This window comes from Stegostoma tigrinum, unplaced genomic scaffold (genome assembly GCF_030684315.1).
Source record: "Stegostoma tigrinum isolate sSteTig4 unplaced genomic scaffold, sSteTig4.hap1 scaffold_217, whole genome shotgun sequence".
NCBI lineage: Eukaryota > Metazoa > Chordata > Chondrichthyes > Orectolobiformes > Stegostomatidae > Stegostoma > Stegostoma tigrinum.
This window is the reverse complement of record NW_026728154.1, coordinates 35,590-322,748: the sequence shown is the minus strand read 5'-3', so window position 1 is coordinate 322,748 and position 287,159 is coordinate 35,590. Positions and strand designations below refer to the sequence as shown.

Here is a 287,159-nt window from a genome sequence, read left to right as displayed (position 1 = left end):
CAGTCCCTGTGGCGGGACAGGGCTGCGGGGGCCAGTCCATGTCAGCGGGACAGGGCTGCCGGGGACAGTGCCTGTGATCGTGTCATGGATGCGGGGGCCAGTCCCCATGAGCGGGTCAGGGCTGCGGGGGCCAGTCCCCGTGAGCGGGTCTGGGCTGCGGGGACCAGTCCCCCTGAGCGGGTCAGGGCTGCGGGGGCCAGTCCCCGTGAGCGGGTCAGGACTGCGGGGGCCAGTCCCCGTGAGCGGGTCACGGCTGCGGGGGCCAGTCCCCGTGAGCGGGTCGGGGCTACGGGGGCCAGTCCCTGGGAGACGGTCTGGGCTGCGTGGGCCAGTCCCTGGGAGCGGGTCAGGGCTGCGGGGTCAGGTCCCTGGGAGCGGGTCAGGGCTGCGGGGGCCGGTCCCTGGGAGCGGGTCAGGGCTGCGGGGGTCAGTCCCTGTCGGTCGCACAGGTCTGCGTAGGCCAGTCCGTGTGGCGGGACAGGGCTGCGGGGGCCAGTCCATGTCAGCGGGTCAGGGCTGCGGGGGCCAGTCCCAGGGAGCGGGTCAGGGCTGCGGGGTCAGGTCCCTGGGAGCGGGTCAGGGCTGCGGGGGCCGGTCCCTGGGAGCGGGTCAGGGATGCGGGGGCCAGTCCCTGGGAGCGGGTCAGGGCTGCCGGGGCAAGTCCCTGGGAGCGGGTCAGGGCTGCCGGGGCCAGTCCCTGGGAGCGGATCACGGCTGCCGGGGCCAGTCCCTGGGAGCGGGTCAGGGCTGCGGGGACCAGTCCCTGTGAGCGGGTCAGGGCTGCGTGGGACAGTCCCTGTGAGCGGGTCAGGGCTGCGGGGGCCAGTCCCTGTGAGCAGGTCAGGGCTGCGGGGGCCAGTCCCTGTGAGCGGTTCAGGGCTACGGTGGCAATTAGCTGTCCGAGGGTCAGGGCTGCGGGGGCCAGTCCCTGTCGGTCGCACAGGTCTGCGTAGGCCAGTCCCTGTGGCGGGACAGGGCTGCAGGGGCCAGTCCATGTCAGCGGGTCAGGGCTGCGGGGGCCAGTCCCCGTGAGCGTGTCAGCGCTGCGGGGGCCAGTCCCCGTGAGCAGGTCAGGGGTGTGGGGGCCAGTCCCCGTGAGCGGGTCAGGGCTGCGGGGGCCAGTCCCCGTGAGCGGGCAAGGGCTGCGGGGACCAGTCTCTGTCAGCGGGTCAGGGCTGCGGGGGCAGGTCCCTGGGAGCGGGTCAGGGCTGCGGGGGCCGGTCCCTGTGAGCGGGTCAGGGCTGCGTGGGCCAGTCCCTGTGAGCGGGTGAGGGCTGCGGGGGCCAGTCCCTGTCAGCAGGTCAGGGCTGCGGGGTCCAGTCCCTGTGAGCGGGTCAGGACTGCGGGGGCCAGTCCCTGGGAGGGGGTCAGGGCTGCGGGGGCCAGTCCCTGTGAGCGGGTCAGGGCTGCGGGGGCCAGTCCCTGGGAGCGGGTCAGGGCTGCGGGGGCCAGACACTGAGAGCGGGTCAGGGCTGCGGGGGCCAGTCCCTGGGAGCGGGTCAGGGCTGCGGGGGCCAGTCCTGAGAGCGGGTGACGGCTGCGGGGGCCAGTCCCTGTGAGCGGGTCAGGGCTGCGGGGGCCAGTCCTCGTAAGCGGGCAAGGGCTGCTGGGACCAGTCCCTGTCAGCGGGTCAGGGCTGCGGGGGCCGGTCCCTGGGAGCGGGTCAGGGATGCGGGGGCCAGTTCCTGGGAGCGGGTCAGGGCTGCCGGGGCCAGTCCCTGGGAGCGGGTCAGGGCTGCCGGGGCCAGTCCCTGGGAGCGGATCAGGGCTGCGGGGGCCAGTCCCTGGGAGCGGGTCAGGGCTGCGGGGACCAGTCCCTGTGAGCGGGTCAGGGCTGTGGGGACCAGTCCCTGTCAGGGGGTCAGGCCTGCGGGGACCAGTGCCAGTGAGCGGGTCAGGGCTGCGTGGGCCAGTCCCTGTGAGCGGGTCAGGGCTGCGGGGGCCAGTCCCTGTGAGCAGGTCAGGGCTGCGGGGGCCAGTCCCTGTGAGCGGTTCAGGGCTACGGTGGCAATTAGCTGTCCGAGGGTCAGGGCTTGGGGGCCAGTCCCTGTCGTTCGCACAGGTCTGCGTAGGCCAGTCCCTGTGGCGGGACAGGGCTGCGGGGGCCAGTCCATGTCAGCGGGTCAGGGCTGCGGGGTCAGGTCCTGGGAGCGGGTCAGGGCTGCGGGGTCAGGTCCCTGGGAGCGGGTCAGGGCTGCGGGGGCCGGTCCCTGGGAGCGGGTCAGGGATGCGGGGGCCAGTCCCTGGGAGCGGGTCAGGGCTGCCGGGGCCAGTCCCTGGGAGCGGGTCAGGGCTGCCGGGGCCAGTCCCTGGGAGCGGATCAGGGCTGCCGGGGCCAGTCCCTGGGAGCGGGTCAGGGCTGCGGGGGCCAGTCCCTGTGAGCGGGCAACGGCTGCGGGGGCCAGTCCCTGTCAGCGGGTCAGGGCTGCGGGGGCCAGTCCCTGTGAGCGGGTCAGGGCTGCGGGGGCCTGTCCCTGTGAGCGGGCCAGGGCTACGGGGGCCGGTCCCTGTGAGCGGGTCAGGGCTGCGGGGGCCAGTCGCTGCGAGCGGGGGAGGGCTGCGGGGGCCAGTCCCTGTGAGCGGGTCAGGGCTGCGGGGGCCAGTCCCTGTGAGAGTGTCAGGGCTGCGGGGCCCAGTCCCTGTGAGCGGGTCAGGGCTGCGGGGGCCAGTCCCCGTGAGCGGGTCAGGGCTGCGGGGGCCAGACCCTGTGAGCGGGCCAGGGCTGCGGGGGCCAGTCCCTGTGAGCGGGCCAGGGCTGCGGGGGCCAGACCCTGTGAGCGGGTCAGGGCTGCGGGGGCCAGTCCATGTGAGCGGGTCAGGGCTGCGGGGGCCAGTCCCTGTGAGCGGGTCAGGGCTGCGGGGGCCAGTCCCTGTGAGCGGGTCAGGGCTGCGGGGGCCAGTCCCTAGGAGCGGGTCAGGGCTGCGGGGGCCAGTCCATGGGAGCCGGTGTAGGCTGCGGGGGCAAGTACCTGGGAGCGGGTCAGGGCTGCGGGGGCCAGTCCCTGGGAGCGGTTCAGGGCTGCGGGGGCCAGTCCCTGGGAGCCTGTCAGGGCTGCGGGGGCCAGTCCCTGGGAGCGGGTCAGGGATGCGGGGGCCAGTCCCTGTGAGCGGGTGAGGGCTGCGGTGGCAAATAGCTGTCAGGGGGTCAGGGCGGCGGGGGCCAGTCCCTGGGAGCGGGTCAGGGCTGCGGGGACCAGTCCCTGTGAGCGGGTGAGGGCTGCGGTGGCAAATAGCTGTCAGGGGGTCAGGGCTGCGGGGGCCAGTCCCTGGGAGCGGGTCATGGCTGCAGGGACCAGTCCCTGTGAGCGGGTCAGGGCTGCAGGGGCCAGTCCCTGTGAGCGGGTCAGGGCTGCGGGGACCAGTCCCTGTCAGGGGGTCAGGGCTGCGGGGACCAGTCACTGTCAGCGGGTCAGGGCTGCGGGGGCCAGGGCTGCGGGGGCCTGTCCCTGTGAGCGGGCCAGGGCGCCGGGGGCCGGTCCCTGTGAGCGGGTCAGGGCTGCGGGGGCCAGTCCCTGGGAGCGGGTGAGGGCTGCGGGGGCCAGTCCCTGTGAGCGGGTCAGGGCTGCGGGGGCCAGTCCCTGGGAGCGGGTCAGGGCTGCGCGTGCCAGTCCCTGGGAGCCGGTCTGGGCTGCGGGGGCCAGTACCTGGGAGCGGGTCAGGGCTGCGGGGGCCAGTCCCTGGGAGCGGTTCAGGGCTGCGGGGGCCAGTCCCTGGGAGCGGGTCAGGGCTGCGGGGGCCAGACCCTCGGAGCGGGAGAGGGCTGCGGGGGCCAGTCCCTGTGAGCGGGTGAGGGCTGCGGTGGCAAATAGCTGTCAGGGGGTCAGGGCTGCGGGGGCCAGTCCCTGTGAGCGGGCCAGGGCTGCGGGGGCCAGTCCCTGTGAGCGGGCCAGGGCTGCGGGGGCCAGACCCTGTGAGCGGGCCAGGGCTGCGGGGGCCAGTCCCTGTGAGCGGGCCAGGGCTGCGGGGGCCAGTACCTGTGAGCGGGTCAGGGCTGCGGGGACCAGTCCCTGTGAGCGGGTCAGGGCTGCGGGGGCCAGTCCATGTCAGCGGGCCAGGGCTGCGGGGGCCGGTCCCTGTGAGCGGGTCAGGGCTGCGGGGGCCGGTCCCTGTGAGCGGGTCAGGGATGCGGGGGCCAGTCCCTGTGAGGGGGTCAGGGCTGCGGGGGCCGGTCCCTGTGAGCGGGTGAGGGCTACAGGGGCCGGTCCCTGTGAGCGGGTCAGGGCTGCGGGGGCCGGTCCCTCAGAGCGGGTCAGGGCTGCGGGGGCCAGTCACTGTGAGCGGGTCAGGGCTGCGGGGGCCAGACCCTGTGAGCGGGCCAGGGCTGCGGGGGCTAGACCCTGTGAGCGGGCCAGGGCTGCGGGGGCCAGTCCCTGTGAGCGGGCCAGGGCTGCGGGGGCCAGACCCTGTGAGCGGGTCAGGGCTGCGGGGGCCAGTCCCTGTGAGCGGGTCAGGGCTGCGGGGGCCAGTCGCTGTGAGCGGGTCAGGGCTGCGGGGGCCAGTCCCTGGGAGCGGGTCAGGGCTGCGGGGGCCAGTCCCTGGGAGCCGGTCTGGGCTGCGGGGGCAAGTCCCTGTGAGCGGGTCAGGGCTGCGGGGGCCAGTCCCTGGGAGCGGTTCAGGGCTGCGGGGGCCAGTCCCTGTGAGCGGGTCAGGGCTGCGGCGGCCAGTCCCTGTGAGCGGGTCAGGGCTGCGGGGGCCAGTCCCTGTGAGCGGGTCAGGGCTGCGGGGGCCAGTCCCTGGGAGCGGGTCAGGGCTGCGGGGGCCAGTCCCTGGGAGCCGGTCTGGGCTGCGGGGGCAAGTACCTGGGAGCGGGTCAGCACTGCGGGGGCCAGTCCCTGGGAGCGGGTCAGGGCTGCGGGGGCCAGTCCCTGGGAGCGGGTCAGGGCTGCGGGGGCCAGTCCCTGGGAGCGGGTCAGGGCTGCGGGGGCCAGTCCCTGTGAGCGGGTGAGGGCTGCGGTGGCAAATAGCTGTCAGGGAGTCAGGGCTGCGGGAGCCAGTCCCTGTGAGCGGGTGAGGGCTGCAGGGGCCGGTCCCTGTGAGCGGGTCAGGGCTGCGGGGGCCGGTCCCTCAGAGCGGGTCAGGGCTGCGGGGGCCAGTCACTGTGAGCGGGTCAGGGCTGCGGGGGCCGAAACCTGTGAGCGGGCCAGGGCTGCGGGGGCCAGTCCCTGTGAGCGGGCCAGGGCTGCGGGGGCCAGACCCTGTGAGCGGGTCAGGGCTGCGGGGGCCAGTCCCTGTGAGCGGGTCAGGGCTGCGGGGGCCAGTCCCTGTGAGCGGGTCAGGGCTGCGGGGTCTAGTCCCTGTGAGCGGGTCAGGGCTGCGGGGGCCAGTCCCTGTGAGCGGGTCAGGGCTGCGGGGGCCAGTCCCTGTGAGCGGGTCAGGGCTGCGGGGGCCAGTTCCTGTGAGCGGGTCAGGGCTGCGGGGGCCAGTCCCTGTGTGCGGGTCAGGGCTGCGGGGGGCAGTCCGTGTGAGCGGTTCAGGGCTGCGGGGGCCAGACCCTGAGAGCGGGTCAGGGCTGCGGGGGCCAGTCCCTGGGAGCGGTTCAGGGCTGCGGGGGCCAGTCCCTGTGAGCGGGTCAGGGCTGCGGGGGCCAGACCCTGTGAGCGGGTCAGGGATGCGGGGGCCAGTCCCTGGGAGCGGGTCAGGGCTGCCGGGGCCAGTCCCTGGGAGCGGGTCAGGGCTGCCGGGGCCAGTCCCTGGGAGCGGATCAGGGCTGCGGGGGACAGTCCCTGTGAGCGCATCAGGGCTGCGGGGGCAAGTCCCTGGGAGCGGGTCAGGGCTGCGGGGGCCAGTCCCTGTGAGCGGATGAGGGCTGCGGTGGCAAATAGCTGACAGGGGGTCAGGGCTGTGGGGGCCAGTCCCTGTGAGCGGGTCAGGGCTGCGGGGACCAGTCCCTGTGAGCGCGTCAGGGCTGCGGGGACCAGTCCCTGTCAGGGGGTCAGGCCTGCGGGGACCAGTCCCTGTGAGCGGGTCAGGGCTGCGGGGGCCATTCCCTTTGAGCGGTTCAGGGCTGCGGGGGCCAGTCCCTGTGAGCGGGTCAGGGCTGCGGGGCCCAGTCCCTGTGAGCGGGTCAGGGCTGCGGGGGCCAGTCTCTGTGAGCGGGTCAGGGCTGCAGGGGCCAGTCCCTGTGAGCGGGTCAGAGCTGCGGTGGCAAATAGCTTGCAGAGGATCAGGGCTGCGGGGGCCAGTCCCTATCAGCCGCACAGGTCTGCGTAGGCCAGTCCCTGTGGCGGGACAGGGCTGCGGGGGCCAGTCCATGTCAGCGGGTCAGGGCTGCGGGGGCCAGTCCCTGTGAGCGGGTCAGGGCTGCGGGTGCCAGTCCCTGTGAGGGGGTCGGGGCTGCGGGGGTCAGTCCCTGTGAGCGGGTCTGGGCTGCGGGGGCCAGTCCCTGGGAGCGCTTCAGGGCTGCGGGGGCCAGTCCCTGGGAGCGGGTCAGGGCTGCGGGGGCCAGTCCGTGTGAGCGGGTGAGAGTTTCGGTGGCAAATAGCTGTTAGGGGGTCAGGGCTGCGGGGGCCAGTCCCTGGGAGCGGGCCAGGGCTGCGGGGGCCAGTCCCTGTGAGCGGGCCAGGGCTGCGGGGGCCAGACCCTGTGAGCGGGTCAGGGCTGCGGGGGCCAGTCCCTGTGAGCGGGTCAGGGCTGCGGGGGCCAGTCCATGTCAGCGGGACAGGGCTGCGGGGGCCAGTCCATGTCAGCGGGACAGGGCTGCGGGGGCCGCACCCTGTGAGCGGGTCAGGGATGCGGGGGGCGGTCCGTGTGAGGGGGTCAGGGCTGCGGGGGCCGGTCCCTGTGAGCGGGTGAGGGCTACAGGGGCCGGTCCCTGTGAGGGGGTCAGGACTGCGGGGGCCGGTCCCTGTGAGCGGGTCAGGGCTGCGGGGGCCAGTCCCTGTCAGCGGGCCAGGGCTGCGGGGGCTAGAACCTGTGAGCGGGCCAGGGCAGCGGGGGCCAGTCCCTGTGAGCGGGCCAGGGCTGCGGGGGCCAGACCCTGTGAGCGGGTCAGGGCTGCGGGGGCCAGCACCTGTGAGCGGGTCAGGGCAGCGGGGGCCAGCACCTGTGAGCGGGTCAGGGCTGCGGGGGCCAGTACCTGTGAGCGGGTCAGGGCTGCGGGGGCCAGTCCCTGGGAGCGGGTCAGGGCTGCGGGGGCCAGTCCCTGGGAGCGGTTCAGGGCTGCGGGGGCCAGTCCCTGAGAGCGGGTCAGGGCTGCGGGGGCAAGTCCCTGTGAGCGGGTCAGGGCTGCGGGGGCCAGTCCCTGTGAGCGGGTCTGGGCTGTGGGGGCCAGTCCCTGGGAGCGGGTCAGGGCTGCGGGGGCCAGTCCCTGGGAGCCGGTCTGGGCTGCGGGGGCAAGTACCTGGGAGCGGGTCAGGGCTGCGGGGGCCAGTCCATGTCAGCGGGACAGGGCTGCGGGGGCCAGTCCCTGTGGCGGGACAGGGCTGCGGGGGCCAGTCCATGTCAGCGGGACTGGGCTGCGGGGGACAGTGCCTGTGATCATGTCATGGCTGCGGGGGCCAGTCCCTGGGAGCGGTTCAGGGCTGCGGGGGCCAGACCCTGAGAGCGGGTCAGGGCTGCGGGGGCCAGTCCCTGTGAGCGGGTCAGGGCTGCGGGGGCCAGTCCCTGTGAGCGGGTCAGGGCTGCGGGGGCCAGTCCCTGGGAGCGCGTCAGGGCTGCGGGGGCCAGTACCTGGGAGCGGGTCAGGGCTGCGGGGGCGAGTCCCTGGGAGCGGGTCAGGGCTGCGGGGGCCAGTCCCTGTGAGCGGATGAGGGCTGCGGTGGCAAATAGCTGTCAGGGGGTCAGGGCTGTGGGGGCCAGTCCCTGTGAGCGGGTCAGGGCTGCGGGGACCAGTCCCTGTGAGCGCGTCAGGGCTGCGGGGACCAGTCCCTGTCAGGGGGTCAGGCCTGCGGGGACCAGTCCCTGTGAGCGGGTCAGGGCTGCGGGGGCCATTCCCTTTGAGCGGTTCAGGGCTGCGGGGGCCAGTCCCTGTGAGCGGGTCAGGGCTGCGGGGACCAGTCCCTGTGAGCGGGTCAGGGCTGCGGGGGCCAGTCTCTGTGAGCGGGTCAGGGCTGCAGGGACCAGTCCCTGTGAGCGGGTCAGAGCTGCGGTGACAAATAGCTTGCAGAGGGTAAGGGCTGCGGGGGCCAGTCCCTATCAGCCGCACAGGTCTGCGTAGGCCAGTCCCTGTGGCGGGACAGGGCTGCGGGGGCCAGTCCATGTCAGCGGGTCAGGGCTGCGGGGGCCAGTCCCTGTGAGCGGGTCAGGGCTGCGGGGGCCAGTCCCTGTGAGGGGGTCGGGGCTGCGGGGGTCAGTCCCTGTGAGCGGGTGAGGGCTGCGGGGGCCAGTCCCTGGCAGCGGGTCAGGGTTGCGGGGGCCAGTCCCTGTGAGCGGGTCAGGGCTGCGGGGGCCAGTCCCTGAGAGCGGGTGAGGGCTGCGGGGGCCAGTCCGTGTGAGCGGTTCAGGGCTGCGGGGGCCAGACCCTGAGAGCGGGTCAGGGCTGCGGGGGCCAGTCCCTGGCAGCGGGTCAGGGCTGTGGGGGCCAGTCCCTGTGAGCGGGTCAGGGGTGCGGGGGCCAGACCCTGTGAGCGGGTCAGGGCTGCGGGGGCCAGTCCCTGTGAGCGGGTCAGGGCTGCGGGGGCCAGTCCCTGTGAGCGGGTAAGGGCTGCGGGGGACAGTCCCTGTGAGAGGGTCAGGGCTGCGGGGGACAGTCCCTGTGAGCGGGTCAGGGCTGCGGGCGCCAGTCCCTGTGAGCGGGTCAGGGCTGCGGGCGCAAGTCCCTGTGAGCGGGTCAGGGCTGCGGGCGCCAGTCCCTGTGAGCGGGTCAGGGCTGCGGGCGCCAGTCCCTGTGAGCGGGTCGGGGCTGCGGGGGCCAGTCCCTGTGAGCGGGTCAGGGCTGCGGGGGCCAGCCCCTGAGAGCGGGTCAGGGCTGCGGGGGCCAGTCCCTGGGAGCGGGTCAGGGCTGAGGGGGCCAGTCCCTGTGAGCGGGTGACGGCTGCGGTGGCAAATAGCTGTCAGGGGGTCAGGGCTGCGGGGGCCAGTCCCTGGGAGCGGGTCAGGGCTGCGGGGACCAGTCCCTGTGAGCGGGTGAGGGCTGCGGTGGCAAATAGCTGTCAGGGGGTCAGGGCTGCGGGGACCAGTACCTGGGAGCGGGACAGGAATGCGGGGGCCAGTCCCTGTGGCGGGACATGGCTGCGGGGGCCATTCCATGTCAACGGGACAGGGCTGCGGGGGACAGTGCCTGTGATCGTGTCATGGCTGCGGGGGCCAGTCCCTGTGAGCGGGTGAGGGCTGCGGTGGCAAATAGCTGTCAGGGGGTCAGGGCTGCGGGGGCCAGTCCCTGTGAGCGGGCAAGGGCTGCGGGGTCTAGTCCCTGTGAGCGGGTCAGGGCTGCGGGGGCCAGTTCCTGTGAGCGGGTCAGGGCTGCGGGGGCCAGTCCCTGTGTGCGGGTCAGGGCTGCGGGGGGCAGTCCGTGTGAGCGGTTCAGGGCTGCGGGGGCCAGACCCTGAGAGCGGGTCAGGGCTGCGGGGGCCAGTCCCTGGGAGCGGTTCAGGGCTGCGGGGGCCAGTCCCTGTGAGCGGGTCAGGGCTGCGGGGGCCAGACCCTGTGAGCGGGTCAGGGATGCGGGGGCCAGTCCCTGGGAGCGGGTCAGGGCTGCCGGGGCCAGTCCCTGGGAGCGGGTCAGGGCTGCCGGGGCCAGTCCCTGGGAGCGGATCAGGGCTGCGGGGGACAGTCCCTGTGAGCGCATCAGGGCTGCGGGGGCAAGTCCCTGGGAGCGGGTCAGGGCTGCGGGGGCCAGTCCCTGTGAGCGGATGAGGGCTGCGGTGGCAAATAGCTGACAGGGGGTCAGGGCTGTGGGGGCCAGTCCCTGTGAGCGGGTCAGGGCTGCGGGGACCAGTCCCTGTGAGCGCGTCAGGGCTGCGGGGACCAGTCCCTGTCAGGGGGTCAGGCCTGCGGGGACCAGTCCCTGTGAGCGGGTCAGGGCTGCGGGGGCCATTCCCTTTGAGCGGTTCAGGGCTGCGGGGGCCAGTCCCTGTGAGCGGGTCAGGGCTGCGGGGCCCAGTCCCTGTGAGCGGGTCAGGGCTGCGGGGGCCAGTCTCTGTGAGCGGGTCAGGGCTGCAGGGGCCAGTCCCTGTGAGCGGGTCAGAGCTGCGGTGGCAAATAGCTTGCAGAGGATCAGGGCTGCGGGGGCCAGTCCCTATCAGCCGCACAGGTCTGCGTAGGCCAGTCCCTGTGGCGGGACAGGGCTGCGGGGGCCAGTCCATGTCAGCGGGTCAGGGCTGCGGGGGCCAGTCCCTGTGAGCGGGTCAGGGCTGCGGGTGCCAGTCCCTGTGAGGGGGTCGGGGCTGCGGGGGTCAGTCCCTGTGAGCGGGTCTGGGCTGCGGGGGCCAGTCCCTGGGAGCGCTTCAGGGCTGCGGGGGCCAGTCCCTGGGAGCGGGTCAGGGCTGCGGGGGCCAGTCCGTGTGAGCGGGTGAGAGTTTCGGTGGCAAATAGCTGTTAGGGGGTCAGGGCTGCGGGGGCCAGTCCCTGGGAGCGGGCCAGGGCTGCGGGGGCCAGTCCCTGTGAGCGGGCCAGGGCTGCGGGGGCCAGACCCTGTGAGCGGGTCAGGGCTGCGGGGGCCAGTCCCTGTGAGCGGGTCAGGGCTGCGGGGGCCAGTCCATGTCAGCGGGACAGGGCTGCGGGGGCCAGTCCATGTCAGCGGGACAGGGCTGCGGGGGCCGCACCCTGTGAGCGGGTCAGGGATGCGGGGGGCGGTCCGTGTGAGGGGGTCAGGGCTGCGGGGGCCGGTCCCTGTGAGCGGGTGAGGGCTACAGGGGCCGGTCCCTGTGAGGGGGTCAGGACTGCGGGGGCCGGTCCCTGTGAGCGGGTCAGGGCTGCGGGGGCCAGTCCCTGTCAGCGGGCCAGGGCTGCGGGGGCTAGAACCTGTGAGCGGGCCAGGGCAGCGGGGGCCAGTCCCTGTGAGCGGGCCAGGGCTGCGGGGGCCAGACCCTGTGAGCGGGTCAGGGCTGCGGGGGCCAGCACCTGTGAGCGGGTCAGGGCAGCGGGGGCCAGCACCTGTGAGCGGGTCAGGGCTGCGGGGGCCAGTACCTGTGAGCGGGTCAGGGCTGCGGGGGCCAGTCCCTGGGAGCGGGTCAGGGCTGCGGGGGCCAGTCCCTGGGAGCGGTTCAGGGCTGCGGGGGCCAGTCCCTGTGAGCGGGTCAGGGCTGCGGGGGCAAGTCCCTGTGAGCGGGTCAGGGCTGCGGGGGCCAGTCCCTGTGAGCGGGTCTGGGCTGTGGGGGCCAGTCCCTGGGAGCGGGTCAGGGCTGCGGGGGCCAGTCCCTGGGAGCCGGTCTGGGCTGCGGGGGCAAGTACCTGGGAGCGGGTCAGGGCTGCGGGGGCCAGTCCATGTCAGCGGGACAGGGCTGCGGGGGCCAGTCCCTGTGGCGGGACAGGGCTGCGGGGGCCAGTCCATGTCAGCGGGACTGGGCTGCGGGGGACAGTGCCTGTGATCATGTCATGGCTGCGGGGGCCAGTCCCTGGGAGCGGTTCAGGGCTGCGGGGGCCAGACCCTGAGAGCGGGTCAGGGCTGCGGGGGCCAGTCCCTGTGAGCGGGTCAGGGCTGCGGGGGCCAGTCCCTGTGAGCGGGTCAGGGCTGCGGGGGCCAGTCCCTGGGAGCGCGTCAGGGCTGCGGGGGCCAGTACCTGGGAGCGGGTCAGGGCTGCGGGGGCGAGTCCCTGGGAGCGGGTCAGGGCTGCGGGGGCCAGTCCCTGTGAGCGGATGAGGGCTGCGGTGGCAAATAGCTGTCAGGGGGTCAGGGCTGTGGGGGCCAGTCCCTGTGAGCGGGTCAGGGCTGCGGGGACCAGTCCCTGTGAGCGCGTCAGGGCTGCGGGGACCAGTCCCTGTCAGGGGGTCAGGCCTGCGGGGACCAGTCCCTGTGAGCGGGTCAGGGCTGCGGGGGCCATTCCCTTTGAGCGGTTCAGGGCTGCGGGGGCCAGTCCCTGTGAGCGGGTCAGGGCTGCGGGGACCAGTCCCTGTGAGCGGGTCAGGGCTGCGGGGGCCAGTCTCTGTGAGCGGGTCAGGGCTGCAGGGACCAGTCCCTGTGAGCGGGTCAGAGCTGCGGTGACAAATAGCTTGCAGAGGGTAAGGGCTGCGGGGGCCAGTCCCTATCAGCCGCACAGGTCTGCGTAGGCCAGTCCCTGTGGCGGGACAGGGCTGCGGGGGCCAGTCCATGTCAGCGGGTCAGGGCTGCGGGGGCCAGTCCCTGTGAGCGGGTCAGGGCTGCGGGGGCCAGTCCCTGTGAGGGGGTCGGGGCTGCGGGGGTCAGTCCCTGTGAGCGGGTGAGGGCTGCGGGGGCCAGTCCCTGGCAGCGGGTCAGGGTTGCGGGGGCCAGTCCCTGTGAGCGGGTCAGGGCTGCGGGGGCCAGTCCCTGAGAGCGGGTGAGGGCTGCGGGGGCCAGTCCGTGTGAGCGGTTCAGGGCTGCGGGGGCCAGACCCTGAGAGCGGGTCAGGGCTGCGGGGGCCAGTCCCTGGCAGCGGGTCAGGGCTGTGGGGGCCAGTCCCTGTGAGCGGGTCAGGGGTGCGGGGGCCAGACCCTGTGAGCGGGTCAGGGCTGCGGGGGCCAGTCCCTGTGAGCGGGTCAGGGCTGCGGGGGCCAGTCCCTGTGAGCGGGTAAGGGCTGCGGGGGACAGTCCCTGTGAGAGGGTCAGGGCTGCGGGGGACAGTCCCTGTGAGCGGGTCAGGGCTGCGGGCGCCAGTCCCTGTGAGCGGGTCAGGGCTGCGGGCGCAAGTCCCTGTGAGCGGGTCAGGGCTGCGGGCGCCAGTCCCTGTGAGCGGGTCAGGGCTGCGGGCGCCAGTCCCTGTGAGCGGGTCGGGGCTGCGGGGGCCAGTCCCTGTGAGCGGGTCAGGGCTGCGGGGGCCAGCCCCTGAGAGCGGGTCAGGGCTGCGGGGGCCAGTCCCTGGGAGCGGGTCAGGGCTGAGGGGGCCAGTCCCTGTGAGCGGGTGACGGCTGCGGTGGCAAATAGCTGTCAGGGGGTCAGGGCTGCGGGGGCCAGTCCCTGGGAGCGGGTCAGGGCTGCGGGGACCAGTCCCTGTGAGCGGGTGAGGGCTGCGGTGGCAAATAGCTGTCAGGGGGTCAGGGCTGCGGGGACCAGTACCTGGGAGCGGGACAGGAATGCGGGGGCCAGTCCCTGTGGCGGGACATGGCTGCGGGGGCCATTCCATGTCAACGGGACAGGGCTGCGGGGGACAGTGCCTGTGATCGTGTCATGGCTGCGGGGGCCAGTCCCTGTGAGCGGGTGAGGGCTGCGGTGGCAAATAGCTGTCAGGGGGTCAGGGCTGCGGGGGCCAGTCCCTGTGAGCGGGCAAGGGCTGCGGGGTCTAGTCCCTGTGAGCGGGTCAGGGCTGCGGGGGCCAGTCCCTGTGAGCGGGTCAGGGCTGCGGGGGCCAGTCCCTGGGAGCGGGTCAGGGCTGCGGGGGCCAGTCCCTGTGAGCGGGTCAGGGCTGCGGGGGCCAGTCCCTGGGAGCGGGTCAGGGCTGCGGGGGCCAGACCCTGAGAGCGGGTCAGGGCTGCGGGGGCCAGTCCCTGGGAGCGGGTCAGGGCTGCGGGGGCCAGTCCCTGTGAGCGGATGACGGCTGCGGTGGCAAATAGCTGTAAGGGGGTCAGGGCTGCGGGGACCAGCACCTGGGAGCGGGTCAGGAATGCGGGGGCCAGTCCCTGTGGCGGGACATGGCTGCGGGGGCCAGTCCATGTCAGCGGTACTGGGCTGCGGGGGCCAGACCCTGTAGCGGGACAGGGCTGCGGGGGCCATTCCATGTCAGCGGGACAGGGCTGCGGGGGACAGTGCCTGTGATCGTGTCATGGCTGCGGGGGCCAGTCCCTGTGAGCGGGTGAGGGCTGCCGTGGCAAATAGCTGTCAGGGGGTCAGGGCTGCGGGGGACAGTCCCTGTGAGCGGGCAAGGGCTGCGGGGTCCAGTCCCTGTGAGCGGGTCAGGGCTGCGGGGGCCAGTCCCTGTGAGCGGGTCAGGGCTGCGGGGGCCAGTCCCTGGGAGCGGGTCAGGGCTGTGGGGGCCAGTCCCTGTGAGCGGGTCAGGGCTGCGGGGGCCAGTCCCTGGGAGCGGGTCAGGGCTGCGGGGGCCAGACCCTGAGAGCGGGTCAGGGCTGCGGGGGCCAGTCCCTGGGAGCGGGTCAGGGCTGCGGGGGCCAGTCCCTGTGAGCGGGTGACGGCTGCGGGGGCAAATAGCTGTCAGGGGGTCAGGGCTGCGGAGGCCAGTCCCTGGGAGCGGGTCAGGGCTGCGGAGACCAGTCCCTGTGAGCGGGAGAGGGCTGCGGTGGCAAATAGCTGTCAGGGGGTCAGGGCTGCGGAGGCCAGTCCCTGTGAGCGGGTCAGGGCTGCGGGGGCCAGTCCTTGTGGCGGGACAGGGCTGCGGGGGCCAGTCCATGTCAGCGGGACAGGGCTGCGGGGGCCAGTCCCTGTGGCGGGACAGGGCTGCGGGGGCCAGTCCATGTCAGCGGGACTGGGCTGCGGGGGACGGTGCCTGTGATCATGTCATGGCTGCGGGGGCCTGTCCCTGGGAGCGGTTCACGGCTGCGGGGGCAAGACCCTGAGAGCGGGTCAGGGCTGCGGGGGCCAGTCCCTGGGAGCGGGTCAGGGCTGCGGGGGCCAGTCCCTGTGAGCGGGTCAGGGCTGCGGGGGCCAGACCCTGGGAGCGGGTCAGGGCTGCGGGGGCCAGTCCCTGGGAGCGGGTCAGGGCGGCGGGGGCTAGTACCTTGGATCGGGTCAGGGCTGCGGGGGCCAGTCCCTGGGAGCGGGTCAGGGCTGCGGGGGCCAGTCCCTGGGAGCGCGTCAGGGCTGCGGGGGCCAGTACCTGGGAGCGGGTCAGGGCTGCGGGGGCAAGTCCCTGTGAGCGGGTCAGGGCTGCGGGGGCCAGTCCCTGTGAGCGGGTCAGGGCTGTGGGGGCCAGTCCCTGGGAGCGGGTCAGGGCTGCGGGGGCCAGTCCCTGGGAGCCAGTCTGGGCTGCGGGGGCAAGTACCTGGGAGCGGTACAGGGCTGCGGGGGCCAGTCCATGTCAGCGGGACAGGGCTGCGGGGGCCAGTCCCTGTGGCGGGACAGGGCTGCGGGGGCCAGTCCATGTCAGCGGGCCTGGGCTGCGGGGGACAGTGCCTGTGATCATGTCATGGCTGCGGGGGCCAGTCCCTGGGAGCGGTTCAGGGCTGCGGGGGCCAGACCCTGAGAGCGGGTCAGGGCTGCGGGGGCCAGTCCCTGTGAGCGGGTCAGGGCTGCGGGGGCCAGTCCCTGAGAGCGGGTCAGGGCTCCGGGGGCCAGTCCCTGGGAGCGCGTCAGGGCTGCGGGGTCCGGTACCTGGGAGCGGGTCAGGGCTGCGGGGGCCAGTCGCTGGGATCGGGTGAGGGCTGCGGTGGCAAATATCTGTCAGGGGGTCAGGGCTGAGGGGGCCAGTCCCTGGGAGCGGGTCAGGGCTGCAGGGACCAGTCCCTGTGAGCGTGTCAGGGCTGCGGGGGCCAGTCCATGTCAGCGGGTCAGGGCTGCGGGGACCAGTCCCTGTGAGCGTGTCAGGGCTGCGGGGACCAGTCCCTGTCAGGGGGTCAGGGGTGCGGGGACCAGTCCCTGTGAGCGGGTCAGGGCTGCGGGGGCCAGTCCCCGTGAGCGGGTCAGGGCTGCGGGGGCCAGTCCCCGTGAGCGGGTCAGTGGGGCGGGGGCCAGTCCTTGTGAGCGGGTCAGGGCTGCGGGGGCCAGTCCCTGTCAGCCGCACAGGTCTGTGTAGGCCAGTCCCTGTGGCGGGACAGGGTTGCGGGGGCCAGTCCATGTCAGCGGGTCAGGGCTGCGGGGGCCAGTCCCTGTGAGCGGGTCAGGGCTGCGGGGGCCAGTCCCAGTGAGCGGGTCAGGGCTGCGGGGGCCACTCCCCGTGAGCGGGTCAGGGGGGCGGGGGCCAGTCCCTGTGAGCGGGTCAGGGCTGCGGGGGCCAGTCCCTGTCATCCGCATAGGTCTGTGTCGGCCAGTCCCTGTGGCGGGACAGGGCTGCGGGGGCCAGTCCATGTCAGCGGGTCAGGGCTGCTGGGGCCAGTCCCTGTGAGCGGGTCAGGGCTGCGGGGGCCAGTCCCTGTCAGCGGGTCAGGGCTGCGGGGGCCAGTCCCTGTCAGCGGGTCAGGGCTGCGGGGGCCGGTCCCTGTGAGCGGGTCAGGGCAGCGGGGGCCGGTCCCTGTGAGCGGGTCAGGGCTGCGGGGGCCGGTCCCTGTGAGCGGGTCAGGGCTGCGGGGGCCGGTCCCTGTGAGCGGGTCAGGGCTGCGGGGGCCAGTCACTGTGAGCGGGTCAGGGCTGCGGGGGCCGAAACCTGTGAGCGGGCCAGGGCTGCGGGGGCCAGTCCCTGTGAGCGGGCCAGGGCTGCGGGGGCCAGACCCTGTGAGCGGGTCAGGGCTGCGGGGGCCAGTCCCTGTGAGCGGGTCAGGGCTGCGGGGGCCAGTCCCTGTGAGCGGGTCAGGGCTGCGGGGTCTAGTCCCTGTGAGCGGGTCAGGGCTGCGGGGGCCAGTCCCTGTGAGCGGGTCAGGGCTGCGGGGGCCAGTCCCTGTGAGCGGGTCAGGGCTGCGGGGGCCAGTTCCTGTGAGCGGGTCAGGGCTGCGGGGGCCAGTCCCTGTGTGCGGGTCAGGGCTGCGGGGGGCAGTCCGTGTGAGCGGTTCAGGGCTGCGGGGGCCAGACCCTGAGAGCGGGTCAGGGCTGCGGGGGCCAGTCCCTGGGAGCGGTTCAGGGCTGCGGGGGCCAGTCCCTGGGAGCGGGTCAGGGCTGCCGGGGCCAGTCCCTGGGAGCGGGTCAGGGCTGCCGGGGCCAGTCCCTGGGAGCGGATCAGGGCTGCGGGGGACAGTCCCTGTGAGCGCATCAGGGCTGCGGGGGCAAGTCCCTGGGAGCGGGTCAGGGCTGCGGGGCCAGTCCCTGTGAGCGGATGAGGGCTGCGGTGGCAAATAGCTGTCAGGGGGTCAGGGCTGTGGGGGCCAGTCCCTGTGAGCGGGTCAGGGCTGCGGGGACCAGTCCCTGTGAGCGCGTCAGGGCTGCGGGGACCAGTCCCTGTCAGGGGGTCAGGCCTGCGGGGACCAGTCCCTGTGAGCGGGTCAGGGCTGCGGGGGCCATTCCCTTTGAGCGGTTCAGGGCTGCGGGGGCCAGTCCCTGTGAGCGGGTCAGGGCTGCGGGGCCCAGTCCCTGTGAGCGGGTCAGGGCTGCGGGGGCCAGTCTCTGTGAGCGGGTCAGGGCTGCAGGGGCCAGTCCCTGTGAGCGGGTCAGAGCTGCGGTGGCAAATAGCTTGCAGAGGATCAGGGCTGCGGGGGCCAGTCCCTATCAGCCGCACAGGTCTGCGTAGGCCAGTCCCTGTGGCGGGACAGGGCTGCGGGGGCCAGTCCATGTCAGCGGGTCAGGGCTGCGGGGGCCAGTCCCTGTGAGCGGGTCAGGGCTGCGGGTGCCAGTCCCTGTGAGGGGGTCGGGGCTGCGGGGGTCAGTCCCTGTGAGCGGGTCTGGGCTGCGGGGGCCAGTCCCTGGGAGCGCTTCAGGGCTGCGGGGGCCAGTCCCTGGGAGCGGGTCAGGGCTGCGGGGGCCAGTCCCTGGGAGCGGGCCAGGGCTGCGGGGGCCAGTCCCTGTGAGCGGGCCAGGGCTGCGGGGGCCAGACCCTGTGAGCGGGTCAGGGCTGCGGGGGCCAGTCCCTGTGAGCGGGTCAGGGCTGCGGGGGCCAGTCCATGTCAGCGGGACAGGGCTGCGGGGGCCAGTCCATGTCAGCGGGACAGGGCTGCGGGGGCCGCACCCTGTGAGCGTGTCAGGGATGCGGGGGGCGGTCCGTGTGAGGGGGTCAGGGCTGCGGGGGCCGGTCCCTGTGAGCGGGTGAGGGCTACAGGGGCCGGTCCCTGTGAGGGGGTCAGGACTGCGGGGGCCGGTCCCTGTGAGCGGGTCAGGGCTGCGGGGGCCAGTCCCTGTCAGCGGGCCAGGGCTGCGGGGGCTAGAACCTGTGAGCGGGCCAGGGCAGCGGGGGCCAGTCCCTGTGAGCGGGCCAGGGCTGCGGGGGCCAGACCCTGTGAGCGGGTCAGGGCTGCGGGGGCCAGCACCTGTGAGCGGGTCAGGGCTGCGGGGGCCAGCACCTGTGAGCGGGTCAGGGCTGCGGGGGCCAGTACCTGTGAGCGGGTCAGGGCTGCGGGGGCCAGTCCCTGGGAGCGGGTCAGGGCTGCGGGGGCCAGTCCCTGGGAGCGGTTCAGGGCTGCGGGGGCCAGTCCCTGTGAGCGGGTCAGGGCTGCGGGGGCAAGTCCCTGTGAGCGGGTCAGGGCTGCGGGGGCCAGTCCCTGTGAGCGGGTCTGGGCTGTGGGGGCCAGTCCCTGGGAGCGGGTCAGGGCTGCGGGGGCCAGTCCCTGGGAGCCGGTCTGGGCTGCGGGGGCAAGTACCTGGGAGCGGGTCAGGGCTGCGGGGGCCAGTCCATGTCAGCGGGACAGGGCTGCGGGGGCCAGTCCCTGTGGCGGGACAGGGCTGCGGGGGCCAGTCCATGTCAGCGGGACTGGGCTGCGGGGGACAGTGCCTGTGATCATGTCATGGCTGCGGGGGCCAGTCCCTGGGAGCGGTTCAGGGCTGCGGGGGCCAGACCCTGAGAGCGGGTCAGGGCTGCGGGGGCCAGTCCCTGTGAGCGGGTCAGGGCTGCGGGGGCCAGTCCCTGTGAGCGGGTCAGGGCTGCGGGGGCCAGTCCCTGGGAGCGCGTCAGGGCTGCGGGGGCCAGTACCTGGGAGCGGGTCAGGGCTGCGGGGGCGAGTCCCTGGGAGCGGGTCAGGGCTGCGGGGGCCAGTCCCTGTGAGCGGATGAGGGCTGCGGTGGCAAATAGCTGTCAGGGGGTCAGGGCTGTGGGGGCCAGTCCCTGTGAGCGGGTCAGGGCTGCGGGGACCAGTCCCTGTGAGCGCGTCAGGGCTGCGGGGACCAGTCCCTGTCAGGGGGTCAGGCCTGCGGGGACCAGTCCCTGTGAGCGGGTCAGGGCTGCGGGGGCCATTCCCTTTGAGCGGTTCAGGGCTGCGGGGGCCAGTCCCTGTGAGCGGGTCAGGGCTGCGGGGACCAGTCCCTGTGAGCGGGTCAGGGCTGCGGGGGCCAGTCTCTGTGAGCGGGTCAGGGCTGCAGGGACCAGTCCCTGTGAGCGGGTCAGAGCTGCGGTGACAAATAGCTTGCAGAGGGTAAGGGCTGCGGGGGCCAGTCCCTATCAGCCGCACAGGTCTGCGTAGGCCAGTCCCTGTGGCGGGTCAGGGCTGCGGGGGCCAGTCCATGTCAGCGGGTCAGGGCTGCGGGGGCCAGTCCCTGTGAGCGGGTCAGGGCTGCGGGGGCCAGTCCCTGTGAGGGGGTCGGGGCTGCGGGGGTCAGTCCCTGTGAGCGGGTGAGGGCTGCGGGGGCCAGTCCCTGGCAGCGGGTCAGGGTTGCGGGGGCCAGTCCCTGTGAGCGGGTCAGGGCTGCGGGGGCCAGTCCCTGAGAGCGGGTGAGGGCTGCGGGGGCCAGTCCGTGTGAGCGGTTCAGGGCTGCGGGGGCCAGACCCTGAGAGCGGGTCAGGGCTGCGGGGGCCAGTCCCTGGCAGCGGGTCAGGGCTGTGGGGGCCAGTCCCTGTGAGCGGGTCAGGGCTGCGGGGGCCAGTCCCTGGGAGCGGGTCAGGGCTGCGGGGACCAGTCCCTGTGAGCGGGTGAGGGCTGCGGTGGCAAATAGCTGTCAGGGGGTCAGGGCTGCGGGGACCAGCACCTGGGAGCGGGTCAGGAATGCGGGGGCCAGTCCCTGTGGCGGGACATGGCTGCGGGGGCCAGTCCATGTCAGCGGTACTGGGCTGCGGGGGCCAGACCCTGTAGCGGGACAGGGCTGCGGGGGCCATTCCATGTCAGCGGGACAGGGCTGCGGGGGACAGTGCCTGTGATCGTGTCATGGCTGCGGGGGCCAGTCCCTGTGAGCGGGTGAGGGCTGCGGTGGCAAATAGCTGTCAGGGGGTCAGGGCTGCGGGGGACAGTCCCTGTGAGCGGGCAAGGGCTGCGGGGTCCAGTCCCTGTGAGCGGGTCAGGGCTGCGGGGGCCAGTCCCTGTGAGCGGGTCAGGGCTGCGGGGGCCAGTCCCTGGGAGCGGGTCAGGGCTGTGGGGGCCAGTCCCTGTGAGCGGGTCAGGGCTGCGGGGGCCAGTCCCTGGGAGCGGGTCAGGGCTGCGGGGGCCAGACCCTGAGAGCGGGTCAGGGCTGCGGGGGCCAGTCGCTGGGAGCGGGTCAGGGCTGCGGGGGCCAGTCCCTGTGAGCGGGTGACGGCTGCGGGGGCAAATAGCTGTCAGGGGGTCAGGGCTGCAGAGGCCAGTCCCTGGGAGCGGGTCAGGGCTGCGGAGACCAGTCCCTGTGAGCGGGAGAGGGCTGCGGTGGCAAATAGCTGTCAGGGGGTCAGGACTGCGGAGGCCAGTCCCTGTGAGCGGGTCAGGGCTGCGGGGGCCAGTCCTTGTGGCGGGACAGGGCTGCGGGGGCCAGTCCATGTCAGCGGGACAGGGCTGCGGGGGCCAGTCCCTGTGGCGGGACAGGGCTGCGGGGGCCAGTCCATGTCAGCGGGACTGGGCTGCGGGGGACGGTGCCTGTGATCATGTCATGGCTGCGGGGGCCTGTCCCTGGGAGCGGTTCACGGCTGCGGGGGCAAGACCCTGAGAGCGGGTCAGGGCTGCGGGGGCCAGTCCCTGTGAGCGGGTCAGGGCTGCGGGGGCCAGTCCCTGTGAGCGGGTCAGGGCTGCGGGGGCCAGACCCTGGGAGCGGGTCAGGGCTGCGGGGGCCAGTCCCTGGGAGCGGGTCAGGGCGGCGGGGGCTAGTACCTTGGATCGGGTCAGGGCTGCGGGGGCCAGTCCCGGGGAGCGGGTCAGGGCTGCGGGGGCCAGTCCCTGGGAGCGCGTCAGGGCTGCGGGGGCCAGTACCTGGGAGCGGGTCAGGGCTGCGGGGGCAAGTCCCTGTGAGCGGGTCAGGGCTGCGGGGGCCAGTCCCTGTGAGCGGGTCAGGGCTGTGGGGGCCAGTCCCTGGGAGCGGGTCAGGGCTGCGGGGGCCAGTCCCTGGGAGCCAGTCTGGGCTGCGGGGGCAAGTACCTGGGAGCGGTACAGGGCTGCGGGGGCCAGTCCATGTCAGCGGGACAGGGCTGCGGGGGCCAGTCCCTGTGGCGGGACAGGGCTGCGGGGGCCAGTCCATGTCAGCGGGACTGGGCTGCGGGGGACAGTGCCTGTGATCATGTCATGGCTGCGGGGGCCAGTCCCTGGGAGCGGTTCAGGGCTGCGGGGGCCAGACCCTGAGAGCGGGTCAGGGCTGCGGGGGCCAGTCCCTGTGAGCGGGTCAGGGCTGCGGGGGCCAGTCCCTGTGAGCGGGTCAGGGCTCCGGGGGCCAGTCCCTGGGAGCGCGTCAGGGCTGCGGGGTCCGGTACCTGGGAGCGGGTCAGGGCTGCGGGGGCCAGTCGCTGGGATCGGGTGAGGGCTGCGGTGGCAAATAGCTGTCAGGGGGTCAGGGCTGAGGGGGCCAGTCCCTGGGAGCGGGTCAGGGCTGCAGGGACCAGTCCCTGTGAGCGTGTCAGGGCTGCGGGGGCCAGTCCATGTCAGCGGGTCAGGGCTGCGGGGACCAGTCCCTGTGAGCGTGTCAGGGCTGCGGGGACCAGTCCCTGTCAGGGGGTCAGGGGTGCGGGGACCAGTCCCTGTGAGCGGGTCAGGGCTGCGGGGGACAGTCCCCGTGAGCGGGTCAGGGCTGCGGGGGCCAGTCCCCGTGAGCGGGTCAGTGGGGCGGGGGCCAGTCCTTGTGAGCGGGTCAGGGCTGCGGGGGCCAGTCCCTGTCAGCCGCACAGGTCTGTGTAGGCCAGTCCCTGTGGCGGGACAGGGTTGCGGGGGCCAGTCCATGTCAGCGGGTCAGGGCTGCGGGGGCCAGTCCCTGTGAGCGGGTCAGGGCTGCGGGGGCCAGTCCCAGTGAGCGGGTCAGGGCTGCGGGGGCCACTCCCCGTGAGCGGGTCAGGGGGGCGGGGGCCAGTCCCTGTGAGCGGGTCAGGGCTGCGGGGGCCAGTCCCTGTCATCCGCATAGGTCTGTGTCGGCCAGTCCCTGTGGCGGGACAGGGCTGCGGGGGCCAGTCCATGTCAGCGGGTCAGGGCTGCTGGGTGCAGTCCCTGTGAGCGGGTCAGGGCTGCGGGGGCCAGTCCCTGTCAGCGGGTCAGGGCTGCGGGGGCCGGTCCCTGTGAGCGGGTCAGGGCAGCGGGGGCCGGTCCCTGTGAGCGGGTCAGGGCTGCGGGGGCCGGTCCCTGTGAGCGGGTCAGGGCTGCGGGGGCCGGTCCCTGTGAGCGGGTCAGGGCTGCGGGGGCCGGTCCCCGTGAGCGGGTCAGGGCTGCGGGGGCCGGTCCCCGTGAGCGGGTCAGGGCTGCGGGGGCCAGTCCCCGTGAGCGGGTCAGGGCTGCGGGGGCCAGTCCCCGTGAGCAGGTCAGGGGGGCGGGGGCCAGTCCCTGTGAGTGGGTCAGGGCTGCGGGGGCCAGTCCCTGTCAGCAGCATAGGTCTGTGTAGGCCAGTCCCTGTGGCGGGACAGGGCTGCGGGGGCCAGTCCATGTCAGCGGGTCAGGGCTGCGGGGGCCAGTCCCTGTCAGCGGGTCAGGGCTGCGGGGGCCAGTCCCTGGGAGCGGGTCAGGGCTGCGGGGGACAGTCCCTGTGAGCGGGTCAGGGCTGCGGGGGCCAGTCCCTGGGAGCGGTTCAGGGCTGCGGATCCCAGTCCCTGGGAGCCGGTCAGGGCTGCGGGGGCCAGTACCTGGGTGCGGGTCAGGGCTGCGGGGGCCAGTCCTGGGAGCGGTTCAGGGCTGCGGGGGCCATTCCCTGGGAGCGGGTCAGGGCTGCAGGAGCCAGTCCCTGGGAGCGGGTCAGGGCTGCGGGGGCCAGTCGCTGGGATCGGGTGAGGGCTGCGGTGGCAAATAGCTGTCAGGGGGTCAGGGCTGAGGGGGCCAGTCCTGGGAGCGGGTCAGGGCTGCGGGGACCAGTCCCTGTGAGCGGGTGAGGGCTGCGGTGGCAAATAGCTGTCAGGGGGTCAGGGCTGCGGGGGCCAGTCCCTGGGAGCGGGTCAGGGCTGCAGGGACCAGTCCCTGTGAGCGTGTCAGGGCTGCGGGGGCCAGTCCATGTCAGCGGGTCAGGGCTGCGGGGACCAGTCCCTGTGAGCGTGTCAGGGCTGCGGGGACCAGTCCCTGTCAGGGGGTCAGGGCTGCGGGGACCAGTCCCCGTGAGCGGGTCAGGGCTGCGGGGGCCAGTCCCCGTGAGCGGGTCAGTGGGGCGGGGGACAGTCCCTGTGAGCGGGTCAGGGCTGCGGGGGCCAGTCCCTGTCAGCCGCACAGGTCTGTGTAGGCCAGTCCCTGTGGCGGGACAGGGCTGCGGGGGCCAGTCCATGTCAGCGGGTCAGGGCTGCGGGGGCCAGTCCCCATGAGCGGGTCAGGGCTGCGGGGGCCAGTCCCCGTGAGCGGGTCAGGGCTGCGGGGGCCAGTCCCTGGGAGCGGGTCAGGGCTGCGGGGGCCAGTCCCTGGGAGCGGGTCAGGGCTGCGGGGGCCAGTACCTGGGAGCGGGTCAGGGCTGCGGGGGCCAGTCCATGTCAGCGGGACAGGGCTGCGGGGGACAGTGCCTGTGATCGTGTCATGGCTGTGGGGGCCAGTCCCTCTGAGCGGGAGAGGGCTGCGGTGGCAAATAGCTGTCAGGGGGTCAGGGCTGCGGGGGCCAGTCCCTGTGAGCAGGCCAGGGCTGCGGGGGCCAGTCCCTGTGAGCGGCCCAGGGCTGCGGGGGCCAGTCCCTGTGAGCTGGCCAGGGCTGCGGGGGCCAGTCCCTGTGAGCGGGCCAGGGCTGCGGGGGCCAGTCCCTGTAAGGGGGTCAGGGCTGCGGGGGCCGGTCCCTGTGAGCGGGTCAGGGCTGCGGGGGCCGGTCCCTGTGAAGGGGTCAGGGCTGCGGGGGCCGGTCCCTGTCAGCGGGTCAGGGCTGCGGGGGCCGGTCCCTGTGAGCGGGTCAGGGCAGCGGGTGCCGGTCCCTGTGAGCGGGTCAGGGCTGCGGGGGCCGGTCCCTGTGAGCGGGTCAGGGCTGCGGGGGCCGGTCCCTGTGAGCGGGTCAGGGCTGCGGGGGCCGGTCCCCGTGAGCGGGTCAGGGCTGCTGGGGCCAGTCCCCGTGAGCGGGTCAGGGCTGCGGGGGCCAGTCCCCGTGAGCGGGTCAGGGGGGCGGGGGCCAGTACCTGTGAGTGGGTCAGGGCTGCGGGGGCCAGTCCCTGTCAGCCGCATAGGTCTGTGTAGGCCAGTCCCTGTGGCGGGACAGGGCTGCGGGGGCCAGTCCATGTCAGCGGGTCAGGGCTGCGGGGGCCAGTCCCTGTCAGCGGGTCAGGGCTGCGGGGGCCAGTCCCTGGGAGCGGGTCAGGGCTGCGGGGGACAGTCCCTGTGAGCGGGTCAGGGCTGCGGGGGCCAGTCCCTGGGAGCGGTTCAGGGCTGCGGATCCCAGTCCCTGGGAGCCGGTCAGGGCTGCGGGGGCCAGTACCTGGGTGCGGGTCAGGGCTGCGGGGGCCAGTCCTGGGAGCGGTTCAGGGCTGCGGGGGCCATTCCCTGGGAGCGGGTCAGGGCTGCAGGAGCCAGTCCCTGGGAGCGGGTCAGGGCTGCGGGGGCCAGTCGCTGGGATCGGGTGACGGCTGCGGTGGCAAATAGCTGTCAGGGGGTCAGGGCTGAGGGGGCCAGTCCCTGGGAGCGGGTCAGGGCTGCGGGGACCAGTCCCTGTGAGCGGGTGAGGGCTGCGGTGGCAAATAGCTGTCAGGGGGTCAGGGCTGCGGGGGCCAGTCCCTGGGAGCGGGTCAGGGCTGCAGGGACCAGTCCCTGTGAGCGTGTCAGGGCTGCGGGGGCCAGTCCATGTCAGCGGGTCAGGGCTGCGGGGACCAGTCCCTGTGAGCGTGTCAGGGCTGCGGGGACCAGTCCCTGTCAGGGGGTCAGGGCTGCGGGGACCAGTCCCTGTGAGCGGGTCAGGGCTGCGGGGGCCAGTCCCCGTGAGCGGGTCAGGGCTGCGGGGGCCAGTCCCCGTGAGCAGGTCAGTGGGGCGGGGGACAGTACCTGTGAGCGGGTCAGGGCTGCGGGGGCCAGTCCCTGTCAGCCGCACAGGTCTGTGTAGGCCAGTCCCTGTGGCGGGACAGGGCTGCGGGGGCCAGTCCATGTCAGCGGGTCAGGGCTGCGGGGGCCAGTCCCCATGAGCGGGTCAGGGCTGCGGGGGCCAGTCCCCGTGAGCGGGTCAGGGCTGCGGGGGCCAGTCCCTGGGAGCGGGTCAGGGCTGCGGGGGCCAGTCCCTGGGAGCGGGTCAGGGCTGCGGGGGCCAGTACCTGGGAGCAGGTCAGGGCTGCGGGGGCCAGTCCATGTCAGCGGGACAGGGCTGCGGGGGACAGTGCCTGTGATCGTGTCATGGCTGTGGGGGCCAGTCCCTCTGAGCGGGAGAGGGCTGCGGTGGCAAATAGCTGTCAGGGGTTCAGGCTGCGGGGGCCAGTCCCTGTGAGCAGGCCAGGGCTGCGGGGGCCAGTCCCTGTGAGCGGCCCAGGGCTGCGGGGGCCAGTCCCTGTGAGCTGGCCAGGGCTGCGGGGGCCAGTCCCTGTGAGCGGGCCAGGGCTGCGGGGGCCAGTCCCTGTCAGGGGGTCAGGGCTGCGGGGACCAGTCCCTGTCAGGGGGTCAGGGCTGCGGGGGCCAGTCCCTGTGAGCGGGTCAGGGCTGCGGGGGCCGGTCCCTGTGAGCGGGTCAAGGCTGCGGGGGCCGGTCCCTGTCAAGGGGTCAGGGCTGCGGGGGCCGGTCCCTGTCAGCGGGTCAGGGCTGCGGGGGCCGGTCACTGTGAGCGGGTCAGGGCTGCGGGGGCCGGTCCCTGTGAGCGGGTCAGGGCTGCGGGGGCCGGTCCCTGTGAGCGGGTCAGGGCTGCGGGGGCCGGTCCCTGTGAGGGGGTCAGGGCTGCGGGGGACGGTCCCTGTGAGCGGGTCAGGGCTGCGGGGGCTGGTCCCTGTGAGCGGGTCAGGGCTGCGGGGGCCAGTCCATGTCAGCGGGTCAGGGCTGCGGGGGCCAGTCCCTGTGAGCATGTCAGGGCTGCGGGGGCCAGTCCATGTCAGCGGGTCAGGGCAGCGGGGACCAGTCCCTGTGAGCGTGTCAGGGCTGCGGGGACCAGTCCCTGTCAGGGGGTCAGGGCTGCGGGGACCAGTCCCTGTGAGCGGGTCAGGGCTGCGGGGGCAAGTCCCCGTGAGCGGGTCTGGGCTGCGGGGGCCAGTCCCCGTGAGCGGGTCAGTGGGGCGGGGGCCAGTCCTTGTGAGCGGGTCAGGGCTGCGGGGGCCAGTCCCTGTCAGCCGCACAGGTCTGTGTAGGCCAGTCCCTGTGGCGGGACAGGGCTGCGGGGGCCAGTCCATGTCAGCGGGTCAGGGCTGCGGGGGCCAGTCCCTGTGAGCGGGTCAGGGCTGCGGGGGCCAGTCCCAGTGAGCGGGTCAGGGCTGCGGGGGCCACTCCCCGTGAGCGGGTCAGGGGGGCGGGGGCCAGTCCCTGTGAGCGGGTCAGGGCTGCGGGGGCCAGTCCCTGTCATCCGCATAGGTCTGTGTCGGCCAGTCCCTGTGGCGGGACAGGGCTGCGGGGGCCAGTCCATGTCAGCGGGTCAGGGCTGCTGGGGCCAGTCCCTGTGAGCGGGTCAGGGGGGCGGGGGCCAGTCCCTGTGAGCGGGTCAGGGCTGCGGGGGCCAGTCCCTGTCAGCGGGTCAGGGCTGCGGGGACCAGTCCCTGTGAGCGTGTCAGGGCTGCGGGGACCAGTCCCTGTCAGAGGGTCAGGGCTGCTGGGGCCAGTCCCTGTGAGCGGGTCAGGGCTGCGGGGGCCAGTCCCTGTCAGCGGGTCAGGGCTGCGGGGGCCAGTCCCTGTCAGCGGGTCAGGGCTGCGGGGGCCGGTCCCTGTGAGCGGGTCAGGGCAGCGGGTGCCGGTCCCTGTGAGCGGGTCAGGGCTGCGGGGGCCGGTCCCTGTGAGCGGGTCAGGGCTGCGGGGGCCGGTCCCCGTGAGCGGGTCAGGGCTGCGGGGGCCGGTCCCCGTGAGCGGGTCAGGGCTGCGGGGGCCGGTCCCCGTGAGCGGGTCAGGGCTGCGGGGGCCGGTCCCCGTGAGCGGGTCAGGGCTGCGGGGGCCGGTCCCCGTGAGCGGGTCAGGGGGGCGGGGGCCAGTCCCTGTGAGTGGGTCAGGGCTGCGGGGGCCAGTCCCTGTCAGCCGCATAGGTCTGTGTAGGCCAGTCCCTGTGGCGGGACAGGGCTGCGGGGGCCAGTCCATGTCAGCGGGTCAGGGCTGCGGGGGCCAGTCGCTGTCAGCGGGTCAGGGCTGCGGGGGCCAGTCCCTGGGAGCGGGTCAGGGCTGCGGGGGACAGTCCCTGTGAGCGGGTCAGGGCTGCGGGGGCCAGTCCCTGGGAGCGGTTCAGGGCTGCGGATCCCAGTCCCTGGGAGCCGGTCAGGGCTGCGGGGGCCAGTACCTGGGTGCGGGTCAGGGCTGCGGGGGCCAGTCCTGGGAGCGGTTCAGGGCTGCGGGGGCCATTCCCTGGGAGCGGGTCAGGGCTGCAGGAGCCAGTCCCTGGGAGCGGGTCAGGGCTGCGGGGGCCAGTCGCTGGGATCGGGTGACGGCTGCGGTGGCAAATAGCTGTCAGGGGGTCAGGGCTGAGGGGGCCAGTCCCTGGGAGCGGGTCAGGGCTGCGGGGACCAGTCCCTGTGAGCGGGTGAGGGCTGCGGTGGCAAATAGCTGTCAGGGGGTCAGGGCTGCGGGGGCCAGTCCCTGGGAGCGGGTCAGGGCTGCAGGGACCAGTCCCTGTGAGCGTGTCAGGGCTGCGGGGGCCAGTCCATGTCAGCGGGTCAGGGCTGCGGGGACCAGTCCCTGTGAGCGTGTCAGGGCTGCGGGGACCAGTCCCTGTCAGGGGGTCAGGGCTGCGGGGACCAGTCCCTGTGAGCGGGTCAGGGCTGCGGGGGCCAGTCCCCGTGAGCGGGTCAGGGCTGCGGGGGCCAGTCCCCGTGAGCAGGTCAGTGGGGCGGGGGACAGTACCTGTGAGCGGGTCAGGGCTGCGGGGGCCAGTCCCTGTCAGCCGCACAGGTCTGTGTAGGCCAGTCCCTGTGGCGGGACAGGGCTGCGGGGGCCAGTCCATGTCAGCGGGTCAGGGCTGCGGGGGCCAGTCCCCATGAGCGGGTCAGGGCTGCGGGGGCCAGTCCCCGTGAGCGGGTCAGGGCTGCGGGGGCCAGTCCCTGGGAGCGGGTCAGGGCTGCGGGGGCCAGTCCCTGGGAGCGGGTCAGGGCTGCGGGGGCCAGTACCTGGGAGCAGGTCAGGGCTGCGGGGGCCAGTCCATGTCAGCGGGACAGGGCTGCGGGGGACAGTGCCTGTGATCGTGTCATGGCTGTGGGGGCCAGTCCCTCTGAGCGGGAGAGGGATGCGGTGGCAAATAGCTGTCAGGGGGTCAGGGCTGCGGGGGCCAGTCCCTGTGAGCAGGCCAGGGCTGCGGGGGCCAGTCCCTGTGAGCGGCCCAGGGCTGCGGGGGCCAGTCCCTGTGAGCTGGCCAGGGCTGCGGGGGCCAGTCCCTGTGAGCGGGCCAGGGCTGCGGGGGCCAGTCCCTGTCAGGGGGTCAGGGCTGCGGGGACCAGTCCCTGTCAGGGGGTCAGGGCTGCGGGGGCCAGTCCCTGTGAGCGGGTCAGGGCTGCGGGGGCCGGTCCCTGTGAGCGGGTCAGGGCTGCGGGGGCCGGTCCCTGTGAAGGGGTCAGGGCTGCGGGGGCCGGTCCCTGTCAGCGGGTCAGGGCTGCGGGGGCCGGTCACTGTGAGCGGGTCAGGGCTGCGGGGGCCGGTCCCTGTGAGCGGGTCAGGGCTGCGGGGGCCGGTCCCTGTGAGGGGGTCAGGGCTGCGGGGGACGGTCCCTGTGAGCGGGTCTGGGCTGCGGGGGCTGGTCCCTGTGAGCGGGTCAGGGCTGCGGGGGCCAGTCCATGTCAGCGGGTCAGGGCTGCGGGGGCCAGTCCCTGTGAGCGTGTCAGGGCTGCGGGGGCCAGTCCATGTCAGCGGGTCAGGGCTGCGGGGACCAGTCCCTGTGAGCGTGTCAGGGCTGCGGGCACCAGTCCCTGTCAGGGGGTCAGGGCTGCGGGGACCAGTCCCTGTGAGCGGGTCAGGGCTGCGGGGGCCAGTCCCCGTGAGCGGGTCAGGGCTGCGGGGGCCAGTCCTTGTGAGCGGGTCAGGGCTGCGGGGGCCAGTCCTTGTGAGCGGGTCAGGGCTGCGGGGGCCAGTCCCTGTCAGCCGCACAGGTCTGTGTAGGCCAGTCACTGTGGCGGGACAGGGCTGCGGGGGCCAGTCCATGTCAGCGGGTCAGGGCTGCGGGGGCCAGTCCCTGTGAGCGGGTCAGGGCTGCGGGGGCCAGTCCCAGTGAGCGGGTCAGGGCTGCGGGGGCCACTCCCCGTGAGCGGGTGAGGGGGGCGGGGGCCAGTCCCTGTGAGCGGGTCAGGGCTGCGGGGGCCAGTCCCTGTCATCCGCATAGGTCTGTGTCGGCCAGTCCCTGTGGCGGGACAGGGCTGCGGGGGCCAGTCCATGTCAGCGGGTCAGGGCTGCGGGGGCCAGTCCCTGTCAGCGGGTCAGGGCTGCGGGGGCCAGTCCCTGGGAGCGGGTCAGGGCTGCGGGGGACAGTCCCTGTGAGCGGGTCAGGGCTGCGGGGGCCAGTCCCTGGGAGCGGGTCAGGGCTGCGGGGGACAGTCCCTGTGAGCGGGTCAGGGCTGCGGGGGACAGTCCCTGTGAGCGGGTCAGGGCTGCGGGGGCCAGTCCCTGGGAGCGGTTCAGGGCTGCGGATCCCAGTCCCTGGGAGCCGGTCAGGGCTGCGGGGGCCAGTACCTGGGTGCGGGTCAGGGCTGCGGGGGCCAGTCCTGGGAGCGGTTCAGGGCTGCGGGGGCCATTCCCTGGGAGCGGGTCAGGGCTGCAGGAGCCAGTCCCTGGGAGCGGGTCAGGGCTGCGGGGGCCAGTCGCTGGGATCGGGTGACGGCTGCGGTGGCAAATAGCTGTCAGGGGGTCAGGGCTGAGGGGGCCAGTCCCTGGGAGCGGGTCAGGGCTGCGGGGACCAGTCCCTGTGAGCGGGTGAGGGCTGCGGTGGCAAATAGCTGTCAGGGGGTCAGGGCTGCGGGGGCCAGTCCCTGGGAGCGGGTCAGGGCTGCAGGGACCAGTCCCTGTGAGCGTGTCAGGGCTGCGGGGGCCAGTCCATGTCAGCGGGTCAGGGCTGCGGGGACCAGTCCCTGTGAGCGTGTCAGGGCTGCGGGGACCAGTCCCTGTCAGGGGGTCAGGGCTGCGGGGACCAGTCCCTGTGAGCGGGTCAGGGCTGCGGGGGCCAGTCCCCGTGAGCGGGTCAGGGCTGCGGGGGCCAGTCCCCGTGAGCAGGTCAGTGGGGCGGGGGACAGTACCTGTGAGCGGGTCAGGGCTGCGGGGGCCAGTCCCTGTCAGCCGCACAGGTCTGTGTAGGCCAGTCCCTGTGGCGGGACAGGGCTGCGGGGGCCAGTCCATGTCAACGGGTCAGGGCTGCGGGGGCCAGTCCCCATGAGCGGGTCAGGGCTGCGGGGGCCAGTCCCCGTGAGCGGGTCAGGGCTGCGGGGGCCAGTCCCTGGGAGCGGGTCAGGGCTGCGGGGGCCAGTCCCTGGGAGCGGGTCAGGGCTGCGGGGGCCATTACCTGGGAGCAGGTCAGGGCTGCGGGGGCCAGTCCATGTCAGCGGGACAGGGCTGCGGGGGACAGTGCCTGTGATCGTGTCATGGCTGTGGGGGCCAGTCCCTCTGAGCGGGAGAGGGCTGCGGTGGCAAATAGCTGTCAGGGGGTCAGGGCTGCGGGGGCCAGTCCCTGTGAGCAGGCCAGGGCTGCGGGGGCCAGTCCCTGTGAGCGGCCCAGGGCTGCGGGGGCCAGTCCCTGTGAGCTGGCCAGGGCTGCGGGGGCCAGTCCCTGTGAGCGGGCCAGGGCTGCGGGGGCCAGTCCCTGTCAGGGGGTCAGGGCTGCGGGGACCAGTCCCTGTCAGGGGGTCAGGGCTGCGGGGGCCAGTCCCTGTGAGCGGGTCAGGGCTGCGGGGGCCGGTCCCTGTGAGCGGGTCAGGGCTGCGGGGGCCGGTCCCTGTGAAGGGGTCAGGGCTGCGGGGGCCGGTCCCTGTCAGCGGGTCAGGGCTGCGGGGGCCGGTCACTGTGAGCGGGTCAGGGCTGCGGGGGCCGGTCCCTGTGAGCGGGTCAGGGCTGCGGGGGCCGGTCCCTGTGAGGGGGTCAGGGCTGCGGGGGACGGTCCCTGTGAGCGGGTCTGGGCTGCGGGGGCTGGTCCCTGTGAGCGGGTCAGGGCTGCGGGGGCCAGTCCATGTCAGCGGGTCAGGGCTGCGGGGGCCAGTCCCTGTGAGCGTGTCAGGGCTGCGGGGGCCAGTCCATGTCAGCGGGTCAGGGCTGCGGGGACCAGTCCCTGTGAGCGTGTCAGGGCTGCGGGGACCAGTCCCTGTCAGGGGGTCAGGGCTGCGGGGACCAGTCCCTGTGAGCGGGTCAGGGCTGCGGGGGCCAGTCCCCGTGAGCGGGTCAGGGCTGCGGGGGCCAGTCCTTGTGAGCGGGTCAGGGCTGCGGGGGCCAGTCCTTGTGAGCGGGTCAGGGCTGCGGGGGCCAGTCCCTGTCAGCCGCACAGGTCTGTGTAGGCCAGTCACTGTGGCGGGACAGGGCTGCGGGGGCCAGTCCATGTCAGCGGGTCAGGGCTGCGGGGGCCAGTCCCTGTGAGCGGGTCAGGGCTGCGGGGGCCAGTCCCAGTGAGCGGGTCAGGGCTGCGGGGGCCACTCCCCGTGAGCGGGTGAGGGGGGCGGGGGCCAGTCCCTGTGAGCGGGTCAGGGCTGCGGGGGCCAGTCCCTGTCATCCGCATAGGTCTGTGTCGGCCAGTCCCTGTGGCGGGACAGGGCTGCGGGGGCCAGTCCATGTCAGCGGGTCAGGGCTGCTGGGGCCAGTCCCTGTGAGCGGGTCAGGGCTGCGGGGGCCTGTCCCTGTCAGCGGGTCAGGGCTGCGGGGGCCAGTCCCTGTCAGCGGGCGAGGGCTGCGGGGGCCAGTCCCTGTCAGGGGGTCAGGGCTGCGGGGACCAGTCCCTGTCAGGGGGTCAGGGCTGCGGGGGCCAGTCCCTGTGAGCTGGTCAGGGCTGCGGGGGCCGGTCCCTGTGAGCGGGTCAGGGCTGCGGGGGCCGGTCCCTGTGAAGGGGTCAGGGCTGCGGGGGCCGGTCCCTGTCAGCGGGTCAGGGCTGCGGGGGCCGGTCACTGTGAGCGGGTCAGGGCTGCGGGGGCCGGTCCCTGTGAGCGGGTCAGGGCTGCGGGGGACGGTCCCTGTGAGGGGGTCAGGGCTGCGGGGGACGGTCCCTGTGAGCGGGTCAGGGCTGCGGGGGCTGGTCCCTGTGAGCGGGTCAGGGCTGCGGGGGCCAGTACCTGGGAGCGGGTCAGGGCTGCGGGGGCCTGTCCCTGGGAGCGGTTCAGGGCTGCGGGGGCCAGTCCCTGGGAGCGGGTCAGGGCTGCGGGGGCCAGTACCTGGGAGCGGGTCAGGGCTGCGGGGGCCAGTCCCTGGGAGCGGGTCAGGGCTGCGGGGGACAGTCCCTGGGAGCGGGTCAGGGCTGCGGGGGCCAGTACCTGGGAGCGGGTCAGGGCTGCGGGGGCCTGTCCCTGGGAGCGGTTCAGGGCTGCGGGGGCCAGTCCCTGGGAGCGGGTCAGGGCTGCGGGGGCCAGTACCTGGGAGCGGGTCAGGGCTGCGGGGGCCATTCCCTGGGAGCGGGTCAGGGCTGCAGGAGCCAGTCCCTGGGAGCGGGTCAGGGCTGCGGGGGCCAGTCGCTGGGATCGGGTGAGGGCTGCGGTGGCAAATAGCTGTCAGGGGGTCAGGGCTGAGGGGGCCAGTCCCTGGGAGCGGGTCAGGGCTGCGGGGACCAGTCCCTGTGAGCGGGTGAGGGCTGCGGTGGCAAATAGCTGTCAGGGGGTCAGGGCTGCGGGGGCCAGTCCCTGGGAGCGGGTCAGGGCTGCAGGGACCAGTCCCTGTGAACGTGTCAGGGCTGCGGGGGCCAGTCCATGTCAGCGGGTCAGGGCTGCGGGGACCAGTCCCTGTGAGCGTGTCAGGGCTGCGGGGACCAGTCCCTGTCAGGGGGTCAGGGCTGCGGGGACCAGTCCCTGTGAGCGGGTCAGGGCTGCGGGGGCAAGTCCCCGTGAGCGGGTCAGGGCTGCGGGGGCCAGTCCCCGTGAGCAGGTCAGTGGGGCGGGGGACAGTCCCTGTGAGCGGGTCAGGGCTGCGGGGGCCAGTCCCTGTCAGCCGCACAGGTCTGTGTAGGCCAGTCCCTGTGGCGGGACAGGGCTGCGGGGGCCAGTCCATGTCAGCGGGTCAGGGCTGCGGGGGCCAGTCCCTGTGAGCGGGTCAGGGCTGCGGGGGCCAGTCCCCATGAGCGGGTCAGGGCTGCGGGGGCCAGTCCCCGTGAGCGGGTCAGGGCTGCGGGGGCCAGTCCCTGGGAGCGGGTCAGGGCTGCGGGGGACAGTCCCTGTGAGCGGGTCAGGGCTGCGGGGGCCAGTCCCTGGGAGCGGTTCAGGGCTGCGGATCCCAGTCCCTGGGAGCCGGTCAGGGATGCGGGGGCCAGTACCTGGGTGCGGGTCAGGGCTGCGGGGGCCAGTCCTGGGAGCGGTTCAGGGCTGCGGGGGCCATTCCCTGGGAGCGGGTAAGGGCTGCGGTGGCAAATAGCTGTCAGGGGGTCAGGGCTGAGGGGGCCAGTCCCTGGGAGCGGGTCAGGGCTGCAGGGACCAGTCCCTGTGAGCGTGTCAGGGCTGCGGGGGCCAGTCCATGTCAGCAGGTCAGGGCTGCGGGGACCAGTCCCTGTGAGCGTGTCAGGGCTGCGGGGACCAGTCCCTGTCAGGGGGTCAGGGCTGCGGGGGCCAGTCCCAGTGAGCGGGTCAGGGCTGCGGGGGCCAGTCCCAGTGAGCGGGTCAGGGCTGCGGGGGCCACTCCCCGTGAGCGGGTCAGGGGGGCGGGGGCCAGTCCCTGTGAGCGGGTCAGGGCTGCGGGGGCCAGTCCCTGTCATCCGCATAGGTCTGTGTCGGCCAGTCCCTGTGGCGGGACAGGTCTGCGGGGGCCAGTCCATGTCAGCGGGTCAGGGCTGCTGGGGCCAGTCCCTGTGAGCGGGTCAGGGCTGCGGGGGCCAGTCCCTGTCAGCGGGTCAGGGCTGCGGGGGCCAGTCCCTGTCAGCGGGTCAGGGCTGCGGGGGCCGGTCCCTGTGAGCGGGTCAGGGCAGCGGGTGCCGGTCCCTGTGAGCGGGTCAGGGCTGCGGGGGCCGGTCCCTGTGAGCGGGTCAGGGCTGCGGGGGCCGGTCCCTGTGAGCGGGTCAGGGCTGCGGGGGCCGGTCCCTGTGAGCGGGTCAGGGCTGCGGGGGCCGGTCCCCGTGAGCGGGTCAGGGCTGCGGGGGCCGGTCCCCGTGAGCGGGTCAGGGCTGCGGGGGCCAGTCCCTGTCAGCCGCATAGGTCTGTGTAGGCCAGTCCCTGTGGCGGGACAGGGCTGCGGGGGCCTGTCCATGTCAGCGGGTCAGGGCTGCGGGGGCCAGTCCCTGTCAGCGGGTCAGGGCTGCGGGGGCCAGTCCCTGGGAGCGGGTCAGGGCTGCGGGGGACAGTCCCTGTGAGCGGGTCAGGGCTGCGGGGGCCAGTCCCTGGGAGCGGTTCAGGGCTGCGGATCCCAGTCCCTGGGAGCCGGTCAGGGCTGCGGGGGCCAGTACCTGGGTGCGGGTCAGGGCTGCGGGGGCCAGTACCTGGGTGCGGGTCAGGGCTGCGGGGGCCAGTCCTGGGAGCGGTTCAGGGCTGCGGGGGCCATTCCCTGGGAGCGGGTCAGGGCTGCAGGAGCCAGTCCCTGGGAGCGGGTCAGGGCTGCGGGGGCCAGTCGCTGGGATCGGGTGAGGGCTGCGGTGGCAAATAGCTGTCAGGGGGTCAGGGCTGAGGGGGCCAGTCCCTGGGAGCGGGTCAGGGCTGCGGGGACCAGTCCCTGTGAGCGGGTGAGGGCTGCGGTGGCAAATAGCTGTCAGGGGGTCAGGGCTGCGGGGGCCAGTCCCTGGGAGCGGGTCAGGGCTGCAGGGACCAGTCCCTGTGAGCGTGTCAGGGCTGCGGGGGCCAGTCCATGTCAGCGGGTCAGGGCTGCGGGGACCAGTCCCTGTGAGCGTGTCAGGGCTGCGGGGACCAGTCCCTGTCAGGGGGTCAGGGCTGCGGGGACCAGTCCCTGTGAGCGGGTCAGGGCTGCGGGGGCCAGTCCCCGTGAGCGGGTCAGGGCTGCGGGGGCCAGTCCCCGTGAGCAGGTCAGTGGGGCGGGGGACAGTCCCTGTGAGCGGGTCAGGGCAGCGGGGGCCAGTCCCTGTCAGCCGCACAGGTCTGTGTAGGCCAGTCCCTGTGGCGGGACAGGGCTGCGGGGGCCAGTCCATGTCAGCGGGTCAGGGCTGCGGGGGCCAGTCCCTGTGAGCGGGTCAGGGCTGCGGGGGCCAGTCCCCATGAGCGGGTCAGGGCTGCGGGGGCCAGTCCCCGTGAGCGGGTCAGGGCTGCGGGGGCCAGTCCACGTGAGCGGGTCAGGGCTGCGGGGGCCAGTCCCTGTCAGCCGCATAGGTCTGTGTCGGCCAGTCCCTGTGGCGGGACAGGGCTGCGGGGGCCAGTCCATGTCAGCGGGTCAGGGCTGCGGGGGCCAGTCCCTGGGAGCGGGTCAGGGCTGCGGGGGACAGTCCCTGTGAGCGGGTCAGGGCTGCGGGGGCCAGTCCCTGGGAGCGGTTCAGGGCTGCGGATCCCAGTCCCTGGGAGCCGGTCAGGGCTGCGGGGGCCAGTACCTGGGTCCGGGTCAGGGCTGCGGGGGCCAGTCCTGGGAGCGGTTCTGGGCTGCGGGGGCCATTCCCTGGGAGCGGGTCAGGGCTGCAGGAGCCAGTCCCTGGGAGCGGGTCAGGGCTGCGGGGGCCAGTCGCTGGGATCGGGTGAGGGCTGCGGTGGCAAATAGCTGTCAGGGGGTCAGGGCTGAGGGGGCCAGTCCCTGGGAGCGGGTCAGGGCTGCGGGGACCAGTCCCTGTGAGCGGGTGAGGGCTGCGGTGGCAAATAGCTGTCAGGGGGTCAGGGCTGCGGGGGCCAGTCCCTGGGAGCGGGTCAGGGCTGCAGGGACCAGTCCCTGTGAGCGTGTCAGGGCTGCGGGGGCCAGTCCATGTGAGCGGGTCAGGGCTGCGGGGACCAGTCCCTGTGAGCGTGTCAGGGCTGCGGGGACCAGTCCCTGTCAGGGGGTCAGGGCTGCGGGGACCAGTCCCTGTGAGCGGGTCAGGGCTGCGGGGGCCAGTCCCCGTGAGCGGGTCAGGGCTGCGGGGGCCAGTCCCCGTGAGCGGGTCAGTGGGGCGGGGGACAGTCCCTGTGAGCGGGTCAGGGCTGCGGGGGCCAGTCCCTGTCAGCCGCACAGGTCTGTGTAGGCCAGTCCCTGTGGCGGGACAGGGCTGCGGGGGCCAGTCCATGTCAGCGGGTCAGGGCTGCGGGGGCCAGTCCCTGTGAGCGGGTCAGGGCTGCGGGGGCCAGTCCCTGTCAGCCGCATAGGTCTGTGTCGGCCAGTCCCTGTGGCGGGACAGGGCTGCGGGGGCCAGTCCATGTCAGCGGGTCAGGGCTGCGGGGGCCAGACCCTGTGAGCGGGTCAGGGCTGCGGGGGCCAGTCCCTGTCAGCGGGTCAGGGCTGCGGGGGCCAGTCCCCGTGAGCGGGTCAGGGCTGCGGGGGCCAGTCCCCGTGAGCGGGTCAGGGCTGCGGGGGCCAGTCCCCGTGAGCGGGTCAGGGGGGCGGGGGCCAGTCCCTGTGAGTGGGTCAGGGCTGCGGGGGCCAGTCCCTGTCAGCCGCATAGGTCTGTGTAGGCCAGTCCCTGTGGCGGGACAGGGCTGCGGGGGCCAGTCCATGTCAGCGGGTCAGGGCTGCGGGGGCCAGTCCCTGTCAGCGGGTCAGGGCTGCGGGGGCCGGTCCCTGTCAGCGGGTCAGGGCTGCGGGGGCCGGTCCCTGTCAGCGGGTCAGGGCAGCGGGGGCCGGTCCCTGTGAGCGGGTCAGGGCTGCGGGGGCCGGTCCCTGTGAGCGGGTCAGGGCTGCGGGGGCCGGTCCCTGTGAGCGGGTCAGGGCTGCGGGGGCCGGTCCCTGTGAGCGGGTCAGGGCTGCGGGGGCCGGTCCCTGTGAGCGGGTTAGGGCTGCGGGGGCCAGTCCCTGTGAGCGGGTCAGGGCTGCGGGGGCCGGTCCCTGTGAGCGGGTCAGGGCTGCGGTGGCAAATAGCTGTCAGCGGGACAGGGCAGCGGGCGAAGATACCTGTGAGCGGGTCAGGGCTGGGGGGCCAGTCCCTGTGAGCGGGGATGGTTGCGCGGGCCAGTCCCTGTGAGCGGGTCAGGGCTGCGGGGGACAGTCCCTGTGAGCGGGTCAGGGCTGCGGGGAACAGTCCCTGTGAGCGGGTCAGGCTGCGGTGGCAAATAGCTGTGAGCGGGACAGGGCAGCGGGGGACAGTGCCTGTGATCGTGTCATGGCTGCGGGGGCCAGTCCCTGTGAGCGGGTGAGGGCTGTGGTGGCAAATAGCTGTCAGGGGGTCAGGGCTGCGGGGGCCAGTCCCTGCGAGCGGGTCAGGGCTGCGGGGGCCAGTCCCTGCGAGCGGGTCAGGGCTGCGGGGGCCAGTCCCTGCGAGCGGGTCAGGGCTGCGGGGGCCAGTACCTGCGAGCGGGTCAGGGCTGCGGGGGCCAGTCCCTGCGAGCGGGTCAGGGCTGCGGGGGCCAGTCCCTGCGAGCGGGTCAGGGCTGCGGGGGCCAGTCCCTGCGAGCGGGTCAGGGCTGCGGGGGCCAGTCCCTGCGAGCGGGTCAGGGCTGCGGGGGCCAGTCCCGGTAAGCGGGTCAGGGCTGCGGGGGCCAGTCCCGGTAAGCGGGTCAGGGCTGCCGGGGCCAGTCCCTGTGAGCGGGTCAGGGCTGCGGGGGCCAGTCCCTGTGAGCGGGTCAGGGCTGCCGGGGCCAGTCCCTGTGAGCGGGTCAGGGCTGCGGGGGACAGTCCCTGTGAGCGGGTCAAGGCTGCGGGGGACGGTCCCTGTGAGTGGGTCAGGGCTGCGGTGGCATATAGCTGTCAGAGGGTCAGGGCTGCGGGGGCCAGTCCCTGTCAGCCGCACAGGTCTGCGTAGGCCAGTCCCTGTGGCGGGACAGGGCTGCGGGGGCCAGTCCAATTCAGCGGGTCAGGGCTGCGGGGGACGGTCCCTGTGAGTGGGTCAGGGCTGCGGTGGCAAATAGCTGTCAGAGGGTCAGGGCTGCGGGGGCCAGTCCAATTCAGCGGGTCAGGGCTGCCGGGGCCAGTCCCTGTGAGCGGGTCAGGGCTGCGGGGGACAGTCCCTGTGAGCGGGTCAAGGCTGCGGGGGACGGTCCCTGTGAGTGGGTCAGGGCTGCGGTGGCAAATAGCTGTCAGAGGGTCAGGGCTGCGGGGGCCAGTCCCTGTCAGCCGCACAGGTCTGCGTAGGCCAGTCCCTGTGGCGGGACAGGGCTGCGGGGGCCAGTCCAATTCAGCGGGTCAGGGCTGCGGGGGCCAGTCCCTGTGAGCGGGTCAGGGCAGCGGGGGCCAGTCCCTGTGAGCGGGTCAGGGCTGCGGGGGCCAGTCCCTGTGGCGGGACAGGGCTGCGGGGGCCAATCCATTTCAGCGGGTCAGGGCTGCGGGGGCCAGTCCCTGTGAGCGGGTCAGGGCTGCGGGGGCCAGTCCCTGAGAGCGGGTCAGGGCTGCGGGGGCCAGTCCCTGTGAGCGGGTCAGGGCTGCGGGGGCCAGTCCCTGTGAGCGGGTCAGGCCTGCGGGGGCCAGTCCCTGTGAGCGGGTCAGGGCTGCGGGGGCCAGTCCCTGTGAGCGGGTCAGGGCTGCGGGGGACAGTCCCTGTGAACGGGTCAGGGCTGCGGGGGACAGTACCTGGGAGCGGGTCAGGGCTGCATGGCCAGTCCCTGGGAGCGGGTCAGGGCTGCGGGGGCCAGTCCCTGTGAGCGGGTGACGGCTGCGATGGCAATTAGCTGTCAGGGGGTCAGGGCTGCGGGGGCCAGTCCATGTCAGCGGGACAGGGCTGCGGGGGACAGTGCCTGTGATTGTGTCATGGCTGCGGGGGCCAGTCCCTGTGAGCGGGTGAGGGCTGCGGTGGCAAATAGCTGTCAGGGGGTCAGGGCTGCGGGGGCCAGTCCCTGTGAGCGGGCAAGGGCTGCGGGGGCCAGTCCCTGTGAGCAGGCCAGGGCTGCGGGGGCCAGTCCCTGTGAGCGGGTCAGGGCTGCGGGGGCCAGTCCCTGTGAGCGGGTCAGGGCTGCGGGGGACAGTCCCTGTGAGCGGGTCAGGGCTGCGGGGGCCAGTCCCTGGGAGCGGTTCAGGGCTGCGGATCCCAGTCCCTGGGAGCCGGTCAGGGCTGCGGGGGCCAGTACCTGGGTGCGGGTCAGGGCTGCGGGGGCCAGTCCTGGGAGCGGTTCAGGGCTGCGGGGGCCATTCCCTGGGAGCGGGTCAGGGCTGCAGGGGCCAGTCCCTGGGAGCGGGTCAGGGCTGCGGGGGCCAGTCGCTGGGATCGGGTGAGAGCTGCGGTGGCAAATAGCTGTCAGGGGGTCAGGGCTGAGGGGGCCAGTCCCTGGGAGCGGGTCAGGGCTGCGGGAACCAGTCCCTGTGAGCGGGTGAGGGCTGCGGTGGCAAATAGCTGTCAGGGGGTCAGGGCTGCGGGGGCCAGTCCCTGGGAGCGGGTCAGGGCTGCAGGGACCAGTCCCTGTGAGCGTGTCAGGGCTGCGGGGGCCAGTCCATGTCAGCGGGACAGGGCTGCGGGGACCAGTCCCTGTGAGCGTGTCAGGGCTGCGGGGACCAGTCCCTGTCAGGGGGTCAGGGCTTCGGGGACCAGTCCCTGTGAGCGGGTCAGGGCTGCGGGGGCCAGTCCCCGTGAGCGGGTCAGGGCTGCGGGGGCCAGTCCCCGTGAGCGGGTCAGTGGGGCGGGGGACAGTCCCTGTGAGCGGGTCAGGGCTGCGGGGGTCAGTCCCTGAGAGCGGGTCAGGGCTGCGGGGGCCAGTCCCTGTGAGCGGGTCAGGGCTGCGGGGGCCAGTCCCTGTGAGCGGGTAAGGGCTGCGGGGGCCAGTCCCTGTGAGCGGGTCAGGGCAGCCGGGGCCAGTCCCTGTGAGCGGGTCAGGGCTGCGGGGGACAGTCCCTGTGAGCGGGTCAAGGCTGCGGGGGACGGTCCCTGTGAGTGGGTCAGGGCTGCGGTGGCAAATAGCTGTCAGAGGGTCAGGGCTGCGGGGGCCAGTCCCTGTCAGCCGCACAGGTCTGCGTAGGCCAGTCCCTGTGGCGGGACAGGGCTGCGGGGGCCAGTCCAATTCAGCGGGTCAGGGCTGCGGGGGACGGTCCCTGTGAGTGGGTCAGGGCTGCGGTGGCAAATAGCTGTCAGAGGGTCAGGGCTGCGGGGGCCAGTCCAATTCAGCGGGTCAGGGCTGCCGGGGCCAGTCCCGGTGAGCGGGTCAGGGCTGCGGGGGACAGCCCCTGTGAGCGGGTCAAGGCTGCGGGGGACGGTCCCTGTGAGTGGGTCAGGGCTGCGGTGGCAAATAGCTGTCAGAGGGTCAGGGCTGCGGGGGCCAGTCCCTGTCAGCCGCACAGGTCTGCGTAGGCCAGTCCCTGTGGCGGGACAGGGCTGCGGGGGCCAGTCCAATTCAGCGGGTCAGGGCTGCGGGGGCCAGTCCCTGTGAGCGGGTCAGGGCAGCGGGGGCCAGTACCTGTGAGCGGGTCAGGGCTGCGGGGGCCAGTCCCTGTGGCGGGACAGGGCTGCGGGGGCCAATCCATTTCAGCGGGTCAGGGCTGCGGGGGCCAGTCCCTGTGAGCGGGTCAGGGCTGCGGGGGCCAGTCCCTGAGAGCGGGTCAGGGCTGCGGGGGCCAGTCCCTGTGAGCGGGTCAGGGCTGCGGGGGCCAGTCCCTGTGAGCGGGTCAGGCCTGCGGGGGCCAGTCCCTGTGAGCGGGTCAGGGCTGCGGGGGCCAGTCCCTGTGAGCGGGTCAGGGCTGCGGGGGACAGTCCCTGTGAACGGGTCAGGGCTGCGGGGGCCAGTACCTGGGAGCGGGTCAGGGCTGCATGGCCAGTCCCTGGGAGCGGGTCAGGGCTGCGGGGGCCAGTCCCTGTGAGCGGGTGACGGCTGCGATGGCAATTAGCTGTCAGGGGGTCAGGGCTGCGGGGGCCAGTCCATGTCAGCGGGACAGGGCTGCGGGGGACAGTGCCTGTGATTGTGTCATGGCTGCGGGGGCCAGTCCCTGTGAGCGGGTGAGGGCTGCGGTGGCAAATAGCTGTCAGGGGGTCAGGGCTGCGGGGGCCAGTCCCTGTGAGCGGGCAAGGGCTGCGGGGGCCAGTCCCTGTGAGCAGGCCAGGGCTGCGGGGGCCAGTCCCTGTGAGCGGGTCAGGGCTGGGGGGGACAGTCCCTGTGAGCGGGTCAGGGCTGCGGGGGCCAGTCCCTGGGAGCGGTTCAGGGCTGCGGATCCCAGTCCCTGGGAGCCGGTCAGGGCTGCGGGGGCCAGTACCTGGGTGCGGGTCAGGGCTGCGGGGGCCAGTCCTGGGAGCGGTTCAGGGCTGCGGGGGCCATTCCCTGGGAGCGGGTCAGGGCTGCAGGGGCCAGTCCCTGGGAGCGGGTCAGGGCTGCGGGGGCCAGTCGCTGGGATCGGGTGAGGGCTGCGGTGGCAAATAGCTGTCAGGGGGTCAGGGCTGCGGGGGCCAGTCCCTGGGAGCGGGTCAGGGCTGCGGGAACCAGTCCCTGTGAGCGTGTCAGGGCTGCGGGGGCCAGTCCATGTCAGCGGGACAGGGCTGCGGGGACCAGTCCCTGTGAGCGTGTCAGGGCTGCGGGGACCAGTCCCTGTCAGGGGGTCAGGGCTTCGGGGACCAGTTCCTGTGAGCGGGTCAGGGCTGCGGGGGCCAGTCCCCGTGAGCGGGTCAGGGCTGCGGGGGCCAGTCCCCGTGAGCGGGTCAGTGGGGCGGGGGACAGTCCCTGTGAGCGGGTCAGGGCTGCGGGGGCCAGTCCCTGTCAGCCAGACAGGTCTGTGTAGGCCAGTCCCTGTGGCGGGACAGGGCTGCGGGGGCCAGTCCATGTCAGCGGGTCAGGGCTGCGGGGGCCAGTCCCTGTGAGCGGGTCAGGGCTGCGGGGGCCAGTCCCTGTGAGCGGGTCCGGGCTGCCGGGGCCAGTCCCTGTGAGCGGGTCAGGGCTGCGGGGGACGGTCCCTGTGAGTGGGTCAGGGCTGCGGTGGCAAATAGCTGTCAGAGGGTCAGGGCTGCGGGGGCCAGTCCCTGTCAGCCGCACAGGTCTGCGTAGGCCAGTCCCTGTGGCGGGACAGGGCTGCGGGGGCCAGTCCAATTCAGCGGGTCAGGGCTGCGGGGGCCAGTCCCTGTGAGCGGGTCAGGGCTGCGGGGGCCAGTCCCTGTGAGCGGGTCAGGGCTGCGGGGGCCAGTCCCTGTGGCGGGACAGGGCTGCGAGGGCCAATCCATTTCAGAGGGTCAGGGCTGCGGGGGCCAGTCCCTGTGAGCGGGTCAGGGCTGCGGGGGCCAGTCCCTGAGAGCGGGTCAGGGCTGCGGGGGCCAGTCCCTGAGAGCGGGTCAGGGCTGCGGGGGCCAGTCCCTGTGAGCGGGTCAGGGCTGCGGGGGCCAGTCCCTGTGAGCGGGTCAGGCCTGCGGGGGCCAGTCCCTGTGAGCGGGTCAGGCCTGCGGGGGCCAGTCCCTGTGAGCGGGTCAGGGCTGCGGGGGCCAGTCCCTGTGAGCGGGTCAGGGCTGCGGGGGACAGTCCCTGTGAACGGGTCAGGGCTGCGGGGGCCAGTACCTGGGAGCGGGTCAGGGCTGCATGGCCAGTCCCTGGGAGCGGGTCAGGGCTGCGGGGGCCAGTCCCTGTGAGCGGGTGACGGCTGCGATGGCAATTAGCTGTCAGGGGGTCAGGGCTGCGGGGGCCAGTCCATGTTAGCGGGACAGGGCTGCGGGGGCCAGTCCATGTCAGCGGGACAGGGCTGCGGGGGGCAGTCCCTGTAAGCGGGTCAGGGCTGCCGGGGCCAGTCCCTGTGAGCGGGTGAGGGCTGCGGTGGCAAATAGCTGTCAGGGGGTCAGGGCTGCGGGGGCCAGTCCCTGTGAGCGGGCAAGGGCTGCGGGGGCCAGTCCCTGTGAGCGGGTCAGGGCTGCGGGGGACAGTCCCTGTGAGCGGGTCAGGGCTGCGGGGGCCAGTCCCTGGGAGCGGTTCAGGGCTGCGGATCCCAGTCCCTGTGGCGGGACAGGGCTGCGGGGGCCAGTCCATGTCAGCGGGTCAGGGCTGCGGGGGCCAGTCCCTGTCAGCGGGTCAGGGCTGCGGGGGCCAGTCCCTGGGAGCGGGTCAGGGCTGCGGGGGACAGTCCCTGTGAGCGGGTCAGGGCTGCGGGGGCCAGTCCCTGGGAGCGGTTCAGGGCTGCGGATCCCAGTCCCTGGGAGCCGGTCAGGGCTGCGGGGGCCAGTCCCTGGGTGCGGGTCAGGGCTGCGGGGGCCATTCCCTGGGAGCGGGTCAGGGCTGCAGGAGCCAGTCCCTGGGAGCGGGTCAGGGCTGCGGGGACCAGTCCCTGTGAGCGGGTGAGGGCTGCGGTGGCAAATAGCTGTCAGGGGGTCAGGGCTGCGGGGGCCAGTCCCTGGGAGCGGGTCAGGGCTGCAGGGACCAGTCCCTGTGAGCGTGTCAGGGCTGCGGGGGCCAGTCCATGTCAGCGGGTCAGGGCTGCGGGGACCAGTCCCTGTGAGCGTGTCAGGGCTGCGGGGACCAGTCCCCGTCAGGGGGTCAGGGCTGCGGGGACCAGTCCCTGTGAGCGGGTCAGGGCTGCGGGGGCCAGTCCCCGTGAGCGGGTCAGGGCTGCGGGGGCCAGTCCCCGTGAGCAGGTCAGTGGGGCGGGGGACAGTCCCTGTGAGCGGGTCAGGGCTGCGGGGGCCAGTCCCTGTCAGCCGCACAGGTCTGTGTAGGCCAGTCCCTGTGGCGGGACAGGGCTGCGGGGGCCAGTCCATGTCAGCGGGTCAGGGCTGCGGGGGCCAGTCCCTGTGAGCCGGTCAGGGCTGCGGGGGCCAGTCCCCATGAGCGGGTCAGGGCTGCGGGGGCCAGTCCCCGTGAGCGGGTCAGGGCTGCGGGGGAAGTCCCCGTGAGCGGGTGAGGGCTGCGGGGGCCAGTCCCTGTCAGCCGCATAGGTCTGTGTCGGCCAGTCCCTGTGGCGGGACAGGGCTGCGGGGGCCAGTCCATGTCAGCGGGTCAGGGCTGCGGGGGCCAGTCCCTGGGAGCGGGTCAGGGCTGCGGGGGACAGTCCCTGTGAGCGGGTCAGGGCTGCGGGGGCCAGTCCCTGGGAGCGGTTCAGGGCTGCGGATCCCAGTCCCTGGGAGCCGGTCAGGGCTGCGGGGGCCAGTACCTGGGTCCGGGTCAGGGCTGCGGGGGCCAGTCCTGGGAGCGGTTCTGGGCTGCGGGGGCCATTCCCTGGGAGCGGGTCAGGGCTGCAGGAGCCAGTCCCTGGGAGCGGGTCAGGGCTGCGGGGGCCAGTCGCTGGGATCGGGTGAGGGCTGCGGTGGCAAATAGCTGTCAGGGGGTCAGGGCTGAGGGGGCCAGTCCCTGGGAGCGGGTCAGGGCTGCGGGGACCAGTCCCTGTGAGCGGGTGAGGGCTGCGGTGGCAAATAGCTGTCAGGGGGTCAGGGCTGCGGGGGCCAGTCCCTGGGAGCGGGTCAGGGCTGCAGGGACCAGTCCCTGTGAGCGTGTCAGGGCTGCGGGGGCCAGTCCATGTCAGCGGGTCAGGGCTGCGGGGACCAGTCCCTGTGAGCGTGTCAGGGCTGCGGGGACCAGTCCCTGTCAGGGGGTCAGGGCTGCGGGGGCCAGTCCCTGTGAGCGGGTCAGGGCTGCGGGGGCCAGTCCCCGTGAGCGGGTCAGGGCTGCGGGGGCCAGTCCCCGTGAGCGGGTCAGGGGGGCGGGGGCCAGTCCCTGTGAGCGGGTCAGGGCTGCGGGGGCCAGTCCCTGTCTGCCGCATAGGTCTGTGTCGGCCAGTCCCTGTGGCGGGACAGGGCTGCGGGGGCTAGTCCATGTCAGCGGGTCAGGGCTGCGGGGGCCAGTCCCTGTGAGCGGGTCAGGGCTGCGGGGGCCGGTCCCTGTCAGCGGATCAGGGCTGCGGGGTCCGGTCCCTGTGAGCGGGTCAGGGCAGCGGGGGCCGGTCCCCGTGAGCGGGTCAGGGCTGCGGGGGCCGGTCCCCGTGAGCGGGTCAGGGCTGCGGGGGCCGGTCCCCGTGAGCGGGTCAGGGCTGCGGGGGCCGGTCCCCGTGAGCGGGTCAGGGCTGCGGGGGCCGGTCCCCGTGAGCGGGTCAGGGCTGCGGGGGCCGGTCCCCGTGAGCGGGTCAGGGCTGCGGGGGCCAGTCCCCGTGAGCGGGTCAGGGGGGCGGGGGCCAGTCCCTGTGAGTGGGTCAGGGCTGCGGGGGCCAGTCCCTGTCAGCCGCATAGGTCTGTGTAGGCCAGTCCCTGTGGCGGGACAGGGCTGCGGGGGCCAGTCCATGTCAGCGGGTCAGGGCTGCGGGGGCCGGTCCCTGTCAGCGGGTCAGGGCTGCGGGGGCCGGTCCCTGTCAGCGGGTCAGGGCTGCGGGGGCCGGTCCCTGTCAGCGGGTCAGGGCTGCGGGGGCCGGTCCCTGTCAGCGGGTCAGGGCAGCGGGGGCCGGTCCCTGTGAGCGGGTCAGGGCTGCGGGGGCCGGTCCCTGTGAGCGGGTCAGGGCTGCGGGGGCCGGTCCCTGTGAGCGGGTCAGGGCTGCGGGGGCCGGTCCCTGTGAGCGGGTCAGGGCTGCGGGGGCCGGTCCCTGTGAGCGGGTCAGGGCTGCGGGGGCCGGTCCCTGTGAGCGGGTCAGGGCTGCGGGGGCCGGTCCCTGTGAGCGGGTCAGGGCTGCGGGGGCCGGTCCCTGTGAGCGGGTCAGGGCTGCGGTGGCAAATAGCTGTCAGCGGGACAGGGCAGCGGGCGAAGATACCTGTGAGCGGGTCAGGGCTGGGGGGCCAGTCCCTGTGAGCGGGGAGGGTTGCGCGGGCCAGTCCCTGTGAGCGGGTCAGGGCTGCGGGGGACAGTCCCTGTGAGCGGGTCAGGGCTGCGGGGAACAGTCCCTGTGAGCGGGTCAGGCTGCGGTGGCAAATAGCTGTGAGCGGGACAGGGCAGCGGGGGACAGTGCCTGTGATCGTGTCATGGCTGCGGGGGCCAGTCCCTGTGAGCGGGTGAGGGCTGTGGTGGCAAATAGCTGTCAGGGGGTCAGGGCTGCGGGGGCCAGTCCCTGCGAGCGGGTCAGGGCTGCGGGGGCCAGTCCCTGCGAGCGGGTCAGGGCTGCGGGGGCCAGTCCCTGCGAGCGGGTCAGGGCTGCGGGGGCCAGTCCCTGCGAGCGGGTCAGGGCTGCGGGGGCCAGTCCCTGCGAGCGGGTCAGGGCTGCGGATCCCAGTCCCTGGGAGCCGGTCAGGGCTGCGGATCCCAGTCCCTGGGAGCCGGTCAGGGCTGCGGGGGCCAGTACCTGGGTGCGGGTCAGGGCTGCGGGGGCCAGTCCTGGGAGCGGTTCAGGGCTGCGGGGGCCATTCCCTGGGAGCGGGTCAGGGCTGCAGGAGCCAGTCCCTGGGAGCGGGTCAGGGCTGCGGGGGCCAGTCGCTGGGATCGGGTGAGGGCTGCGGTGGCAAATAGCTGTCAGGGGGTCAGGGCGGAGGGGGCCAGTCCCTGGGAGCGGGTCAGGGCTGCGGGGAACAGTCCCTGTGAGCGGGTGAGGGCTGCGGTGGCAAATAGCTGTCAGGGGGTCAGGGCTGCGGGGGCCAGTCCCTGGGAGCGGGTCAGGGCTGCAGGGACCAGTCCCTGTGAGCGTGTCAGGGCTGCGGGGGCCAGTCCATGTCAGCGGGTCAGGGCTGCGGGGACCAGTCCCTGTGAGCGTGTCAGGGCTGCGGGGACCAGTCCCTGTCAGGGGGTCAGGGCTGCGGGGACCAGTCCCTGTGAGCGGGTCAGGGCTGCGGGGGCCAGTCCCCGTGAGCGGGTCAGGGCTGCGGGGGCCAGTCCCCGTGAGCGGGTCAGGGCTGCGGGGGCCAGTCCCCGTGAGCAGGTCAGTGGGGCGGGGGACAGTCCCTGTGAGCGGGTCAGGGCTGCGGGGGCCAGTCCCTGTCAGCCGCACAGGTCTGTGTCGGCCAGTCCCTGTGGCGGGACAGGGCTGCGGGGGCCAGTCCTTGTCAGCGGGTCAGGGCTGCGGGGGCCAGTCCCTGTGAGCGGGTCAGGGCTGCGGGGGCCAGTCCCCGTGAGCGGGTCAGGGCTGCGGGGGCCAGTCCCCGTGAGCGGGTCAGGGCTGCGGGGGCCAGTCCCTGGGAGCGGGTCAGGGCTGCGGGGGCCAGTACCTGGGAGCGGGTCAGGGCTGCGGGGGCCAGTCCCTGTGGCGGGACAGGGCTGCGTGGGCCAGTCCATGTCAGCGGGACAGGGCTGCGGGGGCCAGTCCCTGTGGCGGGACAGGGCTGCGGGGGCCAGTCCATGTCAGCGGGACAGGGCTGCGGGGGACAGTGCCTGTGATCGTGTCATGGCTGTGGGGGCCAGTCCCTCTGAGCGGGAGAGGGCTGCGGTGGCAAATAGCTGTCAGGGGGTCAGGGCTGCGGGGGCCAGTCCCTGTGAGCGGCCCAGGGCTGCGGGGGCCAGTCCCTGTGAGCTGGCCAGGGCTGCGGGGGCCAGTCCCTGTGAGCGGGCGAGGGCTGCGGGGGCCAGTCCATGTCAGCGGGTCAGGGCTGCGGGGGCCAGTCCCTGTGAGCGGGTCAGGGCTGCGGGGGCCAGTCCCCGTGAGCGGGTCAGGGCTGCGGGGGCCAGTCCCCGTGAGCGGGTCAGGGGGGCGGGGGCCAGTCCCTGTGAGCGGGTCAGGGCTGCGGGGGCCAGTCCCTGTCTGCCGCATAGGTCTGTGTCGGCCAGTCCCTGTGGCGGGAGAGGGCTGCGGGGGCTAGTCCATGTCAGCGGGTCAGGGCTGCGGGGGCCAGTCCCTGTGAGCGGGTCAGGGCTGCGGGGGCCAGTCCCTGTCAGCGGGTCAGGGCTGCGGGGGCCAGTCCCTGTCAGCCGCATAGGTCTGTGTAGGCCAGTCCCTGTGGCGGGACAGGGCTGCGGGGGCCAGTCCATGTCAGCGGGTCAGGGCTGCGGGGGCCAGTCCCTGTCAGCGGGTCAGGGCTGCGGGGGCCGGTCCCTGTCAGCGGGTCAGGGCTGCGGGGGCCGGTCCCTGTCAGCGGGTCAGGGCTGCGGGGGCCGGTCCCTGTCAGCGGGTCAGGGCTGCGGGGGCCGGTCCCTGTGAGCGGGTCAGGGCTGCGGGGGCCGGTCCCTGTGAGCGGGTCAGGGCTGCGGGGGCCGGTCCCTGTCAGCGGGTCAGGGCTGCGGGGGCCGGTCCCTGTGAGCGGGTCAGGGCTGCGGGGGCCGGTCCCTGTGAGCGGGACAGGGCTGCGGGGGCCAGTCCAATTCAGCGGGTCAGGGCTGCGGGGGCCAGTCCCTGTGAGCGGGTCAGGGCAGCGGGGGCCAGTACCTGTGAGCGGGTCAGGGCTGCGGGGGCCAGTCCCTGTGGCGGGACAGGGCTGCGGGGGCCAATCCATTTCAGCGGGTCAGGGCTGCGGGGGCCAGTCCCTGTGAGCGGGTCAGGGCTGCGGGGGCCAGTCCCTGAGAGCGGGTCAGGGCTGCGGGGGCCAGTCCCTGTGAGCGGGTCAGGGCTGCGGGGGCCAGTCCCTGTGAGCGGGTCAGGCCTGCGGGGGCCAGTCCCTGTGAGCGGGTCAGGGCTGCGGGGGCCAGTCCCTGTGAGCGGGTCAGGGCTGCGGGGGACAGTCCCTGTGAACGGGTCAGGGCTGCGGGGGCCAGTACCTGGGAGCGGGTCAGGGCTGCATGGCCAGTCCCTGGGAGCGGGTCAGGGCTGCGGGGGCCAGTCCCTGTGAGCGGGTGACGGCTGCGATGGCAATTAGCTGTCAGGGGGTCAGGGCTGCGGGGGCCAGTCCATGTCAGCGGGACAGGGCTGCGGGGGACAGTGCCTGTGATTGTGTCATGGCTGCGGGGGCCAGTCCCTGTGAGCGGGTGAGGGCTGCGGTGGCAAATAGCTGTCAGGGGGTCAGGGCTGCGGGGGCCAGTCCCTGTGAGCGGGCAAGGGCTGCGGGGGCCAGTCCCTGTGAGCAGGCCAGGGCTGCGGGGGCCAGTCCCTGTGAGCGGGTCAGGGCTGGGGGGGACAGTCCCTGTGAGCGGGTCAGGGCTGCGGGGGCCAGTCCCTGGGAGCGGTTCAGGGCTGCGGATCCCAGTCCCTGGGAGCCGGTCAGGGCTGCGGGGGCCAGTACCTGGGTGCGGGTCAGGGCTGCGGGGGCCAGTCCTGGGAGCGGTTCAGGGCTGCGGGGGCCATTCCCTGGGAGCGGGTCAGGGCTGCAGGGGCCAGTCCCTGGGAGCGGGTCAGGGCTGCGGGGGCCAGTCGCTGGGATCGGGTGAGGGCTGCGGTGGCAAATAGCTGTCAGGGGGTCAGGGCTGCGGGGGCCAGTCCCTGGGAGCGGGTCAGGGCTGCGGGAACCAGTCCCTGTGAGCGTGTCAGGGCTGCGGGGGCCAGTCCATGTCAGCGGGACAGGGCTGCGGGGACCAGTCCCTGTGAGCGTGTCAGGGCTGCGGGGACCAGTCCCTGTCAGGGGGTCAGGGCTTCGGGGACCAGTTCCTGTGAGCGGGTCAGGGCTGCGGGGGCCAGTCCCCGTGAGCGGGTCAGGGCTGCGGGGGCCAGTCCCCGTGAGCGGGTCAGTGGGGCGGGGGACAGTCCCTGTGAGCGGGTCAGGGCTGCGGGGGCCAGTCCCTGTCAGCCAGACAGGTCTGTGTAGGCCAGTCCCTGTGGCGGGACAGGGCTGCGGGGGCCAGTCCATGTCAGCGGGTCAGGGCTGCGGGGGCCAGTCCCTGTGAGCGGGTCAGGGCTGCGGGGGCCAGTCCCTGTGAGCGGGTCCGGGCTGCCGGGGCCAGTCCCTGTGAGCGGGTCAGGGCTGCGGGGGACGGTCCCTGTGAGTGGGTCAGGGCTGCGGTGGCAAATAGCTGTCAGAGGGTCAGGGCTGCGGGGGCCAGTCCCTGTCAGCCGCACAGGTCTGCGTAGGCCAGTCCCTGTGGCGGGACAGGGCTGCGGGGGCCAGTCCAATTCAGCGGGTCAGGGCTGCGGGGGCCAGTCCCTGTGAGCGGGTCAGGGCTGCGGGGGCCAGTCCCTGTGAGCGGGTCAGGGCTGCGGGGGCCAGTCCCTGTGGCGGGACAGGGCTGCGAGGGCCAATCCATTTCAGAGGGTCAGGGCTGCGGGGGCCAGTCCCTGTGAGCGGGTCAGGGCTGCGGGGGCCAGTCCCTGAGAGCGGGTCAGGGCTGCGGGGGCCAGTCCCTGAGAGCGGGTCAGGGCTGCGGGGGCCAGTCCCTGTGAGCGGGTCAGGGCTGCGGGGGCCAGTCCCTGTGAGCGGGTCAGGCCTGCGGGGGCCAGTCCCTGTGAGCGGGTCAGGCCTGCGGGGGCCAGTCCCTGTGAGCGGGTCAGGGCTGCGGGGGCCAGTCCCTGTGAGCGGGGCAGGGCTGCGGGGGACAGTCCCTGTGAACGGGTCAGGGCTGCGGGGGCCAGTACCTGGGAGCGGGTCAGGGCTGCATGGCCAGTCCCTGGGAGCGGGTCAGGGCTGCGGGGGCCAGTCCCTGTGAGCGGGTGACGGCTGCGATGGCAATTAGCTGTCAGGGGGTCAGGGCTGCGGGGGCCAGTCCATGTTAGCGGGACAGGGCTGCGGGGGCCAGTCCATGTCAGCGGGACAGGGCTGCGGGGGGCAGTCCCTGTAAGCGGGTCAGGGCTGCCGGGGCCAGTCCCTGTGAGCGGGTGAGGGCTGCGGTGGCAAATAGCTGTCAGGGGGTCAGGGCTGCGGGGGCCAGTCCCTGTGAGCGGGCAAGGGCTGCGGGGGCCAGTCCCTGTGAGCGGGTCAGGGCTGCGGGGGACAGTCCCTGTGAGCGGGTCAGGGCTGCGGGGGCCAGTCCCTGGGAGCGGTTCAGGGCTGCGGATCCCAGTCCCTGTGGCGGGACAGGGCTGCGGGGGCCAGTCCATGTCAGCGGGTCAGGGCTGCGGGGGCCAGTCCCTGTCAGCGGGTCAGGGCTGCGGGGGCCAGTCCCTGGGAGCGGGTCAGGGCTGCGGGGGACAGTCCCTGTGAGCGGGTCAGGGCTGCGGGGGCCAGTCCCTGGGAGCGGTTCAGGGCTGCGGATCCCAGTCCCTGGGAGCCGGTCAGGGCTGCGGGGGCCAGTCCCTGGGTGCGGGTCAGGGCTGCGGGGGCCATTCCCTGGGAGCGGGTCAGGGCTGCAGGAGCCAGTCCCTGGGAGCGGGTCAGGGCTGCGGGGGCCAGTCGCTGGGATCGGGTGAGGGCTGCGGTGGCAAATAGCTGTCAGGGGGTCAGGGCTGAGGGGGCCAGTCCCTGGGAGCGGGTCAGGGCTGCGGGGACCAGTCCCTGTGAGCGGGTGAGGGCTGCGGTGGCAAATAGCTGTCAGGGGGTCAGGGCTGCGGGGGCCAGTCCCTGGGAGCGGGTCAGGGCTGCAGGGACCAGTCCCTGTGAGCGTGTCAGGGCTGCGGGGGCCAGTCCATGTCAGCGGGTCAGGGCTGCGGGGACCAGTCCCTGTGAGCGTGTCAGGGCTGCGGGGACCAGTCCCCGTCAGGGGGTCAGGGCTGCGGGGACCAGTCCCTGTGAGCGGGTCAGGGCTGCGGGGGCCAGTCCCCGTGAGCGGGTCAGGGCTGCGGGGGCCAGTCCCCGTGAGCAGGTCAGTGGGGCGGGGGACAGTCCCTGTGAGCGGGTCAGGGCTGCGGGGGCCAGTCCCTGTCAGCCGCACAGGTCTGTGTAGGCCAGTCCCTGTGGCGGGACAGGGCTGCGGGGGCCAGTCCATGTCAGCGGGTCAGGGCTGCGGGGGCCAGTCCCTGTGAGCCGGTCAGGGCTGCGGGGGCCAGTCCCCATGAGCGGGTCAGGGCTGCGGGGGCCAGTCCCCGTGAGCGGGTCAGGGCTGCGGGGGAAGTCCCCGTGAGCGGGTGAGGGCTGCGGGGGCCAGTCCCTGTCAGCCGCATAGGTCTGTGTCGGCCAGTCCCTGTGGCGGGACAGGGCTGCGGGGGCCAGTCCATGTCAGCGGGTCAGGGCTGCGGGGGCCAGTCCCTGGGAGCGGGTCAGGGCTGCGGGGGACAGTCCCTGTGAGCGGGTCAGGGCTGCGGGGGCCAGTCCCTGGGAGCGGTTCAGGGCTGCGGATCCCAGTCCCTGGGAGCCGGTCAGGGCTGCGGGGGCCAGTACCTGGGTCCGGGTCAGGGCTGCGGGGGCCAGTCCTGGGAGCGGTTCTGGGCTGCGGGGGCCATTCCCTGGGAGCGGGTCAGGGCTGCAGGAGCCAGTCCCTGGGAGCGGGTCAGGGCTGCGGGGGCCAGTCGCTGGGATCGGGTGAGGGCTGCGGTGGCAAATAGCTGTCAGGGGGTCAGGGCTGAGGGGGCCAGTCCCTGGGAGCGGGTCAGGGCTGCGGGGACCAGTCCCTGTGAGCGGGTGAGGGCTGCGGTGGCAAATAGCTGTCAGGGGGTCAGGGCTGCGGGGGCCAGTCCCTGGGAGCGGGTCAGGGCTGCAGGGACCAGTCCCTGTGAGCGTGTCAGGGCTGCGGGGGCCAGTCCATGTCAGCGGGTCAGGGCTGCGGGGACCAGTCCCTGTGAGCGTGTCAGGGCTGCGGGGACCAGTCCCTGTCAGGGGGTCAGGGCTGCGGGGGCCAGTCCCTGTGAGCGGGTCAGGGCTGCGGGGGCCAGTCCCCGTGAGCGGGTCAGGGCTGCGGGGGCCAGTCCCCGTGAGCGGGTCAGGGGGGCGGGGGCCAGTCCCTGTGAGCGGGTCAGGGCTGCGGGGGCCAGTCCCTGTCTGCCGCATAGGTCTGTGTCGGCCAGTCCCTGTGGCGGGACAGGGCTGCGGGGGCTAGTCCATGTCAGCGGGTCAGGGCTGCGGGGGCCAGTCCCTGTGAGCGGGTCAGGGCTGCGGGGGCCGGTCCCTGTCAGCGGATCAGGGCTGCGGGGTCCGGTCCCTGTGAGCGGGTCAGGGCAGCGGGGGCCGGTCCCCGTGAGCGGGTCAGGGCTGCGGGGGCCGGTCCCCGTGAGCGGGTCAGGGCTGCGGGGGCCGGTCCCCGTGAGCGGGTCAGGGCTGCGGGGGCCGGTCCCCGTGAGCGGGTCAGGGCTGCGGGGGCCGGTCCCCGTGAGCGGGTCAGGGCTGCGGGGGCCGGTCCCCGTGAGCGGGTCAGGGCTGCGGGGGCCAGTCCCCGTGAGCGGGTCAGGGGGGCGGGGGCCAGTCCCTGTGAGTGGGTCAGGGCTGCGGGGGCCAGTCCCTGTCAGCCGCATAGGTCTGTGTAGGCCAGTCCCTGTGGCGGGACAGGGCTGCGGGGGCCAGTCCATGTCAGCGGGTCAGGGCTGCGGGGGCCGGTCCCTGTCAGCGGGTCAGGGCTGCGGGGGCCGGTCCCTGTCAGCGGGTCAGGGCTGCGGGGGCCGGTCCCTGTCAGCGGGTCAGGGCTGCGGGGGCCGGTCCCTGTCAGCGGGTCAGGGCAGCGGGGGCCGGTCCCTGTGAGCGGGTCAGGGCTGCGGGGGCCGGTCCCTGTGAGCGGGTCAGGGCTGCGGGGGCCGGTCCCTGTGAGCGGGTCAGGGCTGCGGGGGCCGGTCCCTGTGAGCGGGTCAGGGCTGCGGGGGCCGGTCCCTGTGAGCGGGTCAGGGCTGCGGGGGCCGGTCCCTGTGAGCGGGTCAGGGCTGCGGGGGCCGGTCCCTGTGAGCGGGTCAGGGCTGCGGGGGCCGGTCCCTGTGAGCGGGTCAGGGCTGCGGTGGCAAATAGCTGTCAGCGGGACAGGGCAGCGGGCGAAGATACCTGTGAGCGGGTCAGGGCTGGGGGGCCAGTCCCTGTGAGCGGGGAGGGTTGCGCGGGCCAGTCCCTGTGAGCGGGTCAGGGCTGCGGGGGTCAGTCCCTGTGAGCGGGTCAGGGCTGCGGGGAACAGTCCCTGTGAGCGGGTCAGGCTGCGGTGGCAAATAGCTGTGAGCGGGACAGGGCAGCGGGGGACAGTGCCTGTGATCGTGTCATGGCTGCGGGGGCCAGTCCCTGTGAGCGGGTGAGGGCTGTGGTGGCAAATAGCTGTCAGGGGGTCAGGGCTGCGGGGGCCAGTCCCTGCGAGCGGGTCAGGGCTGCGGGGGCCAGTCCCTGCGAGCGGGTCAGGGCTGCGGGGGCCAGTCCCTGCGAGCGGGTCAGGGCTGCGGGGGCCAGTCCCTGCGAGCGGGTCAGGGCTGCGGGGGCCAGTCCCTGCGAGCGGGTCAGGGCTGCGGATCCCAGTCCCTGGGAGCCGGTCAGGGCTGCGGATCCCAGTCCCTGGGAGCCGGTCAGGGCTGCGGGGGCCAGTACCTGGGTGCGGGTCAGGGCTGCGGGGGCCAGTCCTGGGAGCGGTTCAGGGCTGCGGGGGCCATTCCCTGGGAGCGGGTCAGGGCTGCAGGAGCCAGTCCCTGGGAGCGGGTCAGGGCTGCGGGGGCCAGTCGCTGGGATCGGGTGAGGGCTGCGGTGGCAAATAGCTGTCAGGGGGTCAGGGCGGAGGGGGCCAGTCCCTGGGAGCGGGTCAGGGCTGCGGGGAACAGTCCCTGTGAGCGGGTGAGGGCTGCGGTGGCAAATAGCTGTCAGGGGGTCAGGGCTGCGGGGGCCAGTCCCTGGGAGCGGGTCAGGGCTGCAGGGACCAGTCCCTGTGAGCGTGTCAGGGCTGCGGGGGCCAGTCCATGTCAGCGGGTCAGGGCTGCGGGGACCAGTCCCTGTGAGCGTGTCAGGGCTGCGGGGACCAGTCCCTGTCAGGGGGTCAGGGCTGCGGGGACCAGTCCCTGTGAGCGGGTCAGGGCTGCGGGGGCCAGTCCCCGTGAGCGGGTCAGGGCTGCGGGGGCCAGTCCCCGTGAGCAGGTCAGTGGGGCGGGGGACAGTCCCTGTGAGCGGGTCAGGGCTGCGGGGGCCAGTCCCTGTCAGCCGCACAGGTCTGTGTCGGCCAGTCCCTGTGGCGGGACAGGGCTGCGGGGGCCAGTCCTTGTCAGCGGGTCAGGGCTGCGGGGGCCAGTCCCTGTGAGCGGGTCAGGGCTGCGGGGGCCAGTCCCCGTGAGCGGGTCAGGGCTGCGGGGGCCAGTCCCCGTGAGCGGGTCAGGGCTGCGGGGGCCAGTCCCTGGGAGCGGGTCAGGGCTGCGGGGGCCAGTACCTGGGAGCGGGTCAGGGCTGCGGGGGCCAGTCCCTGTGGCGGGACAGGGCTGCGTGGGCCAGTCCATGTCAGCGGGACAGGGCTGCGGGGGCCAGTCCCTGTGGCGGGACAGGGCTGCGGGGGCCAGTCCATGTCAGCGGGACAGGGCTGCGGGGGACAGTGCCTGTGATCGTGTCATGGCTGTGGGGGCCAGTCCCTCTGAGCGGGAGAGGGCTGCGGTGGCAAATAGCTGTCAGGGGGTCAGGGCTGCGGGGGCCAGTCCCTGTGAGCGGCCCAGGGCTGCGGGGGCCAGTCCCTGTGAGCTGGCCAGGGCTGCGGGGGCCAGTCCCTGTGAGCGGGCGAGGGCTGCGGGGGCCAGTCCATGTCAGCGGGTCAGGGCTGCGGGGGCCAGTCCCTGTGAGCGGGTCAGGGCTGCGGGGGCCAGTCCCCGTGAGCGGGTCAGGGCTGCGGGGGCCAGTCCCCGTGAGCGGGTCAGGGGGGCGGGGGCCAGTCCCTGTGAGCGGGTCAGGGCTGCGGGGGCCAGTCCCTGTCTGCCGCATAGGTCTGTGTCGGCCAGTCCCTGTGGCGGGAGAGGGCTGCGGGGGCTAGTCCATGTCAGCGGGTCAGGGCTGCGGGGGCCAGTCCCTGTGAGCGGGTCAGGGCTGCGGGGGCCAGTCCCTGTCAGCGGGTCAGGGCTGCGGGGGCCAGTCCCTGTCAGCCGCATAGGTCTGTGTAGGCCAGTCCCTGTGGCGGGACAGGGCTGCGGGGGCCAGTCCATGTCAGCGGGTCAGGGCTGCGGGGGCCAGTCCCTGTCAGCGGGTCAGGGCTGCGGGGGCCGGTCCCTGTCAGCGGGTCAGGGCTGCGGGGGCCGGTCCCTGTCAGCGGGTCAGGGCTGCGGGGGCCGGTCCCTGTCAGCGGGTCAGGGCTGCGGGGGCCGGTCCCTGTGAGCGGGTCAGGGCTGCGGGGGCCGGTCCCTGTGAGCGGGTCAGGGCTGCGGGGGCCGGTCCCTGTGAGCGGGTCAGGGCTGCGGGGGCCGGTCCCTGTGAGCGGGTCAGGGCTGCGGGGGCCGGTCCCTGTGAGCGGGTCAGGGCTGCGGTGGCAAATAGCTGTCAGCGGGACAGGGCAGCGGGCGAAGATACCTGTGAGCGGGTCAGGGCTGGGGGGCCAGTCCCTGTGAGCGGGGAGGGTTGCGCGGGCCAGTCCCTGTGAGCGGGTCAGGGCTGCGGGGGACAGTCCCTGTGAGCGGGTCAGGGCTGCGGGGAACAGTCCCTGTGAGCGGGTCAGGCTGCGGTGGCAAATAGCTGTGAGCGGGACAGGGCAGCGGGGGACAGTGCCTGTGATCGTGTCATGGCTGCGGGGGCCAGTCCCTGTGAGCGGGTGAGGGCTGTGGTGGCAAATAGCTGTCAGGGGGTCAGGGCTGCGGGGGCCAGTCCCTGCGAGCGGGTCAGGGCTGCGGGGGCCAGTCCCTGCGAGCGGGTCAGGGCTGCGGGGGCCAGTCCCTGCGAGCGGGTCAGGGCTGCGGGGGCCAGTCCCTGCGAGCGGGTCAGGGCTGCGGGGGCCAGTCCCTGCGAGCGGGTCAGGGCTGCGGGGGCCAGTCCCTGGGAGCCGGTCAGGGCTGCGGGGGCCAGTACCTGGGTGCGGGTCAGGGCTGCGGGGGCCAGTCCTGGGAGCGGTTCAGGGCTGCGGGGGCCATTCCCTGGGAGCGGGTCAGGGCTGCAGGAGCCAGTCCCTGGGAGCGGGTCAGGGCTGCGGGGGCCAGTCGCTGGGATCGGGTGAGGGCTGCGGTGGCAAATAGCTGTCAGGGGGTCAGGGCGGAGGGGGCCAGTCCCTGGGAGCGGGTCAGGGCTGCGGGGAACAGTCCCTGTGAGCGGGTGAGGGCTGCGGTGGCAAATAGCTGTCAGGGGGTCAGGGCTGCGGGGGCCAGTCCCTGGGAGCGGGTCAGGGCTGCAGGGACCAGTCCCTGTGAGCGTGTCAGGGCTGCGGGGGCCAGTCCATGTCAGTGGGTCAGGGCTGCGGGGACCAGTCCCTGTGAGCGTGTCAGGGCTGCGGGGACCAGTCCCTGTCAGGGGGTCAGGGCTGCGGGGACCAGTCCCTGTGAGCGGGTCAGGGCTGCGGGGGCCAGTCCCCGTGAGCGGGTCAGGGCTGCGGGGGCCAGTCCCCGTGAGCGGGTCAGTGGGGCGGGGGACAGTCCCTGTGAGCGGGTCAGGGCTGCGGGGGCCAGTCCATGTCAGCGGGTCAGGGCTGCGGGGGCCAGTCCCTGTCAGCGGGTCAGGGCTGCGGGGGCCGGTCCCTGTCAGCGGGTCAGGGCTGCGGGGGCCGGTCCCTGTCAGCGGGTCAGGGCTGCGGGGGCCGGTCCCTGTCAGCGGGTCAGGGCTGCGGGGGCCGGTCCCTGTGAGCGGGTCAGGGCTGCGGGGGCCGGTCCCTGTGAGCGGGTCAGGGCTGCGGGGGCCGGTCCCTGTGAGCGGGTCAGGGCTGCGGGGGCCGGTCCCTGTGAGCGGGTCAGGGCTGCGGGGGCCGGTCCCTGTGAGCGGGTCAGGGCTGCGGTGGCAAATAGCTGTCAGCGGGACAGGGCAGCGGGCGAAGATACCTGTGAGCGGGTCAGGGCTGGGGGGCCAGTCCCTGTGAGCGGGGAGGGTTGCGCGGGCCAGTCCCTGTGAGCGGGTCAGGGCTGCGGGGGACAGTCCCTGTCAGCGGGTCAGGGCTGCGGGGAACAGTCCCTGTGAGCGGGTCAGGCTGCGGTGGCAAATAGCTGTGAGCGGGACAGGGCAGCGGGGGACAGTGCCTGTGATCGTGTCATGGCTGCGGGGGCCAGTCCCTGTGAGCGGGTGAGGGCTGTGGTGGCAAATAGCTGTCAGGGGGTCAGGGCTGCGGGGGCCAGTCCCTGCGAGCGGGTCAGGGCTGCGGGGGCCAGTCCCTGCGAGCGGGTCAGGGCTGCGGGGGCCAGTCCCTGCGAGCGGGTCAGGGCTGCGGGGGCCAGTCCCTGCGAGCGGGTCAGGGCTGCGGGGGCCAGTCCCTGCGAGCGGGTCAGGGCTGCGGGGGCCAGTCCCTGCGAGCGGGTCAGGGCTGCGGGGGCCAGTCCCTGGGAGCCGGTCAGGGCTGCGGGGGCCAGTACCTGGGTGCGGGTCAGGGCTGCGGGGGCCAGTCCTGGGAGCGGTTCAGGGCTGCGGGGGCCATTCCCTGGGAGCGGGTCAGGGCTGCAGGAGCCAGTCCCTGGGAGCGGGTCAGGGCTGCGGGGGCCAGTCGCTGGGATCGGGTGAGGGCTGCGGTGGCAAATAGCTGTCAGGGGGTCAGGGCGGAGGGGGCCAGTCCCTGGGAGCGGGTCAGGGCTGCGGGGAACAGTCCCTGTGAGCGGGTGAGGGCTGCGGTGGCAAATAGCTGTCAGGGGGTCAGGGCTGCGGGGGCCAGTCCCTGGGAGCGGGTCAGGGCTGCAGGGACCAGTCCCTGTGAGCGTGTCAGGGCTGCGGGGGCCAGTCCATGTCAGCGGGTCAGGGCTGCGGGGACCAGTCCCTGTGAGCGTGTCAGGGCTGCGGGGACCAGTCCCTGTCAGGGGGTCAGGGCTGCGGGGACCAGTCCCTGTGAGCGGGTCAGGGCTGCGGGGGCCAGTCCCCGTGAGCGGGTCAGGGCTGCGGGGGCCAGTCCCCGTGAGCGGGTCAGTGGGGCGGGGGACAGTCCCTGTGAGCGGGTCAGGGCTGCGGGGGCCAGTCCCTGTCAGCCGCACAGGTCTGTGTAGGCCAGTCCCTGTGGCGGGACAGGGCTGCGGGGGCCAGTCCTTGTCAGCGGGTCAGGGCTGCGGGGGCCAGTCCCTGTGAGCGGGTCAGGGCTGCGGGGGCCAGTCCCCGTGAGCGGGTCAGGGCTGCGGGGGCCAGTCCCCGTGAGCGGGTCAGGGCTGCGGGGGCCAGTCCCCGTGAGCGGGTCAGGGCTGCGGGGGCCAGTCCCTGGGAGCGGGTCAGGGCTGCGGGGGCCAGTACCTGGGAGCGGGTCAGGGCTGCGGGGGCCAGTCCCTGTGGCGGGACAGGGCTGCGTGGGCCAGTCCATGTCAGCGGGACAGGGCTGCGGGGGCCAGTCCCTGTGGCGGGACAGGGCTGCGGGGGCCAGTCCATGTCAGCGGGACAGGGCTGCGGGGGACAGTGCCTGTGATCGTGTCATGGCTGTGGGGGCCAGTCCCTCTGAGCGGGAGAGGGCTGCGGTGGCAAATAGCTGTCAGGGGGTCAGGGCTGCGGGGGCCAGTCCCTGTGAGCGGCCCAGGGCTGCGGGGGCCAGTCCCTGTGAGCTGGCCAGGGCTGCGGGGGCCAGTCCCTGTGAGCGGGCGAGGGCTGCGGGGGCCAGTCCCTGTGAGCGGGCGAGGGCTGCGGGGGCCAGTCCCTGTCAGGGGGTCAGGGCTGCGGGGACCAGTCCCTGTCAGGGGGTCAGGGCTGCGGGGGCCAGTCCCTGTGAGCTGGTCAGGGCTGCGGGGGCCGGTCCCTGTGAGCGGGTCAGGGCTGCGGGGGCCGGTCCCTGTGAAGGGGTCAGGGCTGCGGGGGCCGGTCCCTGTCAGCGGGTCAGGGCTGCGGGGGCCGGTCCCTGTGAGCGGGTCAGGGCTGCGGGGGACGGTCCCTGTGAGGGGGTCAGGGCTGCGGGGGACGGTCCCTGTGAGCGGGTCAGGGCTGCGGGGGCTGGTCCCTGTGAGCGGGTCAGGGCTGCGGGGGCCGGTCCCTGGGAGCCGGTCAGGGCTGCGGGGGCCAGTACCTGGGAGCGGGTCAGGGCTGCGGGGGCCTGTCCCTGGGAGCGGTTCAGGGCTGCGGGGGCCAGTCCCTGGGAGCGGGTCAGGGCTGCGGGGGCCAGTACCTGGGAGCGGGTCAGGGCTGCGGGGGCCAGTCCCTGGGAGCGGGTCAGGGCTGCGGGGGACAGTCCCTGGGAGCGGGTCAGGGCTGCGGGGGCCAGTACCTGGGAGCGGGTCAGGGCTGCGGGGGCCTGTCCCTGGGAGCGGTTCAGGGCTGCGGGGGCCAGTCCCTGGGAGCGGGTCAGGGCTGCGGGGGCCAGTACCTGGGAGCGGGTCAGGGCTGCAGGAGCCAGTCCCTGGGAGCGGGTCAGGGCTGCGGGGGCCAGTCGCTGGGATCGGGTGAGGGCTGCGGTGGCAAATAGCTGTCAGGGGGTCAGGGCTGAGGGGGCCAGTCCCTGGGAGCGGGTCAGGGCTGCGGGGACCAGTCCCTGTGAGCGGGTGAGGGCTGCGGTGGCAAATAGCTGTCAGGGGGTCAGGGCAGCGGGGGCCAGTCCCTGGGAGCGGGTCAGGGCTGCAGGGACCAGTCCCTGTGAACGTGTCAGGGCTGCGGGGGCCAGTCCATGTCAGCGGGTCAGGGCTGCGGGGACCAGTCCCTGTGAGCGTGTCAGGGCTGCGGGGACCAGTCCCTGTCAGGGGGTCAGGGCTGCGGGGACCAGTCCCTGTGAGCGGGTCAGGGCTGCGGGGGCCAGTCCCCGTGAGCGGGTCAGGGCTGCGGGGGCCAGTCCCCGTGAGCAGGTCAGTGGGGCGGGGGACAGTCCCTGTGAGCGGGTCAGGGCTGCGGGGGCCAGTCCCTGTCAGCCGCACAGGTCTGTGTAGGCCAGTCCCTGTGGCGGGACAGGGCTGCGGGGGCCAGTCCATGTCAGCGGGTCAGGGCTGCGGGGGCCAGTCCCTGTGAGCGGGTCAGGGCTGCGGGGGCCAGTCCCCATGAGCGGGTCAGGGCTGCGGGGGCCAGTCCCCGTGAGCGGGTCAGGGCTGCGGGGGCCAGTCCCTGGGAGCGGGTCAGGGCTGCGGGGGACAGTCCCTGTGAGCGGGTCAGGGCTGCGGGGGCCAGTCCCTGGGAGCGGTTCAGGGCTGCGGATCCCAGTCCCTGGGAGCCGGTCAGGGATGCGGGGGCCAGTACCTGGGTGCGGGTCAGGGCTGCGGGGGCCAGTCCTGGGAGCGGTTCAGGGCTGCGGGGGCCATTCCCTGGGAGCGGGTAAGGGCTGCGGTGGCAAATAGCTGTCAGGGGGTCAGGGCTGAGGGGGCCAGTCCCTGGGAGCGGGTCAGGGCTGCAGGGACCAGTCCCTGTGAGCGTGTCAGGGCTGCGGGGGCCAGTCCATGTCAGCGGGTCAGGGCTGCGGGGACCAGTCCCTGTGAGCGTGTCAGGGCTGCGGGGACCAGTCCCTGTCAGGGGGTCAGGGCTGCGGGGGCCAGTCCCAGTGAGCGGGTCAGGGCTGCGGGGGCCAGTCCCAGTGAGCGGGTCAGGGCTGCGGGGGCCACTCCCCGTGAGCGGGTCAGGGGGGCGGGGGCCAGTCCCTGTGAGCGGGTCAGGGCTGCGGGGGCCAGTCCCTGTCATCCGCATAGGTCTGTGTCGGCCAGTCCCTGTGGCGGGACAGGGCTGCGGGGGCCAGTCCATGTCAGCGGGTCAGGGCTGCTGGGGCCAGTCCCTGTGAGCGGGTCAGGGCTGCGGGGGCCAGTCCCTGTCAGCGGGTCAGGGCTGCGGGGGCCAGTCCCTGTCAGCGGGTCAGGGCTGCGGCGGCCAGTCCCTGTCAGCGGGTCAGGGCAGCGGGTGCCGGTCCCTGTGAGCGGGTCAGGGCTGCGGGGGCCGGTCCCTGTGAGCGGGTCAGGGCTGCGGATCCCAGTCCCTGGGAGCCGGTCAGGGCTGCGGGGGCCAGTACCTGGGTCCGGGTCAGGGCTGCGGGGGCCAGTCCTGGGAGCGGTTCTGGGCTGCGGGGGCCATTCCCTGGGAGCGGGTCAGGGCTGCAGGAGCCAGTCCCTGGGAGCGGGTCAGGGCTGCGGGGGCCAGTCGCTGGGATCGGGTGAGGGCTGCGGTGGCAAATAGCTGTCAGGGGGTCAGGGCTGAGGGGGCCAGTCCCTGGGAGCGGGTCAGGGCTGCGGGGACCAGTCCCTGTGAGCGGGTGAGGGCTGCGGTGGCAAATAGCTGTCAGGGGGTCAGGGCTGCGGGGGCCAGTCCCTGGGAGCGGGTCAGGGCTGCAGGGACCAGTCCCTGTGAGCGTGTCAGGGCTGCGGGGACCAGTCCCTGTCAGGGGGTCAGGGCTGCGGGGACCAGTCCCTGTGAGCGGGTCAGGGCTGCGGGGGCCAGTCCCCGTGAGCGGGTCAGGGCTGCGGGGGCCAGTCCCCGTGAGCGGGTCAGTGGGGCGGGGGACAGTCCCTGTGAGCGGGTCAGGGCTGCGGGGGCCAGTCCCTGTCAGCCGCACAGGTCTGTGTAGGCCAGTCCCTGTGGCGGGACAGGGCTGCGGGGGCCAGTCCATGTCAGCGGGTCAGGGCTGCGGGGGCCAGTCCCTGTGAGCGGGTCAGGGCTGCGGGGGACAGTCCCCGTGAGCGGGTCAGGGCTGCAGGGGCCAGTCCCCGTGAGCGGGTCAGGGGGGCGGGGGCCAGTCCCTGTGAGCGGGTCAGGGCTGCGGGGGCCAGTCCCTGTCTGCCGCATAGGTCTGTGTCGGCCAGTCCCTGTGGCGGGACAGGGCTGCGGGGGCTAGTCCATGTCAGCGGGTCAGGGCTGCGGGGGCCAGTCCCTGTGAGCGGGTCAGGGCTGCGGGGGCCAGTCCCTGTCAGCGGGTCAGGGCTGCGGGGGCCGGTCCCTGTGAGCGGGTCAGGGCAGCGGGGGCCGGTCCCTGTGAGCGGGTCAGGGCTGCGGGGGCCGGTCCCCGTGAGCGGGTCAGGGCTGCGGGGGCCGGTCCCCGTGAGCGGGTCAGGGCTGCGGGGGCCGGTCCCCGTGAGCGGGTCAGGGCTGCGGGGGCCGGTCCCCGTGAGCGGGTCAGGGCTGCGGGGGCCAGTCCCCGTGAGCGGGTCAGGGCTGCGGGGGCCAGTCCCCGTGAGCGGGTCAGGGGGGCGGGGGCCAGTCCCTGTGAGTGGGTCAGGGCTGCGGGGGCCAGTCCCTGTCAGCCGCATAGGTCTGTGTAGGCCAGTCCCTGTGGCGGGACAGGGCTGCGGGGGCCAGTCCATGTCAGCGGGTCAGGGCTGCGGGGGCCAGTCCCTGTCAGCGGGTCAGGGCTGCGGGGGCCGGTCCCTGTCAGCGGGTCAGGGCTGCGGGGGCCGGTCCCTGTCAGCGGGTCAGGGCTGCGGGGGCCGGTCCCTGTCAGCGGGTCAGGGCAGCGGGGGCCGGTCCCTGTGAGCGGGTCAGGGCTGCGGGGGCCGGTCCCTGTGAGCGGGTCAGGGCTGCGGGGGCCGGTCCCTGTGAGCGGGTCAGGGCTGCGGGGGCCGGTCCCTGTGAGCGGGTCAGGGCTGCGGGGGCCGGTCCCTGTGAGCGGGTCAGGGCTGCGGGGGCCGGTCCCTGTGAGCGGGTCAGGGCTGCGGGGGCCAGTCCCTGTGAGCGGGTCAGGGCTGCGGGGGCCGGTCCCTGTGAGCGGGTCAGGGCTGCGGTGGCAAATAGCTGTCAGCGGGACAGGGCAGCGGGCGAAGATACCTGTGAGCGGGTCAGGGCTGGGGGGCCAGTCCCTTTGAGCGGGGAGGGTTGCGCGGGCCAGTCCCTGTGAGCGGGTCAGGGCTGCGGGGGACAGTCCCTGCGAGCGGGTCAGGGCTGCGGGGAACAGTCCCTGCGAGCGGGTCAGGGCTGCGGGGGCCAGTCCCTGCGAGCGGGTCAGGGCTGCGGGGGCCAGTCCCTGCGAGCGGGTCAGGGCTGCGGGGGCCAGTCCCTGCGAGCGGGTCAGGGCTGCGGGGGCCAGTCCCTGCGAGCGGGTCAGGGCTGCGGGGGCCAGTCCCTGCGAGCGGGTCAGGGCTGCGGGGGCCAGTCCCTGCGAGCGGGTCAGGGCTGCGGGGGCCAGTCCCTGCGAGCGGGTCAGGGCTGCGGGGGCCAGTCCCTGCGAGCGGGTCAGGGCTGCGGGGGCCAGTCCCTGCGAGCGGGTCAGGGCTGCGGGGGCCAGTCCCTGTGAGCGGGTCAGGGCTGCGGGGGCCAGTCCCTGTAAGCGGGTCAGGGCTGCCGGGGCCAGTCCCTGTGAGCGGGTCAGGGCTGCGGGGGCCAGTCCCTGTCAGCGGGTCAGGGCTGCCGGGGCCAGTCCCTGTGAGCGGGTCAGGGCTGCGGGGGACAGTCCCTGTGAGCGGGTCAAGGCTGCGGGGGACGGTCCCTGTGAGTGGGTCAGGGCTGCGGTGGCAAATAGCTGTCAGAGGGTAAGGGCTGCGGGGGCCAGTCCCTGTCAGCCGCACAGGTCTGCGTAGGCCAGTCCCTGTGGCGGGACAGGGCTGCGGGGGCCAGTCCAATTCAGCGGGTCAGGGCTGCGGGGGACGGTCCCTGTGAGTGGGTCAGGGCTGCGGTGGCAAATAGCTGTCAGAGGGTCAGGGCTGCGGGGGCCAGTCCAATTCAGCGGGTCAGGGCTGCCGGGGCCAGTCCCTGTGAGCGGGTCAGGGCTGCGGGGGACAGTCCCTGTGAGCGGGTCAAGGCTGCGGGGGACGGTCCCTGGGAGTGGGTCAGGGCTGCGGTGGCAAATAGCTGTCAGAGGGTCAGGGCTGCGGGGGCCAGTCCCTGTCAGCCGCACAGGTCTGCGTAGGCCAGTCCCTGTGGCGGGACAGGGCTGCGGGGGCCAGTCCAATTCAGCGGGTCAGGGCTGCGGGGGCCAGTCGCTGTGAGCGGGTCAGGGCTGCGGGGGCCAGTCCCTGTGAGCGGGTCAGGGCTGCGGGGGCCAGTCCCTGTGGCGGGACAGGGCTGCGGGGGCCAATCCATTTCAGCGGGTCAGGGCTGCGGGGGCCAGTCCCTGTGAGCGGGTCAGGGCTGCAGGGGCCAGTCCCTGAGAGCGGGTCAGGGCTGCGGGGGCCAGTCCCTGTGAGCGGGTCAGGGCTGCGGGGGCCAGTCCCTGTGAGCGGGTCAGGGCTGCGGGGGCCAGTCCCTGTGAGCGGGTCAGGCCTGCGGGGGCCAGTCCCTGTGAGCGGGTCAGGCCTGCGGGGGCCAGTCCCTGTGAGCGGGTCAGGGCTGCGGGGGCCAGTCCCTGTGAGCGGGTCAGGGCTGCGGGGGCCAGTACCTGGGAGCGGGTCAGGGCTGCATGGCCAGTCCCTGGGAGCGGGTCAGGGCTGCGGGGGCCAGTCCCTGAGAGCGGGTGACGGCTGCGATGGCAATTAGCTGTCAGGGGGTCAGGGCTGCGGGGGCCAGTCCATGTCAGCGCGACAGGGCTGCGGGGGACAGTGCCTGTGATTGTGTCCTGGCTGCGGGGGCCAGTCCCTGTGAGCGGGTGAGGGCTGCGGTGGCAAATAGCTGTCAGGGGGTCAGGGCTGCGGGGGCCAGTCCCTGTGAGCGGGCAAGGGCTGCGGGGGCCAGTCCCTGTGAGCAGGCCAGGGCTGCGGGGGCCGGTCCCTGTCAGCGGGTCAGGGCTGCGGGGGCCGGTCACTGTGAGCGGGTCAGGGCTGCGGGGGCCGGTCCCTGTGAGCGGGTCAGGGCTGCGGGGGACGGTCCCTGTGAGGGGGTCAGGGCTGCGGGGGACGGTCCCTGTGAGCGGGTCAGGGCTGCGGGGGCTGGTCCCTGTGAGCGGGTCAGGGCTGCGGGGGCCGGTCCCTGGGAGCCGGTCAGGGCTGCGGGGGCCAGTACCTGGGAGCGGGTCAGGGCTGCGGGGGCCTGTCCCTGGGAGCGGTTCAGGGCTGCGGGGGCCAGTCCCTGGGAGCGGGTCAGGGCTGCGGGGGCCAGTACCTGGGAGCGGGTCAGGGCTGCGGGGGCCAGTCCCTGGGAGCGGGTCAGGGCTGCGGGGGACAGTCCCTGGGAGCGGGTCAGGGCTGCGGGGGCCAGTACCTGGGAGCGGGTCAGGGCTGCGGGGGCCTGTCCCTGGGAGCGGTTCAGGGCTGCGGGGGCCAGTCCCTGGGAGCGGGTCAGGGCTGCGGGGGCCAGTACCTGGGAGCGGGTCAGGGCTGCAGGAGCCAGTCCCTGGGAGCGGGTCAGGGCTGCGGGGGCCAGTCGCTGGGATCGGGTGAGGGCTGCGGTGGCAAATAGCTGTCAGGGGGTCAGGGCTGAGGGGGCCAGTCCCTGGGAGCGGGTCAGGGCTGCGGGGACCAGTCCCTGTGAGCGGGTGAGGGCTGCGGTGGCAAATAGCTGTCAGGGGGTCAGGGCAGCGGGGGCCAGTCCCTGGGAGCGGGTCAGGTCTGCAGGGACCAGTCCCTGTGAACGTGTCAGGGCTGCGGGGGCCAGTCCATGTCAGCGGGTCAGGGCTGCGGGGACCAGTCCCTGTGAGCGTGTCAGGGCTGCGGGGACCAGTCCCTGTCAGGGGGTCAGGGCTGCGGGGACCAGTCCCTGTGAGCGGGTCAGGGCTGCGGGGGCCAGTCCCCGTGAGCGGGTCAGGGCTGCGGGGGCCAGTCCCCGTGAGCAGGTCAGTGGGGCGGGGGACAGTCCCTGTGAGCGGGTCAGGGCTGCGGGGGCCAGTCCCTGTCAGCCGCACAGGTCTGTGTAGGCCAGTCCCTGTGGCGGGACAGGGCTGCGGGGGCCAGTCCATGTCAGCGGGTCAGGGCTGCGGGGGCCAGTCCCTGGGAGCCGGTCAGGGCTGCGGGGGCCAGTACCTGGGTGCGGGTCAGGGCTGCGGGGGCCAGTCCTGGGAGCGGTTCAGGGCTGCGGGGGCCATTCCCTGGGAGCGGGTCAGGGCTGCAGGGGCCAGTCCCTGGGAGCGGGTCAGGGCTGCGGGGGCCAGTCGCTGGGATCGGGTGAGGGCTGCGGTGGCAAATAGCTGTCAGGGGGTCAGGGCTGAGGGGGCCAGTCCCTGGGAGCGGGTCAGGGCTGCGGGGACCAGTCCCTGTGAGCGGGTGAGGGCTGCGGTGGCAAATAGCTGTCAGGGGGTCAGGGCTGCGGGGGCCAGTCCCTGGGAGCGGGTCAGGGCTGCAGGGACCAGTCCCTGTGAGCGTGTCAGGGCTGCGGGGGCCAGTCCATGTCAGCGGGACAGGGCTGCGGGGACCAGTCCCTGTGAGCGTGTCAGGGCTGCGGGGACCAGTCCCTGTCAGGGGGTCAGGGCTTCGGGGACCAGTCCCTGTGAGCGGGTCAGGGCTGCGGGGGCCAGCCCCGTGAGCGGGTCAGTGGGGCGGGGGCCAGTCCCTGTGAGCGGGTCAGGGCTGCGGGGGCCAGTCCCTGTCAGCCAGACAGGTCTGTGTAGGCCAGTCCCTGTGGCGGGACAGGGCTGCGGGGGCCAGTCCATGTCAGCGGGTCAGGGCTGCGGGGGGCAGTCCCTGTAAGCGGGTCAGGGCTGCCGGGGCCAGTCCCTGTGAGCGGGTCAGGGCTGCGGGGGCCAGTCCCTGTGAGCGGGTCCGGGCTGCCGGGGCCAGTCCCTGTGAGCGGGTCAGGGCTGCGGGGGACGGTCCCTGTGAGTGGGTCAGGGCTGCGGTGGCAAATAGCTGTCAGAGGGTCAGGGCTGCGGGGGCCAGTCCCTGTCAGCCGCACAGGTCTGCGTAGGCCAGTCCCTGTGGCGGGACAGGGCTGCGGGGGCCAGTCCAATTCAGCGGGTCAGGGCTGCGGGGGCCAGTCCCTGTGAGCGGGTCAGGGCTGCGGGGACCAGTCCCTGTCAGGGGGTCAGGGCTTCGGGGACCAGTCCCTGTGAGCGGGTCAGGGCTGCGGGGGCCAGCCCCGTGAGCGGGTCAGTGGGGCGGGGGCCAGTCCCTGTGAGCGGGTCAGGGCTGCGGGGGCCAGTCCCTGTCAGCCAGACAGGTCTGTGTAGGCCAGTCCCTGTGGCGGGACAGGGCTGCGGGGGCCAGTCCATGTCAGCGGGTCAGGGCTGCGGGGGGCAGTCCCTGTAAGCGGGTCAGGGCTGCCGGGGCCAGTCCCTGTGAGCGGGTCAGGGCTGCGGGGGCCAGTCCCTGTGAGCGGGTCCGGGCTGCCGGGGCCAGTCCCTGTGAGCGGGTCAGGGCTGCGGGGGACGGTCCCTGTGAGTGGGTCAGGGCTGCGGTGGCAAATAGCTGTCAGGGGGTCAGGGCTGCGGGGGCCAGTCCCTGTCAGCGGGTCAGGGCTGCGGGGGCCAGTCCCTGTCAGCGGGTCAGGGCTGCGGGGGCCAGTCCCTGTCAGCGGGTCAGGGCTGCGGGGGCCGGTCCCTGTCAGCGGGTCAGGGCAGCGGGGGCCGGTCCCTGTGAGCGGGTCAGGGCTGCGGGGGCCAGTCCCTGTGAGCGGGTCAGGGCTGCGGGGGCCGGTCCCTGTGAGCGGGTCAGGGCTGCGGGGGCCGGACCCTGTGAGCGGGTCAGGGCTGCGGGGGCCAGACGCTGTGAGCGGGTTAGGGCTGCGGGGGCCAGTCCCTGTGAGCGGGTCAGGGCTGCGGGGGCCGGTCCCTGTGAGCGGGTCAGGGCTGCGGTGGCAAATAGCTGTCAGCGGGACAGGGCAGCGGGCGAAGATACCTGTGAGCGGGTCAGGGCTGGGGGGCCAGTCCCTGTGAGCGGGGAGGGTTGCGCGGGCCAGTCCCTGTGAGCGGGTCAGGGCTGCGGGGGACAGTCCCTGTGAGCGGGTCAGGGCTGCGGGGAACAGTCCCTGTGAGCGGTTCAGGCTGCGGTGGCAAATAGCTGTGAGCGGGACAGGGCAGCGGGGGACAGTGCCTGTGATCGTGTCATGGCTGCGGGGGCCAGTCCCTGTGAGCGGGTGAGGGCTGCGGTGGCAAATAGCTGTCAGGGGGTCAGGGCTGCGGGGGCCAGTCCCTGTGAGCGGGTCAGGGCTGCGGGGACCAGTCCCTCTGAGCGGCTCAGGGCTGCGGGGACCAGTCCCTGTGAGCGGGTCAGGGCAGCGGGGACCAGTCCCTGTGAGCGGGTCAGGGCTGCGGGGACCAATCCCTGTGAGCGGGTCAGGGCTGCGGGGACCAGTCCCTGTGAGCGGGTCAGGGCTGCGGGGACCAGTCCCTGTGAGCGGGTCAGGGCTGCGGGGGCCAGTCCCTGCGAGCGGGTCAGGGCTGCGGGGGCCAGTCCCTGTGAGCGGGTCAGGGCTGCGGGGGCCAGTCCCTGTGAGCGGGTCAGGGCTGCCGGGGCCAGTCCCTGTCAGCGGGTCAGGGCTGCGGGGGCCAGTCCCTGTGAGCGGGTCAGGGCTGCGGGGGACAGTCCCTGTGAGCGGGTGAGGGCTGCGGGGGACGGTCACTGTGAGTGGGTCAGGGCTGCGGTGGCAAATAGCTGTCAGCGGGACAGGGCAGCGGGCGAAGACACCTGTGAGCGGGTCAGGGCTGGGGGGCCAGTCCCTGTGAGCGGGGAGGGCTGCGCGGGCCAGTCCCTGTGAGCGGGTCAGGGCTGCGGGGGCCAGTCCCTGTGAGCGGGTCAGGGCTGCGGGGTCAGTCCCTGTGAGCGGGTCAGGGCTGCGGGGACCAGTCACTGTGAGCGGGTCAGGGCTGTGGGGACCAGTCCCTGTGAGCGGGCAGGGGTGCACGTGCCAGTCCCTGTGAGCGGGTCAGGGCTGCGGGGGCCAGTCCCTGTGGCGGGACAGGGCTGCGGGGGCGAGTCCATGTGAGCGGGACAGGGCTGCGGGCGACAGTGCCTGTGATCTGGTCATGGCTACGGGGGCCAGTCCCAGTGACCGGGTGAGGGCTGCGGTGGCAAATAGCTGTCAGCGGGTCAGGGCTGCGGGGGCCAGTCCCTGTGAGCGGGTCAGGGCTGCGGGGACCAGTCCCTGTGAGCGGCTCAGGGCTGCGGGGACCAGTCCCTGTGAGCGGGTCAGGGCTGCGGGGACCAGTCCCTGTGAGCGGGTCAGGGCTGCGGGGACCAGTCCCTGTGAGGGGGTCAGGGCTGCGGGGACCAGTCCGTGTGAGCGGGTCAGGGCTGCGGGGGCCAGTCCCTGTGAGCCGGTCAGGGCTGCGGGGGCCAGTCCCTGTGTGCGGGTCAGGGCTGCGGGGGCCAGTCCCTGTGAGCGGGTGAGGGCTGCGGGCGCCAGTCCCTGTGAGCGGGTCAGGGCTGCGGGGGCCAGTCCCTGTGAGCGCGTCAGGGCTGCGGGGGCCAGTCCCTGTGAGCGGGTCAGGGCTGCAGGGGCCAGTCCCTGGGAGCGGGTCAGGGCTGCGGGGGCCAGTCCCTGTGAGCGGCTCAGGGCTGCGGGGGCCAGACCCTGTGAGCGGGTCAGGGCTGCGGGGGCCAGTCCCTGTGAGCGGGTCAGGGCTGCGGGGGCTAGTCCCTGTGAGCGGGTCAGGGCTGCGGGGGCCAGTCCCTGGGAGTGGGTCAGGGCTGCGGGGGCCAGTCCCTGGGAGCGGGTCAGGGCTGCGGGGGCCAGTCCCTGGGAGCGGGTCACGGCTGCGGGGGCAGTCCCTGTGAGCGGGTGAGGGCTGCGGTGGCAAATAGCTGTCAGGGGGTCGGGGCTGCGGGGGCCAGTCCCTGTGAGCGGGCCAGGGCTGCGCGGGCCAGTCCCTGTGAGCGAGCCAGGGCTGCGGGGGCCAGTCCCTGTGAGCGGGCCAGGGCTGCGGGGGCCAGTCCCTGTGAGCGGGTCAGGGCTGCGGGGGCCAGTCCCTCTGAGCGGGTCAGGGCTGCGGGGGCCAGTCCCTGTGAGCGGGTCAGGGCTGCGGTGGCAAATAGCTGTCAGAGGCTCAGGGCTGCGGGGGCCAGTCCCTGTCAGCCGCACAGGTCTGCGTAGGCCAGTCCCTGTGGCGGGACAGGGCTGCGGGGGCCAGTCCAATTCAGCGGGTCAGGGCTGCGGGGGCCAGTCCCTGTGAGCGGGTCAGGGCTGCGGGGGCCAGTCCCTGTGAGCGGGTCAGGGCTGCGGGGGCCAGTCCCTGTGAGCGGGTCAGGGCTGCGGGGGCCAGTCCCTGTGAGCGGGTCAGGGCTGCGGGTGCCAATCCATTTCAGCGGGTCAGGGCTGCGGGGGCCAGTCCCTGTGAGCGGGTCAGGGCTGCGGGGGCCAGTTCCTGAGAGCGGGTCAGGGCTGCGGGGGCCAGTCCCTGTGAGCGGGTCAGGGCTGCGGGGGCCAGTCCCTGAGAGCGGGTCAGGCCTGCGGGGGCCAGTCCCTGTGAGCGGGTCAGGGCTGCGGGGGCCAGTCCCTGTGAGCGGGTCAGGGCTGCGGGGGCCAGTCCCTGTGAGCGGGTCAGGGCTGCGGGGGACAGTCCCTTTGAACGGGTCAGGGCTGCGGGGGCCAGTACCTGGGAGCGGGTCAGGGCTGCATGGCCAGTCCCTGGGAGCGGGTCAGGGCTGCGGGGGCCAGTCCCTGTGAGCGGGTGACGGCTGCGATGGCAATTAGCTGTCAGGGGGTCAGGGCTGCGGGGGCCAGTCCCTGTGAGCGGGTCAGGGCTGCGGGGGCCAGTCCCTGAGAGCGGGTCAGGCCTGCGGGGGCCAGTCCCTGTGAGCGGGTCAGGGCTGCGGGGGCCAGTCCCTGTGAGCGGGTCAGGGCTGCGGGGGACAGTCCCTGTGAACGGGTCAGGGCTGCGGGGGCCAGTACCTGGGAGCGGGTCAGGGCTGCATGGCCAGTCCCTGGGAGCGGGTCAGGGCTGCGGGGGCCAGTCCCTGTGAGCGGGTGACGGCTGCGATGGCAATTAGCTGTCAGGGGGTCAGGGCTGCGGGGGCCAGTCCATGTCAGCGGGACAGGGCTGCAGGGGACAGTGCCTGTGATTGTGTCATGGCTGCGGGGGCCAGTCCCTGTGAGCGGGTGAGGGCTGCGGTGGCAAATAGCTGTCAGGGGGTCAGGGCTGCGGGGGCCAGTCCCTGTGAGCGGGCAAGGGCTGCGGGGGCCAGTCCCTGTGAGCAGGCCAGGGCTGCGGGGGCCAGTCCCTGTGAGCGGGCCAGGGCTGCGGGGGCCAGTGCCTGTGAGCGGGCCAGGGCTGCGGGGACCAGTCCCTGTGAGCGGGTCAGGGCTGCGGGAACCAGTCCCTGTCAGGGTGTCAGGGCTGCGGGGACCAGTCCCTGTCAGGGGGTCAGGGCTGCAGGGACCAGTCCCTATCAGGGGGTCAGGGCTGCCGGGACCAGTCCCTTTGAGCGGGTCAGGGCTGCGGGGGTCGGTCCCTGTGAGCAGGTCAGGGCTGCGGGGCCGGTCCCTGTGAGGGGGTCAGGGCTGCGGGGGCCGGTCCCTGTGACCGGGTCAGGGCTGCGGGGGCCAGTCCCTGGGAGCGGGTCAGGGCTGCGGGGGCCAGTCCCTGGGAGCCGGTCAGGGCTGCTGGGGCCAGTACCTGGGAGCGGGTCTGGGCTGCGGGGGCCATTCCCTGGGAGCAGTTCAGGGCTGCGGGTGCCAGTCCATGGGAGCGGGTCAGGGCTGCGGGGGCCAGTCCCTGGGAGCGGGTCAGGGCTGCGGGGGCCAGTCCCTGGGAGCGGGTCAGGGCTGCGGGGGCCAGTCCCTGAGCGGGTCAGGGCTGCGGGGGCCAGTCCCTGTGAGCGGGTCAGGGCTGCGGGGGCCAGTCCCTGGGAGTGGGTCAGGGCTGCGGGGGCCAGTCCCTGGGAGCCGGTCTGGGCTGCGGGGGCCAGAACCTGGGCGCGGGTCAGGGCTGCGGGGGCCAGTCCCTGGGAGCGGGTCAGGGCTGCGGGGGCCAGTCCCTGGGAGCGGGTCAGGGCTGCGGGGGCCAGTCCCTGTGAGCGGGTGAGGGCTGCGGTGGCAAATAGCTGTCAGGGGGTCAGGGCTGCGGGGACCAGTCCCTGTGAGCGGGTCAGGGCTGCGGGGACAAGTCCCTGTCAGGGTGTCAGGGCTGCGGGGACCAGTCCCTGTCAGGGGGTCAGGGCTGCAGGGACCCGTCCCTATCAGGGGGTCAGGGCTGCCGGGACCAGTCCCTTTGAGCGGGTCAGGGCTGCGGGGGCCGGTCCCTGTGAGCAGGTCAGGGCTGCGGGGGCCGGTCCCTGTGAGCGGGTCAGGGCTGCGGGGGCCGGTCCCTGTGAGCGGGTCAGGGCTGCGGGGGCCGGTCCCTGGGAGTGGGTCAGGGCTGCCGGGGCCGGTCCCTGGGAGCCGGTCAGGGCTGCGGGGGCCAGTACCTGGGAGCGGGTCAGGGCTGCGGGGGCCATTCCCTGGGAGCGGTTCAGGGCTGCGGGGGCCAGTCCCTGGGAGCGGGTCAGGGCTGCGGGTGCCAGTCCCTGGGAGCGGGTCAGGGCTGCGGGGGCAGTCCCTGGGAGCGGGTCAGGGCTGCGGGGGCCAGTCCCTGAGCGGGTCAGGGCTGCGGGGGCAAGTCCCTGTGAGCGGGTCAGGGCTGCGGGGGCCAGTCCCTGTGAGCGGGTCAGGGCTGCGGTGGCAAATAGCTGTCAGAGGGTCAGGGCTGCGGGGGCCAGTCCCTGTCAGCCGCACAGGTCTGCATAGGCCAGTCCCTGTGGCGGGACAGGGCTGCGGGGTCCAGTCCAATTCAGCGGGTCAGGGCTGCGGGGGCCAGTCCCTGTGAGCGGGTCAGGGCTGCGGGGGCCAGTCCCTGTGAGCGGGTCAGGGCTGCGGGGGCCAGTCCCTGTGGCGGGACAGGGCTGCGGGGGCCAGTCCATTTCAGCGGGTCAGGGCTGCGGGGGCCAGTCCCTGTGAGCGGGTCAGGGCTGCGGCGGCCAGTCCCTGTGAGCGGGTCAGGGCTGCGGGGGCAGTCCCTGGGAGCGGGTCAGGGCTGCGGGGGCCAGTCCCTGAGCGGGTCAGGGCTGCGGGGGCAAGTCCCTGTGAGCGGGTCAGGGCTGCGGGGGCCAGTCCCTGTGAGCGGGTCAGGGCTGCGGGGGCCAGTCCCTGCGAGCGGGTCAGGGCTGCGGGGGCCAGTCCCTGTGAGCGGGTCAGGGCTGCGGGGGCCAGTCCCTGTGAGCGGGTCAGGGCTGCCGGGGCCAGTCCCTGTCAGCGGGTCAGGGCTGCGGGGGCCAGTCCCTGTGAGCGGGTCAGGGCTGCGGGGGACAGTCCCTGTGAGCGGGTCAGGGCTACGGGGGCCAGTCCCAGTGACCGGGTGAGGGCTGCGGTGGCAAATAGCTGTCAGGGGGTCAGGGCTGCGGGGGCCAGTCCCTGTGAGCGGGTCAGGGCTGCGGGGACCAGTCCCTGTGAGCGGCTCAGGGCTGCGGGGACCAGTCCCTGTGAGCGGGTCAGGGCTGCGGGGACCAGTCCCTGTGAGCGGGTCAGGGCTGCGGGGACCAGTCCCTGTGAGGGGGTCAGGGCTGCGGGGACCAGTCCGTGTGAGCGGGTCAGGGCTGCGGGGGCCAGTCCCTGTGAGCCGGTCAGGGCTGCGGGGGCCAGTCCCTGTGTGCGGGTCAGGGCTGCGGGGGCCAGTCCCTGTGAGCGGGTGAGGGCTGCGGGCGCCAGTCCCTGTGAGCGGGTCAGGGCTGCGGGGGCCAGTCCCTGTGAGCGCGTCAGGGCTGCGGGGGCCAGTCCCTGTGAGCGGGTCAGGGCTGCAGGGGCCAGTCCCTGGGAGCGGGTCAGGGCTGCGGGGGCCAGTCCCTGTGAGCGGCTCAGGGCTGCGGGGGCCAGACCCTGTGAGCGGGTCAGGGCTGCGGGGGCCAGTCCCTGTGAGCGGGTCAGGGCTGCGGGGGCTAGTCCCTGTGAGCGGGTCAGGGCTGCGGGGGCCAGTCCCTGGGAGTGGGTCAGGGCTGCGGGGGCCAGTCCCTGGGAGCGGGTCAGGGCTGCGGGGGCCAGTCCCTGGGAGCGGGTCACGGCTGCGGGGGCAGTCCCTGTGAGCGCGTGAGGGCTGCGGTGGCAAATAGCTGTCAGGGGGTCGGGGCTGCGGGGGCCAGTCCCTGTGAGCGGGCCAGGGCTGCGCGGGCCAGTCCCTGTGAGCGAGCCAGGGCTGCGGGGGCCAGTCCCTGTGAGCGGGCCAGGGCTGCGGGGGCCAGTCCCTGTGAGCGGGTCAGGGCTGCGGGGGCCAGTCCCTCTGAGCGGGTCAGGGCTGCGGGGGCCAGTCCCTGTGAGCGGGTCAGGGCTGCGGTGGCAAATAGCTGTCAGAGGCTCAGGGCTGCGGTGGCCAGTCCCTGTCAGCCGCACAGGTCTGCGTAGGCCAGTCCCTGTGGCGGGACAGGGCTGCGGGGGCCAGTCCAATTCAGCGGGTCAGGGCTGCGGGGGCCAGTCCCTGTGAGCGGGTCAGGGCTGCGGGGGCCAGTCCCTGTGAGCGGGTCAGGGCTGCGGGGGCCAGTCCCTGTGAGCGGGTCAGGGCTGCGGGGGCCAGTCCCTGTGAGCGGGTCAGGGCTGCGGGTGCCAATCCGTTTCAGCGGGTCAGGGCTGCGGGGGCCAGTCCCTGTGAGCGGGTCAGGGCTGCGGGGGCCAGTTCCTGAGAGCGGGTCAGGGCTGCGGGGGCCAGTCCCTGTGAGCGGGTCAGGGCTGCGGGGGCCAGTCCCTGAGAGCGGGTCAGGCCTGCGGGGGCCAGTCCCTGTGAGCGGGTCAGGGCTGCGGGGGCCAGTCCCTGTGAGCGGGTCAGGGCTGCGGGGGCCAGTCCCTGTGAGCGGGTCAGGGCTGCGGGGGACAGTCCCTTTGAACGGGTCAGGGCTGCGGGGGCCAGTACCTGGGAGCGGGTCAGGGCTGCATGGCCAGTCCCTGGGAGCGGGTCAGGGCTGCGGGGGCCAGTCCCTGTGAGCGGGTGACGGCTGCGATGGCAATTAGCTGTCAGGGGGTCAGGGCTGCGGGGGCCAGTCCCTGTGAGCGGGTCAGGGCTGCGGGGGCCAGTCCCTGAGAGCGGGTCAGGCCTGCGGGGGCCAGTCCCTGTGAGCGGGTGAGGGCTGCGGGGGCCAGTCCCTGTGAGCGGGTCAGGGCTGCGGGGGACAGTCCCTGTGAACGGGTCAGGGCTGCGGGGGCCAGTACCTGGGAGCGGGTCAGGGCTGCATGGCCAGTCCCTGGGAGCGGGTCAGGGCTGCGGGGGCCAGTCCCTGTGAGCGGGTGACGGCTGCGATGGCAATTAGCTGTCAGGGGGTCAGGGCTGCGGGGGCCAGTCCATGTCAGCGGGACAGGGCTGCAGGGGACAGTGCCTGTGATTGTGTCATGGCTGCGGGGGCCAGTCCCTGTGAGCGGGTGAGGGCTGCGGTGGCAAATAGCTGTCAGGGGGTCAGGGCTGCGGGGGCCAGTCCCTGTGAGCGGGCAAGGGCTGCGGGGGCCAGTCCCTGTGAGCAGGCCAGGGCTGCGGGGGCCAGTCCCTGTGAGCGGGCCAGGGCTGCGGGGGCCAGTGCCTGTGAGCGGGCCAGGGCTGCGGGGACCAGTCCCTGTGAGCGGGTCAGGGCTGCGGGGACCAGTCCCTGTCAGGGTGTCAGGGCTGCGGGGACCAGTCCCTGTCAGGGGGTCAGGGCTGCAGGGACCAGTCCCTATCAGGGGGTCAGGGCTGCCGGGACCAGTCCCTTTGAGCGGGTCAGGGCTGCGGGGGTCGGTCCCTGTGAGCAGGTCAGGGCTGCGGGGCCGGTCCCTGTGAGGGGGTCAGGGCTGCGGGGGCCGGTCCCTGTGACCGGGTCAGGGCTGCGGGGGCCAGTCCCTGGGAGCGGGTCAGGGCTGCGGGGGCCAGTCCCTGGGAGCCGGTCAGGGCTGCGGGGGCCAGTCCCTGGGAGCGGGTCAGGGCTGCGGGGGCCAGTCCCTGAGCGGGTCAGGGCTGCGGGGGCCAGTCCCTGTGAGCGGGTCAGGGCTGCGGGGGCCAGTCCCTGGGAGTGGGTCAGGGCTGCGGGGGCCAGTCCCTGGGAGCCGGTCTGGGCTGCGGGGGCCAGAACCTGGGCGCGGGTCAGGGCTGCGGGGGCCAGTCCCTGGGAGCGGGTCAGGGCTGCGGGGGCCAGTCCCTGGGAGCGGGTCAGGGCTGCGGGGGCCAGTCCCTGTGAGCGGGTGAGGGCTGCGGTGGCAAATAGCTGTCAGGGGGTCAGGGCTGCGGGGGCCAGTCTCTGGGAGCGGGTCAGGGCTGCAGGGACCAGTCCCTGTGAGCGGGTGAGGGCTGCGGTGGCAAATAGCTGTCAGGGGGTCAGGGCTGCGGGGTCCAGTCCCTGGGAGCGGGTCAGGGCTGCGGGGACCAGTCCCTGTGAGCGGGTCAGGGCTGCGGGGACGAGTCCCTGTGAGCGGGTCAGGGCTGCGGGGACCAGTCTCTGTCAGGGGGTCAGGGCTGCGGGGACCAGTCACTGTGAGCGGGTCAGGGCTGCGGGGGCCAGTCCCTGTGAGCGGGCCAGGGCTGCGCGGGCCAGTCCCTGTGAGCGAGCCAGGGCTGCGGGGGCCAGTCCCTGTGAGCGGGCCAGGGCTGCGGGGGCCAGTCCCTGTGAGCGGGTCAGGGCTGCGGGGGCCAGTCCCTCTGAGCGGGTCAGGGCTGCGGGGGCCAGTCCCTGTGAGCGGGTCAGGGCTGCGGTGGCAAATAGCTGTCAGAGGCTCAGGGCTGCGGGGGCCAGTCCCTGTCAGCCGCACAGGTCTGCGTAGGCCAGTCCCTGTGGCGGGACAGGGCTGCGGGGGCCAGTCCAATTCAGCGGGTCAGGGCTGCGGGGGCCAGTCCCTGTGAGCGGGTCAGGGCTGCGGGGGCCAGTCCCTGTGAGCGGGTCAGGGCTGCGGGGGCCAGTCCCTGTGAGCGGGTCAGGGCTGCGGGGGCCAGTCCCTGTGAGCGGGTCAGGGCTGCGGGTGCCAATCCATTTCAGCGGGTCAGGGCTGCGGGGGCCAGTCCCTGTGAGCGGGTCAGGGCTGCGGGGGCCAGTTCCTGAGAGCGGGTCAGGGCTGCGGGGGCCAGTCCCTGTGAGCGGGTCAGGGCTGCGGGGGCCAGTCCCTGAGAGCGGGTCAGGCCTGCGGGGGCCAGTCCCTGTGAGCGGGTCAGGGCTGCGGGGGCCAGTCCCTGTGAGCGGGTCAGGGCTGCGGGGGCCAGTCCCTGTGAGCGGGTCAGGGCTGCGGGGGACAGTCCCTTTGAACGGGTCAGGGCTGCGGGGGCCAGTACCTGGGAGCGGGTCAGGGCTGCATGGCCAGTCCCTGGGAGCGGGTCAGGGCTGCGGGGGCCAGTCCCTGTGAGCGGGTGACGGCTGCGATGGCAATTAGCTGTCAGGGGGTCAGGGCTGCGGGGGCCAGTCCCTGTGAGCGGGTCAGGGCTGCGGGGGCCAGTCCCTGAGAGCGGGTCAGGCCTGCGGGGGCCAGTCCCTGTGAGCGGGTCAGGGCTGCGGGGGCCAGTCCCTGTGAGCGGGTCAGGGCTGCGGGGGACAGTCCCTGTGAACGGGTCAGGGCTGCGGGGGCCAGTACCTGGGAGCGGGTCAGGGCTGCATGGCCAGTCCCTGGGAGCGGGTCAGGGCTGCGGGGGCCAGTCCCTGTGAGCGGGTGACGGCTGCGATGGCAATTAGCTGTCAGGGGGTCAGGGCTGCGGGGGCCAGTCCATGTCAGCGGGACAGGGCTGCAGGGGACAGTGCCTGTGATTGTGTCATGGCTGCGGGGGCCAGTCCCTGTGAGCGGGTGAGGGCTGCGGTGGCAAATAGCTGTCAGGGGGTCAGGGCTGCGGGGGCCAGTCCCTGTGAGCGGGCAAGGGCTGCGGGGGCCAGTCCCTGTGAGCAGGCCAGGGCTGCGGGGGCCAGTCCCTGTGAGCGGGCCAGGGCTGCGGGGGCCAGTGCCTGTGAGCGGGCCAGGGCTGCGGGGACCAGTCCCTGTGAGCGGGTCAGGGCTGCGGGAACCAGTCCCTGTCAGGGTGTCAGGGCTGCGGGGACCAGTCCCTGTCAGGGGGTCAGGGCTGCAGGGACCAGTCCCTATCAGGGGGTCAGGGCTGCCGGGACCAGTCCCTATCAGGGGGTCAGGGCTGCGGGGGTCGGTCCCTGTGAGCAGGTCAGGGCTGCGGGGCCGGTCCCTGTGAGGGGGTCAGGGCTGCGGGGGCCGGTCCCTGTGACCGGGTCAGGGCTGCGGGGGCCAGTCCCTGGGAGCGGGTCAGGGCTGCGGGGGCCAGTCCCTGGGAGCCGGTCAGGGCTGCTGGGGCCAGTACCTGGGAGCGGGTCTGGGCTGCGGGGGCCATTCCCTGGGAGCAGTTCAGGGCTGCGGGTGCCAGTCCATGGGAGCGGGTCAGGGCTGCGGGGGCCAGTCCCTGGGAGCGGGTCAGGGCTGCGGGGGCCAGTCCCTGGGAGCGGGTCAGGGCTGCGGGGGCCAGTCCCTGGGAGCGGGTCAGGGCTGCGGGGGCCAGTCCCTGAGCGGGTCAGGGCTGCGGGGGCCAGTCCCTGTGAGCGGGTCAGGGCTGCGGGGGCCAGTCCCTGGGAGTGGGTCAGGGCTGCGGGGGCCAGTCCCTGGGAGCCGGTCTGGGCTGCGGGGGCCAGAACCTGGGCGCGGGTCAGGGCTGCGGGGGCCAGTCCCTGGGAGCGGGTCAGGGCTGCGGGGGCCAGTCCCTGGGAGCGGGTCAGGGCTGCGGGGGCCAGTCCCTGTGAGCGGGTGAGGGCTGCGGTGGCAAATAGCTGTCAGGGGGTCAGGGCTGCGGGGGCCAGTCTCTGGGAGCGGGTCAGGGCTGCGGGGACCAGTCCCTGTGAGCGGGTGAGGGCTGCGGTGGCAAATAGCTGTCAGGGGGTCAGGGCTGCGGGGTCCAGTCCCTGGGAGCGGGTCAGGGCTGCGGGGACCAGTCCCTGTGAGCGGGTCAGGGCTGCGGGGACGAGTCCCTGTGAGCGGGTCAGGGCTGCGGGGACCAGTCTCTGTCAGGGGGTCAGGGCTGCGGGGACCAGTCACTGTGAGCGGGTCAGGGCTGCGGGGGCCAGTCCCTGTGAGCGGGCCAGGGCTGCGGGGGCCAGTCCCTGTGAGCGGGCAAGGGCTGCGGGGGCCAGTCCCTGTGAGCGGGCCAGGGCTGCGGGGGCCAGTCCCTGTGAGCGGGCCAGGGCTGCGGGGGCCAGTCCCTGTGAGCGGGCCAGGGCTGCGGGGACCAGTCCCTGTGAGCGGGTCAGGGCTGCGGGGACCAGTCCCTGTCAGGGTGTCAGGGCTGCGGGGACCAGTCCCTGTCAGGGGGTCAGGGCTGCAGGGACCCGTCCCTATCAGGGGGTCAGGGCTGCCGGGACCAGTCCCTTTGAGCGGGTCAGGGCTGCGGGGGCCGGTCCCTGTGAGCAGGTCAGGGCTGCGGGGGCCGGTCCCTGTGAGCGGGTCAGGGCTGCGGGGGCCGGTCCCTGTGAGCGGGTCAGGGCTGCGGGGGCCGGTCCCTGGGAGTGGGTCAGGGCTGCCGGGGCCGGTCCCTGGGAGCCGGTCAGGGCTGCGGGGGCCAGTACCTGGGAGCGGGTCAGGGCTGCGGGGGCCATTCCCTGGGAGCGGTTCAGGGCTGCGGGGGCCAGTCCCTGGGAGCGGGTCAGGGCTGCGGGTGCCAGTCCCTGGGAGCGGGTCAGGGCTGCGGGGGCAGTCCCTGGGAGCGGGTCAGGGCTGCGGGGGCCAGTCCCTGAGCGGGTCAGGGCTGCGGGGGCAAGTCCCTGTGAGCGGGTCAGGGCTGCGGGGGCCAGTCCCTGTGAGCGGGTCAGGGCTGCGGTGGCAAATAGCTGTCAGAGGGTCAGGGCTGCGGGGGCCAGTCCCTGTCAGCCGCACAGGTCTGCATAGGCCAGTCCCTGTGGCGGGACAGGGCTGCGGGGTCCAGTCCAATTCAGCGGGTCAGGGCTGCGGGGGCCAGTCCCTGTGAGCGGGTCAGGGCTGCGGGGGCCAGTCCCTGTGAGCGGGTCAGGGCTGCGGGGGCCAGTCCCTGTGGCGGGACAGGGCTGCGGGGGCCAGTCCATTTCAGCGGGTCAGGGCTGCGGGGGCCAGTCCCTGTGAGCGGGTCAGGGCTGCGGCGGCCAGTCCCTGTGAGCGGGTCAGGGCTGCGGGGGCAGTCCCTGGGAGCGGGTCAGGGCTGCGGGGGCCAGTCCCTGAGCGGGTCAGGGCTGCGGGGGCAAGTCCCTGTGAGCGGGTCAGGGCTGCGGGGGCCAGTCCCTGTGAGCGGGTCAGGGCTGCGGGGGCCAGTCCCTGCGAGCGGGTCAGGGCTGCGGGGGCCAGTCCCTGTGAGCGGGTCAGGGCTGCGGGGGCCAGTCCCTGTGAGCGGGTCAGGGCTGCCGGGGCCAGTCCCTGTCAGCGGGTCAGGGCTGCGGGGGCCAGTCCCTGTGAGCGGGTCAGGGCTGCGGGGGACAGTCCCTGTGAGCGGGTCAGGGCTACGGGGGCCAGTCCCAGTGACCGGGTGAGGGCTGCGGTGGCAAATAGCTGTCAGGGGGTCAGGGCTGCGGGGGCCAGTCCCTGTGAGCGGGTCAGGGCTGCGGGGACCAGTCCCTGTGAGCGGCTCAGGGCTGCGGGGACCAGTCCCTGTGAGCGGGTCAGGGCTGCGGGGACCAGTCCCTGTGAGCGGGTCAGGGCTGCGGGGACCAGTCCCTGTGAGGGGGTCAGGGCTGCGGGGACCAGTCCGTGTGAGCGGGTCAGGGCTGCGGGGGCCAGTCCCTGTGGGCCGGTCAGGGCTGCGGGGGCCAGTCCCTGTGTGCGGGTCAGGGCTGCGGGGGCCAGTCCCTGTGAGCGGGTGAGGGCTGCGGGCGCCAGTCCCTGTGAGCGGGTCAGGGCTGCGGGGGCCAGTCCCTGTGAGCGCGTCAGGGCTGCGGGGGCCAGTCCCTGTGAGCGGGTCAGGGCTGCAGGGGCCAGTCCCTGGGAGCGGGTCAGGGCTGCGGGGGCCAGTCCCTGTGAGCGGCTCAGGGCTGCGGGGGCCAGACCCTGTGAGCGGGTCAGGGCTGCGGGGGCCAGTCCCTGTGAGCGGGTCAGGGCTGCGGGGGCTAGTCCCTGTGAGCGGGTCAGGGCTGCGGGGGCCAGTCCCTGGGAGTGGGTCAGGGCTGCGGGGGCCAGTCCCTGGGAGCGGGTCAGGGCTGCGGGGGCCAGTCCCTGGGAGCGGGTCACGGCTGCGGGGGCAGTCCCTGTGAGCGGGTGAGGGCTGCGGTGGCAAATAGCTGTCAGGGGGTCGGGGCTGCGGGGGCCAGTCCCTGTGAGCGGGCCAGGGCTGCGCGGGCCAGTCCCTGTGAGCGAGCCAGGGCTGCGGGGGCCAGTCCCTGTGAGCGGGCCAGGGCTGCGGGGGCCAGTCCCTGTGAGCGGGTCAGGGCTGCGGGGGCCAGTCCCTCTGAGCGGGTCAGGGCTGCGGGGGCCAGTCCCTGTGAGCGGGTCAGGGCTGCGGTGGCAAATAGCTGTCAGAGGCTCAGGGCTGCGGTGGCCAGTCCCTGTCAGCCGCACAGGTCTGCGTAGGCCAGTCCCTGTGGCGGGACAGGGCTGCGGGGGCCAGTCCAATTCAGCGGGTCAGGGCTGCGGGGGCCAGTCCCTGTGAGCGGGTCAGGGCTGCGGGGGCCAGTCCCTGTGAGCGGGTCAGGGCTGCGGGGGCCAGTCCCTGTGAGCGGGTCAGGGCTGCGGGGGCCAGTCCCTGTGAGCGGGTCAGGGCTGCGGGTGCCAATCCATTTCAGCGGGTCAGGGCTGCGGGGGCCAGTCCCTGTGAGCGGGTCAGGGCTGCGGGGGCCAGTTCCTGAGAGCGGGTCAGGGCTGCGGGGGCCAGTCCCTGTGAGCGGGTCAGGGCTGCGGGGGCCAGTCCCTGAGAGCGGGTCAGGCCTGCGGGGGCCAGTCCCTGTGAGCGGGTCAGGGCTGCGGGGGCCAGTCCCTGTGAGCGGGTCAGGGCTGCGGGGGCCAGTCCCTGTGAGCGGGTCAGGGCTGCGGGGGACAGTCCCTTTGAACGGGTCAGGGCTGCGGGGGCCAGTACCTGGGAGCGGGTCAGGGCTGCATGGCCAGTCCCTGGGAGCGGGTCAGGGCTGCGGGGGCCAGTCCCTGTGAGCGGGTGACGGCTGCGATGGCAATTAGCTGTCAGGGGGTCAGGGCTGCGGGGGCCAGTCCCTGTGAGCGGGTCAGGGCTGCGGGGGCCAGTCCCTGAGAGCGGGTCAGGCCTGCGGGGGCCAGTCCCTGTGAGCGGGTCAGGGCTGCGGGGGCCAGTCCCTGTGAGCGGGTCAGGGCTGCGGGGGACAGTCCCTGTGAACGGGTCAGGGCTGCGGGGGCCAGTACCTGGGAGCGGGTCAGGGCTGCATGGCCAGTCCCTGGGAGCGGGTCAGGGCTGCGGGGGCCAGTCCCTGTGAGCGGGTGACGGCTGCGATGGCAATTAGCTGTCAGGGGGTCAGGGCTGCGGGGGCCAGTCCATGTCAGCGGGACAGGGCTGCAGGGGACAGTGCCTGTGATTGTGTCATGGCTGCGGGGGCCAGTCCCTGTGAGCGGGTGAGGGCTGCGGTGGCAAATAGCTGTCAGGGGGTCAGGGCTGCGGGGGCCAGTCCCTGTGAGCGGGCAAGGGCTGCGGGGGCCAGTCCCTGTGAGCAGGCCAGGGCTGCGGGGGCCAGTCCCTGTGAGCGGGCCAGGGCTGCGGGGGCCAGTGCCTGTGAGCGGGCCAGGGCTGCGGGGACCAGTCCCTGTGAGCGGGTCAGGGCTGCGGGAACCAGTCCCTGTCAGGGTGTCAGGGCTGCGGGGACCAGTCCCTGTCAGGGGGTCAGGGCTGCAGGGACCAGTCCCTATCAGGGGGTCAGGGCTGCCGGGACCAGTCCCTTTGAGCGGGTCAGGGCTGCGGGGGTCGGTCCCTGTGAGCAGGTCAGGGCTGCGGGGCCGGTCCCTGTGAGGGGGTCAGGGCTGCGGGGGCCGGTCCCTGTGACCGGGTCAGGGCTGCGGGGGCCAGTCCCTGGGAGCGGGTCAGGGCTGCGGGGGCCAGTCCCTGGGAGCCGGTCAGGGCTGCGGGGGCCAGTCCCTGGGAGCGGGTCAGGGCTGCGGGGGCCAGTCCCTGAGCGGGTCAGGGCTGCGGGGGCCAGTCCCTGTGAGCGGGTCAGGGCTGCGGGGGCCAGTCCCTGGGAGTGGGTCAGGGCTGCGGGGGCCAGTCCCTGGGAGCCGGTCTGGGCTGCGGGGGCCAGAACCTGGGCGCGGGTCAGGGCTGCGGGGGCCAGTCCCTGGGAGCGGGTCAGGGCTGCGGGGGCCAGTCCCTGGGAGCGGGTCAGGGCTGCGGGGGCCAGTCCCTGTGAGCGGGTGAGGGCTGCGGTGGCAAATAGCTGTCAGGGGGTCAGGGCTGCGGGGGCCAGTCTCTGGGAGCGGGTCAGGGCTGCGGGGACCAGTCCCTGTGAGCGGGTGAGGGCTGCGGTGGCAAATAGCTGTCAGGGGGTCAGGGCTGCGGGGTCCAGTCCCTGGGAGCGGGTCAGGGCTGCGGGGACCAGTCCCTGTGAGCGGGTCAGGGCTGCGGGGACGAGTCCCTGTGAGCGGGTCAGGGCTGCGGGGACCAGTCTCTGTCAGGGGGTCAGGGCTGCGGGGACCAGTCACTGTGAGCGGGTCAGGGCTGCGGGGGCCAGACCCTGTGAGCGGGCCAGGGCTGCGGGGGCCAGTCCCTGTGAGCGGGCAAGGGCTGCGGGGGCCAGTCCCTGTGAGCGGGCCAGGGCTGCGGGGGCCAGTCCCTGTGAGCGGGCCAGGGCTGCGGGGGCCAGTCCCTGTGAGCGGGCCAGGGCTGCGGGGGCCAGTCCCTGTGAGCGGGCCAGGGCTGCGGGGGCCAGTCCCTGTGAGCGGGCCAGGGCTGCGGGGACCAGTCCCTGTGAGCGGGTCAGGGCTGCGGGGACCAGTCCCTGTCAGGGTGTCAGGGCTGCGGGGACCAGTCCCTGTCAGGGGGTCAGGGCTGCAGGGACCCGTCCCTATCAGGGGGTCAGGGCTGCCGGGACCAGTCCCTTTGAGCGGGTCAGGGCTGCGGGGGCCGGTCCCTGTGAGCAGGTCAGGGCTGCGGGGGCCGGTCCCTGTGAGCGGGTCAGGGCTGCGGGGGCCGGTCCCTGTGAGCGGGTCAGGGCTGCGGGGGCCGGTCCCTGGGAGTGGGTCAGGGCTGCCGGGGCCGGTCCCTGGGAGCCGGTCAGGGCTGCGGGGGCCAGTACCTGGGAGCGGGTCAGGGCTGCGGGGGCCATTCCCTGGGAGCGGTTCAGGGCTGCGGGGGCCAGTCCCTGGGAGCGGGTCAGGGCTGCGGGTGCCAGTCCCTGGGAGCGGGTCAGGGCTGCGGGGGCAGTCCCTGGGAGCGGGTCAGGGCTGCGGGGGCCAGTCCCTGAGCGGGTCAGGGCTGCGGGGGCAAGTCCCTGTGAGCGGGTCAGGGCTGCGGGGGCCAGTCCCTGTGAGCGGGTCAGGGCTGCGGTGGCAAATAGCTGTCAGAGGGTCAGGGCTGCGGGGGCCAGTCCCTGTCAGCCGCACAGGTCTGCATAGGCCAGTCCCTGTGGCGGGACAGGGCTGCGGGGTCCAGTCCAATTCAGCGGGTCAGGGCTGCAGGGGCCAGTCCCTGTGAGCGGGTCAGGGCTGCGGGGGCCAGTCCCTGTGAGCGGGTCAGGGCTGCGGGGGCCAGTCCCTGTGGCGGGACAGGGCTGCGGGGGCCAGTCCATTTCAGCGGGTCAGGGCTGCGGGGGCCAGTCCCTGTGAGCGGGTCAGGGCTGCGGCGGCCAGTCCCTGTGAGCGGGTCAGGGCTGCGGGGGCAGTCCCTGGGAGCGGGTCAGGGCTGCGGGGGCCAGTCCCTGAGCGGGTCAGGGCTGCGGGGGCAAGTCCCTGTGAGCGGGTCAGGGCTGCGGGGGCCAGTCCCTGTGAGCGGGTCAGGGCTGCGGTGGCAAATAGCTGTCAGAGGGTCAGGGCTGCGGGGGCCAGTCCCTGGGAGTGGGTCAGGGCTGCGGGGGCCAGTCCCTGGGAGCCGGTCTGGGCTGCGGGGGCCAGAACCTGGGCGCGGGTCAGGGCTGCGGGGGCCAGTCCCTGGGAGCGGGTCAGGGCTGCGGCGGCCAGTCCCTGGGAGCGGGTCAGGGCTGCGGGGGCCAGTCCCTGTGAGCGGGTGAGGGCTGCGGTGGCAAATAGCTGTCAGGGGGTCAGGGCTGCGGGGGCCAGTCTCTGGGAGCGGGTCAGGGCTGCGGGGACCAGTCCCTGTGAGCGGGTGAGGGCTGCGGTGGCAAATAGCTGTCAGGGGGTCAGGGCTGCGGGGTCCAGTCCCTGGGAGCGGGTCAGGGCTGCGGGGACCAGTCCCTGTGAGCGGGTCAGGGCTGCGGGGACGAGTCCCTGTGAGCGGGTCAGGGCTGCGGGGACCAGTCTCTGTCAGGGGGTCAGGGCTGCGGGGACCAGTCACTGTGAGCGGGTCAGGGCTGCGGGGGCCAGTCCCTGTGAGCGGGCCAGGGCTGCGGGGGCCAGTCCCTGTGAGCGGGCAAGGGCTGCGGGGGCCAGTCCCTGTGAGCGGGCCAGGGCTGCGGGGGCCAGTCCCTGTGAGCGGGCCAGGGCTGCGGGGGCCAGTCCCTGTGAGCGGGCCAGGGCTGCGGGGACCAGTCCCTGTGAGCGGGTCAGGGCTGCGGGGACCAGTCCCTGTCAGGGTGTCAGGGCTGCGGGGACCAGTCCCTGTCAGGGGGTCAGGGCTGCAGGGACCCGTCCCTATCAGGGGGTCAGGGCTGCCGGGACCAGTCCCTTTGAGCGGGTCAGGGCTGCGGGGGCCGGTCCCTGTGAGCAGGTCAGGGCTGCGGGGGCCGGTCCCTGTGAGCGGGTCAGGGCTGCGGGGGCCGGTCCCTGTGAGCGGGTCAGGGCTGCGGGGGCCGGTCCCTGGGAGTGGGTCAGGGCTGCCGGGGCCGGTCCCTGGGAGCCGGTCAGGGCTGCGGGGGCCAGTACCTGGGAGCGGGTCAGGGCTGCGGGGGCCATTCCCTGGGAGCGGTTCAGGGCTGCGGGGGCCAGTCCCTGGGAGCGGGTCAGGGCTGCGGGTGCCAGTCCCTGGGAGCGGGTCAGGGCTGCGGGGGCAGTCCCTGGGAGCGGGTCAGGGCTGCGGGGGCCAGTCCCTGAGCGGGTCAGGGCTGCGGGGGCAAGTCCCTGTGAGCGGGTCAGGGCTGCGGGGGCCAGTCCCTGTGAGCGGGTCAGGGCTGCGGTGGCAAATAGCTGTCAGAGGGTCAGGGCTGCGGGGGCCAGTCCCTGTCAGCCGCACAGGTCTGCATAGGCCAGTCCCTGTGGCGGGACAGGGCTGCGGGGTCCAGTCCAATTCAGCGGGTCAGGGCTGCGGGGGCCAGTCCCTGTGAGCGGGTCAGGGCTGCGGGGGCCAGTCCCTGTGAGCGGGTCAGGGCTGCGGGGGCCAGTCCCTGTGGCGGGACAGGGCTGCGGGGGCCAGTCCATTTCAGCGGGTCAGGGCTGCGGGGGCCAGTCCCTGTGAGCGGGTCAGGGCTGCGGCGGCCAGTCCCTGTGAGCGGGTCAGGGCTGCGGGGGCAGTCCCTGGGAGCGGGTCAGGGCTGCGGGGGCCAGTCCCTGAGCGGGTCAGGGCTGCGGGGGCAAGTCCCTGTGAGCGGGTCAGGGCTGCGGGGGCCAGTCCCTGTGAGCGGGTCAGGGCTGCGGTGGCAAATAGCTGTCAGAGGGTCAGGGCTGCGGGGGCCAGTCCCTGTCAGCCGCACAGGTCTGCATAGGCCAGTCCCTGTGGCGGGACAGGGCTGCGGGGTCCAGTCCAATTCAGCGGGTCAGGGCTGCGGGGGCCAGTCCCTGTGAGCGGGTCAGGGCTGCGGGGGCCAGTCCCTGTGAGCGGGTCAGGGCTGCGGGGGCCAGTCCCTGTGGCGGGACAGGGCTGCGGGGGCCAGTCCATTTCAGCGGGTCAGGGCTGCGGGGGCCAGTCCCTGTGAGCGGGTCAGGGCTGCGGCGGCCAGTCCCTGTGAGCGGGTCAGGGCTGCGGGGGCCAGTCCCTGTGAGCGGGTCAGGCCTGTGGGGGCCAGTCCCTGTGAGCGGGTCAGGGCTGCGGGGGCCAGTCCCTGTGAGCGGGTCAGGGCTGCGGGGGCCAGTCCCTGTGAGCGGGCCAGGGCTGCGGGGGCCAGACCCTGTGAGCGGGCCAGGGCTGCGGGGGCCAGACCCTGTGAGCGGGTCAGGGCTGCGGGGGGCAGTGTCGCAGTGAGCGGGTCAGGGCTGCGGGGGGGCCAGTCGCAGTGAGCAGGCCAGGGCTGCGGGGGCAAGTCCCTGTCAGCGGGATAGGACTGCGGGGGCAAGTCGCAGTGAGCGGGTCAGGGCTGCGGGGGGCAGTGTCGTAGTGAGAGGGTCAGGGCTGCGGGGGGCAGTGTCGCAGTGAGCGGGTCAGGGCTGCGGGGGCCAGTCCCTGTGAGCGGGTCAGGGCTGCGGGGGCCAGTCCCACTCAGCGGCTCAGGCCTGCGGGGGGCAAGTCGCAGTGAGCGGGTCAGGGCTGCGGGGGGCAGCGTCGCAGTGAGCGGGTCAGGGCTGCTGGGGACAAGTCCCTGTGAGCGGTGCAGGACTGCGGGGGGCAAGTCGCAGTGAGCGGGTCAGGGCTGTGGGGGCCAGTCCCTGTGAGCTGGTCAGGGCTGCGGGGGCCAGTCCCTTTCACCGGGTCAGGCCTGCGGGGGAAAAGTTCCTGTGAGCGGGTCAGGACTGCGGGGGGCAAGTCGCAGTGAGCGGGTCAGGGCTGTGGGGGCCAGTTCCTGTGAGCGGGTCAGGGTGCGGGGACCAGTCCCTGTGAGCGGTTCAGGGCTGCGGGGGAAAAGTCGGTGAGCAGGTCAGGGCTCCGGGGGGCAAGTCGCAGTCAGCGGGTCAGGTCTGCGGGTGCCAGTCCCCCTGAGCGGGTCAGGGCTGCGGGGGCCAGTCCCTGTGAGCGGTTCAGGGCTGCAGGGGCCAGTCCATGTCAGCGGGACAGGACTGCGGGGGGCCAGTCGCAGTGAGCGGGTCACGTCTGCGGGGGGTAAGTCGCAGTGAGCGAGTCAGGGCTGCGAGGGGCCAGTCGCAGTGAGCGGGTCAGGGCTGCGGGCGGCTGGGCCCCCTGGGTGGGTCAGGGCTTCGGGGGGCAGTGTCGCAGTGAGCGGGTCAGGGCTGCGGGGGGCCAGTCGCAGTGAGCGAGTCAGGGCTGTGGGGGCCAGTCCCTGTGAGCTGGTCAGAGCTGCGGGGGCCAGTCCCTTTCACCGGGTTAGGGCTGCGGGGGGCAGTGTCGCAGTGATGCGGTCAGGGCTGCAGGGGCAAGTCCCTGTCAGCGGGTCAGGGCTGCGGGGGGCAAGTTGCAGTGAGCAGGTCAGGGCTGCGAGTGGCAGTGTCGCAGTGAGCGGGTCAGGGCAGCGGGGGGCAAGGCCCCGTGAGCGGATCAGGGCTGCGGGGTGCGAGTCGCAGTGAGCGGGTCAGGGCTGCGGGGGGGCCAGTCACAGTTAGCGGGTCAGGGCTGCGGGGGGCCAGTCGCAGTAGGCGGGTCAGGGCTGTGGGGGCCAGTCCCTGTGAGCTGGTCAGAGCTGCGGGGGCCAGTCCATTTCACCGGGTTAGGGCTGCGGGGGGCAAGTCGCAGTGAGCGGGTCAGGGCTTGGGGGACCGGTCCCCGTAAGCGGGTCAGCGCTGCGGGGGGCCGGTCCCCCTGAGCGGGTCAGGGATGCGGGGGGAAGGTCGCAGTGAGCGGGGAGGTCTGCGGGGGGCAAGTCGCAGTGAGCGGGTCAGGGCTGCGGGGGGCAGTGTCACAGTGAGCGGGCCAGGGCTGCGGAGGCCAGAACCTGTGAGCGGGTCAGGGTGCGGTGACCAGACCCGGTGAGTGGGTCAGGGCTGCGGGGAGAAAGTCGCAGTGAGTGGGTCAGGGCTGCGGGGGCCAGGTCGCAGTGAGCGGGTCAGTGCTGCGGGGGACCAGTCGCAGTGAGCGGTCAGGTCTGCGGGGGGCCAGTCGCAGTGAGCGGGTCAGGTCTGCGGGGGGCAAGTCGCAGTCAGCGGGTCATGGCTGCTGGGGGCAAGTCGCAGTGAGCGGGTCAGGGCTGCGGGCGGCAAGTCGCAGTGAAATGGGTCAGGTCTGCGGGGGGCAAGTCGCAGTGAGCGGGTCAGGTCTGCGGGGGCTCGTCCCTGTGAGCGGGTCAGGGGTGCGGCGGGCCAGTCCCTGTGAGCGGGTCAGGGCTGCAGGGGCCAGTCCCTGTTAGTGGGTCACAGCTGCGGGGGCCAGTCCCTGTGAGCGGGTCAGGGCTGCGGGGGCCAGTCCCTGTGAGCGGGTCAGGGCTGCGGGGGGCAAGTTGCAGTGAGCGGGTCGGGGCTGCAGGGGACAGTCCCTCTGAGGGGGTCAGGGCTGCGGGGGGCAAGTCGCAGTGAACGGGTCAGGGCTGCGGAGGACAGTTCCTGTGAGCGGGTCAGGGCTGCGGGGGAAAGTCGCAGTGAGCGGGTCAGGGCTGCGGGGGCAAGTCCCTGTCAGCGGGACAGGACTGCGGGGGTCAAGTCGCAGTGAGCAGGTCAGGGCTGCGGGAGGGCATTGTCACAGTGAGCGGGTCAGGGCTGCGGGGGCCAGTCGCAGTGAGCGGGTCAGGGCTGCGGGGGCAAGTCAATGTGAGCGGGACAGGACTGCGGGGGCAATTCCCCATGAGCGGGTCAGGGCTGCGGGGTGCAAGTCGCAGTGAGCGGGTCAGGGCTGCGGGGGGGGCCAGTCGCAGAGAGCGGGTCAGGGCTGCGGGGGCAAGTCCCTGTCAGCGGGACAGGGCTGCGGGGTGCAAGTCGCAGTGAGCGGGTCAGGGCTGCGGGGGCCAGTCGCTGTGAGCGGATCAGGGCTGCGGGGGGCAAGTCGCAGTGAGCAGGTCAGGTCTGCGGGAGGCAAGTCGCAGTGAATTGGGTCAGGTCTGCGGGGGGCAAGTCGCAGTGAGCGGGTCAGGTCTGCGGGGGCCAGTCCCTGTGAGCGGGTCAGGGCTGCGGCGGGCCAGTCCCTGTTAGCGGGTCACGGCTGCGGGGGCCAGTCCCTGTGAGCGGGTCAGGGCTGCGGGGGGAAAGTTGCAGTGAGTGGGTCAGGGCTGCGGGGACCAGTCCCTGTGAGCGGGTCAGGGCTGCGGGGGGCCAGTCCCTGTGAGCGGGTCAGGGCTGCGGGGGGCAAGTGACAGTGAGTGGGACAGGACTGCGGGGGGCAAGTCCCTGTCAGCGGGTCAGGACTGCGGGGGGCAAGTTGCAGTGAGCGGATCAGGGCTGCGGGGGGCAAGTCGCAGTGAGTGGGTCAGGGCTGCGGGGGGCAAGTCGCAGTGAGCCGGTCAGGGCTGCGGGCGGCCAGTCCGCGTGAGCGGGTCAGGGCTGCGGGGAGCAGTGTTGCAGTGAGCGGGTCAGGTCTGCGGGGGCAAGTCCCTGTCAGCGGGACAGGACTGCAAGGGGGAAGTCCCTGTCAGCGGGTCAGGTCTGCGGGGGGCAAGTTGCAGTGAGCGGGTCAGGACTGCAGGGGGCAAGTCGCAGTGAGCGGGTCAGGACTGCGGGGGGCAAGTCGCAGTGAGCGGGTCAGGACTGCGGGGGCTAGTCCCTCTGAGCGGGTCAGGGCTGCGGGGGCCAGTCCCTCTGAGCGGGTCAGGGCGGCGGGGGCCAGGCCCTCTGAGCGGGTCAGGGCTGCGGGGGCCAGTCCCTCTGAGCGGGTCAGGGCGGCGGGGGCCAGGCCCTCTGAGCGGGTCAGGGCTGCGGGGGCCAGTCCCTCTGAGCGGGTCAGGGCTGCGGGGGGCCAGTCCCTGTGAGCGGGTCAGGGCTGCGGGGGGCAAGTGACAGTGAGTGGGACAGGACTGCGGGGGGCAAGTCCCTGTCAGCGGGTCAGGACTGCGGGGGGCAAGTTGCAGTGAGCGGATCAGGGCTGCGGGGGGCAAGTCGCAGTGAGTGGGTCAGGGCTGCGGGGGGCAAGTCGCAGTGAGCCGGTCAGGGCTGCGGGCGGCCAGTCCGCGTGAGCGGGTCAGGGCTGCGGGGAGCAGTGTTGCAGTGAGCGGGTCAGGTCTGCGGGGGCAAGTCCCTGTCAGCGGGACAGGACTGCAAGGGGGAAGTCCCTGTCAGCGGGTCAGGTCTGCGGGGGGCAAGTTGCAGTGAGCGGGTCAGGACTGCAGGGGGCAAGTCGCAGTGAGCGGGTCAGGACTGCGGGGGGCAAGTCGCAGTGAGCGGGTCAGGGCTGCGGGGGCTAGTCCCTCTGAGCGGGTCAGGGCTGCGGGGGCCAGTCCCTCTGAGCGGGTCAGGGCGGCGGGGGCCAGGCCCTCTGAGCGGGTCAGGGCTGCGGGGGCCAGTCCCTCTGAGCGGGTCAGGGCGGCGGGGGCCAGGCCCTCTGAGCGGGTCAGGGCTGCGGGGGCCAGTCCCTCTGAGCGGGTCAGGGCGGCGGGGGCCAGGCCCTCTGAGCGGGTCAGGGCTGCGGGGGCCAGTCCCTCGGAGCAGGAGACAGTGACACCTGTCCAAGTCAGGCAGGGAATCCACTTCCATCAGTCACCACACCCTATTCCCCACAGTCACTGCATCCCATTTCACTCAGTCACTGCATCCCATTTCACTCAGTCACTGCATCCCTTTTCTCTCAGTCACTGCTTCCCATTTCCCTCAGTCACTGCATCCCATTTCATGGAGACAGTGAATCCTGTTCAACTGCGACAGTGAATCCATTTCCATCAGTCACCGCACCCTATTCCCCACAGTCACGGCATCACATTACACTCAGTCACTGCATCCTATTTCACTCAGTCACTGCGTCCCATTTCACTCAGTCACTGCGTCCCATTTCACTCAGTCACTGTATCCCGTTTCTCACTGACGCTGCATTCAATTTCCGTCAGGGACTGCAACCCATTTCCTCAGTCACTGCCTCCCATTTTCCACATTCACTGCATCTCCTTTCCCACATTCACTGCATCTCCTTTCCCTCACTCACCGCATCGCATTTCGCTCAGGCACTGCATCGCATTTCCCTCAGTCACTGCGTCCCATTTCCCTCCGTCACTGCGTCCCATTTCACTCTGTCAGTGCGTCCCATTACCCTCAGTCACTGCGTCCCATTTCACTCAGTCACGGCATCCCATTTCACTCAGTCACTGCCTGCAATTTCCTCAGTCACTGCCTCCCACTTCACTCAGTCACTGCCTCCCATTTCACTCAGTCACTGCCTCCCATTTCACTCAGTCACTGCCTCCCATTTCACTCAGTCACTGCCTCCCATTTCACTCAGTCACTCCCATTTCAGTCAGTCACTGCATCCCATTTCACGCAGTCACTGCATCCCATATCCCATAGTCACTGCATCTCCTTTCGTCAGTCACTGCATCCTATGTCACTCAGTCACTGCATCACATTTCCCACGTTCACTGCATTTCCTTTCCCTCAGTCACTGCATCCCAATTCACTCAGCCACTGCATCCCATTTTACTCAGCCACTGCATCACATTTCACTCAGCCACTGCATCCCATTTCACTCAGCCACTGCATCCCATTTCACTCAGCCACTGCATCCCATTTCACTCAGCCACTGCAACCCATTACCCCAGTCACTGCATCCCATTATCCCAGTCACTGCATCCCATGTCCCCACAGTCACTGCATCTCATTTCCCTCAGTCACTGCATCCCATTTCACTCAGTCACTGCCTCCCATTTCACTCAGTCACTGTTTCCCATTTAACAGAGACAGTGAATCCTATCCAAGTGAGACAGTGAATCCATTTCCAACAGTCACCGCACCCTATTCCCCACAGTCACGGCATCACATTTCCCTCAGTCACTGCGTCCCATTTAACTGAGACAGTGAATCTCATTGAACTGAGACAGTGCATCCCATTACCCTCAGTCACTGCATCTCTTTTCCCTCAGTCACTGCATCTCTTTTCCCTCAGTCACTGCATCTCATTTTCCTCAGCCACTGCATCCCATTTCACTCAGCCACTGCATCCCATTTCACTCAGCCACTGCATCCCATTTCACTCAACCACTGCAACCCATTTCACTCAACCACTGCATCCCATTTCACTCAGCCACTTGATCATATTCACTCAGTCACTGCATCCCATTTAACTGAGTCACAGCATCCCATTTGACTCAGTCACGACATCCTATTTAACGGAAACATTGAATCCTATTCAACTGGGATCGTGCATCCATTTCCCTGAGTCATCGCACCCTATTCCCCACAATCACCGCATTCCATTTCCCTCAGTCACCACATCCCATTTCCTTCAGTCATTGCATCCCATGACCCTCGCTCACTGCATCCCATGACCCTCACTCACTGCTTCCCACTTCACGCAGTCACAGCCTCCCACTTCACGCAGTCACAGCCTCCCACTTCACGCAGTCACAGCCTCCCACTTCACGCAGTCACTGCATCTCCTTTTGCCATTAACTGCATCGCATTTCACTCAGTCACTGCATTACATTACCCTCAGTCACAGCATCCCAATTCACTCAGTCACTGCCTCCCATTTCACTCAGTCACTGCATCCCCTTACCCACAGTCACTGCATCACATTACCCTCAGTCACAGTATCCCATTTCCATCAGTCACAGTATCCCATTTCCATCAGTCACAGCATCCCATTTCACGCAGTCACTGCCTCCCACTTCACGCAGTCACTGCCTCCCACTTCACGCAGTCACTGCCTCCCACTTGACTCAGTCACTGCATCTCCTTTTGCCATTAACTGCATCGCATTTCACTCAGTCACTGCATTACATTACCCTCAGTCACAGCATCCCAATTCACTCAGTCACTGCCTCCCATTTCAGTCAGTCACTCCCTCCCATTTCAGTCAGTCACTCCCTCCCATTTCAGTCAGTCACTCCCTCCCATTTCCCTCAGTCACTGCATCCAATTTCCCACATTCACTGCATGTCCTTTCCCTCAGTCACTGCAGCCCATTTAACGGAGACAGTGAACACTATTCAGCTGAGACAGAGCATCCGTTTCCGTCAGTCACCGCACCCTATTCCCCACAGTCACTGCATTCCATTTCCCTGGTCACTGCTTCCCATTTCACTCACTCACTGCATCCCATTTCACTCTGTCACTGCACCCATTTCAGTCAGTCACTCCCTCCCATTTCAGTCAGTCACTCCCTCCCATTTCCCTCAGTCACTGCATCCAATTTCCCACATTCACTGCATGTCCTTTCCCTCAGTCACTGCAGCCCATTTAACGGAGACAGTGAACACTATTCAGCTGAGACAGAGCATCCGTTTCCGTCAGTCACCGCACCCTATTCCCCACAGTCACCGCATTCCATTTCCCTGGTCACTGCATCCCATTTCAGTCAGTCACTGCATCCCATTTCAGTCAGTCACTGCATCCCATTTCACTCAGTCACGGCGTCCCATTTCACTCAGTCACGGCGTCCCATTTCACTCAGTGACTGCGTCCCATTTCACTCAGTGACTGCGTCCCATTTCACTCAGTGACTGCGTCCCATTTCACTCAGCCACTGCCTCCCATTTCACTCAGCCACTGCCTCCCATTTCACTCAGCCACTGCCTCCCATTTCACTCAGTCACTGCATCCCATTTCACTCAGTCACTGCATCCCATTTCACTCAGTCACTGCATCACATTACCCTCAGTCACAGTATCCCATTTCCATCAGTCACAGCATCCCATTTCACTCAGTGAGTGCATCCCATTTCACTCAGTCACTGCCACCCATTTCACTCAGTCACTGCCTCGCACTTGACTCAGTCACTGCATCTCCTTTTACCATTAACTGCATCGCATTTCACTCAGTCACTGCATTACATTACCCTCAGTCACACCATCCCAATTCACTCAGTCACTGCCTCCCATTTCAGTCAGTCACTCCCTCCCATTTCAGTCAGTCACTCCCTCCCATTTCAGTCAGTCACTCCCTCCCATTTCCCTCAGTCACTGCATCCCATTTCCCTCAGTCACTGCATCCCATTTCCCTCAGTCACTGCATCCCATTTAACGAAGACAGTGAACACTATTCAGCTGAGACAGTGCATCCGTTTCCGTTAGTCACCACACACTATTCCCCACAGTCACCGCATTCCATTTCCCTCGGTCACTGCTTCCCATTTCACTCACTCACTGCATACCATTTCAGTCAGTCACTGCATCCCATTTCACTCAGTCACTGCATCCCATTACCATCCATCACTGCATCCCATTTCACTCAGTCACTGCATCACATTTCACTCAGTCACTGCATCACATTTCACTCAGTCACTGCATCACATTTCACTCAGTCACTGCTTCCCATTTCACTCAGGCACGGCATCCCATTTCACTCAGCCACGGCATCCCATTTCACTGAGCCACTGCATCCCATTTACGTCAGTCACTGCATCCTATTTCACGCTGTCACTGCATCCCATTTCACGCAGTCACTGAATCCCATTTCCCTCAGTCACTGCATCACATTCCCCACAGTCACCGCATCCCGTTTCCCACAGACACGGGGTCCCACTTCACTCAGCCACTGCGTCCCATTTCCCTCCGTCATTGCATCCCATTTCCCACAGTCACTGCATCTCCTTTCCTCAGTCACAGCTTGCCATTTCTCACAGTCACTGAATCACCTTTCCCTCAGTCACTGCATCCCATTCCACTGAGGCACAGCATCCCATTTCACTCAGTCACTGCATCCCATTTCACTCAGCCACTGCATCCCATTCCACTCAATCACTGCTACCTATTTCACTCAATCACTGCAACCCGTTTCCAAAAGTCACTGCGTCTCCTTTCCTTCAGCCACTGCATCCCAATTCCCTCAGTCACTGCATCCCATTTCACGCAGTCACTGCCTCCCATTTCACTCAGTCACTGCCTCCCATTTCACTCAGTCACTGACTCCCATTTCACTCAGTCACTGACTCCCATTTCACTCAGTCACTGACTCCCATTTCACTCAGTCACTGACTCCCATTTCACTCAGTCACTCCATCCCATTTCACTCAGACACTCCATCCCATTTCAGTCAGTCACTCCATCCCATTTCATTCAGTCACTCCATCCCATTTCATTCAGTCACTGCACCCCATTTCACCGAGTCACTGCCTCCCACTTCACACAGTTACTGCCTCCCACTTCACACAGTCACTGCCACCCATTTCACTCAGTCACTGCATCTCCTTTTGCCATTAACTGCATCTCATTTCCCTCAGTCACTGCATCCCATTTCCATCAGTCACAGCATCCCATTTCACTCAGTGACTGCCTCCCATTTCACTCAGTGACTGCCACCCATTTCACTCAGTCACTGCCTCCCACTTCACTCAGTCACTGCCTCCCACTTCACTCAGTCACTGCCTCCCACTTCACTCAGTCACTGCCACCCATTTTACTCAGTCACTGCATCTCCTTTTGCCATTAACTGCATCTCATTTCCCTCAGTCACTGCATCCCATTTCCATCAGTCACTGCATCCCAGTTCACTCAGTCACTGCATCCCAGTTCACTCAGTCACTGCATCCCAGTTCCCTCAGTCACTGCATCCCATTAACTTCAGTCGCAGGATCCCATTTCAAACAGACACTGCGTCCCAGTTCACAGTCACTGCATCCCATTTCACACAGCCACTGCATCCCATTTCACTCAGTCACTGCAGCTCATTTCACTCAGTCACTGCATCCCATTACCATCAGTCACTGCATCCCATTACCCTCAGTCACTGCATCCCATTACCCTCAGTCACTGCATCCCATTTCCCTCAGTCACTGCATCCCATTTCCCTCAGTCACTGCATCCCATTTCCCGCAGTCACTGCATCCCATTTCCCGCAGTCACTGCATCCCAGTTCACTCAGTCACTACATCTCCTTTCCATCAGCCACTGCATCCCATTTCCCACAGTCACTGCATCCCATTTCCCTCAGTCACTGCATCCCATTTCCATCGGTCACTGCCCCCATTTCCTTCAATCACTGCATCCCATTCCACTCAGTCACTGCATCCCATCTCACTCAGTCACTGCATCTCCTTTCCCTCAGTCAGTGCATCTCCTTTCTCGCAGTCACTGCATCTCCTTTCCTGCAGTCACTGCATCTCATTACCCTCAGTCACTGCATCCCATTACCCTCAGTCACTGCATCCCATTACCCTCAGTCACGGCATCCCATTACCCTCAGTCACTGCATCCCATTACCCTCAGTCACGGCATCCCATTTCCCACAGTCAGTGCATCCCATTTCCATAAGCCACTGCATCCCATTTCACTGAGTCACTACATCCCGTTTCACAGAGTCACTGAATCGCATTTGGTGTTCTCACTTGAATGCAATGGTCATGAATCTCCTCCAATGGCTGGTCATGTATTTCCAATGCAAAATTTTACCAAGTTTTGATTTTCAATTTTGATTACATGTGTCTCCTCTATTCTATAAGATGCTGCAATAAACTCAAATTTGATAAATCATAATTCAACCACCATTACCTACAGAGTTAATTTCATCAAACAGATCCAATTAGAATTGTCACATTCCCAAATCCTGATTCAAGTTTTTCTAATTATGGGCCACGTGGTTCAGAAAAAAGGCACTGAGAATCAGAGAGATGTACAGTCGGGAAACAGATCCTTTGGCCCAATTTGTCTATGTTGACCAGATATCCTAAATTAATTTAGTCCCATTTGCCAGCATTTGGCCCATATTCCTCTCAACCCGTCTTATTCATATACCCATCCACATGCCTTTTAAACGTACAAGCGTCCACCACTTCCTCTGGCAGCTCATTCCATACCTGCACCACTATGAAAAAAATCCGGTCCGTTTTAAATCTTCCCTCTCTCATTTTTAACCTATTCCCTCCAGTTTTGGATTCCAGCAACCCGGGGAAAAGATCTTGGCTGTTTGCTCTATCCACGTCCCTCGTAATTGTATAAACTTCGATATGGTCAGCCCTGAACTCCAAAGTTCCAAGAAATAGCTGCCTGTTCAAGCCCACGGTATACCTCCAACCTCCGATGCTGGTAACATCCTTGTAAATCTTCTCTGAACCCTTTCAAGTTTACAACAGACAACAATACAGCGCACAACAGGCCTTCGGCCCTCAATGTTGCGCCGACATCCTTCCTCTCGCAAGGAGACCAAAATCGATTGCAGTATTCCAAAAGCAGCCGAACCAACGTCCTACATGGCTGCTAAGTGATCTCCCAACTCCTATACTCAATGCACTGACGAATAAAGGCGAGCACACCAAATATCTCCTTCATATCCTTTCTACCGGTGGCTGTACTTTGATGGAACTACGAAACTGCATTCCAGCGTCTCTTTATTAAGCAACACTCCCCACAACCTTCAGTGTAAACGTGCTGCCCTGATTTGCCTTTCCAAAATATAGCACCTCACATTTAGCTAACCTCAACACCATCTGCCATTCCTCAGTTTATTCGCCCTTGTCAATGTCCCATTGTATTCTGAGGTGACCTTCTTGGCTGGCTACTACACCTTCAATCATTGGGAAACTTATTAAACACACCTTCTATTTTCATATCCAAATCATTGCATCACTTCAACTCCCCCTCCCACTCCCTGAATGACATGTCCATCCTGGGCCTCTTCCAGTGTCACAACCAAACCACCCAGAAACTGGAGGAGCAGCACCTCATATTCTGCCTCGGGAGCTTCCAACTCAATAGCCTCAATATGGACTTGGCCACCCTCAAAATCTCCCCACCCGCCAGCCTCATCCCAAGACTAGTTCCTCCACTCATCCCCGCCTCCATGACCTGTCCGCCTTCTCTCCCACCTATCCACTCTTCCCACCTCACTGACCAACTCCCACCACTGCTTGGAATTATTTTTCTTTTCACACTTCATCAGCTCAACGTTATTTCTAAAATCTATTTTCCAATTGTTGGAAAAAGTGAGATAAAGAGAAGTAAAAGAAGTTACATTCTTCCCACTCGGGAAATCTCTGAATATTCTGTTGAAAGGCCGCCAAGGAACGATGCAATTCTTTTGTCACAAACACTGTGAGGGAGACATCTTTTTCGGTTCCACTAACTCCACCCTAAGGAAGACAAACCCACGTAACATATCTAGTGACTTAAAGCATACTCTATTGTTGCCCAAGGTGGAGAGCTGGATGAACACAGCAGGCCAAGCAGCATCAGAGAAGCAAGAAAGCTGATGTTTCGGGACGAGACCCTACTTCAGAAAATTGGCGCTGGAGAATCTGAGATAACAAGGTGTAGAGCCGGATGATACTGCTTGGCCTGCTGTGTTCATCCAGCTTTACACCTTCTTATCTCAGATTCTCCAGCATCTGCAGTTCCTACTGCCTCTATTGTTGCCCTTTCACTTTACTGAACTAATATGAGCCAGTAGTTTTGTTTAGGCTCGTGTAATCTTACGGTTATTGGTCTGTACAAAATCCTGAATTAATTTTGATCGACTGACGGGAGGAGATGAATTTTATAGAAATTTTTGTTTTCTACCAATTTGCAGAGGGCATTGTGGGCGATTGAAGGACAGTGTTATTATCCTCCAGGTCTGTGGACTGCATCATTACCAACTTGCCCATTTGCATACACATACAATATTCATTATGTACCAATGAAACATAATAAACCAATACTACGTACTAAAAACAACGCTCACATATCAATGGAAATTTAAATATTTATCATAGAGTTTGAAGAATTGAATTCAATGATACAAAGCAAAAGCCAGTGAAGATGAGTGCAGTTGGTCAGCACTTTTGCCACGAAGTGGAGGTTGGCAGTTTGAGGCCACCCAGGAACAAGCAAGCTCTGTCTAACTCCAAGGGCAGCACGGTGGCTCAGTGGTTAGCACTGCTGACTCACAGCGCCAGGGACCCAGGTTCGATCCCACCGTTGGGCGATCTTCTGTGCGGAGTTTGTACATTCTGCCCATGCCTGCATGGGTTCCTGCTGGGTGCTCTGGTTTCCTCCCACAGTCCAAAGATGTGCAGGCTAGGTGTATGGGCCATGCCAAACTTGCCCATTGTGTTTAGGGATGTGCAGATTAGGTGTGTTAGTCATGGGAAATGTAGGGTTACTGAGGAAAGGGTCGGGGGATGAGTCAGGGTGAGATGCTCTTTGGAGGGTGGCTGTGGACTTCTTGGGTCAAAAGGGGCTTGTTTCCACACTGGAGGGATTCTATGATATGGAAGTATCTTTTGAAGTGGACATTCATGGGTATGCTGTAACAGAGACCTTGAAATACTGCACAACAAATATTTGGAACTAGACTGTCAATTCAGACATAGCATCAAAAGAGGTCATGGAAGTTGTCACCGATATAAAGCAGGATTGATGAAAATCCAGCAGGAAATGGTGTCAAAAGGCACAGTATCTTTTACTCATCTCCAGTTATTTTGTCCAAGGCACTGGATGCTGGCAGGATTGAAACATTTAAGAAATGCTTCACAAATCACATATAAGGACCTGCACATCTTTGAACAATGGGAGGAAACTGCAGCACCTGGCAGAAGCCTCTCGCAGACGCGGGGAGGACGTGTCAATTCCACACAGATAGTTACCCAAGACTGGAATCTCAACTGGGTCCCCAGTGCATGAGCAGCTCTAACCAGTGAGCAACTACCTTGCCCAGAAGGGCTTTTATAAGCGCATACATTATTTCCATTAAGACAGATCCAATCCTCTATTTCCAATCAAAATAACATATTGTAGATATCATGACAACAATCAGAAATGATTTTGAATAAGTCAATCAAAAAAATTGAAATAGTTTCCAAGCCTAAATACTAGATATGGTGCAGTTAAGATGAATAGCGCAACAACAAAAAGGCCATATTTTATGTGACCATCGGTAACACTTGAAAACTTGCAACAATTTGTCGCCAGTAGTGCTCTGAAGTGGCTTGATGATGCACTCCTTCATACACTGGAATGAAACTCCAAAGATCACAAATTCTCCTTCAATACCCTGTTGTAACAGTGACTGCATCAACCTGTGTTTATGGGCCTGACTGGAAACCCACACAACATGCATAAACAAAAAAATAATCTAAGGTAATAGGAGAAAAAAATGTATGTGTGCAACGTCTTTGAAAAGCAATTATTTGTAGCGGCTGCAAGCCCATAAGGAATCTCGTTTCGCAGATGATATTCATTTGCACTGCAGGTCATGCCAGTCAGAATCAGTTTTCGTTTCATGACAGATAACTAAAATGTCCATTACAATGAACTTTGGTTGATCAGAAGATTTTAAGTAAGGACTATGTCTTATGTGAGCTGACAGCATTCGGGGATGGAGAAGGTACACTCACTGCTGGCATCTTGACACCATTGAATGAGCAAGCGTGGACACAAAGGTTGTAACAGGTCACAATTGTACAGGCAATATCTTTTGAGCTCCTTCCCAGCAGGCCTGTAATACTCTAAAGCTGTGCTAGACCCTCACTTCCTCCACCTTACGTACACTGCCTTTTCTTTTTGACAAGAAGCACCTCTGTACCCGTCATCCAAGGCTCCTTAATCTTACCCCTTCTACCGTGTCTCAGAGGAACAAATTTATACATCACTCGCAACAACTGCTCCTTGAACAGCCTCCACATGTCTGCCGCGCCCTTTCTGTGGAACAATTGCTCCCAATCTGTACTTCCCAACTCCTGTCTGATAGTATCATAATTTCCTTGACCCCAGTGAAATATCTTCCCCTGGTAACTGCTCCTTTCCCTTTCCATGGCTATGGTAAATGTGAGGCTCTTGCGGTCACTGTCGCCAAAGTGTTCTCCCACCACGAGATCTGACACCTGTCCTGGCTCATCGCCGAGCACCAAATCCAAAATGGCCTCCCCCCTCGTCGGCCTGTCCACAAAGTAAGTCAGGAAACCCTCCTGAACACACCTGACAAAAACGGCTCCATCCAAACCATCTGCACTGAGGAGGTTTCAATCTATATTGGGAAAGTTGAAGTCACCCATAACAACAACCCTGATACGTTTGCACTTTCCAACAATCTGCCGGCCAACGAGTTCTTCGATCTCCCAACTGCTATTTGGGGTCCGTAGAAAACCTCCAGTGAGGTGACTGCTGCCTTGTTGTTCCGAACTTCCACCCACACTGACTCAGTCGACAAACGTTCCTTGGCAACATCAGCCCATACCGCCTCAGTAGACGAGTCCTCAAAGGTTCTTTCAGCCGCCGTTATACTGTCCTTGACCAACAAAGCCACACCTCCCCCTCTTTTACCACCTTCCCAGACCTTAATGAAAGATCTAAACCCGAGAACCTGCAACATCCATTCCTGACCCTGCTCTATCCATGTCTCCGAAATGGCCACAACATCGAAGTCCGTGGTACCTATCCAAGCTGCAAGCTCACCTACATTATTCCGGATACTCCCGGCATTAAAGTCGTCACACTTCAATCCAGCTTGCTGTCTGCCAGCACACTTCTGTGACAGTGAGGTCCTGACCATGTCCTCCCTACGCTCATCCTCCTGTGTACTGGGACTACACCTCAGTTTCCCATCCCCCTTCTGAGCTCGTTTAAATCCAACCGAATGGCACTGGCCAATTTCCCACCCAGGATATTAGTGCCCCTCTGGTTCAAGTGGATATCGTCCTGTTTGTACAGGTCCCACCTTCCCCAGAATGAACCCCAATTGTCCATGTACCTGAAGCCCTCCCACCTGCACCATCCCTGCAGCCACGTCTTCAGCTGAAATCTCTCCCTGTTCTTTGCCTTGCTATCACGTGGTACGGTGCCAAACCAGTGACGACCACTCTGTTTGTTCTCGCTCTCAACTTCCACCCTCGCTCCCTGAAATCCTGCCTGACATCCCTTTCCCTCTTTCTACCTATGTCGTTGGTGCCTACGTGTCCCACGACTTGGGGCTGGTCAACCTCTCCCCTCAGGACCCTAAACACATGATCCGAGACATCACAGACCCTGGCACCTGGTAGGCAACACACCAATCGTGAGTCTCTTTCGTTCCCGGCAAATCTTCTATCAGTCCCTCTAACTATTGAGTCCCCAATGACTATCACTCTCTTCCTATCCCCGCTTCCCTTCTATGCAAGAGGGACAGACTCTGTGCCAGAGACCTGCACCCTACTGCATACCCACTGCCAACTCGTCCCCCGGAACAGTATCCAAAATGGTATAGTTGTTTTTCAGGGGAGCGACCGCAGGGGATTTCAGGGGAACGACCACAGGGTAAGGTTAGTCAAGCTACACCGGGTAAACGTGCATTTTTGGCTGAAGAAACATGTGTTTCAATGTGAGCTAATGGAAGCAGCCATGGAGTCAAAGCTAAACGTTTTGACAATAAGACAACCATTCTTAAAAGCAGCAGACAGTGTGAAAAAGAAATGAGCTGCTTTAATATCCACTTAAAATTTATGTGGAATATCAGATGGAATTTTCTTATTGACTCCATTGTGCAATCATGTCGAGCTAAAAATGTCAACTGCATTAATTAAAACTAACCAGAAACGGACTTTGTCGTAAATGGTTTGACGATTTTCTGTATCTGGAACATCCCTTTTCCTTCTCCAACGAAGATCGTACCAACCTATGGTACCAAACTGTGAGTCAAATGGATGGGACACATAATCTTTCAATTCCTCATCAAAACAGTCTCATCGTATGGTTCTGTGCAATAAAAGAGAAAGAATAAACATGTTTCCCACAATTTTGCTGATGTTTACGAACAGAATGCTCAAATTCAAAAAGTTTGGGCTGGCATGTCTGCTTCCTCCAGCCTGTTTGAACTGTTCCATTCAATGTGAAATTTGTGTTCAGTTTTAGCACACAGGTCTATTTGATCTGCGCCACCACCTTCTATTAGTCATACATGCTTTCCCCCTCTTCCTGTAATACGTTCCTTGAAGTGTTCAATGAGATTTTGATTTTAAATCTTATCGTCATATTCTTTTGATTCTCAAGCATCAATGAATCTGATGTTGCCGCCATTCCATGCAGTGCACAGCACGTCAAACAGGAGTCTTGCTCTTGCCATGAGCACTGAGGTAGTATGGGGTCAAAACTGTCTCATAGTTCGGAATGAAATTCTACATATAGGGCTATGAAGAGTCATGCAGTTAATTTTATTTGACATGCTATTTCTTTTCTTAACAAATATGCTGGATTTAAAGTGATCTTCACCCTCATTTAAAATGAATCCAACGTAAAACCAGCAAATCGAAATTTTAATTTGAGTTCAGTGTTACACAAATATATGACTTTTTTAAAAATTATTTTCGAGTCAACATTAACATTTAATTCCCTGACACCGGGTGAACTTACTTTTAAATTCGAATTTTCCTTCGGTATTAACGGACAAGTGAGCCTTTTTGCAAGCACCGAAAGGCTGCACCAGTTTATGCTAAAACTTGCGGAACTGTAAGTTTCACAAATATGTTCCTATTAAACACTAATTCCTATTGAAGCAGTATGAAGCCAAATTCATTCAACTGGACAGCAAAAACGGTCAAGATTTTAAAAGCAAGCAACTATTTTGAAGTCACTCTTCGAACTAAATTCCATCTTGGTGTGTGAGAGTCCATAGGTTCCTCACTCTCAACGAACCATTCAACTGTCATGCAATTACTGAAACACACAGACAAAAAACATCAACGTTAACAGTCACTAAGATTTTGAGAGTGATTTGGAATTCGTACTCATTCCCCCCTGGGGAAAATCTGTTCCAATCTGGATAGTACTCACTTATTACCATCCAACCTACCTTCCCCAGCACCTCCTCCCCCTCCACGCTATTTGTTTCTGAGCTCCCTTCCACCCTCCATTTCTCAGGAAGGGTCCTGACCCAAAACCTCAACTTTCCTCAGCCTCTGATGCTGCCTGACAAAACGTCAGCTTTTACGCTCCTGAGATGCTGCTTGGCATGCTGTGCTCATCCAGCTCCACACTTTGTTATCTCTGTTCATTTGTCTGTTCTTTCTGTCGGACATGAATCATTGGCTATTTCGTTCCCAACACTTATCCCCTAACAACCACCTCTCTGTGATACCCAGAGTGATGTATCTGTCAATTTCAATCTGCACCACAAACTCATTCACTTTGTTTCATACACTCCCTGCAATTCAATACAAGATCTTCAGTCTGGCATTTACAGCCACCCTTCTTATCTGCTGCAGCTGAAGTGAGACTCCTGACCATTTCCATACTTTTTGTCCTATTACTTGCTCTGGAAACTTTGCTGAGCACTTACCAGCTTCTAACTTTTTCCACAATTTTCCATGCAACTGAGCTCACCCACTCCACACTTTTTATTTTTACGCCCTAGCCCCAGACCTAGCTCTGTATTTTGCGAGGATACTTGTCCCAATATGATTCTCGTCGAGCCTATAACACCAGAACGACTCCCTCCTTCCCCATACCGATGCCAATGTCCCATGAATTCAAACACATTTCTGCCATGCCACCATTTGAACAATGTACATCTATAATTATGTTCACACCGTGCCAAATTGCTCAGATAATAATCCAGAGATTATTACCATTCTGGTTCTGCTTTCTCACTTCAGCACCTCGGTGCTCATAATCCCTCAGCAGAACCTCTTTCCTCTTTCTTCCATATCAATGGTACCTGTGTGGACCACGATAGCTGGATTTCTACTCCTCCCACTTCAAGTTCCTTTGTAGCCGAGATGGAATATTCTGAACCTGGGCACCAGGCAGGCAACACTACTTTCGAGATTCCCGATCCTGGTCACAACGAACAGTGTTCATTCTCCTAACTATACTACCTCTGATTATAACTACATTTCACTTTTTATCCCCTCCTGAATGTCCCCCCTGTACCACAGTGCTACAGTCAGTTTACTCATCTTCCCTATACCCTGCACTCTCATCCACACACGAAGAAAGAATCTCAAACCTGTTAGATAAGATCAAAGGCCAAGGTTCCTTCTGCACTACATCCTGGATCCTTCCACCTGCCCTGATCTTTGTCATTGGCCACTGACCGAGTTTCAGCTAGTTAATCTAAGGTGTGTGACTGCCTCCTGAAGCACAGCATTCCCTGGTAACTCTGCCCCACATGATTTGTTGATTGGTCAAAACTGAGATTCCAGTTCATCAACCGTAAGCTGGAGTCTGGGGCCTGACCACTCCCCCGTCATATAGGTACAAATCATCATCTGGCCTGGCATCTCCATTTCAATTACTTCGATCAGCGGGGGGCCAGTCGCAGTGAGCGGGTCAGGGCTGCGGGGACAAGTCCCTGTCAGCGGGTCAGGGGTGCAGGGGGCAAGTCGCAGTGAGCGGGTCAGGGGTGCAAGGGGCAGTGTCGCAGTGAGCGGGTCAGGGCTGCGGGGGCAGTGTCGCAGTGAGCGGGTCAGGGCTGCGGGGGGCAAGGCCCTGACAGTGGGACAGGGCTGCGGGGGGCAAGTCGCAGTGTGCGGGTCAGGGCTGCGGGGGCAAGTCGGAGTGAGCGGGTCAGGGCTGTGGGGGGCCAGTGGCAGTGAGTGGGTCAGGGCTGCGGGGGCAGTGTCGCAGTGAGCGGGTCAGGGCTGCGGGGGGCAAATCCCTGTCAGTGGGACAGGGCTGCGGGGGGCAAGTCGCAGTGTGCGGGTCAGGGCTGCGGGAGGCAAGTCGCACTGAGTGGGACAGGGCTGTGGGGGGCCAGTGGCAGTGAGTGGGTCAGGGCTGTGGGGGGCAGATCCTGTGAGCTGGTCAGGGCTGCGGGGGACAGTCCCTGTCAGCGGGTCAGGGCTGCGGGGGGCAAGTCCCTGGCAGCGGGACAGGAAAGCGGGGGGCAAGGCCCTGTCAGCGGGACAGGACTGCGGGGGGCAAGTCGCAGTGTGCGGGTCAGGGCTGCGGGGGGCAAGTCGCACTGAGTGGGACAGGGCTGCGGGGGGCCAGTGGCAGTGAGTGGGTCAGGGCTGCGGGGGCCAGTCCCTGTCAGCGGGTCAGGGCTGCGGGGGGCAAGTCCCTGTCAGCGGGACAGGACTGCGGGGGGCAAGTCGCAGTGAGCGGGTCATGGCTGCGGGGGGCAAGTGGCAGTGAGCGGGTCAGGGCTGCTTGGGGTCAGTCCCTGTGAGCGGGTCAGGGCTGCGTGGGCCAGTCCCTGTGAGCGGGTCAGGGCTGCGGGGGGCAAGTCGCAGTGAACGGGTCAGGGCTGCGGGGGGCCAGACGCAGTGAGCGGGTCAGGTCTGCGGGAGCGAGTCCCTGTCAGCGGGACAGAACTGCTGGGGGCAAGTCCCTGTCAGCGGGACAGGACTGCAGGGGGCAAGTCGCAGTGAGAGGGTCAGGTCTGCGGGGGGCAAGTCGCAGTGAGCATGTCAGGGCTGCGGGGGGGAGAGCCCCTGTGAACGGGTCAGGGCTGTGGGGGCCAGTCCCTGTGAGCGAGTCAGGGCTGCGGGGGGGCAAGTCGCAGTGAGCGGGTCAGGGCTGCGGGGGGCAAGTCGCAGTGAGCGGGTCAGGGCTGCGGGGGGCAAGTCGCAGTGAGCGGGTCAGGACTGCGGGGGGCCAGTCCCAGTGAGCAGGTCAGGGCTGCGGGGGCCAGTCCCTGTGAGCGGGTCAGGGCTGCAGGGGGCAAGTCGCAGTGAGCGGGTCAGGGCTGCGGGGGGCGAGTCCCTGTGAGCGGGTCAAGGCTGCGGGGGGCAGTGTCGCAGTCAGCAGGTCAGGGCTGTGGGGGCCAGTCCATGTAAGCGGGTCAGGGCTGCGGCGGGCCAGTCCCTGTGAGCGGGTCAGGCCTGGCTGGGGCAAGTCGCAGTCAGCGGGTCAGGGCTGCGGGGGGCAAGTCGCAGTGAGCGGGTCAGGACAGCGGGGGGCAAGTCGCAGTGAGCGGGTCAGGACCGCGGGGGGCCAGTCCCTGTGAGCAGGTCAGGGCTGCGGGGGCCAGTCCCTGTCAGCGGGTCAGAGCTGCGGTGGGCCAGTCCCTGTGAGCGGGTCAGGGCTGCGGGGGGCAAGTCGCTGTGAGCGGGTCAGGGCTGCGGGGGGCCAGTCCCTGTGAGCGGGTCAGGGCTGCGGGGGGCAGTGTCGCAGTGAGCGGGTCAGGGCTGCGGGGGGCAAGTCGCAGTGAGCAGGTCAGGACTGCGGAGGGCAAGTCGCAGTGAGCGGGTCAGGGCTGCGGGGGCATGTCCATGTCAGCGGGTCAGGGCTGCGGGGGGCCAGTCCCTGTGAGCGGGTCAGGGCTGCTGGTACCAGTCCCTGTCAGCAGGACAGGACTGCAGGGGGCAAGTCGCAGTGAGTGGGTCAGGGCTGCGGGAGGCTGGGTAGCATTGAGCGGGTCAGGGCTGCGGGGGGTCAGTACCTGTGAGCGAGTCAGGGCTGCGGCGGCCAGTCCCTGCGAGCGGGTCAGGGCTGGGGGGGGGGCAGTGTCGCAGTGAGCGGGTCAGGGCTGCGGGGGGCAAGTCCCTGTCAGCGGGAGAGGACTGCAAGGGGCAGGTCCCTGTCAGCGGGACAGGACTGCGGGGGGCAAGCGGCAGTGAGCGGGTCAGGGCTGTGGGGCCCAGTCCCTGTCACCGGGTCAGGGCTGAGGAGGGCCAATCCCTGTGAGCGGGTCAGGGCTGCGAGGGGCAAGTCGCAGTGAGCGGGTCAGGGCTGCGGGGGTCAGTCCCTGTGAGCGGGTCAGGGCTGCGGGGGGCAACTCGCAGTGAATGGGTCAGGGCTGCGGGGGCAAGTCCCTGTCAGCGGAACAGGACTGCGGGGGGCCAGTCCCGGTGAGCGGGTCAGGGCTGCGGGTGGCAACTCGCAGTGAGTGGGTCAGGGCTGCGGGGGCAAGTCCCTGTCAGCGGAACAGGACTGCGGGGGGCAAGTCGCAGTGAGCGGGTCAGGGCTGCGGGGGGACAGTTGCAGTGAGCGGGTCAGGTCTGCGGGGGGCCAGTCCCTGTGAGCTGCTGAGGGCTGCGGGGGCCAGCCCCTATCAGCGGGTCAGGGCTGCGGGGGACCGGTCCCCCTGAGCGGGTCAGGGCTGCGGGGGGCCGGTCCCCCTGAGCGGGTCAGGGCTGCGGGGGGCTTGTCGCAGTGAGCGGGTCAGGGCTGCGGGGGACAAGTCGCAGTGAGCGGGTCAGGGCAGCGGGTGCAAGTCCCTGTCAGCGGGACAGGACTGCAAGGGGCAGGTCCCTGTCAGCGGGACAGGACTGCGGGGGGCAAGTCGCAGTGAGCGGGTCAGGTCTGCGGGGGGCAAGTCACAGTGAGCGGGTCAGGGCTGCGGGGGGCAAGTCGCAGTGAGCGGGTCAGGGCTGCGGGGGGCCAGTCGCAGAGAGCGGGTCAGAGCAGCGGGTGCAAGTCCCTGTCAGCGGGACAGGACTGCAAGGGGCAGGTCCCTGTCAGCGGGACAGGACTGTCGGGGGCAAGCGGCAGTGAGCGGGTCAGGGCTGTGGGGGCCAGTCCCTGTCACCGGGTCAGGGCTGCGGAGGGCCAAGCCCTGTGAGCGGGTCAGGGCTGCGAGGGGCAGACCGTCTGAGCGGGTCAGGGCTGCGGGGGGCAAGTCGCAGTGAGCGGGTCAGGGCTGCGGGGGGCCAGTCCCGGTAAGCGGGTCAGGGATGCGGGGGTCAGTCCCTGTGAGCGGGTCAGGGCTGCGGGGGGCAACTCGCAGTGAATGGGTCAGGGCTGCGGGGGCAAGTCCCTGTCAGCGGAACAGGACTGCGGGGGGCCAGTCCCTGTGAGCGGGTGAGGGCTGCGGGGGCCAGTCCCTGTGAGCGGGTAACAGCTGCGCGGGCCAGTCCCTGTGAGCAGGTCAGGGCTGTGGGGGGCAAGTCGCAGTGAGCGGGTCAGGGCTGCGGGGGCCAGTGCCCCTGAGCGGGTCAGGTCTGCGGGGGGCATGTCGCAGTGAGGGGTCAGGGCTGCGGGGAGCAAGTCGCAGTCAGCGGGACAGGGCTGCGGGGGGAAAGTCGCAGTAAGCGGGACAGGGCTGCAGGGGCAAGTCCCTGTCAGCGGGACAGGACTGCGGGGGGCAAGTCGCAGTGAGGGGATCAGGGCTGCGGGGTGCAGTGTCGCAGCGAGCAGGTCAGGGCTGCGGGGGCAGGCCCTCTGAGCGGGTCAGGGCTGCGGGGGGCAAGTCGCAGTGAGCGGGTCTGGGGTGCAGGGGGCATTGTCGCGGTGTGAGGGTCAGGGATGCAGGGGCCAGTCCCTGTGAGCGGGTCAGGGCTGCGGCGGCATGTCCCAGTCAGCGGGACAGGACGGCAAGGGGGCAGGTCCCTGTCAGCGGGACAGCAGTGCAGGGAGGCAGGTCGCAGTGAGCGGGTCAGGTCTGCGGGGGGCAAGTCGCAGTGAGCGGGTCAGGGCTGCGGGGGGCCAGTCCCCCTGAGCGGGTCAGGTCTGCGGGGGGCAAGTCGCAGTGAGGGGTCAGGGCTGCGGGGGGCAAGTCGCAGTGAGCGGGTCATGTCTGCGGGGGGCAAGTCGCAGTGAGCGGGTCAGGGCTGCGGGGGGCAAGTCGCAGTGAGCGGCTCAGGGCTGTGGGGGCCAGTCCCTGTCACCGGGTCAGGGCTGCGGAGGGCCAATCCCTGTGAGCGGGTCAGGGCTGCGAGGGGCAGGCCGTCTGAGCGGGTCAGGGCTGCGGGGGGCAAGTCGCAGTGAGCGGGTCAGGGCTGCGGGGGGCCAGTCCCGGTAAGCGGGTCAGGGATGCGGGGGTCAGTCCCTGTGAGCGGGTCAGGGCTGCGGGCGGCAACTCGCAGTGAGTGGGTCAGGGCTGCGGGGGCAAGTCCCTGTCAGCGGAACAGGACTGCGGGGGGCAAGTCGCAGTGAGCGGGTCAGGGCTGCGGGTGGCCAGTCCCTGTGAGCGCGTCAGGGCTGCGGCGGGCCAGTCCCTGTGAGCGGGTTAGGGCTGCGGGGGCCAGTCCCTGTGAGCGGGTCACAGCTGCGAGGGCCAGTCCCCCTGAGCGGGTCAGGTCAGTGGGGGGCAAGTCGCAGTGAGGGGTCAGGGCTGCGGGGTGCAAGTCGCAGTCAGCGGGTCAGGGCTGCGGGGGGAAAGTCGCAGTAAGCGGGACAGGACTGCGGGGGGCAAGTCGCAGTAAGCGGGTCAGGGCTGCAGGGGCAAGTCCCTGTCAGCGGGACAGGACTGCGGGGGGCAAGTCGCAGTGAGGGGGTCAAGTCGCAGTGAGGGGGTCAGGGCTGCGGGGTGCAGTGTCGCAGCGAGCGGGTCAGGGCTGCGGGGGCAGGCCCTCTGAGCGGGTCAGGGCTGCGGGGGGCAAGTCGCAGTGAGCGGGTCTGGGGTGCGGGGGGCATTGTCGCGGTGTGAGGGTCAGGGATGCAGGGGCCAGTCCCTGTGAGTGGGTAAGGGCTGCGGGGGCCAGTCCCTGTGAGCGTGTCAGGGCTGCGGCGGCATGTCCCAGTCAGCGGGACAGGACTGCAAGGGGGCAGGTCCCTGTCAGCGGGAGAGCACTGCAGGGGGGCAGGTCGCAGTGAGCGGGTCAGGTCTGCGGGGGGCAAGTCGCAGTGAGCGGGTCAGGGCTGCGGGGGGCCAGTCCCCCTGAGCGGGTCAGGTCTGCGGGGGGCAAGTCGCAGTGAGGGGTCAGGGCTGCGGGAGGCTGGTCGCAGTGAGCGGGTCAGCTCTGCGGGGGGCAAGTCGCAGTGAGCGGGTCAGGGCTGCAGGGGCCATTCCCTGTGAGCAGGTCAGGGCTGCGGGGGCAGGCTCTCTGAGCGGGTCAGGGCTGCGTGGGGCAAGTCGCAGTGAGCGGGTCAGGGCTGCGGGAGGCTGGGTAGCATTGAGCGGGTCAGGGCTGCGGGGGGTCAGTACCTGTGAGCGAGTCAGGGCTGCGGCGGCCAGTCCCTGCGAGCGGGTCAGGGCTGGGGGGGGCAGTGTCACAGTGAGCGGGTCAGGGCTGCGGGGGGCAGGTCGCAGTGAGCGGCTCAGGGCTGCGGGTGGCAGTGTCGCAGTGAGCGGGTCAGGACCGCGGAGGGCAAATGGCACTGAGCGGGTCAGGTCTGTGGGCAACAAGTCGCAGTGAGCGGGTCACGGCTGCGGGGGCCAGTCCCTCTGAGCGGGTCAGAGCTGCGGGGCCAAGTCGCAGTGAGCGGATCAGGGCTGTCGGGGGCAGTGTCGCAGTGAGCGGGTCAGGGCTGCGGGGGGTAGTTCGCAGTGAGCGGGTCAGGGCTGCAGGGGGCCATTCGCAGTGAGCGGGACAGGACTGCGGGGGCAAGTCGCAGTGAGCGGGTCAGGACTGCGGGGGGCAAATAGCAGTGAGCGGGTCAGGTCTGCGGGGGGCAAGTCACAGTGAGCGGGTCAGGGCTGCGGGGGGTAGTGTCGCAGTGAGCGTGTCAGGGCTGCGGGGGACCGGTCGCCCTGAGCGGGTCAGGGCTGCCGGGGGCAAGCCGCAGTGAGCGGGTCAGGGCTGCGGGGGGCCAGACGCAATGAGCGGGTCAGGGCTGCGGGGGCAAGTCCCTGTCAGCGGGACAGGACTGCAGGGAGCAAGTCGCAGTGAGCGGGTCAGGGCTGTGGGGGCCAGTCCCTGTGAGCTGGACAGGGCTGCGGGGGCCAGTCCCTGTCACCGGGTCAGGGCTGCGGGGGGCAAGTCGCAGTGAGCGGGTCAGGGCTGTGGGGGGCCGGTCCCCGTGAGCAGGTCAGGGCTGCGGGGGGCCGGTCCCCCTGAGCGGGTCAGGGCGGCGGGGGGCCAGTCGCAGTTAGTGGATCAGGACTGCGGGGGGCAAGTCGCAGTGAGCGGATCAGGTCTGCGGGGGGGCAAGTCGCAGTGAGCGGGTCAGGGCTGCGGGGGGCCAGTTCCTGTGAGCGGGTCAGGGCTGCAGGGGCCAGTCCCTGTCACCGGGACAGGACTGCAAGGGGCAGGTGGCAGTGAGCGGGTCAGTGCTGCGGGGTGCCGGTTTGCGTGAGCGGGTGAGGGCTGCGAGGGGCCGGTCCCCCTGAGCGGGTGAGGACTGCGGGGGTCAGTGTCGCAGTGAGCGGGTCAGTGCTGCGGGGGGCAGGTCGCAGTGAGCGGGTCAGGGCTGCGGGGGGCCATTCGCAGTGAGCGGGTCAGGGGTGCGGGGGGCAGTGTCGCAGTGAGCGGGTCAGGGGTGCGGGGGGCAGTGTCGCAGTGAGCGGGTCAGGACTGCGGGGGGGGCAGGTCGCAGTGAGCGGGTCAGGACTGCAATGGGCATGTCCCTTTCAGCGGGACAGGACTGCGGGGGCAGGTGGCAGTGAGCGGGTCAGGACTGCAAGGGGCAAGTCCCTGTGAGCGGGTCAGGGCTTTGGGGGGCAAGTCGCAGTGAGCGGCTCAGGGATGCGTGGGGCAAGTCGCAGAGAGCGGGTCAGGGCTGCGGGGGCCAGTCCCTGTGAGTGGGTCAGGGCTGCGGGGGCCAGTACCTCTGAGCGGGTCAGGGCTGCCGGGGCAAGTCCCTGTCAGCGGGACAGGACTGCAAGGGGCAGGTCACTGTGAGCGGGTCAGGACTGCGGGGAGCAGGTCGCAGTGCGAGGGTCAGGACTGCAAGGGGCAAGTCCCTGTGAGCGGGTCAGGTCCGCGGGGGTCAAGTTGCAGAGAGCGGGTCAGGGCTGCGGGGGCCATTCCCTGTGAGCGGGTCAGGGCTGCAGGGGCAGGCCCTCATAGCGGGTCAGGGCTGCGGGAGGCAAGTCGCAGTGAGCAGGTCTGGGGTGCGGGGGGCAATGTCGCATTGAGCGGGTCAGGGTTGCGGGGGACCAGTCCCTGTGAGCGGGTCACGGCTGCGGGGGCCAGTCCCTGTGAGCGGGTCAGGGCTGCGGGGGGCAAGTCAACGTGAGCGGGTCAGGGCTGCGGGGGGCAGTGTCGCAGTGAGCGAGTCAGGGCTGCGGGGGGGCCGGTCCGCGTCAGTGGGTCAGGGCTGCGGGGGGCCGGTCCCCCTGAGCGGGTCAGGGCTGCGGGGGGCAAGTCCCTGTCAGCGGGTCAGGGCTGCGGGGGTCAGTCGCAGTGAGCGGAACAGGGCTGCAGGGGGCAAGTCGCAGAGAGCGGGTCAGGGCTGAGGCGGGCAGTGTCGCAGTCAGCAGGTCAGGGCTGCGGAGGCAAGTCGCAGTGACCGGGTCAGGGCTGCGGGGGGCAAGTCGCAGTGAGCAGGTCAGGGCTGCGGGGGGCAAGTCGCAGTGAGCGGGTCAGGGCTGTGGGGCGCCGGGACCCCAGAGCGGGTCAGGGCTGCGGGGGGGGCAGGTCGCAGTGAGCGGGTCAGGGCTGCGGGGGGCAAGTCGCAGTGAGCGGGTCAGGGCTGTGGGGCGCCGGGACCCCTGAGCGGGTCAGGGCTGCGGGGGGGCAAGTCGCAGTGAGCGGGTCAGGTCTGCGGGGGGCAAGTCGCAGTGAGCGGGTCAGGGCAGTGGGGGGCCAGTCGCTGTGAGCGGGTCAGGGCTGCGGGGTCAAGTCCCTGTCAGCGGGACAGGGCTGCGGGGGGCAAGTTGCAGTGAGCGGGTCAGGGCTGCGGGGGGCCGGTCCCCCTGAGCGGGTGACGACTGCGTGGGGCAAGTCGCAATAAGCGGGTAAGGACTGCGGGGGGCCAGTCGCAGTGAGCGGGTTAGGGCTGCGGGGGCAATTCCCCGTCAGCGGGTCAGGGCTGCGGGGGGCAAGTCGCAGTGACCGGGTCAGGGCTGCGGGTGGAAGTGTCGCAGTGAGCGGGTCAGTGCTGCGGGGGGGTCGGTCCCCGTGAGTGGGTCAGGGCTGCGGGGGGCCGGTCCCCAAGAGCGGGTCAGGGCTGCGGGGGGCAAGTCGCAGTGAGCGGGTCCGGGCGGTGGGGGCCAGTCCCTGTGAGCTGCTGAAGCTGCGGGGGCCAGCCCCTGTCAGCGGGTCAGGGCTGCGGGGGTAAGTCGCAGTGAGCGGGTCAGGTCTACGGGGGGCCGGTCCCCCTGAGCGGGTCAGGGCTGCAGGGGACCGGTCCCCCTGAGCGGGTCAGGGCTGCGGGGGGCCAGTCCCCCTGAGCGGGTCAGGGCTGCGGGGGGTTGTCGCAGTGAGCGGGTCAGGTCTGCGGGGGGCAAGTCGCAGAGAGCGGGTCAGGGCAGCGGGGGCCAGTCCCTGTCAGCGGGACAGGGCTGCGGGGGCAAGTCCCCGTGAGTTGGTCAGGGCTGCGGGGGGGCAAGTTGCAGTGAGCGGGTCAGTGCTGCGGGGGCCCAGTCCCTGTGAGCGGGTCAGGGCTGTCAGCGGGACAGGACTGCGGGGGGCTAGTCGCTGTGAGCGGATCAGGGCAGCGGGGGGCCATTCCCTGTGAACGGGTCAGGGCTGCGGGGGCCAGTCCCTGTGAGCGGGTCAGGGCAGCGGGGGCCAGTCCCTGTCAGCGGGACAGGACTGCGGGGGGCAAGTTGCTGACAGCGGGACAGGACTGCGGGGGGGCAACTCGCAGTGAGCGCGTCAGGACTGCTGGGGGCAAGTCGCAGTGAGCGGGTCAGGGCTGCGGGCGGCAAGTCGCAGTGAGCGGGTCAGGGCTGCGGGGGGCCAGTCGCAGAGAGCGGGTCAGGGCAGCGGGTGCAAGTCCCTGTCAGCGGGACAGGACTGCGGGGGGCAAGCGGCAGTGAGCGGGTCAGGGCTGTGGGGGCCAGTCCCTGTCACTGGGTCAGGGCTGCGGAGGGCCAATCCCTGTGAGCGGGTCAGGGCTGCGAGGGGCAGGCCGTCTGAGCGGGTCAGGGCTGCGGGGGGCAAGTCGCAGTGAGCGGGTCAGGGCTGCGGGGGGCCAGTCCCGGTAAGCGGGTCAGGGAGGCGGGGGTCAGTCCCTGTGAGCAGGTCAGGGCTGCGGGGGCGAGTCCCTGTGAGCGGGTCACAGCTGCGCGGGCCAGTCCCTGTGAGCGGGTCAGGGCTGCGGGGGGCAAGTCGCAGTGAGCGGGTCAGGGCTGCGGGGGACAGTCCCCCTGAGTGGGTCAGGTCTGCGGGGCGCAAGTCGCAGTGAGGGGTCAGGGCTGCGGGGTGCAAGTCGCAGTCAGCGGGTCAGGGCTGCGGGGGCAAGTCCCTGTCAGCGGGACAGGACTGCGGGGGTCAAGTCGCAGTGAGGGGGTCAGGGCTGCGGGGTGCAGTGTCGCAGCGAGCGGGTCAGGGCTGCGGGTGGCCAGTCCCTGTGAGCGCGTCAGGGCTGCGGCGGTGAGTCCCTGTGAGCAGGTCAGGGCTGCGGGGGCCAAGCCCTCTGAGCGGGTCAGGGCTGCGGGGGACAGTCCCTCTGAGCGGGTCAGGGCTGCGGGGGGCCGGTCCCCGTGAGCGGGTCAGGGCTGCAGGGGAACGGTCCCCTTGAGCGGGTCAGGGCTGCGGGGGGGCAGGTCGCAGTGAGCGGGTCAGGTCTGCGGGGGGCAGGTCGTACTGAGCGGGTCAGGGCTGCGGGGGCCAGTCCCCGGGAGCGTGTCAGGGCTGCGGGGGCCAGTCCCTCTGAGCGGGCGAGGGCTGCGGGGGCCAATCCCCGGGAGTGGGTCAGGGAGGCAGTCCCTCTGAGCTGGTCAGGGCTGCGGGGCCAGTCCCTCTGAGCGGGTCAGGGCTGCGGGGGCAAGTCCCTGTCAGCGGGTCAGGGCTGCGGGGGCCAGTCCCTCTGAGCGGATCAGGGCTGCGGGGGCCAGTCGCTGTCAGCGGGTCAGGGCTGCGGGGGCCAGTTCCTGTCAGCGGGACAGGACTGCAAGGGTCAAGTCGCAGTGAGCGGGTCAGGGCTGCGAGGGCAAGTCCCTGTCAGCGGGACAGGGCAGCGGGGGAACAGTCCGCGTGAGTGGGTCAGGGCTGCGGGGGGCAGTGTCGCAGTGAGCGGGTCAGGGCTGCGGGGGGCAAGTCGCAGTGAGCGGGACAGGACTGCGGGGGTCAAGTCGCAGTGAGCGGAGTCAGGGCTGCGGGGGCCCAGCCCTCTGAGCGGGTCAGGGCTGCGGGGGCCAGTCCCTCTGAGCGGGTCAGGGCTGCGGGGGCCAGTCCCTCTGAGCGGGTCAGGGCGGCGGGGGCCAGTCCCTCTGAGCGGGTCAGGGCTGCGGGGGCCAGTCCATCTCAGCGGGTCAGGGCTGCGGCGGCCAGTCCCTCTGAGCGGGTCAGACCTGCGGGGGCATGTCCCTGTCAGCAGGAAAGGACTGCGGGGGGCAAGTCGCAGTGAGCGGGTCAGGTCTGCGGGGGCCAGTCCCTGTGAGCGGGTCTGGGCTGCGGGGGCCAGTCCCTGTGAGCGGGTCAGGTCTGCGGGGGCCAAGTCGCAGTGAGCGGGTCAGGGCTGCGGGGGACAGTCCCTCTGAGCGGGTCAGGGCTGCGGGGGCCAGTCCCTGTGAGCGGGTGAGGTCTGCGGGGGGCCAGTCCCTGTGAGCGGGTCAGGACTGCGGGGGGCAAATCGCAGTGAGCGGGTCAGGGCTTCCGGGGGCAGTGTCGCAGTGAGCGGGTCAGGGCTGCGGGGGGCAAGTCGCAGTGAGCGGGTCAGGGCTGCGGGGGGGAGTGTTGCAGAGAGCGGGTCAGGGCTGCGGGGGGCAAGTCGCAGTGAGCGGGTCAGGTCTGCGGGGGGCAAGTCGCAGTGAGCGGGTCAGGACTGCAGGGGGTAAGTCGCACTGAGCGGGTCAGGGCAGCGGGGGCTAGTCCCTCTGAGCGGCTCTGGCTGCGGGGGCCAGTCCCTCTGAGCGGGTCAGGGCTGCGGGGGCCAGTCCCTCTGAGCGGGTCAGGGCAGCGGGGGCTAGTCCCTCTGAACGGCTCTGGCTGCGGGGGCCAGTCCCTCTGAGCGGGTCAGGGCGGCGGAAGCCAGTCCCTCTGAGCGGGTCAGGGCTGCGGGGGCCAGTCCGTCTGAGCAGGAGACAGTGAATCCTATCCAAGTGAGACAGTGAATCCATTTCCATCAGTCACCGCACCCTATTCCCCAGTCACGGCATCACATTTCCCTCAGTCACTGCGTCCCATTTCACTGAGACAGTGAATCTCATTGAACTGAGACGATGCATCCCATGACCCTCAGTCACTGCATCTCTTTTCGCTCAGTCACTGCAACTCATTTTCCTCAGTCACTGCATCCCATTTCACTCAGCCACTGCATCCCATTTCACTCAGCCACTGCATCCCATTTCACTCAGCCACTTCATCATATTCACTCAGTCATTGCATCCCATTTCCTTCAGTCACTGCATCCCATGACCCTCGCTCACTGCATCCCATGACCCTCACTCACTGCTTCCCATTTCACTCAGTCACTGCTTCCCATTTCACTCAGTCACTGCTTCCCACTTCACTCAGTCACTGCATCCCATTTCACCGAGTCACTGCCTCCCAATTCAACACAGTCACTGCCTGCCACTTCACACAGTCACTGCCTGCCACTTCACACAGTCGCTGCCACCCATTTCACTCAGTCACTGCCTCCCACTTCACTCAGTCACAGCATCCCATTGCCCTCAGTCACAGCATTCCATTTCCAAGTCACTGCATCTCCATTCCCTCAGTCACTGCATCTCATTTCCCTCAGTCACTGCATCTTATTTCCCTCAATCACTGCATCCCATTTCACTCAGTCACTGCATGCCATTTCACTCAGTGACTGCATCCCATTACCGTCAGTCTCAGCCACCTATTTCACTCAGTCACTGCATCCCAATTCACTCAGTCACTGCATCCCATTTCACTCAGTCTCAGCACCCCATTTCACTCAGTCACCCCATGTCCCTTCCTCAGTCACAGCATCGCATTTCACTCAGTCACTGCATCACATTACCCTCAGTCACTGCATCTCATTTCCCTCAGTGACTGCATCCCATTTCACTCAGTCACTGCATCCCATTTCACTCAGTCACTGCATCCCATTACGCTCAGTCACTGCATCCCATTACGCTCAGTCACTGCATCCCATTCCCCTCTGTCACTGCATCCCATTACCCTCTGTCACTGCATCCCATTACCCTCAGTCACTGCCTCCCACTTCACTCAGTCACTGCCTCCCACTTCACTCAGTCACTCCCTCTCATTTCACTCAGTCACTGCATCTCCTTTCCCTCAGTCACTGCATCACATTTCACTCAGTCTGAGCACCCCATCTCCTTCAGTCTTTGCATCCCATTTCCCAGAGTCACTGCCTCCCATTTCCCTCAGTCACTGCTTCCCATTTCCCTCAGTCACTGCCTCCCATTTCCCTCAGTCACTGCCTCCCATTTCCCTCAGTCACTGCCTCCCATTTCACTCTGTCACTGCCTCCCATTTCACTCAGTCACTGCCTCCAATTTCACTCAGTCACTGCATCCCTTTTCACTCAGTCACTGCATCCCATTTAACTGAGACAGTGAATCTCATTGAACTGAGACAGTGCATCCCATTACCCTCAGTCAGAGCAATCCATTTCCCTCAGTAACGGCACCTCCTGTCCCTCAGTCACTGCCTCCCATTTCCCTCAGTCACTGCGTCCCATTTCACTCAGTCACTGCATCCCATTTCACTCAGTCACTGCATCCCATTTCACTCAGGCACTGCACCACATTACCCTCAGTCACTGCATCCCTTTTCACTCAGTCACTGCATCCCTTTTCACTCAGTCACTGCATCCCTTTTCACTCAGTGATTGCATCCCATTACACTCAGTCACTGCCTCCCGTTTCCCACAGTCACAGCAAACGTTTCCCACAGTCACTGCAACCCATTTCCCACAGTCACTGCATCCCATTTCACTCAGTCACAGCATCCCATTTCTCTCAGTCACAGCATCCCATTACCCTCAGTAACAGCACTCCATTTCCCACAGTCACTGCATCTCCTTTCCCTCAGTCACTGCATCGCATTTCACTCAATCACTGCAACCTTTTCGTACAGTCACTGCATCCCATTTCCCACAGTCACTGCATCCCATTTCACTCAGGCACTGCATCCCATTTCACACAGGCACTGCATCTCATTTCCCTCAGTCACTGCATCTCCTTTCCCGCAGTCACTGCATCTCATTTCCCTCAGTCACTGCGTCCCATTACCCTCAGTCACTGCGTCCCATTACCCTCAGTCACTGCATCCCATTTCACTCAGTCACTGCATCCCATTTCACTCAGTCACTGCATCCCATTTCACTCAGTCACTGCATCCCTTTTCACTCAGTCACTGCATCCCATTTCACTCAGACACTGCCTCCCTTTTCCCACAGTCACTGCAAACTTTTCTCACAGTCACTGCAACCCATTTCCCACAGTCACTGCATCTCCTTTCCCACAGTCACTGCATCTCATTTCCCACAGTCATGGCATCTCCTGTCCCTCAGTCACGGCACCTCCTGTCCCTCAGTCACGGCACCACCTGTCCCTCAGTCACGGCACCACCTGTCCCTCAGTCACGGCACCACCTGTCCCTCAGTCACTGCATCTCATTTCCCTCTGTCACTGCATCTCATTTCCCTCTGTCACTGCATCTCATTTCGTTCAGTCACTGCATCTCAATTCCCTCAGTCACTGCATCCCATTTCCATCAGTCAATGCATCCCATTATCCCTCAGGCACTGCAGCCCATTTCACTCAGGCACTGCAGCCCATTTCACTCGGGCACTGCAGCCCACGTACCTCAGTCACTGCATCCCATTTCAGTCAGTCACTGCATCCCATTTCACTCAGGCACTGCAGCCCATTTCACTCAGGCACTGCAGCCCATTTCACTCAGGCACTGCATCCCATTTCCCTCAGTCACTGCAATCCATTTCCCACGGTCACTGCATCTCCTTTCTCTCAGTCACTGCATCTACTTTCCCTCAGTCATGGCACCTCATTTCATTCATTCACGGCACCTTCTGTCCCTCATTCACTGCATCTCATTTCCCTCTGTCACTGCAACTCATTTCGATCAGTCACTGCATCCCATTTCAATCAGTCACTACATCACATTTCACTCAGTCACTGCATCCCATTTAACGGAGACAGTGAATCCTGTTCAACTGACACAGTAAATCAATTTCCATCAGTCACCACACCCTACTCCCCACAGTCCCGGCACCCCATCTCACTCAGTCAGTGCATCCCATTTCCCATAGTCACTGCATGTCCTTTCCTTTGTCACTGCATCGCATTTCACTCAGTCACTGCATCGCATTACCCTCAGTCCCCACCCCTTATTCCCCACAGTCACGGCATCCCATTTCCCACAGTCACTGCATCGCATTTCATTCAGTCAGTGCACCCCATTACCCTCAGGCACTGCGTCCCATTTCACTCAGGCACTGCATCCCATTTCACTCAGGCACTGCATCCCATTTCACTCAGGCACTGCGGCCCATTTCACTCAGGCACTGCGGCCCATTTCACTCAGGCACTGCGGCCCATTTCACTGAGGCACTGCAACCCATTTCCCACAGTCACTGCATCTCCTTTCCCTCAGTCACTGCATTTCATTTCACTATGTCACTGCATCCCATTTCCCACAGTCACTGCATCGCATTTCATTCAGTCACTGCGTCTCATAACCCTCAGTCCCTGCATTTCATTTCCCTCAGTGACTGCTTCCCATTTCACTCAGTGACTGCATCCCATTTCACTCAGTGACTGCATCCCATTTCACTCAGTGACTGCATCCCATTTCACTCAGTGACTGCATCCCATTTCACCGAGTCACAGCACCCCATTTCACTCAGTCACTGCATGTCCCTTCCGCAGTCACAGCATCGCATTTCACTCAGCCACTGCATCACATTACCCTCAGTCACTGCATCTCATTTCCCTCAGTGACTGCATCACATTTCACTCAGTGACTGCATCACATTTCACTCAGTGACTGCATCACATTTCACTCAGTGACTGCATCACATTTCACTCAGTCACTGCATCCCATTTCACTCAGTCACTGCATCCCATTTCACTCAGTCACTGCATCCCATTACCCTCAGTCACTGCATCCCATTACCCTCAGTCACTGCATCCCATTACCCTCAGTCACTGCAACCTTTTCCTATAGTCACTGCAACCCAATTCCCACAGTCACTGCATCCCATTTCCCTCAGTCACTGCAACCCAATTCCCACAGTCACTGCAACCCAATTCCCACAGTCACTGCATCCCATTTCCCTCAGTCACAGCATCCCATTTCACTCAGTCACAGCATCCCATTTCACTCAGTCACTGCAGCCCATTTCACTCAGTCACTGCAGCCCATTTCACTCAGTCACTGCAGCCCATTTCACTCAGTCACTCCCTCCCATTTCAGTCAGTCACTACCTCCCATTTCAGTCAGTCACTGCAGCTCCTTTCCCTCAGTCACTGCATCACATTTCCCTCAGTCACTGCCTCCCATTTCCCTCAGTCACTGCATCCCATTTCCCTCAGTCACTGCAACCTTTTCCTATAGTCACTGCAACCCAATTCCCATGTCACTGCATCCCATTTCCCTCAGTCACTGCATCCCATTTCACTCAGTCACAGCATCCCATTTCACTCAGTCATTGCAGCCCATTTAACTGAGACAGTGAATCTCATTGAACTGAGACAGTGCATCCCATTACCCTCAGTCACAGCATTCCATTTCCCACAGTCACTGCATCTCCTTTCCACAGTCACTGTATCTCCATTCCCTCCGTAACGGCACCTCCTGTCCCTCAGTCACTGCATCCCATTGCCCTCAGTCACTGCGTCCCATTACCCTCAGTCACTGCATCTCATGTCCTTCAGTCACTGCATCCCATGTCCCTCAGTCACTGCATCCCATTTCACTCAGTCAGTGCGTCCCTTTTCGGTCAGGCACTGTATCCCATTTCCCTCAGTCACTGCATCCCATTTCAATCAGTCACTGCATCCCATTTCACTCAGGCATTGCATCCCATTTCACTCAGGCACTGCAGCCCATTTCCCCCAGTCACTGCAACCCATTTCCCCCAGTCACTGCATCACATTTCAATCAGACACTGCATCTCATGTCACTCTGTCACTGAATCCAATTTCCATCAGTCACTGCATCCCATTTCAAGCAGTCACTGCATCGCATTTCACTCAGTCACAGCATCACATTGCACTCAGTGACTGCATCGCATTTCGCTCAGTCACTGCATTCCATTACACGCAATCACTGCATCCCAATTCCCTCAGTCACTGCATCCCATGTCCGTGTGTCACTGCATCCCATGTCCCTCAGTCACTGCATCCCATGTCCCTAAGTCACTGCATCCCATGTCCCTCAGTCACTGCATCCCATTTCACTCAGCCACTGCATCCTATTTCACTCAGTGACTGCATCACAGTTCACTCAGTGACTGCATCACAGTTCAGTCAGTGACTGAATCACAGTTCACACAGTGACTGCATCCCATTTCACTCAGTGACTGAATCACAGTACACTCAGTGAGTGCATCATATTTCACTCAGTGACGTAATCACATTTCACTCAGTGACGGAATCACATTTCACTGAGTCACTGCGTCCCATTTCACACAGTCACTGCATCGCATTTCAGTCAGTCACTGCATCCCATTTCACTCAGTCGCTGCATCCCCTTCACCACAGTCACTGCATCCCATTTCCATCAGTCACTGTTTTCGTATCTCACAGACAGTGCATTCTATGCTTCTCATTGCACTCAGTCACTGCAGCTCATGTCGCTCTGTCACTTCATCCAATTTCCATCAGTCAGTGCATCTCATTTCACTCAGTCAGTGCATCTCATTTCACTCAGTCACTGCATCGCATTTCACTCAGTCACTGCATCGCATTTCACTCCGCCACTGCATCGCATTTCACTCCGCCACTGCATCGCATTTCACTCCGCCACTGCATCGCATTTCACTCCGCCACTGCATCGCATTTCACTCCGCCTCTGCATCGCATTTCACTCCGCCTCTGCATCGCATTTCACTCCGCCTCTGCATCGCATTTCACTCCGCCTCTGCATCGCATTTCACTCCGCCACTGCATCGCATTTCACTCAGTCACTGCATCACATTTCAATCAGACACTGCATCTCATTTCACTCGGTCACTGGACCTCATGTCACTCTGTCACTGCATCCAATTTCCATCAGTCACTGCATCCCATTTCACTCAGTGATGCATCCAATTTCACTCAGTGACTGCATCCCAATTCACTCAGTGACTGAATCACATTTCACTCAGTCACTGCATCGCATTTCACGCAGTCACTGCATCCTATTTCACTCAGTCACTGCATCCCATTTCACTCAGTCACTGCATCTCCTTCAACACAGTTACTGCATCCCATTTCCATCAGTCACTGTTTCCCGTATCTCACAGACGCTGCATTCAATTTCCCATACTCAGTGCATCCCATTTCCCATAGTCACAGCATCACCTTGCCCTCAGTCTCATCATCTCATTTCACTCAGTGATTGCATCCTTCTTCCCACAAATACTGCATCCCATGTCCCTCAGTCACTGCATCACATGTCCCTCAGACACTGCATCTCATTTCACTCAGTCACTGCATCCCATTTCCCTCAGTCACTGCATCCCATGTCCCTCAGTCACTGCATCCCATGTCCCTCAGTCACTGCATCCCATGTCCTTCAGTCACTGCATCCCATGTCCCTCAGTCACTGCATCCCATGTCCCTCAGTCACTGCATCCCATGTCCCTCAGTCACTGCATCCCATTCCACTCTGTCACTGCATCTCATTTCCGTCAGTTACTGCATCATATTTCCATCAAACAAGGCATCTCATTTCACGCAGTCACTGCATCGCATTGCACTCAGTCAGTGCTTCCCATTTCACTCAGTCACTGCATCCCATTTCCCTCAGTCACTGCGTCTCATTTCACTCAGTGATGCGTCCAATTTCAGTCAGTCACTGCAACACATTTCGCTCAGAGACTGCATCCCATTTCACTCAGTGACTGCAACACATTTCGCTCAGAGACTGCATCCCATTTCACTCAGAGACTGCATCCCATTTCACTCAGAGACTGCATCCCATTTCACTCAGAGACTGCATCCCATTTCACTCAGAGACTGCATCCCATTTCACTCAGTCACTGCATCCCATTTCACTCAGTCACTGCATCTCATTTCACTAAGGCACTGTATCCCATCTCCCTCACTCACTGCACCGCAAGTCCGCTCGGGCACTGCATCCCCATGAACTCAGTCACTCATTCCCACTACCTCAGTCACTGCATCCCATTTCGCTCAGGTACTGCATCACATTTCCATCAGACACTGCAGCTCATGTCACTCTGTCACTGCATCCCATTTCCCTCAGTCACTGCATCCCATTTCCCTCAGTCACTGCATCCCATTTCACTCAGTCACTGCATCCCATTTCCCTCAGCCACTGCATCCCATTTCACTCAGTCACTGCATCACAGTTCACCCAGTGACTGCATCACAGTTCACCCAGTGACTGCATCACAGTTCACTCAGTGACTGAATCACAGTACACTCAGTGAGTGCATCATATTTCACTCAGAGACGGAATCACATTTCACTCAGTGACTGAATCACATTTCACTGAGTCACTGCATCCCATTTCACACAGTCACTGCATCCCATTTCCCACCATCACAGCATCTTCTTTCCCACAGTCTCTGCATCTCATTTCAATCAGTGATTGCATCCTACTTCACAAAAATAGTGCATCCCATTTTGCTCAGTCACTGCATCTCATTTCACTCGGTCACTGCATCCCATTTCCTCAGTCACTGCACCCCAAGCCCGCTCGGGCACTGATTCCCTATTAACTCAGTCACTCCTTCCCAGTACCTCTGTCACTGCAGCTCATGTCACTCTGTCACTGCATCACATTTCCATCAGACAGTGCATCTCCTTTCACTCAGTCACTGCATCCCATTTCCCTCAGTCACGGCATCCGATTTCCCTCAGTCACTGCATCCCATGTCCCTCAGTCACTGCTTCCCATGTCCCTCACTCACTGCTTCCCATGTCCCTCACTCACTGCTTCCCATTTCACTCAGTCACTGCTTCCCATTTCACTCAATCACTGCATCCCATTTCACTCAATCACTGCATCCCATTTCCCTCAGTCACTGCATCTCCTTCACCACAGTCACTGCATCCCATTTCACGCAGTCACTGCATCATATTTCACTCAGTCACTGCATTGTATTTTACTCAGTCACTGAATCCCATTTCACTCAGTCACTGCATCACATTTCCCTCAGCCACTGCATCCCATTTCACTCAGTGACTGCATCTAAGTTCACTCAGTGACTGAATCACAGTGTACTCAGTGAGTGCATCATATTTCACTCAGTGACGGAATCACATTTCACTCAGTGACTGAATCACATTTCACTGAGTCACTGCATCCCATTTCACACAGTCACTGCATCCCATTTCCCACCATCACAGCATCTTCTTTCCCACAGTCTCTGCATCTCATTTCAATCAGTGATTGCATCCTACTTCCCAAAAATAGTGCATCCCATTTTGCGCAGTCACTGCATCTCATTTCACTCGGTCACTGCATCCCATTTCCCTCAGTCACTGCACCCCAAGCCCGCTCGGGCATGGATTCCCTATTAACTCAGTCACTCCTTCCCAGTACCTCTGTCACTGCATCACATTTCCATCAGACAGTGCATCTCCTTTCACTCAGTCACTGCATCCCATTTCCCTCAGTCACGGCATCCCATTTCACTAAGACAGTGCATCCCATTTCTCTCAGCCACTGTATCACATTTCCCTCAGTCACTGTACTCCAAGCCGGCTCGGGCACTGTATCCATATTAACTCAGTCAGTGCATCCCATTTCACTCAGACACTGCATCGCTTTTCACTCTGTCACTGCATCTCATTTCCATCAGTTACTGCATCATATTTCCATCAAACAAGGCATCTCATTTCACTTAGTCACTGCATCCCATTTCACTCAGTCACTGCATCTCCTTCACCATAGTCACTGCATCCCATTTCCATCAGTCACTGTTTCCATTATCTCACAGACGCTGCATTCAATTTCCCACACTCACTGCATCCCATTTCCCATCGTCACAGCATCTCCTTTCCCTCAGTCACTGCATCTCATTTCACTCAGTCACTGCACCCATTTCCCTCAGTCACTGCATCCCATTTTCCTCAGTCAATGCATCCCATTTCACTCAGTCACTGCAACCCATTTCACTCGTCACTGCCACCCATTTCGCTCAGTCACTGCATCCCATTTCACTCAGTCACTGCATCACATTTCACTCAGTCACTGCATCCCAATTCACTCCATCACTGCATCTCCCTCACCTCAGTCACCGCATCCCATTTCGATCAGTCACTGCATCCCATTTCCACCAGTTACTGCATCCCATTTCACTCAGCCACTGCATCCCATTTCACTAAGACAGTGCATCCCATTTCTCTCAGCCACTGTATCCCATTTCCCTCAGTCACTGTACTCCAAGCCGGCTCGGGCACTGCATCCCTATTAACTCAGTCACTCCTTCCCAGGACCTCAGTCACTGAATCCCATGTCCCACAGTAACTGCATCCAATTTCCATAAGTCACTGCATCTCATTTCACTCATTAACTGCATCCCATTTCAATCAGACACTGCATCCCATCTCACTCAGACACTGCATCCCATCACACTCAGTCACTGCATCCCATTTCCCTCAGTCACTGCATCCCATTTCCATTCGTCACTGGTTCCCGTATCTCACAGGCGCTGCATTCAATTTCCGACACTCACTGTATCCCATTTCCCATAGACACAGCATCTCCCTTCCCTCAGACTCTGCATCTCACTTCAATCAGTGATTGCATCCTACTTCCCACAAATACTGCATCCCATTTCCCTCAGTCACTGCATCCCATTTCCCTCAGTCACTGCATCCCATTTCCGTCAGTTACTGCATCATATTTCCATCAAACAATGCATCTCATTTCACTCAGTCAGTGCATCCCATTTCCCTCAGTCACTGCAACCCATTTCGCTCAGTCACTGCATCCCATTTCCGTCAGTCACTCCATCCCATTTCCCTCAGTCGCAGCATCCCATTTCCCACAGACACTGCATTTCCTTTCCTTAAGTCACTGCATCCCATTTCCCTCAGTCACTGCCTCTCATTTCACTCGGTCACTGCATCCCATTTCCCTCAGTCACTGCATCCCATTTCACTCAGTCACTGCATCACATTTTACTCAGTCACTGCATCACATTTTACTCAGTCACTGCATCACATTTTACTCAGTCACTGCATCCCATTTCAGTCACTGGATCTCCTTCACCATAGTCACTGCATCCCATTTCCCTCAGTCACTGCATCCCATTTCACTCAGTCACTGCATCACATTTTACTCAGTCACTGCATCACATTTTACTCAGTCACTGCATCCCATTTCAGTCACTGGATCTCCTTCACCATAGTCACTGCATCCCATTTCCATCAGTCACAGTTTCCCGTATCTCACAGGCGCTGCATTCAATTTCCGACACTCACTGCATCCCATTTCCCAGAATCACAGCGACTCCTTTCCCTCAGTCACTGCATCTCATTTCACTCAGTCACTGCATCCCATTTCCCACAGTCACTGCATCCCATTTCCCTCAGTCAATGCATCCCATGTCCCTCAGTCACTGCATCCCATTTCACTCAGTCAGTGCGTCCCATTTCGCTCAGGCACTGGATCCCATTTCCGTCACTCACTGCACCCCGAGTCCGCTCGGGCATTGCACCCCGATGAACTCAGTCACTCCTTCCTGTTACCTCAGTCACTGAATCCCATTTCCCTCAGGTTCTGCATCACATTTCCATCAGATACTGCAGCTCATGTCACTCTGTCACTGCATCCCATTTCCCTCAGTCACTGCATCCCATTTAACTCAGTCACTGCATCCCATTTCACTCAGTCACTGCATCTCCTTCGCCACAGTCACAGCATCCCATTTCAAGCAGTCACTGCATCACATTTCACTCAGTCACTGCATCGTATTTTACTCAGTCACTGCATCCCATTTCACTCAATGACTGCATCTCCTTCCCCACAGTCACTGCGTCCAATTTCGATCAGTCACTGTTTCCCGTATCTCACAGACGCTGCATTCAATTTCCCACACTCAGTGCATCCACATTTCCCATCGTGACAGCATCTCCTTTCCCTCAGTCTCTGCATCGCATTTCACTCAGTGGATGCATCCCATTTCCGTCAGTCACTGCATCCCATTTCCCTCAGTCACTCCTTCCCAGTACCTCAGTCACTGCATCCTATTTCCCTCAATTACTGCATCACATTGCACTCAGGCACTGTATCCCATTTCCCTCAGTCACTGCACCCCAAGCCTGCTCGGGCACTGCATCACTATTCACTCAGTCACTGCATCCCATGTCCCACAGTAACTGCATCACATTTCCATCAGTCACTACATCTCATTTCACTAATTCACTGCATCCCATTTCACGCAGTCACTGCATCCCATTTCCCTCAGTCACAGCATCTCATTTCACTCGGTCACTGCATCCCATTTCCCTCAGTCATTGCATCCCAATTCTCTCAGTCACTGCATCCCATGTCCGTGTGACAGTGCATCCCATGTCCCTGTGTCACTGCATCCCATGTCCCTCAGTCACTGCATCACATGTCCCTCAGTCACTGCATCTCATTTCACTCGGTCACTGCATCCCATTTCCCTCAGTCATTGCATCCCAATTCTCTCAGTCACTGCATCCCATGTCCGTGTGACAGTGCATCCCATGTCCGTGTGTCACTGCATCCCATGTCCCTCAGTCACTGCATCACATGTCCCTCAGTCGCTGCATCACATGTCCCTCAGTCACTGCATCACATGTCCCTCAGTCACTGCATCACATGTCCCTCAGACACTGCATCCCATTTCCCTCAGTCACTGCATCCCATTTCCCTCAGTCACTGCATCCCATGTCCCTCAGTCACTGCATCCCATGTCCCTCAGTCACTGCATCCCATGTCCCTCAGTCACTGCATCCCATTTCACTCTGTCACTGCATCTCATTTCCGTCCAATTACTGCATCATATTTCCATCAAGCAAGGCATCTCATTTCACTCAGTCACTGCATGTCATTTCACTCAGTCACTGCATCCCATTTCCCTCAGTCACTGCGTCCCATTTCACTCAGTGATGCGTCCAATTTCACTCAGTGACTGCCACACATTTCGCTCAGAGACTGCATCCCATTTCGCTCAGTGACTGCAACACATTTCGCTCACAGACTGCATCCCATTTCACTCAGTCACTGCATCCCATTTCACTCAGTCACTGCATCCCATTTCACTCAGTCAGTGCTTCCCACGTCACTCAGTCACTGCATCCCATTTCCCTTAGTCACTGCATCTCATTTCACTCAGTCACTGCATCCCATTTCTCTCAGTCACTGCATCCCATTTCACTAAGGCACTGTATCCCATCTCCCTCACTCACTGCACCCCAAGTCCGCTCGGGCACTGCATCCCCATGAACTGAGTCACTCATTCCCACTTCCTCAGTCACTGCATCACATTTCACTCAGTCACTGCATCCCATTTCAATCAGTCACTGAATCCCATTTCACTCAGTCACTGCATCCCATTTCACTCAGTCACTGCATCCCATTTCACTCAGTGATGCATCCCATTTGAAGCAGTCACTGCATCCCACTTCACGCAGTCACTGCACCGCATTTCACGCAGTCACTGCACCGCATTTCACGCAGTCACTGCATCCCATTTCACTCAATCACTGCATCTCCTTCACCATAGTCACTGCATCCCATTTTCATCACTCACTGTTCCCCGTATCTCACACACGCTGCATTCAATTTCCCACACTCACTGCATCCCATTTCCCACAGTCACAGCATCTCCTTTCCCACAGTCTCTGGATCGCATTTCACTCAGTGATTGCATCCTACTTCCCAAAAATACTGAATCCCTTTTCCCTCAGTCACTGCATCTCATTTCACTCAGTCCCTGCATCTCATATCCCTCAGTCACTGCATCCCATTCCACTCAGTGATGCATCACATTTCACTCAGTGACTGCAACACATTTCACTCAGTGACTGCATTTCATTTCACTCAGTCCCTGCATCTCATATCCATCAGTCACTGCATCCCATTCAACTCAGTGATGCATCACATTTCAGTCAGTGACTACAACAGATTTCACTCAGTGACTGCAGCCCATTTCTCTCAATCACTGCAGCCCATTTCTCTCAGTCACTGCAGCCCATTTCTCTCAGTCACTGCAGCCCATTTCAATCAGTAATGCATCCCATTTCACTCAGTGACTGCAACACATTTCACTCAGTGACTGCATCCCATTTCACTCAGTGACTGCAACACATTTCACTCAGTCACTGCATCCCATTTCACTCAGTCACTGCTTCCCATTTCACTCAGGCACTGCTTCCCATTTCACTCAGGCACTGCATCCCATTTCACTCAGGCACTGCATCCCATTTCCCTCAGTCAAAGCGTCCCAATTCCCTCAGTCAAAGCGTCCCATTTCCCTCAGTCAAAGCGTCCCATTTCCCTCAGTCATTGCGTCCCATTTCTCTCAGTCACTGCAGCCCATTTCAATCAGTAATGCATCCCATTTCACTCAGTGACTGCATCCCATTTCACTCAGTCACTGCATCCCATTTGAAGCAGTCACTGCATCCCATTTCACGCAGTCACTGCATCGCATTTCACGCAGTCACTGCATCGCATTTCACGCAGTCACTGCATCCCATTTCACTCAGTCACTGCATCACATTTCACTCAGTCACTGCATCCTATTTCACTCAATCACGGCATCTCCTTCACCACAGTCACTGCATCCCATTTCCATCAGTCACTGGTGCTCGTATCTCACAGACGCTGCATTCAATTTCCCACACTCACTGCATCCCATTTCCCATAGACACAGCATCTCCTTTCCCTCATTCTCTGCATCTCATTTCAATCAGTGATTGCATCCTACTTCCCACAAATACTGCATCCCATTTCCCTCAGTCACTGCATCTCATTTCAATCGGTCACTGCAACCCATTTACAACAGTCACTGCATCCGATTTCCCTCAGTCACTGCATCCCACTTCCCTCAGTCAGTGCATCCCATGTACCTCACTCACTGCATCCCATGTCCCTCACTCACTGCATCCCATTTCACTAAGACATTGCGTCTCATTTCTCTCAGCCACTGTATCCCATTTCCCTCAGTCACTGTACCCCAAGACCGTTCGGGCACTGAATCCCTATTAACTCAGTCACTCCTTCCCAGGACCTCAGCCACTGCATCCCATGTCCCACAGTAACTGCATCGCAATTCCATCAGGCACTGCAGCTCATGTCACTCTGTCACTGCATTCAATTTCCATCAGTCACTGCATCTCATTTCACTCATTAACTGCATCCCATTTCACTCAGACACTGCATCCCATCTCACTCAGACACTACATCCCATCTCACTCAGACACTACATCCCATCTCACTCAGACACTGCATCCCATTTCCCAGAATCACAGCGACTCCTTTCCCTCAGTCACTGCATCTCATTTCACTCAGTCACTGCATCCCATTTCCCACAGTCACTGCATCCCATTTCCCACAGTCACTGCATCCCATTTCCCTCAGTCAATGCATCCCATGTCCCTCAGTCACTGCATCCCATTTCCCAGAATCACAGCGACTCCTTTCCCTCAGTCACTGCATCTCATTTCACTCAGTCACTGCATCCCATTTCCCACAGTCACTGCATCCCATTTCCCACAGTCACTGCATCCCATTTCCCTCAGTCAATGCATCCCATGTCCCTCAGTCACTGCATCCCATTTCACTCAGTCAGTGCGTCCCATTTCGCTCAGGCACTGGATCCCATTTCCGTCACTCACTGCACCCCGAGTCCGCTCGGGCATTGCACCCCGATGAACTCAGTCACTCCTTCCTGTTACCTCAGTCACTGAATCCCATTTCCCTCAGGTTCTGCATCACATTTCCATCAGATACTGCAGCTCATGTCACTCTGTCACTGCATCCCATTTCCCTCAGTCACTGCATCCCATTTAACTCAGTCACTGCATCCCATTTCACTCAGTCACTGCATCTCCTTCGCCACAGTCACAGCATCCCATTTCAAGCAGTCACTGCATCACATTTCACTCAGTCACTGCATCGTATTTTACTCAGTCACTGCATCCCATTTCACTCAATGACTGCATCTCCTTCCCCACAGTCACTGCGTCCAATTTCGATCAGTCACTGTTTCCCGTATCTCACAGACGCTGCATTCAATTTCCCACACTCAGTGCTTCCACATTTCCCATCGTGACAGCATCTCCTTTCCCTCAGTCTCTGCATCGCATTTCACTCAGTGGATGTATCCCATTTCCGTCAGTCACTGCATCCCATTTCCCTCAGTCACTCCTTCCCAGTACCTCAGTCACTGCATCCTATTTCCCTCAATTACTGCATCACATTGCACTCAGGCACTGTATCCCATTTCCCTCAGTCACTGCACCCCAAGCCTGCTCGGGCACTGCATCACTATTCACTCAGTCACTGCATCCCATGTCCCACAGTAACTGCATCACATTTCCATCAGTCACTACATCTCATTTCACTAATTCACTGCATCCCATTTCACGCAGTCACTGCATCCCATTTCCCTCAGTCACAGCATCTCATTTCACTCGGTCACTGCATCCCATTTCCCTCAGTCATTGCATCCCAATTCTCTCAGTCACTGCATCCCATGTCCGTGTGACAGTGCATCCCATGTCCCTGTGTCACTGCATCCCATGTCCCTCAGTCACTGCATCACATGTCCCTCAGTCACTGCATCACATGTCCCTCAGACACTGCATCTCATTTCCCTCAGACACTGCATCCCATTTCCCTCAGTCACTGCATCCCATGTCCCTCAGTCACTGCATCCCATGTCCCTCAGTCACTGCATCCCATTTCACTCTGTCACTGCATCTCATTTCCGTCCAATTACTGCATCATATTTCCATCAAGCAAGGCATCTCATTTCACTCAGTCACTGCATGTCATTTCACTCAGTCACTGCATCCCATTTCCCTCAGTCACTGCGTCCCATTTCACTCAGTGATGCGTCCAATTTCACTCAGTGACTGCCACACATTTCGCTCAGAGACTGCATCCCATTTCGCTCAGTGACTGCAACACATTTCGCTCACAGACTGCATCCCATTTCACTCAGTCACTGCATCCCATTTCACTCAGTCACTGCATCCCATTTCACTCAGTCAGTGCTTCCCACGTCACTCAGTCACTGCATCCCATTTCCCTTAGTCACTGCATCCCATTTCTCTCAGTCACTGCATCCCATTTCACTAAGGCACTGTATCCCATCTCCCTCACTCACTGCACCCCAAGTCCGCTCGGGCACTGCATCCCCATGAACTGAGTCACTCATTCCCACTTCCTCAGTCACTGCATCACATTTCACTCAGTCACTGCATCCCATTTCAATCAGTCACTGAATCCCATTTCACTCAGTCACTGCATCCCATTTCACTCAGTGATGCATCCCATTTGAAGCAGTCACTGCATCCCACTTCACGCAGTCACTGCACCGCATTTCACGCAGTCACTGCACCGCATTTCACGCAGTCACTGCATCCCATTTCACTCAATCACTGCATCTCCTTCACCATAGTCACTGCATCCCATTTTCATCACTCACTGTTCCCCGTATCTCACACACGCTGCATTCAATTTCCCACACTCACTGCATCCCATTTCCCACAGTCACAGCATCTCCTTTCCCACAGTCTCTGGATCGCATTTCACTCAGTGATTGCATCCTACTTCCCAAAAATACTGAATCCCTTTTCCCTCAGTCACTGCATCTCATTTCACTCAGTCCCTGCATCTCATATCCCTCAGTCACTGTATCCCATTCCACTCAGTGATGCATCACATTTCACTCAGTGACTGCAACACATTTCACTCAGTGACTGCATTTCATTTCACTCAGTCCCTGCATCTCATATCCATCAGTCACTGCATCCCATTCAACTCAGTGATGCATCACATTTCAGTCAGTGACTACAACAGATTTCACTCAGTGACTGCAGCCCATTTCTCTCAATCACTGCAGCCCATTTCTCTCAGTCACTGCAGCCCATTTCTCTCAGTCACTGCAGCCCATTTCAATCAGTAATGCATCCCATTTCACTCAGTGACTGCAACACATTTCACTCAGTGACTGCATCCCATTTCACTCAGTGACTGCAACACATTTCACTCAGTCACTGCATCCCATTTCACTCAGTCACTGCTTCCCATTTCACTCAGGCACTGCTTCCCATTTCACTCAGGCACTGCATCCCATTTCACTCAGGCACTGCATCCCATTTCCCTCAGTCAAAGCGTCCCAATTCCCTCAGTCAAAGCGTCCCATTTCCCTCAGTCAAAGCGTCCCATTTCCCTCAGTCATTGCGTCCCATTTCTCTCAGTCACTGCAGCCCATTTCAATCAGTAATGCATCCCATTTCACTCAGTGACTGCATCCCATTTCACTCAGTCACTGCATCCCATTTGAAGCAGTCACTGCATCCCATTTCACGCAGTCACTGCATCGCATTTCACGCAGTCACTGCATCGCATTTCACGCAGTCACTGCATCCCATTTCACTCAGTCACTGCATCACATTTCACTCAGTCACTGCATCCTATTTCACTCAATCACGGCATCTCCTTCACCACAGTCACTGCATCCCATTTCCATCAGTCACTGGTGCTCGTATCTCACAGACGCTGCATTCAATTTCCCACACTCACTGCATCCCATTTCCCATAGACACAGCATCTCCTTTCCCTCATTCTCTGCATCTCATTTCAATCAGTGATTGCATCCTACTTCCCACAAATACTGCATCCCATTTCCCTCAGTCACTGCATCTCATTTCAATCGGTCACTGCAACCCATTTACAACAGTCACTGCATCCGATTTCCCTCAGTCACTGCATCCCACTTCCCTCAGTCAGTGCATCCCATGTACCTCACTCACTGCATCCCATGTCCCTCACTCACTGCATCCCATTTCACTAAGACATTGCGTCTCATTTCTCTCAGCCACTGTATCCCATTTCCCTCAGTCACTGTACCCCAAGACCGTTCGGGCACTGAATCCCTATTAACTCAGTCACTCCTTCCCAGGACCTCAGCCACTGCATCCCATGTCCCACAGTAACTGCATCGCAATTCCATCAGGCACTGCAGCTCATGTCACTCTGTCACTGCATTCAATTTCCATCAGTCACTGCATCTCATTTCACTCATTAACTGCATCCCATTTCACTCAGACACTGCATCCCATCTCACTCAGACACTACATCCCATCTCACTCAGACACTGCATCCCATTTCCCAGAATCACAGCGACTCCTTTCCCTCAGTCACTGCATCTCATTTCACTCAGTCACTGCATCCCATTTCCCACAGTCACTGCATCCCATTTCCCACAGTCACTGCATCCCATTTCCCTCAGTCAATGCATCCCATGTCCCTCAGTCACTGCATCCCATTTCCCAGAATCACAGCGACTCCTTTCCCTCAGTCACTGCATCTCATTTCACTCAGTCACTGCATCCCATTTCCCACAGTCACTGCATCCCATTTCCCACAGTCACTGCATCCCATTTCCCTCAGTCAATGCATCCCATGTCCCTCAGTCACTGCATCCCATTTCACTCAGTCAGTGCGTCCCATTTCGCTCAGGCACTGGATCCCATTTCCGTCACTCACTGCACCCCGAGTCCGCTCGGGCATTGCACCCCGATGAACTCAGTCACTCCTTCCTGTTACCTCAGTCACTGAATCCCATTTCCCTCAGGTTCTGCATCACATTTCCATCAGATACTGCAGCTCATGTCACTCTGTCACTGCATCCCATTTCCCTCAGTCACTGCATCCCATTTAACTCAGTCACTGCATCCCATTTCACTCAGTCACTGCATCTCCTTCGCCACAGTCACAGCATCCCATTTCAAGCAGTCACTGCATCACATTTCACTCAGTCACTGCATCGTATTTTACTCAGTCACTGCATCCCATTTCACTCAATGACTGCATCTCCTTCCCCACGTCACTGCGTCCAATTTCGATCAGTCACTGTTTCCCGTATCTCACAGACGCTGCATTCAATTTCCCACACTCAGTGCTTCCACATTTCCCATCGTGACAGCATCTCCTTTCCCTCAGTCTCTGCATCGCATTTCACTCAGTGGATGCATCCCATTTCCGTCAGTCACTGCATCCCATTTCCCTCAGTCACTCCTTCCCAGTACCTCAGTCACTGCATCCTATTTCCCTCAATTACTGCATCACATTGCACTCAGGCACTGTATCCCATTTCCCTCAGTCACTGCACCCCAAGCCTGCTCGGGCACTGCATCACTATTCACTCAGTCACTGCATCCCATGTCCCACAGTAACTGCATCACATTTCCATCAGTCACTACATCTCATTTCACTAATTCACTGCATCCCATTTCACGCAGTCACTGCATCCCATTTCCCTCAGTCACAGCATCTCATTTCACTCGGTCACTGCATCCCATTTCCCTCAGTCATTGCATCCCAATTCTCTCAGTCACTGCATCCCATGTCCGTGTGACAGTGCATCCCATGTCCCTGTGTCACTGCATCCCATGTCCCTCAGTCACTGCATCACATGTCCCTCAGTCACTGCATCTCATTTCACTCGGTCACTGCATCCCATTTCCCTCAGTCATTGCATCCCAATTCTCTCAGTCACTGCATCCCATGTCCGTGTGACAGTGCATCCCATGTCCGTGTGTCACTGCATCCCATGTCCCTCAGTCACTGCATCACATGTCCCTCAGTCACTGCATCACATGTCCCTCAGTCACTGCATCACATGTCCCTCAGTCACTGCATCACATGTCCCTCAGTCACTGCATCACATGTCCCTCAGACACTGCATCCCATTTCCCTCAGTCACTGCATCCGATTTCCCTCAGTCACTGCATCCCACTTCCCTCAGTCAGTGCATCCCATGTACCTCACTCACTGCATCCCATGTCCCTCACTCACTGCATCCCATTTCACTAAGACATTGCGTCTCATTTCTCTCAGCCACTGTATCCCATTTCCCTCAGTCACTGTACCCCAAGACCGTTCGGGCACTGAATCCCTATTAACTCAGTCACTCCTTCCCAGGACCTCAGCCACTGCATCCCATGTCCCACAGTAACTGCATCGCAATTCCATCAGGCACTGCAGCTCATGTCACTCTGTCACTGCATTCAATTTCCATCAGTCACTGCATCTCATTTCACTCATTAACTGCATCCCATTTCACTCAGACACTGCATCCCATCTCACTCAGACACTACATCCCATCTCACTCAGACACTGCATCCCATTTCCCAGAATCACAGCGACTCCTTTCCCTCAGTCACTGCATCTCATTTCACTCAGTCACTGCATCCCATTTCCCACAGTCACTGCATCCCATTTCCCACAGTCACTGCATCCCATGTCCCTCAGTCAATGCATCCCATGTCCCTCAGTCACTGCATCCCATTTCCCAGAATCACAGCGACTCCTTTCCCTCAGTCACTGCATCTCATTTCACTCAGTCACTGCATCCCATTTCCCACAGTCACTGCATCCCATTTCCCACAGTCACTGCATCCCATTTCCCACAGTCACTGCATCCCATTTCCCTCAGTCACTGCATCCCATGTCCCTCAGTCACTGCATCCCATTTCACTCAGTCAGTGCGTCCCATTTCGCTCAGGCACTGGATCCCATTTCCGTCACTCACTGCACCCCGAGTCCGCTCGGGCATTGCACCCCGATGAACTCAGTCACTCCTTCCTGTTACCTCAGTCACTGAATCCCATTTCCCTCAGGTTCTGCATCACATTTCCATCAGATACTGCAGCTCATGTCACTCTGTCACTGCATCCCATTTCCCTCAGTCACTGCATCCCATTTAACTCAGTCACTGCATCCCATTTCACTCAGTCACTGCATCTCCTTCGCCACAGTCACAGCATCCCATTTCAAGCAGTCACTGCATCACATTTCACTCAGTCACTGCATCGTATTTTACTCAGTCACTGCATCCCATTTCACTCAATGACTGCATCTCCTTCCCCACAGTCACTGCGTCCAATTTCGATCAGTCACTGTTTCCCGTATCTCACAGACGCTGCATTCAATTTCCCACACTCAGTGCTTCCACATTTCCCATCGTGACAGCATCTCCTTTCCCTCAGTCTCTGCATCGCATTTCACTCAGTGGATGCATCCCATTTCCGTCAGTCACTGCATCCCATTTCCCTCAGTCACTCCTTCCCAGTACCTCAGTCACTGCATCCTATTTCCCTCAATTACTGCATCACATTGCACTCAGGCACTGTATCCCATTTCCCTCAGTCACTGCACCCCAAGCCTGCTCGGGCACTGCATCACTATTCACTCAGTCACTGCATCCCATGTCCCACAGTAACTGCATCACATTTCCATCAGTCACTACATCTCATTTCACTAATTCACTGCATCCCATTTCACGCAGTCACTGCATCCCATTTCCCTCAGTCACAGCATCTCATTTCACTCGGTCACTGCATCCCATTTCCCTCAGTCATTGCATCCCAATTCTCTCAGTCACTGCATCCCATGTCCGTGTGACAGTGCATCCCATGTCCCTGTGTCACTGCATCCCATGTCCCTCAGTCACTGCATCACATGTCCCTCAGTCACTGCATCTCATTTCACTCGGTCACTGCATCCCATTTCCCTCAGTCATTGCATCCCAATTCTCTCAGTCACTGCATCCCATGTCCGTGTGACAGTGCATCCCATGTCCGTGTGTCACTGCATCCCATGTCCCTCAGTCACTGCATCACATGTCCCTCAGTCGCTGCATCACATGTCCCTCAGTCGCTGCATCACATGTCCCTCAGTCACTGCATCACATGTCCCTCAGTCACTGCATCACATGTCCCTCAGACACTGCATCACATTTCCCTCAGTCACTGCATCCCATTTCCCTCAGTCACTGCATCCCATGTCCCTCAGTCACTGCATCCCATGTCCCTCAGTCACTGCATCCCATTTCACTCTGTCACTGCATCTCATTTCCGTCCAATTACTGCATCATATTTCCATCAAGCAAGGCATCTCATTTCACTCAGTCACTGCATGTCATTTCACTCAGTCACTGCATCCCATTTCCCTCAGTCACTGCGTCCCATTTCACTCAGTGATGCGTCCAATTTCACTCAGTGACTGCCACACATTTCGCTCAGAGACTGCATCCCATTTCGCTCAGTGACTGCAACACATTTCGCTCACAGACTGCATCCCATTTCACTCAGTCACTGCATCCCATTTCACTCAGTCACTGCATCCCATTTCACTCAGTCAGTGCTTCCCACGTCACTCAGTCACTGCATCCCATTTCCCTTAGTCACTGCATCTCATTTCACTCAGTCACTGCATCCCATTTCTCTCAGTCACTGCATCCCATTTCACTAAGGCACTGTATCCCATCTCCCTCACTCACTGCACCCCAAGTCCGCTCGGGCACTGCATCCCCATGAACTGAGTCACTCATTCCCACTTCCTCAGTCACTGCATCACATTTCACTCAGTCACTGCATCCCATTTCAATCAGTCACTGAATCCCATTTCACTCAGTCACTGCATCCCATTTCACTCAGTGATGCATCCCATTTGAAGCAGTCACTGCATCCCACTTCACGCAGTCACTGCACCGCATTTCACGCAGTCACTGCATCCCATTTCACTCAATCACTGCATCTCCTTCACCATAGTCACTGCATCCCATTTTCATCACTCACTGTTCCCCGTATCTCACACACGCTGCATTCAATTTCCCACACTCACTGCATCCCATTTCCCACAGTCACAGCATCTCCTTTCCCACAGTCTCTGGATCGCATTTCACTCAGTGATTGCATCCTACTTCCCAAAAATACTGAATCCCTTTTTCCTCAGTCACTGCATCTCATTTCACTCAGTCCCTGCATCTCATATCCCTCAGTCACTGCATCCCATTCCACTCAGTGATGCATCACATTTCACTCAGTGACTGCAACACATTTCACTCAGTGACTGCATTTCATTTCACTCAGTCCCTGCATCTCATATCCATCAGTCACTGCATCCCATTCAACTCAGTGATGCATCACATTTCAGTCAGTGACTACAACAGATTTCACTCAGTGACTGCAGCCCATTTCTCTCAATCACTGCAGCCCATTTCTCTCAGTCACTGCAGCCCATTTCTCTCAGTCACTGCAGCCCATTTCACTCAGTGACTGCAACACATTTCACTCAGTCACTGCATCCCATTTCACTCAGTCACTGCTTCCCATTTCACTCAGGCACTGCTTCCCATTTCACTCAGGCACTGCATCCCATTTAACTCAGGCACTGCATCCCATTTCCCTCAGTCAAAGCGTCCCAATTCCCTCAGTCAAAGCGTCCCATTTCCCTCAGTCAAAGCGTCCCATTTCCCTCAGTCATTGCGTCCCATTTCTCTCAGTCACTGCAGCCCATTTCAATCAGTAATGCATCCCATTTCACTCAGTGACTGCATCCCATTTCACTCAGTCACTGCATCCCATTTCACGCAGTCACTGCATCGCATTTCACGCAGTCACTGCATCGCATTTCACGCAGTCACTGCATCGCATTTCACGCAGTCACTGCATCCCATTTCACTCAGTCACTGCATCACATTTCACTCAGTCACTGCATCCTATTTCACTCAATCACGGCATCTCCTTCACCACAGTCACTGCATCCCATTTCCATCAGTCACTGGTGCTCGTATCTCACAGACGCTGCATTCAATTTCCCACACTCACTGCATCCCATTTCCCATAGACACAGCATCTCCTTTCCCTCATTCTCTGCATCTCATTTCAATCAGTGATTGCATCCTACTTCCCACAAATACTGCATCCCATTTCCCTCAGTCACTGCATCTCATTTCAATCGGTCACTGCAACCCATTTACAACAGTCACTGCATCCGATTTCCCTCAGTCACTGCATCCCACTTCCCTCAGTCAGTGCATCCCATGTACCTCACTCACTGCATCCCATGTCCCTCACTCACTGCATCCCATTTCACTAAGACATTGCGTCTCATTTCTCTCAGCCACTGTATCCCATTTCCCTCAGTCACTGTACCCCAAGACCGTTCGGGCACTGAATCCCTATTAACTCAGTCACTCCTTCCCAGGACCTCAGCCACTGCATCCCATGTCCCACAGTAACTGCATCGCAATTCCATCAGGCACTGCAGCTCATGTCACTCTGTCACTGCATTCAATTTCCATCAGTCACTGCATCTCATTTCACTCATTAACTGCATCCCATTTCACTCAGACACTGCATCCCATCTCACTCAGACACTACATCCCATCTCACTCAGACACTACATCCCATCTCACTCAGACACTACATCCCATCTCACTCAGACACTGCATCCCATTTCACTCAGGTACTGCATCACATTTCCATCAGACACTGCAGCTCATGTCACTCTGTCAGTGCATCCCATTTCCCTCAGTCACTGCATCCCATTTCACTCAGTCACTGCATCACATTTCCCTCAGTCACTGCATCCCATTTCCCTCAGCCACTGCATCCCATTTCACTCAGTGACTGCATCACAGTTCACTCAGTGACTGAATCACAGTACACTCAGTGAGGGCATCATATTTCACTCAGTGAGGGCATCATATTTCACTCAGTGAGGGCATCACACTTCACTCAGTGACTGAATCACATTTCACTGAGTCACTGCAGCCCATTTCACACAGTCACTGCATCCCATTTCCCATTGTCACAGCATCTCCTTTCCCACAGTCTCTGCATCTCATTTCAATCAGTGATTGCATCCTCCTTCCCAAAAATAGTGCATCCCATTTTGCTCAGTCACTGCATCTCATTTCACTCGGTCACTGCATCCCATTTCCCTCAGTCACTGCATCCCATTTCCCTCAGTCACTGCATCTCATTTCCGTCAGTTACTGCATCATATTTCCATCAAACAATGCATCTCATTTCACTCAGTCACTGCATCCCAATTCCCTCAGGTCACTGCATCCCATGTCCATGTGTCACTGCATCCCATGTCCGTGTGTCACTGCATCCCATGTCCCTCATTCACTGCATCCCATTTCCCTCAGTCACGGCATCCCATTTCCCTCAGTCACGGCATCCCATGTCCCTCAGTCACGGCATCCCATGTCCCTCAGTCACTGCATCCCATGTCCCTCAGTCACTGCATCCCATTTCACTCAGTCACTGCATCCCATTTCACTCAGTCACTGCATCCCATTTCACTCAGTCACTGCATCCCATTTCACTCAGCCATTGCATCCAATTTCACTCAGCCACTGCATCCAATTTCACTCAGTGACTGCATCACAGTTCACTCAGTGACTGAATCACAGTACACTCAGTGAGTGCATCATATTTCACTCAGTGACGGAATCACATTTCACTCAGTGACTGAATCACATTTCACTTCGTCACTGCGTCCCATTTCACGCAGTCACTGCATCCCATTTCACGCAGTCACTGCATCCCATTTCACACAATCACTGCATCCCATTTCACACAATCACTGCATCCCATTTCACTCAGTCACTGCATCACATTTCACTCAGTCACTGCATCACATTTCACTCAGTCACTGCATCACATTTCACTCAGTCACTGCATCCCAATTCACTCCATCACTGCATCTCCTTCTCCACGGTCACAGCATCCCATTTCCATCAGTCACTGGTTCCCGTATCTCACAGACACTGCATTCAATTTCCGACACTCACTGTATCCCATTTCCCAAAGACACAGCATCTCCTTTCCCACAGTCTCTGCATCTGATTTCAATCAGTGATTGCATACTACTTCCCAAAAATACTGCATCCCATTTCGCTCAGTCACTGCATCTCATTTCATTCGGTCACTGCATCCCATTTCCCTCGGTCACTGCATCCTATTTCCCTCGGTCACTGCATCTCATTTCCCTCAGTCACTGCATCCCATTTCCCTCAGTCACTGCATCCCATTTCCAACAGTCACTGCATCGCATTTCACTCAGTCACTGCATCCCCTTTCACTCAGTGACTGCAACACATTTCACTCAGTGACTGCAACACATTTCACTCAGTCACTTCATCCCATTTCACTCAGACACTTCATCCCATTTCACTCAGTCACTGCATCCCATTTCCATCTGTCACTGCATCCCATTTCCGTCAGTCACTGCATCCCATTTCACTCAGTGATGCATCCCATTTCACTCAGTCACTGGATCCCATTGCACTCAGTCACTGCATCCCATTTGAAGCAGTCACTGCATCCCATTTCACTCAGTCACTGCATCCCATTTCACTCAATCACTGCATCTCCTTCACCACAGTCACTGCATCCCATTTTCATCACTCACTGTTCCCCGTATCTCACAGACGCTGCTTTCAATTTCCCACACTCACTGCATACCATTTCCCATAGTGTCAGCATCTCCCTTTCACACAATCACTGCATCCCATTTCACACAATCACTGCATCCCATTTCACTCAGTCACTGCATCACATTTCACTCAGTCACTGCATCTCATTTCACTCAGTCCCTGAATCCCATTCAACTCAGTGATGCATCACATTTCACTCAGAGACAGCAACAGATTTCACACAGTGACTGCAGCCCATTTCTCTCAGTCACTGCAACCCATTTCACGCAGTCACTGCAGCCCATTTCACTCAGTCACTCCATCTCATTTCCGTCAGTTACTGCATCATATTTTCATCAAACAATGCATCTCATTTCACTCAGTCACTGCAGCTCATGTCACTCTGTCACTGCATCCAATTTCCATCAGTCAGTGCATCGCATTTCACTCAGTCACTGCATCGCATTTCACTCAGTCACTGCATTGCATTTCACTCAGTCACTGCATTGCATTTCACTCAGTCACTGCATTGCATTTCACTCAGTCACTGCATCACATTTCACTCAGTCACTGCATCACATTTCACTCAGTCACTGCATCACATTTCACTCAGTCACTGCATCCAATTTCAATCAGTCACTACATCCCATTTCACTCAGTCACTGCATCTCATTTCACTCAGTCACTGCATCCCATTTCACTCAGTGATGCATCCCATTTGAAGCAGTCACTGCATCCCATTTCACGCAGTCACTGCACCGCATTTCACGCAGTCACTGCACTGCATTTCACGCAGACACTGCATCCCATTTCACTCTGTCACTGCATCCCATTTCACTCTGTCACTGCATCTCCTTCACCATAGTCACTGCATCCCATTTTCATCACTCACTGTTCCCCGTATCTCACACACGCTGCATTCAATTTCCCACACTCACTGCATCCCATTTCCCACAGTCACAGCATCTCCTTTCCCACAGTCTCTGGATCGCATTTCACTCAGTGATTGCATCCTACTTCCCAAAAATACTGAATCCCTTTTCCCTCAGTCACTGCATCTCATTTCACTCTGTCCCTGCATCTCATATCCCTCAGTCACTGCATCCCATTCAACTCAGTGATGCATCACATTTCACTCAGTGACTACAACAGATTTCACTCAGTGACTGCAGCCCATTTCTCTCAGTCACTGCAGCCCATTTCTCTCAGTCACTGCAGCCCATTTCAATCAGTAATGCATCCCATTTCACTCAGTGACTGCATCCCATTTCCCGCAGACACTGCATCCCATTTCACTCAGTCACTGCATCCCATTTGAAGCAGTCACTGCATCGCATTTCACGCAGTCACTGCATCGCATTTCACGCAGTCACTGCATCGCATTTCACGCAGTCACTGCATCGCATTTCACGCAGTCACTGCATCGCATTTCACGCAGTCACTGCATCCCAGTTCACTCCATCACTGCATCTCCTTCACCACAGTCACAGCATCCCATTTCCATCAGTCACTGGTTCCCGTATCACACAGACGCTGCATTCAATTTCCAACACTCACTGTATCCCATTTCCCATAGACTCAGCAACTCCTTTCCCACAGTCTCTGCATCTCATTTCAATCAGTGATTGCATCCTACTTCCCAAAAATACTGCATCCCATTTCGCTCAGTCACTGCATCTCATTTCACTCGGTCACTGCATCTCATTTCCCTTGGTCACTGCATCCCATTTCCCTCAGTCACTGCATCTCATTTCCGTCAGTTACTGCATCATATTTCCATCAAACAATGCATCTCATTTCACTCAGTCACTGCAGCTCATGTCACTCTGTCACTGCATCCCAATTCCATCAGTCAGTGCATCTCATTTCACTCATTCACTGCATCGCATTTCACTCAGTCACTGCATTGCATTTCACTCAGTCACTGCATCACATTTCACTCAGTCACTGCATCACATTTCACTCAGTCACTGCATCCCATTTCAATCAGTCACTGAATCCCATTTCACTCAGTCACTGCATCCCATTTCACTCAGTGATGCATCCCATTTGAAGCAGTCACTGCATCCCACTTCACGCAGTCACTGCACTGCATTTCACGCAGACACTGCACCGCATTTCACGCAGACACTGCATCCCATTTCACTCAATCACTGCATCTCCTTCACCATAGTCACTGCATCCCATTTTCATCACTCACTGTTCCCCGTATCTCACACACGCTGCATTCAATTTCCCACACTCACTGCATCCCATTTCCCACAGTCACAGCATCTCCTTTCCCACAGTCTCTGGATCGCATTTCACTCAGTGATTGCATCCTACTTCCCAAAAATACTGAATCCCTTTTCCCTCAGTCACTGCATCTCATTTCACTCAGTCCCTGCATCTCATATCCCTCAGTCACTGTATCCCATTCCACTCAGTGATGCATCACATTTCACTCAGTGACTGCAACACATTTCACTCAGTGACTGCATTTCATTTCACTCAGTCCCTGCATCTCATATCCATCAGTCACTGCATCCCATTCAACTCAGTGATGCATCACATTTCAGTCAGTGACTACAACAGATTTCACTCAGTGACTGCAGCCCATTTCTCTCAATCACTGCAGCCCATTTCTCTCAGTCACTGCAGCCCATTTCTCTCAGTCACTGCAGCCCATTTCAATCAGTAATGCATCCCATTTCACTCAGTGACTGCAACACATTTCACTCAGTGACTGCATCCCATTTCACTCAGTGACTGCAACACATTTCACTCAGTCACTGCATCCCATTTCACTCAGTCACTGCATCCCATTTCACTCAGGCACTGCATCCCATTTCACTCAGGCACTGCATCCCATTTCACTCAGGCACTGCATCCCATTTCACTCAGTCAAAGCGTCCCAATTCCCTCAGTCAAAGCGTCCCAATTCCCTCAGTCAAAGCGTCCCATTTCCCTCAGTCAAAGCGTCCCATTTCTCTCAGTCACTGCAGCCCATTTCAATCAGTAATGCATCCCATTTCACTCAGTGACTGCATCCCATTTCACTCAGTCACTGCATCCCATTTCACTCAGTCACTGCATCCCATTTGAAGCAGTCACTGCATCCCATTTCACGCAGTCACTGCATCGCATTTCACGCAGTCACTGCATCGCATTTCACGCAGTCACTGCATCCCATTTCACTCAGTCACCGCATCACATTTCACTCAGTCACCGCATCACATTTCACTCAGTCACTGCATCCCATTTCACTCAATCACTGCATCTCCTTCACCACAGTCACTGCATCCCATTTCCATCAGTCACTGGTGCCCGTATCTCACAGACGCTGCATTCAATTTCCCACACTCACTGCATCCCATTTCCCATAGACACAGCATCTCCTTTCCCTCATTCTCTGCATCTCATTTCAATCAGTGATTGCATCCTACTTCCCACAAATACTGCATCCCATTTCCCTCAGTCACTGCATCTCATTTCAATCGGTCACTGCAACCCATTTACAACAGTCACTGCATCCGATTTCCCTCAGTCACTGCATCCCACTTCCCTCAGTCAGTGCATCCCATGTACCTCACTCACTGCATCCCATGTCCCTCACTCACTGCATCCCATTTCACTAAGACAGTGCGTCTCATTTCTCTCAGCCACTGTATCCCATTTCCCTCAGTCACTGTACCCCAAGACCGTTCGGGCACTGAATCCCTATTAACTCAGTCACTCCTTCCCAGGACCTCAGCCACTGCATCCCATGTCCCACAGTAACGGCATCGCAATTCCATCAGGCACTGCAGCTCATGTCACTCTGTCACTGCATTCAATTTCCATCAGTCACTGCATCTCATTTCACTCATTAACTGCATCCCATTTCACTCAGACACTGCATCCCATCTCACTCAGACACTACATCCCATCTCACTCAGACACTGCATCCCATCTCAGACAGCCACTGCATCCCATTTCACACAGCCACTGCATCCCATTTCACTCAATGCTTCACTTTACACTCAGTCAGAGCATCCCATTACCATCCGTCACCGCGTCCCATTTCCTCATCACTGCATCTCCTTTCCACAGTCACTGCATCCCATTTCACTCAGTCACTGCATCCCATTTCACTCAGTCACTGCATCTCCTTTCCATCAGTCACTGCGTCCCATTTCACTCAGTCACTGCGTCCCATTTTCCTCAGTCACTGCATCCCATGTCCCTCAGTCACTGCATCCCATGTCCCTCAGTCACTGCATCCCATGTCCCTCAGTCACTGCATCCCATTTCACTCTGTCACTGCATCTCATTTCCGTCCAATTACTGCATCATATTTCCATCAAACAGGGCATCTCATTTCACTCAGTCACTGCATGTCATTTCACTCAGTCACTGCATCCCATTTCCCTCAGTCACTGCATCCCATGTCCTTCAGTCACTGCATCCCATGTCCCTCAGTCACTGCATCCCATTCCACTCTGTCACTGCATCTCATTTCCGTCAGTTACTGCATCATATTTCCATCAAACAAGGCATCTCATTTCACGCAGTCACTGCATCGCATTTCACTCAGTCAGTGCTTCCCATTTCACTCAGTCACTGCATCCCATTTCCCTCAGTCACTGCGTCCCATTTCACTCAGTGATGCGTCCAATTTCAGTCAGTCACTGCACACATTTCGCTCAGAGACTGCATCCCATTTCACTCAGTGACTGCAAAACATTTCGCTCAGAGACTGCATCCCATTTCGCTCAGAGACTGCATCCCATTTCACTCAGAGACTGCATCCCATTTCACTCAGAGACTGCATCCCATTTCACTCAGTCACTGCATCTCATTTCACTAAGGCACTGTATCCCATCTCCCTCACTCACTGCACCGCAAGTCCGCTCGGGCACTGCATCCCCATGAACTCAGTCACTCATTCCCACTACCTCAGTCACTGCATCCCATTTCCCTCAGTCACTGCATCCCATTTCCCTCAGACACTGCATCCCATTTCACTCAGTCACTGCATCACATTTCCCTCAACCACTGCATTGTATTTTACTCAGTCACTGCATCCCATTTCACTCAGTCACTGCATCACATTTCCCTCAGACACTGCATCCCATTTCACGCAGTCACTGCATCATATTTCACTCAGTCACTGCATTGTATTTTACTCAGTCACTGCATCCCATTTCACTCAGTCACTGCATCACATTTCCCTCAGCCACTGCATCCCATTTCACTCAGTGACTGCATCACAGTTCACTCAGTGACTGAATCACAGTGTACTCAGTGAGTGCATCATATTTCACTCAGTGACGGAATCACATTTCACTCAGTGACTGAATCACATTTCACTGAGTCACTGCATCCCATTTCACACAGTCACTGCATCCCATTTCCCACCATCACAGCATCTTCTTTCCCACAGTCTCTGCATCTCATTTCAATCAGTGATTGCATCCTACTTCCCAAAAATAGTGAATCCCATTTTGCTCAGTCACTGCATCTCATTTCACTCGGTCACTGCATCCCATTTCCCTCAGTCACTGCACCCCAAGCCCGCTCGGGCATGGATTCCCTATTAACTCAGTCACTCCTTCCCAGTACCTCTGTCACTGCATCACATTCCCATCAGACAGTGCATCTCCTTTCACTCAGTCACTGCATCCCATTTCCCTCAGTCACGGCATCCCATTTCACTCAGTGACTGCATCACAGTTCACTCAGTGACTGAATCACAGTACACTCAGTGAGGGCATCATATTTCACTCAGTGAGGGCATCATATTTCACTCAGTGAGGGCATCACACTTCACTCAGTGACTGAATCACATTTCACTGAGTCACTGCAGCCCATTTCACACAGTCACTGCATCCCATTTCCCATTGTCACAGCATCTCCTTTCCCACAGTCTCTGCATCTCATTTCAATCAGTGATTGCATCCTCCTTCCCAAAAATAGTGCATCCCATTTTGCTCAGTCACTGCATCTCATTTCACTCGGTCACTGCATCCCATTTCCCTTAGTCACTGCATCCCATTTCCCTCAGTCACTGCATCTCATTTCCGTCAGTTACTGCATCATATTTCCATCAAACAATGCATCTCATTTCACTCAGTCACTGCATCCCAATTCCCTCAGGTCACTGCATCCCATGTCCATGTGTCACTGCATCCCATGTCCGTGTGTCACTGCATCCCATGTCCCTCATTCACTGCATCCCATTTCCCTCAGTCACGGCATCCCATTTCCCTCAGTCACGGCATCCCATGTCCCTCAGTCACTGCATCCCATGTCCCTCAGTCACTGCATCCCATGTCCCTCAGTCACTGCATCCCATTTCACTCAGTCACTGCATCCCATTTCACTCAGTCACTGCATCCCATTTCACTCAGCCATTGCATCCAATTTCACTCAGCCACTGCATCCAATTTCACTCAGTGACTGCATCACAGTTCACTCAGTGACTGAATCACAGTACACTCAGTGAGTGCATCATATTTCACTCAGTGACGGAATCACATTTCACTCAGTGACTGAATCACATTTCACTTCGTCACTGCGTCCCATTTCACGCAGTCACTGCATCCCATTTCACGCAGTCACTGCATCCCATTTCACGCAGTCACTGCATCCCATTTCACACAATCACTGCATCCCATTTCACTCAGTCACTGCATCACATTTCACTCAGTCACTGCATCACATTTCACTCAGTCACTGCATCCCAATTCACTCCATCACTGCATCTCCTTCTCCACGGTCACAGCATCCCATTTCCATCAGTCACTGGTTCCCGTATCTCACAGACACTGCATTCAATTTCCGACACTCACTGTATCCCATTTCCCAAAGACACAGCATCTCCTTTCCCACAGTCTCTGCATCTGATTTCAATCAGTGATTGCATACTACTTCCCAAAAATACTGCATCCCATTTCGCTCAGTCACTGCATCTCATTTCATTCGGTCACTGCATCCCATTTCCCTCGGTCACTGCATCCTATTTCCCTCGGTCACTGCATCTCATTTCCCTCAGTCACTGCATCCCATTTCCCTCAGTCACTGCATCCCATTTCCAACAGTCACTGCATCGCATTTCACTCAGTCACTGCATCCCCTTTCACTCAGTGACTGCAACACATTTCACTCAGTGACTGCAACACATTTCACTCAGTCACTTCATCCCATTTCACTCAGACACTTCATCCCATTTCACTCAGTCACTGCATCCCATTTCCATCTGTCACTGCATCCCATTTCCGTCAGTCACTGCATCCCATTTCACTCAGTGATGCATCCCATTTCACTCAGTCACTGGATCCCATTGCACTCAGTCACTGCATCCCATTTGAAGCAGTCACTGCATCCCATTTCACTCAGTCACTGCATCCCATTTCACTCAATCACTGCATCTCCTTCACCACAGTCACTGCATCCCATTTTCATCACTCACTGTTCCCCGTATCTCACAGACGCTGCTTTCAATTTCCCACACTCACTGCATACCATTTCCCATAGTGTCAGCATCTCCCTTTCACACAATCACTGCATCCCATTTCACACAATCACTGCATCCCATTTCACTCAGTCACTGCATCACATTTCACTCAGTCACTGCATCACATTTCACTCAGTCACTGCATCTCATTTCACTCAGTCCCTGAATCCCATTCAACTCAGTGATGCATCACATTTCACTCAGAGACAGCAACAGATTTCACACAGTGACTGCAGCCCATTTCTCTCAGTCACTGCAACCCATTTCACGCAGTCACTGCAGCCCATTTCACTCAGTCACTCCATCTCATTTCCGTCAGTTACTGCATCATATTTTCATCAAACAATGCATCTCATTTCACTCAGTCACTGCAGCTCATGTCACTCTGTCACTGCATCCAATTTCCATCAGTCAGTGCATCTCATTTCACTCATTCACTGCATCGCATTTCACTCAGTCACTGCATTGCATTTCACTCAGTCACTGCATTGCATTTCACTCAGTCACTGCATTGCATTTCACTCAGTCACTGCATCACATTTCACTCAGTCACTGCATCACATTTCACTCAGTCACTGCATCCAATTTCAATCAGTCACTACATCCCATTTCACTCAGTCACTGCATCTCATTTCACTCAGTCACTGCATCCCATTTCACTCAGTGATGCATCCCATTTGAAGCAGTCACTGCATCCCATTTCACGCAGTCACTGCACCGCATTTCACGCAGTCACTGCACTGCATTTCACGCAGACACTGCATCCCATTTCACTCTGTCACTGCATCCCATTTCACTCTGTCACTGCATCTCCTTCACCATAGTCACTGCATCCCATTTTCATCACTCACTGTTCCCCGTATCTCACACACGCTGCATTCAATTTCCCACACTCACTGCATCCCATTTCCCACAGTCACAGCATCTCCTTTCCCACAGTCTCTGGATCGCATTTCACTCAGTGATTGCATCCTACTTCCCAAAAATACTGAATCCCTTTTCCCTCAGTCACTGCATCTCATTTCACTCTGTCCCTGCATCTCATATCCCTCAGTCACTGCATCCCATTCAACTCAGTGATGCATCACATTTCACTCAGTGACTACAACAGATTTCACTCAGTGACTGCAGCCCATTTCTCTCAGTCACTGCAGCCCATTTCTCTCAGTCACTGCAGCCCATTTCAATCAGTAATGCATCCCATTTCACTCAGTGACTGCATCCCATTTCCCGCAGACACTGCATCCCATTTCACTCAGTCACTGCATCCCATTTGAAGCAGTCACTGCATCGCATTTCACGCAGTCACTGCATCGCATTTCACGCAGTCACTGCATCGCATTTCACGCAGTCACTGCATCGCATTTCACGCAGTCACTGCATCCCAGTTCACTCCATCACTGCATCTCCTTCACCACAGTCACAGCATCCCATTTCCATCAGTCACTGGTTCCCGTATCACACAGACGCTGCATTCAATTTCCAACACTCACTGTATCCCATTTCCCATAGACTCAGCAACTCCTTTCCCACAGTCTCTGCATCTCATTTCAATCAGTGATTGCATCCTACTTCCCAAAAATACTGCATCCCATTTCGCTCAGTCACTGCATCTCATTTCACTCGGTCACTGCATCTCATTTCCCTTGGTCACTGCATCCCATTTCCCTCAGTCACTGCATCTCATTTCCGTCAGTTACTGCATCATATTTCCATCAAACAATGCATCTCATTTCACTCAGTCACTGCAGCTCATGTCACTCTGTCACTGCATCCCAATTCCATCAGTCAGTGCATCTCATTTCACTCATTCACTGCATCGCATTTCACTCAGTCACTGCATTGCATTTCACTCAGTCACTGCATCACATTTCACTCAGTCACTGCATCACATTTCACTCAGTCACTGCATCCCATTTCAATCAGTCACTGAATCCCATTTCACTCAGTCACTGCATCCCATTTCACTCAGTGATGCATCCCATTTGAAGCAGTCACTGCATCCCACTTCACGCAGTCACTGCACTGCATTTCACGCAGACACTGCACCGCATTTCACGCAGACACTGCATCCCATTTCACTCAATCACTGCATCTCCTTCACCATAGTCACTGCATCCCATTTTCATCACTCACTGTTCCCCGTATCTCACACACGCTGCATTCAATTTCCCACACTCACTGCATCCCATTTCCCACAGTCACAGCATCTCCTTTCCCACAGTCTCTGGATCGCATTTCACTCAGTGATTGCATCCTACTTCCCAAAAATACTGAATCCCTTTTCCCTCAGTCACTGTATCTCATTTCACTCAGTCCCTGCATCTCATATCCCTCAGTCACTGCATCCCATTCCACTCAGTGATGCATCACATTTCACTCAGTGACTGCAACACATTTCACTCAGTGACTGCATTTCATTTCACTCAGTCCCTGCATCTCATATCCATCAGTCACTGCATCCCATTCAACTCAGTGATGCATCACATTTCAGTCAGTGACTACAACAGATTTCACTCAGTGACTGCAGCCCATTTCTCTCAATCACTGCAGCCCATTTCTCTCAGTCACTGCAGCCCATTTCTCTCAGTCACTGCAGCCCATTTCAATCAGTAATGCATCCCATTTCACTCAGTGACTGCAACACATTTCACTCAGTGACTGCAACACATTTCACTCAGTGACTGCATCCCATTTCACTCAGTGACTGCAACACATTTCACTCAGTCACTGCATCCCATTTCACTCAGTCACTGCATCCCATTTCACTCAGGCACTGCATCCCATTTCACTCAGGCACTGCATCCCATTTCACTCAGGCACTGCATCCCATTTCACTCAGTCAAAGCGTCCCAATTCCCTCAGTCAAAGCGTCCCAATTCCCTCAGTCAAAGCGTCCCATTTCCCTCAGTCAAAGCGTCCCATTTCTCTCAGTCACTGCAGCCCATTTCAATCAGTAATGCATCCCATTTCACTCAGTGACTGCATCCCATTTCACTCAGTCACTGCATCCCATTTCACTCAGTCACTGCATCCCATTTGAAGCAGTCACTGCATCCCATTTCACGCAGTCACTGCATCGCATTTCACGCAGTCACTGCATCGCATTTCACGCAGTCACTGCATCCCATTTCACTCAGTCACCGCATCACATTTCACTCAGTCACCGCATCACATTTCACTCAGTCACTGCATCCCATTTCACTCAATCACTGCATCTCCTTCACCACAGTCACTGCATCCCATTTCCATCAGTCACTGGTGCCCGTATCTCACAGACGCTGCATTCAATTTCCCACACTCACTGCATCCCATTTCCCATAGACTCAGCAACTCCTTTCCCTCATTCTCTGCATCTCATTTCAATCAGTGATTGCATCCTCCTTCCCACAAATACTGCATCCCATTTCCCTCAGTCACTGCATCTCATTTCAATCGGTCACTGCAACCCATTTACAACAGTCACTGCATCCGATTTCCCTCAGTCACTGCATCCCACTTCCCTCAGTCAGTGCATCCCATGTACCTCACTCACTGCATCCCATGTCCCTCACTCACTGCATCCCATTTCACTAAGACAGTGCGTCTCATTTCTCTCAGCCACTGTATCCCATTTCCCTCAGTCACTGTACCCCAAGACCGTTCGGGCACTGAATCCCTATTAACTCAGTCACTCCTTCCCAGGACCTCAGCCACTGCATCCCATGTCCCACAGTAACTGCATCGCAATTCCATCAGGCACTGCAGCTCATGTCACTCTGTCACTGCATTCAATTTCCATCAGTCACTGCATCTCATTTCACTCATTAACTGCATCCCATTTCACTCAGTCACCGCATCACATTTCACTCAGTCACTGCATCCTATTTCACTCAATCACGGCATCTCCTTCACCACAGTCACTGCATCCCATTTCCATCAGTCACTGGTGCCCGTATCTCACAGACGCTGCATTCAATTTCCCACACTCACTGCATCCCATTTCCCATAGACACAGCATCTCCTTTCCCTCATTCTCTGCATCTCATTTCAATCAGTGATTGCATCCTACTTCCCACAAATACTGCATCCCATTTCCCTCAGTCACTGCATCTCATTTCAATCGGTCACTGCAACCCATTTACAACAGTCACTGCATCCGATTTCCCTCAGTCACTGCATCCCACTTCCCTCAGTCAGTGCATCCCATGTACCTCACTCACTGCATCCCATGTCCCTCACTCACTGCATCCCATTTCACTAAGACAGTGCGTCTCATTTCTCTCAGCCACTGTATCCCATTTCCCTCAGTCACTGTACCCCAAGACCGTTCGGGCACTGAATCCCTATTAACTCAGTCACTCCTTCCCAGGACCTCAGCCACTGCATCCCATGTCCCACAGTAACGGCATCGCAATTCCATCAGGCACTGCAGCTCATGTCACTCTGTCACTGCATTCAATTTCCATCAGTCACTGCATCTCATTTCACTCATTAACTGCATCCCATTTCACTCAGACACTGCATCCCATCTCACTCAGACACTACATCCCATCTCACTCAGACACTGCATCCCATCTCAGACAGCCACTGCATCCCATTTCACACAGCCACTGCATCCCATTTCACTCAATGCTTCACTTTACACTCAGTCAGAGCATCCCATTACCATCCGTCACCGCGTCCCATTTCCTCATCACTGCATCTCCTTTCCACAGTCACTGCATCCCATTTCACTCAGTCACTGCATCCCATTTCACTCAGTCACTGCATCTCCTTTCCATCAGTCACTGCGTCCCATTTCACTCAGTCACTGCGTCCCATTTTCCTCAGTCACTGCATCCCATGTCCCTCAGTCACTGCATCCCATGTCCCTCAGTCACTGCATCCCATGTCCCTCAGTCACTGCATCCCATTTCACTCTGTCACTGCATCTCATTTCCGTCCAATTACTGCATCATATTTCCATCAAACAGGGCATCTCATTTCACTCAGTCACTGCATGTCATTTCACTCAGTCACTGCATCCCATTTCCCTCAGTCACTGCATCCCATGTCCTTCAGTCACTGCATCCCATGTCCCTCAGTCACTGCATCCCATGTCCCTCAGTCACTGCATCCCATGTCCCTCAGTCACTGCATCCCATTTCACTCTGTCACTGCATCTCATTTCCGTCAGTTACTGCATCATATTTCCATCAAACAAGGCATCTCATTTCACGCAGTCACTGCATCGCATTTCACTCAGTCAGTGCTTCCCATTTCACTCAGTCACTGCATCCCATTTCCCTCAGTCACTGCGTCCCATTTCACTCAGTGATGCGTCCAATTTCAGTCAGTCACTGCACACATTTCGCTCAGAGACTGCATCCCATTTCACTCAGTGACTGCAAAACATTTCGCTCAGAGACTGCATCCCATTTCGCTCAGAGACTGCATCCCATTTCACTCAGAGACTGCATCCCATTTCACTCAGAGACTGCATCCCATTTCACTCAGTCACTGCATCTCATTTCACTAAGGCACTGTATCCCATCTCCCTCACTCACTGCACCGCAAGTCCGCTCGGGCACTGCATCCCCATGAACTCAGTCACTCATTCCCACTACCTCAGTCACTGCATCCCATTTCCCTCAGTCACTGCATCCCATTTCCCTCAGACACTGCATCCCATTTCACTCAGTCACTGCATCACATTTCCCTCAACCACTGCATTGTATTTTACTCAGTCACTGCATCCCATTTCACTCAGTCACTGCATCACATTTCCCTCAGACACTGCATCCCATTTCACGCAGTCACTGCATCATATTTCACTCAGTCACTGCATTGTATTTTACTCAGTCACTGCATCCCATTTCACTCAGTCACTGCATCACATTTCCCTCAGCCACTGCATCCCATTTCACTCAGTGACTGCATCACAGTTCACTCAGTGACTGAATCACAGTGTACTCAGTGAGTGCATCATATTTCACTCAGTGACGGAATCACATTTCACTCAGTGACTGAATCACATTTCACTGAGTCACTGCATCCCATTTCACACAGTCACTGCATCCCATTTCCCACCATCACAGCATCTTCTTTCCCACAGTCTCTGCATCTCATTTCAATCAGTGATTGCATCCTACTTCCCAAAAATAGTGAATCCCATTTTGCTCAGTCACTGCATCTCATTTCACTCGGTCACTGCATCCCATTTCCCTCAGTCACTGCACCCCAAGCCCGCTCGGGCATGGATTCCCTATTAACTCAGTCACTCCTTCCCAGTACCTCTGTCACTGCATCACATTCCCATCAGACAGTGCATCTCCTTTCACTCAGTCACTGCATCCCATTTCCCTCAGTCACGGCATCCCATTTCACTAAGACAGTGCATCCCATTTCTCTCAGCCACTGTATCACATTTCCCTCAGTCACTGTACTCCAAGCCGGCTCGGGCACTGTATCCATATTAACTCAGTCAGTGCATCCCATTTCACTCAGTCACTGCATCGCTTTTCACTCTGTCACTGCATCTCATTTCCATCAGTTACTGCATCATATTTCCATCAAACAAGGCATCTCATTTCACTTAGTCACTGCATCCCATTTCACTCAGTCACTGCATCTCCTTCACCATAGTCACTGCATCCCATTTCCATCAGTCACTGTTTCCATTATCTCACAGACGCTGCATTCAATTTCCCACACTCACTGCATCCCATTTCCCATCGTCACAGCATCTCCTTTCCCTCAGTCACTGCATCTCATTTCACTCAGTCACTGCACCCATTTCCCTCAGTCACTGCATCCCATTTCCCTCAGTCACTGCATCCCATTTCCGTCAGTTACTGCATCATATTTCCATCAAACAATGCATCTCATTTCACTCAGTCAGTGCATCCCATTTCCCTCAGTCAGTGCATCCCATTTCACTCAGTCACTGCATCCCATTTCCCTCAGTCACTGCATCTCATTTCACTCGGTCACTGCATCCCATTTCCCTCAGTCACTGCATCCCATTTCACTCAGTCACTGCATCACATTTTACTCAGTCACTGCATCCCATTTCACTCAGTCACTGGATCTCCTTCACCATAGTCACTGCATCCCATTTCCATCATTCACAGTTTCCCGTATCTCACAGGCGCTGCATTCAATTTCCGACACTCACTGCATCCCATTTCCCAGAATCACAGCGACTCCTTTCCCTCAGTCACTGCATCTCATTTCACTCAGTCACTGCATCCCATTTCCCACAGTCACTGCATCCCATTTCCCTCAGTCAATGCATCCAATGTCCCTCAGTCAATGCATCCCATGTCCCTCAGTCACTGCATCCCATTTCACTCAGTCAGTGCGTCCCATTTCGCTCAGGCACTGTATCCCATTTCCGTCACTCACTGCACCCCGAGTCCGCTCGGGCATTGCACCCCGATGAACTCAGTCACTCCTTCCCGTTACCTCAGTCACTGAATCCCATTTCCCTCAGGTTCTGCATCACATTTCCATCAGATACTGCAGCTCATGTCACTCTGTCACTGCATCCCATTTCCCTCAGTCACTGCATCCCATTTAACTCAGTCACTGCATCCCATTTCACTCAGTCACTGCATCTCCTTCGCCACAGTCACAGCATCCCATTTCAAGCAGTCACTGCATCACATTTCACTCAGTCACTGCATCGTATTTTACTCAGTCACTGCATCCCATTTCACTCAATGACTGCATCTCCTTCCCCACAGTCACTGCGTCCAATTTCGATCAGTCACTGTTTCCCGTATCTCACAGACGCTGCATTCAATTTCCCACACTCAGTGCATCCACATTTTCCATCGTGACAGCATCTCCTTTCCCTCAGTCTCTGCATCGCATTTCACTCAGTGGATGCATCCCATTTCCGTCAGTCACTGCATCCCATTTCCCTCAGTCATTCCTTCCCAGTACCTCAGTCACTGCATCCTATTTCCCTCAATTACTGCATCACATTGCACTCAGGCACTGTATCCCATTTCCCTCAGTCACTGCACCCCAAGCCTGCTCGGGCACTGCATCACTATTCACTCAGTCACTGCATCCCATGTCCCACAGTAACTGCATCACATTTCCATCAGTCACTACATCTCATTTCACTAATTCACTGCATCCCATTTCACGCAGTCACTGCATCCCATTTCCCTCAGTCACAGCATCTCATTTCACTCGGTCACTGCATCCCATTTCCCTCAGTCATTGCATCCCAATTCTCTCAGTCACTGCATCCCATGTCCGTGTGACAGTGCATCCCATGTCCGTGTGTCACTGCATCCCATGTCCCTCAGTCACTGCATCACATGTCCCTCAGACACTGCATCTCATTTCACTCAGTCACTGCATCCCATTTCCCTCAGTCACTGCATCCCATGTCCCTCAGTCACTGCATCCCATGTCCCTCAGTCACTGCATCCCATTTCACTCTGTCACTGCATCTCATTTCCGTCCAATTACTGCATCATATTTCCATCAAGCAAGGCATCTCATTTCACTCAGTCACTGCATGTCATTTCACTCAGTCACTGCATCCCTCAGCCCTGCGTCCCATTTCACTCAGTGATGCGTCCAATTTCACTCAGTTACTGCAACACATTTCGCTCAGAGACTGCATCCCATTTCACTCAGTCACTGCATCCCATTTCACTCAGTCACTGCATCCCATTTCACTCAGTCACTGCATCCCATTTCACTCAGTCACTGCATCCCATGTCACTCAGTCAGTGCTTCCCATGTCACTCAGTCACTGCATCCCATTTCCCTTAGTCACTGCATCTCATTTCACTCAGTCACTGCATCCCATTTCCCTCAGTCACTGCATCCCATTTCACTAAGGCACTGTATCCCATCTCCCTCACTCACTGCACCCCAAGTCCGCTCGGGCACTGCATCCCCATGAACTCAGTCACTCATTCCCACTTCCTCAGTAACTGCATCCCATTTCCCTCAGGTACTGCATCACATTTCCATCAGACACTGCAGCTCATGTCACTCTGTCAGTGCATCCCATTTCCCTCAGTCACTGCATCCCATTTCACTCAGTCACTGCATCCCATTTCCCTCAGCCACTGCATCCCATTTCACTCAGTGACTGCATCACAGTACACTCAGTGACTGAATCACAGTACACTCAGTGAGTGCATCATATTTCACTCAGTGACGGAATCACATTTCACTCAGTGACTGAATCACATTTCACTGAGTCACTGCAGCCCATTTCACACAGTCACTGCATCCCATTTCCCATCGTCACAGCATCTCCTTTCCCACAGTCTCTGCATCTCATTTCAATCAGTGATTGCATCCTCCTTCCCTAAAATAGCGCATCCCATTTTGCTCAGTCACTGCATCTCATTTCACTCGGTCACTGCATCCCATTTCCCTTAGTCACTGCATCCCATTTCCGTCAGTCACTGCATCTCATTTCCGTCAGTTACTGCATCATATTTCCATCAAACAATGCATCTCATTTCACACAGTCACGGCATCCCAATTCCCTCAGGTCACTGCATCCCATGTCCATGTGTCACTGCATCCCATGTCCCTCATTCACTGCATCCCATTTCCCTCAGTCACTGCATCCCATTTTCCTCAGTGACTGCATCGCACTTCCCTCAGTCAGTGCATCCCATTAAACTCAGTCAGTGCAACCCATTTCACTCGTCACTGCCACCCATTTCGCTCAGTCACTGCATCCCATTTCCGTCAGTCACTCCATCCTATTTCCCTCAGTCGCAGCATTCCATTTCCCACAGACACTGCATTTCCTTTCCTTAAGTCACTGCATCCCATTTCACTCAGTCACTGCAGCTCATGTCGCTCTGTCACTGCATCCAATTTCCATCAGTCAGTGCATCTCATTTCACTCATTCACTGCATCGCATTTCACTCAGTCACTGCATCTCATTTCACTCAGTCACTGCATCTCATTTCACTCAGTCACTGCATCCCATTTCACTCAGCCACTGCATCCCATTTCACTCAGTGACTGCATCACAGTTCACACAGTGACTGAATCACAGTTCACACAGTGACTGAATCACAGTACACTCAGTGAGTGCATCATATTTCACTCAGTGACGGAATCACCTTTCACTCAGTGAGTGAAGCACATTTCACTGAGTCACTGCGTCCCATTTCACGCAGTCACTGCGTCCCATTTCACGCAGTCACTGCATCCAATTGCACTCAGTCACTGCATCCCATTACACTCAGTCACTGCATCCCATTACACTCAGACACTGCATCCCATTACACTCAGTCACTGCATTCCATTACACTCAGTCACTGCATTCCATTACACTCAGTCACTGCATCACATTTCACTCAGTCACTGCATCACATTTCACTCAGTCACTGCATCACATTTCACTCAGTCACTGCATCCCAATTCACTCCATCACTGCATCTCCCTCACCTCAGTCACCGCATCCCATTTCGATCAGTCACTGCATCCCATTTCCACCAGTTACTGCATCCCATTTCACTCAGCCACTGCATCCCATTTCACTAAGACAGTGCATCCCATTTCTCTCAGCCACTGTATCCCATTTCTCTCAGTCACTGTACTCCAAGCCAGCTCGGTCACTGCATCCCTATTAACTCAGTCACTGCATCGCCTTTCACTCTGTCACCGCATCTCATTTCCGTCAGTTACTGCATCATATTTCCATCAAACAAGGCATCTCATTTCTCTCAGTCACTGCATCGCATTTCACTCTGTCAGTGCTTCCCATTTCACTTAGTCACTGCATCCCATTTCCGTCAGTCACTGCATCCCATTTCCATCAGTCACTCCTTCCCAGTACCTCAGTCACTGCATCCTATTTCCCTCAATTACTGCATCACATTGCACTCAGGCACTGTATCCCATTTCCCTCAGTCACTGCACCCCAAGCCCGCTCGGGCACTGCATCACTATTCACTCAGTCACTGCATCCCATGTCCCACAGTAACTGCATCACATTTCCATCAGTCACTACATCTCATTTCACTAATTCACTACATCTCATTTCACTAATTCACTGCATCCCATTTCACGCAGTCACTGCATCCCATTTCCCTCAGTCACAGCATCTCATTTCACTCGGTCACTGCATCCCATTTCCCTCAGTCATTGCATCCCAATTCTCTCAGTCACTGCATCCCATGTCCGTGTGACAGTGCATCCCATGTCCGTGTGTCACTGCATCCCATGTCCCTCAGTCACTGCATCACATGTCCCTCAGACACTGCATCTCATTTCACTCAGTCACTGCAACCCATTTCCCTCAGTCACTGCGTCCCATTTCACTCAGTGATGCGTCCAATTTCACTCAGTGGCTGCAACACATTTCACTCAGAGACTGCATCCCATTTCACTCAGTCACTGCATCACATTTCTCTCAGTCACTGCATCACATTTCACACAGTCACTGCATCCCATTTCACTCAGTCACTGCATCTCCTTCACCATAGTCATGGCATCCCATTTTCATCTCTCACTGTTGCCCGTATCTCACAGACACTGCATTCAATTTCCCACACTCACTGCATCCCATTTCCCATCGTGACAGCATCTCCTTTCCCTCAGTCTCTGCATCGCATTTCACTCAGTGGTTGCAACCCATTTCCCTCAGTCACTGCATCCCATTTCACTCAGCCACTGCATCCTATTTGACTCAGTGACTGCATCACAGTTCACTCAGTGACGTAATCACATTTCACTCAGTGACGGAATCACATTTCACAGAGTCACTGCGTCCCATTTCACGTAGTCTCTGCATCCCTTTTCACTCAGTCACTGCATCCCATTTCACTCTGCCACGACATCACATTTCACGCAGTCACTGCATCCCATTTCCATCAGTCACTGCATCCCATCTCACACAGTCACTGTATCCCATTTCACGCAGTCACTGAATCCCATTTCACTCAGTCGCTGCATCCCCTTCACCACAGTCACTGCATCCCATTTCCATCAGTCACTGTTTTCGTATCTCACAGACAGTGCATTCTAAGCTTCTCATTTCACTCAGTCACTGCAGCTCATTTCGCTCTGTCACTGCATCCAATTTCCATCAGTCAGTGCATCTCATTTCACTCAGTCAGTGCATCGCATTTCACTCAGTCACTCCTTCCCAGTACCTCAGTCACTGCATCCCATTTCCCTCAGTCACTGCATCACATTTCAATCAGGCACTGCATCTCATTTCACTCAGTCAGTGCACCTCATGTCACTCTGTCACTGCATCCAATTTCCATCAGTCACTGCATCCCATTTCACTCAGTGACGCATCCCATTTCACTCAGTGACTGCATCCCAATTCACTCAGTGACTGAATCTCATTTCACTCAGTCACTGCATCGCATTTCACGCAGTCACTGCATCCCATTTCACTCAGTCACTGCATCTCCTTCAACACAGTTACTGCATCCCATTTCCATCAGTCACTGTTCCCCGTATCTCACACACGATGCATTCAATTTCCCACACTCAGTGCATCCCATTTCCCTCAGTCACTGCATCTCCTTCACCACAGTCACTGCATCACATTTCACGCAGTCACTGCATCACATTTCACTCAGTCACTGCATTGTATTTTACTCAGTCACTGCATCCCATTTCACTCAATCACTTCATCTCCTTCACCATAGTCACTGCATCCCATTTCCATCAGTCACTGTTTCCCTTATCTCACGGACGCTGCATTCAATTTCCCACACTCACTGCATCCCATTTCCCATCGTCACAGCATCTCCTTTCCCTCAGTCTCTGCATCTCATTTCAATCAGTGATTGCATCCTACTTACCAAAAATAGTGCATCCCATTTCGCTCAGTCACTGCATCTCATTTCACTCAGTCACTGCATCCCATTTCCCTCAGTCACTGCATCCCATTTTCCTCAGTCACTGCATCGCACTTCCCTCTGTCAGTGCATCCCATTTCACTCAGTCACTGCAACCCATTTCACTCGTCACTGCCACCCATTTCGCTCAGTCACTGCATCCCATTTCCGTCAGTCACTCCATCCCATTTCCCTCAGTCGCAGCATTCCATTTCCCACAGACACTGCATTTCCTTTCCTTAAGTCACTGCATCCCATTTCACTCAGTCACTGCACCCCAAGCCCGCTTGGGCACTGCATCCCGATTAACTCAGTCACTCCTTCCCAGTACCTCAGTCACTGCATCGCATTTCAGTCAGTCACTGCATCTCATTTCACTCAGTCACTGCATCTCATTTCACTCAGTCACTGCATCTCATTTCACTCAGTCACTGCATCCCATTTCACTCAGTCACTGCATCCCATTTCACTCAGCAACTGCATCCAATTTCACTCAGTGACTGCATCACAGTTCACACAGTGACTGAATCACAGTTCACTCAGTCACTGCATCACAGTACACTCAGTGAGTGCATCATATTTCACTCAGTGACGGAATCACCTTTCACTCAGTGAGTGAATCACATTTCACTCAGTCACTGCATCCCATTACACTCAGTCACTGCATCCCATTTCACTCAGTCACTGCATCACATTTCACTCAGTCACTGCATCCCAATTCACTCCATCACTGCATCTCCCTCACCTCAGTCACCGCATCCCATTTCGATCAGTCACTGCATCCCATTTCCACCAGTTACTGCATCCCATTTCACTCAGCCACTGCATCCCATTTCACTAAGACAGTGCATCCCATTTCTCTCAGCCACTGTATCCCATTTCCCTCAGTCACTGTACTCCAAGCCGGTTCGGGCACTGTATCCCTATTAACTCAGTCACTGCATCCCATTTCACTCAGTCACTGCATCGCTTTTCACTCTGTCACTGCATCTCATTTCCATCAGTTACTGCATCATATTTCCATCAAACAAGGCATCTCATTTCACTCAGTCACTGCATCGCATTTCACTCTGTCAGTGCTTCCCATTTCACTTAGTCACTGCATCCCATTTCACTCAGTCACTGCATCACATTTCACACAGTCACTGCATCACATTTCACACAGTCACTGCATCACATTTCACACAGTCACTGTATCCCATTTCACTCAGTCACTGCATCCCATTCCCCACAGTCACTGAATCCCATTTCCCTCATTCACTGAATCCCATTTCCCTCAGTCACTGCATCCCATTTATCGCAGTCACTGCATCCCATTCCGCACAGTCACTGCATCCCATTCCCCACAGTCACTGCATCCCATTCCCCACAGACACTGCATCCCATTCACTTGAGTCGCTGCATCCCATTTCAAACAGACACTGCATCTCCTTTCCCTCAGTCACTGCATCCCTATTCACACAGCCACTGCATCCCAGTTCACACAGCCACTGCATCCCAGTTCACACAGCCACTGCATCCCAGTTCACACAGCCACTGCATCCCATTTCACTCAATTACTGCATCACATTGCACTCAGGCACTGTATCCCATTTCCCTCAGTCACTGCACCCCAAGCCTGCTCGGGCACTGCATCACTATTCACTCAGTCACTGCATCCCATGTCCCACAGTAACTGCATCACATTTCCATCAGTCACTACATCTCATTTCACTAATTCACTGCATCCCATTTCACGCAGTCACTGCATCCCATTTCCCTCAGTCACAGCATCTCATTTCACTCGGTCACTGCATCCCATTTCCCTCAGTCATTGCATCCCAATTCTCTCAGTCACTGCATCCCATGTCCGTGTGACAGTGCATCCCATGTCCGTGTGTCACTGCATCCCATGTCCCTCAGTCACTGCATCACATGTCCCTCAGACACTGCATCTCATTTCACTCAGTCACTGCATCCCATTTCCCTCAGTCACTGCATCCCATGTCCCTCAGTCACTGCATCCCATGTCCCTCAGTCACTGCATCCCATTTCACTCTGTCACTGCATCTCATTTCCGTCCAATTACTGCATCATATTTCCATCAAGCAAGGCATCTCATTTCACTCAGTCACTGCATGTCATTTCACTCAGTCACTGCATCCCTCAGCCCTGCGTCCCATTTCACTCAGTGATGCGTCCAATTTCACTCAGTTACTGCAACACATTTCGCTCAGAGACTGCATCCCATTTCACTCAGTCACTGCATCCCATTTCACTCAGTCACTGCATCCCATTTCACTCAGTCACTGCATCCCATTTCACTCAGTCAGTGCTTCCCATGTCACTCAGTCAGTGCTTCCCATGTCACTCAGTCACTGCATCCCATTTCCCTTAGTCACTGCATCTCATTTCACTCAGTCACTGCATCCCATTTCCCTCAGTCACTGCATCCCATTTCACTAAGGCACTGTATCCCATCTCCCTCACTCACTGCACCCCAAGTCCGCTCGGGCACTGCATCCCCATGAACTCAGTCACTCATTCCCACTTCCTCAGTAACTGCATCCCATTTCCCTCAGGTACTGCATCACATTTCCATCAGACACTGCAGCTCATGTCACTCTGTCAGTGCATCCCATTTCCCTCAGTCACTGCATCCCATTTCACTCAGTCACTGCATCCCATTTCACTCAGTCACTGCATCCCATTTCCCTCAGCCACTGCATCCCATTTCACTCAGTGACTGCATCACAGTACACTCAGTGACTGAATCACAGTACACTCAGTGAGTGCATCATATTTCACTCAGTGACGGAATCACATTTCACTCAGTGACTGAATCACATTTCACTGAGTCACTGCAGCCCATTTCACACAGTCACTGCATCCCATTTCCCATCGTCACAGCATCTCCTTTCCCACAGTCTCTGCATCTCATTTCAATCAGTGATTGCATCCTCCTTCCCTAAAATAGCGCATCCCATTTTGCTCAGTCACTGCATCTCATTTCACTCGGTCACTGCATCCCATTTCCCTTAGTCACTGCATCCCATTTCCGTCAGTCACTGCATCTCATTTCCGTCAGTTACTGCATCATATTTCCATCAAACAATGCATCTCATTTCACACAGTCACGGCATCCCAATTCCCTCAGGTCACTGCATCCCATGTCCATGTGTCACTGCATCCCATGTCCCTCATTCACTGCATCCCATTTCCCTCAGTCACTGCATCCCATTTTCCTCAGTGACTGCATCGCACTTCCCTCAGTCAGTGCATCCCATTAAACTCAGTCAGTGCAACCCATTTCACTCGTCACTGCCACCCATTTCGCTCAGTCACTGCATCCCATTTCCGTCAGTCACTCCATCCTATTTCCCTCAGTCGCAGCATTCCATTTCCCACAGACACTGCATTTCCTTTCCTTAAGTCACTGCATCCCATTTCACTCAGTCACTGCAGCTCATGTCGCTCTGTCACTGCATCCAATTTCCATCAGTCAGTGCATCTCATTTCACTCATTCACTGCATCGCATTTCACTCAGTCACTGCATCTCATTTCACTCAGTCACTGCATCTCATTTCACTCAGTCACTGCATCCCATTTCACTCAGCCACTGCATCCCATTTCACTCAGTGACTGCATCACAGTTCACACAGTGACTGAATCACAGTTCACACAGTGACTGAATCACAGTACACTCAGTGAGTGCATCATATTTCACTCAGTGACGGAATCACCTTTCACTCAGTGAGTGAAGCACATTTCACTGAGTCACTGCGTCCCATTTCACGCAGTCACTGCATCCCATTTCACGCAGTCACTGCATCCAATTGCACTCAGTCACTGCATCCCATTACACTCAGACACTGCATCCCATTACACTCAGTCACTGCATTCCATTACACTCAGTCACTGCATCACATTTCACTCAGTCACTGCATCACATTTCACTCAGTCACTGCATCACATTTCACTCAGTCACTGCATCCCAATTCACTCCATCACTGCATCTCCCTCACCTCAGTCACCGCATCCCATTTCGATCAGTCACTGCATCCCATTTCCACCAGTTACTGCATCCCATTTCACTCAGCCACTGCATCCCATTTCACTAAGACAGTGCATCCCATTTCTCTCAGCCACTGTATCCCATTTCTCTCAGTCACTGTACTCCAAGCCAGCTCGGTCACTGCATCCCTATTAACTCAGTCACTGCATCGCCTTTCACTCTGTCACCGCATCTCATTTCCGTCAGTTACTGCATCATATTTCCATCAAACAAGGCATCTCATTTCTCTCAGTCACTGCATCGCATTTCACTCTGTCAGTGCTTCCCATTTCACTTAGTCACTGCATCCCATTTCCGTCAGTCACTGCATCCCATTTCCATCAGTCACTCCTTCCCAGTACCTCAGTCACTGCATCCTATTTCCCTCAATTACTGCATCACATTGCACTCAGGCACTGTATCCCATTTCCCTCAGTCACTGCACCCCAAGCCCGCTCGGGCACTGCATCACTATTCACTCAGTCACTGCATCCCATGTCCCACAGTAACTGCATCACATTTCCATCAGTCACTACATCTCATTTCACTAATTCACTACATCTCATTTCACTAATTCACTGCATCCCATTTCACGCAGTCACTGCATCCCATTTCCCTCAGTCACAGCATCTCATTTCACTCGGTCACTGCATCCCATTTCCCTCAGTCATTGCATCCCAATTCTCTCAGTCACTGCATCCCATGTCCGTGTGACAGTGCATCCCATGTCCGTGTGTCACTGCATCCCATGTCCCTCAGTCACTGCATCACATGTCCCTCAGACACTGCATCTCATTTCACTCAGTCACTGCAACCCATTTCCCTCAGTCACTGCGTCCCATTTCACTCAGTGATGCGTCCAATTTCACTCAGTGGCTGCAACACATTTCACTCAGAGACTGCATCCCATTTCACTCAGTCACTGCATCACATTTCTCTCAGTCACTGCATCACATTTCACACAGTCACTGCATCCCATTTCACTCAGTCACTGCATCTCCTTCACCATAGTCATGGCATCCCATTTTCATCTCTCACTGTTGCCCGTATCTCACAGACACTGCATTCAATTTCCCACACTCACTGCATCCCATTTCCCATCGTGACAGCATCTCCTTTCCCTCAGTCTCTGCATCGCATTTCACTCAGTGGTTGCAACCCATTTCCCTCAGTCACTGCATCCCATTTCACTCAGCCACTGCATCCTATTTGACTCAGTGACTGCATCACAGTTCACTCAGTGACGTAATCACATTTCACTCAGTGACGGAATCACATTTCACAGAGTCACTGCGTCCCATTTCACGTAGTCTCTGCATCCCTTTTCACTCAGTCACTGCATCCCATTTCACTCTGCCACGACATCACATTTCACGCAGTCACTGCATCCCATTTCCATCAGTCACTGCATCCCATCTCACACAGTCACTGTATCCCATTTCACGCAGTCACTGAATCCCATTTCACTCAGTCGCTGCATCCCCTTCACCACAGTCACTGCATCCCATTTCCATCAGTCACTGTTTTCGTATCTCACAGACAGTGCATTCTAAGCTTCTCATTTCACTCAGTCACTGCAGCTCATTTCGCTCTGTCACTGCATCCAATTTCCATCAGTCAGTGCATCTCATTTCACTCAGTCAGTGCATCGCATTTCACTCAGTCACTCCTTCCCAGTACCTCAGTCACTGCATCCCATTTCCCTCAGTCACTGCATCACATTTCAATCAGGCACTGCATCTCATTTCACTCAGTCAGTGCACCTCATGTCACTCTGTCACTGCATCCAATTTCCATCAGTCACTGCATCCCATTTCACTCAGTGACGCATCCCATTTCACTCAGTGACTGCATCCCAATTCACTCAGTGACTGAATCTCATTTCACTCAGTCACTGCATCGCATTTCACGCAGTCACTGCATCCCATTTCACTCAGTCACTGCATCTCCTTCAACACAGTTACTGCATCCCATTTCCATCAGTCACTGTTCCCCGTATCTCACACACGATGCATTCAATTTCCCACACTCAGTGCATCCCATTTCCCTCAGTCACTGCATCTCCTTCACCACAGTCACTGCATCACATTTCACGCAGTCACTGCATCACATTTCACTCAGTCACTGCATTGTATTTTACTCAGTCACTGCATCCCATTTCACTCAATCACTTCATCTCCTTCACCATAGTCACTGCATCCCATTTCCATCAGTCACTGTTTCCCTTATCTCACGGACGCTGCATTCAATTTCCCACACTCACTGCATCCCATTTCCCATCGTCACAGCATCTCCTTTCCCTCAGTCTCTGCATCTCATTTCAATCAGTGATTGCATCCTACTTACCAAAAATAGTGCATCCCATTTCGCTCAGTCACTGCATCTCATTTCACTCAGTCACTGCATCCCATTTCCCTCAGTCACTGCATCCCATTTTCCTCAGTCACTGCATCGCACTTCCCTCTGTCAGTGCATCCCATTTCACTCAGTCACTGCAACCCATTTCACTCGTCACTGCCACCCATTTCGCTCAGTCACTGCATCCCATTTCCGTCAGTCACTCCATCCCATTTCCCTCAGTCGCAGCATTCCATTTCCCACAGACACTGCATTTCCTTTCCTTAAGTCACTGCATCCCATTTCACTCAGTCACTGCACCCCAAGCCCGCTTGGGCACTGCATCCCGATTAACTCAGTCACTCCTTCCCAGTACCTCAGTCACTGCATCGCATTTCAGTCAGTCACTGCATCTCATTTCACTCAGTCACTGCATCTCATTTCACTCAGTCACTGCATCCCATTTCACTCAGTCACTGCATCCCATTTCACTCAGTCACTGCATCCCATTTCACTCAGTCACTGCATCCCATTTCACTCAGCAACTGCATCCAATTTCACTCAGTGACTGCATCACAGTTCACACAGTGACTGAATCACAGTTCACTCAGTCACTGCATCACAGTACACTCAGTGAGTGCATCATATTTCACTCAGTGACGGAATCACCTTTCACTCAGTGAGTGAATCACATTTCACTCAGTCACTGCATCCCATTACACTCAGTCACTGCATCCCATTTCACTCAGTCACTGCATCACATTTCACTCAGTCACTGCATCCCAATTCACTCCATCACTGCATCTCCCTCACCTCAGTCACCGCATCCCATTTCGATCAGTCACTGCATCCCATTTCCACCAGTTACTGCATCCCATTTCACTCAGCCACTGCATCCCATTTCACTAAGACAGTGCATCCCATTTCTCTCAGCCACTGTATCCCATTTCCCTCAGTCACTGTACTCCAAGCCGGCTCGGGCACTGTATCCCTATTAACTCAGTCACTGCATCCCATTTCACTCAGTCACTGCATCGCTTTTCACTCTGTCACTGCATCTCATTTCCATCAGTTACTGCATCATATTTCCATCAAACAAGGCATCTCATTTCACTCAGTCACTGCATCGCATTTCACTCTGTCAGTGCTTCCCATTTCACTTAGTCACTGCATCCCATTTCACTCAGTCACTGCATCACATTTCACACAGTCACTGCATCACATTTCACACAGTCACTGCATCACATTTCACACAGTCACTGTATCCCATTTCACTCAGTCACTGCATCCCATTCCCCACAGTCACTGAATCCCATTTCCCTCATTCACTGAATCCCATTTCCCTCAGTCACTGCATCCCATTTATCGCAGTCACTGCATCCCATTCCGCACAGTCACTGCATCCCATTCCCCACAGTCACTGCATCCCATTCCCCACAGACACTGCATCCCATTCACTTGAGTCGCTGCATCCCATTTCAAACAGACACTGCATCTCCTTTCCCTCAGTCACTGCATCCCTATTCACACAGCCACTGCATCCCAGTTCACACAGCCACTGCATCCCAGTTCACACAGCCACTGCATCCCATTTCACTCAGTCACTGCATCTCCTTCACCATAGTCACTGCATCCCATTTTCATCTCTCACTGTTCCCCGTATCTCACAGACGCTGCATTCAATTTCCCACACTCACTGCATCCCATTTCCCATCGTGACAGCATCTCCTTTCCCTCAGTCTCTGCATCGCATTTCACTCCATGATTGCATCCCATTTCCCTCAGTCACTGCATCCCATTTCCGTCAGTCACTGCATCCCATTGCACTCAGGCACTGTATCCCATTTCCCTCAGTCACTGCACCCCAAGCCCGCTCGGGCACTGCATCACTATTCACTCAGTCACTGCATCCCATGTCCCACAGTAACTGCATCACATTTCCATCAGTCACTACATCTCATTTCACTAATTCACTGCATCCCATTTCACGCAGTCACTGCATCCCATTTCCCTCAGTCACAGCATCTCATTTCACTCGGTCACTGCATCCCATTTCCCTCAGTCATTGCATCCCAATTCTCTCAGTCACTGCATCCCATGTCCGTGTGACAGTGCATCCCATGTCCGTGTGTCACTGCATCCCATGTCCCTCAGTCACTGCATCACATGTCCCTGAGTCACTGCATCCCATGTCCCTCAGTCACTGCATCCCATTTCCCTCAGTCACTGCATCTCCTTCACCACAGTCACTGCATCACATTTCACGCAGTCACTGCATCACATTTCACTCAGTCACTGCATTGTATTTTACTCAGTCACTGCATCCCATTTCACTCAATCACTTCATCACCTTCACCATAGTCACTGCATCCCATTTCCATCAGTCACTGTTTCCCTTATCTCACGGACGCTGCATTCAATTTCCCACACTCACTGCATCCCATTTCCCATCGTCACAGCATCTCCTTTCCCTCAGTCTCTGCATCTCATTTCAATCAGTGATTGCATCCTACTTACCAAAAATAGTGCATCCCATTTCGCTCAGTCACTGCATCTCATTTCACTCAGTCACTGCATCCCATTTCCCTCAGTCACTGCATCCCATTTTCCTCAGTCACTGCATCGCACTTCCCTCTGTCAGTGCATCCCATTTCACTCAGTCACTGCAACCCATTTCACTCGTCACTGCCACCCATTTCGCTCAGTCACTGCATCCCATTTCCGTCAGTCACTCCATCCCATTTCCCTCAGTCGCAGCATTCCATTTCCCACAGACACTGCATTTCCTTTCCTTAAGTCACTGCCTCCCATTTCACTCAGTCACTGCACCCCAAGCCCGCTTGGGCACTGCATCCCTATTAACTCAGTCACTCCTTCCCAGTACCTCAGTCACTGCATCGCATTTCAGTCAGTCACTGCATCTCATTTCACTCAGTCACTGCATCTCATTTCACTCAGTCACTGCATCCCATTTCACTCAGCCACTGCATCACAGTTCACACAGTGACTGAATCACAGTTCACTCAGTGACTGAATCACAGTACACTCAGTGAGTGCATCATATTTCACTCAGTGACGGAATCACCTTTCACTCAGTGAGTGAATCACATTTCACTGAGTCACTGCGTCCCATTTCACGCAGTCACTGCATCCCATTTCACGCAGTCACTGCATCCCATTGCACTCAGTCACTGCATCCCATTACACTCAGTCACTGCATCCCATTACACTCAGTCACTGCATCCCATTACACTCAGTCACTGCATCCCATTTCACTCAGTCACTGCATCCCATTTCACTCAGTCACTGCATCCCATTTCACTCAGTCACTGCATCACATTTCACTCAGTCACTGCATCACATTTCACTCCGTCACTGCATCTCCCTCACCTCAGTCACCGCATCCCATTTCGATCAGTCACTGCATCCCATTTCCACCAGTTACTGCATCCCATTTCACTCAGCCACTGCATCCCATTTCACTAAGACAGTGCATCCCATTTCTCTCAGCCACTGTATCCCATTTCCCTCAGTCACTGTACTCCAAGCCGGCTCGGGCACTGTATCCCTATTAACTCAGTCACTGCATCCCATTTCACTCAGTCACTGCATCGCTTTTCACTCTGTCACTGCATCTCATTTCCATCAGTTACTGCATCATATTTCCATCAAACAAGGCATCTCATTTCACTCAGTCACTGCATCGCATTTCACTCTGTCAGTGCTTCCCATTTCACTTAGTCACTGTATCCCATTTCACTCAGTCACTGTATCCCATTTCACTCAGTCACTGCATCTCCTTCACCATAGTCACTGCATCCCATTTTCATCTCTCACTGTTCCCCGTATCTCACAGACGCTGCATTCAATTTCCCACACTCACTGCATCCCATTTCCCATCGTGACAGCATCTCCTTTCCCTCAGTCTCTGCATCGCATTTCACTCCATGATTGCATCCCATTTCCCTCAGTCACTGCATCCCATTTCCGTCAGTCACTGCATCCCATTGCACTCAGGCACTGTATCCCATTTCCCTCAGTCACTGCACCCCAAGCCCGCTCGGGCACTGCATCACTATTCACTCAGTCACTGCATCCCATGTCCCACAGGAACTGCATCACATTTCCATCAGTCACTACATCTCATTTCACTAATTCACTGCATCCCATTTCACGCAGTCACTGCATCCCATTTCCCTCAGTCACAGCATCCCAATTCTCTCAGTCACTGCATCCCATGTCCGTGTGACAGTGCATCCCATGTCCGTGTGTCACTGCATCCCATGTCCCTCAGTCACTGCATCACATGTCCCTGAGTCACTGCATCCCATGTCCCTCAGTCACTGCATCCCATGTCCCTCAGTCACTGCATCCCATGTCCCTCAGTCACTGCATCCCATTTCACTCTGTCACTGCATCTCATTTCCGTCAGTTACTGCATCATATTTCCATCAAACAAGGCATCTCATTTCACTGAGTCACTGCATCGCATTTCACTCAGTGAGTGCTTCCCATTTCACTCAGTCACTGCATCCCATTTCCCTCAGTCACAGCATCTCATTTCACTCGGTCACTTCATCCCATTTCCCTCAGTCATTGCATCCCAATTCTCTCAGTCACTGCATCCCATGTCCGTGTGACAGTGCATCCCATGTCCGTGTGTCAATGCATCCCATGTCCGTGTGTCAATGCATCCCATGTCCCTCAGTCACTGCATCACATGTCCCTGAGTCACTGCATCCCATGTCCCTCAGTCACTGCATCCCATGTCCTTCAGTCACTGCATCCCATGTCCTTCAGTCACTGCATCCCATGTCCCTCAGTCACTGCATCCCATGTCCCTCAGTCACTGCATCCCATGTCCCTCAGGCACTGCATCCCATTTCACTCTGTCACTGCATCTCATTTCCGTCAGTTACTGCATCATATTTCCATCAAACAAGGCATCTCATTTCACTGAGTCACTGCATCGCATTTCACTCAGTCAGTGCTTCCCATTTCACTCAGTCACTGCATCCCATTTCCCTAAGTCACTGCGTCCCATTTCACTCAGTGATGCGTCCAATTTCAGTCAGTGACTGCAACACATTTCGCTCAGAGACTGCATCCCATTTCCACCAGTTACTGCATCCCATTTCACTCAGGCACTGCATCCCATTTCACTCTGTCACTGCATCTCATTTCCGTCAGTTACTGCATCATATTTCCATCAAACAAGGCATCTCATTTCACTGAGTCACTGCATCGCATTTCACTCAGTCAGTGCTTCCCATTTCACTCAGTCACTGCATCACATTTCCCTCAGTCACTGCGTCCCATTTCACTCAGTGATGCGTCCAATTTCAGTCAGTGACTGCAACACATTTCGCTCAGAGACTGCATCCCATTTCCACCAGTTACTGCATCCCATTTCACTCAGCCACTGCATCCCATTTCACTAAGACAGTGCATCCCATTTCTCTCAGCCACTGTATCCCATTTCCCTCAGTCACTGTACTCCAAGCCGGCTCGGGCACTGCATCCCTATTAACTCAGTCACTCCTTCCCAGGACCTCAGTCACTGAATCCCATGTCCCACAGTAACTGCATCCAATTTCCATCAGTCACTGCATCTCATTTCACTCATTAACTGCATCCCATTTCAATCAGACACTGCATCCCATCTCACTCAGACACTGCATCCCATCTCACTCAGACACTGCATCCCATTTCCCTCAGTCACTGCATCCCATTTCCATTCGTCACTGGTTCCCGTATCTCACAGGCGCTGCATTCAATTTCCGACACTCACTGTATCCCATTTCCCATAGACACAGCATCTCCCTTCCCTCAGACTCTGCATCTCACTTCAATCAGTGATTGCATCCTACTTCCCACAAATACTGCATCCGATTTCGCTCAGTCACTGCATCTCATTTCACTTGGTCACTGCATCCCATTTCCCTCAGTCACTGCATCTCATTTCCGTCAGTTACTGCATCATATTTCCATCAAACAATGCATCCCATTTCCCTCAGTCAATGCATCCCATGTCCCCCAGTCACTGCATCCCATTTCACTCAGTCAGTGCGTCCCATTTCGCTCAGGCACTGTATCCCATTTCCGTCACTCACTGCACCCCGAGTCCGCTCGGGCATTGCACCCCGATGAACTCAGTCACTCCTTCCTGTTACCTCAGTCACTGAATCCCATTTCCCTCAGGTTCTGCATCACATTTCCATCAGATACTGCAGCTCATGTCACTCTGTCACTGCATCCCACTTCACTCAGTCACTGCATCTCCTTCGCCACAGTCACAGCATCCCACTTCAAGCAGTCACTGCATCACATTTCACTCAGTCACTGCATCGTATTTTACTCAGTCACTGCATCCCATTTCACTCAATGACTGCATCTCCTTCCCCACAGTCACTGCGTCCAATTTCGATCAGTCACTGTTTCCCGTATCTCACAGACGCTGCATTCAATTTCCCACACTCACTGCATCCACATTTCCCATCGTGACAGCATCTCCTTTCCCTCAGTCTCTGCATCGCATTTCACTCAGTGGTTGCATCCCATTTCCGTCAGTCACTGCATCCCATTTCCCTCAGTCACTCTTTCCCAGTACCTCAGTCACTGCATCCTATTTCCCTCAATTACTGCATCACATTGCACTCAGGCACTGTATCCCATTTCCCTCAGTCACTGCACCCCAAGCCCGCTCGGGTACTGCATCACTATTCACTCAGTCACTGCATCCCATGTCCCACAGTAACTGCATCACATTTCCATCAGTCACTACATCTCATTTCACTAATTCACTGCATCCCATGTCCCTCAGTCACTGCATCACATGTCCCTCAGTCACAGCATCTCATTTCACTCGGTCACTGCATCCCATTTCCCTCAGTCATTGCATCCCAATTGTCTCAGTCACTGCAGCCCATGTCCGTGTGACAGTGCATCCCATGTCCGTGTGTCACTGCATCCCATTTCCCTCAGTCACTGCATCCCATGTCCCTCAGTCACTGCATCCCATGTCCCTCAGTCACTGCATCCCATTTCACTCTGTCACTGCATCTCATTTCCGTCCAATTACTGCATCATATTTCCATCAAACAGGGCATCTCATTTCACTCAGTCACTGCATCCCATTTCCCCCAGTCACTGCATCCCATGTCCTTCAGTCACTGCATCCCATGTCCCTCAGTCACTGCATCCCATGTCCCTCAGTCACTGCATCCCATGTCCCTCAGTCACTGCATCTCATTTCCGTCAGTTACTGCATCATATTTCCATCAAACAAGGCATCTCATTTCACTGAGTCACTGCATCGCATTTCACTCAGTCAGTGCTTCCCATTTTCCACAGTCATTGCATCCCAATTCTCTCAGTCACTGCATCCCATGTCCGTGTGACAGTGCATCCCATGTCCGTGTGTCACTGCATCCCATGTCCCTCAGTCACTGCATCACATGTCCCTCAGACACTGCATCTCATTTCACTCAGTCACTGCATCCCATTTCCCTCAGTCACTGCATCCCATGTCCCTCAGTCACTGCATCCCATGTCCCTCAGTCACTGCATCCCATGTCCCTCAGTCAATGCATCCCATTTCACTCTGTCACTGCATCTCATTTCCGTCCAATTACTGCATCATATTTCCATCAAACAAGGCATCTCATTTCACTCAGTCACTGCATGTCATTTCACTCAGTCACTGCATGTCATTTCACTCAGTCACTGCATGTCATTTCACTCAGTCACTGCATCCCATTTCCCTCAGTCACTGCATCCCATGTCCCTCAGTCACTGCATCCCATGTCCCTCAGTCACTGCATCCCATTCCACTCTGTCACTGCATCTCATTTCCGTCAGTTACTGCATCATATTTCCATCAAACAAGGCATCTCATTTCACGCAGTCACTGCATCGCATTTCACTCAGTCAGTGCTTCCCATTTCACTCAGTCACTGCATCCCATTTCCCTCAGTCACTGCGTCCCATTTCACTCAGTGATGCGTCCAATTTCAGTCAGTCACTGCAACACATTTCGCTCAGAGACTGCATCCCATTTCACTCAGTGACTGCAACACATTTCGCTCAGAGAGTGCATCCCATTTCACTCAGAGACTGCATCCCATTTCACTCAGAGACTGCATCCCATTTCACTCAGTCACTGCATCTCATTTCACGAAGGCACTGTATCCCATCTCCCTCACTCACTGCACCGCAAGTCCGCTCGGGCACTGCATCCCCATGAACTCAGTCACTCATTCCCACTACCTCAGTCACTGCATCCCATTTCGCTCAGGTACTGCATCACATTTCCATCAGACACTGCAGCTCATGTCACTCTGTCACTGCATCCCATTTCCCTCAGTCACTGCATCCCATTTCCCTCAGACACTGCATCCCATTTCACTCAGTCACTGCATCCCATTTCACTCAGTCACTGCATCACATTTCCCTCAACCACTGCATCCCATTTCACTCAGTGACTGCATCACAGTTCACCCAGTGACTGCATCACAGTTCACTCAGTGACTGAATCACAGTACACTCAGTGAGTGCATCATATTTCACTCAGAGACGGAATCACATTTCACTCAGTGACTGAATCACATTTCACTGAGTCACTGCATCCCATTTCACACAGTCACTGCATCCCATTTCCCACCATCACAGCATCTTCTTTCCCACAGTCTCTGCATCTCATTTCAATCAGTGATTGCATCCTACTTCACAAAAATAGTGCATCCCATTTTGCTCAGTCACTGCATCTCATTTCACTCGGTCACTGCATCCCATTTCCCTCAGTCACTGCACCCCAAGCCCGCTCGGGCACTGATTCCCTATTAACTCAGTCACTCCTTCCCAGTACCTCTGTCACTGCAGCTCATGTCACTCTGTCACTGCATCACATTTCCATCAGACAGTGCATCTCCTTTCACTCAGTCACTGCATCCCATTTCCCTCAGTCACGGCATCCGATTTCCCTCAGTCACTGCATCCCATGTCCCTCAGTCACTGCTTCCCATGTCCCTCACTCACTGCTTCCCATGTCCCTCAGTCACTGCTTCCCATGTCCCTCAGTCACTGCTTCCCATTTCACTCAGTCACTGCATCCCATTTCACTCAATCACTGCATCCCATTTCCCTCAGTCACTGCATCTCCTTCACCACAGTCACTGCATCCCATTTCACGCAGTCACTGCATCATATTTCACTCAGTCACTGCATCACATTTCCCTCAGCCACTGCATCCCATTTCACTCAGTGACTGCATCACAGTTCACTCAGTGACTGCATCACAGTTCACTCAGTGACTGAATCACAGTGTACTCAGTGAGTGCATCATATTTCACTCAGTGACGGAATCACATTTCACTCAGTGACTGAATCACATTTCACTGAGTCACTGCATCCCATTTCACACAGTCACTGCATCCCATTTCCCACCATCACAGCATCTTCTTTCCCACAGTCTCTGCATCTCATTTCAATCAGTGATTGCATCCTACTTCCCAAAAATAGTGAATCCCATTTTGCTCAGTCACTGCATCTCATTTCACTCGGTCACTGCATCCCATTTCCCTCAGTCACTGCACCCCAAGCCCGCTCGGGCATGGATTCCCTATTAACTCAGTCACTCCTTCCCAGTACCTCTGTCACTGCATCACATTCCCATCAGACAGTGCATCTCCTTTCACTCAGTCACTGCATCCCATTTCCCTCAGTCACGGCATCCCATTTCACTAAGACAGTGCATCCCATTTCTCTCAGCCACTGTATCACATTTCCCTCAGTCACTGTACTCCAAGCCGGCTCGGGCACTGTATCCATATTAACTCAGTCAGTGCATCCCATTTCACTCAGACACTGCATCGCTTTTCACTCTGTCACTGCATCTCATTTCCATCAGTTACTGCATCATATTTCCATCAAACAAGGCATCTCATTTCACTTAGTCACTGCATCCCATTTCACTCAGTCACTGCATCTCCTTCACCATAGTCACTGCATCCCATTTCCATCAGTCACTGTTTCCATTATCTCACAGACGCTGCATTCAATTTCCCACACTCACTGCATCCCATTTCCCATCGTCACAGCATCTCCTTTCCCTCAGTCACTGCATCTCATTTCACTCAGTCACTGCACCCATTTCCCTCAGTCACTGCATCCCATTTTCCTCAGTCAATGCATCCCATTTCACTCAGTCACTGCAACCCATTTCACTCGTCACTGCCACCCATTTCGCTCAGTCACTGCATCCCATTTCACTCAGTCACTGCATCACATTTCACTCAGTCACTGCATCCCAATTCACTCCATCACTGCATCTCCCTCACCTCAGTCACCGCATCCCATTTCGATCAGTCACTGCATCCCATTTCCACCAGTTACTGCATCCCATTTCACTCAGCCACTGCATCCCATTTCACTAAGACAGTGCATCCCATTTCTCTCAGCCACTGTATCCCATTTCCCTCAGTCACTGTACTCCAAGCCGGCTCGGGCACTGCATCCCTATTAACTCAGTCACTCCTTCCCAGGACCTCAGTCACTGAATCCCATGTCCCACAGTAACTGCATCCAATTTCCATAAGTCACTGCATCTCATTTCACTCATTAACTGCATCCCATTTCAATCAGACACTGCATCCCATCTCACTCAGACACTGCATCCCATCACACTCAGTCACTGCATCCCATTTCCCTCAGTCACTGCATCCCATTTCCATTCGTCACTGGTTCCCGTATCTCACAGGCGCTGCATTCAATTTCCGACACTCACTGTATCCCATTTCCCATAGACACAGCATCTCCCTTCCCTCAGACTCTGCATCTCACTTCAATCAGTGATTGCATCCTACTTCCCACAAATACTGCATCCGATTTCGCTCGGTCAGTGCATCCCATGTCCCTCAGTCAGTGCATCCCATGTCCCTCAGTCAGTGCATCCCATGTCCCTCAGTCAGTGCATCCCATTTCCGTCAGTCACCGCATCCCATTTCCCTCAGTCACTGCATACCATTTCCATCAGTCACTGCATCCCAGTTCACTCAGTCTTGGCATCTCATTTCCCTCAGTCACTGCATCCCATTTCCCTCAGTCACTGCATCGCATTTCCCTCAGTCACTGCATCGCATTTCCCTCAGTCACTGCATCACATTTCACTCAGTCACTGCATCACATTTCACTCAGTCACTGCATCACATTTCACTCAATCACTGCATCCCATGTCCCACATTCACTGCATCCCATTTCCATCAGTCACTGTTTCCCGTATCTCTCAGACGCTGTATTCAATTTCCCACACTCACTGCATCCCATTCCCCTCAGTCACTGCATTCCATTACCCTGAGTCACAGTATGCCATTTCCCACAGTCACTGCATCCCATGTCCCTCAGTCACTGCATCCCATGTCCCTCAGTCACTGCATCCCATGTCACTCAGTCACTGCATCCCATTGTCCTCAGTCACTGCATCCCACTTCATTCAGTCACTGCATCTCATTTCACTCACTGACTGCATCCCATTTCCGTCAGTCACTGCATCCCATTTCCCTCAGACACTGCATCCCATTTCCAACAGTCACTGCATCGCATTTCACTCAGTCACTGCATCGCATTTCACTCAGTCACTGCATCCCCTTTCACTCAGTGACTGCAACACATTTCACTCACAGACTGCATCCCATTTTCCTCAGTCACTGCATCTCATTTCACTCAGTCACTGCATCCCATTTCACTCAATCACTGCATCCCATTTCCAACAGTCACTGCAGCCCATTTCACTCAGTCACTGCATCACATTTCCCTCAGTCACTGCATCACATTTCCCTCAGTCACTGCATCACATTTCCCTCAGTCACTGCATCACATTTCCCTCAGTCACTGTTTCCCGTATCTCTCAGACGCTGTATTCAGTTTCCCACACTCACTGCATCCCATTCCCCTCAGTCACTGCATCCCATTACCCTAAGTCACAGTATGCCATTTCCCACAGTCACTGCATCTCCTTTCCCTCAGTCACTGCATCCCATGTCCCTCAGTCACTGCATCCCATGTCCCTCAGTCACTGCATCCCATGTCCCTCAGTCACTGCATCCCATGTCCCTCAGTCACTGCATCCCATGTCCCTCAGTCACTGCATCCCATGTCCCTCAGTCACTGCGTCACATTTCCATCAGACACTGCAGCTCATGTCGCTCAGTCACTGCATCCCATTTCCATCAGTCACTGCAGCTCATGTCACTCTGTCACTGCATCACATTTCCATCAGACACTGCATCTCATTTCACTCATTCACTGCATCCCATTTCACGCAGTTACTGCATCCCATTCCACTCTGTCACTGCATCCGATTTCACTCAGTCAGTGCGTCACATTTCACTCAGGCACTGTATCCCATTTCCCTAAGTCACTGCACCCCAAGCCCGCACGGGCACTGCATCCCTATTAACTCAGTCACTCCTTCCCAGTACCTCAGTCACTGCATCGCATTTCACTCAGTCACCGCCTCCCATTTCACTCAGTCACTGCATCCATTTCCATCAGTCACTGCATCCCATCACCCTCAGTCGCAGCATCCCATTTCCCACAGACACTGCATTTCCTTTCCCTAAGTCAGAGCATCTCATTTCCACCAGTCACTGCATCCCATTTCACACAGCCACTGCATCCCATATTTCACAGCCACTGCATCCCATTTCACTCAAAGCTTCACTTTACACTCAGTCAGAGCATCCCATTTCCATCCGTCACCGCGTCCCATTTCCTCAGTCACTGCTTCTCCTTTCCACAGTCACGGCAATCCCATTTCAATCAGTCACTGCATCTCCTTTCCATCAGTCACTGCGTCCCATTTCACTCAGCCACAGCGTCCCAATTACCAGTCACTGCATCCCATTTCCCTCAGTCACTGCATCACATTCCCCTCAGTCACTGCATCCCATTGTCCTCAATCACTGCATCCCATTGCCCTCAGTCACTGCATCCCATTGCCCTCAGTCACTGCATCCCATTGCCCTCAGTCACTGCATCCCATTGTCCTCAGTCGCTGCATCCCATTGTCCTCAGTCGCTGCATCCCATTGTCCTCAGTCACTGCATCCCATTGTCCACAGTCACTGCATCCCATTGCCCTCAGTCACTGCATCCCATTGTCCTCAGTCACTGCATCCCATTGTCCACCCTAAGGAAGACAAACCCACGTAACATATCTAGTGACTTAAAACATACTCTATTGTTGCCCAAGGTGGAGAGCTGGATGAACACAGCAGGTCAAGCAGCAGAGAAGCAAGAAAGCTGATGTTTCGGAACGAGACCCTACTTCAGAAAATTGGCGCTGGAGAATCTGAGACAACAAGGTGTAGAGCCGGATGATACTGCTTGGCCTGCTGTGTTCATCCAGCTTTACACCTTCTTATCTCAGATTCTCCAGCATCTGCAGTTCCTCCTACCTCTATTGTTGCCCTTTCACTTTCCTGAACTAATATGAGCCAGTAGTTTTGTTTAGGCTCGTGTAATCTTACGCTTATTGGCCTGTACAAAATCCTGAATTAATTTTGATCGACTGACGGGAGGAGAGATGAATTTTTTAGAAATTTTTGTTTTCTACCAATTTGCAGAGGGCATCGTGGGCGATTGAAGGACAGTGTTATTATCCTCCAGGTCTGCGGACTGCATCATTACCAACTTGCCCATTTGCATATACACACAATATTCACTATGTACCAATGAAACATAATAAACCAATACTACGTACTAAAAACAACGCTCACATATCAATGGAAATTTAAATATTTATCATAGAGTTTGAAGAATTGAATTCAATGATACAAAGCAAAAACCAGTGAAGATGAGTGCAGTTGGTCAGCACTTTTGCCACTAAGTGGAGGTTGGCAGTTTGAGGCCACCCAGGAACAAGCAAGCTCTGTCTAACTCCAAGGGTAGCACGGTGGCTCAGTGGTTAGCACTGCTGACTCACAGCGCCAGGGACCCAGGTTCGATCCCACCGTTGGACGATTTTCTGTGCGGAGTTTGTACATTCTGCCCATGCCTGCATGGGTTCCTGCTGGGTGCTCTGGTTTCCTCCCACAGTCCAAAGATGTGCAGGCTCGGTGTATGGGCCATGCCAAACTTGCCCATTGTGTTTAGGGATGTGTAGATTAGGTGTGTTAGTCATGGGAAACGTACGGTTACTGAGGAAAGGGTCGGGGGATGAGTCAGGGTGAGATGCTCTTTGGAGCGTGGCCGTGGACTTCTTGGGTCAAAAGGGACTTGTTTCCACACCGTAGGGATTCTATGATATGGAAGTATCTTTTGAAGTGGACATTCATGGGTATGCTGTAACAGAGACCTTGAAATACTGCACAACAAATATTTGGAACTAGACTGTCAATTCAGACATAGCATCAAAAAAGGTCATGGAAGTTGTCACCGATATAAAGCAGGATTGATGAAAATCCAGCAGGAAATGGTGTCAAAAGGCACAGTATCTTTTATTCATCTCCAGTTATTTTGTCCAAGGCACTGGATGCTGGCAGGATTGAAACATTTAAGAAATGCTTCACAAATCACATATAAGGACCTGCACATCTTTGAACAATGGGAGGAAACTGCAGCACCTGGCAGAAGCCCCTCGCAGACGCGGGGAGGACGTGTCAATTCCACACAGATAGTTACCCAAGACTGGAATCTCAATTGGCTCCCCAGTGCATGAGCAGCTCTAACCACTGAGCAACTACCTTGCCCAGAAGGGGTTTTAGAAGCGCGTACATTATTTCCATTAAGACAGATCCAATCCTCTATGTCCAATCAAAATAACATATAGTAGATATCATGACAACAATCATAAATGATTTTGAATAAGTAAATCAAAAAAATTGAAATAGTTTCCAAGCCGAAATCCTAGATATGGTGCAGTTAAGATGAATAGCGCAACAACAAAAAGGCCATATTTTATGTGACGATCGGTAACACTTGAAAACTTGCAACAATTCGTCGCCAGTAGTGCTCTGAAGTGGCTTGATGGTGCACTCCTTCAGACACTGGAATGAAACTCCAAAGATCACAAATTCTCCTTCAATACCGTGTTGTAACAGTGACTGCATCAACCTGAGTTTATGGGCCTGACTGGAAACCCACACAACATGCATAAACAAAAAAATAATCTAAGGTGACAGGAGAAAAAAATGTATGTATGCAACGTCTTTGAAAAGCAATTATTTGTAGCGGCTGCAAGCCCATAAGGAATCTCATTTCGCAGATTATATTCATTTGCACTGCAGGTCATGCCAGTCAGAATCAGTTTTCGTTTCATGACAGACAACTAAAATGTCCATTACAATGAACGTTGGTTGATCAGAAGATTTTAAGTAAGGACTATGTCTTGTGTGAGCTGACGGCATTAGGGGATGGAGAAGGTACATGCACTGCTGGCATCTTGACACCATTGAATGAGCAAGCGTGGACGCAAAGGTTGTAACAGGTAACAATTGTACAGGCAATATCTTTTGAGCTCCTTCCCAGCAGGCCTGTAATACTCGAAAGCTGTGCCAGACCCTCACTTCCTCCACCTTACGTACGCTGCCTTTTCTTTTTGACAAGAAGCACCTCTGTACCCGTCATCCAAGGCTCCTGAATCTTACCCCTTCTTATCTGTCTCAGAGGAACAAATTTATACATCACTCGCAACAACTGCTCCTTGAACAGCCTCCACATGTCTGCTGCGCCCTTTCTGTGGAACAATTGCTCCCAATCTGTACTTCCCAACTCCTGTCTGATAGCATCATAGTTTCCTTGACCCCAGTGAAATATCTTCCCCTGGTAACTGCTCCTTTCACTTTCCATGGCTATGGTAAATGTGAGGCTCTTGCGGTCACTGTCGCCAAAGTGTTCTCCCACCACGAGATCTGACACCTGTCCTGGCTCATCGCCGAGCACCAAATCCAAAATGGCCTCCCCCCTCGGCCTGTCCACATACTGAGTCAGGAAACCCTCCTGAACACACCTGACAAAAACGGCTCCATCCAAACCATCTGCACTAAGGAGGTTTCGATCGATATTGGGAAAGTTGAAGTCACCCATAACAACAACCCTGATACGTTTGCACTTTTCAACAATCTGCCGGCCAATGAGTTCTTCGATCTCCCAACCGCTATTTGGGGTCCGTAGAAAACCCCCAGTGAAGTGACTGCTGCCTTGCTGTTCCGAACGTCCACCCACACTGGCTCAGTCGACAAACCTTCCTTGGCAACCTCAGCCCATACCACCACAGTAGACAAGTCCTCAAAGGTTCTTTCAGCCGCCGTTATACTGTCCTTGACCAACAAAGCCACACCTCCCCCTCTTTTACCACCTTCCCAGACCTTAATGAAAGATCTAAACACGAGAACCTGCAACATCCATTCCTGACCCTCCTCTATCCATGCCTCCGAAATGGCCACAACATCGAAGTCCCAGGTACCTATCCAAGCTGCAACCTCACCTACATTATTCCGGATACTCCCGGCATTAAAGTCGTCACACTTCAATCCAGCTTGCTGTCTGCCAGCACACTTCTGTGACAGTGAGGTCCTGACCATGTCCTCCCTACGCTCATCCTCCTGTGTACTGGGACTACACCTCAGTTTCCCATCCCCCTTCTGAGCTAGTTTAAATCCAACCGAATGGCACTAGCCAATTTCCCACCCAGGATATTCGTGCCCCTCTCATTCAAGTGGAGACCGTCCTGTTTGTATAGGTCCCACCTTCCCCAGAACGAGCCCCAATTGTCCATGTACCTGAAGCCCTCCCACCTGCACCATCCCTGCAGCCACGTCTTCAGCTGAAATCTCTCCCTGTTCTTTGCCTCGCTATCACGTGGTACGGGTGACAAACCAGAGATGACCACTCTGCTTGTTCTAGCTCTCGGCTTCCACCCTAGCTCCCTCAAATCCTGCCTGACATCCCTATCCCTCTTTCTACCTATGCCGTTGGTGCCTATGTATATCACGACTTGGGGCTGGTCAGCCTCTCCCCTCAGGACCCTAAACACACGATCCGAGACATCACAGACCCTGGCACCTGGTCGGCAACACACCAATCGTGAGTCTCTTTCGTTCCCGGCAAATCTTCTATCAGTCCCTCCAACTATTGAGTCCCCAATGACTATCACTCTCTTCCTATCCCCGCTCCCCTTCTGTGCAAGAGGGACAGACTCTGTGCCAGAGACCTGCACCCTACTGCATACCCCTGCGAAGTCGTCCCCGGAACAGTATCCAAAATGGTATAGTTGTTTTTCAGGGGAGCGACCGCAGGGGATTTCAGGGGAACGACCACAGGGGAAGGTTGGTCAAGCTACACCGGGTAAATGTGCATTTTTGGCTGAAGAAACATGTGTTTCAATGTGAGCTAATGGAAGAAACCATGGAGTCAAAGCTAAACATTTCGACAATAAGACAACCATTCTTAAAAGCAGCATACAGCGTGAAAAAGAAATGAGCTGCTTTAATATCCACTTAAAATTTATGTGGAATATCAGATGGAATTTTCTTATTGACTCCATTGTGCAATCATGTCGAGCTAAAAATGTTAACTGCATTAATTAATACTAACCAGAAATGGACTTTGTTGTAAATGGTTTGACGGTTTTCTGTATCTGGAACATCCCTTTTCCTTCTCCAACGAAGATCGTACCAACCTATGGTACCAAACTGTGAGTCAAACGGATGGGACACGTAATCTTTAAATTTCTCATCAAAACAGTCTAATCGTATGGTTCTGTGCAATAAAAGAGAAAGAATAAACATGTTTCCAACAATTTTGCTGATGTTTATGAACAGAATGCTCAAATTCAAAAAGTTTGGGCTGGCATGTCTGCTTCCTCCAGCCTGTTTAAACTGTTACATTCAATGTGAAATTTGTCATAAGTTTTAGCACACAGGTCTATGTGATCTGCGCCACCACCTTCTATTCGTCATACATGCTTTCCCCCTCTTCCTGTAATACATTCCTTGAAGTGTTCAATGAGATTTTGATTTTAAATCTTATCGTCATATTCTTTTGATTCTCAAGCATCAATGAATCTGATGTTGCCGCCATTCCATGCAGTGCACAGCACGTCAAACAGGTGTCTTACTCTTGCCATGAGCACTGAGGTAGTATGGGGTCACAACTGTCTCATAGTTCAGAATGAAATTCTACATATAGGGCTATGAAGAGTCATGCAGTTAATTTTATTTGATATGCTATTTCTTTTCTTCACAAATATGCTGGATTTAAAGTGATCTTCACCCTCATTTAAAATGAATTCAATATCCAACCATCTGTAAAACTAGCATATCCAAATTTTAATTTGAGTTCAGTGTTACACAAATATATGACTTTTTTTAAAATTATGTTCGAGTCAACATTAACATTTCATTCCCTGACAACGGGTGAACTTACTTTTAAACTCCAATTTTCCTTCGGTATTAATGGAGAGGTGAGCCTTTTTGCAAGCACCGAAAGGCTGGACCAGTTTATGCTAAAACTTACGGAACTGTAAGTTTCACAAATATGTTCCTATTAAACACTAATTCCTATTGAAGCAGTATGAAGCTAAATTCATTCAACTGGACAGCAAAAACGGTCAAGATTTTAAAAGCAAGCAACTATTTTGAAGTCACTCTTCGAACTAAATTCCATCTTGGTGTGTGAGAGTCCATAGGTTCCTCACTCTCAACGAACCATTCAACTGTCATGCAATTACTGAAACACACAGACAAAAAACATCAATGTTAACAGTCACTAAGATTTTGAGAGTGATTTGGAATTCGTACTCAATACCCCCTGGGGAAAATCTGTTCCAATCTGGATAGTACTCACTTATCACCATCCCACCTACCTTCCCTACCACCTCCTCCCCATCAAAACTATTTGTTTCTGAGCTCCCTTCCACCCTCCATTTCTCAGGAAGGGTCCTGACCCAAAACCTCAACTTTCCTCAGCCTCTGATGCTGCCTGCCCTGCTGTGTTCCTCCAGCTCCACAATGTGTTATCTCAGACACCAACATTGGCAGTTCTTACTATCTGGATAACTCATTCTCACCTTGTCACAAGTGATTTATACTCATTATCTTTTCAGATGACGCATGTACATGTATATACATAAATATACATATTGCACTTTTATGCCTGAACCACTAACCGAGAGGATATTTTAAAAGAGTCTCTTCATATCTGCATGAAAGAGAAATCATCAAGGTCATAACTTTCATTTTAGGAATAACTCGAACATTCAAAGTACTCACAGTCAGTGTCCCATTTCCTTGACCAGTCAATTTGATGTGAATCTTTCTTCCAAGTGGAAACTGTAACAGCAATTATATTTGAGAGTCAAACACTTCATTGCATCACCAATATTTCCTTGTCTGTTTGAAGCATAAGATAATGAAATAATCATGGACAGATTGGCCAACAGTGTAATTTAATGTGTGTGATGGCAACTCAAAATCACAACCATTGAAGTGATCTTTAAAAAGCTACTGTCATACAACAGAGCACTTTTTGAGATGCAGTGATGAACATACTTCCTGAGATGCAAATAATATATGCCAAATTAATTCCAAAGAATACCTTTACAATTAAAAAGAAGCTAAAAATCTCTTTACATTGCGAAGATTGTCAGATTGCTATTAGTCAATGGAAATCGTTCAGAACAATTATTTATTCCCAGATGAAAAGGAAGTGTATACATTTCATGACAACAAAATGTGAGGCTGGATGAACACAGCAGGCCAAGCAGCATCTCAGGAGCACTTTTGTCCTCCTGAGATGCTGCTTGGCCTGCTGTGTTCATCCAGCCTCACATTTTGTTGTCTTGGATTCTCCAGCATCTGCAGTTCCCATCATCTCGTATACATTTCATTTCCACATCTTATCCAAGAGAGAAAAAAAAAACACCTTCATGAATGCATTGTCAAACAAGAAGACTCACAAAAAAAGTCATTTGGCCCATTGAATATTCCTCCATCATTCGGTGAGATCATGGTTGATCTCATTACATGTATCATGACACAGCATTTCCACCAAACCCTCCTTATAGCTAATACATTCCGATTCAAGTAACATCCTGGTAAATCTCTGTTTCTGGGCCATGCCTTGTCTTTCTAAATATTTTTTCAGTCACCTACAAATTTAGCCACAGCACATGCACCGCTTTCCTCCAAGTCATTAATAAACAAGCACAAGAGCTTTGGTTCCTTCAGCGCGTTCCTTCATTTCTTACTGACAAGCCAACCCTGGCATCTCTGTCCATTTGTATCGGAGATAATGGGAACTGCAGATGCTTCAGAATCCAAGATAACAAAGTGTGGATCTGGATGAACACAGCAGGATGAACACACAGAAGTAGAAGGGTCTCGGCACAAAACGTCAGCTTTTACGCTCCTGAGATGCTGCTTGGCCTGCTGTGCTCATCCAGCTCCACGCTTTGTTATCTCTGTTCATTTGCCTGTTCTTTCTATCGGACATGAATCATTGGCTATTTCGTTCCCAACACTTATCCCCTAACAACCACCTCTCTGTGATACCCAGAGTGATGTATCTGTCAATTTCAATCTGCACCACAAACTCATTCACTTTGTTTCATACACTCCCTGCAATTCAATACAAGATCTTCAGTCTGGCATTTACAGCCACCCTTCTTATCTGCAGCAGCTGAAGTGAGACTCCTGACCATTTCCAAACTTTTTGTCCTATTACTTGCTCTGGAAACTTTGCTGAGCACTTACCAGCTTCTAACTTTTTCCACAATTTTCCATGCAACTGAGCTCACCCACTCCACACTTTTTATTTTTACGCCCTAGCCCCAGACCTAGCTCTGTATTTTGCGAGGATACTTGTCCCAATATGATTCTCGTCGAGCCTATAACACCAGAACGACTCCCTCCTTCCCCATACCGATGCCAATGTCCCATGAATTCAAACACATTTCTGCCATGCCACCATTTGAACAATGTACATCTATAATTATGTTCACACCGTGCCAAATTGCTCAGATAATAATCCAGAGATTATTACCATTCTGGTTCTGCTTTCTCACCTCAGCACCTCGGTGCTCATAATCCCTCAGGAGAACCTCTTTCCTCTTTCTTCCATATCAATGGTACCTGTGTGGACCACGATAGCTGGATTTCTACTCCTCCCACTTCAAGTTCCTTTGTAGCCGAGATGGAATCTCCCGAACCTGGGCACCAGGCAGGCAACACTACTTTCGAGACTCTCGATCCTGGTCACAACGAACAGTGTTCATTCCCCTAACTATACTACCTCTGATTATAACTACATTTCACTTTTTATTCCCTCTTCAATGTCCCCCTGTACCACAGTGCTACAGTCAGTTTACTCATCTTCCCTATACCCTGCACTCTCATCCACACAGGAAGAAAGAATCTCAAACCTGTTAGATAAGATCAAAGGCCAAGGTTCCTTCTGCACTACATCCTGAAACCTTCCACCTGCCCTGTTCTTTGTCATTGGCCACTGACCAAGTTTCAGCTAGTTAATCTAAGGTGTGTGACTGCCTCCTGAAGCACAGCATTCCCCAGTAACTGTCCCCCACATGATTTGTTGATTGGTAAAAACTGAGATTCCAGTTCATCAACCCTAAGCTGGAGTATGGGGCCTGACCACTCGCCCGTCATGTAGGTACAAATCATCATCTGGCCTGGCATCTCCATTTCAATTACTTCGCTCTTAATTTGATTTGAAAACATTCTGGTCTTTTAGTTTGTAGCCTGTAAATATTTCTCCGATTTACTTTCAATCTGAAAGCTACCGATAATAGATTCTTAAACCAGTAGCGATCACCAACCAATGAACCTGGTTCACCCTCTCGGTCCCTGATTCTGGCTTCAATTCACCCTGTCTCAAAAAAAATGCTTACGAACTATCAGGCAAAAAAAGCAAGCAAATGGCACCTCTTACCCTCTGCAGTGACTTACCGGATTGCCACCAAGTTCCCCAAAATATATATTCACTAGGTGCATTTCACTCGAGATGTGATCTCTCCTTCCAGAATGTGCAAAGTATACTGATCCATAGCAATATACTACCTTCAAAACCTCAGCTCTTAGCTTATTACTTTTGAGTACATTCTCAATGCTTTCTCCAAGTCCAAACACAACACATTTACTGGTTTTCCTCTGTTAATTCTCCTCCCAAAACTTCCTCCAAAAACCCAAACAAATTAGCCAGACATAATTTCTCTTTCAGCAGGCTATGGTGATTCTGTTTGATTAGATTCTGATTTTCCAAATGTTCTGCTACTATTTTCTTCATAGTTGATTGCCACATATTTCCAACAATAGATGTTAGGCTGGTTCGGTTGTAGTTATCTTCTTTTTGCCTCTCTCCTTTTTAAACAGGGATGTCACATCAGCAGTTTTCCAGCCCTCAGATGCTTCTCTGGAATCTAAACCTTTTTGGGAAATTACAGTCAAAGCAGACACCGACTCTGAAGCTCATTGTTTAGAATCTTAGAAAGTAAACCATCACGGCAAAGAGTCCAATCTGCTTTCACTCCATTAGATTGTCTACTGCTACTTTTCTCATGGTAGTGATGGTGTGGTAGTGATGTGTTTAATTCCTCCCTGTGTTCTTTAGTAATAAGGGGATCCTTGAAGTATCTTCCACTGTAAAGACTACCCTTTTCTCATTATCACTGATAATGGGAACTGCAGATGCTGGAGAATCCAAGATAACAAAGTGTGAAGCTGGATGAACACAGCAGGCCAAGCAGCATCTCAGGAGCACAAAAGCTGACGTTTCAGGCCTCGACCCTTTTCTCATTATCATTGTTTCTTGATTTAAAAATTAACCTGGCCGTTACAGCCTAGCATATGATTAATGGCATTACCTCTAAAACCTTCTTGGCTAAAGTGTTCAATAAATTGCTGCAACCTGAAAGAAGTAATTCTTCCCTGAATTAATGGGCAACCAATTTGAAAATGTGGCCTCTGGTCGTAAAATCTTTCACAAATGGGAGTAATCTCTACGGATATACACTATCAAGCCTCTTAAGAATCTTAAATGTTGAAAAAATAAGATTGTTTTCAATCTTAAAAACGCCAATGAACGTAGTCCCTGCCTGCCCAACTTTCCTAAGCATAGCAATCCCCTCCGCCATTTCCGAAATCAACCCAGTCAACATGAGGTGTACGGCCTCCGCAGCATTCGCTCTGTGGCTGTACATGACTTGTCAGTTACCATCTTGCTGCTACAACTCTACCTCTATTAACGATGCAGTCCTCTGTCCATCCGAACATACTACCGTTGAACACACGGGCTCTTTTCCTTCGAGACACCTTACGAGCTGTACCTTATCAAATGCTTTGTTGAAATCTCAATGTACGACATCAACCGGTGGTCCTTCATCAGTAATGTTTGTTTCCTTCTCAAAGCACTGTAGCAAGTTTGTCAAGTATTATTTCCCCGTTATGAAAGGATGTTCACTCTGTAGGATGTTACAGCACACTCAGTACCCTGTTATTTCATCTTTCATTGCCGGCATGAACATCTACCCAGGTTCACCTAAATTGGCAATACTGGCTTACTACTTTGTCCAAGTATCTTTGTAATAATGGTGTTATGTTCACCATCTTTCAATCCTCTGCGAATTTTCCACAATCTAAGGATTCTTGGAACATTATCATCAGTGCCTCCATTGTATCTGTCGCTGCGCTGTTCAACATGAGAGGATACAACTCATCACACACCTTGGATATTTTCTCTACTGATTGGAGTCATGTTTGGAATTCTGTGCAGTGACATTCACTTTTAACAGTTTGCTAAATACTACCAGGAACAGAAATTGTCATCCAGCTGCAACTAAACTAAAGCTTTCAGCACAGAAGGAAGTGTTTCAATTCATTATGAACCCAATAACTCCTGAAAAGGGCAATACAATTTGCCTCAGTCCATAAATGTTCTTCCTCCAACATCCTGAGATGCATCATCTGTATTTCTTCAAATTTACCACAGATTCTGTTTCAATCATCCTTTCAGCAATACGCATGACAACAATTCGGCATTTTTAGTCCCCCTGTAGCCTCCGTTGCACATGTGCATTGTTAGATGATTATTTATTTGCGTGCCTGCTTTTTTGCTCGAATGGATAAAGGTAAATTTCTGTTCTTTTGTCATCAGAGCTATTGCCTCCTCACTCTCATCTTCTTTGTTTTATCCTGTGCTGGAATATTTAATTTGTTGACATATCTGAAATATGTTGTTGAATGGATCGGGTTTTGTAACATTGCATTCCCCATAGACCACCTACCGATGCTGTTGCTTGTTCTCACAGTTATTATCTTGCAGAGTGGAAAATGCAGTTTGAAAGCAATGGAACATTATCAATGAAGAAGTTGATGCATAAATTGCTGCGATCTTCCAAACTACAAACTCACCTTCAATTCTTTCTCGGTCAGAGCATTATGCCGGCGCAAATGAATCGTGTTCTCAATGGGACTTCCAAAACCATGGAATTGAATTTTCATGTTGATTTCTTCTTCCCTCTTCAGAAATGCAAAGTAGTATCGTGATGAAGCTTCCAAGGCGATGATTGTGTCCTTCAATGAACGGAAAAGTGACTTTTAGATTCACGGAAATATTTCACTACTTCTATAGACATGAAAGGCAAACATTCTCCCTGCATATGACCCAGTCTCATTTTATCGTATCTTTCTCATTTTACATGCCACGGGATAATCATTGCAGTGTAACAGAAATGTTGATCATGGAAATTTATCACTGTTTTCATAAATAATGGCAAATTTTCAACATCTTGCAATTGTATGAAGGCTCAGTCTCATCACACCTCGCCTGCTGCACAAAGACATTCTTACACTGCTTTCAATGTTAGGGCTGAAACAAAACACAATCATGACACAAATGCATCAACACACCACTTTCAACAGGATCTGATATCCTTGCCAGGCACTGGAGGGGTTGCGGAGACTGGTGAGTGGATAAAGTCGTTCCTCTGTTCAAGCAGGAAAACAGGGACTTTCCAGGAAACTAAAGACTGGTGAGTGTCTCATGTCTCAAAAGTATGGGCTAATAAGGGACAGCCAGCATGGTATTATGCAAGGCAGGTTATGTCTTACCAAGTCAGTTGAAGTTTTCACGGAGGTGACAAGGGTGATCAATTCGGATCGAACAGTTGATAACATATACATGGATTTTACGAAGGTTTTCAACAAGGTCCCTCATGGTATGCTCATCCAGAAGATTAAGATCCATGAGATCCATGGTGACTTGGCCTGCCCATATAAGGCAGACGGTAGCGGTGGAAGGCTGACAAAGATAACACAGTATAGGGCTGGAGGAACACAGCAGGCCAGGCAGCATCAACAATGTCAGCTTTCCTGTTCCTCTGATGCTGCCTGACCTGCTGCGTTCCTCCAGCTCCACACTTGGTTAACTCTGATTCCAGCATCTGCAGTTCTTGCCGTCTCAGTGGTGGAAAGCTGTTTTTCTGGCTGCAGCTCAGTGACGAGTGGTGTTCCGCATCGATGTGATTTCTGCTGTTTGTGATATGTGTAAATGACTTGGTTGCAAATGCAGATGGGGGATCACTAAGTTTGCAGATGATATAAGGACCAGTGGACTTGTGGACAGCATGGAAGGTTGTCAAAGGACACAGCAAGATACAGACCAATTGCAAACACGAGCGGAGAAATGGCCGATGGAATTTAATCTGGGCAGGCATGAGGTGTTGCATTTTAGGAGACCAAGTGTTAAGGAAAGGGATACACAGTTAATGGCAGGACCCCAAACAGCAGTGAAGTCCAGAGGGATCTTGGGGTCCTAGACCAGAACTCCCTGACAGTAGCCACACAAGTAGATAGGGTGGTCAAGAAGGCATATCGCATGCTTGCCTTTATTCATAGGGGAACTCAGTGCAAGAGTCAGGATGTCACATTGCAGCTTTACAAGACTTTGGTGAGACCACACAGAGTATTGCATTCAATTCTGGCCGCCACATTACACTAAGGACGTGCAGGCTTTGGACAGGGTGCAGAAGAGATTTACCAGCATGCTGACTGGAATAGAGGGTATGAACGAGAGGGAGAAGCTGGAAAAACTCTTCATTTTCTCTGGAGCAGTAGAAGCTGAGGGCAGGCTTGATAGAAGTCTCGAAAATTAGGAGATACATAAATACAGCTAACGGTCAGAAAATTTCTCCCCCGGAGTTGAAGTGTCCACTATTAGGGGGCATGCATTTAAGCTGAGAGGGGGGGAAGTTCAAAAGAGATGTGAGGGGCAAATATTTCACACTGAGCATGTTAAAAGTGTGGAATACATTGCCCGGGGTGGTAGTGGATGCAGATACGATGAAAGCATTTAAAAGGGACTTTTAGTTAAGTGCGCGAAGAGGTAAGGAATGGAGGACTATGGATCAAGGACAGGCAGAAGGGATTATTTCATTTGTTGTCATGTTTGGCCCAACATGGTGGGCCAAAGGGCACATTCCTGTTGCTGTCGTGTTCCAAGTTTTATGCTCACTTGTATCATGATTACAAAAAGTAGGATTGGGAAGAATTTTTGAGAAGCGTTTGTGAACATTATTTCATGTAAGGACAAACGGGATAAGGATCAGGTGACACAGCACGAACAGATTTTGGAGCCCATGATGAATCATACGGACCTCACAAGCACCAATGATCAGAGGGATCTCAGGATCTTGATGTGCATGCCTGTTGATCCCCCAATGTAATGGACCAGGTCGTTGAAGTGGTTTGGAAGGCACATTGGATACTTGTCTTTATTTGACTTAATATTAAGTGATAGAGTTTCAGAATAGGCAGGGTATGTACAAAATGTTGGTTAGGCCCAACAGTGAAGTCAACGGTGAGAAAATACAGTGAGACTTGGACAACGATCAGGCTTGGCCTGATAAAGGTTAAGTTACATTTGCGCCACACAAGTGATAAGCAGCAATCAGCTCCAACAAGAGAGAATATGACCACATCAAAAAAATTCCATGTCCTTACCCTCACATCATCCTTACATTTATTTTTTTTTTAAACGTGCAAGTGCTATCCAAGCCATGCAAGGCTATGGGCCAGGTGTTGGAAATGAGGTTAGAACAATTCAGTGCTTGTCCTTGACTGTCACAGAATCCGTGAGCTGAAGAATGTATTTCTCCTGTATTGTAGATGACTCAGGTGCTTGGCTATCCACGAAACCAAGGTTAACACTGATCTAAAACTAAACTGGGTCAGTTATACAATCAGCAGTAGCCAGGTCCATGGTACAAACCACCCTGCTGTGGGACAGGGTCAGGCAAATCCAAGTGAGCGAACGTGGTTGGAGACTCATTCGTTGGGGGCATAGATTCTGTAGCCACATTTGAGACACCAGGGCTGCGTGTTGCATCCCTGCTGCCAAGGTCAAGGGCATCTCTGATTGGGTGCCAGAAATTCTTAAGGGGGAGGGTGAGCAGCCAGAGGCCACTGTGCACGTTGGTACCAATGACATAGGCAGAAAGAGGGATGACATCCTGCGGACTGTGTACAAGGAGTTAGCAAAGAGGTTGAAAGGCAGGACCGAGAGGGTAATAATTTATGGGTTACCACGAGTGCCACATGTTCGTGAGTTAAGTCAGAGAAAGATAGGTGAGATGAAAATGCATGGTTAAGGAGCTGGCACAGGGGGCTGGATTTCCGGTTCATGGATAATTGGGACCATTTCTGAGCAAGGGGTGACCTGTGTAAGAGGGATGGGAGGCAAGACGCTGTGAGCGGGTCAGGGCTGCGGAGGCCGGTCCCTGTGAGCGGGTCAGGGCTGCAGGGGCCAGTCCCTGTGAGCGGGTCGGGCTGCGGCGGCCAGTCCCTGTGAGCGGCTCAGGGCTGCGGGGGCCAGTCCCTGTGAGCGGGACATGGATGCGGGGGCCAGTCCCTGTGAGCGGGACAGGGCTGCGGGGGCCAGTCCCTGTGAGCGGGACAGGGCTGCGGGGGCCAGTCCCTGTGAGCGGGACAGGGCTGCGGGGGCCAGTCCCTGTGAGCGGGACAGGGCTGCGGGGGCCAGTCCCTGTGAGCGGGACAGGGCTGCGGGGGCCAGTCCCTGTGAGCGGGTCAGGGCTGCGGGGGCCAGTCCCTGTGAGCGGGACAGGGCTGCGGGGGCCAGTCCCTGTGAGCGGGACAGGGCTGCGGGGGACAGTCCCTGTGAGCGGGTCAGGGCTGCGGGGGACAGTCCCTGTGAGCGGGACAGGGCTGCGGGGGCCAGTCCCTGTGAGCGGGACAGGGCTGCGGGGGCCAGTCCCTGTGAGCGGGACAGGGCTGCGGGGGCCAGTCCCTGTGAGCGGGACAGGGCTGCGGGGGCCAGTCCCTGTGAGCGGGACAGGGCTGCGGGGGCCAGTCCCTGTGAGCGGGTCAGGGCTGCGGGGGCCAGTCCATGTCAGCGGGACAGGGCTGCGGGGGACAGTGCCTGTGAGCGGGACAGGTCTGCGGAGGCCAGTCCCTGTGATCGGGTGAGGGCTGCGGTGGCAAATAGCTGTCAGGGGGTCAGGGCTGCGGGGGCCAGTCCCTGTGAGCGGGTCAGGGCTGCGGGGACCAGTCCCTGTGAGCGGGTCAGGGCTGCGGGGACCAGTCCCTGCCAGGGGGTCAGGGCTGCGGGGACCAGTCCCTGTGAGCGGGTCAGGGCTGCGGGGGCCAGTCCCTGTGAGCGGGTCAGGGCTGCGGGGGCCAGTCCCTGTGAGCGGGTCAGGGCTGCGGGGGCCAGTCCCTGTGAACGGGTCTGGGCTGCGGTGGCAAATAGCTGTCAGGGGGTCAGGGCTGCGGGGGCCAGTCCCTGTGAACGGGTCTGGGCTGCGGTGGCAAATAGCTGTCAGGGCTGCGGGGGCCAGTCCCTGTGAGCGGGTCAGGGCTGCGGGGGACAGTCCCTGTGAGCGGGTCAGGGCAGCGGGGGACAGTCCCTGTGAGCAGATCAGGGCTTTTGGGGCCAGTTTCTATGAGCAGGACACGGCTGCGGGGGGCAGTACGCTGTGAGCAGGTCAGGGCTGCGGGGGCCAGACCCTGTGAGCGGGACAGGGCTGCAGGGGGGCAGTGCGCTGTGAGCGGGACAGGACTGCTGAGGGCCAGTCCCTGTTAATGAGCCACAGCTACGGGGGGCAGTCCCTGTGAGCGGGTCAGGGCTGCGGGGGCCAGTCGCTGTGAGCAGATCAGGGCTTTTGGGCCAGTTTCTGTGAGCAGGACACGGCTGCGGGGGGCAGTACGCTGTGAGCAGGTCAGGGCTGCGGGGGCAAGTCCCTGTTAGTGGGTCAGGGCTGCGGGCGCCAGTCGCTGTGAGCGGGACATGGCTGCAGGGTCAGTACGCTGTGAGCGGGTCAGGGCTCCGAGGGCCAGACCCTGTAAGCGGGACACGGCTGCCGGGGGCAGTACGCTGTGAGCGGGACAGGACTGCTGGGGACAAGTCACTGTGAGCAGGACACGGCTGCGGGGGGCAGTACGCTGTGAGCGGGTCAGGGCTGCGGGCGCCCGTCCCTCTGAGCGGGACACGGCTGCGGGGGGCAGTACCATGTGAGCGGGACAGGGCTGCGGCTCCAATCCGCTGTGAGTAGGACAGGGCTGCGGGGGACAAGTCGCTGTGACCGGGTCATGGCTGCAAGGGCCAGTCCCTCTGAGCGGGTCAGAGCTGCGGGGGCAAGTCACGATGAGCGGGTCAGGGCTGCGGGGGCAAGTCACGATGAGCGCTCAGGGCTACGGGCTCCAGTCCCTGTGAGTGGGACACGGCTGCGGGGGCCAGTACGCTGTGTGCGGGACAGGGCTGCAGGGCCCAGGCCCTGTGAGCGGGACACGTCTGCGGGGGGCAGTACGCGGTGAGCGGGACAGGACTGCGGGGTGCAAGTCGCTGTGAGCGGGTCAGGGCTGCGGGGGCCAGTCCCTGCTAGCGGGTCATGGCTGCGGGGGCAGGTCCCTGTCAGCGGGTCAGGGCTGCTGGGGGCAGTACGCTGTGAGCGGGACAGTGCGCGGGACATGGCTGCGGGGCCAGTCCCTGTGAGCTCCAGCTCCAGTTCCCTAACGCGGTTTTCAAGGAGCTGGAGTTGGGTGCACTTCCCGCAGATGTAGTCAGCAGGGACACTAGTGGTGACCCTTACCTCCCACATTCTGCAGGAGGAGCATTCAACTGCCCTGACCTCCGTTCCCATTATTCTAAATTCCCAAAGAGACTGTTTAAAATAAAGAATAAAAAATAAACTAGTTACCTTCTGTCGCACAGAAACTTTTTTTTTGCTTCGAGGAGGAGGATGGGTGGGAGACACTACCCGAGTAGTGTTTCGGGTAATGCAACCAACACAAATATATTCATATAAATATTATATATATGTAATATATAAAATATTATATGTATAAATATTATATACACAAATATAAATTAGTACATATATTTTCTCATTAGGTTTACCCATGCAACGAATTAAGTGACTTTGTAGAGTGTTTAAAGGAGTTTAAATTGCTTACTCCCTGTGCACAATGTCCACGAGCATTCATCAAATGCCACTTTAAACAGAAACACATGAGTTAACCACAATAATAGTGAAAACAATGCAAGGTCCAATGGCTGGAATATTGAACTCTCATGTTAATGAAATAATAACTTACAACTAGCAGCAGCTAACCACTATTTCACAATACACAGTTCGAATGAGAAACACTCCACTTTCCATAGTGGAGAACAAATTTAAAACAACCATTGATCCAACTTTGTCCACGAAGACATTCTACGAATTCGGGAAATGTTTTCTGTGTGGTGTATTCCTGATGAAGTTGATGCTAATAATGAAGCATCATTTCACTGAACTCTTGAACTTCCTGGTACGGTTACAGCCAGGAAACGTACAGATTTATCACCAATGCAGCACAGCAGGACAAGAAATGAGAACCGTTACGATTCCAGCTGCTTCAGCAAGTGGAATAGTCAAACCCCAGAATAAAACCTGCCTCGCTCGATCTTTTTCCCCTTTGTCAAACCTTGTGGTCTTTCACTGAAACATAAGCACATCAGACTACAGATTAGATTTTACCAATAAAACAGAAGTTTATTACATTGAAGAAATAAAATAAACCAAAATATCAAATATAGCAGTTTCAAAAATTTCAGAACACATTGCAAAAGAAAGTTACCCATGAGAACTTTCCCCTTGACTACTCACAAACTTAAGCTTAGCCTTCCTCAGTTTTTTCACAGTCTGCAGAATTCAAACAAAATACTCGGGGTCTGAAAGATTCACAAATAATAACCCTTACTCTGAGACAACTTATTCCTTTAACTGTTCTAAACAATCGCCTTTTCTGGAGAGACTGTGCTTAATTCTGAAGTCAATGCTTAACAAACAGAGCTTGCAGTACAGAAACAGGCTCATGATGTTATCTATGTTTCACACAAGACTCTTTCTACCCCTTTTTAACCCTACCCTTTACCTCATGTGCTCCTCTGGCTTCCTCTTAAAAGTATCTGTGCTATCATTTCAGCCACTCTTCCTGGTTCAAATTTTAACCACTTTCTGGGCAAAGTTGCTTCTCCTGAGTTTCCTGTTAGATTTATTAGTGGCTATGTAGCATCTATATTAATAAAACATTCTTCTATCTGGTCTCAAGAATGAAGCTCCAATAATAGAATTACGAGGTGTGAAGATTTGATAGAGTATAAAACTTGTGCTCTTTCCCCAACATTTTCCACTGAGGAATGAACAAGGAGAGTTCAAGAGCATCCCTGTTACATCCATTGATCAGGAGACTAAAATATCCATTAAACATTCAGTCGGCATTCCACAGCAGTAACACTGATCATATTGTAGTATTCCTCAGAGAGTTTCATGACTGATTCACTGAGAAGCAATCTTGGCTGAGGTTTCTCAGTGGATATTATTCAGAATAAAGCAACATGTTGCCTTCGGCTGTATTGGAAAGCTGCTGGTAATGGAACTGTTGAAAGCATTCACACCTTTTCTGGATCCATCTTTTATTCCTGTACTTATCTCATTGCTACACTTTTTGTGCTTTACAAAAGCATTTCCTTTGTCATTTAAAACAATGCAGTCTCTGTCTCTGTAACTTCTATCTCTGTCTAATTTTACATTGTTGCATTTTTCTTGATTCATTCACAAGATGAGGGCGTCACTGGTCAGGCAGCATTTATTGCCCATCCCTTATTGCCCGGAGGGCAGTTAAGAGTCAACCACATTGCTGTGGGTCTGGAGTCACATGTAGGGCAGACCAGGTAAGGAATGCAGTTTTCTTTCCTAAAGGACATCAGTGAACCTAGACAGGTTTTTCCAACAATCGACAATGGATTCACGGCCATCATTAGATTGTTAATTCCAAATATTTATTGAATTCAAATTCTACCATCTGCCGTGGTGGGTTTCGAACCCAGGTCCCCAAAACATTACTTGGGTTTCTGGATTAACAGTCCAGCGATAATATCACTAGACCATCACCCCTCCTCCAACTTTTAGCTGCCTAGGCCCGAATCTCTGGAATTCCCTTCCCATGCCCCTCCATTTTCACTCTTTCCTCCTGAAAGCTGCCTTTTTGGCAATACTTTATGTCACTTGTCCTAATAACTACCGATTTGTAATTAAATACACTCAGTGTGGATTTGTTCACGGGTGATCACGTCTGGGTAGTACAACAGCAAAATACTGCAAATGCTGGCAATCTAAAGTAAGACCAAAACACGCTGGAAATATTCAGCACAATGGACCTATCTTTGGACTTCTGATGGCAGGTTAATGAAACATTAATTCTGTTTCTCTGTCCACAGACGCTGCCAGACCTTCTGAGCAGTTCTGGGATTTTCTGATTTCATTTGTGTCTGATGAACTTGATTCTATATTTGAATTTCATGATTCATAGAATCCCTACAGGGTGCAAGCAGGCGATTCATCCCATCAAGTCAACACCAACCCTCCAAACAGCGTCCCAGCCAACACATCCCCTATCCTATCCCTGTAACCCTTCATCTCCAATGGCTAATCCACCTAATCTACACGTCCCTGCACACTATGGGTAATTTCGCATAGGCAATTTAGCATGGCCAATCCACCTACCCTCCACATCTTTGGACTGTGGAAGGAAACCAGAGCACCTGGAGGAAGCCCACACAGACATGGTGAGAGTGTGCAAACTCCGCACAGACAGTCTCCTGAGGCTGGAATCAAACCCTGATCCCTGGTGCTGTGAGTCAGCAGTTCTAACCACAGAGTCACTATGCCGCACCAGTTTGAATTGGTGTTAAAGAGGGTCAAGGAGAGTAGAGCATTTGATGCAGCTTACGGAGGTTTCAAGGTGGCTTTGGACTAGTTCACACATGATGAATTGGTCAAAACAGAAGGTGGTGATGGAATCTGAGGGAAAGTAGCAAATGGAACAAAATAAACTCAGTGACTGCAGACAAAGGGTAATGCTCACTGTAGTTGTAGTTGAAAGGTCATTTCTATTGGGATTCCACAGGGTTCAGTATTGGGTCCTTTCCCTTTCATGGTAGATAGCAAAGAAGCAAACTTAAGTGCAGGGGGCACCATTAAAAATTTGCAGATGATAGACTAAAAATGAGTGCATGGTTGATAAAGAGGAAGAAAGCTGCAGACTTGGAATATAGTAACAATGGGCTGATCGGTTAACAGAAAGGGACAAATAGAATTTAATCTGCCGGAATGTGCAGTCAGGCATTTGGGGAGGGCAAACTAGTCAATAGGATACACAATAAATGATACAATACTGATCAGCTTAGAGGCACAGCGTATGTTTCCAGATACTGGGGGGAGCAATGAGCAGCACATGGTTTGCAACTCTATCAGCTACAAGTTCCCCTCCAAGTCATACTCTCAACTCAACTGGGGTCAGAACCAAGTATAATCTATCCTAGAAATGGAGACTGTTCAGAGGGGCTAAGGAAATAAGCTATTTTTGTGAAAGGGTGTAGTTAGTGAAACTTCCAGAGCTGGAATGTCTGGGGAGAACCGTGTGGATTAGTAAAACACTGAGGAAGTCTAAACTCTCAGTTGTGTGAATGGTGAAGGAGGAAGACCCCACAATTTGAGGGACAGAAACTGAGCAGAAGCAGTTAAATCTAACATGCAGATTTGATAGAGAAAGAAAACCGCTCCAGATTGTTAAGTAACTGTAAAGTGACTGTTTTAGGGAGTACATGGGATGCTGTTTTGTTGTGTTTTGCAACCTTTCAAACTGTGTTATATAGTTAGTTTGGTTTGCTTTATTGTATTTTACTTTCTTTAGTGCAATGAACTGTTTTATTGTTAAAACCAAATGTGCAGCTTTGTGTGCTTATGTTTCAGTGAAAGGCTGCCACACTAAATTGAAGAAAAATTGATAATCAAGTCAGATTTCATTCTCGGATGTGGCCTGGCTTGTAACAACAGCAGCTGGAATCATAGCACCAGCAAAAGAAGAATAAATGAAAAAACTTTGTTGGGAGCAGACTGTATAGTTTTCGACATTGTAGAAGAGAAAGAGGACTAACAGAGGTGCTTCTGATCCGGAAGGGAAACAACCAATGATTCTGTTGTGCACATTATTTGCCCAAAGACAAGCATTGAATACAAGTTAATTGTGCCCTTGGACACAGCACTGTTTTAGTAGGATATGAAATTTCACTTTAGAATCCATTTTCACTCGCAAATATTGATGGGGAGCACTATTTAATAAAGTGAATTTCTTCAACATCTTCAGAGCTGCATGTTTATCATTCGTATACATGGGAAATCTCAAATTCATTTTGCAGTTACATGAAAATAATGTACAAGGAAAGGAATTTAAACTCAGTATTTTGCACTTCAATTGAGCACAGGCCTTACTCATAAAAATCTCATCTCCTGAATCCCTCTCCAGAATTGATTAACAATGGATACTATATTCATTACAGACGGTATAGGAGATTTTCCGTGTTGTAGCCCATTCCGAAATCTAGGCAAAGCTTCTTGGCGCCTCGCTGCAGGAGTTAAAGATCTGGGGAAATTGCTACATCTTACATCCCTGCCTAGGGGATGCTTCAACATCATTTCCTCAGATAACCACATGTCCATATACATGTTTTCATATTGGGGAGGTCTAAACAGGACACAAACACCTCCAAGGGTATGCCAGCTGACGCCTACATTGAAAGCGTAATACTGAGAATGCTGGAAATCTGAAATAACAGTAAGCGCTGGAGAAACTCAACAGGCCTGGCAGAATTTATGGAGAGAAAAAGGCCGAATTTTACTGTCAGCTATACATCAGTGACTAATACTATTTATTTCAGAGGAAAGGTGACCGGACCTGAAGCCTTAACTTTGATTTCTCTTCACAAATGCTGCCCAGACCGGCTGAGCTTTTTCAGCAACTTCTGTTTTTTGTCTCTTATTTACAGCATCCACAGTTCTTTTGGTTTTTAACACTATTTATTTCTTGAGTTGTAAGGTTTTTGGATTTAAGTTCTTGCCCACTGAGGTGAAAGCTATATCTAGCCCATGTAGTATGGTAGTAAAGGGATGGTGCACTGACTGTGGGGCTGCCTTATGGATGTGTGGTTAAACATTAAACATTCAGTAGGCATTCCACAGCAGTAACACTGATCATATTGTAGTATTCCTCAGAGTTTCATGACTGATTCACTGAGAAGCAATCTTGGCTGAGGTTTCAGAATAAAGCAACATGTTGCCTTCGGCTGTATTGGAAAGCTGCTGGTAATGGAACTGTTGAAAGCATTCACACCTTTTCTGGATCCATCTTTTATTCCTGTACTTATCTCATTGCTACACTTTTTGCGCTTTACAAAAGCATTTCCTTTGTCATTTAAAACAATGCAGTCTCTGTCTCTGTAACTTCTATCTCTTGTTTAGAACAGTTAAAGTATTTTGTTAGAATTCTGCAGACTATGAAAATACTGAGGAAGGCTAAGCTTTAAGTTTGAGAGTAGTCAAGGGGAAAGTTCTCATGGGTAACTTTCTTTTGCAATGTGTTCTGAAATTTTTGAAACTGCTATATTTGATATTTTGGTTTATTTTATTTCTTCAATGTAATAAACTTCTGTTTTATTGGTAAAATCTAATCTGTAGTCTGATGTGCTTATGTTTCAGTGAAAGACCACAAGGTTTGACAAAGGGGAAAAAGATCTAGCGAGGCAGGTTTTATTCTGGGGTTTGACTATTCCACTTGCTGAAGCAGCTGGAATCGTAACAATTCTCATTTCTTGTCCTGCTGTGCTGCATTGGTGATAAATCTGTACCTTTGTTTGCTCTCCCAGGTGGAAGTAAAAAAAATCACATGGTATTCTTTAGAGGAAAAACAGGTGAGATCTCACTATCAACATTGCTAAAAGTGATTATCAGGTCATTATCACATTACAGTTTGTGGGAGCTCATGCAAGTAAATTTACTGTTTGTAGGAACTTATGTAAATACATTCTCTATGTTACAGCAGTGACTACACTTTGTCTGTTTCAAAGCACTTTGGTTTGTCCTTATTGGGGAATATCAATCAAGTCTGAATCCTATTTATGTGTGTTTGGAACTAGGTCAGTGAGTTATAAATGTTCAGTTTAATTTTATGCTTAAAGCAATAATTAATTAACTACCAGATTATCCATTCCCCTTTCCCAATTTAACATAGAAACAGAGAAAATTGGACTGGGAGTAGGCCATTCAGTTCTTGAGCCTGCTCCACCATAAAATATGAGCATGCCTGCTCATTGCTGTTCCTGCTTTCTCCCGATATTCTTTGATCTCTTTAGCTCGAAGAACAATATCTAACTCTGTCTTAAAAATATTCAATGATAGAAAATTCCACTGGCTCACCATTCTCTTGGCGAAGACATTTCTCCTCATCTTCGTTCTACTGTGCATCCTTAGTCTGTGACCTTTGGTTCTGCAATCTCCAGTCATGAGGAACACCCTTCTTCACTTACCCTCTCTGATACTCTCCAGCTGTGTGACTTGAATCCACAACCTTTTGACTCAATGGTGATATTTCTACTAAGCCAATACAGTAACAATGGAATCTGTCATGTACCTTCACATCACAGCTATTTCTTTTCTCCATGACTTCATCTTGATTGGCAGCTTGTAAACAGTCAGCACCATACAATACTAGCATAGTAAGTGGCTCCCTACACTCAGAATAGAGAATCTCGAATGAGGATGCAAGTAGATGCCTTAAAGTGGATGCTCCAACTGGAATCTACAAGATACAGTGCAGTAACGCAACAACATTTCTTCAAAGGTTTCTCCAGAACCCACAACATCTACCAACCAGCAGGGCAAGGACAGCAGGCACATGGGGGCATCACTTCTCAGTTTCCCTCCAATCTTCGGATGTACACACAATCCTGACATGAAAATGTTGCCATTCCATCATCTTTACTGATTGAGAATTCTGCAACTCCCTCCTTATCATCGCTTTGGGAATACTGTGGTTTTGGAAGGCAGCTCAGGAGCATCTGCTCATGAGCAATTAATGCTGGCCCCGTATCAGTGATGCCCACATTCAATAAATAAATAATATTTTAAAAAGAGGCATTCAGAATGAATCACCTCTCTTGCCACCCACTTTGCCAATTGTGTTTCTAGGCCAACCCAAGCAGCACAATGAAAGCAAGATGCTCTGAGGCAGGAGGAATGAAGTAGTTTAAAATGGGAAATATTTGCAGTGGTGCAGAGAAAAAGACTGGCAAGTGGGGCAGATCAGAAATCTCTTTCCGCCAGTCAACCCAGGCATAATGATTGAATGGACTCATTCTGTGCTGTACAATTTTATGATTTTAACCATTGTGGAAAGTGGATGGCAAAGCACAAAGCCATCTATACAAAGTCTAAGTGCTTCAACAAGCAGCTAGGCTGCCACGTTACTTTCTGATTTATTGTGCAATTCCATTTCTTTGGTTTAATAGCTTTTTTAAAAAATAAATCTGTATGTACTTACAATGTGTTCTGCAAAACCCACAGCAATTGCTATTCTCCTTCCTTGAAGTTATAAGCAGTTTTACAACAAGGTACGAGAGGCAAGCAAAATCAATAAGGCCATACAAAGCAACCAATTCTGTTCAGGCCAGCATTCATTTCCTCAATCTGAATACACCTTTTACTTTCCCTCACCATGATACAGTACATTCCACATGCACCCACAAAAAAACTATTCATTTCCTGAGTTAGATGCTATAACACTTAAAAGACACTTAGAATCGTACATGAACAGGAAAGATTTGGAGAGTTATGGACCAGGAGCAGGCAGGTGGGACTAGTTTAGCTCGAAAATAAGTTTGGCACGGGCTGGTTTGACTGAAGAGTCTGTTTCCATGCTGTATGATTCTATGACTCTGTTTCTCAAGCAGTTCTCAGAAATATTATAAAAAGATTGAATCTAAAATGAGAAGAACAAAAGGTACTCATATACTCCTTTTTCCTCTCTCCAAGTTTAAGAAGTGACACCCAGAAAAAGAGAGTCACAATTTTGGCTATTTGATCTGAGCTTACAAGCTAAGGGATTCTGGACAGCAGCAGGAAGAGGGGTCAACCTATGTGCAGTTGGATGATGGATGTTAGAACGGAATATAGGAACATGTCATTTGAGAGCAACAGAAAGCCATTCAGCCCTTTAACTCTGCTCCACCATCCAGTGGCTGATCTGCTTGTGGACTCAAGCCCCTCTGTCCCTTTTCCCCAAGCCCTCGTCTCCCACATCTATCAAAAAACCATCTAACTCAACCTAGAATAAAGTCAATGGTACAGCCGCCAATACTTTTTGGGGAAGAGAATTCCACAGACCCATACCCCTCTGATGGAAATCCTCCTTGTCTCCATCATAGAAAGAAGACCTCCTGTTCTTAAATTGTACCCCCTTTTTTGAGATTCCCTCACGAGAGGAAACATTTTCCCTGTACACAATGTATCAAGTCCCCTCAGGATTTTATATATTGCCATAGGATCAATTCTCATTCTTCTAAGTTCCAACTGGTACAGATCCAACCTTTCCTCACAGGAGAACCCTATCTTCCCAGGAACAGGTCACAGAGTGGTGTCACAGAATGGCTGCCAACAAACCACAACCGATGTATGAGGGTGGCATAAGACAGACAGAATTGGCACACCATGACAGCAGGTCTCCTGGCAGGAGCGGCTACAAGCAGCAGCTTAATAAGAAGGTGCACTCACTATCTACTGGCAAGTTTCTGAAAATTTGCTCCGAGTGAGTGCATGAGAGCAGGCTGCACAGTGTGGTGTTTACACCATTTTCCTTTCACTCACTATACAGATCAATCATTGGATATGAACCCTTTGAAGAGCAGGTGTGCATGCTGGAATGGATAGAGATAGAGGAAGCTGATGTGCTGAAAATTTTGTCAAACATTAAGATTGACAAGTCGCCAGGCCAGGACCAGATTTGTCCTCGGCTGCTTTGGGAAGCGAGAAATGCAATTGCTTCGCCACTTGCGAAGATCTTTGCATCCTCGCTCTCCACTGGAGTCGTACCTGAGGACTGGAGAGAGGCAAATGTAATTCCTCTCTTCAAGAAAGGAAATACGGAAATCCCCGGCAATTATAGACCAGTAAGTCTCACGTCTGTCGTCTGCAAGGTGTTAGAAAGGATTCTGAGGGATAAGATTTATGACCATCTGGAAGAGCATGGCTTGATCAAATACAGTCAACACGGCTTTGTGAGGGGTAGGTCATGCCTTACAAACTTTATCGAGTTTTTTGAGGATGTGACTAGAAAAGTTGATGAGGGTCGAGCTGTGGATGTGGTGTATATGGATTTCAGTAAGGCATTTGATAAGGTTCCCCATGGTAGGCTCATTCAGAAGGTCAGGAGGAATGGGATACAGGGGAACTTAGCTGCTTGGATACAGAATTGGCTGGCCAACAGAAGACAGCGAGTGGTAGTAGAAGGAAAATATTCTGCCTGGAAGTCAGTGGTGAGTGGGGTTCCACAGGGCTCTGTCCTTGGGCCTCTACTGTTTGTAATTTTTATTAATGACTTGGATGAGGGGATTGAAGGATGGGTCAGCAAGTTTGCAGACGACACAAAGGTCGGAGGTGTCGTTGACAGTGTAGAGGGCTGTTGTAGGCTGCAGCGGGACATTGACAGGATGCAGAGATGGGCTGAGAGGTGGCAGATGGAGTTCAACCTGGATAAATGCGAGGTGATGCATTTTGGAAGGTCGAATTTGAAAGCTGAGTACAGGATTAACGATAGGATTCTTGGCAGTGTGGAGGAACAGAGGGATCTTGGTGTGCAGATACATAGATCCCTTAAAATGGCCACCCAAGTGGACAGGGTTGTTAAGAAAGCATATGGTGTTTTGGCTTTCATTAACAGGGGGATTGAGTTTAAGAGTCGTGAGATCTTGTTGCAGCTCTATAAAACTTTGGTTAGACCGCACTTGGAATACTGCGTCCAGTTCTGGGCGCCCTATTATAGGAAAGATGTGGACGCTTTGGAGAGGGTTCAGAGGAGGTTTACCAGGATGCTGCCTGGACTGGAGGGCTTATCTTATGAAGAGAGGTTGACTGAGCTCGGTCTCTTTTCATTGGAGAAAAGGAGGAGGAGAGGGGATCTAATTGAGGTATACAAGATAATGAGAGGCATAGATAGAGTTGATAGCCAGAGGCTATTTCCCAGGGCAGAAATGGCTAGCACGAGGGGTCATAGTTTTAAGCTGGTTGGTGGAAAGTATAGAGGGGATGTCAGAGGCAGGTTCTTTACGCAGAGAGTTGTGAGAGCATGGAATGCGTTGCCAGCAGCAGTTGTGGAAGCAAGGTCATTGGGGTCATTTAAGAGACTGCTGGACATGTATATGGTCACAGAAATTTGAGGGTGCATCCATGAGGATCAATGGTCGGCACAACATTGTGGGCTGAAGGGCCTGTTCTGTGCTGTACTGTTCTATGTTCTATGTTCTATGTTCTATATTAGCTGCAGCTCAGTGGGTTTCACTCCAACCGTTAAGACAGAATGTCATTGTTCAAGTCAGGATCTATAGACCTGAGAAGAAAATCTAGGCTAACATACCCAGTGGTCCATTGTTGGAGGTGCTGACCTTTGGATGATACCATTCGAACCAACACTCTACCCATTGAAATTGTGGCTTCAGGTGTCTAGTTGTTAAATACTCGTATTCCCTCTCAGGTAATGTAATGCCTCTGTTGTCAAGCAGAGTTATCCTGGTGTTTTGGTCAATACTAAGCTCTGAACTGATATTACTGAAGGGGTTTTCTGGTCACTGTGATGTTGCCGTTTGTGAGATCTCACTGTGCACAAATGGACTGCCGTGTTTCCACATTACGACAGTGACTCCAATTCTCAACTATTCTCTTGGCCAGAAGTTGTTTGGGATATCCTAAAGCTGTGAAATGCACAATGTTAAGAAAGAAAGCCTTCTCTTTCTTCTCTTTCATGGCCTCAGGACATTCCAAAGCACTTTACAGCCAATGAAGTATTTTGGCAGTCATCAGTTGGTAATACAGAACTTGAAAAAAATACATTTTGTTTATCCTTTTCATCTTGCACTTATTGGGGCAATTTGCAAGAAGTGAAGGGAAAAGCTGTACACAAAGAGAGTGCTGATTCATTTGGAAGTGGAACCACATCAATATTTAGGAACAGGTACAGCAAATGGTTGAAGTAAAGATGAATAAAGCAATTACAGTGGACTCTGAGGTGTTTCCACAGGGAAAACACCAGGACTCACTTCTTATTTACTATAATAGTTGATCCTTTTACATTGTATTTGATGTGAATTGTCCTGTTAAGTGCAAGTTGAAAAACTGGAGCAAAATATGCCTTTTCTCAGCAGTATTCATATTTTGGAAGTGTAGTCACTATTGCAATGTCAGGAAATGCAGCAGTCAATTTAGGCACAGCAAGCTGCTACAGTTAACAAAGCAACAGCGAGAAAAATTCATTCCCTCCACCAGTGATGGGAAGTAGCAGCTGTGCACATCATCTACAAAATCCCCTGCATAAATTCACCAAGGCTCTTTAGAAACCAACACTTTCATAAATACTACCATCTAGAAGGATAAGGGCAGCAAATTTATGGGAATACCACCACCTGCAAGTTGCCCTCCAAGCCATGGTTCAAGAAGGCAGCTCACCAACACCTTGTCAAGGGCAGCTATGAGTGGGCAATAAATACTGGCCAGCCAGCAGCAGCTCCATTCTAAGAATGAATACAAAAAAACCCCAGGTAATTTATTCAGTGCCAGTTCTTCCTTTCTTTAATGACTATTTAAAGTCTCTATTGATGGTATAACTAAAGCAGCACAAGCCCTTGTTTCCAACTGCTGCATCAAACACATAGAGTTCAAAATGTGCAACCAGAATTAATGACTGAACAGGCAGCCAAGTCAATATTTAGGAATAGGTTAAGCAAGTGGTCAAAGTAAGGATGAATAAAGCATTCACTGGAACAGAGTGGGCACATGGGATTAAGACTCATGTCCATGTAGAGGGTAAAATCTTTATACAAAAACGTTGGTTAGAGTGAGTGGCAACTGTTTGCCTTTATTCACGTCTTTAATGGATTCTAAGGCATGTCTCAGAAACTGATACTGCAATAACAAGTAGATAGTAGCAAGGGGAAGAGGTAGGTTTTCATCAGACTGATGCTCTATGTCATTAGCGAAACTTCTGGAAGAGCTTTACATTCTACTTCAATATTCAAAGGGGAGACCAAAACCTCTCCAAAGTAACGCCACTGATTATATCAAACGATTATATCAAATATCACAAGGTACACACACACACACACACACACACACACACACACACACACACACACACACACACAGTATCCATATTGTAATTTCCACGTCATTTTCATTGTGATTGTGTTGAAGGTCAAAAGGCATGGAATTGTCACAGCAAACCTCAAACTGCTGAAGTCTGGCAGAAATCCAAGAATCATCCCAACTGAAATAAAATGCACCTTTCAATCTGTAAAGACATGTTACAGCACAGGAGTTGACATAGGTGCAGTTGGAATTTTGAGTTTTATCATTAAGAGAATAAAAATGTCTCATCATTTTAATTTGTCATACCAACTTGCAGAGAAATCATGTACTACACATCTGGCACGATAGTAAAATAACAGTGGGACACATAGATGCTCTACAATAGCGATAACAAGGTGTACAGCTGGATGTACACAGCAGGCCAAGCAACATCAGAGGAGCAGGAAGGCTGATGTTTCAAGCCAAGACCCTTCTTCAGAAATCTTTGACATGATTTTGGAGTATCGTGGAAATTTGCAGCAATGGAAGGAGAGCATTTGGCCCAGCGCATCTTTGCCAGCCAAATTAAAACTATCAAGTTGAATCCTGTTTTCCAGCTCTTGGCCCTCTACATTAATGTTAGTTCAAATACAGATCCAAGTTATTTTTAAACTCTAGCAGCTTTTATGTCTTCAGTTGCAAAACTTTATGGACCCTCTCGACACTCTAAATATTTTGTCTCATCCTCTCCTAAAAACACTGCTTCGTGTTTTTGGCTGCCAACTAAGTGACCACAGTCTCAGCCAAGAAACCAATCAGTCAGTACCTTGTATTATCATGGGAGGTGGAGACAGAACACTGGGCTTAGCCAGGATCTGTACTTCCATTAGCATTGCACACACCACACAGAGTTCCCAATTTAATAAAGAAAAGTTCTAATTATGTGGATTATGCTGGCAAAGTCACCATTTTATTGCCCATTTTTATGAACTATTTGCTATACTACTTCAGAAGGCAAGTAAGGGTCAACTGCCTCAGGGCTGAATGACACAAGACTCTGGGTTCCCCACCTCTTTGACCAAAAGCACAGAGATGGGGAAGTCTGCCAAGCTCTGCAACCATCTGATGGGTTGATTGCTCCGCTTATACATGAAGATGTCCTGCCTCAGAGAGATTCAGGCCAGTAAGAGATTGGCAGCATTCCAGCACTGTACCAGCAGCACCACCAGAAGACGTGATCATTACTGGTATTGCACTTGGGACTTAGACAATTGTTCCAGATTCAGCTCACCAAGTGAGAAGAATTGGTAGGCCCTAGTGAGGATATGTTGGGGAGTTGGGGTGTTGTCAGAATTTTGAAGACTGGTGATAAGCAAGGCATTACATATGATCCTCTAATGGGAGCATGGGCTAATTTAGAAGAGACAGTCACCATCTGCCACCCCACCCTCAAACCCAGCCCCAACACAGCTACCTGCTGGGTATTTGGCGTTAGGCCTCTCCAGCCATTTAAATCCCAATGATACCGCACCCTCCCACCTCGACTTATTGTCTAATAACAACAGCATGTATGCATCTTGCATTGGTAAAAGTAAAATGTCTCACAATATTTCATAGGAGGAATGATCTAATCAAACGTGACACTGGCGATATCAACACAGGTAACCGCTCTGGTATTTTACAACCAATAATGTAAAGGAGAACATGGTCGGGGGGGGGGGGGGGGGTGGTAAAGGAGTGGTGAGGTTTATGGAAGAAATTCCAGAGCTTAAGGCATTGTCAGCTGAAGGCATGGTCACCAATTATGGAGCACCAATAGACACGAAGACAGACTTTGTGAAGCATGGAGATTTTCATTATCTGTCCCAAGGAAAATAGCATCATCACAGATATGATCATTATTGGTAAACATTGATACAGTGTTGCATTCAGTCAGTGAACTTAGAGAACCAATAGAGAGAAATCCAACAAATGCACAGGCCACGCATTCAAAATCTAAACTCAACAGGGATCATGAGGTCAAAGGGAGAGTCAACCCACAAAGGTTCTCAACACCAGAGAATAAGCCAGAAAATTACAAATCAAAGTACTGTGTGTGACATGATAAATCAGTAAGAAACTATTTTTAAAAGGGACATGGTGTCTTCTCCTGAAAGACTTCCACTGCATCCAACAATTGGAGTCTTGTAGAACACAACTACAGCAGCTCTTCATAACTGGATAGCAGAGCAGCGCATCTCCAGACTATGACAGAATCTCATCCTGGCAAATAATGCTTTTAGTTTATTCCATCATCCTTAATCACAATGTGTTTTACTCATGTAGGAGCAAGTCACATCAAAATAAATTAACATTTTCCCACGATTTACTCACAGTGTACCCTTCAAATCCCATTATTCTTTTATTTTTAACAAAATATCTGGAGTGAAGCTTTAGGCAAATATAGAACTGAATAAGATTCCCCCTCCCACATTGTGGCGTACATTATCAAGTTTCCAGTTAAGCGATACATAAATGTTTCAGAAATCCTCACTGTGCCTTGTTCGGAAAGGGTTGCCTTTTCCTTCTCCTTGCAGCCAGGATAGCTGGGAGAGACATCACTCCTGCGTCTCAGACAATCTTTCCGAAAATACTGTTATTACTACATCATAGATCAGCCAGCTCGAGGTCTCCCCCGTTTAATCCTGGTTAATTTTAGAATTGAAATCTATCAATTAAAGCGTCTCCCAGCAAAACTGCTTCTAATTACCAGATCTGCAGCATCTATTGCTTTGTCATCAACAGGCACTTGTCAGCCCGTCAATCAAGGGGTTAAATTTAAAATAGCCCCGGTTGTTTGGGGCGTGCGAGCCAGTGAGCATCCGGCAGGAAGGGAACAGCGTCAGAGGGCTGCAAGCTAACGGGGTCCGAATCATGTTGCCAAACCACTGCCCGGGTGTGGAGTCACTGCATTTGTCACATCCGAGTCCCCCCTCACGTCTCTCGGCTCTCTTTGCAACACAGCAACAACAACCTGCACAGAGTGGGTCAAACAAGATCTCCAGTTTGCACTTCCTCAGAAGCGAGACTCTGAGCTATTACCTTCTTGACAGCTTTCCACTAGAATTAGCTGTTTAACCATCTTAGTCACTGGCCTGATATTCTCTGGTCGGGCACTTTTTTTGCCGAAACAGAACAGTGCAAACCTCCAGAACCACCTTTCCCCTTATACGAACTGATTCTGTGCGTTGTATCTCAACCGTGGACTCGCTACAAACCATCTGCAATCTCTTGCCCGGTTGATAGGGAATCTAGGATTCCCAGTATTGACCTTATCTATCCTCAACGTCCAATCTGCGCTGTTAGGAGCAGAAAGCGCCGGCTTGTGAAGCTAAGGGATGCAGGGGAGCTGTCTGAGGGAGAGAGAGAGAACGCACTATTCAGGCTAATGCTACATTCCCACCGATTGCACTGTATCAAGAGTCACGAACAGCATCGGTCAAGATAGGAGAGCCCATATTGAACAACAGACCAAACTCCCTCCCCTCCTACTCCACAATAACAGGACATTTGCAAAACACACACACACAAAAAAACGCAGGCACATTCACATCAGCCAATGGAACGGTGTGTAAAGGGTACTCACTCGCTTTGCCTTGTTTCGGCCTTTGCAACAGCTTCTGCATTGCAGCTACATCTTCGGTTTTGACAGCTTGCAGTAATTCCTGATCTTTCTCCATGGCTTGTTGATGTGTGTGTGTGTGTGTGTGTGTTTATGTGCGTGTTTTTATATCCGATGCATCTTAGGTTTTAGGAGCTGAAGCGAGAGAGAGACACACACACACAGAGGGAGGAAGACTATGCCTGGCAGAGTGTGTGCATAGAGGCAGGGACAGGAGGAGAGCTACCGATGGGTGAAAGGCATAGACAGCCTCGTCTCTTGTATCACAAACCAAAACAGCTCTCTCTCCTAAAATAATAAAATGTGAGGCTGGATGAGCACAGCAGGCCAAGCAGCATCTCAGGAGCACAAAAGCTGACGTTTCGGGCCTAGACCCTTCATCAGAGAGGGGGACGGGGAGAGGGAACTGGAATAAATAGGGAGAGAGGGGGAGGCGGACCGAAGGTGGAGAGGAGAGAAAAGGTCAGTCCAGGGAAGACGGACAGGTCAAGGAGGTGGGATGAGGTTAGTAGGTAGATGGGGGTGCGGCTTGGGGTGGGAGGAAGGGATGGCTGAGAGGAAGAACAGGTTAGGGAGGCAGAGACAGGTTGGACTGGTTTTGGGATGCAGTGGGTGGAGGGGAAGAGCTGGGCTGGTTGTGTGGTGCAGTGGGGGGAGGGGACGAACTGGGCTGGTTTAGGGATGCGGTGGGGGAAGGGGAGATTTAGCATCCCTAAACCAGCCCAGTTCGTCCCCTCCCCCCACTGCACCTCACAACCAGCCCAGCTCTTCCCCCCCCACCCACTGCATCCCAAAACCAGTCCAACCTGTCTCTGCCTCCCTAACCGGTTCTTCCTCTCACCCATCCCTTCCTCCCCCCGACAAGCCGCACCTCCATCGACCTACTAACCTCATCCCACCTCCTTGACCTGTCCGTCTTCCCTGGACTGACCTATCCCCTCCCTACCTCCCCACCTATACTCTCCTCCCCACCTATCTTCTTTACTCTCCATCTTCGGTCCGCCTCCCCCTCTCTCCCTGTTTATTCCAGTTCCCTCTCCCCATCCCCCTCTCTGATGAAGGGTCTAGGCCCGAAACGTCAGCTTGTGTGCTCCTGAGATGCTGCTTGGCCTGCTGTGTTCATCCAGCCTCACATTTTATTATCTTGGAATTCTCCAGCATCTGCAGTTCCCATTATCTCAGCTCTCTCTCCCCTTCCCCACCCCGGATTATTGCAAATAAAAAGGACAACACAAAATTCTCCTTGCTGTCCTCCCCCGAGAGCCTGGTGGCTGCACTAAGTACACAGCGGCGATGCCATGGTTCTTCAGTCCGTCCTCACCCCCATCGCGTTTCGCAGCCGCTGCCTCACGCTCTCTCTCTCTCTCTCCACAAGAGCTGAGATCTGCTTTCAATGCTCCTACCCTGCCGCATGGCGGAGGAAGATTGTACGGGAGCCAAATCATCACATCCCTCTCATACCAAATAGGACAGATCCTGGGCCAAGGCAGGTTTATTTCTGGAAGCGCTCTTAAAGGAAACCCCTACCAAAGAGTGCGTGTTGGGGGTGGGGTGGGAAAGGGGTGGAACTAATCCTTTTAAAATCTCTGGTTTGTAACCATTTTCTGAAAATAACACCGCTTTGCTTTCTAACATCCCGCTAATCCTTCCCACCATTGCAATATCTGTATTTATTGGTCGATAGACAAGAATTGAACAGGTGAAACTGCACATTTAAACATTATGCTCGTCACAATATTAACTGATGGAAATGGATGCTGTAACTTCAACTTGGCCGGGACTGTTCCAAACTCTCTATCATCCTGGATTAAGAACTGCAAGGTGATGCAGCGTTGGTACCTGGTCCCTTTTCACTGGGGGTTGCCAACCTGCTGTCTCAGGAGTCAGCATAACATTTGGCGATTGCAATTTTACGCTGCAAATAGCGCCAATTTGAAAATAATACCGGCGTCTCCGGAAGTGAATTAAACTTGGACAAGAAGCAAATGCGGCTTCCATCAATCATTCCACCCGCCACCACAGCCCTCTCCCACTTCTTACGCCCCTTCAATTATACTTAACACACAAATACAGCTCAATTCCGATTAGCACGTCTCGTTATTTTTTCACTCCCTTCCCCGCCATGTTAACCAGTTATCATTGAGCACCCTGGCTGGTTCCTTATCTGGTCAATCCATAATTGTACATCCCATCTATGGTCTGGGATCAAGCTAGTTATTTGGGAATTATCTCCACACCTGTCTGAAAGGCAGTGTCTTGTTCTCCCTGGGTTATTTTTAATCTGGAAGCAATGCTAATGATGCTGTCTGACTTGGGGTCATGCTTGTCATCAAGATTTGTATGTGCACTCTGCGCAGGGTGGCAATTAACTCGGAAATGTTTTCACCTAGCGGCTGAATGGCTCTAAGTGTCTGCACCCCTCTCATGTGCGTAAATTATCACCGACATGTAAATCTCTGATGGTTCTAATTTGGGATACCACATTATCAATGAGTTATTTTCCGTGTCTTAAGATCCAATAACGTCAGTATCCACTTGCCCACATCATTTGGATGCTTGAGATAGTCGCAGGTAACAGAGAAGGTTGAAAAGGACAAAGATGCTGTTGTGCTGTGCATGGGCTATCCAAAAGCATTTTGTACAATTTTTGAAGAAAATCTCAGAATGAAAGGGATCCAAAATTGTCTGAGGGATAAGAAAGAGAGTGTAATATAACAAAGTGTGTAGCTGGATGAACACAGCAGGCCAAGCAGCATCTCAGGAGCACCAAAGCTGACGTCAGCTGCTGTGCTCCTGAGATGCTGCTCAGCCTGCTGTGTTCATCCAGCTACACACTTTGTTATCCTGGATTCTCCAGCATCTGCAGTTCCCATTATCTCTGATCACAAGAAAGAGAGTGTGATGGGTGTTTTTCTGATTGAGAGGATGTTTGTTGTGGAGTTCCCCTGAGGCTGGTATTGAGACCCTTGCTTTCCTGATACGGACATAAATGATCTAGGCTTGGGTGTGCAGGGGACAACATTGTACTGTGCAGATGACACAAAACTCCAATGTACTGCGACCTGTTATGAGACATAGAGTCATAGAAATGTACAGCACAGTCGTTGGTCCATTTCATGGGCGCCATTAGACTTTCATTCCTGGGTGTTGTTTTTAAATTGAAATTGGATTCAAACATGCGTCATGGTGAAAGTTGATTCTGATTACCTGAATCTCCGGATTACTAGTCCAGTGATGTTGTCACAACGCCTCCATTTATGAGAATGATTCTCAGGCATGAGAAACTCAGTTATGAGGATTTTTTCAAGGTACTGGGACTGCTTTCCTTGGAAACTTGATAGAAACTTTCCAAAACCATGAGTGCTCAGGAGAAAGCAGATAGGAATAAAATGCTTCAGAGATAGTAGGAACTGCAGATGCTGGGGAATCTGAGATAACAAGGTGCTGAGCTGGATGAACGCAGCAGGCCCAGCTGCATCAGAGGAGCAGGAAGGCTGACATTTCAGGCCTAGACCCTTCTTCATTTTTCTGACGAAAGTTCAGAAAGCTCTTCATCCAGTTCTACACCTTGTTATCTAGGAATAAAATGTTCCCACTCCTAAAATGAATCTAGAACCAGAGGGCACAGTTTCAAAGATGCTAACAAAAGAAGCAAATGGGCAGTGAGAAAAAAATACTTTATTCAGCCAGTGAGTGATCTGGGCCTGGAATCCACTGCCCGGAAATGTGGTGGTGGCAGATTCGGCGAAGGCACGCAAGAGGGATGGTTACTTAAACAGAAAAAAAAATACATGCAGGGTTTTTGGAAAAAGGTAGAAGATTGGCCTTAAATTAGAGTGCTCAGAGAGCTTGGCAAGTATGATGGGCTGAATGTCTTCCTTCTGCGTTGTAGCAATTCTGCGTTTCTGCCAGGTTCACTCTTCTGTTGTGGGCAGTGATGGATGGCATTTTTGCAGGCAATCACGTAGGTGCTGGATTTTGTACATGACGGGTAGAATTTAACACCCCTCTCTTTATGCGGGGTTTGAGCTGGAGAGTGTAAGTACGGACCTGACTGTCTTTCAAGTTTTACCCTGATGCAGTCTCGATTGGGAAGGCTGGTAAATGGTCTTTACTCCCCTGAGTGGGCAATTAATAACTGAGGCTGAACAAATATCACACAGAAAGTTTGAGAAGTAAAACTCTTAATTATAGAATCCCTACAGTGTACAATCAGACCCTTTGACCCAACATTGACCTTTGCAGCATTCCACCCACACCCATTCCACTATAACCCACCTAACCCACACATACCTGGACACTCTTAGCAACTTAGCATGGCCAAGCCATCTAACCTGCACATCTTTGGACTGTGGGAGGAAACTGGAGCACCCAGAGGAAACCCATGCAGACATATACAGAATGTGCAAACTCCACACAGACAGTCACCTGAGGTTGGAATTGAACCTGGGTCCCTGGAGCTGTGAGGCAGCAGTGCTAACCATTGATCCGCCATGCCATATTAGTAGCGATGGCAAACAGATAGCACCTGACTACCTTTTCTTACAACCTCCTGATTCCCTGGCCAGAAAACCTCTCCCACGACCCCAATTTGTTCATGACTCACTAATAGCATTGGATTAATTGCAGTACCAGCATCAGCCACCCTTCCTGGTGGCACCACCTGCAATGGCGAGACACTAGTCTCTGTTTGGCCAGCATCTCTCAGTGAGTGGGGTTTTAGCCACAGACTGCCCCCGAATGGTAAGTGCTCGGTTGGCACTTCATTCACTGGAACTTTCCTGACACGGTAACCTGGGGTTTCTGTCAGTTCTCCAAGTGCTAGGTATAATCCCTGTCATCTGATTCACATTCTGATGGAAGTATGCGTAATGCTGCTCGGATGCTAATGGTATATGTTTTGACCTCAGTATTCCAGTTACAATCCTCTCTTAATCCAGTGCAGTGAGGATAGAGATATCACCAACTACTTACAGGTTAGATGCAAGTGGATTTCCGCTGACTCTTGTAAAAGTGTTTCGTGGTTTTCAGAGCTGTTTAAGCCAGCTGAAATCTCTCAGGAATGGGGAAGCATTCCCTGACTGTGAGGATACTGCACAAGTCAACAACAGGGCTACAGTAGTGGCTATCCCCTCAGACAAGCATGACTGAGAGAATGGACAGAAATCACACAGGGCAGGACAGGTGACTGGAATAAGGTGAATGATGAAGGAGACAACGATTCTCAGTGGGATACCTGAATCTCCAGAGTCTGAATGGAGCCATTTTTCCCGTCGTGAAGAACTGTGCGTGAGCTTTCACCTTAGTACAGACATCCTCACTGGAATTGATCACTTCTGAAACTGTAAGTACAACCTCCAAGCAGGGTCACAAGGTCATGGCCAGAGGATGGGAAGATTCCAGGCTGGCCCAAAGATTACTTGCAAAATTTTCCAGCTTGTCATTTTTCCTGTTCCCATAAGGACCTGTAATGGGAATCAAAATTACATGAAAATCAAGTACATTTCAGTTTTCCTTGTCAGAGAGCAGCAGGATACTGAACAGAAGACTTTGTAATAATTCTTCAATATTCTGCCCTGCCATCCTCATTTGAACAACTTGAAGTAATGAGGAGGTGACAAGAGCCTTAGTTTGAAGACGTGGTCCATATGGGAGTGTGTATTACACACTCAGAGGGGCTGCATAAAGTACCACAGGAAATGTAATGGTGCAGACCACTGGAGTAGTTCAATGTTGTTTCTGCTGCCTGGAGCACTCTGGGGCAGTCCTGCAGTACAGAGAAGGGCCGGTGTCGTCATGATTCTTGATAGTCTCCAACCTTGGCATCATGAGGGTGCGCTGTCGCTGCCAGTGATAGGGCACAGCTGAGAAAAAGGAGGAGTTGGAAGCAGTGAGGAGGTAACCATTGCAGCTTTTTTGTTGCCAGACTTTCTGTGATCCACTCGTCCAACTGTAATACAGGTAAATGTAAGCTCAAATTCCACTAACAAGGCTGAACCTTCCCTCTCCTTGGCTGTTGACTACCACTGCACCACTTGTCTACAAACAACAGTAAATGCCATCACAATATCGATATTTCAAAACAATAATGTTGAACAATCTGTGCCATATGCATGCAAATATCAACTGCCCTCATTTATTTCCTTCATACCAGTATTATAGGTGCCTTTTTCTTGCTTAATGCTCCCACAGAGTGCGATCCCTGTGACTGTGGCACTGCAGGTGAAAGCTGATGATTTTTATTGTGTTTATCCTGAGTAACTCTAGCTCCAGAAGGGCCCACCCACGACTGTACCACAACAGCTTCTGCTTTTTCTGGAGCAGAGATGCCAATCATGACTCAATCTGTAACTGTTCCCATCAGGTTGGCCACAACTCAGTGCTGGAGTGGATGGGTTCCAAACACTGCGCCAGATTGAAGCCAGAGTCTTTCATGCTCCGTGACATTAATGGCAGGCTTTCTAACCTGCCAATGCACCAATCCTTCTTCTGTCGGCCACCCCATCCCCATTGCAGTTCTCATCTGAATCCCCTGTAGCTGAAATGGAGTGTGACTTCATCCTCTGGTGAACTGGCACCAATTCCTTGAGACCTCACTGCAGGTCACTCATGCTCAGTGTACGAAATGAGGAATAACTGGTTGAGGGACAGAGTGGTTGAGGAAAGAAATTCCAGTGTTAGTACCTTGGCAGCTCACAGCAATGCCACCTGTGAGCTAACTACAACTGGAAATGTTCAGGAATGAGTTAGTGTAAGACTGTAGATAGCTCTGAAAACTAGGAGACTGGAGGGGATTACAGAGATTAGGGGAGGGATTCAAGACCGTGGAGGGATTTGAAACCGAAACTAGAGTTTATTAATTAATATTAAAATTGAGGATTTGCTGAACTTGGAATTGATGCAGGTCAAGGGGCACAGGATATGCTATGAACGGTTAACATAAACAGCAGAAGACCCTGATTTTATCGAGAATAGAAAGCGGGAGGTGCGCAGGGTGCATTGGAATAATTAAGTGCAAAGGGACCAATAGCAAGAAAGTCTGTTTCAGCAACAAATAAACTGGGATTGGAACAAAGTAAGATGTTACAACAGCATTCGTTTGATCGTTCTTTGTGAAAGGGGTGGGGAGCGGTTGTGAGGAAAGAAGGGGTGAGGGCAGGACATTTCCATAATTCTTCTTTCTTTCAATTAGAGTTTCTTTATTTAGTTTTACTGTCTTCTGTCCCTGTAGAGTGCACTGGGTTAATGGCAGGAAATGTACAAGGAGAAGTCCCCTCAGTGACAGCCAACTGTGTGAGAGCTATTAAAAGAGGAATTACTAAATAATGTTTACTAAATCTGGAGAACTATGATTTTGTTTACTAATGAGATTTATCAGCTCTGGTTTCTTTCAGTTGACAGCAAGAGGTTTGTTGATGAATCTCTAACATTCACAGCTTTGACTTTCAACCAACTTTCCACAAGGGGTGGGGGGGGTGGGGTTCGTGAATGGAAGGAGCTGCCAACAGATGTGGTCGAGGCAGATAAAATTGCTGTATTTAAAAGACATTTGGACAGGTACACAATTAGGAAAGGTTTAGACGGATACCAAACACAGGCAAATGGGACCGGTTAAGTTTGGGACACCTGATCAGTACAGATGATTGGGACTGAAGGTCCTCATTCTGTGCTGTATGACTCTATGAATCTATGATTGAAGAGCTAACTAGGTGTGTGCATGAGGGCAATGCATTTGATACAGTCTACTTGGGCATCAGCAAAGCTTTTGACAAGATCCCCCATTTGAAGACTGTTAGAACAGGAAACAGTCCATGGGATCCGAGGACACATGTGCACAGGAAATCATAACTCACGTAATTTGATTGAGTTTTTTAAAGTAGTAATCAAGAGCATTGACTAAGGCAGAAAGATGGACGCATACGGGCTTCAGTAAGGCGTTCAAGAAGGTTCCTCACGGTACTCCAAGAGGGAAGTTAAATCACACGGAGCACAGGGAGAGCTAGCCATAGAACATAGAACATTACAGCACAGTACAGGCCCTTCGGCCCTCGATCTTGTGCCGACCTGTCATGCCGATCTCAAGCCCATCTAACCTGCACTATTCCATGTACGCCCATATGCTTATCCAATGGCGACTTAAATATACCTAAAGTTGGCAAATCTACGACCGTTGCAGGCAAAGCGTTCCATTCCCTTACTACTCTCTGAGTAAACAAACTACCTCTGACATCTGTCCTATATCTTTCACCCCTCAATTTAAAGCTATACCCCCTCGTGTTCGCCGTCACCATCCAAGGAAAAAGGCTCTCCCTATCCACCCTATCTAACCCTCTGATTATTTTATATGTCTCAATTAAGTCACCTCTCAACCTTCTTCTCTCGAATGAAAACAGCCTCAAGTCCCTCAGCCATTCATTCTCAGACCTTCCCTCTTTCCCTGGCAACATCCTAGTAAATCTCCTCTGCACCCTTTTCAAAGCTTCCACATCCTTCTTATAATGCGGTGACCAGAACTGTACACAATACTCCAAGTGCGGCCGCACCAGAGTTTTGTACAGCTTCACCATAACCTCTTGGTTCTGGAACTCGATCCCTCTATTAATCAAAGCTAAAACACTGTATGCCTTCTTAACAGCCCTGTCACCCTGGGTGGCAACTTTCAAGGATCTGTGTTCATGGACACCAAGATCTCTCTGCTCATCTATACTACGAAGCATCTTACCATTAGCCCTGTACTTTGCCTTCTGGTTACTCCTACCGAAGTGCATCACCTCACACTTGTCTGCATTAAACTCCATTTGTCACCTCTCAGACCAGCTCTGCAGCTTATCTATGTCCCTCTGCAACCAATCCTTTGTCACTATCCACAACTCCACCTATCTTAGTGTCGTCTGCAAATTTACTAACCCATCCTTCTACACCCTCATCCAGGTCATTTATAAAAATGACAAACAGCAGTGGACCCAACACCCACCCCTGCGGTACACCACCAGTAACTGGTCTCCAGGATGAACGTTTCCCATCAACTACCACGCTCTGTCTTCTTTCAGCAAGCTAATTTCCGATCCAAACTGCTATATCTCCCACAATTCCATTCCTCTGCATTTTGTACAATAGTCTGTTATGCGGAACCTTATCGAACGCCTTGCTGAAATCCATATACTCCACATCAACCGGTTTACTCTCATCCACCTGTTTGGTCACCTTCTCAAAGAACTCAATAAGGTTTGTGAAGCACGACCTTCCCTTCACAAAACCGTGCTGACTATCCCGAATCAATTTATTCTTTTCTAGATGATTGTAAATCCTATCCCATATAACCTTTTTCAACACTTTACCGACAACTGAGGTAAGGCTCACTGGCCGATAATTACCATGGTTGTCTCTACTCCCCTTCTTGAACAGGGGAACCACAATTGCTATCCTCCAGTCATCTGGCACTATTCCTGTAGACAATGATGAGTTAAAGATCAATGCCAAAGGCTCGGCAATCTCCTCCCTGGATTCTCAGAGGATCCGAGGATAAATCCCATCCGGCCCAGGGGACATAGCTATCTTCACCCTCTGTAGGATTTCAAAAACCTCTTCCTTGTGAACCTCAATCCCACTTAGTCCAGTAGCCTGTATGTCTGTATTCTCCTCGACAACATTGTGGTTTTCTAGAGTGAATACTGTTGAAAAATATTCATTTAGCGCTTCCCCTATCTCATCTGACTCCACACACAACTTACCACTACTATCCTTGATTGGGCCTCATCTTACTTTTGTCATTCTTTTATTCCTTAAATACCGAGAGAAAGCCTGAGGGTTTACCCTGATCCTATCCGCCAACAACTTCTCATGTCTCCTCCTGGATCTTCTGAGCTCTCTCTTTCGGTCTTTCCTGGCTACCTTGTAACCCTCAATCACCCTAACTGAGCCTTCACATCTGAAAGTAACAGAAGCCGCCTTCTTCCTCTTGACCAGAGATTCCACTTCCTTCGTAAACCACGGCTCCCGCACCCTACAGCTTCCTCCCTGCCTGACAGGTACATACTTACCTAGGACACACAGGAGCTTTTCCTTGAATAAGCTCCACATTTCTATTGTGCCCATCCACTGCAGTTTCCTTCCCCATCCTATGCTCCCTAAATCTTGCATAATCTCTTCGTAATTGCCTTTCCGCCAGCTATAACTCTTGCACAGTGGTGTACACCTATCCCTTTCCATCACTGAAGTAAACATAACAGAATTGTGATCGCTATCACCAAGGTGATCAACGACTTTGAAATCTAACACCTGGCCAGGATCATCACCCAGTACTGATGTGGTCACTGCACCCCAATTCCATCAGTCACTGCATCCCATTTCACTCAGTCACTGTATCCCGTTTCTCACTGAGGCGGCATTCAATTTCCGTCAATCACTGCATCCCATTTCCGTCAGTCAAGGCATCCCATTTCCCATAGTCACTGCATCCCATTTCACTCAGTCACTGCATCTCCTTCACCATAGTCACTGCATTCCATTTCCATCAGTCACTGTTTCCCGTATCTCACAGGCGCTGCATTCAATTTCCCACACTCACTGCATCCCATTTCCCATAGTCACAGCATCTCCTTTCCCTCAGTCTCTGCATCGCATTTCACTCAGTCAATGCTTCCCATGTCCCACAGTCACTGCATCCCATTTCTCTCTGTCACTGCATCTCATTTCACTCAGTCACTGCATCCCATTTCCCTCAGTCACTGCATCTCATTTCACTCAGGCACTGTATCCCATTTCCCTCACTCACTGGACCCCAAGTCCGCTTGGGCACTGCATCCCCATGAACTCAGTCACTCCTTCCCAGTACCTCAGTCACTGCATCCCATTTCCATCAGGTACTGCATCACATTTCCATCAGACACTACAGCTCATGTCACTCTGTCACTGCATCCCATTTCCCTCAGTCACTGCATCTCCTTCACCACAGTCACTGCATCCCATTTCACGCAGTCACTGCATCACATTTCACTCAGTCACTGCATCGTATTTTACTCAGTCACTGCATCCCATTTCACTCAATCACTGCATCTCCTTCACCACAGTCACTGCGTCCAATTTCCATCAGTCACTGTTTCCTGTATCTCACAGACGCTGCATTCAATTTCACACCCTCACTGCATCCCATTTCCCATCGTCACAGCATCACCTTTCCCTCAGTCTTTGCATTGCAATTCACTCAGTGATTGCATCCCATTTCCCTCAGTCACTGCATCCCATTTCCGTCAGTCACTGCATTCCATTTCACTCAGCCACTGCATCCCATTTCACTCGGTGACTGCATCACAGTTTTCTCAGTGACTGAATCACAGTACACTCAGTGAGTGCATCATATTTCACTCAGTGATGGAATCACATTTCACTGAGTCACTGCGTCCCATTTCACGCAGTCACTGCATCCCATTTCACGCAGTAACTGCATCGCATTTCATGCAGTCACTGCATCGCAATTCACGCAGTCACTGCATCACATTTCACTCAGTCACTGCATCCCAATTCACTCCATCACTGCATCTCCTTCACCACAGTCACAGCATCCCATTTCCATCAGTCACTGGTTCCCCTATCTCACAGACGCTGCATTCAATTTCCGACACTCACTGTATCCCATTTCCCATAGACACAGCATCTCCTTTCCCACAGTCTCTGCATCTCATTTCAATCAGTGATTGCATCCTACTTCCCAAAAATAGTGCATCCCATTTTGCTCAGTCACTGCATCTCATTTCACTCGGTCACTGCATCCCATTTCCCTCAGTCACTGCATCCAATTTCCCTCAGTCACTGCATCTCATTTCCGTCAGTTACTGCAGACCATTTCCATCAAACAATGCATCTCATTTCACTCAGTGACTGCAGCTCATGTCACTCTGTCACTGCATCCAATTTCCATCAGTCAGTTCATCTCATTTCACTCATTCACTGCATCGCATTTCACTCAGTCACTGCATCGCATTTCACTCAGTCACTGCATCGCATTTCACTCAGTCACTGCATCGCATTTCACTCAGTCACTGCATCCCATTTCACTCAGTCACTGCATCCCATTTCACTCAGTCACTGCATCCCATTTCACTCAGTCGCTGCATCCCCTTCACCACAGTCACTGCATCCCATTTCCATCAGTCACTGTTTCCCGTATCTCACAGACAGTGCAATCAATGCTTCTCATTTCACTCAGTGACTGCAGCTCATGTCACTCTGTCACTGCATCCAATTTCCATCAGTCAGTGCAACTCATTTCACTCATTCACTGCATCACATTTCACTCAGTCACAGCATCCCATTTCACTCAGTCACAGCATCCCATTTCACTCAGTCACAGCATCCCATTTCACTCAGTCACTGCATCCCATTCCACTCAGTCACTGCATCCCATTCCACTCAGTCACTGCATCCGATTTCACTCAATCAGCGCGTCACATTTCACTCAGGCACTGTATCCCATTTCCCTCACTCACTGCACCCCAAGTCCGCTTGGGCATTGCATCCCCATGAACTCAGTCACTCCTTCCCTGTACCTCAGTCACCGCATCCCATTTCGCTCTGGTACTGCATCAAATTTCCCTCAATCACTGCATCCCATTTCACTCAGTCACTGCATCCCATGTCCCTCAGTCACTGCATCCCATGTCCCTCAGTCACTGCATCCCATGTCCCTCAGTCACTGCATCCCATTTCACTCAGTCACTGCATCCCATTTCACTCAATCACTGCATCTCCTTCACCACAGTCACTGCATCCCATTCCCCACAGACACGGCATCCCATTCACTTGAGTCTCAGAATCCCAGTTCACACAGCCACTGCATCCCATTTCACACAGTGACTGCATCCCATTTCACACAGCCAGTGCATCCCATTTCACACAGCCACTGCATCCCATTTCACACAGCCACTGCATCCCATTTCACACAGCCACTGCATCCCATTTCACTCAATGCTTCACTTGACACACAGTCAAGGCATCCCTTTCCATCAGTCACTGCGTCCCATTTCCTCAGTCACTGCATCTCCTTTCCACAGTCACGGCAATCCCATTTCACTCAGTCACTGCATCCCATTTCACAGAGTCACTGCATCTCCTTTCCATCAGTCACTGCGTCCCATTTCACTCAGTCACTGCGTCCCATTTCCATCAGTCACTGCATCCCATTGCCCTCAGTCACTGCATCCTATTTCACTCAGTAGCTGCATCCCATTACCCTCAGTCACTGCATCCCATTTCACTCAGTCACTGCATTCCATTTCACTCAGTCACTGCATCCCCTTCACCACAGTCACTGCATCCCATTTCCATCAGTCACTGTTTCCCGTATCTCACAGACAGTGCAATCAATGCTTCTCATTTCACTCAGTGACTGCAGCTCATGTCACTCTGTCACTGCATCCAATTTCCATCAGTCACTGCATCACATTTCACTCAGTCACAGCATCCCATTCCACTCAGTCACTGCATCCCATTCCACTCAGTCAGCGCGTCACATTTCACTTAGGCACTGTATCCCATTTCCCTCACTCACTGCACCCCAAGTCCGCTTGGGCACTGCATCCCCATGAACTCAGTCACTCCTTCCCTGTACCTCAGTCACCGCATCCCATTTCGCTCTGGTACTGCATCACATTTCCATCAGACACTGCAGCTCATGTCACTCTGTCACTGCATCCAATTTCCCTAAGTCACTGCATCTCATTTAACTCATTCACTGCATCAAATTTCCCTCAATCACTGCATCCCATTTCACTCAGTCACTTCATCCCATGTCCCTCAGTCACTGCATCCCATGTCTCTCAGTCACTGCATCCCATTTCACTCAGTCACTGCATCCCATTTCACTCAGTCACTGCATCCCATTTGAAGCAGTCACTGCATCCCATTTGAAGCAGTCACTGCATCCCATTTCACTCAATCACTGCATCTCCTTCACCACAGTCACTGCATCCCATTTCACACAGCCACTGCATCCCATTTCACTCAAGGCTTCACTTTACACACAGTCAAGGCATCCCTTTCCATCAGTCACTGCGTCCCATTTCCTCAGTCACTGCATCTCCTTTCCACAGTCACGGCAATCCCATTTCACTCAGTCACTGCATCCCATTTGAAGCAGTCACTGCATCCCATTTCACTCAATCACTGCATCTCCTTCACCACAGTCACTGCATCCCATTTCACACAGCCACTGCATCCCATTTCACTCAAGGCTTCACTTTACACACAGTCAAGGCATCCCTTTCCATCAGTCACTGTGTCCCATTTCCTCAGTCACTGCATCTCCTTTCCACAGTCACGGCAATCCCATTTCACTCAGTCACTGCATCCAATTTCAAAGAGTCACTGCATCTCCTTTCCATCAGTCACTGCGTCCCATTTCACTCAGTCACTGCGTCCCATTTCCATCAGTCACTGCATCCCATTGCCCTCAGTCACTGCATCCTATTTCACTCAGTAACTGCATCCCATTACCCTCAGTCACTGCATCCCATTTCACTCAGTCACTGCATTCCATTTCCATCAGTCACTGCATCCCAGTTCACTCAGTCTCGGCATCTCATTTCCCTCAGTCACTGCATCCCCTTTCCACAGTCACGGCAATCCCATTTCACTCAGTCACTGCATCCCATTTCACAGAGTCAGTGCATCTCCTTTCCATCAGTCACTGCGTCCCATTTCACTCAGTCACTGCGTCCCATTTCCTCAGTCACTGCAACTCCTTTCCACAGTCACGGCAATCCCATTTCACTCAGTCACTGCATCCCGTTTCACTCAATCACTGCATCCCATTTCCCAGTCACTGCATCCGATTTCCCTCAGTCACTGCATACCATTGCCCTCAGTCACTGCATCCCATTACCCTCAGTCACTGCATCCCATTAACTTCAGTCGCAGGATCCAATTTCAAACAGACACTGCATCACATTTCCGTCAGTCACTGCATCCCATTTCCCTCATTCACTGCATGCCATTTACATCAGTCACTGCATCTCATTTCCCTCAGTCACTGCAACCCATTTCCCTCAGTCAATGTATCCCATTTGCATCAGTCACTGCATCCCATTTCACACAATCACTGCATCCCATTTCACTCAGACACTGCATCTCATTGCCTTCAGTCACTGCATCCCATTTCTCTCAGTCACTGCGTCCCATTTCCATCAGTCACTGCATCACATTTCCGTCAGACAAGGCATCCCATTTCCGTGTGTCACTGCATTCCAATTCACTCAGTCACTGCATCGCATTTCCCACAGTCACTGTATCCCATTTCCATCAGTCACTATATCCCATTTCCATCAGTCATTGCAACGCATTTTCCCTCAGTCACTGCATCCCATTTCACACAATCAGTGCATCCCATTTCATTCAGTGACTGCTTCACATTTCACTCAGTCACTGCATCCCATTTCCCTAGGTCAGTGCATCTCATTTCCCTCAGTCACTGCATCTCATTTCCCTCAGTCACTGCATCTCATTTCCCACAGTCACTGCATCCCATTTCCCTCAGTCACTGCATCCCATTTCCCTCAGTCACTGCATCACATTTCCGTCAGTCACTGCATCCCATTTCACTCAGTCACTGCATCCCATTTGCATCCGTCACTGCATCCCATTTCACTCAGTCACTGCATCCCATTTCAATCAGTCACTGCATCCCATTTCACTCTGTCACTGCATCCCATTTCACTCTGTCACTGCATCCCCTTTCACTCTGTCACTGCATCCCATTTCACTCTGTCACTGCATCCCATTTCACTGTCACTGCATCCCCTTTCACTCTGTCACTGCATCCCCTTTCACTCTGTCACTGCATCCCCTTTCACTCTGTCACTGCATCCCCTTTCACTCTGTCACTGCATCCCATTTCACGCATTCACTGCATCCCATTTCACTCAGTCGCTGCATCCCCTTCACCATAGTCACTGCATCCCATTTCCATCAGTCACTGTTTCCCGTATCTCACAGACAGTGCATTCAATGCTTCTCATTTTACTCAGTCTCTGCACCTCATGTCGCTCTGTCACTGCATCCAATTTCCAACAGTCAGTGCATCTCATTTCACTCAGTCAGTGCATCGCATTTCACTCAGTCACTGCATCGCATTTCACTCAGTCACTACTTCCCAGTACCTCAGTCACTACATCCCATTTCCCTCAGTCACTGCATCACATTTCAATCAGACACTGCATCTCATTTCACTCAGTGATGCATCACATTTCACTCAGTGACTGCATCCCAATTCACTCAGTGACTGAATCACATTTCACTCAGTCACTGCATCGCATTTCATGCAGTCACTGCATCCAATTTCACTCAGTCACTGCATCTCCTTCAACACAGTTACTGCATCCCATTTCCATCAGTCACTGTTTCCCGTATCTCACAGACGCTGCATTCAATTTCCCACACTCAGTGCATCCCATTTCCCATAGTCACAGCATCTCCTTGCCCTCAGTCTCATCATCTCATTTCACTCAGTGATTGCATCCTTCTTCCCACAAATAATGCACCCCATTTCCCTCAGTCACTGCATCCCATTTCCGTCAGTCACTGCATCTCATTTCACTCGGTCAGTGCATCCCATTTCCCTCAGTCACTGCATCCCATTTCACCCAGTCACTGCATCCCATTGTACTCAGACACTGCATCCCATTTCACTCAGTGATGCATCCCGTTTCACTGAGCGACTGCATCCAATTTCACTCAGTGACGAAATCACATTTCCGTCAGTCACTGCATCCGATTTCACTCAGTCACTGCATCACATTTCCCTCAGTCACTGCATCCCATTTCAAGCAGTCACTGCATCCCATTTCAAGCAGTCACTGCATCACATTTCACTCAGTCACTGCATCCCATTTCACTCAATCACTGCATCTCCTTCACCACAGTCACTGCATCACATTCCCATCAGTCACCTCATCACATTCCCATCAGTCACTGTTTCCCGTATCTCACAGACGATGCTTTCCATTTCCCACACTCACTACATCCCTTTTCCCATAGTCAGAGCATCTCCTTTCCCTCAGTCTCTGCATCGCATTTCACTCAGTGATTGCATCCTCCTTCCTACAAATACTGCATCCCATTTCCCTCAGTCACTGCATCCCATTTCCCTCAGTCACTGCATCGCATTTCACTCAGTCACTGCATCCCATTTCACTCAGTCAGTGCATCACATTTCACTCAGTCAGTGCATCCCATTTCCCTCAGTCAGTGCATCCCAATTCCCTAAGTCACTGCATCCCACGTCCGTGTGTCACTGCATCCCATGTATCTCAGTCACTGCATCTCATGTCCCTCAGTCACTGCATCCCATGTCCCTCAGTCACTGCATCCCATTTCATTCAGTCAGTGCGTCCCTTTTCGGTCAGGCACTGTATCCCATTTCCCTCAGTCACTGTGCCCCAAGCCCGCTCGGGCACTGATTCCCTATTAACTCAGTCACTCCTTCCCAGTACCTCTGTCACTGCAGCTCATGTAACTCTGTCACTGCATCACATTTCCATCATAAAGTGCATCTCATTTCACTCAGTCACTGCATCCCATTTCACGCAGTCACTGCCTCCCATTTCACTCAGTCACTGCATCCCATTTCACTCAATCACTGCATCCCATTTCACTCAGGCACTGCATCCCATTTCCCTCAGTCACTGCATCCCATTTCACACAATCAGTGCATCCCATTTCATTCAGTGACTGCATCACATTTCACTCAGTCACTGCATCCCATTTCCCTCAGTCAGTGCATCTCATTTCCCTCAGTCACTGCATCCCATTTCCCTCAGTCACTGCATCCCATTTCACTCAGTCACTGCATCCCATTTGCATCCGTCACTGCATCCCATTTCACTCAGTCACTGCATCCCATTTCACTCTGTCACTGCATCCCCTTTCACTCTGTCACTGCATCCCATTTCACGCAGTCACTGCATCCCATTTCACTCAGTCGCAGCATCCCCTTCACCATAGTCACTGCATCCCATTTCCATCAGTCACTGTTTCCCGTATCTCACAGACAGTGCATTCAATGCTTCTCATTTTACTCAGTCTCTGCACCTCATGTCACTCTGTCACTGCATCCAATTTCCATCAGTCACTGCATCCCATTTCACTCAGTGATGCATCCCATTTCACTCAGTGACTGCATCCCAATTCACTCAGTGACTGAATCACATTTCACTCAGTCACTGCATCGCATTTCACTCAGTCACTGCATCGCATTTCACTCAGTCACTGCATCGCATTTCACGCAGTCACTGCATCCAATTTCACTCAGTCACTGCATCTCCTTCAACACAGTTACTGCATCCCATTTCCATCAGTCACTGTTTCCCGTATCTCACAGACGCTGCATTCAATTTCCCACACTCAGTGCATCCCATTTCCCATAGTCACAGCATCTCCTTGCCCTCAGTCTCATCATCTCATTTCACTCATTGATTGCATCCTTCTTCCCACAAATAATGCACCCCATTTCCCTCAGTCACTGCATCCCATTTCCGTCAGTCACTGCATCTCATTTCACTCGGTCAGTGCATCCCATTTCCCTCAGTCACTGCATCCGATTTCACTCAGTCACTGCATCCCATTTCACCCAGTCACTGCATCCCATTGCACTCAGTGATGCATCCCGTTTCACTGAGCGACTGCATCCAATTTCACTCAGTGACGAAATCACATTTCCGTCAGTCACTGCATCCGATTTCACTCAGTCACTGCATCACATTTCCCTCAGTCACTGCATCCCATTTCAAGCAGTCACTGCATCACATTTCACTCAGTCACTGCATCCCATTTCACTCAATCACTGCATCTCCTTCACCACAGTCACTGCATCACATGCCCATCAGTCACTGTTTCCCGTATCTCACAGACGATGCATTCCATTTCCCACACTCACTGCATCCCATTTCCCATAGTCAGAGCATCTCCTTCCCCTCAGTCTCTGCATCGCATTTCACTCAGTGATTGCATCCTCCTTCCTACAAATACTGCATCCCATTTCCCTCAGTCACTGCATCCCATTTCACTCTGACACTGCGTCCCATTTCCCTCAGAAACTGAATCCCATTTCCGTCAGTCACTACATCCCATTTCCCTCAGTCGCAGCATCCTATACCCCTCAGACACTGCATTTCCTTTCCTTAAGACACTGCATCGCATTTCACTCAGTCACTGCATCCCATTTCACTCAGTCACTGCGGCCATTTCCATCAGTCACTGCATCCCATTACCCTCAGTCACTGCATCCCATCACCCTCAGTTGCAGCATCCCATTTCCCACAGACACTGCATTTCCTTTCCCTTAGTCACTGCATCTCATTTTCACCAGTCACTGCATCCCATTTTATTCCCCACTGGATCTCATTTCACGCAGTCACAGCATCACATTCCACTCAGTCACAGCATCCCATTTCACTCAGTCACTGCATCCCATTCCACTCAGTCACTGCATCCCATTCCACTCAGTCACTGCATCCCATTCCACTCAGTCACTGCATCACATTTCCCTCAGTCACTGCATCCCATTTCCTCAGTCACTGCATCTCCTTTCCACAGTCACGGCAATTCCATTTCACTCAGTCACTGTGTCCCATTTCACTCAGTCACTGCGTCCCATTTCCATCAGTCACTGCGTCCCATTTCCCACTGTCACTGCATCCCATTTCCATCAGTCACTGCATCCCATTTCCCACTGTCACTGCATCCCATTTCCCACTGTCACTGCATCCCATTTCCCTCAGTCACTGCATCCCATTTCCCTCAGTCACTGCATCCCATTTCCTCAGTCACTGCATCTCCTTTCCACAGTCACGTCAATTACATTTCACTCAGTCACTGCGTCCCATTTCACTCAGTCACTGCGTCCAATTTCCATCAGTCACAGCATCCCATGGCCGTCAGTCACAGCATCCCATTGTCCTCAGTCACTGCATCCCATTTCCCTCAGTCACTGCATCCCATTTCCCTCAGTCACTGCATCCCATTTCACTCAGTCAGTGCATCCCATTTCGCTCAGACACTGCATCCCATTTCCGTCAGTCACTCCATCCCATTTCCCTCAGTCGCAGCATCCTATACCGCTCAGACACTGCATTTCCTTTCCTTAAGACACTGCATCGCATTTCACTCAGTCACTGCATCCCATTTCACTCAGTCACTGCATCCATTTCCATCAGTCACTGCATCCCATTACCCTCAGTCACTGCATCCCATTACCCTCAGTCACTGCATCCCATTACCCTCAGTCGCAGCATCCCATTTCCCACAGACACTGCATTTCCTTTCCCTTAGTCACTGCATCTCATTTCCACCAGTCACTGCATCACATTTCACTCCCCACTGCATCCCATTTCACTCAGCCACTGCATCCCATTTCACTCAGTCACTGCATCCCATGTCCCTCAGTCACTGCATCCCATGTCCCTCAGTCACTGCATCCCATGTCCCTCAGTCACTGCATCCCATGTCACTCAGTCACTGCATCCCATGTCCCTCAGTCACTGCATCCCATGTCCCTCAGTCACTGCATCCCATGTCCCTCAGTCACTGCATCCCATTTCACTCAGTCACTGCATCCCATTTCACTCAGTCACTGCATCCCATTTCACTCAATCACTGCATCTCCTTCACCACAGTCACTGCATCCCATTCCCCACAGACACGGCATCCCATTCACTTGAGTCTCAGAATCCCAGTTCACACAGCCACTGCATCCCATTTCACACAGTGACTGCATCCCATTTCACACAGCCAGTGCATCCCATTTCACACAGCCACTGCATCCCATTTCACACAGCCACTGCATCCCATTTCACACAGCCACTGCATCCCATTTCACACAGCCACTGCATCCCATTTCACTCAATGCTTCACTTGACACACAGTCAAGGCATCCCTTTCCATCAGTCACTGCGTCCCATTTCCTCAGTCACTGCATCTCCTTTCCACAGTCACGGCAATCCCATTTCACTCAGTCACTGCATCCCATTTCACAGAGTCACTGCATCTCCTTTCCATCAGTCACTGCGTCCCATTTCACTCAGTCACTGCGTCCCATTTCCATCAGTCACTGCATCCCATTGCCCTCAGTCACTGCATCCTATTTCACTCAGTAGCTGCATCCCATTACCCTCAGTCACTGCATCCCATTTCACTCAGTCACTGCATTCCATTTCACTCAGTCACTGCATCTCCTTCACCACAGTCACTGCATCCCATTTCCATCAGTCACTGTTTCCCGTATCTCACAGACAGTGCAATCAATGCTTCTCATTTCACTCAGTGACTGCAGCTCATGTCACTCTGTCACTGCATCCAATTTCCATCAGTCAGTGCATCTCATTTCACTCATTCACTGCATCCCATTTCACTCAGTCACGGCATCCCATTTCACTCAGTCACAGCATCCCATTTCCCAAAGTCACTGCATCCCATTCCACTCAGTCACTGCATCCCATTCCACTCAGTCAGCGCGTCACATTTCACTTAGGCACTGTATCCCATTTCCCTCACTCACTGCACCCCAAGTCCGCTTGGGCACTGCATCCCCATGAACTCAGTCACTCCTTCCCTGTACCTCAGTCACCGCATCCCATTTCGCTCTGGTACTGCATCACATTTCCATCAGACACTGCAGCTCATGTCACTCTGTCACTGCATCCAATTTCCCTAAGTCACTGCATCTCATTTAACTCATTCACTGCATCAAATTTCCCTCAATCACTGCATCCCATTTCACTCAGTCACTTCATCCCATGTCCCTCAGTCACTGCATCCCATGTCTCTCAGTCACTGCATCCCATTTCACTCAGTCACTGCATCCCATTTCACTCAGTCACTGCATCCCATTTCACTCAGTCACTGCATCCCATTTGAAGCAGTCACTGCATCCCATTTCACTCAATCACTGCATCTCCTTCACCACAGTCACTGCATCCCATTTCACACAGCCACTGCATCCCATTTCACTCAAGGCTTCACTTTACACACAGTCAAGGCATCCCTTTCCATCAGTCACTGCGTCCCATTTCCTCAGTCACTGCATCTCCTTTCCACAGTCACGGCAATCCCATTTCACTCAGTCACTGCATCCAATTTCAAAGAGTCACTGCATCTCCTTTCCATCAGTCACTGCGTCCCATTTCACTCAGTCACTGCGTCCCATTTCCATCAGTCACTGCATCCCATTGCCCTCAGTCACTGCATCCCATTTCACTCAGTCACTGCATTCCATTTCCATCAGTCACTGCATCCCAGTTCACTCAGTCTCGGCATCTCATTTCCCTCAGTCACTGCATCCCCTTTCCACAGTCACGGCAATCCCATTTCACTCAGTCACTGCATCCCATTTCACAGAGTCAGTGCATCTCCTTTCCATCAGTCACTGCGTCCCATTTCACTCAGTCACTGCGTCCCATTTCCTCAGTCACTGCAACTCCTTTCCACAGTCACGGCAATCCCATTTCACTCAGTCACTGCATCCCTTTTCACTCAATCACTGCATCCCATTTCCCAGTCACTGCATCCGATTGCCCTCAGTCACTGCATCCCATTACCCTCAGTCACTGCATCCCATTAACTTCAGTCGCAGGATCCAATTTCAAACAGACCCTGCATCACATTTCCGTCAGTCACTGCATCCCATTTCCCTCATTCACTGCATGCCATTTACATCAGTCACTGCATCTCATTTCACTCAGACACTGCATCCCATTACCCTCAGTCACTGCATCCCATTAACTTCAGTCGCAGGATCCAATTTCAAACAGACACTGCATCTCATTTCACTCAGTCACTGCATCCCATTTCCCTCAGTAACTGCATCTCATTTCACTCAGGCACTGCATCCCATTTCCCTCATTCACTGCATGCCATTTACATCAGTCACTGCATCTCATTTCCCTCAGTCACTGCAACCCATTTCCCTCAGTCAATGTATCCCATTTGCATCAGTCACTGCATCCCATTTCACACAATCACTGCATCCCATTTCACTCAGACACTGCATCTCATTGCCTTCAGTCACTGCATCCCATTTCTCTCAGTCACTGCGTCCCATTTCCATCAGTCACTGCATCACATTTCCGTCAGTCAAGGCATCCCATTTCCGTGTGTCACTGCATTCCAATTCACTCAGTCACTGCATCGCATTTCCCACAGTCACTGTATCCCATTTCCATCAGTCACTATATCCCATTTCCATCAGTCATTGCAACGCATTTTCCCTCAGTCACTGCATCCCATTTCACACAATCAGTGCATCCCATTTCATTCAGTGACTGCTTCACATTTCACTCAGTCACTGCATCCCATTTCCCTAGGTCAGTGCATCTCATTTCCCTCAGTCACTGCATCTCATTTCCCTCAGTCACTGCATCTCATTTCCCTCAGTCACTGCATCCCATTTCCCTCAGTCACTGCATCACATTTCCGTCAGTCACTGCATCCCATTTCACTCAGTCACTGCATCCCATTTGCATCCGTCACTGCATCCCATTTCACTCAGTCACTGCATCCCATTTCACTCTGTCACTGCATCCCATTTCACTCTGTCACTGCATCCCATTTCACTCAGTCACTGCATCCCATTTCACTCAGTCACTGCATCCCCTTCACCATAGTCACTGCATCCCATTTCCATCAGTCACTGTTTCCCGTATCTCACAGACAGTGCATTCAATGCTTCTCATTTTACTCAGTCTCTGCACCTCATGTCGCTCTGTCACTGCATCCAATTTCCAACAGTCAGTGCATCTCATTTCACTCAGTCAGTGCATCGCATTTCACGCAGTCACTGCATCCAATTTCACTCAGTCACTGCATCTCCTTCAACACAGTTACTGCATCCCATTTCCATCAGTCACTGTTTCCCGTATCTCACAGACGCTGCATTCAATTTCCCACACTCAGTGCATCCCATTTCCATAGTCACAGCATCTCCTTGCCCTCAGTCTCATCATCTCATTTCACTCAGTGATTGCATCCTTCTTCCCACAAATAATGCACCCCATTTCCCTCAGTCACTGCATCCCATTTCCGTCAGTCACTGCATCTCATTTCACTCGGTCAGTGCATCCCATTTCCCTCAGTCACTGCATCCCATTTCACCCAGTCACTGCATCCCATTGTACTCAGACAGTGCATCCCATTTAACTCAGTGATGCATCCCGTTTCACTGAGCGACTGCATCCAATTTCACTCAGTGACGAAATCACATTTCCCTCAGTCACTGCATCCCATTTCAAGCAGTCACTGCATCCCATTTCAAGCAGTCACTGCATCACATTTCACTCAGTCACTGCATCCCATTTCACTCAATCACTGCATCTCCTTCACCACAGTCACTGCATCACATTCCCATCAGTCACTGCATCACATTCCCATCAGTCACTGTTTCCCGTATCTCACAGACGATGCTTTCCATTTCCCACACTCACTGCATCCCTTTTCCCATAGTCAGAGCATCTCCTTTCCCTCAGTCTCTGCATCGCATTTCACTCAGTGATTGCATCCTCCTTCCTACAAATACTGCATCCCATTTCCCTCAGTGTCTGCATCCCATTTCCCTCAGTCACTGCATCGCATTTCACTCAGTCACTGCATCCCATTTCACTCAGTGACTGAATCACATTTCACTCAGTCAGTGCATCACATTTCACTCAGTCAGTGCATCCCATTTCCCTCAGTCACTGCATCCCAATTCCCTAAGTCACTGCATCCCAATTCCCTAAGTCACTGCATCCCATGTATCTCAGTCACTGCATCTCATGTCCCTCAGTCACTGCATCCCATGTCCCTCAGTCACTGCATCCCATGTCCCTCAGTCACTGCATCCCATGTCCCTCAGTCACTGCATCCCATTTCATTCAGTCAGTGCGTCCCTTTTCGGTCAGGCACTGTATCCCATTTCCCTCAGTCACTGTGCCCCAAGCCCGCTCGGGCACTGATTCCCTATTAACTCAGTCACTCCTTCCCAGTACCTCTGTCACTGCAGCTCATGTAACTCTGTCACTGCATCACATTTCCATCATAAAGTGCATCTCATTTCACTCAGTCACTGCATCCCATTTCACGCAGTCACTGCCTCCCATTTCACTCAGTCACTGCATCCCATTTCACTCAATCACTGCATCCCATTTCACTCAGGCACTGCATCCCATTTCCCTCAGTCACTGCATCCCATTTCACACAATCAGTGCATCCCATTTCATTCAGTGACTGCATCACATTTCACTCAGTCACTGCATCCCATTTCCCTCAGTCAGTGCATCTCATTTCCCTCAGTCACTGCATCTCATTTCCCTCAGTCACTGCATCCCATTTCCCTCAGTCACTGCATCCCATTTCCCTCAGTCACTGCATCCCATTTCACTCAGTCACTGCATCCCATTTGCATCCGTCACTGCATCCCATTTCACTCAGTCACTGCATCCCATTTCACGCAGTCACTGCATCCCATTTCACTCAGTCGCAGCATCCCCTTCACCATAGTCACTGCATCCCATTTCCATCAGTCACTGTTTCCCGTATCTCACAGACAGTGCATTCAATGCTTCTCATTTTACTCAGTCTCTGCACCTCATGTCACTCTGTCACTGCATCCAATTTCCATCAGTCACTGCATCCCATTTCACTCAGTGATGCATCCCATTTCACTCAGTGACTGCATCCCAATTCACTCAGTGACTGAATCACATTTCACTCAGTCACTGCATCGCATTTCACTCAGTCACTGCATCGCATTTCACGCAGTCACTGCATCGCATTTCACGCAGTCACTGCATCGCATTTCACGCAGTCACTGCATCGCATTTCACGCAGTCACTGCATCCAATTTCACTCAGTCACTACATCTCCTTCAACACAGTTACTGCATCCCATTTCCATCAGTCACTGTTTCCCGTATCTCACAGACGCTGCATTCAATTTCCCACACTCAGTGCATCCCATTTCCCATAGTCACAGCATCTCCTTGCCCTCAGTCTCATCATCTCATTTCACTCAGTGATTGCATCCTTCTTCCCATAAATAATGCACCCCATTTCCCTCAGTCACTGCATCCCATTTCCGTCAGTCACTGCATCTCATTTCACTCGGTCAGTGCATCCCATTTCCCTCAGTCACTGCATCCGATTTCACTCAGTCACTGCATCCCATTTCACCCAGTCACTGCATCCCATTGCACTCAGTGATGCATCCCGTTTCACTGAGCGACTGCATCCAATTTCACTCAGTGACGAAATCACATTTCCGTCAGTCACTGCATCCGATTTCACTCAGTCACTGCATCACATTTCCCTCAGTCACTGCATCCCATTTCAAGCAGTCACTGCATCACATTTCACTCAGTCACTGCATCCCATTTCACTCAATCACTGCATCTCCTTCACCACAGTCACTGCATCACATGCCCATCAGTCACTGTTTCCCGTATCTCACAGACGATGCATTCCATTTCCCACACTCACTGCATCCCATTTCCCATAGTCAGAGCATCTCCTTCCCCTCAGTCTCTGCATCGCATTTCACTCAGTGATTGCATCCTCCTTCCTACAAATACTGCATCCCATTTCCCTCAGTCACTGCATCCCATTTCACTCTGACACTGCGTCCCATTTCCCTCAGAAACTGAATCCCATTTCCGTCAGTCACAACATCCCATTTCCCTCAGTCGCAGCATCCTATACCCCTCAGACACTGCATTTCCTTTCCTTAAGACACTGCATCGCATTTCACTCAGTCACTGCATCCCATTTCACTCAGTCACTGCGGCCATTTCCATCAGTCACTGCATCCCATTACCCTCAGTCACTGCATCCCATCACCCTCAGTCGCAGCATCCCATTTCCCACAGACACTGCATTTCCTTTCCCTTAGTCACTGCATCTCATTTTCACCAGTCACTGCATCCCATTTTATTCCCCACTGGATCTCATTTCACGCAGTCACAGCATCACATTCCACTCAGTCACAGCATCCCATTTCACTCAGTCACTGCATCCCATTCCACTCAGTCACTGCATCCCATTCCACTCAGTCACTGCATCCCATTCCACTCAGTCACTGCATCACATTTCCCTCAGTCACTGCATCCCATTTCCTCAGTCACTGCATCTCCTTTCCACAGTCACGGCAATTCCATTTCACTCAGTCACTGTGTCCCATTTCACTCAGTCACTGCATCCCATTTCCATCAGTCACTGCGTCCCATTTCCCACTGTCACTGCATCCCATTTCCATCAGTCACTGCATCCCATTTCCCACTGTCACTGCATCCCATTTCCCAGTCACTGCATCCCATTTCCCTCAGTCACTGCATCCCATTTCCCTCAGTCACTGCATCCCATTTCCTCAGTAACTGCATCTCCTTTCCACAGTCACGGCAATTACATTTCACTCAGTCACTGCGTCCCATTTCACTCAGTCACTGCGTCCAATTTCCATCAGTCACAGCATCCCATGGCCGTCAGTCACTGCATCCCATTGTCCTCAGTCACTGCATCCCATTTCACTCAGTCACTGCATCCCATTTCACTCAGTCACTGCATCCCATTTCGCTCAGACACTGCATCCCATTTCCGTCAGTGACTCCATCCCATTTCCCTCAGTCGCAGCATCCTATACCGCTCAGACACTGCATTTCCTTTCCTTAAGACACTGCATCGCATTTCACTCAGTCACTGCATCCCATTTCACTCAGTCACTGCATCCATTTCCATCAGTCACTGCATCCCATTACCCTCAGTCACTGCATCCCATTACCCTCAGTCACTGCATCCCATTACCCTCAGTCGCAGCATCCCATTTCCCACAGACACTGCATTTCCTTTCCCTTAGTCACTGCATCTCATTTCCACCAGTCACTGCATCACATTTCACTCCCCACTGCATCCCATTTCACTCAGCCACTGCATCCCATTTCACTCAGCCACTGCATCCCAGTTCACATAGTCACCGCATCCCACTTCACACAGTCACCACATCCCAGTTCACAGTCACTGCATCCCAGTTCCGTCAGTCACTGCATCCCAGTTCCATCAGTCACTGCATCCCAGTTCCATCAGTCACTGCGCGCATTTCACTCAGTCACTGCATCTCATTTCACTCATTCACTGCATCTCATTTCACTCAGTCACTGCATCCCATTTGACTCAGTCACTGCATCCCATTCCACTCAGTCACTGCATCCCATTTCACTCAGTCAGTGCGTCGCATTTCACTCAGGCACTGTATCCCATTTCCCTAAGTCAGTGCACCCCAAGCCCGGTCAGGGACTGCATCCCTATTAACTCAGTCACTCCTTCCCAGTACCTCCGTCACTGCATCCCATTTCACTCAGTCACTGCTTCCATTTCCATCAGTCACTGCATCCCATTACCCTCAGTCACTGCATCCCATTCCACTCAGTCACTGCATCTCCTTTCCACAGTCACGGCAATTCCATTTCACTCAGTCACTGTGTCCCATTTCACTCAGTCACTGCGTCCCATTTCCATCAGTCACTGCGTCCCATTTCCCACTGTCACTGCATCCCATTTCCCAGTCACTGCATCCCATTTCCCTCAGTCACTGCATCCCATTTCACTCAGTCACTGCATCCCATTTCCATCAGTCACTGCGTCCCATTTCCCACTGTCACTGCATCCCATTTCCATCAGTCACTGCATCCCATTTCCCACTGTCACTGCATCCCATTTCCCAGTCACTGCATCCCATTTCCCTCAGTCACTGCATCCCATTTCCCTCAGTCACTGCATCCCATTTCCTCAGTAACTGCATCTCCTTTCCACAGTCACGGCAATTACATTTCACTCAGTCACTGCGTCCCATTTCACTCAGTCACTGCGTCCAATTTCCATCAGTCACAGCATCCCATGGCCGTCAGTCACTGCATCCCATTTGCATCCGTCACTGCATCCCATTTCACTCAGTCACTGCATCCCATTTCACGCAGTCACTGCATCCCATTTCACTCAGTCGCAGCATCCCCTTCACCATAGTCACTGCATCCCATTTCCATCAGTCACTGTTTCCCGTATCTCACAGACAGTGCATTCAATGCTTCTCATTTTACTCAGTCTCTGCACCTCATGTCACTCTGTCACTGCATCCAATTTCCATCAGTCACTGCATCCCATTTCACTCAGTGATGCATCCCATTTCACTCAGTGACTGCATCCCAATTCACTCAGTGACTGCATCCCAATTCACTCAGTGACTGAATCACATTTCACTCAGTCACTGCATCGCATTTCACTCAGTCACTGCATCGCATTTCACGCAGTCACTGCATCGCATTTCACGCAGTCACTGCATCGCATTTCACGCAGTCACTGCATCGCATTTCACGCAGTCACTGCATCCAATTTCACTCAGTCACTGCATCTCCTTCAACACAGTTACTGCATCCCATTTCCATCAGTCACTGTTTCCCGTATCTCACAGACGCTGCATTCAATTTCCCACACTCAGTGCATCCCATTTCCCATAGTCACAGCATCTCCTTGCCCTCAGTCTCATCATCTCATTTCACTCAGTGATTGCATCCTTCTTCCCATAAATAATGCACCCCATTTCCCTCAGTCACTGCATCCCATTTCCGTCAGTCACTGCATCTCATTTCACTCGGTCAGTGCATCCCATTTCCCTCAGTCACTGCATCCGATTTCACTCAGTCACTGCATCCCATTTCACCCAGTCACTGCATCCCATTGCACTCAGTGATGCATCCCGTTTCACTGAGCGACTGCATCCAATTTCACTCAGTGACGAAATCACATTTCCGTCAGTCACTGCATCCGATTTCACTCAGTCACTGCATCACATTTCCCTCAGTCACTGCATCCCATTTCAAGCAGTCACTGCATCACATTTCACTCAGTCACTGCATCCCATTTCACTCAATCACTGCATCTCCTTCACCACAGTCACTGCATCACATGCCCATCAGTCACTGTTTCCCGTATCTCACAGACGATGCATTCCATTTCCCACACTCACTGCATCCCATTTCCCATAGTCAGAGCATCTCCTTCCCCTCAGTCTCTGCATCGCATTTCACTCAGTGATTGCATCCTCCTTCCTACAAATACTGCATCCCATTTCCCTCAGTCACTGCATCCCATTTCACTCTGACACTGCGTCCCATTTCCCTCAGAAACTGAATCCCATTTCCGTCAGTCACAACATCCCATTTCCCTCAGTCGCAGCATCCTATACCCCTCAGACACTGCATTTCCTTTCCTTAAGACACTGCATCGCATTTCACTCAGTCACTGCATCCCATTTCACTCAGTCACTGCGGCCATTTCCATCAGTCACTGCATCCCATTACCCTCAGTCACTGCATCCCATCACCCTCAGTCGCAGCATCCCATTTCCCACAGACACTGCATTTCCTTTCCCTTAGTCACTGCATCTCATTTTCACCAGTCACTGCATCCCATTTTATTCCCCACTGGATCTCATTTCACGCAGTCACAGCATCACATTCCACTCAGTCACAGCATCCCATTTCACTCAGTCACTGCATCCCATTCCACTCAGTCACTGCATCCCATTCCACTCAGTCACTGCATCCCATTCCACTCAGTCACTGCATCACATTTCCCTCAGTCACTGCATCCCATTTCCTCAGTCACTGCATCTCCTTTCCACAGTCACGGCAATTCCATTTCACTCAGTCACTGTGTCCCATTTCACTCAGTCACTGCATCCCATTTCCATCAGTCACTGCGTCCCATTTCCCACTGTCACTGCATCCCATTTCCATCAGTCACTGCATCCCATTTCCCACTGTCACTGCATCCCATTTCCCAGTCACTGCATCCCATTTCCCTCAGTCACTGCATCCCATTTCCCTCAGTCACTGCATCCCATTTCCTCAGTAACTGCATCTCCTTTCCACAGTCACGGCAATTACATTTCACTCAGTCACTGCGTCCCATTTCACTCAGTCACTGCGTCCAATTTCCATCAGTCACAGCATCCCATGGCCGTCAGTCACTGCATCCCATTGTCCTCAGTCACTGCATCCCATTTCACTCAGTCACTGCATCCCATTTCACTCAGTCACTGCATCCCATTTCGCTCAGACACTGCATCCCATTTCCGTCAGTGACTCCATCCCATTTCCCTCAGTCGCAGCATCCTATACCGCTCAGACACTGCATTTCCTTTCCTTAAGACACTGCATCGCATTTCACTCAGTCACTGCATCCCATTTCACTCAGTCACTGCATCCATTTCCATCAGTCACTGCATCCCATTACCCTCAGTCACTGCATCCCATTACCCTCAGTCACTGCATCCCATTACCCTCAGTCGCAGCATCCCATTTCCCACAGACACTGCATTTCCTTTCCCTTAGTCACTGCATCTCATTTCCACCAGTCACTGCATCACATTTCACTCCCCACTGCATCCCATTTCACTCAGCCACTGCATCCCATTTCACTCAGCCACTGCATCCCAGTTCACATAGTCACCGCATCCCACTTCACACAGTCACCACATCCCAGTTCACAGTCACTGCATCCCAGTTCCGTCAGTCACTGCATCCCAGTTCCATCAGTCACTGCATCCCAGTTCCATCAGTCACTGCGCGCATTTCACTCAGTCACTGCATCTCATTTCACTCATTCACTGCATCTCATTTCACTCAGTCACTGCATCCCATTTGACTCAGTCACTGCATCCCATTCCACTCAGTCACTGCATCCCATTTCACTCAGTCAGTGCGTCGCATTTCACTCAGGCACTGTATCCCATTTCCCTAAGTCAGTGCACCCCAAGCCCGGTCAGGGACTGCATCCCTATTAACTCAGTCACTCCTTCCCAGTACCTCCGTCACTGCATCCCATTTCACTCAGTCACTGCTTCCATTTCCATCAGTCACTGCATCCCATTACCCTCAGTCACTGCATCCCATTCCACTCAGTCACTGCATCTCCTTTCCACAGTCACGGCAATTCCATTTCACTCAGTCACTGTGTCCCATTTCACTCAGTCACTGCGTCCCATTTCCATCAGTCACTGCGTCCCATTTCCCACTGTCACTGCATCCCATTTCCCAGTCACTGCATCCCATTTCCCTCAGTCACTGCATCCCATTTCACTCAGTCACTGCATCCCATTTCCATCAGTCACTGCGTCCCATTTCCCACTGTCACTGCATCCCATTTCCATCAGTCACTGCATCCCATTTCCCACTGTCACTGCATCCCATTTCCCAGTCACTGCATCCCATTTCCCTCAGTCACTGCATCCCATTTCCCTCAGTCACTGCATCCCATTTCCTCAGTAACTGCATCTCCTTTCCACAGTCACGGCAATTACATTTCACTCAGTCACTGCGTCCCATTTCACTCAGTCACTGCGTCCAATTTCCATCAGTCACAGCATCCCATGGCCGTCAGTCACTGCATCCCATTGTCCTCAGTCACTGCATCCCATTTCACTCAGTCACTGCATCCCATTTCACTCAGTCACTGCATCCCATTTCGCTCAGACACTGCATCCCATTTCCGTCAGTGACTCCATCCCATTTCCCTCAGTCGCAGCATCCTATACCGCTCAGACACTGCATTTCCTTTCCTTAAGACACTGCATCGCATTTCACTCAGTCACTGCATCCCATTTCACTCAGTCACTGCATCCATTTCCATCAGTCACTGCATCCCATTACCCTCAGTCACTGCATCCCATTACCCTCAGTCACTGCATCCCATTACCCTCAGTCGCAGCATCCCATTTCCCACAGACACTGCATTTCCTTTCCCTTAGTCACTGCATCTCATTTCCACCAGTCACTGCATCACATTTCACTCCCCACTGCATCACATTTCACTCCCCACTGCATCCCATTTCACTCAGCCACTGCATCCCATTTCACTCAGCCACTGCATCCCAGTTCACATAGTCACCGCATCCCACTTCACACAGTCACCACATCCCAGTTCACAGTCACTGCATCCCAGTTCCGTCAGTCACTGCATCCCAGTTCTATCAGTCACTGCGCGCATTTCACTCAGTCACTGCATCTCATTTCACTCATTCACTGCATCTCATTTCACTCAGTCACTGCATCCCATTTGACTCAGTCACTGCATCCCATTCCACTCAGTCACTGCATCCCATTTCACTCAGTCAGTGCGTCGCATTTCACTCAGGCACTGTATCCCATTTCCCTAAGTCAGTGCACCCCAAGCCCGGTCAGGGACTGCATCCCTATTAACTCAGTCACTCCTTCCCAGTACCTCCGTCACTGCATCCCATTTCACTCAGTCACTGCTTCCATTTCCATCAGTCACTGCATCCCATTACCCTCAGTCACTGCATCCCATTCCACTCAGTCACTGCATCTCCTTTCCACAGTCACGGCAATTCCATTTCACTCAGTCACTGTGTCCCATTTCACTCAGTCACTGCGTCCCATTTCCATCAGTCACTGCGTCCCATTTCCCACTGTCACTGCATCCCATTTCCCAGTCACTGCATCCCATTTCCCTCAGTCACTGCATCCCATTTCTCTCAGTCACTGCATCCCATTGCCCTCAGTCACTGCATCCCATTGTCCTCAGTCACTGCATCCGAATGTCCTCAGTCACTGCATCCCATTTCACTCAGTCTCTACATCCCATTTCACTCATTCACTGCATCCCATTACCCTCAGTCACTGCATCCCATTAACTTCAGTCGCAGGATCCCATTTCAAACAGACACTGCATACCATTTCCATTAGTCACTGCATCTCATTTCACTCATTCACTGCATCCCATTTCACTCAGTCACTGCATCCCATTTCACTCAGCCACTGCATCCTATTTCACTCAGCCACTGCATCCCATTTCACTCAGCCACTGCATCCCATTTCACTCAGCCACTGCATCCCAGTTCACATAGTCACCGCATCCCAGTTCACACAGTCACCACATCCCAGTTCACAAAGTCACCGCATCCCATTTCCGTCAGTCACTGTATCCGATTTCTATCAGTCACCGCGCATTTCACTCAGTCACTGCATCTCATTTCACTCATGCACTGCACCCCATTTCACGCAGTCACTGCATCGCATTTCACTCAGTCACTGCATCCCATTTGACTCAGTCACTGCATCCCATTCGACTCAGTCACTGCATCCCATTTCACTCAGTCAGTGCATCCCATTTCACATAGGCACTGTATCCCATTTCCCTAAGTCAGTGCATCCCAAGCCCGCTCAGGCACTGCATCCCTATTAACTCAGTCACTCCTTCCCAGTACCTCCGTCACTGCGTCCCATTTCCATCAGTCACTGCATCCCATTTCCTACTGTCACTGCATCCCATTTCCCAGTCACTGCATCCCACTTCCCTCAGACACTGCATCCCATTTCCCTCAGACACTGCATCCCATTTCCCTCAGTCACTGCATCCCATTTCACTCAGTCACTGCATCCCATTTCACTCAGTCACTGCATCCCATTTCACTCAGTCACTGCATCCCATTTCGCTCAGACACTGCATCCCATTTCCGTCAGTCACTCCATCCCATTTCCCTCAGTCGCAGCATCCGATACCCCTCAGACACTGCATTTCCTTTCCTTTAGACACTGCATCGCATTTCACTCAGTCACTGCATCCCATTTCACTCAGACACTGCATCCATTTCCATCAGTCACTGCATCCCATTACCCGGACACTGCATCCCATCACCCTCAGTCGCAGCATCCCATTTCCCACAGACACTGCATTTCCTTTCCCTTAGTCACTGCATCTCATTTCCACCAGTCACTGCATCCCATTTCACTCCCCACTGCATCCCATTTCACTCAGCCACTGCATCTCAGTTCACATAGTCACCGCATCCCACTTCACACAGTCACCACATCCCAGTTCACAAAGTCACCGCATCCCAGTTCCGTCAGTCACTGCATCACAGTTCCATCAGTCACTGTATCCAATTTCTATCAGTCACTGCATCCCATTCCACTCAGTCACTGCATCCCATTCCACTCAGTCACTGCATCCCATTCCACTCAGTCACTGCATCCCATTCCACTCAGTAACTGAATCCCATTTCACTCAGTCAGTGCGTCGCATTTCACTCAGGCACTGTATCCCATTTCCCTAAGTCAGTGCACCCCAAGCCCGCTCAGGGACTGCATCACTATTAACTCAGTCACTCCTTCCCAGTACCTCCGTCACTGCATCCCATTTCACTCAGTCACTGCTTCCATTTCCATCAGTCACTGCATCCCATTACCCTCAGTCACTGCATCCCATTCCACTCAGTCACTGCATCCCATTTCACTCAGTCACTGCATCCCATTTCACTCAGTCACTGCATCACATTTCCCTCAGTCACTGCATGACATTTCCCTCAGTCACTGCATGACATTTCCACCAGTCACTGCATCCCATTTTATTCCCCAATGGATCTCATTTCACGCAGTCACTGCATCGCATTTCACTCAGTCACAGCATCCCATTCAACTCAGTCACTGCATCCCATTTCCCTCAGTCACTGAATCACATTTCCCTCAGTCACTGCATCACATTTCCCTCAGTCACTGCATCTCCTTTCCACAGTCACGGCACTTCCATTTCACTCAGTCACTGTGTCCCATTTCACACAGTCACGGCGTCCCATTTCCATCAGTCACTGCGTCCCATTTCCCACTGTCACTGCATCCCATTTCCAAGTCACTGCATCCCATTTCCCTCAGTCACTGCATCCCATTTCCCTCAGTCTCTGCATCCCATGGCCCTCAGTCACTGCATCCCATTGTCCTCAGTCACTGCATCCCATTTCACTCAGTCTCTACATCCCATTTCACTCATTCACTGCATCCCATTCCCCTCAGTCACTGCATCCCATTAACTTCAGTCGCAGGATCCCATTTCAAACAGACACTGCATACCATTTCCATCAGTCACTGCATCTCATTTCACTCAGTCACTGCATCCCATTTCACTCAGTCACTGCATCCCATTTCAAGCAGTCACTGCATCCCATTTCACTCAGTCACTGCATCCCATTTCACTCAATCACTGCATCTCCTTCACCACAGTCACTGCATCACATGCCCATCAGTCACTGTTTCCCGTATCTCACAGACGATGCATTCCATTTCCCACACTCACTGCATCCCATTTCCCATAGTCAGAGCATCTCCTTCCCCTCAGTCTCTGCATCGCATTTCACTCAGTGATTGCATCCTCCTTCCTACAAATACTGCATCCCATTTCCCTCAGTCACTGCATCCCATTTCACTCTGACACTGCGTCCCATTTCCCTCAGAAACTGAATCCCATTTCCGTCAGTCACAACATCCCATTTCCCTCAGTCGCAGCATCCTATACCCCTCAGACACTGCATTTCCTTTCCTTAAGACACTGCATCGCATTTCACTCAGTCACTGCATCCCATTTCACTCAGTCACTGCGGCCATTTCCATCAGTCACTGCATCCCATTACCCTCAGTCACTGCATCCCATCACCCTCAGTCGCAGCATCCCATTTCCCACAGACACTGCATTTCCTTTCCCTTAGTCACTGCATCTCATTTTCACCAGTCACTGCATCCCATTTTATTCCCCACTGGATCTCATTTCACGCAGTCACAGCATCACATTCCACTCAGTCACAGCATCCCATTTCACTCAGTCACTGCATCCCATTCCACTCAGTCACTGCATCCCATTCCACTCAGTCACTGCATCCCATTCCACTCAGTCACTGCATCACATTTCCCTCAGTCACTGCATCCCATTTCCTCAGTCACTGCATCTCCTTTCCACAGTCACGGCAATTCCATTTCACTCAGTCACTGTGTCCCATTTCACTCAGTCACTGCATCCCATTTCCATCAGTCACTGCGTCCCATTTCCCACTGTCACTGCATCCCATTTCCATCAGTCACTGCATCCCATTTCCCACTGTCACTGCATCCCATTTCCCAGTCACTGCATCCCATTTCCCTCAGTCACTGCATCCCATTTCCCTCAGTCACTGCATCCCATTTCCTCAGTAACTGCATCTCCTTTCCACAGTCACGGCAATTACATTTCACTCAGTCACTGCGTCCCATTTCACTCAGTCACTGCGTCCAATTTCCATCAGTCACAGCATCCCATGGCCGTCAGTCACTGCATCCCATTGTCCTCAGTCACTGCATCCCATTTCACTCAGTCACTGCATCCCATTTCACTCAGTCACTGCATCCCATTTCGCTCAGACACTGCATCCCATTTCCGTCAGTGACTCCATCCCATTTCCCTCAGTCGCAGCATCCTATACCGCTCAGACACTGCATTTCCTTTCCTTAAGACACTGCATCGCATTTCACTCAGTCACTGCATCCCATTTCACTCAGTCACTGCATCCATTTCCATCAGTCACTGCATCCCATTACCCTCAGTCACTGCATCCCATTACCCTCAGTCACTGCATCCCATTACCCTCAGTCGCAGCATCCCATTTCCCACAGACACTGCATTTCCTTTCCCTTAGTCACTGCATCTCATTTCCACCAGTCACTGCATCACATTTCACTCCCCACTGCATCCCATTTCACTCAGCCACTGCATCCCATTTCACTCAGCCACTGCATCCCAGTTCACATAGTCACCGCATCCCACTTCACACAGTCACCACATCCCAGTTCACAGTCACTGCATCCCAGTTCCGTCAGTCACTGCATCCCAGTTCCATCAGTCACTGCATCCCAGTTCCATCAGTCACTGCGCGCATTTCACTCAGTCACTGCATCTCATTTCACTCATTCACTGCATCTCATTTCACTCAGTCACTGCATCCCATTTGACTCAGTCACTGCATCCCATTCCACTCAGTCACTGCATCCCATTTCACTCAGTCAGTGCGTCGCATTTCACTCAGGCACTGTATCCCATTTCCCTAAGTCAGTGCACCCCAAGCCCGGTCAGGGACTGCATCCCTATTAACTCAGTCACTCCTTCCCAGTACCTCCGTCACTGCATCCCATTTCACTCAGTCACTGCTTCCATTTCCATCAGTCACTGCATCCCATTACCCTCAGTCACTGCATCCCATTCCACTCAGTCACTGCATCTCCTTTCCACAGTCACGGCAATTCCATTTCACTCAGTCACTGTGTCCCATTTCACTCAGTCACTGCGTCCCATTTCCATCAGTCACTGCGTCCCATTTCCCACTGTCACTGCATCCCATTTCCCAGTCACTGCATCCCATTTCCCTCAGTCACTGCATCCCATTTCACTCAGTCACTGCATCCCATTTCACTCAGTCACTGCGTCCCATTTCCCACTGTCACTGCATCCCATTTCCATCAGTCACTGCATCCCATTTCCCACTGTCACTGCATCCCATTTCCCAGTCACTGCATCCCATTTCCCTCAGTCACTGCATCCCATTTCCCTCAGTCACTGCATCCCATTTCCTCAGTAACTGCATCTCCTTTCCACAGTCACGGCAATTACATTTCACTCAGTCACTGCGTCCCATTTCACTCAGTCACTGCGTCCAATTTCCATCAGTCACAGCATCCCATGGCCGTCAGTCACTGCATCCCATTGTCCTCAGTCACTGCATCCCATTTCACTCAGTCACTGCATCCCATTTCACTCAGTCACTGCATCCCATTTCGCTCAGACACTGCATCCCATTTCCGTCAGTGACTCCATCCCATTTCCCTCAGTCGCAGCATCCTATACCGCTCAGACACTGCATTTCCTTTCCTTAAGACACTGCATCGCATTTCACTCAGTCACTGCATCCCATTTCACTCAGTCACTGCATCCATTTCCATCAGTCACTGCATCCCATTACCCTCAGTCACTGCATCCCATTACCCTCAGTCACTGCATCCCATTACCCTCAGTCGCAGCATCCCATTTCCCACAGACACTGCATTTCCTTTCCCTTAGTCACTGCATCTCATTTCCACCAGTCACTGCATCACATTTCACTCCCCACTGCATCACATTTCACTCCCCACTGCATCCCATTTCACTCAGCCACTGCATCCCATTTCACTCAGCCACTGCATCCCAGTTCACATAGTCACCGCATCCCACTTCACACAGTCACCACATCCCAGTTCACAGTCACTGCATCCCAGTTCCGTCAGTCACTGCATCCCAGTTCTATCAGTCACTGCGCGCATTTCACTCAGTCACTGCATCTCATTTCACTCATTCACTGCATCTCATTTCACTCAGTCACTGCATCCCATTTGACTCAGTCACTGCATCCCATTCCACTCAGTCACTGCATCCCATTTCACTCAGTCAGTGCGTCGCATTTCACTCAGGCACTGTATCCCATTTCCCTAAGTCAGTGCACCCCAAGCCCGGTCAGGGACTGCATCCCTATTAACTCAGTCACTCCTTCCCAGTACCTCCGTCACTGCATCCCATTTCACTCAGTCACTGCTTCCATTTCCATCAGTCACTGCATCCCATTACCCTCAGTCACTGCATCCCATTCCACTCAGTCACTGCATCTCCTTTCCACAGTCACGGCAATTCCATTTCACTCAGTCACTGTGTCCCATTTCACTCAGTCACTGCGTCCCATTTCCATCAGTCACTGCGTCCCATTTCCCACTGTCACTGCATCCCATTTCCCAGTCACTGCATCCCATTTCCCTCAGTCACTGCATCCCATTTCTCTCAGTCACTGCATCCCATTGCCCTCAGTCACTGCATCCCATTGTCCTCAGTCACTGCATCCGAATGTCCTCAGTCACTGCATCCCATTTCACTCAGTCTCTACATCCCATTTCACTCATTCACTGCATCCCATTACCCTCAGTCACTGCATCCCATTAACTTCAGTCGCAGGATCCCATTTCAAACAGACACTGCATACCATTTCCATTAGTCACTGCATCTCATTTCACTCATTCACTGCATCCCATTTCACTCAGTCACTGCATCCCATTTCACTCAGCCACTGCATCCTATTTCACTCAGCCACTGCATCCCATTTCACTCAGCCACTGCATCCCATTTCACTCAGCCACTGCATCCCATTTCACTCAGCCACTGCATCCCAGTTCACATAGTCACCGCATCCCAGTTCACACAGTCACCACATCCCAGTTCACAAAGTCACCGCATCCCATTTCCGTCAGTCACTGTATCCGATTTCTATCAGTCACCGCGCATTTCACTCAGTCACTGCATCTCATTTCACTCATGCACTGCACCCCATTTCACGCAGTCACTGCATCGCATTTCACTCAGTCACTGCATCCCATTTGACTCAGTCACTGCATCCCATTCGACTCAGTCACTGCATCCCATTTCACTCAGTCAGTGCATCCCATTTCACATAGGCACTGTATCCCATTTCCCTAAGTCAGTGCATCCCAAGCCCGCTCAGGCACTGCATCCCTATTAACTCAGTCACTCCTTCCCAGTACCTCCGTCACTGCGTCCCATTTCCATCAGTCACTGCATCCCATTTCCTACTGTCACTGCATCCCATTTCCCAGTCACTGCATCCCACTTCCCTCAGACACTGCATCCCATTTCCCTCAGACACTGCATCCCATTTCCCTCAGTCACTGCATCCCATTTCACTCAGTCACTGCATCCCATTTCACTCAGTCACTGCATCCCATTTCGCTCAGACACTGCATCCCATTTCCGTCAGTCACTCCATCCCATTTCCCTCAGTCGCAGCATCCGATACCCCTCAGACACTGCATTTCCTTTCCTTTAGACACTGCATCGCATTTCACTCAGTCACTGCATCCCATTTCACTCAGACACTGCATCCATTTCCATCAGTCACTGCATCCCATTACCCGGACACTGCATCCCATCACCCTCAGTCGCAGCATCCCATTTCCCACAGACACTGCATTTCCTTTCCCTTAGTCACTGCATCTCATTTCCACCAGTCACTGCATCCCATTTCACTCCCCACTGCATCCCATTTCACTCAGCCACTGCATCTCAGTTCACATAGTCACCGCATCCCACTTCACACAGTCACCACATCCCAGTTCACAAAGTCACCGCATCCCAGTTCCGTCAGTCACTGCATCACAGTTCCATCAGTCACTGTATCCAATTTCTATCAGTCACTGCATCCCATTCCACTCAGTCACTGCATCCCATTCCACTCAGTCACTGCATCCCATTCCACTCAGTCACTGCATCCCATTCCACTCAGTAACTGAATCCCATTTCACTCAGTCAGTGCGTCGCATTTCACTCAGGCACTGTATCCCATTTCCCTAAGTCAGTGCACCCCAAGCCCGCTCAGGGACTGCATCACTATTAACTCAGTCACTCCTTCCCAGTACCTCCGTCACTGCATCCCATTTCACTCAGTCACTGCTTCCATTTCCATCAGTCACTGCATCCCATTACCCTCAGTCACTGCATCCCATTCCACTCAGTCACTGCATCCCATTTCACTCAGTCACTGCATCCCATTTCACTCAGTCACTGCATCACATTTCCCTCAGTCACTGCATGACATTTCCCTCAGTCACTGCATGACATTTCCACCAGTCACTGCATCCCATTTTATTCCCCAATGGATCTCATTTCACGCAGTCACTGCATCGCATTTCACTCAGTCACAGCATCCCATTCAACTCAGTCACTGCATCCCATTTCCCTCAGTCACTGAATCACATTTCCCTCAGTCACTGCATCACATTTCCCTCAGTCACTGCATCTCCTTTCCACAGTCACGGCACTTCCATTTCACTCAGTCACTGTGTCCCATTTCACACAGTCACGGCGTCCCATTTCCATCAGTCACTGCGTCCCATTTCCCACTGTCACTGCATCCCATTTCCAAGTCACTGCATCCCATTTCCCTCAGTCACTGCATCCCATTTCCCTCAGTCTCTGCATCCCATGGCCCTCAGTCACTGCATCCCATTGTCCTCAGTCACTGCATCCCATTTCACTCAGTCTCTACATCCCATTTCACTCATTCACTGCATCCCATTCCCCTCAGTCACTGCATCCCATTAACTTCAGTCGCAGGATCCCATTTCAAACAGACACTGCATACCATTTCCATCAGTCACTGCATCTCATTTCACTCAGTCACTGCATCCCATTTCACTCAGTCACTGCATCCCATTTCACTCAGTCACTGCATCCCATTTCACTCAGTCACTGCATCCCATTTCACTCAGTCACTGCATCCCATTTCACTCAGTCACTGCATCCCATTTCACTCAGTCACTGCATCCCAGTTCACTCAGCCACTGCATCCCAGTTCACATAGTCACCGCATCCCAGTTCACACAGTCACCACATCCCAGTTCACAAAGTCACCGCATCCCATTTCCGTCAGTCACTGCATCACAGTTCCATCAGTCACTGTATCCGATTTCTATCAGTCACTGCGCGCATTTCACGCAGTCACTGCATCCCATTTCACTGCATCCCATTCCACTCAGTCACTGCATCCCATTCCACTCAGTCACTGCATCCCATTTCACTCAGTCAGTGCGTCACATTTCACTCAGGCACTGTATCCCATTTCCCTAAGTCACTGCACCCCAAGCCCGCTCGGGCACTGCATCCCTATTAACTCAGTCACTCCTTCCCAGTACCTCCGACACTGCATCCCATTTCACACAGTCACTGCTTCCATTTCCATCAGTCACTGCATCCCATTACCCTCAGTCCCAGCATCCCATTTCCCACAGACACTGCATTTCATTTCCCAAAGACACTGCATCTTATTTCCACCAGTCACTGCATCCCGTTTCATTCCCCAATGCATCTCATTTCACGCAGTCACTGCATCGCATTTCACTCAGTCGCTGCATCCCATTTCACTCAGTCGCTGCATCCCATTCCACTCAGTCGCTGCATCCCATTCCACTCAGTCACTGCATCCCATTCGACTCAGTCACTGCATCCCATTCGACTCAGTCACTGCGTCCCATTTCCATCAGTCACTGCATCCCATTTCCCACTGTCACTGCATCCCATTTCCCAGTCACTGCATCCCATTTCCCTCAGTCAATGCATCCCATTTCCCTCAGTCAATGCATTCCATTTCCTCAGTCACTGCATCTCCTTTCCACAGTCACGGCAATTACATTTCACTCAGTCACTGCGTCCCATTTCACTCAGTCACTGTGTCCAATTTCCATCAGTCACAGCATCCCATTGCCGTCAGTCACTGCATCCCATTGTCCTCAGTCACTGCATCCCATTTCACTCAGTCACTGCATCCCATTTCACTCAGTCACTGCATCCCATTTCAGTCAGTCACTGCATCCCATTTCACTCAGTCACTGCATCCCATTTCACTCAGTCACTGCATCCCATTTCACTCAGTCACTGCATCCCATTTCACTCAGTCACTGCATCCCATTACCCTCAGTCACTGCATCCCATTACCCTCAGTCGCAGCATCCCATTTCCCACAGACACTGCATTTCCTTTCCCTTAGTCACTGCATCTCATTTCCACCAGTCACTGCATTCCATTTCACTCCCCACTGCATCCCATTTCACTCAGCCACTGCATCCCATTTCACTCAGCCACTGCATCCCAGTTCACATAGTCACCGCATCCCAGTTCACATAGTCACCGCATCCCACTTCACACAGTCACCACCTCCCAGTTCACAAAGTCACCGCATCCCAGTTCCGTCAGTCACTGCATCCCAGTTCCATCAGTCACTGTATCCGATTTCTATCAGTCACTGCGCGCATTTCACTCAGTCACTGCATCTCATTTCACTCAGTCACTGCATCCCATTTCACTCAGTCACTGCATCCCATTTCACTCAGTCACTGCATCCCATTCCACTCAGTCACTGCATCCCATTCCACTCAGTCAGTGCGTCGCATTTCACTCAGGCACTGTATCCCATTTCCCGAAGTCAGTGCACCCCAAGCCCGCTCAGGGACTGCATCCCTATTAACTCAGTCACTCCTTCCCAGTACCTCCGTCTCTGCATCCCTTTTCACTCAGTCACTGCTTCCATTTCCATCATTCACTGCATCCCATTACCCTCAGTCACTGCATCCCATTCCACTCAGTCACTGCATCCCATTTCACTCAGTCACTGTATCACATTTCCCTCAGTCACTGCATCTCATTTCCACCAGTCACTGCATCCCATTTTATTCCACACTGGATCTCATTTCACGCAGTCACTGCAACGCATTTCACTCAGTCACTGCATCGCATTTCACTCAGTCACAGCATCACATTCCACTCAGTCACAGCATCACATTCCACTCAGTCACAGCATCACATTTCACTCAGTCACTGCATCCCATTCCACTCAGTCACTGCATCCCATTTCCCTCAGTCACTGCATCACATTTCCCTCAGTCACTGCATCCCATTTCCTCAGTCACTGCATCTCCTTTCCACAGTCACGGCAATTCCATTTCAATCAGTCACTGCGTCCCATTTCCATCAGTCACTGCATCCCATTTCCCACTGTCACTGCATCCCATTCCACTCAGTCACTGTGTCCCATTTCACTCAGTCACTGCGTCCCATTTCCCTCAGTCACTGCATCTCATTTCCACCAGTCACTGCATACCATTTCATTCCCCACTGGATCTCATTTAACGCAGTCACTGCATCGCATTTCACTCAGTCACTGCATCACATTTCCCTCAGTCACAGCATCCCATTGCTCTCAGTCACTGCATCCCATTGTCCTCAGTCAGTGCATCCCATTTCACTCAGTTTCTACATCCCATTTCAAACAGACACTGCATCCCATTTCCGTCAGTCACTGCATCCCATTTCCCTCAGTCACTGCATACCATTTCCATCAGTCACTGCATACCATTTCACTCAGTCACTGCATCCCATTTCACTCAGTCACTGCATCCCATTTCACTCAGTCACTGCATCCCATTTCACTCAGTCACTGCATCCCATTTCACTCAGCCACTGCATCCCAGTTCACAGAGCCACTGCATCCCAGTTCACAAAGTCACCGCATCCCAGTTCACACAGTCACCGCATCCCAGTTCACAAAGTCACCACATCCCAGTTCACAAAGTCATCGCATCCCATTTCCGTCAGTCACTGCATCCCCGTTCCATCAATCACTGTATCCGATTTCTATCAGTCACCGTGCATTTCACTCAGTCACTGCATCTCATTTCACTCATTCACTGCATCCCATTCCACTCAGTCACTGCATCCCATTTCACTCAGTCAGTGCGTCACATTTCACTTGGGCACTGTATCCCATTTCCCTAAGACACTGCACCCCAAACCCGCTCGGGCACTGCATCCCTATTAACTCAGTCACTCCTTCCCAGTACCTCCGTCACTGCAGCCCATTTCACTCAGTCACTACTTCCATTTCCATCAGTCACTGCATCCCATTCCCCTCAGTCCCAGCATCCCCTTTCCCACAGACACTGCATTTCATTTCCCTAAGACACTGCATCTTATTTCCACCAGTCACTGCATCCCATTTCATTCCCCACTGCATCTCATTTCACGCAGTCTCTGCATCCCATTCCACTCAGTCACTGCATCCCATTCCACTCAGTCACTGCATCCCATTCCACTCAGTCACTGCATCTCCTTTCCACAGTCACGGCAATTCCATTTCACTCAGTCACTGCGTCCCATTTCACTCAGTCACTGCATCCCATTTCACTCAGTCACTGCATCCCATTACCCTCAGTCACTGCATCCCATTACCCTCAGTCACTGCATCCCATTAACTTCAGTGGCAGGATCCCATTTCAAACAGACACTGCATCCCATTTCCGTCAGTCACTGCATCCCATTTCCCTCAGTCACTGCATCCCACTTCCCTCAGTCACTGCATCCCACTTCCCTCAGTCACTGCATCCCACTTCCCTCAGTCACTGCATCCCACTTCCCTCAGCCACTGCATCCCAGTTCACATAGTCACAGCATCCCAGTTCACACAGGCACCACATCCCAGTACACAAAGTCACCGCATCCCATTTCCGTCAGTCACTGCATCCCAGTTCCATCAGTCACTGTATCCGATTTCTATCAGTCACAGCGCGCATTTCAAGCAGTCACTGCATCGCATTTCACTCAGTCACTGCATCCCATTTCACTCAGTCACTGCATCTCATTCCACTCAGTCACTGCATCCCATTCCCCTCAGTCACTGCATCCCATTCCACTCAGTCACTGCATCCCATTCCACTCAGTCACTGCATCCCATTTCACTCAGTCAGTGCGTCACATTTCACTCAGGCACTGTATCCCATTTCCCTCAGTCACTGCACCCCAAGCCCGCTCGGGCACTGCATCCCTATTAACTCAGTCACTCCTTCCCAGTACCTCCGACACTGCATCCCATTTCACACAGTCACTGCTTCCATTTCCATCAGTCACTGCATCCCATTACCCTCAGTCCCAGCATCCCATTTCCCACAGACACTGCATTTCATTTCCCAAAGACACTGCATCTTATTTCCACCAGTCACTGCATCCCGTTTCATTCCCCAATGCATCTCATTTCACGCAGTCACTGCATCGCATTTCACTCAGTCACTGCATCCCATTTCACTCAGTCGCTGCATCCCATTCCACTCAGTCGCTGCATCCCATTCCACTCAGTCACTGCATCCCATTCAACTCAGTCACTGCATACCATTTCACTCAGTGAGTGCATCACATTTGCCTCAGTCACTGCATCCTATTTCCTCAGTCACTGCATCTCCTTTCCACAGTCAAGGCAATTCCATTTCACTCAGTCACTGCGTCCCATTTCACTCAGTCACTGCGTCCAATTTCCATCAGTCACTGCGTCCAATTTCCATCAGTCACAGCATCCCACTGCCGTCAGTCACTGCATCCCATTTCACTCAGTCACTGCATCCCATTTCCCTCAGTCACTGCATCCCATTTCCCTGAGTCACTGCATCCCATTTCCCTGAGTCACTGCATCCCATTTCCCTCAGTCACTGCATCCCATTTCCCTCAGTCGCAGCATCCTATACCCCACAGACACTGCATTTCCTTTCCTTAGAAACACTGCATCGCATTTCACTCAGTCACTGCATCCCATTTCACTCAGTCACTGCATCCATTTCCATCAGTCACTGCATCCCATTACCCTCAGTCACTGCATCCCATTACCCTCAGTCGCAGCATCCCATTTCCCACAGACACTGCATTTCCTTTCCCTTAGTCACTGCATCTCATTTTCACCAGTCACTGCATCCCATTTCACTCAGCCACTGCATCCCATTTCACTCAGCCACTGCATCCCAGTTCACATAGTCACCGCATCCCAGTTCACACAGTCACCACATCCCAGTTCACAAAGTCAACGCATCCCAGTTCCATCAGTCACTGCATCCCAGTTCCATCAGTCACTGTATCTGATTTCTATCAGTCACTGCGCGCATTTCACTCAGTCACTGCATCTCAATTCACTCATTCACCGCATCCAATTCCACTCAGTCACTGCATCCCATTTCACTCAGTCACTGCATCCCATGTGACTCAGGCACTGTGTCCCATTTCCCTAAGTCAGTGCACCCCAAGCCCGCTCAGGCGCTGCATCCCTGTTAAGTCAATCACTCCTTCCCAGTACCTCCGTCACTGCATCCCATTTCACTCAGTCACTGCTTCCATTTCCATCAGTCACTGCATCCCATTACCCTCAGTCACTGCATCCCATTCCACTCAGTCACTGCATCCCATTACACTCAGTCACTGCATCACATTTCCCTCAGTCACTGCATCACATTTCCCTCAGTCACTGCATCTCATTTCCACCAGTCACTGCATCCCATTTTATTCCCCACTGGATCTCATTTCACGCAGTCACTGCATCGCATTTCACGCAGTCACTGCATCGCATTTTACTCAGTCACTGCATCGCATTTTACTCAGTCACTGCATCGCATTTTACTCAGTCACTGCATCCCATTTCCCAGTCACTGCATCCCATTTCCCTCAGTCACTGCATCCCATTTCCCTCAGTCACTGCATCCCATTTCCTCAGTCACTGCATCTCCTTTCCACAGTCACGGCAATTACATTTCACTCAGTCACTGCGTCCCATTTCACTCAGTCACTGCGTCCCATTTCACTCAGTCACTGCGTCCAATTTCCATCAGTCACAGCATCCCAGTGCCGTCAGTCACTGCATCCCATTGTCCTCAGTCACTGCATCCCATTTCCTTCAGTCACTGCATCCCATTTCACTCAGTCACTGCATCCCATTTCACTCAGTCACTGCATCCCATTTCGCTCAGACACTGCATCCCATTTCTGTCAGACACTGCATCCCATTTCTGTCAGACACTGCATCCCATTTCCCTCAGTCGCAGCATCCTATACCCCTCAGACACTGCATTTCCTTTCCTTAAGACACTGCATCGCATTTCACTCAGTCACTGCATCCCATTTCACTCAGTCACTGCATCCCATTTCACTCAGTCACTGCATCCATTTCCATCAGTCACTGCATCCCATTACCCTCAGTCACTGCATCCCATTACCCTCAGTCGCAGCATCCCATTTCCAACAGACACTGCATTTCCTTTACCTTAGTCACTGCATCTCATGTCCACCAGTCACTGCATCCCATTTCACTCCCCACTGCATCCCATTTCACTCAGCCACTGCATCCCATTTCACTCAGCCACTGCATCCCAGTTCACATAGTCACCGCATCCCAGTTCACACAGTCACCACATCCCAGTTCACAAAGTCACCGCATCCCAGTTCACAAAGTCACCGCATCCCAGTTCACAAAGTCACCGCATCCCAGTTGCATCAGTCACTGTATCCGATTTCTATCAGTCACTGCGCGCATTTCACTCAGTCACTGCATCTCATTTCACTCATTCAGTGCATCCCATTTCACTCAGTCACTGCATCCCATTCCACTCAGTCACTGCATCCCATTCCACTCAGTCACTGCATCCCATTCCACTCAGTCACTGCATCCCATTTCACTCAGTCAGTGCGTCGCATTTCACTCAGGCACTGTATCCCATTTCCCTAAGTCAGTGTACCCCAAGCCCGCTCAGGGACTGCATCACTATTAACTCAGTCACTCCTTCCCAGTACCTCCGTCACTGCATCCCATTTCACTCAGTCACTGCATCCCATTTCACTCAGTCACTGCATCCCATTACCCTCAGTCACTGCTTCCCATTCCACTCAGTCACTGCATCCCATTTCACTCAGTCACTGCATCACATTTCCCTCAGTCACTGCATCTCATTTCCACCAGTCACTGCATCCCATTTTATTCCCCACTGGATCTCATTTCACGCAGCCACTGCATCGCATTTCACTCAGTCACAGCATCACATTCCACTCAGTCACTGCATCCCATTTCACTCAGTCACTGCATCCCATTCCACTCAGTCACTGCATCCCATTCCACTCAATCACTGCATCCCATTCCACTCAGTCACTGCATCACATTTCCTTCAGTCACTGCATCCCATTTCCTCAGTCACTGCATCTCCTTTCCACAGTCACGGCAATTCCATTTCACTCAGTAACTGTGTCCCATTTCACTCAGTCACTGCGTCCCATTTCCATCAGTCACTGCGTCCCATTTCCCACGGTCACTGCATCCCATTTCCCAGTCACTGCAACCCATTTCCCTCAGTCACTGCATCCCATTTCCCTCAGTCACTGCATCCCATTTCACTCAGTCTCTACATCCCATTTCACTCATTCACTGCATCCCATTACCCTCAGTCACTGCATCCCATTAACTTCAGTCGCAGGATCCCATTTCAAACAGACACTGCATACCATTTCACTCAGTCACTGCATCTCATTTCACTCAGTCACTGCATCCCAGTTCACTCAGCCACTGCATCCCAGTTCACTCAGCCACTGCATCCCAGTTCACTCAGCCACTGCATCCCAGTTCACATAGTCACCGCATCCCAGTTCACAAAGTCACCACATCCCAGTTCACAAAGTCACCGCATCCCAGTTGCATCAGTCACTGTATCCGATTTCTATCAGTCACTGCGCGCATTTCACTCAGTCACTGCATCTCATTTCACTCATTCAGTGCATCCCATTTCACTCAGTCACTGCATCCCATTCCACTCAGTCACTGCATCCCATTCCACTCAGTCACTGCATCCCATTTCACTCAGTCAGTGCGTCGCATTTCACTCAGGCACTGTATCCCATTTCCCTAAGTCAGTGTACCCCAAGCCCGCTCAGGGACTGCATCACTATTAACTCAGTCACTCCTTCCCAGTACCTCCGTCACTGCATCCCATTTCACTCAGTCACTGCATCCCATTTCACTCAGTCACTGCATCCCATTACCCTCAGTCACTGCTTCCCATTCCACTCAGTCACTGCATCCCATTTCACTCAGTCACTGCATCACATTTCCCTCAGTCACTGCATCTCATTTCCACCAGTCACTGCATCCCATTTTATTCCCCACTGGATCTCATTTCACGCAGCCACTGCATCGCATTTCACTCAGTCACAGCATCACATTCCACTCAGTCACTGCATCCCATTTCACTCAGTCACTGCATCCCATTCCACTCAGTCACTGCATCCCATTCCACTCAATCACTGCATCCCATTCCACTCAGTCACTGCATCACATTTCCTTCAGTCACTGCATCCCATTTCCTCAGTCACTGCATCTCCTTTCCACAGTCACGGCAATTCCATTTCACTCAGTAACTGTGTCCCATTTCACTCAGTCACTGCGTCCCATTTCCATCAGTCACTGCGTCCCATTTCCCACGGTCACTGCATCCCATTTCCCAGTCACTGCAACCCATTTCCCTCAGTCACTGCATCCCATTTCCCTCAGTCACTGCATCCCATTTCACTCAGTCTCTACATCCCATTTCACTCATTCACTGCATCCCATTACCCTCAGTCACTGCATCCCATTAACTTCAGTCGCAGGATCCCATTTCAAACAGACACTGCATACCATTTCCATCAGTCACTGCATCTCATTTCACTCAGTCACTGCATCCCAGTTCACTCAGCCACTGCATCCCAGTTCACTCAGCCACTGCATCCCAGTTCACTCAGCCACTGCATCCCAGTTCACATAGTCACCGCATCCCAGTTCACACAGTCACCACATCCCAGTTCACAAAGTCACCGCATCCCATTTCCGTCAGTCACTGTATCCGATTTCTATCAGTCACCGCGCATTTCACTCAGTCACTGCATCTCATTTCACTCATGCACTGCATCCCATTTCACGCAGTCACTGCATCGCATTTCACTCAGTCACTGCATCCCATTTGACTCAGTCACTGCATCCCATTCGACTCAGTCACTGCATCCCATTTCACTCAGTCAGTGCATCCCATTTCACATAGGCACTGTATCCCATTTCCCTAAGTCAATGCATCCCAAGCCCGCTCAGGCACTGCATCCCTATTAACTCAGTCACTCCTTCCCAGTACCTCCGTCACAGCGTCGCATTTCACTTAGTCACTGCGTCCCATTTCCATCAGTCACTGCATCCCATTTCCTACTGTCACTGCATCCCATTTCCCAGTCACTGCATCCCATTTCCCTCAGTCACTGCATCCCATTGCCCTCAGTCACTGCATCCCATTGCCCTCAGTCACTGCATCCCATTTCACTCAGTCACTGCATCCCATTTCACTCAGTCACTGTATCCCATTTCACTCAGTCACTGCATCCCATTCCATTCAGTCACTGCATCCCATTTCACTCAGTCACTGCGTCCCATTTCACTCAGTCACTGCGTCCCATTTCACTCAGTCACTGCATCCCATTACCTTAAGTCACTGCATCCCATTAACTTCAGTGGCAGGATCCCATTTCAAACAGACACTGCATCCCATTTCCGTCAGTCACTGCATCCCATTTCCCTCAGTCACTGTCTCCCATTTCCCTCAGTCACTGTCTCCCATTTCCCTCAGTCACTGTCTCCCATTTCCCTCAGTCACTGTCTCCCATTTCCCTCAGTCACTGCATCCCACTTCGCTCAGTCACTGCATCCCACTTCGCTCAGTCACTGCATCCCACTTCCCTCAGTCACTGCATCCCATTTCACTCAGTCACTGCATCCCATTTCACTCAGCCACTGCATCCCAGTTCACATAGTCACCGCATCCCAGTTCACACAGTCACCACATCCCAGTTCACAAAGTCAGCGCATCCCATTTCCGTCAGTCACTGCATCACAGTTCCATCAGTCACTGTATCCGATTTCTATCAGTCACTGCGCGCATTTCACGCAGTCACTGCATCGCATTTCACTCGGTCACTGCTTCCCATTTCACTCAGTCACTGCATCACATTTCACTCAGGCACAGTATCCCATTTCCCTAAGTCACTGCACCCCAAGCCCGCTCGGGCACTGCATCCCTATTAACTCAGTCACTCCTTCCCAGTACCTCCGACACTGCATCCCATTTCACTCAGTCACTGCTTCCATTTCCATCAGTCACTGCATCCCATTACCCTCAGTCCCAGCATCCCATTTCCCACAGACACTGCATTTCTTTTCCCAAAGACACTGCATCTTATTTCCACCAGTCACTGCTTCCCGTTTCATTCCCCAATGCATCTCATTTCACGCAGTCACTGCATCGCATTTCACTCAGTCGCTGCATCCCATTCCACTCAGTCACTGCATCCCATTCAACTCAGTCACTGCATCCCATTCAACTCAGTCACTGCATACCATTTCACTCAGTGAGTGCATCACATTTGCCTCAGTCACTGCATCCTATTTCTTCAGTCACTGCATCTCCTTTCCACAGTCACGGCAATTCCATTTCACTCAGTCACTGCGTCCCATTTCCATCAGTCACTGCATCCCATTTCCCACTGTCACTGCATCCCATTTCACAGTCACTGCATCCCATTTCCCTCAGTCACTGCATCCCATTTCCCTCAGTCACTGCATCCCATTTCCTCAGTCACTGCATCTCCTTTCCACAGTCACGGCAATTACTTCAGTAAGGCATTTGATAAGTTTCCCCATGGAAGGCTCATTCAGAAGGTCAGGAGGAATGGGATACAGGGGAACTTAGCTGCTTGGATACAGAATTGGCTGGCCAACAGAAGACAGCGAGTGGTAGTAGAAGGAAAATATTCTGCCTGGAAGTCAGTGGTGAGTGGGGTTCCACAGGGCTCTGTCCTTGGGCCTCTACTGTTTGTAATTTTTATTAATGACTTGGACGAGGGAATTGAAGGATGGGTCAGCAAGTTTGCAGACGACACAAAGGTCGGAGGTGTCGTTGACAGTGTAGAGGGCTGTTGTAGGCTGCAGCGGGACATTGACAGGATGCAGAGATGGGCTGAGAGGTGGCAGATGGAGTTCAACCTGGATAAATGCGAGGTGATGCATTTTGGAAGGTCGAATTTGAAAGCTGAGTACAGGATTAAGGATAGGATTCTTGGCAGCGTGGAGGAACAGAGGGATCTTGGTGTGCAGATACATAGATCCCTTAAAATGGCCACCCAAGTGGACAGGGTTGTTAAGAAAGCATATGGTGTTTTGGCTTTCATTAACAGGGGGATTGAGTTTAAGAGTCGTGAGATCTTGTTGCAGCTCTATAAAACTTTGGTTAGGCCGCACTTGGAATACTGCGTCCAGTTCTGGGCGCCCTATTATAGGAAAGATGTGGATGCTTTGGAGAGGGTTCAGAGGAGGTTTACCAGGATGCTGCCTGGACTGGAGGGCTTATCTTATGAAGAGAGGTTGACTGAGCTCGGTCTCTTTTCATTGGAGAAAAGGAGGAGGAGAGGGGACCTAATTGAGGTATACAAGATAATGAGAGGCATAGATAGAGTCGATAGCCAGAGACTATTTCCCAGGGCAGAAATGGCTAGCACGAGGGGTCATAGTTTTAAGCTGGTTGGTGGAAAGTATAGAGGGGATGTCAGAGGCAGGTTCTTTACGCAGAGAGTTGTGAGAGCATGGAATGCGTTGCCAGCAGCAGTTGTGGAAGCAAGGTCATTGGGGTCATTTAAGAGACTGCTGGACATGCATATGGTCACAGAAATTTGAGGGTGCATCCATGAGGATCAATGGTCGGCACAACATTGTGGGCTGAAGGGCCTGTTCTGTGCTGTACTGTTCTATGTTCTATGTTCTATGTAATTACATTTCACTCTGTCACTGCGTCCCATTTCACTCAGTCACTGCGTCCCATTTCCATCAGTCACTGCATCCCATTTCCCACTGTCACTGCATCCCATTTCCCAGTCACTGCATCCCATTTCCCTCAGTCACTGCATCCCATTTCCCTCAGTCACTGCATCCCATTTCCTCAGTCACTGCATCTCCTTTCCACAGTCACGGCAATTACATTTCACTCTGTCACTGCGTCCCATTTCACTCAGTCACTGCGTCCCATTTCCATCAGTCACTGCATCCCATTTCCCACTGTCACTGCATCCCATTTCCCAGTCACTGCATCCCATTTCCCTCAGTCACTGCATCCCATTTCCTCAGTCACTGCATCTCCTTTCCACAGTCACGGCAATTACATTTCACTCTGTCACTGCGTCCCATTTCACTCAGTCACTGCGTCCAATTTCCATCAGTCACAGCATCCCATTGCCGTCAGTCACTGCATCCCATTGTCCTCAGTCACTGCATCCCATTGTCCTCAGTCACTGCATCCCATTGCCCTCAGTCGCTGCATCCCACTTCACTCTGTCACTGCATCCCATTTCACTCATCTGGATAGTACTCACTTATTACCTTCCCACCTACCTTCCCCAGCACCTCCTCCCCCTCCACGCTATTTGTTTCTGAGCTCCCTTCCACCCTCCATTTCTCAGGAAGGGTCCTGACCCAAAACCTCAACTTTCTTGAGCCTCTGATGCTGCCTGCCCTGCTGTGTTCCTCCAGCTCCACAATGTGTTATCTCAGACACCAACATTGGCAGGTCTTACCATCTGGATAACTCATTCTCACCTTGCAACAAGTGATTTCTCGTCATTTTCTTTTCAGATTACGCATGTACATGTATATACATAAATATACATATAACACTTTTATGCCTGAACCACTAACCTAGAGGATATTTTAAAAGAGTCTCTTCATATCTGCATGCAAGAAAAATCATCAAGGTCATGACTTTCATTTTAGGAATAACTCGAACATTCAAAGTACTCACAGTCAGTGTCCCATTTCCTTGACCAGTCAATTTGATGTGAATCTTTCTTCCAAGTGGAAACTATAACAGCAATTATATTTGAGAATCAAACTCTTCATTGCATCACCAATATTTCCTTGTCTGTTTGAAACGTAAGATAATGAAATCATCATGGACAGATTGGCCAACAATGTAATCTAATGTGTGTTATGGCAACTGAAAATCACAACCATTGAAGTGATCTTTAAAAAGCTGTTGTCATACAACAGAGCACTTTTTGAGGTGCAGTGATGAACATACTTCCTGAGATGCAAATAATATATGCCCAATTAATTCCAAAGAATAACTTGACAATTAAAAAGCTAAAAATCTCTTTACATTGTGATGCTTGTCAGATTGCTATTAGTCAATGGAAATCGTTCAGAACAATTATTTATTCCCAGATGAAAAGGAAGTGTATACATTTCATTTTCACATTTCATTCAAGAGAGAAAAAAAACACCCTTATGAATGCATTGTCAAACAAGAAGACTCACTAAAAAAGTTACTTGGCCCATTGAATTTCCTCCATCATTCGGTGAGGTCATTGTTGATCACATTGCATTTATCATGATACAACATTTCCACCAAACCCTCCTTGTAGCTAATACATTCCAATCCAAGTAACATCCTGGTAAATCTCTGTTTCTCTGTCATGCCTTGTCTTTCGAAATATTTTTGAGTCATCTACAAATTTAGCCACAGCACATGCACCTCTTTCCTCCAAGTCATTAATAAACAAGCACAAGAGCTGTGGTTCCTTCAGCGCGACCTCATTTCTTACTGACAAGCCAACCCTGGCATCTCTGTCCATTTGTATCAGACAGAATGGGAACTGAAGATGCTTCAGAATCCAAGGTAACAAAGTGTGGAGCTGGATGAACACAGCAGGATGAACACACAGAAGTAGAAGGGTCTAGGCCCGAAACGTCAGCTTTTGTGCTCCTGAGATGCTGCTTGGCCTGCTCTGCTCATCCAGTTCCACACTTACTTATCTCTGTCCATTTGCCTGTTCTTTCTATCGGACATGAATCATTGGATATTAAGTTCCTAACACTTACCCCTAACAACCTTGTCTCTGTGATACCCAGAGTGATGTATCTGTCAATTTCAATGCGCACCACAAACTCATTCACTTAGTTTCATACACTCCCTGCAATTAAATACAACATCTTCAGTCTGGCATTTACAGCCACCCTTCTTATCTGCTGCACCTGAAGTGAGAGTCATGAACATTTCCAAACTTTTTGTCCTATTACTTGCTCTGGAAACTTTGCTGAGCACTTACCAGCTTCTAACTTTTTCCATAATTTTCCATGCAACTGCGCTCACCCACTCCAGGCATTTTATTTTAGCGCCCAACCCCGAGACCTTGCTCTGTATTTTGCCAGGAGACTTGTCCCAATATGATTCTCGTCGAGCCGATACCACCAGAACAACTCCCTCCTTCCCCGTACCGATGCCAATGTCCCATGAATTCAAACACATTTCTGCCATGCCACCGTTTGAACAATGCATTTACATCTATAAATTATGCTCACACCGTGCCAAATTGCTCAGATAGTAATCCAGAGATTATTACCATTCTGGTTCTGCTTTCTCACCTCAGCACCTTGGCGCTCATAATCCCTCAGCAGAACCTCTTTCCTCTTTCTTCCATATCAATGGTACCTGTGTGGACCACAAAAGCTGGATTTCTACTCCCCCCACTTCAAGATCCTTTGTAGCCGAGATGGAATATCCTGAACCTGGGCACCAGGCAGGCAACACTACTTTCGAGACTCTCGATCCTCATCACAACCAACAGTGTTCATTCCCCTAACTATACCACCTCTGATTATAACTACATTTCACTTTTTATCTCCTCTGGAATGTCCCCCTGTACCACAGTGCTACAGTCAGTTTACTCATCTTCCCTATACCCTGCACTCTCATCCACACAGGAAGAAAGAATCTCAAACCTGTTAGATAAGATCAAAGGCCAAGGTTCCTTCTGCACTACATCCTGGATCCTTCCACCTGCCCTGTTCTTTGTCACACTCTCACGTCTCTGGCCACTGACCGAGTTTCAGCTAGTTAATCTAAGGTGTGTGACTGCCTCCTGAGGCACAGCATTCCCCGGTAACTGTCCCCCACATGATTTGTTGATTGGTAAAAACTGAGATTCCAGTTCATTAACCCTGAGCTGGAGTATGGGGTCTGACCACTACCCCGTCACGTAGGTATAAATCATCGTCTGGCCTGGCATCTCCATTTCAATTACTTCGATCTTAATTTGATTTGAAAACATTCTGGTCTTTTAGTTTGTAGCCTGTAAATATTTCTCCGATTTACTTGCAATCTGAAAGCTACCGATAATAGATTCTTAAACCAGAAGCGATCACCAACCAATGAGCCTGGTTCACCCTCTGGGTCCCTGATTCTGGCTTCAATTTACCCTGTCTCAAAAAAAAATGCTTACAAACTATCAGGCAAAAAAAGCAAGCAAATGGCACCTCTTACACTCTGCACTGACTTACCGCATTGCGACCAAGTTCCCCAAAATATATATTCACTTGGTGCATTTCACTCGAGATGTGATCTCTCCTTCCAGAACGTGCAAAGCATACTGATCCAAAGCAATATACTACCTTCAAAACCTCAGCTCTCAGCTTATTACTTTTGAGTACATTCTCAAATGCTTTCTCCAAGTCCAAACACAACACATTTACTGGTTTTCCTCTATTAATTCTCCTCCCAAAACTTCCTCCAAAAACCCAAACAAATTAGCCAGACATAATTTCTCTTTCAGCAGGCTATGGTGATTCTGTTTGATTAGATTCTGATTTTCCAAATGTTCTGCTATTATTTTCTTCATAGTTGATTGCCACATATTTCCAACAATAGATGTCAGGCTGTTTCGATTGTAGTTATCTTCTTTTTGCCTCTCTCCTTTTTCAATAGGGACGTCACATCGGCATTTTTCCAGCCCTCAGATGCTTCTCTAGAATCTAAACCTTTTTGGGAAATTACAATCAATGCATATACCGACTCTGAAGCTCATTGTTTAGAATCTTAGAAAGTCAACCATCACGGCAAAGAGTCTAATCTGCTTTTACTCCATTAGATTGTCTATTGCTACTTCTCTAATGGTAGTGATGGTGTGGTAGTGATGTGTTTAATTCCTCCCTGTGTTCTGTAGTAATAAGGGGATCCTTGAAGTATCTTCCACTGTAAAGACTACCCTTCTCTCATTGTGGTTGTTCCTTGATTTAAAAATTAACCTGGCCATCTCAGCCGAGCATATAATTAATGGCATTACCTCTAAAACCTTCTCTGCTAAAGTGTACAATAAATTGCTACAACCTGAAAGAAGTAATTCTTCCCCTAAATTAATAGGCAACCAATTTGAAAATATGGCCTCTGGTCATAAAATCTTTCACAAATAGGAGTAATCTCTACGGATATACACTATCAAGTCTCTTAAGCATCTTAAATGTTGAAAAAATGAGATTTTCTTCAAACTTATAAACTCCAATGAATGTAGCCCAACTTTCCTAAGCATAGCTGTAAAGACTACCCTTTTCTCATTATCACTGATAATGGGAAGCTCAGATGCTGGAGAATCCAAGATAACAAAGTGTGAAGCTGGATGAACACAGCAGGCCAAGCAGCATCTCAGGAGCACAAAAGCTGACGTTTCAGGCCTCGACCCTTTTCTCATTATCATTGTTTCTTGATTTAAAAATTAACCTGGCCGTTACAACCTCGCATATGATTAATGGCATTACCTCGAAAATCTTCTTGGCTAAAGTGTTCAATAGATTGCTACAACCTGAAAGAAGTAATTCTTCCCTGAATTAATAGGCAACCAATTTGAAAATGTGGCCTCTGGTCGTAAAATCTTTCACAAATGGGAGTAATCTCTACGGATATACACTATCAAGCCTCTTAAGAATCTAAAATGTCGAAAAAATAAGTTTTTTTCAATCTTATAAACTCCAATGAATGTAGCCCAACTTTCCGAAGCATAGCAATCCCCTCCGCCATTTCCGAAATCAACCCAGTCAACATGAGGTGTACGGCCTCCGCAGCACTCGCTCTGTGGCCGTACATGACTTGTAAGTTACCATCCTGCTGCTACGTCTCTACTTCTATTTACGATGCAGTCCTCCGTCCATCCGAACATACTACCCTTGAACACATGGGCTCTTTTCTTTTGAGACACCTTACGAGCTGTAGCTTATCAAATGCTTTGTTGAAATCTCAATGTCAACTGGTGGTCCTTCATCAGTAATGTTTGTTTCCTTCTCAAAGCACTGTAGCAAGTTTGTCAAGTATTATTTCCCCGTTATGAAAGGATGTTAACTCTGTAGGATGTTATAGCACACTCAGTACCCTGTTATTTCATCTTTCATTGCCGGCATGAACATCTACCCAGGTTGACCTAAATTGGCAACACTTGCTTACTATTTTGTCCAAGTATCTTTGTAATAATGGTGTTATGTTCACAATCTTTCAATCCTCTGAGAATTTTGCACAATCTAAGGATTCTTGGAAGATTATCATCAGTGCCTCCATTGTATCTGTAGCTGCATTGTTCAACATGAGAGGATACAACTCATCATACCCCTTGGACATTTTCTCTACTGATTGGAGTCATGTTTGGAATTTGAAATCTCAATGTCAACTGGTGGTCCTTCATCAGTAATGTTTGTTTCCTTCTCAAAGCACTGTAGCAAGTTTGTCAAGTATTATTTCCCCGAAATGAAAGGATGTTAACTCTGTAGGATGTTATAGCACACTCAGTACCCTGTTATTTCATCTTTCATTGCCGGCATGAACATCTACCCAGGTTGACCTAAATTGGCAACACTTGCTTACTATTTTGTCCAAGTATCTTTGTAATAATGGTGTTATGTTCACAATCTTTCAATCCTCTGAGAATTTTCCACAATCTAAGGATTCTTGGAAGATTATCATCAGTGCCTCCATTGTATCTGTAGCTGCATTGTTCAACATGAGAGGATACAACTCATCATACCCCTTGGATATTTTCTCTACTGATTGGAGTCATGTTTGGACTTCTGTGCAGTGACATTCACTTTTAATAGTTTGCTAAATACTACCAGGAACAGAAATTGTGATCCAGCTGCAACTAAGCTAAAGCTTTCGGCACAGAAGAAAGTCTTTGAATTCATTATGACCCAAATAACTCCTGAAAAGGGCAATACAATTTGCCTCAGTCAATAAATGTTCTTTCTCCAACATCCTGAGATGCATTATCTGTATTTCTTCAAATTTACCACAGAATCTGTTTCAATCACCCTTTCAGCAATACGCATGACAACAATTCGGCATTCTTCGTCCCCCTGTAGCCTCTGTTGCACATGTGCATTGTTAGCTGATTATTTGTTTGTGTGCTTGCTTTTTTGCTCAAATGGATAAAGGTAAGTTCGTGTTCTTTTGTCATCAGAACTCTTGCCTCCTCACTCTCATCTTCCTTGTTTTATCCCTCTGCTGGAATATTTAATTTGTCGACATATCTGAAATATGTTGTCGAATGGATTGGGTTTTGTGCCATTGCATTCCCCAAAGCCCATCGACCCATCCTGTTGCTTGTTCTAACAGTTATTATCTTGCAGAGTGGAAAATGCAGTTTGAAAGCAATGGAACATTATTGATGAACAAGTTGATGCATAAATTGCTGCGATCTTCCAAACTACAAACTCACCTTCAATTCTTTCTCGGTCAGAGCATTATGCTGGCGCACATGAATCGTGTTCTCAATGGGACTTCCAAAACCATGGAATTGAATTTGCATGTTGATTTCTTCTTCCCTCTTCAGAAATGCAATGTCGTATCATGATGAAGCTTCCAAGGCAATGATTGTGTCCTTCAATGAAGGGAAAAGTGACTTTTAGATTCATGGAAATATTTCAGTACTTCCACATGCATGAAATGCAAACATTCTCCCTGCATGCTGACCCAAGTCCGCAAGACTAGGGCATGACCCAGTCTCATTTTATCGTATCTTTCTGATTTTACATGCCACGGGATAATCATTGCAGTGTAACAGAAATGTTGATCATGGAAATTTATCAGTGTTTTAATAAATAATGGCAAATTTTCAACATCTTGCAAGTGTATGAAGGCTCAATCTCATGACACCTTGCCTGCTGCACAAAGACATTCTTACACTGCTTTGAGTGTTAGGGCTCAAACAAAACACAATCATTACACAAATGCATCAACACGCCACTTTCAATAGGATCTGGCGCAGGCTTGGAGGGCCGAAGCGCCTGTTCCTGTGCTGTAATTTTCTTTGTTCTTTGACCAGATAAAAAGGAAAAGGGAGGTGTATAACAGTCATCAAGGGAACAAGAGTCCCTGTGGACGCACGAACGTCAACCAGGCCAACATCCCCAGCACTGAGGCACTGACCATCCTCAATCAGCTACAATGGGCTGGACACTTCATCTGTATGACTGACACGAGACTCTCCGCATGTTCTCATCCCAGCTTCAAAAAAGCAGGCGAGACCCAGATGTGCAGAGGAAGCACTCGGTGATAAACTCAAGTCCTCAATGGTGAAGTGCGACATTCCTGCAGACACCTGGGAATCGCCGGTCTCAGACGGCCTAAAGCCTGAAGAGCACCTGGGAAGGCATCAAACACTTTGAGGCTTGCCTTTGGAAGCAGCGGAAGCCATGCAGCCACACCAACACCTCCCTCACCCCTTCCCACGACTGCCTTCTGCCCCGAGTGCAACAGAGCCGATGGTAGCTGCATCGGTCTGTGCAGCCGGTGATCAATTCAGCCTGAGAGTGGGAGAGTGTCATCCATATCTGCGAGAAACCACCATGATGATGATGATGTATAGTGTGCAGGGGCATCTCGTCATAGCAATTCAGAGAACAAATACAGGGCAACAGAACGCTGGTGACCAAGATTAGGATGAGGGAGAATCTCAAAATCTTCTACAAGTGTCTCAGAGGGAAAGAGAAAACCCAGGGAAAACCAGGTCTCATTAGGGATGAAGAGGCAAATGAATGGTTTGAACTGGAGGGCAATGTCAGGTGTTAAACGACAATTTCACATCAGCTTTTACATGTGAGAAGGAGCACACAATTCTCGGACAGAATTAACAGAGAGTGGGGAGATGTTAGGTGTTTTGGTGAATTTAAAATTGGACAAATCCCAGGTTTGGATGAGGTGTATGCCACGATGCCCAGGGAGATGAGAGAAAACATTCCACTCGCCCTCATACAGAGATTTCAAAAGTAACAAAGGACTGGAGAACAGGTAACATAGTTCCACTTATCAAAATGCGTGACAAACATAAAGCAGAGTATTTCAGACCGGTGAGTATCACATCAGTAGATAGGAAAATATTGGAGAAAATTCTGAACGGCAGACTTAATTTCCATTTCAAGAAGTGGGGTCTGATCAGCGACCGTCAGCATAGCTTTGTCAGAGGGAGGTCACGCCTCACAAACTTAGATGATTCTTTCAAAGAGGTGACGGAGTGTGCAGATGGGAGTTGATGTAATGAAAATAGATTTCAGCAAAGACTTGGACAGGGTCCCAAATGGGAGCGTGGCAAAGAAGGTAAAGCTTGGGGGGTCCAGGAAAATACAGCAAGTTGAATCCAAAGTTACAGATTGGTCAAATGAGCAGGTCAACGGTAGATGGAATGTTAACCCTGATCAATAAGGCAATTTGGACAAACTAACAAGGCAAGGAATCATTCAAAGAAATGCCAGGACACTAGGAAGATCAGAGGAATGGTGTGATCTTGGGGTGCTTGTCCACAGATTCCTGAACATGGAATGGCAGCTTAAAAGGACAGTTCAGAAAGCACATGGCTCAAGAGCTGTACAGGACTTTGGTTAGGCCCCAGCTGAAGTGCTCAGTGCAGTTCTGGTCACTCCATTATAGAAAGGAGGTGTTTGCATTTGAGCACGTGTGGAGGACATTCATCAGGATGTTCTGAGGGGGTGAAGCATTTTAACTCTTGGGAGAGTCTGGATACGTTTGCGTTAGCAATAACTGCTAATGCTGGAGTCTGAGATCACACAGTGTGGAGCTGGAGGAACACTGCAGGCCAGGCAGCATCACTGTTGCCGATCTCTGATTAAAGGTCTCGGCCTGAAACATCAGCTTTTGTGCTCCCGAGATGCTGCTTGGCCTGTTGTGTTCAGCCAGCTCCACACTTTGTTCTCTTGGATTCTCCAGCATCTGCAGTTCCCATTGTATCTAGCATCACTGTTTTATCTGGATAAGGTTGGCTTGTTTTCTTTCGAGTAGAGAAGGTTGAAGGAGGTCCTGAAAAAATTGTTTAGATTAATATGGGTAGGGGCGAGGTAAAAAGAAGGTCCATAATGGGGTCGGTCGGGGGGCGGTGGTGGTAGAGGAAGAGATACATACATTTAAGCTAAAAGCTCAGAAGGAATTTCAGGAAAGAAAAGACACCCAGAAGGTGCTGGGGGGTTGGAATTCATTGTCTGGGACTTCAGTCGAGGTGGATAATCTTTTCACATTAAAGAAAAAGGGTTGGTACAGCACTTAAAATGAAATAACATTCAAGGCAATGGGCCTATTGCTAGAACATGAGCCGAATGTCAACTTAGTGTGGGTTCAGTGGTTACAGACACAATGGAATGAAGTGCTTGTTCAATTCTGTAGAATTCTCTGATTCTATGATTCTGGAGCAGGGGACAGTGAGTGGACAGCACGGGACAGTTCACCTATCTTCTCTTTTATCCATCTTCTATCTGCCTCCGCACTTCTCCCTATTTTTTACAGAATCCCCTTCTCCTCCCCCATTTTTGAAGAAGGGTCTCGATCTGAAACGTCAGCTTTCTTGCTTCTCTGATGCTGCTCGGCCCGCTGTGTTCATCCAGTTCTACACCTTGCTCTCTCAGATTCTCCAGCATTGGCAAGTTCCTACTATCTCTTGAGGAAACTTACTTGTTTTTGCACCCAAACTGTGGTGAGAATGTGGAACGCACCGACTGTGTGGGTGGTAGAGGCAGAAAGCATGATAACATTTAACAAGTCTGTGATTGGGCATTTGCGATGCCAAGGCATACAAGGCTCTGGGTCGAGTGCTGGGAAATGTGATGAGAATAGTTCGGGACTTGCATCTTGTGAGGGCACATACAATTTGCTGAAGGGTCTGTTCCATTGCCATAGCACTCTATTATGCTGTCCCTCAATGATCCTGTGACAAGCAAGTGAAGGTTTACAGAAACAGGTACTTTTCAAGGACAATGCCAAAAGGAAAAGTGATGCACAGGCAAAGTGCATGTAAGAATTTAACCAAGGATTAACACCATTGAAGAACTGGTATTTGTGCCAATGCACCAAACGTGCAGATGAAAATGCAGTGTCCAGTTTGATTGCAAACTGCAACAACCACCAGTTAGTAACATGATCCATGGAAATATCTGAATGCCTGTTGTTGTGATCTCAAGCATTTACCTGCGTCGAGTGAAATCCACCACCATAGTCCTGTTGCATCGTTAGCCACCTCGCAATCGGTGTTGCATAGTCAATATCATTCCTTGACAACGCTTGAAGCAAGGCATAAGCAGTGGTTTCCACAGTCATCGCAAAAGCCTGTGCTGCTTTGATTGGATACGGCTTCTCGTCCTCCAACAATGGAGGCTTTCCAGGAACCAACATCAGAATCTGTCATTTGAGAAAGGGATTAGCTGAGAATAAAGTTTACATCATATAGATTTTTGTTTGCATTTCACCAACACAACAATGGTTTTCTGGTCAAGATCCACCATTATCTCACCACTGATGTCTATAACATTCTCCATACTTCCCGCTCAGTGATGGGTCCTTTTGTTTGGGAAAAATAGGCACCTTCGAATGCAAATGAATCAAGATGAGCTTTTGTTTCTCATCAGGCTACATGGCAGTTATTACAAGATGTTACGAACAAAAGGTGAAGAGGCAGATGAAACCATTCATAGCATCAGTCTGGATGATCTTCTTGCCCTCATCCTGAGGAGGCATCACAGATCTTTACTTACACGCAATTCAAGTTATTTCATGCAATGACAAGACTGAATGTTCTGGATACTGCAAATGCCATGGCACCTGGCAGCATCCGACAAACTGTATTGGAACAATGTGCCCCAAGGTCAGCACACCAACAGTAAATGTTTTCCAGTACATTTTTAAACACTTGCGACACTCACATTTCAGAGAAAGATGACCTATCATGTAATAGTCAGACAAATTGTGCTGACCAATTATGGCCTCAATGTATTCTCAATCATCAGCAAAGTAATGCAACATCTGGATGACAGTGCTGTCAAACAGCTGCACACTAAGGTTCAGTTTACTTTTCGTCATGCCACACTTCTCGCAACCTCATTCAGGAGTTACCACAAATATGATCAGCGATCCTGAGCTTGAAAAGGAAGGAAAGTGCAATCTGTCATTTCCACCAAGCCAACTTCTGATTGAATGTGGTGTGAAGCAGAGGAATAGAAAATTGAGTCAGTGGCATTCACTGGATACCTGCACTGGTTGAAGTCATGTCTTCATTTGAACCAAATTGGAGACATGAATGTTCATTGAATATTGTCCAGGTGTCCAGCAGAATTCATGACTTTTCCAACAGTGAAATCAACAATGAGAAAATACAGTGAGACTTGGACAACGATCAGGCTGGGCCTGATAAACGATAAGTAACATTTGCACCACACAAGTGCTAAGCAGCAATCAGCTCCAACAAGAGAGAATATGACCATATCACAAAATTCCATGTCCTTACCTGAACATCATCCTTACATTTATTTTTAAATGTACAAGTGCTATCCAAGCCATGCAGGGCGATGGGCCAGGTGTTGGAAATGAGGTCAGAAAAATTCACTGCTTCTCTTTGACTGTCACAGAATCCGTGAGCTTAAGAATTTCATTCTCCTGTATTGTAGACTACTGAGGTGCTTGGCTATCCACTTCATCAAGGTTAACACTGATCTAAAACTAAACTGGGTCAGTTATCTAATCAGCAGTAGCCAGGTCCGTGGTACAAACCGCCCTGCTGTGGAACAGGGTCAGGCAAATCCAAGTAAGTGATTGTGGTTGGAGGCTCATTCGTTGGGGGCATGGTGTCTGTCGCCACATTTGAGACAGCAGGGCTGTGTGTTGCTTCCCTGGTGCAAAGGTCAAGGACATCTCTGAGTGGTTGCAACAAATTCTTAAGGGGGAGGGTGAGCAGCCAGAGGCCATTGTCCACATTGGTACCAATGACGTAGGAAGAAAGAGGGATGTGATCCTGTGGACTGTGTACAAGGAGTTAGCAAAGAGGCTGAAAGGCAGGACCTAGAGGGTAATAGTTACCGGGTTACTACCAGAGCCACATGTTCGTGAGCTAAATTATAGAAAGATAGGTGAGATGAATGCATGGTTAAGGAGCTGGTACAGGGGCCAGGGTTTCAAGTTCATGGATAACTGGGTCCACTTCTTCGGCAAGGGGTGACCTGTGTAAGAGGAATGGGTTGCACCTGAACTGAACGGGAACAAATATCTTCACACGGAGGTTTGCTCGTGCTACTTAGGATGATTTAAAGGCTGGCAGGCAGCTGGAAACGAGACCAGCAGGTCAGCAAGTCGATGAATTGATAGCAGGTACATGTTAGGACCAATAAATCAGAAAAGAATGGCAGTCAGAGACAGGTACATGAACATGATGGCACAAACAAGCTGACGTATGTTTCTTTCACTGCAAGGAGTATTATAGCTCAGGCAAATGAGCTTAGAGCCTGGATCAGTACATGGGACTCTGATGTTGAGGCCATTACATGGGTTTGGTTGAGACAGAGACCGGACTGGTTGCTCAATGTTCCAGGGTTTCATTGTTTTCGAGAAGATAGAGGGGAAGGTAAAAGAAGGAGGTGCTCTCCTAACCTGTGGGAAATGTGACATCTGCACCCAGAAAGGACATTCTGGAGGGCTTGCCCACTGAGGCAATATAGGTAGCATTCAAAAATAAGATAGACACAATCACTCTGATCAGATTAAACTAATAGCCTGCTCCCCTGTTGCCACTGACACACTGAGGAACAAATATGTAGGCAGCTTGTGAAATGATGCACTAACTCAGAGTTGTCACAGTCAGTGAATTTAACCTCCACGGTATTGACTGGGACTCCCTTACAACAAGAGTTTAAATGAGGCTGAATTTGTTAAGTCTATCCAAGAGAGTTTCTTGACACAGTATATGGAGAGAAGATGGGCCATGCTGGACTTTGTCCTGGTCAGGTAACTGGTGAGAAGGGTGGGAAAGCATTTTGGAAATAGTGATCACAACTCCTTCAATTTTAAGATTGCTATGAAGAAGAATAAGTCAGGACCTTGGGGGAGAGTAAATTATATCAATTTTAGGTAGGAGCTGGGGAGTGTTAATTGGGGGGAGCTGTCACATTTGCCACATGGGAATTGTTTAAAGGCCTGCTTATGAGTTTAGGATCAGGAAGGAGGAAGGACAAGGATGGCAAGGTAAAAGACCCTTGGATAATTGGGGAGGTTGTGAAGTTAGTCAAATGGGCAAAAAACAGAAATATGTCAGGTTTTGGAAGCTAAAATCGAACAGGGCCGACATAAAGAAAGCAGAAAAAGAAAGGGTGATGAAATGACCTTGGCAAGGAGGGTTAAAGGAAATCCCAAGGCATTCGATGCATACATCAAAAACAAGGGGATAAATAGTGAGAAAGTAGGACCATTCAGGATAAAGGAGGGAACTTGTGTACGGAAGCAGAGGATATGGGCAAGATCCGAAATGAGGACTGTGCATCACTATTCACTCAGGCGAAGGGTGTGGAGGATAGTGGGATTTGTGTGGAGCATGCTCATATGACAACAGCATTTTGAGATCAAGAAAGAGCATTAAGGTGGATAAGTCCTCAGGACCCAATGGTATCTACTCAAGGATTTTGAGCGAGGTGAGAGAGGAGATTGTCGGGGCATTCAGCAATATCTTTGTATCCTTGGTAGCCATTGGAGGGGTACTGGAGGACGAGCAAGTTGCTAAATGTTCTTCTTCTGTTCAAGAAGGTAAATAGGATCAATCCAGGAATCTATAGACGAGAGAGTCTCTCATCGTTCATTGGGAAGCTATTGGAGAGAATTCTTAGGGATTGTATTTACCTGTATTTGGAACAGCATTGCCCAATTAGGGACAGTCAGCATGGCTTTGTGCAGGGCAGGTCATGTCTTACTAACTTGATTGAATTTTTTGAGGAGGTAACTAATGTGATCATTGAAGGTAGAGTGGTGGATATTGTTGACATGGATGTTAGCAAGGCTTTCAACAAGGTGCTTCACCGTAGGATCATCCAGAAGATTAAGATCCATGGGGTCCGTGGTCACTTAGCTGCTTGGATTCACAACTGGCTTGCCCAGAGAAGGCAGAGGGTGGTGGTGGAAACGTGCTTTTTAGGCTGCAGATCCAGGACTATTGTGTTCTGCAGGGATCTGTACTGGGACCTCTGCTGTTGTGGTATATATATATAAAATGACTGAGGTGACAAGATAGATGGATGGGTTAGTAAGTTTTTAGACGATAGAATGATTGGTAGAGTGGTAGTTAGGGTAGAAAGTCATAAAAGGATACAGAAGGATACAGATCCGTTGCAGAAATGGCAAGTGAATTTTAATCCATTAAGTGTGAAGTGCTCCACTTTGGGAAATTAAATGTTAAGGAAAAATATACAGTTAATGGCAGGACCCTGAGCAGCATTTGTGTCTACAGGGATCTCGGGATACAGTTCATCGCTCCCCGAAAGGGGCCACACAAGTTGATAGAGTGGCAAAGAAGACGCATGGCATGCTTGCCTTTATTAGTTCGGGAATCGAGCACAAGAATCAGGATGTCATGTTCCAGCTTTAGAACACTTTGGTTGGGCCTTAAGTATTGCACTCTGAAGAATTGTATCCAATTCTGGTCGTCATGTTACAGGAAGGACGTGGAGGTTTTGAATAGGGCGCAAAAGAGGTTGCCTGGATTTGAGGGCTTGAGCTAGAAAGGAGAGGCTGGAAAGACTCAGACTGTTTTCTCTGCAGTGGCAGAGGTTGAGGGAAGACTTGATAGAGGTTTACAAATTTGTGACATGCATGGACAGATTCTGACTGTAACCCTTCTCCCAGATTTGAAATGTCTAAAACTGGGGGCATGTATTTAAGGTGAGAGCAGGAAAGTTCAAAGGAGATGTCAGAGACAATTCTTATATACAGAGAGTGGTAGGAGTCTGAAAAGCACTGCCGGGGTGGCTGTGGAAGCAGATACAATAGGGCCGTTTAAGACACTTTTATATACGTACATGAATATACAAGGAATGTAGGGATATGAATCAAGGACATTCAGAAGGCTTTAGCTAAATTTGGCATCATGTTTAGCACAACATTGCATGCCAAAGGGCCTGTTCCTCTGCTGAAGTGTTCTTGGATCTATGTTAATCAATGTGACTGGAACCGTAGATCAGAGACAATAGA

General features: G+C 56.8%; 2 long non-coding RNA genes across 2 annotated transcripts; both read right to left on the bottom strand.

The window, feature by feature from the left end:
• Nucleotides 1-99,304: 99,304 nt before the first annotated feature.
• On the bottom strand, nucleotides 99,305-218,106 carry LOC132207941 (uncharacterized). The gene is made up of 4 exons (XR_009444028.1): nucleotides 217,490-218,106; nucleotides 188,727-188,891; nucleotides 103,777-103,941; nucleotides 99,305-99,365 (listed from the first exon to the last, which is right to left on the bottom strand). It is a non-coding gene; the product is annotated as an uncharacterized LOC132207941 (long non-coding RNA).
• A 3,108-nt stretch (nucleotides 218,107-221,214) lies between these two features.
• On the bottom strand, nucleotides 221,215-282,216 carry LOC132207940 (uncharacterized). Its single transcript, XR_009444027.1, has 3 exons — nucleotides 282,129-282,216; nucleotides 272,646-272,705; nucleotides 221,215-222,990 (listed from the first exon to the last, which is right to left on the bottom strand). It is a non-coding gene; the product is annotated as an uncharacterized LOC132207940 (long non-coding RNA).
• Nucleotides 282,217-287,159: the final 4,943 nt, after the last annotated feature.